Genomic DNA, 288,358 nt, shown 5'->3' with positions numbered 1-288,358 from the left:
CCAATATTGGTGATTTAAATGGACAAAGCTCAGTGTAAAACCAAAGGGGATGAGATCAAAACGCATCCAAAGATTATTCTAAAGCAGTCATGCTCAGACTGTTCTTCATTTCAAATGTCTGTTTGTCTTGAACCTGGATAATAAGCAATAATAATAACGCATGCCGGAAATATTCGCAGAAGGTTCCCGGAGAAGCGTATTGCTGTCTCCTGCAGACGTCAGGATCTCGCTTAATGCTTCAAATGAGGGCGTCGTTTTTTAAAGAGGGTCTCATCCGAAACATCTCAGATCTGCTGGGACACAAAGAACCTTGTCTCTCCTTCAGCGAGGCTCAGGAGATGCACTTCACTCACCGTTAAACCAAACACTCAGGTCGAGATCAAAGTGGGGAAGGAAGAAACATAGTTGCAGATTCTTAACAGTGGTCCCTGAGGAGCTGAAACTACAGCAAGGATGGCAACTCAGTCTGCATTTCAATCCCATTTACACACACTCAAACCACCATTTTGCCTTTCGTTGTAACATTTTCTTGCATTTTTTTGCAACATGCCTCAGTGAAAGTTAAGTGCAGCAGAAAGAAAGTCATGCATGCTCCTTTTCATGTAAGGACAGCGCCAGCCTCAGAGACTTTGTCCTCACAGCCTCTGCATTATTGCTGTTGTGATGAAGTGTTACGACTCTTCCTCACTTCACTTACTTTCTTCAAAGAATTTCACAGCCCATAGGAAAGTTATGAACTAGACGTTCAATCAAAGACCCATTTCCAAAAACATATTTTTCAGCAGCAGTGAATAATCACAGTTTTCAGAGAAACTGGAATCTCTTCTCCCTCCATGCTACCCTATTCCCTAAGAGTTATGTTCCTATGAACTATTTTGCAACAGCACAAACATTTTAGGGAAAATATGATGACTGCTTAACTGCATATTGTCTACTGTTTGTGTGCTTTCTGCACGCCAGCGTCTGTGCTCTGGGTTGGGTATTTCTGTAGTTCTGGAGAGATACATCTTCTTTCTAGCGTCATATTCTCCCTCTTAAACTTTCATTCATATCAATAATGTAATCTACAAAACTTAATATTTGTGAATCACGACCACTTGTGGTATTTATTAAGCGTGCGAAAAATAAGACGTCACTTGTCACTTCGGCGTGTCAGAGACATATTACATCTTCACTGCATGTCTTCTGCTGCTTTGTAAATAGGATCCAATCAGACTCTGCAATGGCAGAAACCCAATATTAAATGGATTCAGGGCAAAAAAAACAACCAACCTCCAATGCAGCTATATTAACCAGACGACTGCGGAGAGTTTCCGTCTCGTAGCTTGGCCAACTCACAGCATTAACGTTGATTAGCTGCAGCTGAGTACATTTGCCCGTGACAGTTATGGTTGACTAAATTCACTGCCGCTGACTTTCACCTCCTGCAGCTTGTTTTATGTTATGTAAGGTGTAATTAACGTCGCTAACTGACACCAGAACCTTAGTAACACATGAGCAGACAAAGCAATATGGAAGTGTTTCTCCCCTCGGATTTAATCACTTTGATGACAGTAAGTAGAGGAAAAAGGTGGCGGGGGGGGGGGGGGGGGGGGGGGGGGTATTTGCTTTCTCTACCGACATTTGTCCAGATTCCAGATTCTAATTGGCAACATTCTCACCAGTCCAACTCTCTAATCTGAAAGCCACCGGCAGACCAAATATAGTGCATTTAAACCGGGGTCTACCGGCATGATGAAGTGGCGGGCACAGTGCCAAAACGACTGCATCGGCAGTAATTGTAGACGGTACTTCACTAAGACAAATGAATACAGACACAGAGAGAATTTGGAATCCCCAAATGAAAGGCTAACCACAGCTAGGATTGACCTAGATAGATCCTTCCTAAGCATTAAGGCAGTACGTCTTCACTGAGCACGGGTTTCTTTTGGTTCATTTAGTCCCTTATCTAACCAGTACGGTCATCTGGAGGCCATGGAAGTTAGCGGTAGGTGCATGTTACAGGTTGATATTCACATAGACACTGTAATGTAGTAGGACAGCACACAGTATACTGTACATCAACTTGTCTGTACATGAAGCCTGTGCCGCTCAGTTGTGTTGTTTGGCATCCGAGACCATACTTTAAACATATAAATGTGACTTTTCATTTCACTTATTGTAAATGCGCAGACTTTGAAAAATGGACATTGATGCAAATTGAAAGGCAAGATTCTGATAAAGTATGCACACTTGCAGGAAATGCAATTTTACCAGAAGAGGGGGAAACGTGTCTCAGTCAGAAAATCAAATAATGCCGAACCCATTCCCGTTTCAATATCCTCCTCGATAAACATCAGTGGAAGACTCTTCGCTTTCCAGACGGCGTCTCATTCAATCAAGTCCTACTTCAGACCAGAAGCTGGCCAGTAATTTACTGGGTTTTTACTGTTTATTTTGTCTTAATGTGCATCAAGCAATATGCACACAGAAACATTGGCTCATTCATCATGACTCATCTCTGCATATTTTTAGAAACATGACTCCCTATCAGCTTATTGTCAACCCATGCAAACAGATCGATATAACAAACGCTACTAAATTCTATGAAGATAAGGCAAATAAATCTAATCCTCTCTATAAATAGGACCCTTTTTTTCACAATCCATCGTCTACATTGTAATAATCTCCACCGTACTTATTATCACGGTATTAATAATAATAGTAGAGATGCTTTTTACAGGAATCTGGGCACCTCCCATCCATCAACACAAAGCCCAGATGATACATGTGACGACTGGCCTGCCTTCATTAGCCATGCATGCCACATCCATGTCTTCTTTGATGGATGACTTCTTGGCACCTCAGTACATTTCAGTGAAGCACTTGACCTTTATAGATACGGCCCACTTCAATATACTGAGCGTTGAAGGGCTCCATCAATTTAATACACGATTGGCTTCGTCAAAAGCCTCAGCTGGGCATGAATGAAGATCTGTTTAGATTTATGTAGCCAGAATTAGCATCTTGCTAAATGAATGCAATTAGATGAACTCATAAAATGAAAAGAATGTTAATCAGGAGAAGATGAATAAAAGATTAGCGGCTACACCCACAATAAATGCGGGTCAATGGTTTTAACCCACGGTGTCGTTCAGACAAATGCTTATTTACATCAACACACAATGTGGCTGTTGGCAACTAAATGAGACTCCAAATGTCTTCATTTGCCAAGTAAATGTACAGATATCTGTAGCAATGGTAAACAATACCTGGGATCCACCAGCCAGTAGCGATGGTGGAGTTACAGGCATTCAGTCCAGAGCACGAACACAGAGAGGTGTAACTTTGAGCACGATTGGTTGGCTTTGATCTCTGAACTCTGAACTCTACGCTCAGGATCCATCCCCAGAGAAAGCTCCTCTGTGAAACCTCCGATAGATCCAAACCCTCCTGGTTCTCACCATGAACGTGGCTATTATTCTGTAGAAAGCATTGAGAGATGTATCCCTCATTCATTAGTAATAATACCATGTTTACATCTGACAATGTGTGATATTCAACTGACAAACCCTAATTACAGTGGACAACCCTCTACTTGTTGCTTTAAGCTAATGTAGAGGTTAGCTTTGCCGGCCGACAGGACAGACTGCTTCACAAATCTGACTTGTCCAGGTCAGTTAAATCATTGATAAGTGTTTAAAGGTTTCTGTCAGCTGTCTGTCATTTGGGCGTAACATGGTGAATGATCAATGGCGGTATACTCAAACTACGTGCTAGCTAGCTGTGTGAGAGCGGCTAGTTTATTCATCCGATCCACCACAACACCCAGCACTCTTTAGCTGTTTTCTTTAAACTGCAAAGCGATACAGCTCATTAGCGATTTTATCAAACATGAGAATTACAAAGTAGCCACAAACTGATGTTAATTAAATGAACTGCCACTGACTTTCACCTCCTACAGCTTGTTTGTTATTATGTAAGGTGTAATTAAAATCACGCCTCATACAGTTTGAAGCATTGGCTTAAACCTGCCCTTTTCTGTCTGAATCAGTAAGAGGTGAGAAAACCCCAAATGTATATTTAATATGAAAAAGAGAAAAACAAGTAAGCAAACGTTTCAAAGGCCTTGACAAGCAAATCGCTTCAGCACGAATCAATTCCTGCTTCACTCCTTTCCCAAAGTAAAGTATTAATTATACAGCAAATAAGGACCCAAACAAACCACATTACATCTTGGTATTGACGATGGAAGCCCCAGATTGGTCGATATCTTTTTTTTTCTCTGCAACAAGCCACTTGTTGATGTCACAAGTTCGTCTGCGCTGATTGCTTGTGCTTTGGCTTTATTCCTGCTGGGGTTGTTGTTGTTTTTTGTCACTCTCCATCCCTGAGAGAGAGTCTGTCATTCATTGCCGAACTGTTTATTTTCTGACCTTTGCTTTCGTTGAATCCATCTGTCCTTTGGTTAGCGTTGTGTCCTCGGAGGATGAGACGAAAGATTCATACGGGCGCACACGGCATGAGAGAGACAGAGGGAGATCTCCACCAGAGAGACTTAATTAGGATCTCCCACTCCCAGGCAATCACTCCGCTCTTGACATTTCATCTCACTTTTTCCTGAACAAATCTCCCTACGACTGGAGGAGACAGGCAGAGAGAGACGGAGAGAAAGTGCTTGACCTTGGATAGGTGTTGTGATGCATTGCTGAATTTAGCCCACATCGGTCTGCCCGCCCATGATAACGTTCAACATGAAACAGTGGAATAATCCCACAGCTCTCCGAGCAACCTGTCTCTAACCGCCCGGGCTCCTTTCACCTGAAAGAAGGAGCCCTGTGCAAATCCATTATTTTGCCTGAGAAGCACACCTATAAATGTTCTGTAGACCCATTTCAGAGGGCTCAAGGTTTTCCTGCTGAAAATTAAAATGGTGAAACATAAAAACACATTCATACGCAAATCAGTCCCGGTGGTGAGGTTAGAGAGAGTGCAGCGATGCAATAAAAGAACAAAAACAGGCCATCAACACTTAGGATTTTCTCTCTCTTCTCATGACAATAGAAATAGGAGACATAATCATAGCCCGGCTAAATTGAAAACCTTCCGTGTTCAACGTGAAAGAGATAGATGTGATGATTAAACCGTAACAAGAGAAAGCCTCCGTCTGAGAGAGAGGGAGTGTGAGTGAGGAGGTACAATGTGTTTATTGTCCCCATTTCCCTGTCTGTCGTTTGAAATTGGAGAAAGGCAGAGTGTATTATTGGACACCAGTGTCAGTACCAGCCAATGATCTGGCTCTGTGATAGATTTGTTTAATGCACACGTTATGGCTGGCAATCCACTGCCGAGGACTTTTCAGAAAGCTGACGGAGTGGTTATAGGTAACCCGCCCGCAGAGAAAGGGGAGAATTACCGCTCCGAAATGACTCCAACCCACAGCTCAAAGCGGCAGCATGTCTCTCAGTCCCCAGAACCTGTTTGGCTGGGCTGAAATAGTTGACCGGATGTCCCCACCTCGCAAAGAGTTCATCATGATTGGAATGAAACAAGAACAAAAGAGAGAGCCAAGCGGGGATATGTGTGACAAACACAAAACAAGGTAGGAATGTCATTCCCTGCTGCACCGGTGACATGGGGCCGCGCTGTAGTAGTCATTGATTCCTGCTTTTCTGTAGTCACACCAACTGTAAGAAAGTCTGTGCTGTAAAATGCTGTTTTGATAAGCAACACACGCGTACATGTGCTGCCCCAACTGAAACACTCAGATGTAATCACGAAGACAGCATCCTGCAGCCTATAGTGCGTCTGAGAGTGCAGACTTATGTGGCCACGGCCGCCACCTGATGATTACTGCTGCGAGTCGCAGGTCACATGACAAAAGATCTGAGGGGTCATCCAATCAGCGATGGGTGTTCAGCAGCCCTTGGCAAAGACTCGCCTTATTATGGATTCGTTCACTAAAAAGCTTTGTATGGGCGTAGGTCAGCAGGGTTCTGACAGGTGCCAGTGAGACGAATGACTCTGTTGCAAAACACACACACACACACACACACACACACACACACACACACACACTTCAAACCTCAGTACTCAGCGAGGGCAACCGCTGCCAGTAGAAACAGTAGTCATGAAAATGAGGGTGACTGACCCCGCCATGTTTCATTCATAAATCTGCAGCTGTGAACTCTGGTGAAGCCAGTGTTCAGCCGCAGAGTTTTACAAAGCATTTGTTGTTTTTTGAAATAAGCAATAATGATGATATCAGGAAAGTTTCATAATTTCAGTTCTCTGTAGACCTCATCTGTCAGCACCGACGTTAAGTGTAATGATTCGGGTAATATAATCATCCACTTTTCTGTTCTGGACGTGATGTTGTTTGAGAGACACAAGATTGATTTCATTTACATTTGAGATATAGAAACGTTCTCACCACCAAAAAGCAGAGACATGTTGCCATTTCTGTTTTCTACAGTACATGTCCAGGTTTGGACGACCTCTGTTCTCACTGCACATGTTGCACTGCAGGCAGTAATAATGCTCACCACTCACGGTGTGGAAGTCCAAGTCAAATGTCTTTGTTAGAGTTCGTATCAGGTCTGGTCTTCAGTTAGATTTTAACATGATGTGATGATTGAGTAATGAATGTGGGTCTGTGGATTTCATGATGAGCAACTTCACAATCAAAGGGCTAAACTATCCCACTGAATAAATTATCATCTGCAGATGTGGAATCTTGGTCAAAAGGATTGAGGCAGGGCAAACACTCCGGGTCGAGTGAAGGCAAGGATGGCTAAATGTCTGGTAACACTGCAACAAGCAGCAGTCTCCAATTACCAGAAATATCACAATATGCATATTGATAATTCCGTCTGGCTAACCGTTCACTCTTGTTTTCAATCTCTATGCTACGCTAAGCTAAGCTAAGCTAAGTAAACGGGTGTAATGTATTTTTCTCACCTAACTCTTTGCAAGAAAACAAATACATTTTCCACAAAGTCTGACTTCTCGGTCAAATAAGTGAATATTTTTTGTTAATACATTAACAGCAGAATAGGACTGACGGTGCGGTGTGACACTAAAGCAAAGACAACAGGGGCTATATAGTGTAGCTAGCAGCTGTTGCTGACAGGAGCTCCTCTTATCAATACTCTGGTCCTCTTCATGACCAAACAAGTCCATAGACAATTTTAAAAACAAATACTTTCAGAAAAGAATTAGAATGAATTGACTTTTCTGAATTTTGACGGGCAGCTTCTGTGTCATCCTTGGAGCAGAGAGCGTGGACGGAGCCGATGGAATGAGGCTTCACTCCTGCTCACATGTTTGTGCTTGTTGAACAGCTGTATTGATAAAGTATTGACTTTCTACTCATGTGTTTTATTGCACAACAGTAACAAGCGTAGCTGTCGTCAACTCGACTAATCTTCACTTCACCTGGGCCACTGAACCTGTGTGTGTGTGTGTGTGTGTGTGTGTGTGTGTGTGTGTGTGTAGTTGGAGGAGCTCAGCCCGACACTGAGAAGATGTGTCCTCTAATGATTTCCACATCCTGGGTACAATTAAGCTCTTCTCTTTATCTCAGCTCAAGGGCTTCAAATCCACTGAAACCAAGTGTGCCGGTACAGACCCTGAGGAGGCTCCTCTGAGAGCAGCTCAGCTTGTTGTATATGTTGACTCAGGGTCACACCCACCTGTCTGCAGCCGGACAGACTGCAATGAAGTGTTAAAGGACAGAGGAAGGTTTGTCAAAACCCAAATGCCTCACTGTACTACACCAATCCAAGGCTCCTTTAATAAGTCATTCTCTTTGAGTCCAAGTCTGAATCAATCGATTAAAACAAAACACGCAGTCTATTTCTGTACTGACTGATATGCTCATCTTTGGTTGACTTATATCTGACTCCCATCTAAAGTGCTTGAGTGGGAGAGTAAAGTGTGCTTCATTTCTACATGGAGAATATGACGGCAATAATCAGGGACTTCATGTCATAACGTATTCCATTATTGTAGGGCACGGAGGCCGCTGATCATGCGAGGGGGAAGTTCTAGGGGGGGGGGGGGGGTGAAATGAGTTATTCTACCCAGATAAAAGCATATTAGAGCGAGTACAAGAAGAAGATGAGGGGATATGATTCAGTGGGAAGAGGAGGGAAAAGGTTGAAGTGGATTTACACAATCGAGAGAGGATCTGATGTTTGCAACCAACAGTTAATAATATCCAGGTCGTTTTCAGGCAAGCAAAAACAGACATTTCAGGAATGTAAAAAGAAAGAAAATATTATGAGTATATTTAAGAAGTGCAAGGTAATTATTACGCCCCCAAAAACACAATTAAAATGATTTCAGTATAAAATCCCTCAATTAAAGATATCATTTTTTCTGATGCCACTTTCTCACCATTTATTTAGTCCCCAGATTCCGCCGCTCTTTCATCGCCACACAACGGATTATTTTCAGCCATAAAGCTCTGATCTTGATAAGACATCAAACGTTTGTCCAGAGACATTTCAAACAATCCAAATCTTGAAAGAGACAAATTATTATTATCAGCTCGCCTGCAATTAATTAGGATGTCATTTGTAGGGAAATTAACTCAAAGAGAAATAACTGACACACTATAAAGCTAACTAATTGTCTCAGATAATGCTCGTCTTGGTGCATGTACATTTTTTTCTCTGATCCCTTTTAAGTCTTTCCCCACGGCACGTAGTGTGTCCATCGCGTGTCCTCGAGCTAGTCTGCTCGCTGTTGTGCGTTGCCGCATTCGGCTTTACCGCTCCCTCTGTGGATATGAATCTCACTGAGTCTCAGTGAAGAGTGTGGTGCCTTGGCAGCTGTTTGTATAGCTAACAGTGTCCCTATTTTCCCTCATTACCTGGAAAATCATTATGATGTCCCACCCTCCTCCAAATTACATCTCCTTTCCTTTTTGTCCTCCTTGACTCTCTGGAATGTAATCATAACCCTGCCTTATAAAATATCCTTTCTCCTCTGTTCTCTGTGAATATTATGTTTGCTGGGACCTCGTATCCACGACCTCCATATAGTATTGGTTTCTCGTTATATTGGTAATCTAGCAATTTAAATATATCCTGCCAAGTGGACTTGAGCTGTTATTGGGATGCATATCCAGTCTGACCCCCCTGCGGGGGCCCTTCCAGGATTTTTGAAATGAGGTGACACAGGAGGGCACCAAGAACCAGTCAGAAGTGGTTGTGGGGAAATAAGAAATAAGTACTGCAATGGAAATTGGCTTAGATTGGGCCGAATTGCCTGCTCTGTGCCTCCCTGTGCGACCCCTTTAGGCCCAGCTGGACAGGAGCAAAACACTGTACTTGTAAAGACATTTTACCTAGCCTTCTGTTGGTCAATATGTCCACCACTTTGGTCCACACTGAAATATCTCAATTATTGGATGGATTGCATGGGAGATGTTCATGGTGCCCAGACGATGAATCTGACAAAAATGACTTTGGTGATCCCCTTACTTTTCACCTCCCGCTGTGATCAGGTCAAAATATTTATTTGTCAAATACTTTTGTTTCTGACAAAGTAGATGCAAATTTAATGACATTACCATCAGCCTCAGCTGTACTCTGCATCCAGCGCTAATTACCTAAAAAACATGCTAACACTAAAGTGAGATGGTGAACATGGTAACATTTTACATACAAAACATCAGCATGCAATGCCACTGCCAGCATGTTAGCATTTAGCTCAAAGCAGCTCTACAGTGTGCGTGAACACTGCCTCACAGAGCTGCTTGCATGGCTGCAGACTCTTGGTCTTGTTTTGGGTTCTCTTGGCGCCCACATTTGTGCGATTGTTGCCAAAAAAATCTGCCTAGACAAAAATCTTAATTAGAGTTGGGATGAACAAGCCATTGGTAAATTCATATAATCATTCATATAATAAGTATTTTTAATTTCTCATGAGACAGCATCTCCTGGCTCAGTTTGCCTCCTCAAGTTATATTTGTATATAGATAGTATATATATATAGTAATTGTGTAAGTTGGGATGCATGTTCGTGTATTTTATCATTCCCAGTTGAACTCTTGCAGCCAAATAACTGTCAAGATGGGTATACATATTTAGCGTTGTCCTTTACTTACATAAACTACAATATACTTGGTGATGTTGTTTGACTTACCTGTTTGTTGTTTAATTGTATATTTATTTCTTTATTTTCTTGACTTTCCGTTTGTCTGGTTTTACACGTTCTGGGTTGGTGTTATGGTGCTTCGGAAGTGGGTTCCCTCCTTTTGGGTTCTTTGTTTAACACGTCAAACATTTCCTGCCAAAGTGTCCTTGAAGCAAGGCATCATCAAATTGAGCGTACTCCCTTTACCTTTGACCTGATAGGTGTTTCAGGAAAAGGTATGTTTAACTACGCCTCAGGATACTCCTATTCACCCTCTCTCATAATAACCCTGCATGCCAAAAAGCTTCCTCCAATTTTGGATGATAATTTAGCACTATACCACGCCCTAATGATTATTGATGTGTATTATCATTAAATGAAATGTGCTTAGTGTGCTTGAAATTGAATAGGGAGGCGTGCATTTGCTTTGACGCCGCGGGGAAAATACCAAGAGTCATTAGACGCGCTTCTAAGATAAAAACATAAAATCTCTTCCGAGGCAGATTTAGCTCCCTCTGGCTGATAGAGAGCCTTATTAGGAAAATATTGTCTGACTTTGTTCCTTCGCTCTGCTGTACAATTATCTCCACAAATGCAGGAATACAGAACAGACAACAATGACGGCTAAGAATAGCTTCGATTCATGTCATTTGAAGAGGGTGTCTGAACTCTTCCGTCATTCACATGGAGTGCCAGGTGAATCACTGAAGCAGATGAACGTTACATCAATCACCTGTTTTGCCATGAATTTTAATACATTAAATGGATCTTTCAGAAATTTTGGAATGCATTGACAATGTGTGAATGTTGCAAATGAGCCTCAAGCCTTAACAACAAGCTTTCACAGAAAGCGTCCTTCTGTTTGTGTCTTACATGTTTAAAGTTTATAGCTGACATATTTATATCTATTTAAATCAAAGGTATTGTGGCTTTGTTCTCAACCCCTCTTGATATTGGTATGGTGTTGCATTGGTTATGTGTTAGTTTGCATTATACTTCAAAAGGGTTAAACTGAGAAAAATGTGATTAAACATATATATTTGCGTGTAACAGCTGTACACACAACATTGGCATAAAATTGCATAAAAAATTGCATAAAAATGTAATAAAGAAAGTGAATGCTTAGACAAAAGCATCACAACTTTAACATTTGTAACCATGCTTTAAACAAAGGGACCAAAACTCCTTTTTTTCTGCTCTGCACTTTGTTTGCAATTCTTCAACACACTTCTTGCAAAACACTACACACTTTTTCTTACATTAGATTTATATGTTCAAGAACTCTTCTATTCAAAATGCCCCCCTGCCCCCCACATAACACATATACACAAAAGAAATCAGTTAGCACTACAAATAGACCTCTTTTGTGAGAACTGTGAAAACATAGAGGCAGTGAGAGTGAGAGGTATGAGGTAGAAAGAGAAGATAAGATAAGATAGAGGAAGAGGTTGAGGAAAAGGTTGAGAAAGAGATAGAGGACCTGAAAGAGCAAAAGAATGAGAAAAAGGAAGAAAAAGAAAGAGGTAGAGGTACAGAAAGAGGTAGGGAAGAGTTGGAGGTAGAGGAAGAGGATGAAGCAGAGATAACAGAAGCGGTAGAGGAAGAAGAATAGGTCGAGGAAGAAGTAGAAGTAATGGAAGAAGTAGAGATGGAAATAAGAGGGTGAAGAAGAGGAAGATGCTGTGGTAGAGGAAAGAGTTGAGGTAGAGGAAGAAGTAGAGATAGAGGATGAGGTACAGGTAGGGGTTGAAGTAGAGCTAGAGGACGAGGTAGAGATAGAGGACGAGGTAGAGGTAGTGGATGAAGTAGAGATAGAGGATGAAGTAGAGGTAGGGGTTGAAGTAGAGCTAGAGAACGAGGTAGAGGTAGTGGTTGAAGTAGAGATAGAGGATGAGGTAGAGATAGAGGACGAGGTAGAGGTAGTGGATGAAGTAGAGATAGAGGACGAGGTAGAGGTAGTGGATGAAGTAGAGATAGAGGATGAAGTAGAGGTAGGGGTTGAAGTAGAGCTAGAGAACGAGGTAGAGGTAGTGGTTGAAGTAGAGATAGAGGATGAGGTAGAGATAGAGGACGAGGTAGAGGTAGTGGATGAAGTAGAGATAGAGGACGAGGTAGAGATAGAGGACGAGGTAGAGGTGGTGGATGAAGTAGAGATAGAGGACGAGGTAGAGGTAGTGGATGAAGTAGAGATAGAGGATAAAGTAGAGATAGAGGATGAAGTAGAGATAGAGGATGAAGTAGAGATAGAGGACGAGGTAGAGGTAGTGGATGAAGTAGAGATAGAGGACGAGGTAGAGGTAGTGGATGAAGTAGAGATAGAGGATGAAGTAGAGGTAGGGGTTGAAGTAGAGCTAGAGAACGAGGTAGAGGTAGTGGTTGAAGTAGAGATAGAGGATGAAGTAGAGGTAGGGGTTGAAGTAGAGATAGAGGACGAGGTAGAGGTAGTGGATGAAGTAGAGATAGAGGATGAAGTAGAGGTAGGGGTTGAAGTAGAGATAGAGGATGAAGTAGAGATAGAGGACGAGGTAGAGGTAGGGGTTGAAGTAGAGATAGAGGACGAGGTAGAGATAGAGGATGAAGTAGAGATAGAGGATGAAGTAGAGATAGAGGATGAAGTAGAGATAGAGGATGAAGTAGAGATAGAGGACGAGGTAGAGGTAGGGGTTGAAGTAGAGATAGAGGACGAGGTAGAGGTAGGGGTTGAAGTAGAGATAGAGGACGAGGTAGAGGTAGTGGATGAAGTAGAGATTTTACAGGAACATATTCTTCTGCAATTCTACTTTTCAGCAGTGTCAGTACATCAGTGTGGTGTTGCTGCTATGAAAGAGTTACTCAAATGGTGCATGTGTATATCATTTCATTGCAAAAATGACATGTCGTTAGGTCTCTAATATCTCTTAATATCTCACTCTTTAGCTGCAAAGTGCTCCACTATGTTCAACAGCGAATTGCTAATAGTGTCTGTTTGCTGTGGGCAGTAAACAGACAGTAAATGTATCAATGTTTTTTTATTTGGTTTTATTTTAAACAGCTGTGCCTGGAAATGCAGCTCCTGAGAGTTACAGGCCTTAAAAAAAAGCTCAAAAGATTTGAGGGACACTGTAGTCAGGTTGTGTGTTCGTCACTGCGACTGATCCCTTTCACATTACACATAGTAATGTCTTCCATTGTTGATCAAAAAAATGGATTAAAACAACTTTAAAGTCTGCATACAGTCATCCGAAAAGAAAAAAACGTAAACGTTTTTAGCTGAATATGAATTAGTGAGCATGCTGACGACATTAGCCAGCAGCAGGTGTGATAGCTGGCATCAGAAATGTGTGATAAATGACTTATGACTGACATATTGATCACACGAGATCCTTAAAAATCCCAAGGTAATGTTTCATCTAACCTTTTACCAAAAGTGAGGTACAGACCTGATGATGTAACATGTCTAGTGTATGAGACTCCTCCATTAGAGTCCTTTCCTGTCCTCCCACTGCACCCTACAGTAGGCAGTCTACACCAGCATGCTGCCGTGTCTGTTGTTGACCACAGACGACCTCATCATTTCTCCAATTCCAAGGTGAACTGGAGCAGCCGACTACCTCTGAAGGCTGTCGACCTAAAGATGTTGTTGCCCCTAATATGGAGGTTTTGCACGGTAGAAAAGCAACACAACACATGACCACAATAAAAGACAGGAACATTACATTTTTGTGAAAACGTCTGCCGTTAAAATATCTCTTCTTTTTTCCCTTTAGCAGATGGTACATTTACCTCACGAGGACAGCACAGTGTTCCACCACAACCTGGGCATCAGATGCAAGATTTATCTGCTCTGCAAGAGGACCCGCTGTCAGGTCGGAGGTCAGACGCACGGCCTCACCACAGGGGGGGCTCTTATTCCAGCCACAAAACCCTCGCCCAAGCCACCTTCACTCACAGTGAGGTGGACGCGTTCATCCTACAGTTTGATTGTACCTATTTATTTATTTATAGCCTTATTGTAGAGTGAGTGCCCTCCACAGCTATCCACAATATGTTCATGCAGAGCTTAAGAAAGGGGCCAAGAAATGGCTTCAAAACACACACACACACACACACACACACACACACACACACACAATGCAAACATTCATGTGTGCAAACACGTGAATACTGCATGAATACAAAATGACATACGTATATACATACATTCATATAGGTGGAGACATTTGTATGCATACTGCGTGCATATGCATTCACATAAAAATCCATATGATTCACCAGTAAATGTCGTTTTTCTTTTTTCATTATTATGTTTAAGACTTCATGGCTTTAACTAGTTGGTTTCTCTATTATTCAAATATTCAATCAATATACAGAGTTGACAGTGTTGCATTTATAAATGCCATGCACTTTTAGTACTACTTTCCAATCAGCCAGCATACATTTTTCATTTTCTTTGGCAGAGCTGATAAGGCCCTACACTTTGTGCGCCAACTGTTGATTTCATGCGTATAATGTAAAACCAGATATAACAGTAATTGATTTGAGATATATACACAATTCCAATTTTAGAGGATGACTAAAATATTTTCTACTTTTCCATAAGCAATGTTGAACATTATGCACAGAGCTTCAGGAAGTGAATGAAAATAAATCAGTGCGGTTACATTTGAGTGTGATCATGATGAACCTCTGAATAAATGCTTTTAAATGAATTACATTTAAACATTACATTTTGAATGTAAGGCGGATTTGGAAGATGGTTTTAAATACAATTATATTTCTTCAAATGGGTAATGAATTGCACATTTGCATGTCATGTCATTTTGAATCATTATCAAATGTTCTCGTGATGGAGGACGGGAAGATGTTTACCCTAAAAATGACAATCTTCTCTTGCTGCCTTCAGGTACAGTGAGCGTCTTTGTGTTGTAATAACGATTCACTTACTTTAACATTAATGTCACCATTTAGGACACGTGTTGTACAAACTGTGACAAAGTCAGGCATGCGTGTTACGTCAGTGTGTGTGGTGGTAAAAGAGAAATGTTTTCAATACTATATCTGTAATCCAAAACTACTGGCAGGGTATTTGTAGAAAGTAACAGGAAAAGTACAGTGCATTTTGTATTCTGTATGCAAGTGTGCACGTCTTCTTCAGTGTTTGCTTGTTTGTTTGGTTGTTTGGTACAGAAGGTCTCTCACACTGTGGACTTCCTACTCCTCCACTTTGAAGTATTTAAGCTCTGCAAAGCCTCAAACATCATGTCAATAAACCTCAACGTTGTCCTTCTGTAGAAACAGATGAGATTGATTTGGTCACGTCGACAAGCCAGGTTGTCTTGTCATATTATCAAATCCCCAAAAACGAAAGCAACAAAGGATTTTAACAATCAATAACGTCACAGTTTGAGAATAGTTAGTTGAAATCACTTGAATGATGTGCAATGGTTCCTGATGTGAAACAGTTGTCGGTTTCTGAAGTGACTGAATTATCGTGACAGTCTCACGTCTATAGGCCACGGTTAGAGATCGGGCTTATTTGCAGAGCAGCAGGATTTCAGACTACCAGATTATTATTGAACTTTCTGTATTTTATATACGAGAATTTGAGACATGTTTGTAGTATTTTCAGGTCACTTTCACTTGACATCCGAAGAGAGAGCAGGGAGCTATTCGGCCATTTTCATCAGTTGAGGACATTTGATTTAACATTGCTCACAATAAAATATTTGGAATCCCGACTGTGATTGGTTGAACTAATTCCATCTCTGCAGTTCACAAGCTGACATTATGAAGTGAAAATATTTTCAGCCTCAACATTGCAACAATAGAATGAATGTCCACTTTTCGTGGCATGCAGTGATCCACATTCTACATTGTGTAGTCATTAATTGACAATTGATCAATTACCTCAGATATCCTTACTATCTTATGTAGCACAAACGGTACTCTTTTTGAACTTTTGTTATTTGTTTGATGATGAATAAATGTTTCAAACCTTGCTTCTACGATCTTGTCTATGAATTCATATTACACTAGCTACACAATGCTGCTTTTGTATTTTCTAGATGTCCGCTATTCTTTTTTTTTCATGAGTTTATGGTCTCAATCTCTAGTTTCAAGTCTTCTTCAATACAGCATGATGTTCATTTAGTACATTATGCTCCATTTAGAGTCACATAGACCATAAAGCAGGGGACGATTTAGGGGCGGGGCTACCTTGTGATTGACAGGTCGCTACCACGGCGTTGTCCGGTCTGGTAGTTGTCTGTGTTTTTGTTTTACAACTTTAATCCTTGAATCCGAAGTTGAAATATTCGCATCACTCCAGTCTCATCGCATCTGTGCAAAGACTTTGTATGCGAATAATTGAACACGGCATTAGTTCCACCCTCTAATGTCACAACAAAAATGGCAACGGCCAAAATGCAGAAATTGAGGCATCAAAACCTTAATCCACAAACCAATGGGTGACATCGCGGCGACGACGCCCACTTCTTATATCCAGTCTATGGTTCAGCCTGGCCTTCAGTTCAGTCAGGATTCACCCACAGAACATGTTGAAAGGATTCAGCGGCTGAACAGCGACACAATAATTGCTCTGATTACTTTAGAGGAGCATATGACGCAACATACTGAAAATATGTATATAATGTACATTCATGAAATCAATGCAGACAGGAATGCTTAACAAAGAATGTGACAGTGCTGAGGTGGAAACCCAAGGCTACAGGAATGACTCAGATTGAATAGATGTCAGGAGACATTGAACACTGCTTCTGGTACAGTGAGGCCAGCTGTTATAAAGCTTTGGTTCTACGTTGTTTCAAGGGTTAGAAAACAGAGGCCTGTTGCAGGAAATTAAACTGCATCAGAACAGATGTGTGGAAGAAAAGAGAGAGCGTGTGTGTAGTGTTGTGTGTGTAGTGTTGTGTGTGTGTAGTGTTGTGTGTGTAGCGTTGTGTGTGTGTAGTGTTGTGTGTGTAGTGCTGCGTGTGTGATTTCCATTAGCTGCTCCGCTCTGACAGCCAACCGGGATCACAGTGGCCGTAAAAGCCCACAGGTGAAGCAGCCGACTTTATAGCTTAAAAAGGTTTTCAATAATTCATCAATGGCAATGCACACATTACCTGCAGACTCACCATTTTTATTTTGCATGCCCGTTTTAGGCAAGTATGTCTTTTTAAAGCAGGGGTTGTCATCTGTGAAATGCGTGAGGCAGAGTGCTCTCTGCAAATAGGAACAGTTACATGCTCCTGGTATACTCAGTTACCATGAGAAATTAATGAGGACACAAGAAATGTATTTTTTCCGTCAGAGTTGCAGCACAAATGCTGAAAAAATGAAAATGTATCCGGTTCAGGCGTGTCCTGTCACACCTGTCAGCCAGCCAGCTCTGGAAAATGATTCTGATTTTAATGCTCTATAGATGTGAGCCGGCCCCAAAACACGGCTCAAATTACTTTTCTATTTCCAAATGTGTAGCTACTTAAACGATGCTGTTCATTCATTTCAGGGAGGTCAACGAATATTCTAAATTTGAATATATATTTGAAAAAAAAACCCAGATACTGAAAAATGAAAATAAATATTTAATTGTGAAAGAGCAGCAGCCTTTCTCATTTTTTTTTTTGCGTCCTCGTCTCCTCGGTCCCCCGGCATGTAACCCAGACGCCAGGAGAGGAGGCAAGGAAAGGAATCAAGGCTGTACAAACTAAGAATGAGAAAATGAGGAAGCCTTGTGTCCGAACAGCAAGCCCCATGTGTCCTAATGCAAACAAACCACGCACCTCTCAGCTGTGTGCTCAAGATCAGACTGAAGACATAACCACCTCAAAGATGGGTGAGTGATACTTGCTATCTTGGGACGTTTATACTTTTTGAACAGAAAACACATAATTTATATAGTGATTTTTTTCTGGAAATGACATTACAATACAATACAATATAGCTAACAGCAAGGAGGGAACTTTCAGGCGATCTCCCTGCTGCTCCTCATTTCAACTTCATGAATCAGCCGCTCCTCGTCCATGGAGAAACTCTCCAAGAGAATAAAGAGACACATTGCGTCCGACGTCCGAAGTTCAGTTCACTTAGCTGGCAGCCAGGTAGGACACATGTCCTGCACAAAATGCCCCAAAATAAATAGCCGAAGGTTTGAACCTGTGACGACTTTTGACATGTTAATAAATATTCAAATTTTCAATTTTGACCCCATAATTTCTTTCTATATCGTCAATGGGGTCAGACTTGTATAAGGCCCCATAATTATTCACTGATATTGCAGAGTAACATCTATAAGTTTAGAATCTTCCACAACAATCATGTGCTGCTAACTTCTGGATAGCTCGGAGACTGACCGCACGTCCCAGCCCTCCTCACCTCCCGCAGTTATAACCCGGTGATTTGATGTGGAGAAAAGAGGCACAGACAGCTGAATGAGACACTAATTAAGAAATTCAGTCATGTGTGAACGAGGCCATGCTTGTAGCATTCAGATGAAGTCACCGCTACCTCTCCGCCCCCCCCCATTTATCAGATAAAGCTTCTGGATCGGAAAGGAAAGGACTGTCACAGTGAAGAGGGATGCTATACTGCTGACTATCACTACAACAACTAAGAAGAGGAAAAAGCCATACAGTATTTATTCTTTAGATAATACAGATGTAAATGGCTAATCTGTGCCAAAACAAGTCAAAAGTAGAATGAAAACAATGGAAGTGATATCAAAGCAGGACTAGAAATGAAAAAGGAAGCCAAGACCTGCCCTGGTGATTACAGCACAGAGGAATAATGCAGCTCATTTGTAAAGGCAGTGTGAAGGAAACAATGGGCCATTAGACCGGGAGATTAATAACACAACATGAAATGTTCAATGACAGATCTTAACTAAGAGTCTGCCACCGTGCTAGCGGCTCTCTGCTTTGAGTTGAATGCTAACGTCAGCATGCTAAAAGCTAACATGTACAAGTAGGTGTGATTTGTACCGCGTTAACGTCTCAGTTTAGCATGCTATTATGCTAACAAATAACTTTATGGTCACCAGACGTCCCGGTTTGTGTGGGATCGTCCCGGTTCCCGACTGTAAAACACTAAAATATCCTGGTTTTCAACAGTCACTGCCAAATTGTCCCAGTTTTCACCACAATTAAAATGATAATATTGCACTTGCAAGTGGTCACGGCACGTGGTCGTGCACCTCTGAGCTAACTTGTCACAAATAGTTAATCGATAAAAGGGCCATTTACATTACATGGGATTATATAAAGAAGGCTACTCGTCATTGTGGAGGTTAGTTATTGGCTTTTTATGATTCTATGGGCAGATCTATGAGTTGCACTCATTGTCTTTTTGATTCTTCACAGTATATTTTGTTTACCTATATCGCTCTTTTCAAAGTATTCAACCAGTTAGAAAAATCCAAACAAGCCCTCTCCGTTTCAGTAATCAGTTTCCAAACTTAGCACAGCTAGCCTTGACTCAGCTAGTGCTAGCGTTCACATTATTCAGAACCTAATTGATTAGCTTCCGGCAGAGTGGGCGTTTCCATTTGAAACACTCTGAAAAGTCAACCTTTATATTGTTACAATTCCTCCTTTGTCAAAAAAACTCCATGGCAAACCATCCAATAGTTGCTGAGATATTTCTGTTTTGACCAAAGTGGTGGACCGACCGACTTTGCTTCCTCCCCTTAAAAAATTCAAGTCAGTTTCTCATATTATGTAGTCAGCTTCAGTCTCTTGATCAACAACAGACAACAGTGAATAAAGGATGCGTGTTTAGTGAACACAACAGGACTGGATGCAAGAAGTAGATTAAAGGAAAACGATGTAATTAAAAAGGTTCATTCCGTATTCAGTAAAGACATGAATTTACCAGGTAGTGATTGAAGATAAGAGGCCTGCTGCCTGAGGGAGTACAAACAGAACAAACTTCTGCCAGACATCTAACTGTGACTGGATGATTTCATATTAATAGAGAGAAATAGTGGTGAATACTTATTTCTAAGCTTCATACAAATGAACAGCTTCGGTGCGTTGCTCAAGGACACTTAGACGCGCTGTTGTTGAAAGTCTACTGTGGGGATTGAACCTTTGACCTGCTATTTACAGCATTTTCTACAGCAGGTTGCAGTGTAGGACTGAAAGACACATTGACAGGTCTCCTTGTGCAGCGTTTGCTTCAAAACCTGTGACTTCATCTAATGTACAATGTTAAATGTTAAACATAACTCCCCATCTAATGTATTGTACCAGAGTTAACCTAAATAAATACATACGTCATATTCTTTATATGTAACACCTTTTAGGGTGTTCTACCTTTTTCTCAATAGGTTCTACTACATTCAAGATTTTTTTTATCATTTGTGTGCGTTTCTTATTGTTTCTTTCTCTTGTTGAGGTTGTGATGAGCATTGAGGTCGCCTGTTTCTGTCTGAAAATGTCTAATGTAACAAGCCGATTTCCTCACAGGGATTATTGTTTCATCTAATCATATGAGTAAGGGGCTCTGAGCTGATCCACTAAGCTTTTTTCCCCATTGTATTTTAAGCGTTTTAGTTGGTGTTTGATCCATTGGTCTCCTGGCGTTTAGCAGATCTTTACTGACCCAGTCAGCATTGAGGGCACCAGTGCTTTTTAAGCAACAGTGGAGCAAGGCTTCTCTCTTTTGGGCTTTTTTTTTTTTTTTTCACGAGGCAGAAAATGGCCCCACAATATAACTGTTTTATGATGCATTTCCAGCTTGGCAGCAATATGGGGGACATTGTATTAGGTACTTGTAAAATCGATGTGCCAGGCCAGACTGGAGCCAGAGCTGATGTCTGGCTGCTCTCCTTCGCCCTCTTGAGATCGATACAATAGGAGATCTTTCATTTAGCGAGGCTTTGGCTCATCTAATGTGCCTTAAGCAGTCACAGTTTCACTGCATGTGGCAATCAAAGCCCCGTCCTCTCAACACTGTCAATAGAAGCTGCTGTAGATGTATGTGACTAAAGAGGTTTGTCAACATACAAGCACCAAAGATGAACCAAAGCACGGAGCACGCAGTGTCTTGATGAACTCAGTGGTCAGGGATTGATTATTGTTTTTTCAAGCAGATCGATCGTTATTTTGCTCATCCATGCATTCAATGACAGACCGACATACAGAAAGATGTATGTAGATATAGATTTGCTGATGATGCATCGTCTTATTGACTGACTGACTGACTGACTGACTGAGATTTAAATGCAGATCTCTGTGCAACATATCCCTCTAAACCGTAATGAGTGTGCATTAGCGTAATCAAAGCGTCAGCAGTGTGTGTGTGTGTGTTTTGAGTTAAAAATGAATATGAACACACACTGCGAGCTTCCACTGGCCCCCTTTGCTGAACAGAGAGGTCTGATGTGGAGGGTGAGAGTCTGAGGCTAAGCTGTGATTGAATACCAACAGGACCTCAGAAGGAGGACCTAACCTTGAGACGCTACCGCTGATAGACAGGCAACACAAAGACCCGGCTGGCTAATTAGATTAAAAAACATGGATCCCAAGGGATGGAGATGTGACAAGCACATTGATTCACTGCATCGCCTCCATTTCCATCTCTCTCCTCTGATCTCTCCATCCTCTGCACTCCCCCCCCCCCCATGCCTCATTGTATTCACCTCACTGTATCTTAGCCTCGTCTGTCTTTCTTCCTCTCTCCTTCCTTCCTTTACTCAAGACTTGCAGTAAATCTTAACATCTTCAATACAATACTAAAACTGACAAGCATTTTTTAATAATAAATTCTTTTATAAATAGCAATAGAAACATATCATTTGTCTCAAGACATAATGCCATTGCACTATGTATGACGTATGATCGGTCTTGTTTTAATGTTTTACTGTCATTGCAAAATCCCATTGTCCACCTTGACCTCTGCAAATGTCATGTCTGAAGTCCTCTCTGCGTATAAGCTCAGGTTGTTGTTGACTGGTCACCCCCTGTTACATTACAATACTGCCGAGGATATTTCTTGATCTTGCCTCTTCACAGAATGAAGAAGCGTGTATAATGCGAACCGATTTATGAGATGTTTGTGTATCTCTCTATGTTTCGTTTTTTTTTCCTTTTTGAAGATTAACTTCACGCCTTCTTAAAATCTTGCTTTTCCTGACCTCTTATGGTTCAACGTCTCACATTGGGTAGTGATGGAGAAGGGAACTCCAGTTCACCGCGACATCACCGTTAGCTGTGGAAACAGGGGCAAGTGCATGCTCTTCTGATAACACCCAAACCACACCTAACAGTGAAGCTGGGGGGGGGGGGGGGGGGGGTTTCAATGAGAGGGCAGTGTGCCTATAGAGTAATCACTTGCTTCAACTAAACCAATGTGTTTTTGTATTTTATATATGCTTCTATATTTGTATAATTGTCTCATAAATGCCACAAATGGATCAAAACCAACAATTTGTTACTCATTCTTTGACCCTATGCCTTCCCTATCCTGTCAAGGGCCTTAAGCCCTAAGCCCATTGGTTCCTGCTGAAGAGGAACAGTACATCTTAGAAAAGCTGGTCACAAATATATATTTCATTTCCAAAGAAAAGGGTTAAGTAATTTCCCAAAACAGCTTGGCACTGTAGCTTTCAGCAAATGCTACACAAACAGAGGTAAAGAGTGAATTTGTTGGAAACTACTTTCAGTTGTGGTTTGACACACAGATGGCGCTGTATTTAGCAGCAGGATGCTGTATTTGGAACCACGTCAAAATAAACCCATGATAATGGCAGCAGCTAGTTAGATAATGCAGAATTGTCTCTGCAGCATGATTCTAAAGGTGCTCAGCAGAGGACGACACACAAGCCTGTGCGGAGCAAAAGGATACGCAGTCTTTCTCTGTAGCCAACAGGAGCTAGCTGACATTATTGACATGAGGAGAGAATTAATTAGCCAACGCTGCCTCCTCTCTTTGATGTGGAGCAATAATTAAATCTCACAACCCAGCCTAGCTAGCTAGCCGGCTACTGCAGCCAAACTGTCTGAAACGAGGAGCGTTTAGTGACTGTGTTGTTGCTGCTCTAGATAGCAGGAGCTAACTGGCTAAATGTGATTGCAGTTGTTGAGCTTGCTAAGACTACAAGTATTCTCTGGACAGTGAATGGTGACATCACTATCGTTAAAAATGACATCGTTAGATAAAACGTGGCATTATGTAATAAAAGGGTCATCGGGGCAAATGCCATTATCTGAGTTGAGTTGTTATGATGTATTAAATTATCTCACAATGAATTAGTTAATTTATGTATTCTACACAGTTGACTGATGTGTTAAGTTATTGCAGAAGATGTTTTAAAAAATGTAAAACTTAATATATTGGGCTTTGGCTTCTCAGGAAATTTGAAATTAGAAGGCCTCATTGTTGGATTTGGTCTTTTTATGGGATTTTATTGACACTAAGAAGAAATATAGAATGCCACCAGCATTATCATAAAAGCAGTTAGCATAAGACACCCAAATACCACATTTAGTTCCTACAAAGTTCAAACCAGCAGGGACAGTTGACTGGAACCTCTGTATATATGGAAGTAAAGTTTAGGCTCCAATGCAGCCATGCTGGCTCTGGAAAGGGCAGAAGCATCAATTATAGCTGGGGGGGGGGGGGCAGAGGTATCCCTCAGTGAAAACCGAGGTGGAAAGATGCATAATCATCACACTCCCTCCTTGGCCCCGCTCTCTAATTAAGCCATCTCCGTGTAACAAGGCTTCAGGCCCGGAGTGATCGACTGACAGGACAGCATTGAAATGGCTGACAGTTAATCACTGCGCTCTCATGCATCGATCACAGACCAAAGAAAAATGTCAAATGAGCAAGCATGCAGCATATGCTTGCTTTTCAGATAACATGGAGATGCCACGAGAGGATTCATTTCAAGATGCCACGACAACATTGATATATGAATATTTTGCTTCAGAAATGTTGACTGAAATTCTTTTTTTTTTTTTTTTTTATATATATATATATTTTTCAAAGACGAGTCTAATCGTGATAAAACATGCACGTTCTTTGATCCGATTTAATACAGTGAGAGGACTGTAATTCTCTCATCAGCTTAGTGCGTACAGCATTCCCATCCATACACAAAGGAAAGAGCGGGAGACTTTCATCTGCCTGGTTAACAACTTCAGTCATTGTCTTCTTTAATTACAACATAGTCAACAGCTCCATTACTTCCCCTACTTTCTATCTTTCATCCCTGTGCTCTCTGAGGACTGGGATCTTGGAACAAAACAGAGCAGGCCTAAGTCTCATCTGTAGGCTGGCGAGAGGGTCTGCTCCCACACTGGAATGTAATCAGCATTCAGAGGCAGACAAGGAATCGAGACGTCCAACCAAAACATGTATCCGTGGCTCCTGATGGTAATTAGTGTTCCTCTGCCAATTGGGCTCAGTTCTGTACCGGAGCAACTGCTGCTCTCCTTGAAATTGATTTGCTCTGCATCCAGCGTGCAAGTCAACCGGCAGCCAGTCGGTAAAACCAATCAGTCAGTCAGTCAGTTGCTCAACCATTCAGTAAGTCAGCTAGTAGAGCATCTGTCAGGCAGTGAATCGGCATCCGCTAAACAAATAGTTAAGAAAGTTAGTCCGCGGGTTATCCAGCAAATACACATGCCAGTCAGTCAGCTCGACAGCTTTACATTCATGATGTCCATCTACATGTCAGTCAGTCAGTCAGTCAGTCAGATGGTGATTTATCAAAGATGTATCAGTCAGTCGCCTCCTCGCCTTATGTTACAGTGGCTATTCTGAAGCTGTGGCAGCCCACACTAATGCTGTGTGGCTCTCAGAAGGGAGTGATTGATGATATGATGAGCATAACAAATGATCAGCGCTGCTCTGAAGCAGCACAATGAGAGTTACGGCTCGTCATTAATGCCTGTAACGTTTAACAACAGCTATAATATCGTTCAGTAGTGTGGATCAAATCACATTAAGACAAATAGAGATGATAGAGATCATAGTGGTAATTTACTTTAGATTACCTCCCAGCAGGGGACAATTTTGGACATTATGTTTTATCTAAATTGGGGCAGCTGTGCGGTAGATGTTAGAGGAGCGGGCTTATGATAGGAGGGTCCAAGGTTTGAATGGGGAATACCATATGGGGAAATATGGGTGAGGAAAGTCAACGAGGAGCCCTCTCACTTCATAGCATCAAAATGCCCTTGAGCAAGAGCCGTAAGCCAGACAGTTATCTCCAAGGTGCTCAAGTAGAAGACTGTTTAAACAAGATGTAGGTGCATGAATAACTACATCGTGTTTATTCAAGATAAACAAGATGTAGTTATGACAGGCAACACGACTGGTTTGCCTCCACTAAACCAGTCATGTTGCAGTTTACATCCACGCCTGTCCAAAACTCCCTCAAGGCTCTTCAGAAATATATCACGAGAACAGGAGGTCATAGTCCCCTTGACCTTTGACCTTGACCCTTGATGGATGTTTGTGCCAAATTTAAAGAAATTCCGGCCAGACGTTCCAGAGATATCCGTTAAAAACTACGGACCGGACAACCCGAAAACAAAGTGGGCCTCACTCACAAACAGTGCGTACGCACAAATCTGTGCTTAAACCGTGTGTGCAAATGTTTTACGCACAAATTATTACGGTTTTAAAAGCCATTATATTTGTTTTTATAAGTATGCAGAGGTAGAGTCCAAAAAACAGTTGCAGAATAAAGAACTAGAAAATCCATTTCCTGCAGAAAATGCCTGTGGAATGCTGAAAGCAGAATTAATTGCACTTGCCTGAAAAATGTTAAAGCCCAAAAACAATGATCTGCATTGCTAAAAAACTCCGGAGTTGAAATTGTATAACTTGCAGAGTTGGAAGCTGAACTACATTTTCAAAAGAAGCTAAGAGCTGAATTGCAATGCTGGAAAAGCTGGAAGGTAAAGAGTTTTATTGTCAAACGAACATCCTGGAAATGTTAAAACAAATTGCAATTCTGAAAATGACATTCCCTGTAAAATTACGGAATGAACATTCCCGAAACATTCCAAAAATGAAGTTCCCATAAAGGTAAAAAAATAACGTAAAATAATGTTCAGAGGACGTTATTTTCCTAATCTTCCACGTACGTTCCCAGGACATTATTTTATTAAACTTTCACGAATGTTTGCCCTGCGTTATTTTCAGAACCTTCTGCGGCTGTTCTCTGGGACGCTTGCTTCCTAACTTTCCACAAATGTTCGCAGGACGTTAGTTTCCTTTTTGGAATGCTCCTGGAACTTTCCCATTACGTTAAGAAAATAACGTTCCAGTAGAATTATGAAAATAACGTTGCCAGAACATGAGTAAGTTAATGTTACCGTAACATTAGGAAAATAATGTTCCAGTAAGGTTCTGAAAATAGTGTTACAAATACGAAGTTCAATGAACTCTAGGGATATAACATTCTGAGAACATTCTTAAAACAATACAAGAAGGTTACGAAAACAAACATTCCGCAGATGTTTTGACAGCAATGTTCCGAAAACGTTAAGAATACAAAGTTCGGAAACTATTCCAAAAACAAAGGAAAACAGTGTTTCAAGAACGTTGTGAGAATATAAGTACCAAGAACAACGTTACGAAAACTTGAGAAAAACAACATTCCAAGAACGTTAGAAAAATGTTCTAAAAATGTTAGGAATACAACATTCCGAAAAACAAAGTTCCAAGAATGTTCCGAGGATGTTAGAAGTACAACATTCCCAGAACGTTAGCAAAACGATGTTCTGAAAACATCACCAAAAAAGCACCCCGAGAACGTTAGGGACACAGTGTTCCCATAACAACAAAAAAACAACATTTTGAGGATGTTCCAAAAATGGTTCTGGATCGTTCGGACAATAAGGTGCTCGGAAGATTCTGAAAATATAGTCCTAGAATGTTAGAAATACAACATTCTAAGAAAGTTAGTGATACAATGTTTTGAGAATGTTAGGAATGCTAAGAATAACATTCTGTGAACTTTCTGAAAACATTACAAGAACATTATGAAAACATTATTCCAAACATTTAAAAAATAGTGTCCCGAAAACGAAAGGGATAGAGCATTTGAAGAATGTTTTGAGAATAAAAGTTTCAAGAACAATGTGACAAGAACTTGACAAATACAGTGTTGTTGAATGTGCCAGTTAAAGGATTTTGACTTGTCGTATGTGTAATTATTTATATGAATGAGTCATTTGTTACATTTGCTGCTTAACAATCTCTAGTTAGATTTGGAACACAATATGGGGAAGTGTGGCTAAATGCAGTGACAAAGGCTAAACCAAATTATACAATGACAACATAATTCAAAGGCCTCTGGTGTGGAACAATTAATGAACTGTGCAGACTCACTGTATTAAACCAGAGATCTAATGTTGTGCAGTGCTGCCAGAGTAAACAAACACTGTAACACTTTTGACTGCAAATCTTGGGTAAACATTGCAGTTTGAAAGTGCTCACAACACGCTTCACCCCCTTAGAAGTAAACAACTCCTCGATAAACATGCTTCTTAGAGACAGTAAAATATGAGCTTTTGGAATTAATGTAGGAAAAGAGTATAAGGTAGTTCTAACTATTCATCATCATAAACCTTTTCAAGGGTGACTAAACACTCAATTTCTGTCAGAACCCTTTCACCCAGCATATTTAAAAACTGAGGAGCGAGGGAGCAACGGCTGTAGGAAGTGCGGCCATGTGACTAGGATGCATGTGAGACGGAGGGTGAGGAGACACGGGGGAGACTGACCACAGCTCAGTGTAGCATAAGCAGTGATTTACAGCTGGTGGACAAAGCTAACCAGCCATGAGAAGCTACTGTCAGAGTCCCCATTTCCTTGCTGAAAGACTGGGTGTCTAGTAAAGCTTTGACTGTCACTAGAAGCCTATACCGTATATGGTGCTTTGGAAGGGTTACTGGTCGCCTGGTCACTGCTACAAGAGTCTCTCTGGTCTGTTTTAGTAGCTAGGGGTCAGTACATAGCACTAGCAATGCCGTTTACCGTTGCTGTTCGTAAGCCCTCAAATACTTCTTTAAATACTGCATAGTTATTGGTGTTGTGTTGAGCGGAATACATCTTGTTCATGTGTGCTCAACTTTAAACCCGAACAGACACATATTAGCTCATTTTGAGCAGATAAAGCCAATTTTTACCATAATGACACCAGGGGGCAGTCTCTTTAATATTGGGGTTGAAAGCCTCGTTCATCTCATGCATATGCTAAAGGTATGAAGATGCTGAGGGCCACTGTCTAAGAGTCGGTATTTGACGCCCTGGGAGTGAGACAGGCAGGTCTATCCTCCCAGTGGCGTAAGTGTCTGAATTCCCTCGCAGCAGTTTCACAAAATTTCTAAATGATAAAACCGCCAGTGTGATATGATTTTAAAATGAATCAATCCGTTGCCTCTTTGTTCCATTCTTTATTCTGCCTACTAAGTGTTGCACAATTGCGAACTATTGAATCAGCAACATCAGAATGCAACAAAAAAAAAGTAATGGGAAATTAAATGGGAACCAGAGAAACAGGAGTTCTCCCTATTCCAAATGCTGAGGTTCTGAATCCCTGTTAAGGATTGTGTGTCCTTTCACTACCTGAGGTTTTTGTGCGGCCCAGGCTCCTGAGTCAGCTCTCTGGTCGATTTCTGACATTCTTTAAGGCAGTGAAAGCAGATCATGTTTATCAATGAGCAGTGCTCTACATAGAGCAGGAAGCACATTAATTCAGCCACCCCTCTCTGGCCTGATCAAACCCAAAGACCTGAACCAACACCACACATCCTCTAGGCCCTATTTCCTATTGGCACTGATTCTATGTGCTGAATCAACCAAGCCTCAATAATACAAATTCCCTTGGGCGTGTGATGTTATTCTGAAGCAGGTGGTCATTCATCTGTTAATGTCTGCTTTTTTGGTGATTTGAATGGAGTATTTTTCTCTAACTGAAAACAAAGTTAAAGTATGCTGATAATAGCTGATGTAGAGACCAAAGGCAAAAGGCGTCTTAGGGCCCTATTTTAGATGAGCATCTGATTTTAAATATCTAAGCTTAAAGCAAACTGGTCCCCAGTAGCCCCAGCACTGGTGTGAGTGGTGTCCAAGTTTGGTCATCGGAGATATTCTGGACAACTTGGAGCAGGTTAATTAGGAGAAAACAGGTGAGTCTACAGCCATGCTAGCATCATCTGTTAGCTGCTAGTGTGGCTAAGAAACAACTCTGTCGCTGCTTCAGGGCTCTTTTGAAATAATGATGATGTGGCGCTGCCATGGTGATAAAATCACATTGATGATGAAGTAGTTACTGAATAGAGCGTCTATGTGTTATGTTACAGCTCATTAGTATTCATAGTCGTTGATGTGCTCTATGCTATGTCACGATACATTAGGTTATAATGTAGATCCACAAAACATGCTGATCTGTTTTAACCAGATCTGTGTGTGTGTGTGTGTGTGTGTGTGTGTGTGTGTGTGTGTGTGTGTGTGTGTGTGTGTGAAAATTACCATTTTCGCAATGTCTCACAATGGTAATATAGCTTGTGAAGAAAAGATGCAAGGATGCACAGTTGTTACTTAATTGTTTGTAACAATAACACTATAATACTAGACCTGCATTATTATCATCACAAACTACTGAACATTACATGTTCACATACATGTGCATTCATTCACACTAGACTATTTTGGCTATTATAATGCATGATTTTAAGTGTAGATTAATTCACCAAAGTAAGAAAATAATAAAGCAAAAATGTAAAAAAAAAAAAATGTATTTATTATTGGAGAATATTTTCCCAGGTACTGCAAGATTTATACATGAACAAGGTCATATTCATCATCTCACAAATACATGGAATCTTTAGCGTTGATTACAAAACATATATGAATACATTATTGCTTATGGTCTTTGGTTGCCATGGTGTAACACCTGAATAATACATGTGGTGTGGAGTTTGATGCAGATCCTCGCGTCCTCTTGCTGACGAGTTCCTTCAGTATGAAACCATGATTTACAACCATCAACAGTCTCCTTAAGAAACTAGGACCACCACTGACGTTTATTAGATGCTCTGTTCACTGTAACCCTGGAAGTCCAAACTTCATGTATTTCACATGTCTGAACCTTTAATGTCTTAAAGAAAGTATTGTTTATATAAATGCCATTTCAAACTTAGTATATCCTTTATAACATGGTTTATTTATTAGCGTCTGTTTATCCAAATTCACTGTTGCTTTTCTTTTTCTGTTTTATTAAATGCTTTACAAATGCAAATCAGGACTTATTCACCAGCTATTGATGTTAAGACTGCAGGTAAAAGACGGGCGAGGAAAAAAACAACATATTGGGCTGAAAGTTAATACCGACTTCCCTCTAAATATTCATTTAGTGCAGTCAAGTCATCACGATCTTAGGCTGAATCCACACAGTACATTTTCATTAAAACAAAAAAACCATCCCCGTCCACACCAGGGTTTCAGCATAGTTGTATGATTTCCGTCCACACTAGCAAGCTTGAAAGCGAATTTCACATGACTGTTCACGTACACTGGGAATGCGAAGCAGATTGGTTGCTTAGTTACAGAAAATACTACAGAGTATTATAGAAGTCTCTAAAAATGAAAGGTAATGCTTGATACTTCAGATCTTCCTCTAAAATCTTCCTCTATAAACTCAAGCGGACAAATTTCGTGGAATGTTTTAGAAGTTTTATTTTTCAGACTTAGTTACAAAGTTGCAGGTCTTGCTTTCTCTCTCTCACACACACATCAAGTTTACTTCAGAATGAACACTTACAAATCAAAGTTTACTAGATTATGGGTCAATATATTTGATCAACACACGTCTTTCACTCACTTCCTCTCGGTTCTATTGTTGTCTGTTTCCACTCTACGCTCTGCTGGAGGCTGAAGTTCCTGTCGCATTGGAGAGCAATTAATGCGTTTGTTCCTTTACAGTTTCTGTGTGGACTTCACAATCGTTGTACAGAACAAAATAAGCATCAATACGTAAAGGAAGGTCCTCCGTTTTGTGTCCATCGGCCTCCTTAAAGCCGCAATCCGTGACTTCAGACGTCCGCTCCTTAGGGCTGATAGCGCCGCTGGACAAGCCGCTCCAATATCAGCTGCTTCCTCCGCAGTAGTAGGACTATAAAATGTAGAATTTGACTTCACAACAGCTGCTGGTAAAGACAACAAGGTCAGCGACGCCTGTAATCAGTTGAATTAACCACTGGTGTTCAATAGATAATCAAGGCTGCTGTTGTTTGTGTTCTTCCGGGAAAGAGTCACGTGATAGTGGTGTGACGAATCGGGGAAGGACGCGGCGTGACCGCTGAAACCCAATAAAGTAGAGAACGCGGGTGTCTACGTCATCGTTTTCTTATGCGTTCACGTTTCTTTTTATTATTCAAAACAGTTCCAGAACTGAATCAAAGTTATATTTAACTCAACAAATGTTTTCCATCATCTATATTTAGTTTATATACATTGTTGTATTTTTCAAAGTTCAAGACCAAAATTTTAACTTTCAGTTTTCAAATGGTCAAAACTATTGGCTTGGATTTGGTTCCACATTCATGCCCATCCACACTGCGAGGGTAACCCTGGAGTTTTCAAACGTACCTGTCCTCTGGAGCGCTGTTAAACGTATCTGTTTATCGGTGCTCTAGAACTCGGGCCTAGTGTGGACGCTCAGTGTGAACGTAGTTTTAAAATGGAAGCGTAGTAGTGTGGACATGGCCTTAGACAACAAACCATTTATCTTTGATCTGTGGATCCTACTTAACAGATGCAAACTTGCTGACCTTAATGCCATGAAGCAAGTCATCTGTAAAGGCCATGATGGTGTTAATTCAGCCTGCAGCCAAGTGTCCGCATTCAATGTGAGTGGACACACTGCGGATCTATTTTCATTTGTCAGTAATGAGAGCTTTGATGAGCATCTATGTCAGCTGCAGACCCAATAAGCTGGAGGTTTGCACGCTCAGAGACATAAACATAGAAATGCCAAGTCCCATATATATACATATATATACATTTATTTTACATTTTTTTTAAATATCTCAGTTTTGGGTAAATGTCTCTGCACTTTCTGGTGATGTTTGAGCAGATGGCTCTCGACCATATGCTTTGGGAGGGAATAAGTTTGCCAACAACCTCGGGGATGTCAGTTTGTACAGGTCTAGTTTCATGTGGGGTTATTTTTACCGGGTATTTAAGCAAGGGTAAAAAAAAAAAAAGATTTTTACTGGTGTGACTGTATGAAATTACTGGCATGCTAGACAGGGATGGGACTACAAAAAAAGGTGTAGAAAATCCAGTTCCAAATACGGATTGAGAGTTTTTTTTACGCATTTGGCTGACGTTCTCGTCCAGAGGGTGTGCAGCAAAATAAGCCTCAATAATCTTATCGCCAAAGACGAGCCAATATGCAGGAGGCTCTCTTTAGAGCGGTACAAGTCAAAGGAAATGTTTCAGATCCATTGTCCGTGAAGGACAAACAGCACATTAGATACAGACGCATTTCCTGATTCGAGTCAAACTGGATTTCTCACTGTGTATATGTCTCACTTATATGGGAGTTCGTGTCAAGACCTTTGTATATTCAAACAATATAATATCATCGTCTGTGATTCTCCGACATCCCGCTGGTGAATCGGTCTTTGTTCATCCTCGTACGTTTGACATTCCCTATTTTAAGCCCTACATGTCATGTCTCTTTCATTTGAAATTAGGCTTTGATGAATATTGTATGAAAAAGAACCTGCTTGCAAAGAGACTGACCTTCACAGCTGCTTTGCTGCTGCGTTTGAAGTGTCGTCAAGTCCTGCGGGCTTACGAAGGTACTCAGCCTAATAGAAGTCGAAAGACAGGGGCTGCAAAAATATTTAACTAACATCACCTTAATTTGAAAAGGCTAGCCTCGAAGCTCAACAGCCAGGGGGCTTAATCACCGGGATGGTGGTATTTGAAGCGGCACTTTAAATGCCCTTTCCCCCGTGTTCTGTATTGGTGAGCTGTCCAAGTTTGCCCATTCAGCTGCATTGCTGCGATAAAGGTTAATCTGTCCATGTCAGATATCACAGTATAATGGCTGTTTTTGGATTAAAATAACAAACCGAGAGAAAAGCCAAGTAACACGCACACACACACACACACACACACACACACACACACACACACACACACACACACACAGTGAGGCTCTCTTTTTTGTGATTTTTATGTTTTATTTTTTTCGTAGCTCTTTTTCATGATAACTTCCTTTGAAAATAGTGATCACCTTGCTTGCTAAAAGCTCTCGATAGATAAATATGACTTCATTTTTTTCTCCCTTTTACAGCTTGATGGTCTACTGCACTGCCAGCCATCTGAAGAGTTTGGAGTAAATAACTACTGACTTTTTAATCAAAGACGCTGAGGCTTATGGCTCCACCTTAACACTCACGCCTCAAACATCTGGGTGACCAGCTGCTCTCCTCGCTAATCCTATCGGCTCCTTAATGTTCTCAGAGAACACCTGGCAGCGCCTCAGCTCTTTGATTCATCTCACCTGGCAGAACCTTGCTATTTGGCCTATACCTTGCTCCGTAAACATTTAAAAAAAAAAAACATACTTTGAAAAATGTCAACGCTCCTTGCTGGAATCCATCAACAAAAAAGTGTAAACACACACACACACACACACACACACAAAAAAGGGTCTCCAATTTTCAACTCTGTAAGGTGCTACAGTGTTCTCCTGCGGGGTGTTTGTGCTTAACACCGCAGCCTCGGGTGGCTCTGATCACCGGCTCATTTGCTCTTTTTAACGTGTCGCTGACAGTTCATACTCTGGGTTATTGGTACCGGCGGCTTGTTGATATCTGCAGCTCTAATGCAGCGGCAGCAAGGCTGGGGGCTCCGCCGGCTGCACAACGCTCACCCCCCTTCAAAGCAGAAAAATGACACAGTCGTGATTGCGAAGGTGACCAGGATGATTGCCCCTGTAGATCTAAATCAAACTTCTGCACACGATTACCTCTCAAAAAAGGATGTATGAGACATGTTGGGAATGTCTTGAGGAATAAATGATACTTCTTGGAAAATGCTGCGCCACCATTAGTGAGGATATTATAACCGAGGAGGTAGGGGGGGGTAACGTAATTACGGGCCCATGTCCTTCATCAATGTTGATTGCAATTTCAAGACTGATGGCGTTCGGAGTATCCAATAGTACTTTGCGAAATCCAATAAAGTATCCTATTTCGAGTGTAATTCAAAAACATTTCACAAGTTCAAGGGATACGGTCTGAGGCTCTGGAGCCACAAAGTAAACAATAAATATGCTAAATATCAGGACAGACGTCCATATGCGGAGAATTTTGTCCGACAGGCCTATGGGGAAGACTGCGCAGTGACTGGCCTGCTTCCTGTTCAAAACCTGGGCTGCGGAGCGTCTGTCGGGGCAGCCGTCCAAAACTACAGCCCAATCAGGCCCCGTGCCATCTCTCTGTAGATTCAGCCTCAAGCTGTCGAGCTCAAGAAAGCTCGTGGGCGGCGGAAGAGGCCGCCATTCAGCACGGAAACGCAATCTCCATAAATTCAGATGGAGTGACGGTGCGATCAGAGTAGCCTCTTACCTCGAGTCGCACCGCTTGGCCTGCACACATCAGCGGCGCTGCTCTCAACCTTCCTCATCTCAGCCACGCCATGCTGCTGGCCTAAATAAATGCTGCGGAGAATCTGTCACAAATTGCACGCCGTGCTCTCTAAAGATGTCTCTATTTTTGGATCCGCATTAGACGAGGTGCTGGTTTCACCCAGACCCCGCGTCTCAATCTCTGTACTCTTAAAACTGTCAGCTGCAATCATTTTACTCACTTGAATGCAGGTTCTTGTGAACTCAACCTTGGCTAATCCACACAGCCCGGCTCCGGATGGAGATAATATTATTGGATGCCATGTGATAAATCTTGATCGTTATCACCCTGCTCTGGAAAGATTTGGAGAGGAGGGGGAGGTGGGGAGCGTTAATCAATAATGCGAGTGGCCGGATCACCCCTAGGGGGCTGCGCGATGGCTGTAAACTGTCACTTTTCAATTCAATAAGCCCACACAGCCGTCGCTTCCCCCTCTAGAGCTCTTGTCTCTCTGTTTCTGTATCTATTATATAAGGCACAACTCCCAGCGTACACAAAGAGCTGGCTCCTCTACACAGTCAGAGACTACGACCACCGCCTCCGCCAACCGGTCACATCACGGTTTACATCCACGTCTGTCGTCACTTCAACATTTCATCCTATTAGACATGTATGTCAGATTGTCATAAAATGTATTTTGTGAAGTATCAACAATCTTTGACCACCAACTTCTAGTCCCAACAGCCCCAGCCAGCTTTACCCAAGACAGCGTTATGTTTGTGAAACAAAGTAGTTCTCATCCTATAGTCTTTTCCCTCTTTATGTCTTATCATACTTCTAATACGAGGATAAACTGGTTGTAATACAAGGACAATGCTGTCTTCTACATGGATCATCAAATGATGAGGATGCTGATTTTTTTTTGCAGAACAATATCATGAAAGTAGTGCATTTGTAAAATATTTGACCAAGTTATGCAGCTTAACAGGTCACTTATACACTAATAAAGACATAGTTATGAATGTCATATTCCATTTCAGGTAATATATTTCCCTAAAATCCTTCATACTGGACCTTTAAGGGGTAGAAACACTGATATGAGTGTATCAAAGAAAACACCAATACTTGGTTTAAGAATTCTGTTAATGGGTACAAATGTATAAGGGGGGGTGGATGGTTTCAAAGCAGAGGTGCCAATCTCTTTTTTCCCCACCACCTTTCTATTCATCCTAGATACCGTCAAAGAGCTATTTTGTGCCCCAGGTCACGCTCAATTGTTCATCTCATTGTAAAGAAAAAAGATAAATCTATCAGTGAAAGAGTCGGCCGAAGCCACCTCCTGTGACGTCTCAAACTGGGCCTGAACGGCTGCTGTATCTCTCGCAGATCACAGGTGATCTGTCATAGCGGGCAGGTATTTTGTATGCTGTTCAGGGTCCCTCCAGAACAGCATCTGCTCCCTCTGCGTCCTCCGCACACACACACACACACACACACACACACACACACACACACACTCTCTATTCTAGTCAGCCAGTGAATGTCTTTGTGCCCGATGCCCTCTCCAGTCCTGCTGTTTATCTACACTTTCCCTGACACCGTCCAACTCAACATGGAGGCGACAGAGTCCTACCTGGGTACGAGTGCGCTCCGAGTTTAGCCTCTCAGCTGACCAGCTTTGCTGTAAAGCTTCGTGAACGCGCGGGGAAACGCGTTTAGCGCCCGGATGAGCAAGGTAACAATTAGTTGCAGTGGAGGACAAGAGAGAGGCTGTGAATATGGATGATGTGGTTCCCAACTTCTTGTTATTGGGGGGAAAAAAAAATGCTCAACTCAACAAGGGTCACTGCAGAAAGTTTGAACCGGGCTAAGCCACCAAACTGCCTGGGTCTTTTGAATTTTTTACGTCTCACAGGCACAGTCTACCCCTCTGACACGCTCCGCTGGTCTTTCATCTGAATGCATGCGCCGCTGTGTCTGAAGTGATACAGGAAGGCCCGTCCAATCTCCTTCGCCGATGGACTGGATCAATGCCAGTGGAACTCACTGACACTGCATCTCTTCCCTGTATCTGGAACGGGCCTCAGATAAGGACCACAGCGGCCAAACGGATTCCTGACGTGTCAGCCTGGAGGCATTAGACCCACCAAGTCGACACAGATGGAGATACGGATGACTCAATCTGACTCACACAGCCACGCAGGTGGCAGCACTTGATAATAGTGCACACCGGCAGCAGCAGATACCATCAAAGACTTTGAACTTTGATTCAAATAGTAAGTAATAGGCAAGGTGATAGCAGTAAAATTCAGATAACTCAATCATGTCTGCCAAGGTGGAATATATTTCCAATTAAGGCGAGACACCTCAGGCAAAAACATCGTTTTTCATGCACTGATCAATTTTTAGATTTTAGGCTTTGGTCTTCTTTCAGACTAGTGGAAAGAAATCGCCTAAAATATGTATTTATGTGTTTATTTTACTACTTTGTCTATTTGCGTCTGTAGATTTCTAGTAAAATCACCAATAGTTAGCATTAGATAATGCCTCATTTGCATATTTAAACAATATATTTCCAGAAGACTAAAAATAACTTAATGCCTTAATGTTAGTTATCAGCTGGAGGGTCATGCTGATATATGTGTTTACATTGTTCCTCGTTCACATGTAGTGTCTTCAAAATCTATGGAATTTCACAAAACATATCTTTAAAGGGCGTTTCCTCAAATCAGTTTTTTCTCATAATCCATACGCCAGAAATCTCCACTTCAGTAGCTCTTACATAAACCAGACGTTCCAGTTTCACTTCTATCTATATGCTGAAGGTTTTTGCCGAGGGGTTTGTTTATATATTATTCATAGCTTGATTTGTATCACATTCTATTCCTGAAAATGTATTCTTTTATGGGTGCAGACAGAATTTTCGGATTTATTTTCTGCAAAGACTTCAATATGTAAGACTTTTGGACCTGGCTTCATCCAACGTTCAGATTTCTGTCCTGGAAATGTAATTAAATTAGCGCATATTTAGTAAGATACTGCCTCATTTGCAGATTTATTAAACAACATTTCAGAAAACTTATACAATAGCAATACAAAAGATGAGTCTCTTGATGTAAGTAATCAACTATGATGATGATATTTTTCCATGTTTTCCCCATTTGCCTGTAGTGTCTCCTCTTTGTGACATATTACTCAATAATATTTAGCTTGGAGCTGCAACGTAGGAAAAGATGGATATTAACTGGGCTGATGACAGAGGAAGAGAGACTTCTCCAGACCGGGTGCTCGCTAACTGATGCTCTATAAAATTCACGTTTTCATTGTGATTGGGGAAATCTATGGCCGGGGTGTTTATTAGTTATGGTGGGACGCTCCTCTGCTTCATGCGAATAGCAGGTGTATTTCTTTCACATAAAAGTCAAGTCACATGTTGAAAACTACTCATGTTCAATTGTTAAAAAGAAACATTATATATTTAGTTCAGCTCTTAAATTACATAAGGTAAGTTTTAATCTGGAAATCAACGTGTTTCAAGAAGTTCTTCTCTTTCTGATGTCTCTTTTTGATAATGGTGAAAGCAAATGCTTATCTCTGTCTTGTTACTAGAGGAAATGTGAGATGACATTTAAACATCTATTTGATTGCCATATTTTAGTTTTAACCATATAAAGAAATCTAATTAAAGAAGCTAAACACAGGATCAAATTGCTCTTTGAAATGCAAATATGCCCAATCACGGCTCACTCTAATGCTGTAATAACGCTTTGATTTCAAGGAAAGGATTTATTCAAGGCTGACAAAGCTGTCCACAGTATTTCTCTAACATTTGATAGTTATGACAAAATAAGCAGCAATCTTTAAATTAAAGTTATCGCTCCGTCATCATCGGCGAACGACCCCTACTGATGTCATCACATTTTGATTCCATGGCTGCTAAATCCTGATTTGCCCACGGATGTACACGACATCGTCTTTCTTCCTCGTGAACGCGGCCCACCCCCAACCGGTGAAAAGAGCGCAGACAAAAACAGGAATCTATCACCGTTCTGTTCATAAACAGAACGGTTCTAACTCAGGCAAATGTTCATGTAGGAAATCTTCACTCGTATTAAGAAGCCGACTGACAAAAGTTTTAAAGGGCCCGAAAACAAAGCTAGTTTTCTGGCCCTTTAAAACTTTTGTTAAACTACAACAATGTGAAAATGTGTAACAGTGAAAACGCTTTCACAAGGAATGATTTAGCTTATTGCGAATGCTGACGCATCCTTCTCTCACTCCATCACATGTAATAACAACAGTAGTGACTCGTCTGTGTGCCGGCTACCATCTGCTTCCCTTTCACATTCATTGGGCATCATCATCGCAGTCGTGAAGGAGGGGTGCATCACTTCTCCCCGGCCATATGTATTCAACAGAGGAAGAAAGCCTTCACTTGATATTCAAAAACCAGCCATGTTAGTCTGTCAGCGTACACCGTCTGATTCCCCAGCTCTTTGTAATACTCTGATTCTCTCCCGCTTTCTCCTCTGGTCCTCTCCCGACTCATTCCTTTTAACTTTGTCGGGGAGAAAGGATTCATTATTTGAATACATCCTCTCTGTCGCTAATTTGTAAGAGAGCGAAACGGAGACCGATGCCCTCTCCGACCCGAAGCTGCCGTGTCTAATTATGCCGTCTAACTTTTTTTTTTTTTTAGGTCACACCTGGTGTCACAGCGCCACACTCCAGCAATGTTAAGTGGTGCTTTTAATGGGTTTTCTGCCGCAGGTTCAAGTCAAAAAATGAGGACAGGCGTAGGCCGCTCAATATCAGGGATCAAAATTACCTGCAAGAAGGTGCAGAGCCATTTAATATCTGGAGGAGAGAGGTGAGATGAAAAGTGAAATTGGAATTATTCCTGCCTCGATGTTATATTAATAATTTCTATAATCACTTTTATGTAACTGCTAAGTAAACTGCTGTGAGTATTTCCTATTAATCCAAAAATGCCCGAGAAGGTCAGGGAATCACTGCTTTAGTGCTATGGACCACAACGAAAGTGAAATATTGAAATTGTGAAATATTCTCATACATAACAAAAAAAAAAGAACAGGTGTAGAGGTGTTTCTTTTCATCCACCCTATTTAAATACATGAGGGGGACAGAATATTAGCCATCAAAAAAACAACAAAATTGAGCGAAACTGACATTCCTAATGTGAACTGTTCAACGACACATCGCAGACACATTCCAGATATCTCGCAGAATAAATATCAAGATATGGCAGGGCTGATCTACACAAATAGTGAAAACGTGTGAAAACAGGCTATTATGTTATCACAAGTGCTCGTCTCACTTCTGGTTTTTGTGACGAAACGTGTTTGGACACTTGACTTACTCATTACTGATTCACCCTGGTGAAAGATCTTGTAGTGTGTGAGCCGGTCAGTGATGTAGTGTGGAATGATTGCAAGACTCCCGGTTGCAAAACAACAAGTTGTGTAGTGTGTGCACGATATAACAGCACAGCGATCTGATGACTTAGAAAGTGATGTAGTGTGAACTTGGCTTAACGCTAGCTAGACGGCCGCAACAGAGCTCCTGCTCAAGCTGCCGACAACTCAGTAGGTGTTGAAATTGACCGAAGAGTGAGTGCGACTCAGCGCTAATGTTAGCAAGCTATGCTAATTAACTTCCCCTTTTCAGCTGGCATACTTTGCAAGGCTTCAGCGAAACTCAAAAGCCCCAGTCTATTGAACTGATGAAATTTAAGCTAAACATCAAATAATTGTGAGCATGACATTTAAAATATCTATTATATATAATATAGTCTATTTTAGAATATTCTTTATAGCAGTTAATGCAGTACTTTTTACGATCTTCTACGCTAGCTAGCCTAACTCGCTAGCCATGTATTACGCCCGGAATAAAAAGCTCCCAAGTTGCCGACGACCGAGTAGGTGTTTGACCTAAAAACTGAGAAGGAACCAGTGCTAATGTTTGCAAGCTAGGCTAACTAAATTCCCCCTTTTCAGCTAGCATACACTAGCCTAACTCGCTAGCTGTGTATTGCGCCTGTTATAAACATCGAGCAAGCTGAGACTGACACTCTTCTTCAGCCTTTACTACTGAAGTGCTCTTGGTAAGGTATTTAACCTTCTTTTTGTCCAACAGTGGGAAGACTGGGTACGTACAGGCAAGCTGTCAGCGCTGTCATGTGGAGCTAAATTTCGACTTTCTCTGGATACGTTTCGGATTAAAATACTTTTATTTGTCTGATTCTTTGAATGTTTGATGTGAAGACTTGTGTCAGAATAAAAAGGTGGAAAGCCCCATCCTGCAAATCAAAAGGTGAGTAAACTGAGTTTAGATGGGTTTATCCGTTTCTATATCCCTATATAAAGTGAATTTCATTCCAACTCCCCTGACACTGAGGCTTTGCTTAGCAGGAGTTGTTGAGACAGAAAGCCCAAGGCGGTGAAAAATTAAATAATTCTTGTCAGAAGAAGTGTCAGACTAGGATTCAGGCAGACAAGGCTTCAGCTAAACACAATTGGATGGTGCTGTGGGGGAGAGTGTGTGTCATGCTCAACACCTTCACAACCCATTCTGATCAAGCTCTTTTACTGGATGGGCAGATTCTAAACAGGGCCAAAAACACATACACACACACACACACACACACACACACACACACACACACACACACTCACAGTATTTTAGTATACATTTTAACCCACTTGTCTGAAAGATTTCTGTAATTATGACTTACATACTTGACTTTAAATGAGGTCAGCACGATTCAGTTCCTGCTTCAAAACAAAATGAAGAGTGTCAAAAATTCCATCTAAACATCAGATGTCTTTGTGACCCTGGAGATCAAATATGACGGACACTAGGTATGTTCTTTTTTTCTGTTGATATGAGCACTTTGGCACAAATAATTGAGTCTCAAAACATCACACCCTACCTGTTTACTTCCCCCGACCTGCCTGCTGACATTCACTGTTGATCGAGCTTAATCAGGACCAGATGGAGATTCTGTTAGTTGGTCCTCCCCAAGACAAACTGCTACTCCAGGGTAGAGCTGCAGCTATCGACTGTTTAGTGATCCAGTATTCTATTGATTATTCCATTAAGTAATCAGGTAAAAAAATACATTTGCTTCATAAGGGAGCAATAGTAAATATACAAAAGAGAAAATAAAACTTAACAATTTATTGTAAAATATATTATGTGTCAAAACTAAACTCATTTTATGCATTTTACATTCTAGGTTTAAAGCTCCAGACTACATTTTTTTTGCCACAGTCCCATAAAACAGTCCCCAAGTCAATGTTAACATCCGCATTATTGAAATAATTGGATTATTTTAATACTAATAAAGAAATTCTTAGAATTAGTAATTATGTTTTATGAGCTGCTTAGAGCTAGTATTAGGAAGTTTAACATGTCATAATTCTCTCAGTAATATCTTTTTTGTATTGTTGTGAAAACACAGAATTTGCATTGATCATTTTCAGTAATCGAGTTACTCCAGGAATCGTTTCAGCCCTGCTCCAGGATGAACAGTGGCATTCATTATTGTCAACTGGTACAAACTGATGCATGGCTTTTATCCAGGAAGTATGGACTTCTATTTTACCTGCCCCATATTTGCCCCAGTTACTTTTAGAATTAATTTCCAAATGTTAACGTTAACTAATAAAGCCGCTCTTGATTGCTTGATTTACTTTGGTGTTGTTCTGTCATTGCTTATAAGAATAAAGGTTATTTTTGTTGTAGTAGTAGTAGTAGTAATAAATAGAGAAGACATTTTCCCATACTCCTCACTTGCAAATAAACTATATGACTAGAGAAGATTTTCTGGGTTCTTCATCTTGCAAAGCTATATTTTCCTCCTGGTATGGGCAGCTGATCACCAAGAGAGTCAGAGCGCTGCGATCACAATCTCATAAAATGACCATTAAATTGCTCTATATGTCATGGGACCAATGTGCCGTGGGACTGGAGCTTCTATGCTTCTATGGCCAAGCTTAAACAGAAGATATGAGAGAGGAATAATGTGATGTGAAGTGGAGAAAGACACACAGTGTTTTCAGTGCAATTCAAATTGTTTGGTTTCTGAAATTAGAATTTGACTACGGCAATACCACCAAAACACTGTATATACCCAGTGTTTTTGCAGGTCTCTATTATTGACATGGGCAAAATGTCTAGCACGAGAAGCTAACAGCTGCTTCTAGCAGACTGAGCCATGTTTTGTTGTTGGTTTTACTGACTGACATCCCTGGAGCTGTTTACTTAAATTCTCCCACACCACCCTGGAAAGATATTCCTGCTCTGGTTTGCTTTCTTTGTGAAATGAAGGAGGGAACTTTTATCATAACAGTAATGGGCGACGTGGAATGTCCAATATCCAGTTCAATTATAGTCCTGATAGGAATCTGTTTGCAGTCTGGTTTCTAAGTTAAGGTGGAAGGGGTGGCTGTGGAGGCTCAGATGAGATTCAAGGAGTCCACAGGGATGAGAAGGTCTGTCATACCTGCAGGGAATCTGGGGAGGAAGGGAGTCAAGGTCAGAATAATATTGGAGCCCTAATTTCTCCTGGATTCAGTTCTTTCTTGTGTGTGTAAAACACGCAAACAGCTCTAGTGAATGAGTGAAATGGGGAAAAAACATGGCACACAGACACATCACCAGAGACAGAAATCAGGTTAAAGTTGCCTCCACTCATTGAAGATATCATCTTTAACTCTTTGAGGACCAGCTGCAGTTGTCACAATTAGGCTTTGCCTCCTGTGTCTCTGTTTCTGTGTCTCTGTGTGTGTGTGTGTGTGTGTGTGTGTGTGTGTGTGTGTGTGTGTGTGTGTGTGCGTGCTGTGGGCGTGGCTCCGCCCTGGTCTCCTCCCGGCTTCCCTCCTGATTGCATTCATTCAGCTCACCTGCCCAGTCCACCCAGCTGCCTTCCATCTACTCATCACCCAACAGTATATCTACCCCGGTTCCACATCCACTCGCTGCCAGATCGTCGCTGTTTCATCCTCCTCTGTGTCCCGTTTGTTGTCGGCCGCTCAGCGTATCGTATTCTGAGTTCTGTTTTCCCTTTGCTCTCATCTCGTCTCCCTGCGTGTTCAGTTTGGATCACCCTCCCGGTTCCTCAGTCGGTCTGCCCTGCCTTGTGTTTCCCTGCTGTTCCCTGTCCAGTCTCCCTTTGTGTCCACCTCACATTATTAAACCCTTTTGTCTTCACTCTGCATTCCCTGGTCATGGCTGCGTTTGGGTCCACCACCACACCCCGAGGCAGCAGTCATCACTCATGGCTATCTGTACTATCAAGTAGTAAAACAATAAAGACTAAAATCTATACTCTATTTTACCCATGAAGCACGGACTAGAGGACATACCATCATTTCAGAATGTGTACTATGCTGTAATAGGATATCAGAAAATGAGCAAGGATATCGTTTGCGGAGTGTAAATGTGTGTGTATAATGCGTCTACATGGCCACGTGTGGGGAAAGTAAATGGATGTGTGCAAGTCTTGGCATTTTCTACACAAACTCGTTCTTCTGCTAATGGCCTTTTGCTCTTTGGCATCTGTATGCCAGTCACAACGCTGCCTTCTTGTCCAGGTCTCCCTGGAAAAACAGCTTTAATCTAAACAGGCTCAATTATTAAACAAGGTTAAATAAAGTCGATGCGAGTTAAATATGAGGTCAAGTAAAATGATAAGTACTGTGCCACATTATTTCTGTTGGGGGTTCGTCAAAGTCTCCTTCCAGTTCATATTTGGTGCGACCGAACGATCAACAAACACTGATTTAAAGGCAGTGCAATGCTTCCCTGCAGTCGCTGTTAATCTTTTCACGTTGGGCTAACATAGCGTGACAGACAACACAGATAACAGTGTGATTTTATTAAAGTTTTGAAATCAGAATTTGAATGCCACTAATGTTACTACTGCATCCAATACTACTGCAACTTCCACGAGCCTTTACCACTGAGACAACTACAACATGTCAGCTGTTGCAGTGCAATTACTGCACTACTGTCACAGTAAACATGTGGTTAATCTCTATCAACAGATTCTGCATTCAGGTCTAGAATCTGTAGGCATCGGGATAAGAGTTTGGAATCGGAAGTGTCCTGGTTTCCGTTTTCCGTCCGTGTATTCTTCAGTAGCAGCGCTGGAGCAGGCTTTGGTTGAATGCAGGTAAACGGTTGATGTGGAGAACAATAGAGGCAAAACGAATTGGCCGAAATGCAATCTTAGAACCCCGCCAGCCATTGTCTGACCATGATTTCAGTGCATTTGCACGTTGTCTCTCAACTCCAACTCTAGGCTTTGTATTGTATTCGTATTACTTATAGCACTAACTGTTTCTCTTGTTTCTGTACTTTGGCTCTGAGTTATGCTCAGCTTCATGCTCTTAGATGCTTGTTTGGAAAAGGAAATGTACTTATGACTTCTGGTGACTAGTAGATCTTTTGATTACCAATGTTGATGCACTTATTGTAAGTCGCTTTGGATAAAAGCGTCCGCTAAATGACTGTAATGTAATGTAATGTAATGTAATGTAGGCTTGCATCTCAACGATCAGAGCACGGAAAGGAAGCCTTGGTCCGGATAGCCGCTGGCTAAACTGGAACCCCAGACATGCAGCCCCTCGTAGGCTTATCCGTGGTCAGACAGATGGGCGATGGGTTCTGAGATTGACACTCGACAAACGTTGTAAATTCAAACAAAAAGGTTTGGTTTTTGGAGAACGTAGTGTTTTGGGTTAATATTACTACATCTGTGAAGTGAAAGGGAAAATAAACAGGACAGGAATCACGGTTTCCGTGGTGAAAGTCCTGTTTGTTTTTGTTTTTGGGTGTATATGCAAATGTGACATTAATGAGAAAAGATTATAGAAAGTGTTTTATGGCACCTCGTCCCTCTGTGATGGTCTGTCTGTATTCAGAGGACACTTTGTACAAACCAGGTCCTTAAAGCTTATTGAACCCTTTTCTTGTGCAAAATGGACACAAACACAAGCAGTCAAATGATTTAAGAAATGTCAGAAGAGTTAGAGGCATTGATTATTCATATGCAATTAGTGGCACCAAATACATGAGCTGCCTGTGCGATGTGGTGAGGTACAACCAGGTGATCAGATCAAGGGACCCTTATATTGAAGTCCTCTGTCCGCCTGTCTCCTTCTGCCAGTGTTCTGGGAGGAGAAAACCAATCACAGCTGTGCGTTAACAGACCAGAAGCTCACGTTTCAAAAAAGATTTAGCGTGAGCCTCCTGTCCGGCTTCATCACATGCAAAACATGAGACCAATGGGTCTCCGGTGCAGATGATGCTGAGTTTCTGCCTCACAGAGTTCATCTAACTAGTCGTGTCGTTACCACATCATTAACGAGTCAACGAGGCGAAACACTGCAGTAGTCTTGAACAGACTGAGGCATGCAGCCCGGCAGCCCGGCAGCCCGGCACGGAAGATGCATCTTTTTTTTCCTCCCCCGGCCTTTATTCCTCCTAGAACAAGGGTCTGACTTCCTCTTCTGATTCTATTTTCAAGGCACTGTGACTGCGACCGCTCTGACACCTGCGTGATGCTTTGAAAGCATCACGGAGGTCATGTTTGTTTTTGCTCCTCCAATTTTTTTCAATCACCTTCTGCCACCACCGCCATGATTCTCTGTATCGGAGACGGTTTCTTTCCACCGTCAGTATCTGACGCCTCAATTTCACTCGGGCAAATAGTAGAAAGCCACGAGGCTTCATTACGGGTAATGGGATACGTTTCTGTTTTAAATCGACTCTGTAATTTAGGCAAATAAAACGGCCGTGTTTTTATCTAAAAATTTACATTCCACATAATTTGAATGGATGTTTGGTATGTAGATTAATTCACATTCGTCTATTTACTTTAATTTCCAATGTAAATGCAGTAGTGTGTGTGTGTGTGTGTGTGTGTGTGTGTGTGTGTGTGTGTAATGGGAGTTTGTTTTAATCCAAGACTCTGCAGGACATTTAAAGCACATTCTGTGTCACAACATCTGTGAACTGCTGCGTGTATCTCAAGCAGCCCAGTGGATCCGACACATAGCAGCATCCCAATGACGCGGTCTAATTGCTCGTGTAAGATGTTCGACTTAAGTTTTGAAAAGTCCCTCATCGCGGAGACGCGGAACATGCTAACTATGGGCTATGACGCATGCTAAGTCAAAGTCTCACCTCTAACACAAGAAAAGATGATGGCTGTGCTTTGCTCAGCGTTCACTTCAGCGGCCCGAACGTGCCGGCGAGAGAAAGAAAATAACGTGGCATCACATCGGCAGATATGGTTGCAACAAATGGGAACACGTCTTTCCTACAACTTCAATTTGTCTCATGACGGGATATTAGGGGAGAGCGGGGCGGAGGAATGAAACGCAGCAAACGTCTTCGGACAAAGTCGAGCCCGGGACGTTGCCGTTCATGGTGGACGCCGTAACCCCTCAGCCGGCCCATTTCTGTTTTTATAAGGCAGCACAACATGTTTTTCATACAGCAGATGTCTTCTTCACAGTTCATAACCTGTAAGCCTTAAGGGACAGTTGTTTTTTTTCGGTTTCACCTTTTGAGGTGAATACTGTATGTTTAGAGTGTTACGGTACAAATCGCGTTGCTTTAAATAAGCTCTTCATGAGCAAGTTAAACTAGCAAGGGTACACGTCTCCCTGTGTGCATCACACACTGATTAATGGGAGCACCGTCCCCACACACTCCGAGGTCACGACAGAACCGGGTGCCTTTCAGTGATGGATACACTGACGACAGAGAAAGAGGAAGGATTCTCACAAATCTGTTTTGAGTGAAAGGCACCCTGTGTCAGTTAACCCTGCTGTCGTGTTCGGGTCAGATCTGACCGATTTACAACTTTAATCAATCATAGATATTGTGTTTTACATGCTCTGGTATTCATCCTCCCAGGACAGAGGAGGCAGAGCGAGAGTTGAAAACATAATAAGGATGACGCCAGGGCCAACATCAAGTCCAGCTTCTTCCTACCAGAGTCCATTGAGGGTGTTATACTGGACATGACCAACCTGGAGGGGGAGGCGTGACCGTGGCTAAGTGGAGAGCAGAGCCACCCTTCAATCAGAAGGTCGGCGGTTCAATCCCCAGCTCCTGCTCATGAGCAAGACCCAAAATTGCTCCCATACGTCTTCTGTAGATAGATTGTGAGTCGCTTTGGATAAAAGCGTCTGCTAAATGACCATAATGTTATGTGTGTGTCTGTTGATTCTAGCAGGAGTTTATGTATTTATGTATATGTAGTTACAACAGTTCCATGTGCTCTCAAGAATGATCCGATTTGATAGCAGAGATAGGACAAACTGGCTGCCATCAGGAACGTTTGGGACAGGTGGGTGGAGCGCTGATGTACAATCCTGGCCCTGAGGCGACAGTCGACGAGCGCCTGGCCCCCCCTTAGAGGTCGCTGTCCAGTCAAGCAGTACATGCCAAGCAAACCAGGCAAGTATGGAATCAAGATCTGGGCAGCATGTGATGCCAGGAGCAGCTCTGCCTGTAATATGCAGGTCTACCGGGCCGCACAGAAAGAAAAAATATTATATTATTTATTGATTATCAGAGTTTGAAAGAAGTTTTATTTTGAAAAATGACCGTATTCTCTCCCAATGTCATCCACCTGTGCCTCTTGACACACGTGAAGACGCTTGTCTCGGTCACGTGACACGTTACTTCAAAAAAATGAAGCCCGCCAGCTAGAGAAGATGAGTAAAACTCTTTTGGAGACACTGAGGAGACGGAAGAAGAGCCTACAACCTCCAAGAAAAAGAAATCTTCATTGAACAGACAATATCAGGAGTCTAATCAAATATCAGGAGTAATTCTGACGCGCCAAGCCCGCTCTGCATAATATGTGGCGACAGAGGAAGGTCAGCTGCTGGAGATTGTACATGACGGTGGCCTTAAAAGTATGTTTGAGACATCGACTCTGCTGGTGCTTTAAAATCAAGGCTGAACTCCCCCACAGGGAGAGAGGCACTCTGGTCAAAATTAGCTTCCACTGACACACACTGTCTTGTGTCGTATGTTCCTAAGAAGAAGAGAAATGATGAGCACGCTACACAGAGACTCCACCGTCAGCACCATAGGACAGGAAGCCCCATATCACCCAGGAACACAACAGCAGCACAGGAGGCGTTGTCTGCCTTGATAAGGTGATGCACATTTTCATATTTTATTTTACTTTTATTCAAGACCGTTTTGAAAATGCAACTTTGGACACATGACTTTTAGGAATACTTTCTTTTTACATAGTGACCGAAAAACTGACACAAATGATTAAAAAACGCCTCGAGTCTGGAAGCAGCTTGGAATAGATCGTCTTCTCTTGTTGAAGGAGCATAGACATAATATATATATATAGAGAGAGAGAGAGAGAGAGAGAGAGAGAGAGAGAGAGAGAGAGAGAGAGAGAGAGAGAAGAAGTGAACCTAGTCACCCTGACGTCACCCACTGGTTTGTGGACTGCCACTTTGACGCCTTAAGTTTGACATTTCGGCTGTCGCCATCTTGGTTTTTGGCCGTCACCATCACATTTTTTTTTACAACCAGAAGTGACACGAGAGGGTGGAGCTAAGTACAACCGAACACTGAATAAGACACTTTTACACGACCAAATGCCGGACCGGATAACACCTCGGTAGCGAACTGCTGATCAGCGTGTAGCCCCGCCCTAAAGCATCCCCTGCTTTATCATCTGTTTGACTCTAAATGTTCCATCATTTACTAAATGAACATCATGCTGTGTTGAAGAAGTATTGACGCTAGCAATGGAGATCATAAACTCATGTTTACAATGTTTAGTGAGGTAATAATATCAAGTGAGAAGGTCATTTTCTCATAGACTTCCACACACTTCTATTTGAAAGAGGAGTCGCCCCCTGTTGGCCATCAGAAAGAATACAAGTGTAAGTTGGAGACGGCCCTTGGGTAGACGCAGACCACGCTGAAAGAATTACATATCCTATCTAGCTTGAAAAGACCTCCTCATCCTCATCATCATCATCATCCTCATCATCATCATCATCATCATCAGAGAGAGCTGACAGACGTTTTGGCTCCTCTTGCCTATAGTGCCAATTCTGGTGAAAACACTGCGCATCGTACTGCAGTTCTGTTCAAATCGACGCAGAAGAGAGCCATACACTGTGCTTGAATGTAGTCTAACTCTACAAGTGCTTGGCTTAATCCTCGCTTCAAATCCTGCCCGGTTTCATTGATGACTTTGGAGCATTTCCTGAAGCCATCAATGGACTGTAAAGTCCAATAAGATGTGCATTTGCCCAGTCAATTGTGGCAAGGTTTTATGTTCAAAGTCCACGTTCTGAGAGGCCAGTTAAACGATGTCTTTCCTTTGCCAAACCATCACGAGGCAAAGTGAAAATTATGGGCTGGCTTTGCAAAGCTAGCTTAATGGTATAGAACCGTCATCATGGGGAACTATCCAACACTTGAATCTCGACCGGTCAAATAAGGTGAACCCTCCCCGATGGACAAGACGTTCTCTTTTACGCTCCCTTAATGCAGCTTCAAGCAGAACAGACATCACTTTTGGATGTTTTTCCTCTTCCTCTCTGGGAGCTACAAAGTCCCGCCGCTTACTTAGGCTCCTCAAAGACGGCAGCGTTGTGCTGTGTGTTTAACCTCTGCGGTGGAATATAATAAAGCATGCAGCAATGTGCGGTATTGTGCCTGTGAGAGTGTGATCCATGAAGGGGAGAGCATTATAAACCCATCGTAAATGAAAAGAGGCTGCAGATAACGGTCCCTAAACACGGCTGCTCCTCTCCTACTACCCGTAATCACTGAAAGAAGCGGTGCGTTACACAACGCACAAACACAATGCAGCGCAAACACCCGGCCATTTAACCTTGACTTAACATCTGATTCCACCCACAGAGGACCGACGTTAGCCGTGTCATCCTGCGGGCAGGAAAGCAGAATGTGGAAATGAGTCATTTTCTGAGGAGAAAACTCAACTTCAATCAAACCGCATGTTGGCGTTATTCCGTTTTTTATGTCATATGTACATATTTTTGCACTCATGTCTAATTTGTTTTACTGATTTCAAGTGCTAGACGTTTTTCTTCATCATATCGTTTTCAGACGATTTGCACGTTGATGATTTAGCATTGTCTCGTCCTCACTAAGTTGTACTGCCGGTGTGTTTTTCACGCCAACGTCACGGTGCAATCCTTCCTCATCCATTTGTATTCTGGGAGAAGCTGCGTTAGGCAGCTCATATGAGCACTTGAGTAATTAGGGCATCTCTGCAGGGTCTCAAAGGCCAGATGGAACGCTTTACTTTAGAATTCAGGCTGATGATTGTGATGTCAAATAAAAAACACATAAAGTACAGCTTTCCGTTTTATCACACCTTTAAGACTTATTGTTTGATCGTTTGATTGGGATTGTTTTCTGCTTCAACTACCCATATTTCCCCTCTGGAATTATCCGAGATAGGCTTCGTCACTGACTAAAGCACTCGCCCTCTCAGCTTCTTTATGTTACCAAACTAACTGCAAGCCATTCAAATGGAAGCATTAACCTTAATGGTGATACAAACATACTTGAGTAAAGTTGAGCTTGTTAAATTGCTTTGAGCAAAGCATCTACACTACAGTATGATGTAATACTACAAATCCGGAGTTCGTAGTGCTTGTTGGCCTAAAAGCCTATGGATTCTATTATTAGTGCTAATAACTTTTTTATTTTGATTTAGATACATTTGTCATCTGCAGGTCATTTCTTATTTCTGCTACTGTCACGATACAAGGAGCTGAGATGTGTTATGTGCCCGATTGACAGACTTACTGAAATTGGAAAATGTGGGCCTATTAAAAAAATAAATTTGGACAATGGGGCAAAACATTTGTTTTGATGGTATTCACATTATTATCATCTATTGTGGTTAAATTAAAAAACCTGAAATTCAAACGATCAAGAAACACATTTTTTATTTTTGTATTATTTTTGTTTATCTCTGACAATGTCAGTACAATATTATTGTGATGTTGCTGTTATTACATATTATAATTAAATCACTGTTTTTAGAATTACTGTTATTATTAAAAATACATGAATTCCTATCCCGCACTGACAACCTCTCAACCACTTTTTATTAGATTTTTTTATTTGTATTTACGGTGTAATTCACCTTTGTACAACACTAGATACTGTATATAATAATCATGTGACTCGTCTCTACCTCAGCAGCTGTTCCGTTATGAGCAGGACGGCCCTCAGAAGAGACTCCGTGCTGTCGGCAGAAGAGCTGATTAATCTGAGCAGCATGCATTACAGCTATTAAAATATGATAAGCCTACATGTCTGAATAAGTTCATTGTTTCTATCATCCTACTATCCTGATAGCTCTGTAACGTAGCCAAGCAGGACTGTGCTGCCGACCGGCTGCTAATAGCTAACGTTCACTAGCTCTCCTCTTGCCAAGTTCAACGGGTTTATTGTTCACAATGTGACGTTAGCATGTAACGTTAGCATGTAACGTTAGCATCATCAGGGATCATCGACAAGAAAGCATTAACGCCAAATTCACGATTGCATATTTTGATTGCATATTTTGATTGCATATCGGCCCCTGATACAGATTGTTTGTACTTGGCCCAGCCATGCATTGGTAGATTTTACTGTAATAAAATAATAATACACATGAAGCATCAACATGTTTATCACATTAAGTAACCTTCGGTAGTAGATTTATGTAACCAGCAGCTTAATATTTGAAGAGGATAATGAAGTAGATCGCTTTACCTCCACTCGATACCCGCATTTCATGTTGCCCTGTGCTCCTGTGGCTCTAATAGGTGTGCAACACCAAATACTGTAAATGCTGAATACATTTAAAAGTCTGGACCGGGTATACCGAGGCAGCATGCCACTCGTACTTACTGACACGATGCACTTGCTTTTCAGTCCAATGGCTTCAACTTAAACAACCAATGAGGAATAATTCTTTGAACACAGGTTGCAGCAGCGCAAACCCATTAGGCTCGGCTGTGATTGTGGTTGAAGGGGCTCAGATAACTGTGTTTGCTCGCTGATTGGCTGTAATGGTGTGACTCAGCTGTGGGAGGCTGGCTTTAAAGGCCAGCAGTCTGCGTGGTGCCGGCCTGGCAGCGCCAGTCCAGGCTTCAGATGAATAACAGATGTTGGCTGACAGGCAGGACCATTTGTCATTTAACTGTCTAAGCAAAACAGGCTGGGAGGTGTCACCATAAGTCAATGTCACAGGCGTGGACGACGAGGAAGGGATCCAAACATTTCAACACTAGTTAACCCTCTCTGCTTTGTCCCGTTGTGTCTCTGATGACCGACGCCGTGGCTCTGTGCGGCCTGCTGCGTGCTGGCTTTGCCATCTTGTTTTTTTTTTTTTTGCAATCAGTGAGCGGAAGTGATAACATTTAGACTGTGGACTAGTGATGTAGTGGTAGTGACCTGTCAATCAGCGTGTAGCCCCGCCCCTAAATCATCCCCTGCTTTATGGTCTTTATTCTCTAAATGGAGCATAATGTACTAAATGAACATCATGCTGTGTTGAAGAAGACTGTAAACTAGAGATTGAGACCATAAACTCATGTTTACAATGTTTACTGAGGGAATAAATCAAGAGAGAAGTAGAGTCATTTTAGACTAGACTTCTATACAACCAGAGGAGTCGCCCCCTGGTGGACACTAGAGAGAAGTAGAGTCATTTTAGACTAGCCTTCTATACAACCAGAGGAGTCGCCCCCTGGTGGACACTAGAGAGAAGTAGAGTCATTTTAGACTAGCCTTCTATACAACCAGAGGAGTTGCCCCCTGGTGGACACTAGAGAGAAGTAGAGTCATTTTAGACTAGCCTTCTATACAACCAGAGGAGTCGCCCCCTGCTGGACACTAGAGAGAAGTAGAGTCACTTTAGACTAGACTTCTATACAACCACACTTCTTCTATATAAAATACAACGGTCCAAGGACAGAGCATGTTGTATGTTGTACAGATTCTAAAGCCCTCTAATGTAAATGTGTCATGTTGGGCTATACAAGTAAAATAGAATTGCATTGAATTCAATTCATAATTTTTGGGGGAGTGGCTTTGGAAGGTGGTCAGTGATGACAACATGTTGGAGCTGCAGCTCAGTGCTCTCAGCTACTTTCATTGGAAAAGACTTCACAACCCTGGACTGGGTTCTTTAGTTGGATCATTTCTGGTACTCTCAAGATCACCAACCTTAACTTTAGTGGTTAAGATTCCCGGTTTCCGTAGTGAGAAAAAGATGATGCAAAGAAGTTTTGATTACTGAACTGGGATATTGAAATGGATGGGCTATTTCCTCTGCTACACCGTTCCCCTTTGTCGCCATCCCTGCAGTGAACTGTTCTGAATAATATCACTATCAGTCTGCTATTACTGTCTGTAATCATCAACTGCCTCAGTATGACACTGATTTTAACAGTGCACAGATTTTTTTGACCACGTTTTCAAGCAGTTGCTTTCACGACACAGATTTACCACGGCCGTTTGAGCAATTGAACTGTAAATTGTGATATTTTACTAGCGTAAAATGCATATGCACTTAAATTAAACGCCGTTATGTTCAGTCCTCACCCAGCCCCCACCTCTAATGAACAGCTGCGCTGCCTGGAGGTAGTTTAGAGCGACGGTAAATGACAAATTGACCATTAACAGCGAACTATAATAAAAAGCTTGGTTGTCTCCTGATGAACTGTGTTTTGGTCCTTTTGTTTTAAGAAAGGAGGAAAAAGAAGCTAAAGCCACTCCGGATGTGGACATCTTTGGGTGGTTCATTTCTCCGGGCTCGGTGTTTTTGATGCTCTCCGGAGAATGATAGCTTCTTTTATTACGAGACAACGGCACGACAACATTCCTCATGTTGACAGGACTCCACATTCACCTCGGCGCTCTGGGGGGCTCGGCTCGGCCATTTCTTCCAGAGCTCGGCTCAAGGTCACCGTCTCCACTCTCCACAAACGCTTCCTTCCAGTTGTTTGTGCGACCCGCAGCCAGATGCGCTTAAATACATCTGGGATGTTTCCCCTCCCTCCCTCCCTCCCTCCCTCCTCGCAGGGTGATTGCATGTTATTTCGTGTCGCTGTCATAAGAATAACTGTGACAAAATCCGCCCAGGGGGAAAAAAGAAAAGAAAGAAAAGTAACAAGACATCACGCCAGAGGAGCCGTGATGCAAACAGCCGGATCCCTGCGAGACGGTCGGTCCTGCAGCCACGCAAGCATCAGTGAAAAAGCCTCCCACGGCTGAATCTAAGCACAACTACCCCACGTCTCCATACCCATGGAGCCCCGCCCTCCCCACACACACAAACAAAAAGAACAATATTACAGCTCCTCACAAACAGTTGCCGAAAGGATATTAATAGAATTCGATTGCAGAAGAGATTGGACGCAGAGCCGCCGTTGTGTGCGGTGAATAAAAGGCCGGCTCTGACCAGAAGGCCGGCTCTAGTGCGGCGTTCTCAGGAGGAATGCAGGGAGAACGACATGCACTGTCAGGGCGTTGACGCGACACACAATTATCCAGGGTGACGTATGAATAAGGGATGGAAAGAATGAAAGTAAGAATGAGAGCTAGACGGAACGACAGAGCAAACGGAGGTTAAGAAGAACTTTAATGAGGGGGAGACGGACTGCAGCCGCTCATCACAGCTGGGGATCGGTCGCTTCCGGAGGCTTTGAGTCGGAGGAAAATGTTTGACGTCGCTTTTCAAAACATCCCAATTTACTTTATCAAATTAGTCAAATTTCTGCACAAAATAGGAATCCTGGACACTGATTAATAGCACAACCTCAATCGTTGCATCTGAGGGATTTGGCCTTTGGCGACACACAGCGCAATACATTATAGAAAGATTTATTTTGACATTTTGGGAAATACGCTGATTTGCTTTCTTGGCAAAGGTTGGATGAGGAGATTGATATCACTCTCATGTCTGCTTGGTAAATACGCTGCGATGCTCCTGTGGGTGGACAAAAGCAGGAACACCTAACATATCACATTGCAATACCTGCAACTATGGCACCAGCAATCACTATTCATTTGTTTCAAGAAAGTGAACACAGTCACAAAAACGGTGGATCGGACTGCATTGTGTCACAAAGGCGGTGTTATAAACTGTATATTCATGCACTCTAACTGTGGGTCGAATGCGCCCACACATTTGACCAGGGTACATCCACCTTACCTCTTTTCTTAGAGATAACAGATTACATATCATTCCAAGTGTCCACCATGTTTTTTTCTAATTGATGCTCTTGATTAAGCAGATGCGTATGAATCCTATGAGCCCAGTTTGGCATGCTGGATTGCTTTCACTCCTCGATTGGTGAATGTAATGTTTCTTTCCGGTAGAGCGCTCCATTTCATGACATCGGTGCTGGGCCTGCACGTTGGGTTCAGCATCATACGTTGTAGCATTGACTCGCTGACTTTTACTAAGTCGGTCCAGGTCGTGCGGTCTCCTCTAAAAAGTTGAACTTCGTCTCTCTGCGCTGCCTACAGAGAAGCCAGGCTCAGCTCAGCATCTTCTGCTGCAGCCCTCCGTTCACCTTGCTTTGCTCTCATCGACTTTGATGTCTGAGAGATGTGTGCGTGATGTGAACAGGTTCCCCAGCTGACCGGACTGTGAGGAGGAAGCGGCTACAAGGCAGAGGTCGGGATGTGAAACTGAAGCCGTCGTTATTTTGAACTTTTTTGGGGAAAAACTGACGTGTGAAGTTTGAAAGTGGCTTGCGCTTCTCCTTCAGCTATGTGTTTAACAGAGAACAGAGGAAGCTGGCTTGTTTCGTGGGATTATAGACCCAGTGGAGTGAAAAGGGCCTCTTCCCAGTTTTAATCCTGTGTCCGTGTGTGAATTGTTCATCACTCAACTTGTTGGATGCCAAATATGTAGCGCAAAATCAGCACCAGAGTACATCAAATCCCTGTCTTTTCACTTCTGCAAAAATGGTTTCAAATGTTCGAGGACTCCTCCGGCGCTCAAGGGTGTGATGAGAAAGTCTGAAATCAAATGAGACTTTTAGCAACTAGCTCCTGTTTTAAATCCCAGAACAATGTGGCTGAGCTCTAATTCATTCAAGGGAAACGTTGCAGAGTTTCAACCGGCTCTGTGTCACCGCAGCGCGGACAGTACAGTAGATATATACACATATATATATATATATATACATATGTGTGTATATACTGTATACATATATACAGTAGACACATATAGTTGTTGGTGAGACTCCTCTCTCTATGAGACACACAGGGCTGGGTGGAGTGCGCTGCAGCATCAATCACCATGTACATGAAACCAAGCACACACCTCCAGGTGAGTCCCTGTGGCCCGTCACAACCTGCACACACCCACCTGCCTGAGCAGGACAAGGGACTTCCAGCTTTGCATATAGATTAGATTGGGAGTTTGTATCGGTTTGTTCTCGATGTAAGCGCTTCCTCTCAGAATTCATGGCGTGATTGCATGTGGATGGCATGTCTTCACGGGATATGTCGGAGCGGGGCGGCGATGTGTGCGTGGGGAGCATGAAAATACACACCTGTGAAATTGCTTTCACTCATCATAATTACACAGACAATATCTGCATCAGGGCTATTTCACTTGTGGTTTTGTCACCATTAAATCTGCATCTGAGTAAATGATATCATTAGCATTTACTCATCTCTGGGCTTTTAAGAAATCATTTGTATGTCCACAGATAATCAAGTGGCGCATGTAAAAAAACAACAACAATTCAGGGCCAATGCTACCTCCAACTTCACACAGTGCCACTAACTAACTACTGCTACTTCTATAAAAACAAGAATAACATCAAGAAAGCGCTTTATAATGACAAATATTCAGTATGTATGAATATATTTATATATATATTTATTTTTTTCATTATCAACCGCTGTACCTCTAATATTTTGGAGACACATTTATCACATTGACCAAATAGTAAAGTATATACGTATTAATTTACATCAAGTTTATGATACGGAGATGCTCAAACGTCGTCTCATTACATTGCTTTTTAATATTTTAGCAACCAGTGGCTTTGTTTGGACATGTAATGGGAGCACCGTGGCCAAAGCATCCCTACGATCAGCTGCGTGGGTGTTCCTCCAAACAACACTCCATGTCCCCAAAGTTCCTCCCACTTCATTATGCGATATTAAACTCAGCTGTGAATTGTGCTGAAGCAGATTGCCGCCTTCGTTCTCTCTCTCCGCTCCGCCCCGACAGCTAGCAAGCTACGAGGCTAATTTAATGATGCAAACTTCCAAGACATAAACAAATCAGAGGCACCATTTCCAACATCGTGTGTGTGTGTGTGTGTGTGTGTGTGTGTGTGTGTGTGTGTGTGTGAATCCTATATCTACCTCAGTGTAATCTCATTACAGCATGTCACATGATGACAATCCCTCAACATGGCCATCCTGTGAGTGAGGGGGATCTGTATGGGGCTTACACACTGGCTCCCAGTTGTGTATATAATTTCAAACTTCACTCTGGAAGCGACGATAATAACGATTTAAAGAATTCACATCAAATCAACTCTCATCTGTACTGGCCTTGGGGCCTTTTTTTTTTTTTACCCCCTACTGGCAGGAAACTAATGAAATATGTGACGTCTTACAGATGCTTCCATTATGTGAGACGTCACCTTTTTTTCCCCCCTCCATTTCCCAGGTGTCAGTAAGTGTTTTTGTCGGGCCTATGGGGGCTATCCACAGCTCTCATTAGAAACCCTGCTGTGACCCTGCCTTCGACATGTCATCTGGAGCCAGACATTACTTAAAGGGCTCATTGATGGCCAGCAGAATCACCCGGGCTCTGACAGTCAGCCAGGTGAGTCCAGAGGGCCCTGGATCATCCGCAGACTCCACCTGCATTCAGCCGTTCAAGTCCCTCAGCATCAGCGCACCGGTCAATACGGCCCTCCATCGAGAGGACACTGAGGAGAGAGGGATCGGCTTTTCATCGCCTCGACTGCTGGTACCGACGGCGGTCAGCGTCTTCAAAGATACACACACAAAAAAAAAACAACAATAATAATAATAATATGCTACGACGAGAAATCAGCCCACGAATTAGCCGCAGGTGTAATTACTCGTAGGCGATTGCCCCGATGACGGCGATCAAATCTGCAATTGATCGTCATTGATCGCGAGCAGACCGACGGCGGAGGAGTGTCTCTCTTAACAAGATGAGCAACTGTTTACGTGCCTCGAACTGACTGAACCGATTAGGGCCGAGCCGTCTTCGCCTCCAGTCAACAATCCGCACACACCTCTTTCTGAAGAATTTAAGAAAACATCTTGTTTTGTGTTTCTTCTTCTTTTCTTTCCTCCTGTGCCACTTTGGTATGGAGGAGCAGTGCTGTGATTGCAGTGTTGTGCCTCACTTTAAATTCGTCTGGGTTGCGAGGTGCATCTATTAAAAAAAAAAACTGACATGCTATGAGCACTGTGTCTTGGTGTGTACACACACACACACACACACACACACACACACACACACACACTGATTGAAGGAGAATGCCACTGATGGAAAATGTGCCAACTGCTGAAGGAAGAAAGTAGATAAAATGGGAGAGATGAATATCCCATCAGCCCCAGGCATGGGATTTAATTTTCCTCTATGAGCATTTCTACTTCAGCTTGGGAAATTGTTCATTTATATTCCCACACCAGGTGGAAAAGTGAAAGGGCTTGTGTGCACACAAGTGTGTGTGTGTGTGTGTGTGTGTGTGTGTGTCTGAGAGAGAGAGAGAGAGAGAGAGAGAGAGAGAGAGAGAGAGAGAGAGAGAGAGAATGCGTGAGTGCATAACTAACCACACCGCGTCCGGAACAACGATTTGCGGGGGCGATACAGTTGTTACTCAGTTAAATGATACGGCAGTAACAGGATAAACAGAAAAACAAAACAAGTATCAAAGTGACAAGTCGGCACCGTAGCCGGTGGAAAACCGACGGAAAGTGACAGGTAGATTAACGCCATCCCACATGGCCGTTTAGCTCCACAGAATAGCGCGGCCATATTAATCACGGCTCTTGATTGATCGCCACTCTCTCGGTCGACATCTCCATCACGCGTCACCAAACTGCGCTCACGCACGTGCAACCACTCCAGCCGCAGCAGCTCTCGGTTCCATCACCGTGTGTCTCGCCTCGGCGTGTCCGTCACCTACTCTGTCTGTCTGCAACACAGAACGCAGCCTCTGTGCACAGTGCTGCAGACACACACACACACACACACACACACACACACACACACACACACACACACACACACACACACACATGCAGCGTGTTCAATCATGTCCTTGTCGGCGTGTTGCTCATAAATAGACATCAGGTCTTGGTGGGCTCTGTGTGCGGCGCACGGTGACATTAAGATCACTTGACAACAACACGCAAACACTCCCACGAGGTAGAGCACGAAAACATATTTGCATCGACTGCACTGCTCAGCTGTAATACCTTTGACAGCTTTAGGGCCCTGCTGGGAGGCAGAACTGCTCAGTGTAGGTTTGAGATAATGACTGTGTTTATACTACAGTTTAAAACGATTTTTTTCTGCACTGCTTGGAAAATAATTCCCACTTTGAACACCACGAACAAGGGGTTAATATATGTGTTACTGCTCAAGTACATTTGTGTAGGTGGTGAGAGTTTGCGGCACAGAAAATGTTAATAAATAATGAGAATTGAGCAATAGAAGACTGGAACCGGGATTCCAGAAATCCAGTAGTCGATACAAATACATAGGGCCTGGTAATGTATCACTAATATATCCATATCATAATGAGACTAGATATTCTCTCAGATTTGGTATATTGCAATATGCCGCCAGTGTTTAAATGCTGCATTACAGAGATGTGATTAAAGTGATGTTGTGACTCTTCTAGCTGTTCTTTTATTTGCATTTAACCACTTTGACACATCCACCTTACTGATGATTGTGCATCAACAAAAGTCATTGTATGTTATTTGGTAGAAGCACCAATGGTAAACCTTGCAACACTGTCCCAATGAGGTGTTTGGTAACATTTTTTTTATAATATTTGATTTTCCTCATATCGCCCAGTCCTACCTATACCAATGAAATTCCATGATACCTGATGCCCAATATAATACCACAGTAGAACAACAAAGTAGAAAGGTGAACTCAGTAGAGTGCAGATCTCCACCAGGTGTGTCTGCAACGACCCCTGCGTCATCGTGTGATTGAATGAACACAACCCACAATTTAATTTTCATATTTGATTCAATGTTACAAGCAGGCTGCAATTATCAATGGGGCTCAAAGGTGAACTGCAGATATTAATGTTAAATAAAAGACTATGGAAGAAGTTTGTGACCCTAATAAAATCCCCTGCTGCCCAGCTGTGGGTCCAGCCCAGTCTTTTGGAATGGCATAAAGATTAGAGCATTGAAAGAAGCCTTAATGACATGAAAACTTAAATGGAAAACATGTATGCTACTTGAACATGCTATTGGATATGATGTATGCTGTATGAAGAACAGAATATATAGTGTGTGATTTCACTATTTAGCATGCAAATGCAAAAACATGTTTGCTTGAACATTGGTGGGGCTGCACATTGTCATGTGTACAGAGCAGACGTGCATTACAAGAAATAATTAGTTTGAATAAATGATATACTATCAGGGCACAGCAGCAGAAAACAACATCACTGTTAAAGGCAGTAGAAATCGGACGTCTATAGTGTACGGACATTGTACTTATCACATATTAATGGGAGCGGGAAGAAAATGTTCAGATGAAATGTCTCCTCGAGCTGCAGTGGGTCAGAGTGGAAGATCACCGCTGATCTGGGTTTAGAAAGAAAAAAAAGATTAGAAAAACATCTTTTTTAATACGCATAATTGGTCTCTGCATCTTCCGATTCCGATTCAAGTGATGCCCTCGGCGGTGGCTCCCGAGAGAGAGAGAGAGAGAGAGACTCCCGGGGAGCTGGGCTAATCAGATCGCTCCGTTCTAAATTAGACCTCCAGGGAATAAAAATGCCCAAACAAACTGAAACATTAAGTGTGTTTCTTCCAACAAGGAGCGACGAGGAAGATTCCCCCTAAAGTGCTGCCGCGGTCGCACTGCCTCGTCTCCAGCTCGCCTCGCTCTTATCTTGTCGTGGAAATGTTTTTGGTACACTCGTGTCCTCCTGTAACCCCGCTTCTTCTTGCTTCCTCCTTTTTAAAATACGAGCCCCGTCTTGTCGGGCACAAACAGAGCAGCTGCAGGAGGTCCAGCAACAACAGAGCACGCTCCAATCAGCTGGCCGTCGTTCTGTGGCCGATAGGAACTTGAGAAGTGGGCTTTCCACAGCGCCGCTGAGCGCCGATATCCAGCCGTCCCCACTCAGGCATAAAAGGTGTAATTAACGGTTACAAATTGCAAGATCCTGTTTCTAATTATGTATGAATTTTTGCCCCCCAAAACAAGGGCTTACATATTAAAGAGGGAACTTGCCGTTGCAATGCATATATTAATGATGTCCAAAAGTTACTCGTTAGATTTTATGCAGAACTTTGCTAAGTATCTTAGCTTTGTTAATCACCAGGGAGCCTTGACAACATGCAATTTGAATGAGATGTACTAATGAGAGAGAGGTGGGCCTCTGCACCGCAAAGGACCTTCAAAGACGGAAGTAACAAGGCAAGCTCTGAGCTGCATTATCTAACGTGGATAAATTATACATGGCCTATGGAAACTTCATCTGTTGATCTTTGTGTTTGCCCAGAACTGCAGTCATTCCTTTCATGCATGTACAAAGTGCACCATTAACATTGTACTGAGATTCAACTTCAGTGCTCATCAGCGCTACAATTTGATATTATGGACAAAATTTCGGCGTAATCAGCAGTAATTTACAGTTCAAGCATGTCGTCGCCGCGGGGGACGGGGTGGTCACATGGACATTTGACCCCTCCAATATTTCCAATGACCAGTCACCAAATGCTTCCAAAAGCTAAATGAAGCTTTTTCTCCTCTCGATATTCAGCATTGATCCGAACACATTAGACGGTCACTGGACCCCTCCTGCATCAGGCTTGTGGGCCGATCACACGTAGACCTCCTCCACAAGTAGAACACAGCCGTGTTCACCAGTGTGTTACTGTGGTTGATGAACACATCTGGAAATAACCATAATTCAAGTATGAACCTTTTTAATGCACCGAAACAGGCAGCCATTTATGTCAGCATCATACCTTCTACTGAACATCCCGTATGTACCTGCTGGTGAAAGACTTCATACTGACTCATACAGACACATTCTACTTGTAACGCTAAAGTGTTCAATACTTTAACCTCAAAGGATGTAAATGACTAGAAAATCAACACAACGTTGCACACCTATCGATTTACTACGTACCGAGATGTGATCACCTAATTGTAGGTAAATAAGAGACATGAAATGGTCCAGAGCTGGTTTGGAATCAGCCTGATCATTCGTTGTACGTCAACTATGTCAAGATTGTATCGTAGAAAAACTAATGATCCAATTACATGTCTGCTGAAATCTCAGCAGACAGAGAGTGTCGCCGCTCTGAGCCTTTCATCGACTCCTTGTGACTGTATTTCACGACTCTCAGAAGAGTGTCAAAACTTTGGTATCATTATCCCCAAGTTCTGTTGGATCTATGTTATGTCCTGTTATGAAAGCACGGATAACAAACCCTGGTCTGTAGTGGGAGTTCTTTGAAATCACCTTGGTGAACCATTGTGAACCGTGGCACAGACACCCGGCGCAGACTTCAACGAGTTGAAGCGCTAGTCGCTCTGGATTTGAATGTAAGATACAGTAGTTGTCCCTAGAATATTATTATCATGGAGTTTTTGTACAATTATTTTGTTGTACTCATTTGGAAATGTTTTGCCAGAACAAGCTGTAACACGACTCTGAAATATCAGCACTTCATTACGTTTGTGTAATTTTCACCAACTCGTGAGCAAATATTTGGCTCTGCTAAATTCTACGTAGTTTTCCCAGCTATTCGCTAACTTTAGTGCACCGAACCCCAATCAAGAGGTTATACTTCTGCCTGACGAGCAAATATTAGATACTAAATACTGGAAACTGTCTTTAGAATTGTCAAATGGTTTGTTTGGGAACACACTAACGAGCAAACTAGAGCTGCTTTCTGAATTGCATAATTTACTCTTAGGGCATAAAGCTGCTTCCCTTACAAAGTACATACTGAGGCAGGCAGCGTGCCACGAGTATGAGGACCTGTGCAGATTCAAAAACTCTGCAAACCTTTGACAAGACAAGCTGCCACAAGGATACAAAGGGGGACCCCCCCCCCCCCCCCCCCCCCGCACCGTGTGTCTCTAACCGCGAGGCATCTGTGCCGCACAGCGCCGGCACACTTCCTACAAACCTCCCGGTCCTGCGGATCTACAGACACCGACCGCTGAGTTCTCCGTGTGTCGCGGAGGTCGGGACAATGCCTCGGAGGCTACAGGCTTAAATATTTGGGAAATTGGCCTTGCTGCTCCTTGCATAATTTACATCACGACAGAGGACAGATATAGGGAGGAAGATGAAAAGGTACGGCAGCGCTTCAAAAAAAAAAAAAGAAGAAAAAAAAGTCCATAATCTCAAAGCTAACAGTGGTGGTCAGAGGCTGCTTGAGCACCTTGATCTTCATAACGTTTCCCTTTTTTTTCCCTCCCAGAATCAGCGACTACGACGCTCGCTCCCCCGAGTGTTCGAGGGAAACCAGGTTTGATATGATAATTCTGCAGCTCAGCTCTCCACTCTGCCATATGCCTGACCTCTCTGTGGGGAGAGGAGTGCAGCTGGCTCTTCTCACTATTAATCAGCCTGATGGGGGAGGTGGAGGGTGGCGGTTGCGGCGGCGTTGGGATGGGGAGGCACTAGCTGGAACCGGATGCTGGCCAACATTGCATTACACACACACACACACACACACAACCGACGTCTACATGTGCGGAAAAAAAAAAAAAAAAACAGCTGGCTCAGCATCCTCCTGTTCTCCTTCCTCGCCCTCCTCCGTGCCTCCTTCGCTCCTCGCCTCCTGCTCTTCTCCCCCCTCGCTCGTCTGTCGCCGCCTCCTTCTTTCTTCCATTTAAAAGCCTCCAACATCCATCACCCCCTCAGCCCAAATACACTCAGCACGGAGAGCAGCGGTGAGGGCCCAGCAGGGCGAGTCCACAAAATGGACGAAATATGAGGATATCAGGAGCAGCTAGTGTCTCCATCAATCAGCCTGCTCAGGTGAATCCAGGTGAAAGCTCTGATCCCTGATTGATTTACCTGCTGGATCCACTTCAGTCATGGCGGAGGGATGGAGAGGAAGGAGAGTAGACGGTCCAGAGGGAGCGGCATGGACCTCGAGGATGATTTGAAAAGCAAAAACAAAATGTATCAAATAGCACGAAGTAACAAATCAATGAATAAAACAATGTCAGCGCCAGAAAAAGAAATTGTCAATAAGCTCATTTGAATATTTATTTATTCATACAGGGTCGGTGTCAAACAAGTGTGACCCGGTGATACTCGATGCACAAGAACCAGAATAAACCGAAAATATAGATTTTATTGAAAAAGCATGGAATAAAAAAAAAAAACTTGTCTCCACTCAACAGGTGCGTTTCAATAGAAGGCCTAAATGCAGATCATAATTGAGGCGGGAGGGAGTAAATTATACAATTAATGCATAAATCAACACAAATGAACAAGCAAAGAAAATAAATAATGTGGGGCTAAATGCACCACCAGGTCAGCGTAGAGTTAGGGCAACAAGAGGAAATTGTAGGCAAATTATGATTAAACCACCACCAACCAACTCAAATCAAATGTACCTGCTCACAGCAGGCTAAGGTGACTCAAGCCACACAATGAAATGCAGAGCAAAGCCCCACGAGAAAAAGAACTCAGGAAATGGACCATTCAGTTGATTAGTTAAAAGGCACACTGCAGTCCAATCAGTGTGGTTTGGCTCCTCTAGTGTCTTTGTTTAAAGCTAAAAAGAGACAAAGCATTATTACACAAAAAGCATGCAATGTAAAAGTAAATGATCTGCCTTGCTAGACTGGCACAGAAGACATGCAGGTGACTGGAGTCTATATATTCATAAAGAACCATGTTAATATTGCATTAAGGGGACTAAAACTTTAAAAACATCTGTTCTGCTCTAGCTCACCTCGTTTCCTGGCAGATGTGCCGAAGCACCAAACATGAGGAATCCAACGAAGAACACGTTTTCAACAACTATCGCACGAACCTTCAATTAATACTCTGAACTGAAAGGAAGACATCACGGTTCTACGCTTTCACTATCAGAACCGTGCTGTTCAACATATTTATAAAAAGAGCCTGCCGACCCGGTCACCGAACTAAAGCTGGCCTCAGCTGCTCTCTCTCAGGCCTCAGTTCAGCAGGAAAGGCCCAGGTGAGCTTCCCGCTATTGAATTATAGTTCATATTAAGATGTTTATGAATGTGTTTGTTTGATAAACATCTATTTATTTATGTATTTGTCATTAAATGTCTAGGGCCATGCGAGTGTTTCCACATGTGCAGTAGGCTGTGACGGTCGGTCTCTATGGTGTTTGTCCCGTCCTTCGCTCCTTCATGATTGGACGGCTGGGTAAAAAATAAAAATGGTGGACAGTGACAATTTTCGACCAATCTTGCAGCGCTCAGCGTAAAGCGGACCTTCAGCGCCCCGTCACGCTGGATAAAGAACATAACATCAACATCGTGCTGCTGTCGGCCACAGCCCAAATTTGTAACACGTTTGAAATATCTAATGACATTAGACTCGTTATTTTTCCCATATTTGAAATATTGACACTGTCAGTAATTACCAATATCTGCAACAACTAGGAGGCCAACCACAGTCTGAGTAGTATAGCTCATCTATGGAGCGATGCATGAGCCCTTCAGTTGCGTTCGTCCCTGTTCCATTGTGTCAACACGTTGTGAACGCTCCCGTCTTTTCTGCTGTGTCGCGTAACGTCTCTCTCCTCTCTGAACGTGGCACCGGGACCGTCTACGAGTACGCCGGTGGATTAGCGACCATCTGCCTCTCATTTTCTGATGCCGTTTCCAGTTCAGGTTGGTCCCAGTCAGCGCATAAAAGCCGGTTTAACATCTCACCCACACGGTGAAGCATTATGGGCACGCTTAAGCTCCTCCAGCATTATCGGTGTAGACATTGGTCGCGAGCTAGTCGTCTTGTTGCGTCTGAGAGTCTGTACGACACACCGGAGGACGGCCTTCAATAGCCCGGGTGGCTATAAAGCAGCTGCATGAAAGAGAAATGCAGAACAACAGGGATGTCGGAGCATGAGCAGTTTCAAAACGAGGAGAGAAATTTAACAGCGATTTACATTTAGAGTCCCTCGCTGTGTTTTGTTTAACAGAGCTTCCTCACAGCAACACCCAGACGGCGTCAAAGTGAGATTTGGCTAACTCTTCAGTTCATACCGCTCAAGACGGGACAGAGACACCGGGCAGAGACACAGGACAGAGACACAGGGAAGAGACACAGGACAGACACAGGGCAGAGACACAGGGCAGAGAGGCGGGGCTCTTAGAAGAGCTCCCCTGTGTTCTCGTCTTCGTCTCTTTGCTTCTCGTCTTTGTCTCTTTCCTTCTCGTCTTTGTCTCTTTGCTTCTCGTCTTCATCTCTTTCCTTCTCGTCTTCGTCTAATTGCTTCTCGTCTTCGTCTCTTTCCTTCTCGTCTTCGTCTCTTTGCTTCTCGTCTTCGTCTCTTTCCTTCTCGTCTTCGTCTCTTTGCTTCTCGTCTTCGTCTCTTTCCTTCTCGTCTTCGTCTCTTTGCTTCTCGTCTTCGTCTCTTTCCTTCTCGTCTTCGTCTCTTTGCTTCTCGTCTTCGTCTCTTTGCTTCTCGTCTTCGTCTCTTTGCTTCTCGTCTTCGTCTCTTTCCTTCTCGTCTTCGTCTCTTTGCTTCTCGTCTTCGTCTCTTTGCTTCTCGTCTTCGTCTCTTTCCTTCTCGTCTTCGTCTCTTTCCTTCTCGTCTTCGTCGTGTGCCGTTGAAGGTTTTACCGTTTCTTTCTTCCGTAGGTCGTCTCAGAGGTCAGTGAGCGTTTATTTTGTTTCAAAAGGTATGTGCTTTGGGAAGGTGTCTGTTGGGAAGGTGTCTGTTAACGGGGAGGACGCAGCATCAGCCTCGGGGCACAGCGTGACAAACACACGGTCTGCTGCGATTCGTGTGTCTCCGGTCGCTGTGGAGATACCACAGCTCGGTTCTAGAGAGCAGGTGATGTTGGTCTGTTGTGGGTTCGATGTCGTTACGCCTGACTTTTTAACATTCATTTTTACCAGGTTTGATTAAAGCACCGAAAACCCTTTTCACACTGGGATCCTACTTGAACACTATTTTCTGCCAACAGTTTTGGTTATTTCACATCTCATCTCGCACGTCTGAGCACCTTTGCGCTGTTTTCCGTGGCCACCAATGGCCTGTTATCTGTCTTAGATTCAAATCTGGTGTTACCATTTGCTCTTGCATCAGATCCTTTTTTTTTTTGAAGAAATCTCAACTCGCACGTAATCAAAGCCGAATCACCTCCAGGAATGTCCTCGTCTCTCTAGAGGCGGCCCGTGGCCGCGGAGGAATCGGAGGGATGGACACGTCGCACGAGTGTCTGGACACGGTTAGCATTCCTCTCAGGGAAACGGGATATGAAATATTAACCTTGTTTTCCGTCCTAATTGGCTGAAGCTTCTGAGGAGGTGAGAGGTGAGGTTGAGAAAGCACTTTGAACACGGCGAGGAGGAAAATAGCGGGCGACATTCCTCATTAGCTCGGAGGGCGCGCTTACGCCTGAGAATACGAGAGGTCACGTTTAATGACATTTTGTTTTCGGTTTTCTTCTCTAGCAGTTCCCACTCTTCATGCATTCGGCTGCTGCAGAGACGTCAGCGTCACTACCCGTACGTCTTGTGTAGGGTAGTGACGCTGCGCCGCTGCTGTGTTTCAAACTGAATTGATATTGATTACGTATCGGTGTTTCCAACCCTTTCTGAGCTTTCAGGGATGCATATTTATTCACAAGTGAAACGGTTAGAGAACACGTTAGTGACACCTGTACCGTCTCTCTGTGAACACAAACCCACACAAGGCCAAAGGTTGGCGGTAAACCCGACGCCCACCCGCGCTCGGTTCATTAATTGAATTCCTTGCTCCGGATCCACATTTAACTTTTTGTACTCGTCTCTTTTGATGCGTCATCTTCGTCTGGATTCTGCGGGGGTTTATCTGCCTCTCAGGGTTTTCTGTCTGACTGAGGAGTTTGATCGTCTTCACTTCAGGTTTCTTTGTCATTTTGGAAAAAGGAAAAAAAAATAGATGTCTTAAAGTTTCTCTTTAAATATTTAGGCGCCGCGTTTTTGTAACAGTATAGCAGGAAACTCTACTGCCTCACGGCGAACGCCATGACTTAAAGCCACAGTTTAATTGACATAGATGGAGGAACTTTAGGTAAATATAGGCTCAAAGCCTTACGTTTAATTGAATCCTTCCTTTTTCTCCAGACAAAAAACCCTCGGCAGCACCATTTATTTATTGTCCTTCACTCCTTCACTGTGAATTATTACGGGGGGGAAGAAGGGAGCCATTAATTAGACAGGGATGTAAGATGTCTCAATGCCAGCCATTTGTCTTGCGAGTGATTACTTAGTGGAAAGCTTTCTTTCCTTTGACGTGTGGCTGAAAGCCACCGTATTCTCAGGTAGATGTACGGGAACGAAGATAAAGGGAGCATCACTCAAAAACACACAGACCCAAGGCCGAGACTCCGCTCAGCCACAGTGGTCATGTACATTACAGTCTCATTACCATTAATAAAGTCTGTTACAGTGAGCACATCATTGTGCTTTGATTCAGGTGAAATGTGAACTCTTTTACCACTTGTCTCCCAGACCTTTAAAATAAAAAACACACACTACTCGACTGTATTTGAAGCCGTTACAATGTTGAAATGCAACATGTTATGATCAGAATTATGATGAATTAGTGGCTTCATGCGTTCACAGGAGACAAACAAGAATCTTAAATCTAGATAAGTAAAGATGTCTCCTGTTTTATATAATTCAACAGCAACAACTGGATTTTAAAATGGATCAAATAAAATGTTTACAAACTGACTTATTTGAGACAGTTTGGCCTCCTCTTCTCCTGGAAGACTGCCAGGGTGTGGAATGATTACAAAGAACAAAAAGAACAAAAAGAACAGAATGCAGTCATGACCTTGTTTTAAAAAAAAGTTGCTAGGGATGCATCAGCACCAGTACTGGATACTGGTGCTGATACCACCTCACATAGCTGTATGTGACTGACACTGGGGCCAATCTGCTGCAGATACTCTCATTAAATTATATGTTTATATACTTTTTGACATTATATACTGGAATTTCAATTCCTGTGTACGTTTTGACCAATTTTTGTTGCTGCATTAAAGAGATTCACTCTTGAACCAAGTAAGTGTATGATTTATTATTTTGATAATCCATAACACTTTAGGAAATTAAAATCTGTGTATTTGTTATTTTCATTTGGTTTTGTGCGATGTTAAAGTCAAGCCTGCTGGTTTTTCATTGGTCCTCTGTATCAGCTCACGCTCACAGCCCAGGCATCGGTAGTCGGATCTGTACGTCCCTAAAAGTTGCATCTTCTGCCACGGGGAACATAAAGTTGAAACCATCTGCAGACTTAGCACTACAGCGTCAGATCAGTGTGATCCCCTTCTCTCCGGGTCCTGAGCCTGATCACGGCTGTTGGTGACTTCAACAGTGCCGTCGCTCGCAGCTCATAGCCGACTAGTGAAAGAGACCCGAGTCCGACGAGAGCAAACACCAACAAACACTTCTGGGTGTAAAAACACACCCAACTCACGGGTGGAAGTCAGCACTTTCAGCTGGAAGTGATGGTTTCACGTCAAATGTTCCCGAGTCTGTGTCTCCGACTTTTGTGTGTTCGTGAATAAACCCCTCTGCTTGCCTGAAAATTGTCTTTTCAGCAATGATGAGAGCGCGGGGACAATCTAAACGCACTAGTCCATCGGTCTCCCTCACACAGGCGCCATGCGTAGAACACAACAAGGCTGCGTCGTGTGCTAGATACTCAGGATTCCAGCAGAGCTGAATGTGCTCGATTCTTCTGCAGTAAAATTCCTTTTTACTAATAAATCACAGATTCACTAATAGATGCCATTACTATCTCCCCTCATATGTCTCTGTCTGTCTCTCTCGTTCAGTCTCTGTCCCCTCTCTCACTCTGTCTGCATCTCTCTCTCCCTCTGCTTGCTGTATTGCTATCAGCACCGAGTCAGAAATGCTCCCGTTATTGATGCACACCAATGCACAGCCTCTGACAGGAGCAGACAGCATGAAAAGAGAAGCTGCTGAAATAAATACATATGTAATGAGGGGAAAAAGGGGGCCGCCAAATGGGTTGCCAATTTGTGTTTGTCAAAGGCTGAGCTGGGGTCGCATTGACTTACAGATCTATAATGGAGCCACTTCTTCTGTCATTTAGCGGGGTCCACGCAAGCCGCCACACGCTCCCCACCGCCGCGGTCTCTTTGGAGAGCTACTAGATTAGAGGGGCGCCCAGTTTTCTTCATTATAGAAAATTGTTTTGTCCAAAGGAGACTCGAAGTCACTCCGGCTGCCATCGTGGGGGGAAATTGCATGCCATCTCTGCCGACGGCTTTGCAAAAGGTAAAAGATACAAGCAGGAGCTGCCGAGTCGAGCGGCTCGACAGCAATTTCTGCTCCGCGCAAAAGTAGAGTAACCGCACTCGCACTAAGCTATTACACTCTCCTGCCATTTTCGGGTGGATTGCAGTGCAGCGCGGCCACAAACGTCCAGAAGTACGATTCTGTCTTTATCTCCTCAGGACTTGGTCACAGTGCTGTTGCACCCAAGAGTGTGGGGAGAAAAAAAAAAGCACGATGGAATGTGTGCTAGGTTATTTAATTCATCTTTCACACCCTCACGTTAGCTAAAATACAGTCTTGCATCTCCACAGCGCGGTGTCAGCTCTAAAGAAAGGTCAGGCTCCACACGTCATCATCCTGCTGTAGGATTCAAACACTGGGGCTTGTTTCTCTCAGCTCAGGATGCAGCGATGGCTGAACAGACAGCGGAAGGGGAGGAGAATGTTAGCTTGTTAGCTAATATAGCTACATCATGACAGCATTTAAATCTACCTATGTCCCATTTCCACTGAGCAGAGCTTGAACACCTCCGTTTCCGTTAGCCGCTGAGCTTCGCGTGTCACGCTATTTTCTGGCAGTTTTTGGACATGCATACGAGTAAAAAAAAAAAAATACTCCCGACTCATCGACGCCAAGCACAGAGTCGCACCAGTCGTCACGCTGGTCACATGGTACGGCTGGCAAGCTAGGTAGCGCATTTATTTTGTAAATCAAATTTTGATCACCCGCTTGCACACACAGCTCAGCTTGCACGTCTCATTGTGAGCAACTCATTTCAGTTGTGACAAATAGTGAGCTTTATGTCTTCTTCACTCACCGACACGTGTGTGTGTGTGTGTGTGTGTGTCAACGTAAAACTATGGGGCCGGCAGATGTTTTTGCCACACTTTAGCGTGTCGCCATTTGTAATCTTACATCCATTTTTGCCTTTAGACACAGGTCAGATGACACACGTTACAACCCAGTTCAATGCTAGCACCGTTTGAGACCCGCCATAAAGCATGAATCTCACCTTTGCGTCACTTGTCGAAGCTTGTGTTTGAGCGTAGAATGGGCTCATTGTTGCCCCCTGTGGGTGTTTTCTGCCCTCCAGGCCATTTGTTCGGTGTTTCCTCGTTGAGGATGTCGTAACGCCCCAGCACTGACATATAGTGTATATTCAAGAACCGTCGCTCTCTTCTCTGTCCAGACTTATTGAACATTACTTTCTCTTTGTAGAAAAGTCAGTTATGTGACGCTTTTTTAGAATTGTAAAAACCTTGCAGCAGAGCTCCTCCTGCTTGAGCTACAGTGACAATGAATACGTAAATGAGCGCCGTTTAAACAGGGTCAACACGTTGACACAAGTGATGAGCGCAAACGAGAGCGAAGCATTGTTTTTCACACATTTATTCCAGGAGTACGTTAGAGATCTCGCAGGAAACCTCCCACATCCACATGGACAGAACCACGAAGTCTCTCTGTGATAGTAAGAGACAAAAGCAAGACACTTTACCAAACAATGCTTGTGTTACCACGGCGACATGAATGGATCTGTCAGCTCAGACATCATACCTAAACAGACCTATTATTCTGTATGCCTCATCTAAGCCAGCATGCCATGCTATAGAGGATATTGTGTTGTAACCTTGTTAGTACATTAGCTACAGTAGATTTATATGAAACAATATCACAGTAGTGGTGTTGTTTCACAATACTTTTCATTAGCTAATCCACAGAACTAGACCACTGCACATTTATCTTGTGTACTATGCTTTGGGACGTAGAGGTCAGAGCGGGTCATCCCTCAATCCGACGATCAGCGGTTCGATCCCCGGCTCTTCTAGTCCATGTGTCCTTCGGGACACTTAACCCACAAATTGTCTGTGCCATTGGTGTGTGAATGCTTAGATAGATCCTGATGGGCAGGTAGGCCGCTACCATCAGTGTATTGTTGCGTTTCGATGAAGAACTCCCGGAGGAACAAAGGTCGTTTTGGATCAAAAGTTATAATAAAGCGTATTTAATAAAGTAAACAAAAAGCGTTGTGAATAGAGAGTAGAAAAATCTCAGCTGAGGATTCGCCGGCTTCCGCAATCCACAGCCTGCTGAGCAGCTTCCTGTCTCTCGCTCCACCCACGAATCCCGAACCGAGTACAAACACAGGTACATACACACGAACAGAAAGGGTGTGGTTTCATCCCATTGGAGCTCTTCTTGATGATCCCCCCCCCCCCGGGCACATGACGTCTTCGGTGCGTTCAATGTAACTGGATATTTCGAATGTCTCTCCGCCAGTGAGCGTGGCGGTACCATCAAGTATTACACTGCATGCATTTCTTTATTAATTACATAGTTTCAAAACCATAGCGGTACACTGGTTTACACTGAATGCATTTTATTAATAGTAAGATTATTGAGCCGGGTTATAAGTGTGTTTATAATATGCTTCAGTGTACTGGGTGTAGGTGAATGAAATGTAGTGTGAAAGCGCTTTGAGTGACTACAAAAGCGCTAAACAAGTACAGGTCCATGTTCCGTTCAGACGCTTTTTACTACGTCCCACAGACTCACATCTGAGGGAAAAGACATAAAGAAGAGAGGGAGAGCTGCTGCGATCGTGTTTACCACTGAGCTGCATTCAGCTGTGTAAATTGTCGCATGACTGTTTCCTTCACACTGATTCCATTCGTTCAGCGTTATCACGGAGAGGTCGCCGTCCCCCTGTTGAGCCTTTATATTCCCGACACGTCTTACAATTACTTCTTGAATTTTTTTTCCACACAGCTCGGTCGGATTATTCATAAGCAACTAGAACTTTGAGCTGAGAAAACAGAGCTACATTTTGTAAACTTTATTTATTTTTTTAAACCATTTCTCTTGAGAATTAAGCCACGGTGCAGCCTTTGCAAAAAAAGACTGCACCGTGATCAAATACTTATGTCGATGCATGAATTTATTAGAGTGGACAGCGATACACACATCGAGCCTTTTGAGATTTCCCATTAGCTTCCTCTACCGCAATAATCACCAGCATATTTCACAGTTGTTTCTTTTTCCATAAATTCATTCAGCAGCGGTGAGCCAAGACGAGTAAGCAAATTACCAACACTGCCAGAGGAAATGAACATAAAACTGTAAGTCGGCCTAATTTCCCTCTAAAACTAAAATAACAGTAACTGAAAAGCAAAAATGTATCGCTTTTATTATGATAAATTACCCAAAGAAAAGTGGTTTTCGGATTTGTGTTACTGTTGTAGTCAGATCACAACTGAGACAGATGTGGAGCGAGAGCTTCGATTACCTGAAAGACAAAGTGGATCAAACTGTGTCGGTCTGCTTGTAATACAGCTTAGCTTAGCTTAGCTTAACTAGCTTACAGTAAGTAAGTAAGTGTTGAAAGTATTTCTTACTTTGTTACATCACAGGTCACAACAAGCACATCTGTTGTGTAGTATTACCCCACTGTGTGGAAGATCACAATTTAAACCAGGTGGTTCCCAAGCCGGGGGGCAGTGGAACTACGGGGGGGGGGGGGGGGGGGGGGGGGGGCACGGCTTCATCACCAACCCACCCACACACACACACACACACACGCACACACACACACACACACACACACACACACACACACACACACACACACACACGCACAGGTAAAACAATATAAAATAAAATAACAAATTTTAACAAAACAAAGTTGTAAAGACAGGGTGAGAAAGACACAGAGCGACACAGAAAGAGAAAGAGAGAAAGATAAGAGATAGGAAGGAAGTGATGTACCGAGATGGACAGATGTGTGACTGCTATAAAACGCAAATCAGATGGCGAGTCTGTTACAGCTGTAACAGGCGACGCGACCGCCAAGAAGCAAGAAACTATAAGGAGGCGTATCTGTCCCTGGGCTTTACAAGCACTCTGGTCGGCCAACAAGAGAGACCCCGGTGTGTCGCGTGTCTTAACATACTGGCAGACAGGATGAAGCCCACTAAATTGAAAAGACACTTGGGAACCCCCCCCCCCCCGATCACGTGAACAAGCACCTTGAGTTTTTCCAAAAGAAATTGGAAAACTGTCACGCCCAGCAGAGTCACTTTGTGAAAGCTGCGTCTGAACGTCACAAACAGCTTCTATTGAGAGCAGAGAGTCACTGCTGCATGTGTTATTGTGTTGTTTGAGAGGACCTGCTGTTAAATGTGGGGACATATATATACGTTATTTGCACTTAAAATAAATTAAGTTCATTTAATTTACAAATGAATATGTCAGAAAGCAATTTACACGTATGAATATGAATCTATGCAGAGAAAGCACGGAGTAACGTCTTGTCTTTGATCATTATTCTGGATGTAGGATGTTTTATTTTCTTGTTCAATGGGGACATGTAAGTTGTTACACTGCTCCTAACTTCAATTTTAACATTTGAAGTTAATTTTACTTGAAAATATATTCAATAATGTATTAATTAATATGTCTGAAAGCAATCTAAAGTCCAATCTTTGTGGAAATTGATTTTATTATTGCTATTTTTTTTTCTTAAGTAAAACAAACTGAACAATAAACTGTGAAGTGGAAAAGTGAAGTGATATGTACTTATTTTAGAAAGAAAGACTAATATTTTATAGAGTTTATATATTACAATGCAATTAATGAAAAACAAATAAGGTACGACCCATTTGGGGTGGGTGGGGTCGGGTGCGGTGGGGGGGGGCTTGACAGAAAAAGTTGGGGAACCACTGGTTTAAGCTAACGTTAGCAACTGTGCTCTGCTTTTTATTCGATTAGGAGAAAGTTGCAATTCAGACAATGAACAATAAACCATTTGAACAATAAAGCATGAATCTAACCCGTCTTGCTAGTCTGTCAAAAATAACAGTTGAGTGTTTTACTATAGGTGTTGACAACGCAGGCTTTCGGGACGTGCAGCTAGCCTCATATCGGGTCGATACCGACTCAGACAGCTGTGACAATGGGACTGATCTATTCAATTCACCTCTATGTTTAAGTCTTCCAGCGTCATTTGTCAGCAGCATGCCGGTAGGCTGCATAGCTGAGGAAGCTAACAAAAAAAACACGTCATCTGTTTGGAACTATTTCACTCTTGCTACACCGACACGTTCTGCATGTTTGGAGGGGTGGCAGTAGCACTGGGAAATATGATGCAACCAACTTAATCAAGCAGCTCCAGAGGCCTCTTGCCGAAGATTTTCAACAAATTCTGAAAATGTTTTTGCAATTCTGTCTAACAAAGTTGGGAAGGCAGTGTTTAACTAAGTCAAGCTAATATGTCCCCCTTATACATGGAAGAATGATCCCAGTCTCCTCCACACAGTGAGGCAAACAGCTTAGTGATTTAACGCTGGTATCGGATACTTGGTACTTGGTTTCTGTCGACACCCAAAGCCCCAGGTCACGTGACTGGAAAAATCAAAACGGAGCATCCTCTTATGTAGCCACCAAGTGCATATTCTCGTTTAAAAGCAAGTCAACTTCAATCATTAAAGCGTCAGATGGCTTATTCCACCATCTCATCGCGCTAACATTAGCCTAATTAGCTAGCTAGCTAGCGTTAAATCTGTTAAAAACTGCCGGGTAACCCGATGGCTGTCAGCTACAAACGAGAAGCTGCTTTTATTCTCCTCCGTCGGACATCACAGAGCGACAGCTTCAAAAGTTGCTAATATAAAGTGGTAAATCTGCCACTTTTATCATTGTAACCTGTTGCGCAAAAGGGCAAATCTTGACAGGTGTAGACGACGGTAGCTTAGCGACGGGTCGACCGCCGTCACTCCGGGTTTGGGTGGCCTTCCTGTGTTGTCAGCCTGGCGTTTTCTGACAAGAAGGTATTCGTCTGTTCATTTTGCAACAGTGACCTACACATTCCCACTCAAAGCCTATTTTGGTTCAAGCTGTCAATATCCACAGCTGATGGAAAGTGCCTCTCAGAAACGCCTCTCACAGACTCGGCACGAATGAGCCGACGGTGGAGTTGCCAGGGCAACAACCGCCGTGATTCCTGATTGACGAACCACAGATCGCAACCCAAACATCAGGAAGTAGCTGGTGCTGCATGGACCTGCCAAAGAACCCACGCTCCCCCAACGTATCTGCCCACGGCTGCCGCGCATCCTGAGCATCCAAATTGCGTGTTGTTTTTGGAGCAAATGGTAATTTCTCAGAGTAAATACAGAGAGCGACGGTGGGTATTTTTAGCTCGTAGATAATCACTCAGTCAGAGATACATTATACAGTTTTATACTGCAGCACAGTCCGTCTGGAGATTTGACTGGGTCTGGTTTACAAACAGCCTGCACTTTGCTTCAGTGGAGAACGAATCAGATCCCTGTGGACAGAGCCAAAGAAAAATCACACACACACACCCAAGTTCATATTTTAGGCTGTGCAACAGTACCTTACATGATGCCCCCCCCCCCCCCCTTCCACTAGCTGTTAGGCAAGAAAAATAGAAAACCCCCAGCAACATTTCCTGCTGACAGTATTACTACTCCCCCTTATTCTCTCTCTCTCTCTGGCTGTCTGTGTATCTCTCACTCTTCCTCCCTTTTCTGCCTCCCCCGTTCTCTGTCTCCTCTGACATCAGAGAAACGTTGCAGCTTCACCAGAAAGCAATGCGATAATGTACGCTGACTGGATCTCACGCCCGTGCCCCCACCACTCGAGGAGACCTTGTCGACACACACACACACACACACACACACACACACACACACACACACACACACACACACACACACCCTGAGACGTGTACACCTGCTTCATACCGCCTCCCTTTTACCCCAGCGTTGTCATGCTATTCATCTTGTACAGGAGCACACGGAGTGCTAGAAGGGGGGGGGGGGCATTACAGGAGATCTGAGACCAAACTGTCTTCATTCAGCCTGGATGTAAAGCCCCGGACGCTGGTTAGAGTCCCTGCCTTCCTCTTTGCATGTCTTCCTCCTCGTCTATCTTTGTCTTCCACATCTATCTCTCCCTTCCTGGCAAGCCGGTGCATTGCGTGAGCGACCTCGTAACTCGGCCGCAAAACTAATGGCAGCAGAGGCCTTTATCTGGCAGGGGAACAGGATCTCATCTACAGAGCTGCCCCGGGCTACAGGAGCCTACAAACACACACACACACACACACACACACACACACACACACACACACACACACACACACACACACACACATCAAGCCTCACCAATACACTCAAAGAGGAAAGGAAATAGGAATTCAATTCCAAAGCAGCTTCGCAGAGAGACAACAGGGGGAGGGTTTGTTTGTGCAGCACCTTGGATATCAAAATTAATAAGGAAACATGATTTGCATTACGGTGGTCAGTCAGTGCAAAACAACAAAATAAGTTTGTTGATGATGAGCAGAGACACAGCCTAGCGTCAGCATGTACAACTCGCAGCAATGTGTCACAAGTTCCATTCAAATTTAGACATGCCGGGGCTAAAATGATTGGCTCTTTAATTAATTGCATTATCATCAGCAAACACAGTGATTTTCTCCCAGCCGTGAAAGCTCCTGAGAGAAGGCAGATATAATGCAGCCGAGGCCACTCCACTCAGCCACTGCAGGAGGAAATCAACAGGCGCGGGGCTGCCACATAGTCACAGTGCCCCCTACTGGTCGACACAGCGACGACACCCTGAAAGAGCATTACCCTTGGCACCGCATCCAGCAGCAAGAAGCCAAGGGCTGGGCATTTGTGCACACAGCCATGGGACACTCACAGCATCCCTTCAGAGAAGGGTTTTCTGCCAAGTGTTTGGCAGTCCGTGCAATGCTCATGCATACTCAATTTCAGGGTTGCATTTCATGTAAAACAGCTTTGCATGACAGTGGGATGCGAATGTGTACCATTGAGATGGAAAATATTCAGGCTGCCATGTAAGGCATTAGTGGGCTGTCAGGGGGGGGGGGGGGGGGGGGGGGGGGGGGGGCTGAGCCGCGGAGGTCCAGAGGTTTAGAGAACACGGGCTGATATGGGTTCTGTAGAAATGTGTTGTCCAAGACAGAATCTACAGATTTAGGTTTTTCCTCGATGACTCAATTAGAACAAAATGCTCTTATAACACGACAAGAGATACAGTATTGCAGCTTTAGAGACCAGATTCACAACTTAGCATCAGGACCTGCATGTTGTTCTCAGACAGACTCTGCTGGCAGGTTTTCTGGAGACAAATGGTGAAGCTGATCCACAGACGCTGAATAATGGAACAACCGCAAGAACACTGTGTGTTAGCAGCTGCTGGATTTCACTGGGACATCGGCACATTTTGAGACTCGCAGCTGGAAGCTATACCGCCATATGAAACCTAGTTGGACTGGATGTCTCACACTAAAAATCAACTACAGAATATGAGTTCACCAGCGTTATGCTATGATACAATGTCTACGCCTGTGGGTCATGACTGAACTGTTTGTAATCATTAGAATGAAGGAACAATATGAATTCAGATTTAAAGAGAATTTCCGATTAACCTCTGCCTCACAGGCTCCGTTTCAAATATAGCGACTGTCCACATTAATACTTCTCGAAACAGGCATGCCAGACAGACTTGTTCTGCTAAAACGAAGCAGTTTGTTGGGGAACAGCCGTGGCGGAATGGGCATATGGTGGAACTGAGCAGAGCATATGTCCGTAGCATTCATGCTGGAGTCTATGTCCACAAACATGGCAGACCCAGGCCAACATCCCCGGGCGAAGAGTCTGCTCCTCGCTTCCTTCAAATAACTCCCAAGTGTTAAGAGCGTGCATTGCAATAACAGCCTTTGGAGTGAGAGTACTGTGTATTAGAAACGCTAGAAACACAAAAGCTACAGTGCAACGTTAGCAATCATGACCGCGTTGTGCATAATCTCCATGCAACATTACTCACTGGAATCGCTGCAGGGCTGTTTTACTCACAACATCCTCCTAAGATCTAAATACAAACTCGGCCGGTACGGAATATATTTAGTGTTGCCTGTAGAGGATACGTCAATCTCTACAGACAACTAGAAGCATATGGAACCCTGTCAAGATAACTATGAAGATGTAGCTGCACTATGTTTGCTGTAGTGTACATTAGTGATATTCAAAAAGTTGTCCTGTGTTTGTTAACGTCCTCACTACTGAGGCTGAAGGAAAGACAAGACCCATGGTGGACACTTTGTCTTTCTGCGCCGGCAACTTCTGTTCACATGCGAGGTGTCTTTGATCGATTACAAGAAACCAAAAGAAGGAACGTTTAAACAGCTCGGCCATTTTGAATCAGAGAACATGAAAGAGAGAGAGAGAGAGAGATGATGAAAGTTGATTTAATGAGCCACCAGAGGTCATTACGACGTTGTAGAATATAGAACAAGCCAAGTTATGATGTAAAAGTATTACATCCAGACGTTTGACTAGCAGCCCAGCATGCAATGTGAGCAAAAATCCATTCTAGAACTCATCAGTGGCCAGTTTGAGAATAGCAAAAGTGGTGTGACATCATTTAATGTGGCTCCACCGCGCTGTTCTAAATGAAATACATGCTACTCTTTTTATTGTTTGTCCGTTTTTGAGAACACCTGGGTCCATGCAGTAATCTGAGGCGGTTAACTCTCTACTGACTCTTACTACACTAATGATGATCTATAGATTCATCAGGGTTCAGTAAACATTACGTGACATTCAATGTTCATCAATTCGCCTTATTTTGAGAGGACCATTTCAAATACGACTGATCGTATTCCGGGTCACAATAAAGATCTGTGTGCCTGGAATGTGGCGGGTATTTCAAAAGCATAATGGCTCCAGTGGTGAACCCTGGGGAACTCCAGGAGTCAAAGAAGTCTTTGCCGAACTAGAACAACGAAGATCACCAATTAAAATAGCACAAAATAATATCCTCATTTAAAATGGAGAGTCTGGCATTCTCTTTCCCATTTGGTTGCATTACTTAATCAGGTCGAGTACAATGAATATTATTTTTATATATATATATATATATATATATATATATATATGTATATATATATATATATATATATATATATATATATGTATATATATATATATATATATATATATGTTAAGGATGCCTCAAACCACTAGTACTGTAAGATGCTGTAAACACAGATGTCCTTGTAAATCAAAGGAAATGTACTATATACTTCATAAAAGTATTTTTGTCTCTATTGTAGTGAATTTGGAGTATCTTTCTGCCAAGCAAACATCCTAAACATTCCTTAAAGAAGCATTCCAATTTCTAATTCTTTTACTTTATGAAGGGAATAATGTGGTACCACCACCGGGCCCATGCTGGCTCAAGTAGCTGGATCGGATGTCGGTGACGATGGGACCGGCCTATCTGCGTTTTGACCAATTTGTTGCTGCATTTAAAAGATTTAATTGCAATTCCTGTTAATTGTGGAGATTATTTAACAAGTTGCTGTACAATTTATTATTTAAATAATGACAATTCAGTGATGTATTTATTTGTAGCATTTTGTTTAATACTGCTGTGAAACCAAACCCAGCGTCAAGACCTAAGTCCTCGTTCCTCGTCGTCTATTCATCACTATCGTCTCACATTCAGTACGTGAGGTTTAGGGTCTCTGTGTCCTTTCAGTAACCCGGTAACAATGAGCAAAACCAAAATCAAAAGTGAAAAAGACAGGGGAGGCTTTGCCACGTTGTACGGCACAATGGCTCTTTAGACTAGAGTTGTGTCCTGGCAACAGTACAAAGCTACCGGGATCCAACACCTCCTCCTCCTCCCCGCCTGAAAGAGGAGCACCGCCTCTCCTCTGTAGGTTCGTTCCAGTCAGCAGGTTCACATGGACGCCATCCAACTCCTCTGCAGTCTGCGGGGTGGGTGGGTGGTGGTGGTGGTGGTGGGGGGGGGGGGGACCAGAAGGTCTCTGCAGTAATCTGATACCATTTCCTTTACAATCCAGCAATTAACTTCACCCGGTGACAAAACAAAGATTTTTCTCAATGTAATCTAATTAGGAAGTGATTTTCATTTTGTTAAAAAAAAAAAAACACCCACAAAGGTCCCCATGGGTTTTCAAATGACATGTAATTGAAGTTTAATGGGTCTCGGGGACAATAACAAGCAGCAATGAATATTAATATTTTAATAAGACAATAGCGCCCTGTATGGGTGTAAAATCCTAAGTGTTGCTACAGTTGAACATACAAAAGGCTGAAAAAAAAATAGGCATCTGCTCAGCAGCAGTGTGAGCTGAGCAGAAGCACACCAGCGTATTCAGGCTCCGTGTCACAGTTCAGCCTAACTCAATGCAGAAACAGATGGTGCACTTAGGAGTCGAGGCGACACGGGGAGACACAGATAAGCCACTGCGGCAGCCTTGCACTCCCATTCTTTTTGAGAGCGGACTGTAATTATACAGGGAGAGTCGGCTGAGCTCCATGCTGTTTGTCAGCGCCGCCTTGCTTCACGCTCGTACACATCCACACATCTACGCTGGTAGATGCCCAAGAACAACCCTGGGCTGCTACTGTCAACCAGAGAACAGCTGGAGTGTTTACTTCTCAAGATTAAAGTTCTCCAAACGTGTGGGATTCACACCAGCGAGGCACAAAAGTTACTTCTCCAATCTCGTGATTAGTGATTCCAAAATCAGGGGCACTTGTTCTCCAGGGGACACTTCTGGAGCTGCATGGAGTATTTAATAATGTGTAGCTAAATTAAATTGACAAAATAGAAATAAGTGTTTGATTAAAAAAGAAAAAAAAAAATCTCATTATGAGTCAGCTGTTACACCCAAACACCCGAAGTTGCCATTGAAACTGCGTGTTGTGATTGAGAATGCTGTTTGCTGGCTGTTTAGAATACTAACAGGAGTTGTATCTGATGGTTGAACTATAGAACTAAAAGTAATGTATAAATGGTTGAACTATAGAACTAAAAGTAATGTATAAATGGTTGAACTATAGAACTAAAAGTAATGTATAAATGGTGGAAATATAGAACTAAAAGTAATGTATAAATGGTGGAAATATATAAATAAAACATTGACAAACAGCCTTCATGTGGATGAAATAAATCAAAGAATCTATTTAAATGAGTACATTCTGACCATAGCAGGTGGTGTTGATGGAGTGGAGCTTTAGCTTACTGTATCTGACCGGGCTGCATCTGACGAAAAGGTTGGGACCCGCTGCTCTAGACTGCTTTATTCTGCCCAGAATGTATGTTAACTCAAGACCAGGCTCACTTGAACACTTAACTAAGTTTGAAAAGAGCCTTTTTGAATCTCATTCTATATCCACCACCACCTCCTGCCAGCCAGCAGCAGCCTCACATGCACTGAACTCAATTAACATGCCGCTGACCCATTTCCCTAGCAATGAGATCGGAGAAGTCTCTGACAAACGCGTGTCTGGATGTGCCGGGAGGATCGTGGCTTCAAGGAACACGCCGAGATCACAGCTCTGAAGGAAGCCTAGTCACATGCAAATGTCTTACTACCGTCTGCGACGCGCTCAAAGAGACGACGAGAAGAGAAAAAAGGTCTTTGACCCTTTGTTTTTCTAGAATATACTAAAGTCAAAACTACAGGCTAATCGCTACTTAAATCAATTGGTTAAATCAAACGCTCAGCATGCATACTGATTACCAAGATAATAACTTGCACCGACAGAACCTCTTCTTGCAGAGAAAGAAGCAGGCTTCAAAGAGAATATTTTAGCGGATGAAGCGTTAACGACTTTAGGACGCAAGTCCATTAAAAGCCATTTTCTTTAAAGAGACGAAGAGAAAGCTCATGGGTCCAAGGAGTCCAGTTCGGCTCCTATCAGCGCCAGTGTGGAGAAAACAAGAGCACTGGGCCACTGGGACATTCCTGCGAGCATTATCAACCCTCCTTAACTATTCTAAACCAACATCAATTGCCGTGCCGGCTTGATCCCAGCGGGCCTTGTTAGCGCTATTTAATGGCAAAATGAGCCAACTTCTAAGTCCTGCTCTGGCACCGGGAGCTGGGAGAGCTGGCTGCACTGTTTTGTTAGGTAGTGAATGTAAAAAGATATCACACTAATTACTGAAGGGACACCGGTTTGGGAAGGCTAACCATTTGTACATTTGTTAACGCATGGTGCCAGTTTGTCTTGGCAGTCACAGAAAGACATTTCCATGAAGATGCTATAGCTATTGCATTAAAACATGAGCGGCAGCTGATGTCATTTGAGCATGCATCACATGCATCACCCGTGGTTATTTCTATGGTGTGTGTCAAAAAATCAGGAGGCTATAAAAGTATTCTCGCAGCTGGTAAAAATACATTTCCCTAGATTCTCTTGAGTGTTTGTCATCGTTGTGACAGCAGCTCAAGCAGAGCAGAGTCACAAAGTCAGCAAACTGCCTCAGTGATATCAGGAACACAGCAACATGCATCCACCTAAGGCTCGCTAACATTAGCCACCGTAAGCTAACGGTCATACCAGACCAAGTGGGAAGCCCTGACTGATTGTGTTGTATTACTCAGACACACTGAGTCATTAGCTCTTTCTAAAGTTAAACAGTCTTGCTTTCAACACATCTATAAATACGTGACGCGGTAATGCAGAACACTCGGCTGTGAATATTTCTCACACCGGCAGCAACGGGAGTTTGCAACGGTTGCAAACCGGTTGGAGTCGATTTGTGAAGGCAGAGGACCGACTGCCAGGATCAACTACCCAGAGCAGCGTCTGGCTAAAACTGTTGTATAGCCTAAGTTACTATAGGCTCTCTTATTATCCACGTAATATTGGTGTTCTGCGTGAAAGAAAATACATTGTCTTACTAATGAATGGCACGAGGAAAGAGAAAGGCCGCCGGTGTGTAAAGGCCTTTAGGTTGCCCTCAAACTCACTCGAGTCGACAACCGCGCTCGTTACTGTAAGGAAGGGCAACAAAACCCTCACAAGTATGAAGACAATGACTTAGCAATACGCCTGTTCAACAAGCACAAACATTAAGTAAAGCGACATTTTAATCCGCTCTGTCAGCAGTCTCTCCACAGAGCGCTAGCTCGGCTAACAGTGACCCGTTACAAAAGAGAAGCTCTGTCGTCGAGTTGCCTCTTAGCGAAGGCTCCGAATGACTTTAAGTTCCCTCTAGCAAACAGAGTAACAGCGTTTGTGTCCGGGGATTTCATTGTGACGGGTGGAGCGGGTGGAGCGAAGCGGTGATGCGCTGTCGTTGACAAGGTTGGAGTAATGGTTGGAGTAATAGTCGTCGCCGTTTCTTTTTGTATTACCTTCATGGAGTGCAGACGCACCCTCAACCCTCGGCTGCCGACCAACGCTGTCGCTCATCACAGGTTCTCCTCATGTATCGTGCAGCGTGAGCCATGGGGGAAAAACAATGACTTGTGTTAGTGTATACTGTTGTTCCTAAGAATGCAGAACCGTGATGAGTGACAAGGCAATATACAATAGTTCACAAACGTTTTCCAGACACTGAGTTCTATAGAGCTGTTACCATCCACCTCTGCTATTACGAGGGAGACAGAGGCGGAGATGGTTGAGAATATAATGAAGATTTAAGGAAGTGAACTCGCTGCTGCCCTTTCCTTTGAGAGGCTGGCTGACATTTCCTCCATTTTGCCAATCGGATCAGCACAAATGTCCTGAGGGTGGAGGCTTCTGCACTTTAGTCAGCTTTAGTTTGAAGGATGCAGCCTCCAAACAGATGCTTTTTTTCTTAAATCAGGCAGTTTGTCTTCACAAAGTATGGGTGTGAACTAGGGGGCGAGGGCTGTTTATCCTAAAACTCTTATAGACTTGAGCTCAAATCACCGTTAACTTTCTGCTCCCTTTGCATCTGCTGATGACGTCTTTGAGCAAGGCACCTAACGATGTCATGTGCTCCTGTGAAAGCCCCCAAATATGTATATCATCAACCTTGCTTGATGTAAAACATGTTTTATTTTGCAGTGTAATGAAGAAATACTACATTACCCACAATCCTAAAGTTTAACAGCGGCATTTTTGACTGGTTGAGCTCGGTTTTACCTTGGACATTTTTTACAGCCGACGCCTAATGAAGGTCTGCTGCCGCATATAAAAAACGGATTCACAAGGCGGCTAGTTTGGCAAATTTCTCTAATACTGCGAAAAAAATTTGCTAAAATTAGTTTCTGAAAACATCTGAGGCAGCAAATAAGTCATGGATTTGCTAAATCTGTCTTCATATTAGATCTACAATTGACATTCTCAGCAGCTCTTCACTCTGAAAACACTTACAATCTTGTTCCGTTGAATTTTCTTCGATTTTCCAATTGCATTTTTGCTCCAAATCAAATGTTTGACGCTAACAATTCATTGGCTTGGTTCCATGTTTAAAAGTGAATGAATGGGGGAAAAAAGCAGCACTTTTGAGTTAAATGAGACTCGGCACCAGACAACACCGACGAGCGACCAGCAGAACCCCTAACGGGTCTGTGAGACTTTGGGTTTCTATTGTAGGCTAGCCTGCTTAATGCGAGTGTCTTCTGAATGTGTGGGGCTCGAGCTGCTCCTCATGAGTCTGTGACAACCATTTCACAACTTACAACTGCTGGATCATGGGTAGAGTTTTGTAAAACTTGACAGCAGATATGGTCACAGAAAGATTCTCCTATGAAAAGTAATCAATTCAAAGTCTTTCCATAGCTGTGACTCGCTGAGGCCCGACGCCATGACGTAATGTGCATTTACAGGAGCAGGTGAGGAGCGACTGAAGTCCTATTTGCACAAGACTAGTTCTACTTGGACACATAAAAGGGATTTGTAATAATTGCGGAGATTACTTTTCAGTCGTTTCTGCCGTGTCTGTAAAGAAACCAACAGCACACAGACCTCCGTGCTTTGCAGACCAGCCTTGATGACACCATTTCCATGTAAATTGAACTCTTACAATTTCCGTTCTCTTCTCTCTCCACTCGGCGTCTTCTTCAAGTGGCGTTCAAGTCTCCTGCCGTGTTAGGAGGAATTAGGCGGAGGAATCTGGAAAAGGCACGTTTACACGTCTTTGACAGGATTACCAAAAAAAAAACAAGTTGAGTTTTATTGTATCAGAGAGCAACATGTTTAAACCAAACTTTAGTTTGATTATTATTCACTTGATTATTCACGCAACACTTCCTGTCTCCCTGGACCTTCCAGAGTAGAAGAGACACTTTACATTAGTGTTTTGTGTTGGAGTTTCCTTTTACGAAGTTTCATCAGTGCAGAGTGTGACGACTGAAGAACATCAGCCGAGTCGACTGGAGAGCTTTTCAAATGGGAAGTAGTGATGTCACATTGCTGGTGAATCGAGAAGTATGAAACTGTTTGCGTTGATAATTCAATTACTGCACTGTTATTATGACTAATATTACAAATAAATAGCCCGCTGATGAGGGTCACATGGTTTGTCCACTGCATATCAATGGCTGTTACAGAACATCCACAGGCCGACGTCGGGGAGGGAAAGGACTTCATGACCCACCTCCCCTCATTAGTGTCTTGATGTTTCTGTCTGAATGAGGACTACGAATCTACCGCCATGCTAACAGCTAATGCTCAGCATGCTAACATGCTCACAACATGCTGATATTTAGCTGGCATAACGTTCACCATGTTAACCATCTTAGTTGAGTAGCATGCTAACATTTGCTAATTAGCACAAAACACAAAGTGGGCTACAACGGAGGTTGACGGCACAATGACATTACTTTTGCAGGTGTTTATTTGGTCATAAACCAACGCATTGGACAAACTGACATGATGATGGCGCTAGAGATCACCAGTTCATCCTGTGGGGAACCAGATCCAGATTTAATGGCAACCCTTCCAATAGATGTTATTTAGATAATTGCAGTCCGGTGTGAAGAGTATTTAAGTCTACATCCTTGTACTCTGGTTTGAGCGGGTAATTTGCCAGATGGGCTTCGACTACAGTGTGGTCTTTAAGTGTGGTGATGGCTTCCTGAACACCGCGTGAGCCTTCTAGGCACTGAGAAGTGTGTGTGTGTGTGTGTGTGTGTGTGTGTGCGCATCAAGGCAGGGTCATCGAGGAGTAATAGGATTGCTCAGCCCTGCTCCCTCTCTCGACACCCCGGCAAAGACAGGCCTCCTAAATCATCCTCACATCTCTGAGCAAGATGGAGGACCTGGCATCGCCTCTCCCCGACGCCCTCCAACCCGCGCCGCAGCCACGACCGCCTCCCCCCACCGCGGTACAGATAGCGCTCACAGCCGCGATTTCCCTCAGACCTCCAGGAGGAGCGGAATAATATCTACTCAGCATTCTGTAAATCTCCACTGGGAGAACGTACTCGAGATCATCGCGGCTGTGCCACACTTACTTTACCCGGGCCCGGTGCCGATCCTCAACTTCTGCTCTCTGTTCTTGAACTTTTCATCTCATGACTCCTAAAAAGGGGAAGCAGCGTGTGAGGCGAGGGAGAATACTCAGCTGACGTTACACATGATTCATGAGCCGTACTCTCCTGTTCCTCTTCAGGGTCACGAAGAGGCTGAAGCCACTTACACCCGTCTAGACACGACACCCTTCTGCAGGTAAACTTTGAGAATATTGTATCGTAACAAGTTACTTTTTTATTCAGCGTATTAAGCTCGTCCAGTAGAATACTTCAGAGAGTTTAATACAGGAGAAATCCCTGACCTAAACCTCTAATAGTAAAATATACTCGCTGCTGCTACCAATAATAACTGAATTCCCTTTTCTGTTCTATTTCTTTCTTTTTACGACACCTATACAGCGTGCTCAAGTTTTTATATCCGTGTGTCTGCCGTCCCAAACCGGAGCTTGGGATACAGCGGTGTGGTCACAGCCCAGAGCACCTATCCCAGGGCATAAAAATAATGGTCAACGTTTTTATTTGTTCTTTTTATCGCAGATGAAAGAGAAAGGTCCCTGAACACCAAAGTTCACCAAGAGCAAGATTACCATAACTTGATGATAGCAGATAAAAGTGAATATGGGGTCAGATCAGTCTCATATTAACGAATGCACACAGAAGGACTCACATGTATTTTGTGTTCTATCTAGAAATGACTCGTCACAAAAGATATGTTTCAATGCACACAAAAACAGTTACCATATGAATGTAAGCTTAAGCCACATATACAAAACAATGAGATTCACAAATATATTTCTGATGCACAAACAAATAGTTATTGTTTCAAATAAATGTAATAGAAATCCAGAAATATATGTATTTAAAAGGATTTGACATTTTTATCAAAAGACTAGTTTCGATGTTGTTACATTAATATACAAACTGTTTAACCTGCATTTACAAACTACTTGTGAAATTGTGTTGGCATTAAAAGGAACCGCACTAAGCTGGTTTAAATCCTATTCATCAGATCGATCACAGTTTGTGTGTAAACGATGAAACCTCGATGAAGACCGACGTTAGTCATGGAGTTCCACAAGGTTCTGTCCTTGGACCGGTTTTATTCACCTCATACATGCTTCTTTTATGCCGTGTTCACACCAAATGCGGCGCGAATTAATCGCGTCATTCGTGCCGCGTTCACTCGCCAGGGACCGCTCGTGTTCGTTCGCGTTAACCGGAGAGGGGGCGTGGCTTATCGCCCTGGAAGCCGTTCAACTGTCCGCCATTTAATTCCGCCATCAACCATGGAAAAAATAACCTCTATTTCTGCTCAGTACTTGTTGTGGAAGTCCCAGATACCCCAGGAAACTAAACGGCGACATCTCTGGTTCATAACATAGTCCGCTGGTTTACTACAGCTGTATGAACAGAAAATAAACTGATTTTGCTGTGATTTAACTGCAATAAACGGACAAAAAGGATACCGAAAAATAACTACGTTATGACGGCGATTTGTAAAAAGTCTGAATTCATGTTTTGTTAGTTCTCTCCACAAGGAGACAAGCACATAACTTTTAAAATGCTCGTTTTCTCAATGGAGCTCGGATCGATCGGTGCTAGGCTAAGCTAACATTGTAGCAGCTCCATCAACACTCAACATAACGTCATCTCGGCGTAAATACGGCAGCGTCTTTTTCATTGTTTGTACCACATGGTTTACACACATTTATACACATAGTTGGTCCGGTCTCTCCTGATATGAGGTATCGTAGAGCTCCGGGTGAACACAGACGGCTACAGTATTTATTTCCTGATCCAACAACGGCATGACGTCACCGATGACAGGGGGAGCGTCTCAACGCTGATAGGCTATCGCGCCGCAGCGTCACGCCATTTTTCCGCCGAAGTTCAAATATTTCAACTCTCACGAAATGCGTGATTGACGCATGCATCACTGACTCTGTTTGTTCCCCGGAGTCTTTAGAGGTTTTAATGGATGGTGGTTATATCTGGACCCTGGTCTTGCCTCCTGCCGTGGCCCTGCTGACACCTACTGCTAATATCATTTTTATTGGTTACATTACCCTTTCATCAACATCAGACGTTGCACATTTTGTTGCTTTTAAGTTGTGTTGTCAAGTAACCAAAATGTAACGTCTTCAAAGCGTCAATGTAAACGTCCAGACAGCATGAAATCCTAACACCGTTAGACGTTGATGTTTTCGGGGGTTTAAATCGTGGCGTTGAGCAACCAAAATGCAACATCTTCCAAACGTGTCATGCCAAACGCCATATTGACGTAGAATACCAACATTTAGTCGTGAGGTTGTGACCGCTAAACTAATAATGTTAACATCCACACAAAAGTTCTAACAACCTTAGACATTGCTTTTCTAAAATGGTCATCATGGTCATATGGCAACAATGAAAGTTACAGATTCAAAATAATAAATAATAATGTTCACAATAAAATGCCTGTACACACTTAGGCGGTTGCTGTGGAACGTACACCAGCAGTCTGTCTGACGTTTCTCTAAGTGGAAACAACAACGATCAAAGAAGTGTCATTCAAACGTGCAACTAATCCATACGAACCAAACTGCAACATCTTTCTTTAGAGTTAGATTTTTGACAGCTAACGTTGGGTTTTGACATCAACTTCATTTTCATTTCCAACAACAATGTCCGTACTCTATTACAGGCCGTATGAACTGGACAACTGTTGAACTGAACATTTAGTCAAAGTAATAATCCCTGAATAAATAAACCTGGATCACTGAACATCAAACTTAAAGTCATAAATGAGCCTGTAGCCTATATAAATCTGATTAATCTCAAATTTAAACAAACTAGTGTGTGAGATTTAGTGGCATCTAGTGGTGAGGTTGCAGATAGCAAGCATGTCGTCATGCCCATGAACAGGCTACCACCATGACGACTGCAGTGGTTGGACAGGGAATTGAGCCCTGAAACCTGACTGGTTGTACGTTAGCGTGTGGTGTGAGTCGGCCACATTTGAGATGACCGTTCAGTAACAGCTGGGTTGGTTTTATACTGGAGAGGCTGCATCTTTTGATGGAATGTTTGCTGTGCCCAGTTCGAGTATCAAGCAGCTTCATATCGCTGAGGCCGGCTGTCATCGGAGCACAAATCATTGTGTCGTTAAGTCAGAAAATTCCCACCTGTGAATTACCCTTATATTCAAAAACATTTTGACAATCAATTATTTATTGTATAAAGGCATATAATGATTTAATTGTGGCACATTTCCTAAATATTGAAACATTTTTCTTTTTCAACTCTGAGTAAAAAAGAAAGAAAATAATTATAAATATAATCGTCACATAATCCTCGACTCCATGCGTGACTCTTTTAAAAACAACCTGTTCCCACCCTGAGAACCGTTACCGTGCCAACGCATTCCGTTCGAAGGCAGCAGAGTTCACAATCAGCATCGGGTGACGTGTGTTACACTTAATGATTGAAATTGCCCGATTTAGAAGAGAATTTAGGACAACGGTCTAGAAAGAACAAAACCACACAAAGACCCTTAAAGACATGATCGGCTAAGGAAGCAAGGAGACCTGCTGTCAATGGATGCAAGGACACTCCTTGCTACACCACGAGCTGTAGGACCTGAGCTGAAACGCAGAGGGCAATACATTTATTATGGATTAGCAAAGTGGATTTCCCTTTAACTGTCAGAAGACGACTTTCAGACGTAATGATGATACACACACCTCAGGATCAATGCTGACCGTATCCCACTCTTCAAACGCAGCAACGTCCAGTTCTGGAACAACACTCCTTTTTGTGGGGACAACAAAACATGTCCTCTTGTGGCAGAGCTTGATGATTTTTGACGGATGTAATAAAAATGATGGACTGTGAACTTCTGGGCCGGTACCATTACCGATTGTTTGAAATATCCATTTGGCCGATAGCCGATTCTGATGTTGTTGTAAGAAATGTTTTTAAAATGAGTGTTCATTCAGTAACATTCACAGGTGGTAATTTTCTGAATTAACAGGAAAAATGGAAATGTAGGGGTGATTATTACAGGACAGAAAGAATACTGCTTCACTAACAGGACTTAATGAGTTTGAACATGTCTCTGAGTCCTTATCATTATTGTAATGACTGATGCTTTCATTTATGCCGAGGTGCCCTCCTTTCCTTCTCTGCCAACAAAAGGTTCACAGGTAGTAGCATCCATCAAATTAAACTATTCATCCGATACATAACTTGTGCATAATCACAACATGGAGATGGTTACAGAGCATCAGTGTCAACGGACGCTCATTTTCAGACTCTGGACAGTCGACGTCTGGACAACGGATCTCAGAACATGTTTCTTCTGTTTTTCCGTTAACCTGCATTTAAGCTAGACTTTTTCCAGCCTCTGGACAGTCAGATCCAGCTCGGTCCAGACGTTTAGAGGGTGCCGAGACTGGTCATCAGTCAGGCCACAGCAACCGGTCCAGGGACAGTCGGCATTCATCGGATGCAATAGAAGGCCCATGTTGGAGAGGCCGTGTTAAGAGGGAGTGTGTATTTTGAACCCCTGGTTCCGGACAGCCCCGTGGTTAACCGCTCAAATGTGTTGTCCGTCAACCGGCACCACGACCAAAACAGATCTCTCTCCACTGATTGAGCTCCACTGACTGCTGAGCACAGCAGAACTGCACAAGTTCATCAGCACTGATTACATCACACTGGGAACAAAACTTCATCCGCCATTACCAATTAAAGGATGTCTGTCATTTTATCAACAATGACGTTCTAACCGCCAGAAGTGAGTGAGTTCCACCGACTACAAAATCGTTGTTAAGAAGCTCTCTCTCTTTCACCAACTCAGTCTGGTGAGCAATGTCCGGAGGCAATGAGCAACTGTTAGCTACCGAGGGATTTGCTTGCTTCTGAAGTTGATTTTCCATTCGCTCATCACCCACCACTGTGGTTCTTTACAGTAACGGACTGTAAAATGACTGTTCTATTTAAAATCTTCTTTCTCCACATTGATCAGCATTCAACAAAGTCACATTTAACAAACGTTGGTCTTGTTACCGGTAGGTGTCGCCATGCGCCATTCCGTCACGTAAGACGATCATTCTTTTTTACCGACGTCGTCGGTTGTCGTTTTTGACTTTTTGTTTTCAATTTCAGTTTAGTTTGAATTAGTTTTTAAAGCCGGTTTGCTAGTTTAGTTTAGTTTTTATTTTCTGAAAATGCTTAGTTTGAGTTTAGTTTTTATTAGTTTCAGTATTAGTTTTAGTCTTTACTATGCAACAGACCAAGTAAATCTGATTTACATGACTTTTACACTCTGCGGTTTGCACTTGATACAGAGCAACATAACGCATGTTTGGGCGTGTTCTATAGCGCCACACAGCGGATACAGAGAGCGGTGCAGTACAGTGACGTGCGGTGAGGTTCCTGTCTGGTGAGGCTCTGACTCTACATGAGTCAGATTTACAAATACATGAACCCAATAGAGAATCTTCAATCACCATTCAACTGGCAGCTTGTACATTGACTACTGGTTGTTTTTCATATTTCATATCAGCATTCTTTACACACACATAGGTATGGTACATATTTGATTCCACGGGCGCCACCCGCGAAAATCGTGAGATTCCTCGATAATCTGTGTAACAACCCCGGATGTATGACGAGAACAACGAACACATAAAAGGTTACTTTACCTGTCCGACGATGAACTGCTGTTGATTTGGTCACATTTCACTGTTTTGAGACATTTTTAAGCTTGGACATATAATCTTACATTCTTGTGGTCAAAGCAAAATATAAGAAGAAGAAGAGAAGTGTAGAAGAAGAGCAACGACAGAACAAGCATGAACCCGACCCGTGGGCTCTCTCTCGCCCCCTTCAGTGAGGCAGAGGTACTGTTTGCCTCTCTGTGCTTTTTCACTGCGGTTTAATGTCAGATCAGAACACTAAATATGTTCTACACAGACGTGAAATACATTATTCTATGTAAAGAAAGGTACCGAGTCCCGCCGGCTCCCCAGACGTGTACTAACAGTGGTACAGCGGAAGACAGACTTAGGCTATGTATGAAATAAATTGACAAAGACGAAAAGTAAAGACATTTTCTCTATAATTCTATTTTATTAGTTTTGTAAAGACACAATACAGTTTCAGTTAGTTATCGTTTTTTTTATAAAGCCTCGTTTTTGTTTTTATTTCAGTCAACGGAAAAAAAATTCACACCTAGTTTTTCCGTTAGTTTTCGTTAACGATAATAACCTTGATTGTGTCACAGTCAACCAACATGGCCGGCATGTGAATAAAGCAAACCTAAGGTGTGCTGACTGCTAGAAGCTCGACTCACAGGTGAAGAGGAGGTGGTCGACATGTGCAGGTTGTCATTGGAGCTATCAAATGGTCACCTCAGAGGTTTGCTTTGAATCGGTTCCAGAACACACGGTGACCCAGAACCACAACCCTTTAGTCCACCCATGCTACAGATGCTGTAGGTTACCACATACACACATGGTGTCGGGAGGCTCTTCACCAACCAGCTGATGGGAACGAAGGGGGAATCTACTATGACGGGGAAGAAGCAGAATCCACCTCTGAGCCTAACCTATGAAGCAGTAAAATGTCTCAGCATTTTCCTTCATTAAAGTCCGACACCAACTCTCACTCATATTCACTACTTCAACAATGTCTGAGTTATACAGTACATTCTCTACATCCAAAGGTCAGTGTGAGCAAAACAACTCGCTGCAGAAGGGAAATGGTTTGTGTTTTATTTGATGAAAGTTTATTACGTTGGCCTGCATGTTGAATGAGAATATTTGAATCAGCGGGTTATGCAGCAAACGGTATGACGCATTATCATGTTAATCAACCTTGGCCACTTGATATTAGAATGTTCTAAAAGAGTCTGAGCGTCATGGACACTCATTCAAATCCATGAGATTATTAATACTGATTAAATGTTTCGGGAAAAAAGAAATATTCAAGCATCTTAAAAAGGGGACATTCCACTGCAGTAGAACTTTAGAACTGAAGAAATCAGCAGATTCTATATAAAGTTACTGAAATGAGTAATTAGATACAGTTACTTCTCTCAAAAGTAATTCAATTACCTTACCAATTGCTGCATATAAAAGTAACTAGTTACAAGGCAAAGTAACTTTTGCGTTACTTTTAAATATCTGCTTTAATTGCGTTATTTCTGACTCTACAGTTTCCGATCGTATAAGTCTTCTTCTGTAACCAAAACTAACTGAACCAGCAGCCGAGTATGAGAACAAATAAACTGAACTTTATCCAGCCAGAACCAACAATCGGGTCTCAACTTTGTCGTTTTGTGACCAAAAGTTGTGTTTGAGGGCAGGTCAACACTTCTAATGTCTAATCCAATGTCACCAGATCACACCTGAGTCATCAGCATGGGATGAAGCATTCGCCGTCTGGCCTCCTCTTGCATAAAACAGTTTATCATCAGCCTTCCATTTGAAAACACGTGTATGTCTCCCTCTAGTGTATCAGTCGTGGCACTGCACTCATCCGTAAGGCATTAGACGTCACTATAGAACGAGCTGGTAATAGACCAATGGGTTATGGTTTTCTTTGATTGGGAACAAGTATAGAGGTCTGATTGGTTGATTCTTCAAAATAAAGACAAAAACATATATATTTAGATGGAATCAATACCCTAAGTGATATATAAATGAAAAACAGTTACCTCAGAACATCATCGATGGTGATAGAACGTTACCTCTGAAGATTCTTATCATGCCTCTACTAACATCTCTCCACCTTTGCTCTGCTTCACTTTATTAGCATCAGTCTGTGCAGTCGTGATGCTGAGGTGTTGCGATAAAGTTTGCTAGAAGCTCTGGGCCGCAACTGCATCCTTCCATATTTACTCTGTAAAGTGTGCAATTTTGTTAGGAGGAAAGGAAATATTTCATGTGTGCATGTGTTTCATATTCATTTACCCTGACCCAGTAACATATGGTAATGCTTACACCTCTGCAAAAATCTTAAAAAGGGTATAATTATTATAATATCAAAATTATTCAAATAGACCTTGTAGTTGCAGAGTTACACTATTCATTTTGGGCATGTCATTTGAGCATTCATTATTATCATATTCATCATCTTAGAAACTCCCTCTCTCTGTATGTGAGGTTGCTGTCTTTAAATGTTGTTTTTGTCTGCTATGATCAAGACAAAAGTAACGAGTCATGAGCCCAGATACATTTCTGTAATGGTGATAGAAAATTAGAATTAGTCACGCGACACACCAGCCATGCAGGCTCACGACTGCTATCCATTCACCCAAGGACACACCGTCTCTCCGTCTTACTCCTCCTGACTTACAGCGATGCCAGAGAAGTGAAGAGACCATCCTCACACCACCCTGAGGTCACGTGTCAGTGCCGGTGTTACGGTTTAACTAGGGACCCTGTTAACTGGCGACCTTCAGCCGAAAGCGTCTGTTGTTGTCGTAGTTACGGCAGCTGTTGTAAAGAGGCAGAGAACACGTCGCTGTCCTCGTGAATGCCGCATTGATTAGTTTTGCATTACATTGTCAAACCTTCTCATTTACAGTCTTTGGTCAAAACAGACCGGATTCCACGTTGGAGAGTCTTTTGAGAAAACGAGTCCACTCGAGTTTGAAACGTCGCGTGTTGTTTGTGTTGAAACAGGAAGAGAGCGCGTTGCTCTTCCTTTGAAATAATAAAGTTGGTAAAAAAAAAACACATAAACGTCTTTGGAGCCTGTTTTGTTCAAACATGTGTCACGTAGAAGAACTATGTAGCACAGTTAAAATAAGACTATATATATATATATATATATATATATATATATATATAAATCATATTTACGGGATTCGAACTCATATTGTGTGAGGGGAAAAAAGTCGGTAGTCAGATGCACTTCCACTAGACCACCACCAACGTATTGAACCGTCTTGGAGACTAAACTTAAACAACGTACAACACAGTCAGCGGTCGCTCTTCAGACCAGAGGACACCAGATCAACTTGTGACCACACTGCGTGTTTACCATGGAGCACTCTGTCGTGTACTTCAGAGGCATGTTAAGAATATAGCTGGTTTCCGAAACAAATGGGCGCCTTTTTAAAATCGGACAATTCAAAACGTCTTTGTGTCGCTGCAAATTAATGAGACCAATGTTTGTGATGTTGTCATGAGGTGAAACTACACAATGTGGACATAACGCATCAAACAGTTGAGTTAATTTTAATTTAATAAGTAAAATACATATTCACATTTAATTTCACTCACATAGCATCACACTATGTAATACATGATGGGACTATTTGTGTCCAACTTATTGACCAGGTTGAATGGTTGTCCTTAAAACTGTATATTGTGTGGAAAGCCGATGGCCTCTCTCTAAACCTTGGCTCGGTTTCTTCTTCTGTGCCCACCATATTACACAGTGTGATGCTATGTGGCTCTGCTCTGAAGTACACGACAGAGTGCTCCATGGTAAACACGCAGTGTGGTCACAAGTTGATCTGGTGTCCTCTGGTCTGAAGAGCGACCGCTGACTGTGTTGTACGTTGTTTAAGTTTAGTCTCCAAGACGGTTCAATACGTTGGTGGTGGTCTAGTGGTAGTGCCACTGACTACCGACTTTTTTCCCCTCACACAATATGAGTTCGAATCCCGGAAATATGATTTATTTATATATAACTGTGCTACATAGTTCTTCTACGTGACACATGTTTGAACAAAACAGGCTCCAAAGACGTTTATGTGTTTTTTTTTTACCAACTTTATTATTTCAAAGGAAGAGCAACGCGCTCTCTTTCTGTTTCAACACAAACAACACGCGACGTTTCAAACTCGAGTGGACTCGTTTTCTCAAAAGACTCTCCAACGTGGAATCCGGTCTGTTTTGACCAAAGACTGTAAATGAGAAGGTTTGACAATGTAATGCAAAACTAATCAATGCGGCATTCACGAGGACAGCGACGTGTTCTCTGCCTCTTTACAACAGCTGCCGTAACTACGACAACAACAGACGCTTTCGGCTGAAGGTCGCCAGTTAACAGGGTCCCTAGTTAAACCGTAACACCGGCCTTGCATTTTATGCCTGGGCCTTCAGTGCTGTCCTACCACAGTTGAATAACCTCATTATGATGCCACAGCAATACAATACATGTATTCGTATTAAACTGTTCGGTACGAGGCTTACGAACCGAACAATACGTTTGAATAATACTAGTGCATTTGGAAAATGTAGAAGCTTAAATTGTGGGAAATATAATGTTTTCGGTGAACTTCGCTCAAACTGGCAACATGCTCTCTGACACGCCCTCCCCGGAACCACAACATACAGCGCGCGAGTTCCGAGAGGCTACGCTAAACTAGCTTAGCAGGTAACCAACAGCAGCAAACACGCTACGAACTCTCCCCGCAGCGTTCAGCTGTTCTACTGATTCAAACAGGGCTACAGCAATCGCCACACAATCCCCATCTCTCCAGACCATAATTCCTGCTTTGTTAAAGAAAACAAAACCCCAAACAGAGAATCAAATGTCCGACCCTAACCGCGCGATGACGGGATGCATATAGTCAAAGTCAACGTAATTAACACAAAGACAACAACAAACTCACAAGAAGCAGTCACATACATTTATATGACAAGTCCATCCTCCTTTCTCTGTGAACAAAGAGATTAATGACGCGGTTCTACAGAACATCGGTGCGGTTCAGTTCCAGCCAGAGGTCCTCCTGTGAACGTGTTCGTTGAGTTGTAGATCCACTCGGGTCTCAGCAAACGTTTTAAAAGCACCGTAGCTTTAAGTGTCCTGTCTGCTATGGTGTCTGTTGCTGCCTTGGTTAGCCACCTCAGGTTAGCGTAGCTTAGCTCCAAACACCAAGACGCTCAGTTGCAAATGAAACGCATTCTTAGCCATGAAATGTGCAACGCTTCTCCGACGCTGTCAGCCAGGAACACCGTTCGTACAAATCCTTTTCCTGGCTGGGTCAGGGCAGCTAGCTGTGGGGTTCACCGACCCTTTTTACGATGTCCAGCTTTTCCTGAAATGTCCTTCTTGAGAAATCCGTTTGTCCTCCTTCAGCCATTGAGTGTTGAAAAAACAAAGCTAGGTTTAAAAAAAAAAAAACCTACACCAAGCAAAACGCTAAAACTGTCATGTCAATGTCATAACCTCTTACATATCTTTCAACTTGAACTGTTGCTACTAATACTAACTCCTGATAGCTTCAGCGTCACAACAGTCACTGTAGCCCACTGACCAATCACGGCGCACGTTAATGCTGACGTACTCGTAGACCAGCTAGAAGGCTCTGACACGTCAAAGAACACGCCCAACATCTCAAACTAAAGATCTGATTGGTTGAAGACGATGACAATCAACAATATTGTCCCCATTCACTTAAACTGCAGAGGCCTCTCTTCTTACCTAGAGACATAGAGGTGAACTCTGATTGGATAAGAGCTCTACTTAAAACAAGCTGCGCTGGAAGCAGAGCAACTGAGGAAGACAGCAGCTGTGCAATGAGATAATAAGATAATGGGAAAAATAATTAGAATACATGTAGTGTATTTATTATGAAATAGCTATAACTTAGTGATTCTGTCTAGGCCAGCAGAGAAGGCTTTGCTGGCCCAGACGGCCCACCACTGTCACACGTCTGCTGCTGTGTAACCCACCAGTTGTCACGGGTCTGTGTAGTATTTGATATTAGGAGGAATAATAATTATGATGCGTATTGAACTTCAAACCTGGATGTTTCCACGTGGAAATATGTGAGCGCGTATATTTATGCCATGTAACTGCACTGGTTGTCTTTGCATATTTAATTAAACACATTTTTCTTGCAGCAGCAGTCATGAGAACTACAGAGGCTGCAGTCAAGAATCATGCAGCGGACCATCTGAAACATGCAGCAGGGAGAATAGGAGGTAGGAGGTAGGAGGTAGGAGGCCAGTCAGAGCTGGAAGCACTTTGTACTGATTGTACTTCAGCTTAATGGATTTTTGTTATATTTCAAAACTGTATGTACTTAAAAAAAAAACTTGGCAGTTTTATTGTGTTTTATTTTTTTGATTGTCAATTTTTTTGCTGAAAAACAAATTATATATATATTCTCTTCAAACAAAGTGTCATTTTTAAAAGATCAGATGTCAAGAATCCCCAGTCTTGGGTGCACCTGTATGACATCCTAGATAACAGACAACAGCATCGACATCCAGTTTACAATCTTCAGTCGTGTTCATTCACACTGCAGAGAATCACTTATACTGACCACCTAACTACAACTAAAGAATAAAGTTAATTTATATTGAGTGCAATGGAGACTTAATGAATCTGTCCTTGGACCGGATGTAATGGACGTTGAAATGACGGTGTGAAAACGTTCTCTTTGAACCTTGAGAGCACGTCACATTAAAAAGACCTTCATTCTGGCTCCACAGTGGACGTCGATAAAGACGTTAAATTGATGTCTCTCTGAAGGAACACGTTGCAGAATTGATAATCACAAACTCCAACCTCAACAGAAAAACTTCACTCACTTCATGTCCGCTTCAGAGCGCAGCACAAACATTTCCCAAGGCTAACTCAATGAATACAAGTAAAAGTGTTGCTGATTAAGCACACAAACATAACTCAGAAGTCCTGAGTTTAACCACCACAGCCAACGCTTTCATCCAGCCACAACAACAACAAAAGAAGCGACTATCCGTCAGTAGAGTCACCTCCAGAGGAGCTGCAGGCCACGAGCCTCGGCACGGAGTCTTTCCTGAGGAGGTCCAGCTGCTCTTCACGTGCCGACGGTGGTCAGAGAAGCTCCTTAGTGCTCAGGGGAGTGTCCTCTGGAGGCTGAGGTCGTGGTCCCCCGGGAGACCGGATGTTAGCCGTCCCCTCCCAAAACTTTCTTCCAAATCCAAGATGGACGAGTCATTTGTTGCTGATATTTACCTCTTTATTCTGACACAGACCTCTAGATAATTCATGTTTGACAAATCCTTTCAGTATAAAGACAAACAGATATGCAGAGATGCATTCAAACACATTTTAATATGAATAGATCACAGTTAGGGTGGGAATTAGAGGGTCCTCTGTTTAAAGCTGCTGTAATCAATATGTTCATATTAACAATGGATCAAATGATTAATGTGAAAGGGAGCATTTAGCGGCTACAGAGACGTAAATGTCTCTCGGGGGTTGGTGGAGACCAAAAGCGGAGCTGAAAGGAGAGTTTGCACTGACACCAACCAGAGAGACGACTCAATAGATGATTGTGTTGCTTCTCGTCTGCTCGATGTCAACGCGGCCACCACATCGATGGTGATAATATGTCAGCGTTGTGTCCGCAGCTTGTTTCTGCTGCCCTCAAGTCGCCCAAATCACTGAATGCAGCTGTAAGAAAACTTCAAATGCAGGACTTCTGGTGATAATTGGGTATTTCTACATCGTGGTATTTCATCCACCACTGACTTTATGTCAACAGATTTTCGTTACGATAAATCAGTGTTATGGAAATTGCTTGAGGATTGTGTCAGTGTTCCCGTCCCGGCTCAATTTAAAGTTGCTTTAAAGCTATCAATTAGATGTCAGTTATGATTTGAGAATAATTAGTTCGACAATGTGAAATGTTTCTTATCTATACCAGAGAGTGAGTCAGTGTCAGAGTGTGTGATCATCTTTACTCATTCAAGCTGCACAGACGTATTTGCAAGTCTTTTATTCTTCTCGGGGTTTTTTTTAATTTGGAATAATTGTGTAGTCGTGATTTTATTTGACCCTCTCCGTCTCGTAGACTTCTCTTCTCCTTTTTCGACAGCAAATCCTCTCCATCCCCATCACCATGACAACCAGAAGCCGATGAGACCGTCTGTCTGTCTGCCATCGTAGCTCAATGCTCAGAAGAGACGGGACAACTTTTAGAGTTCAACAGAGTTCAACACAGCAAGCTATGCTGACTTTCTGTTTGTCTCATCAGCTGATGGTGTGTCTCTGGGGTGACATGTTGAATGTGGAGATATGTAGAGAGTGGCTGATAAAGATCACGTGAATCGATCAATAATTTGTAGAAGTGTGGGGGGGGGGGGGCTGGCGTAGGTTTAAGAAAAGTAGAGAACTCTTCACAGTCCAGGTTTCCAGAGGCTGTCTGCAGCACGGAGAGATGGAAGCAGCTGGTGCTCTATCTATCTAACGGGAGGGAGGGAGGGAGGGAGGGACGCCGCTGCACTGCTGTCAATCCATCAAGATGGCTGTCAGCTCCTCCCCCCCCCTCCCCTCCGGCACTGGTGCTCAAACAGCAGTGCCACGACTAATGGAAACAGGAAATCAAACCGTTAACAGGATTTACTGACGGCCATTTTAATTGCTTCTGAAACTAAAAAAGTGGATTAATGAGCAGAGTTCTTATTAAAGTGTCCAAAACAAAACAGACACACAGAAAAAAAGATCGGTGATCACAGAACAGAGGGAAGAGGAACACAACGTTGCACCGATCCTGGACCCTTAAGGGGCCAACGTGAACCTCACCTTGTGGCAGTGGGTCTGGGGTAGTGGTCATGTTGAAGGTCCTGCTTTGATACCTGATCTTGAACGGGGACTAGCGTTTCCGACTCTAGTTTGAAGACCTTCTTCATGTCAGTTGGTTTTGTGCTTGTGTGGTAAAAATGTTCCTTAAAAAACCCTGTGAATAGTGAATAGAGTCCAGATCTCAGTCCGGCAGAGAATTTGTGGCAGCACTCGACTCCCTGGCAGAGCTGGAGTGGTTTTATACAGAAGACTGGCACATCCAGATGTGCAAAGCTTCCAGAAAACCATTACTGATTAGTCTGCTGATCCTTTTCTGAGTCAGCCATCTGGTCTCTAAGATGTGAGGAACAAACAAGTATCCATAAGAAGAGGGTGAGTAGAAAGCCTGTTGCTCTTCAGTGTTCCGTTTCTTTTTTGGCAATTTGTTCGAGACAAATGAAAAAAGCAATTGACAGACGACCAACACTCAAAATTGTCCATTGTGATTTTTTTTCTTTATTATGAGAGAAATGTGACTTTGCATCACCCCATGGGTGACAATAAAACATAAATAAAACATTCTTACAAAATGTTGCAATAGATCACAAATGAAACTTCTTTTTTTTTTTATACATTTGATTTGTTTTATACATAAATCATATTTACATATTTGTCTTTGCCCTTTTTTACATTGTTGGGAACGAAACAGATCTGCACCATGTTTACGGTGCAGAACTCTTCCTTCGTTTCAAAGCGGAGGTATAAGTGAGCAGAGGCTCGGCTCTACTCTAGTGCATTTGATCGATTAAGATTTAAGGCTACGCAGGGTTCACCTGATGGACACACTCGTCTCATGGACAGCCCTATCATCATCATCATCATCATCGTCATCATCATCGTCGTCGCCGGGGAGGGAGCTTCCTCACTCTGCTGATTGTCCTTCACAGAGAGAGGTTTGTGGTTCTGCCCGGTCGCTCCCTCCGACCGCCACGTCTCCGTTTCTTTCCCACATTAAAGCTGCCGCTGACTGGTTCCACCGAAAATAACCAATTACAATCTCTGACAACTTATTTGTTTCGGCAGTCAATTACAAACGCAGTGGGGAGAACGTCACCGAGCGTGAGAGCCCACTCTCATCACATTATCTCTGTATGCCGATGACCTGCTGAGAAAAACAGGTCAATTTCTCACAGCAGGAGGAATATGAAGAAAAGAAAAAGCTTGTGTTGTTGTTGTGTGAGGGAGGGGACTAATTCAGCCACAGGTGCCCCCTAGTGGTCAAAACACACCTGACGCAACCGAGAAACGAGAAGCCCATTCCTCTGTTTCTTTGACAGGATTACTCCAAAAAGCCATAAACAAAAGACATGAAGCAACTAATTGGCTGGTCCCATAAGCCTCTTAGAAGACACACTATGACAAAACCAGACCCGGACACAAAGTCAAATCCTCAACACAGTGAACAGACAAGCACTTAAACACGAGACAAAAGAGGCAGTTCAGTGGCGCTGCTCTGTGATTCGCCGGAAAACGGTCCTTTTCTGTTTTTAAAACTTCTTCTGTTTTTACTTCCTACCTGTCCAGCAGGTAATGTGTGTGTGTGTGTGTGTGTGTGTGTGTGTGTGTGTGTGTGTGTGGCCCACAATATGGGCTCAGTGGGGATAAAGCTTAAAATAAGACGGGTCAGACAGTCACCGTGGGAACGTTACAGAACTACAGCGTTTCAACCAAACGCTGCGTCTTTTATCTACTGCAACTCTTTCACTTTCATCTCGCTTCGGATCATCGTCGCTTTTCGTGAGCATCAAATCCCAAAAAATTTAAATTCCACAGAATACAAAGATCTCCTTGATTGATATCTCACACTGATAACAAAGAAATTGCATGAACATATTTGGACCAAAGTGCTTCACAACACCAATGAGTGTGGGTTCAATTGAAATGATCAGACACTGATTAGGCGTCCAAACGGAGCGTCACTTTCTGTGTTTATTTCCTCTAACCAGCTGCTTTGTCCCTCGATTAACCGCCTCCTTTATTCTGGAAGCATCCAGAATAAATTCACAGAGTCTATTATCAGAACCGCTGCACTCTCTAACACACAGGAGCCATTAGTATGCTACCTGCAGAGTTACACACAATTAAAACAAAGAAAAGGAAGGAAAGCTGCGTCGGCTCTGGGATGAGAGATGAGGGCTGCGTAAAAGCCCATTGACAGGGAGATAAAGCAGGGATCGGGCTAATATCCATCCACGGCTCTAAAGCACACTAAAGGATATGAATTGATCCATTAGACGCCGGAAGATGCGTCTCTGTCCTTTCATCGCTGTTGAGTCTGGAAAAGGAGACGCATCTGAAGAGTTTCACTCCAAAATGGAGATATCCATTATTCAAATAAATTAACACGGAGCCAGGGAACGCGATTGATGGCATGAAGTCTTTATAGAAGATTACCGAAGCTATTTGAATTCCACTTTAAGTACTAACAGGAGGCACAATGAGTGGACCCAACCTGCCTTTCAAGCAGTGAGTAAAGGAATGTTTTCCTTCAGTTTGGATCCAAACGGCAGCATTTCTGACTTTTCTTTTCGATTGAGACATGTTGCCAGGACACCTGGTTTCGGCCGATTTTCCTCCGCGGCTTCAGTCTTCTGATTAATTGTCAAGAATAGCCAATCAGGAGTGATGAGTTTCCAGTGCCACCTGGAGCTGGTTGGCATTCATTTCTATTTCCAATTGGCCTTTTGGGTATTGGCCGTGTGTGTCGGTGTGAAACTTTACACCAGGACGGAGCGTAGAAAGGCCGGGGGCCGCTACAAACACCGGAGAAACTGGAAAAGGCAGCGGAGCCTGAGACGCAGTCGGCAGAGCTTGTGAGGGCGACCTGCTGTGAAACGCTCTCCATTTGATGCTCACAAATTCATAATTCCTCCAAATGAAGAAATGAATCACGTAACCGTGGTGTCTTTGGAAAAGGAAATGTGCCGTTATTCCACGCTGCCCATTTTTCATGTACTGCAAGTACTCACGCACAGAATCCCTAAAACATGTCCAGAGACTAAAAACAGTGGATTTTATGATACAAAAAAAATAATCTATTTTTCTGTCTTTTTTTTGCATGTAATGATAAATTGCTCTACCTCATAAATCTGAGAATAAAAGTCTTTTCAAGGTGATGTTAAAGGGGCCAAAAAGCCTGGTAGTACACTGCAGTATTACATATGGAGATGAATGTATTACTACTTGGCAGTAACAGGAGGAGGAGGAGGAGGAGAGCCACGTCTCTCAGCAGAAGAAGATCTCTCCATCCAGAGGAGGCTCCGGGAGGTGCGAGGGGTCTGAAAGGGAGGAGAAGAGAGGAGTCAGTGTCACCAGAGAGGGTTCTGACGGCCCAGCTGTGGTTCTCCAGGGAGAGCTCGTGAGTGAGATGCATTCAAGAACCGAACGAAAAAGCAGCCTCAGCGAGCAGCCGAATGCTCTGGACGTTAGCCCGCTACTCATTTCACCGTGGAACGTGTCAATGTGTTTCATTTTTCAATGCTTCATCATACACTTTTCTAATTCAATAACGCAAAGACAAAATATGAACTGCATCTCAAAGTCTATACTATACAGGTTTTGATTATATAATGACAAAAAAGTATCTCGAAAATGATTACTAAAAAAAACACACTGACGATATTGATGACATTTCATATATTGCAGTTTGACTGACGCCTGCCTGCTCTCGTTTTGTGTAATTCCAAGTACATTGTCCTTGAAGTACTTTGATTGAACAGCACACAACAGAGTACAGAGATCAGTACGTACCGCGTATTGTTAGTTTGCAGCATGTACTACGTATTCGAGACGACGCAATAAACTCTAGCGTCACAGGACGTAAACGGGGCTGGTGCTAGGACCCAGCAGAGACTGCACCACGGTGACCTGGGGGACGCTGAGAGCGCAGCGGTGGACTGAGTCTGCTGCACTCGCTGCAAGATAACGAGCAGCAGAAGATAAAGAGGAAGCCTGATGCAAGCTGACACTTAGAAGCTACATTTTTAAAAGGCATCACCAGACTGGACGGCCGTGACAGGCTGAGCCGGCACCGCTGAGTACGTTTTATGGAATTGTTAAAGATGAGGGTCAGTTTTATTGGGTAGCAAATGTCTATATATATATTTCATACATTACCACTGTGTCTCGTGGGAATTTAATACAGACGGTTTATTGATGTTATACTTATTTTATAGGTTTTGTCATTCAGAAATATAATATCGGGAAATGTATTATTCAGTGTGTGTGTGTGTGTGTGTGTGTGTGTGTGTTGGTCTTTACATTTCTACAAGTAGAATTATTGAACATATACAGTATGAGCTACTGCTCTCTAAAAGAACACGGGATACACAGACCGCTTTCTGACTCACAGGCAATATCTTCCCAACAATAAGTCAAATGTGACAGCAAACATCCTGGCTTGTTTTTTTTTTTGGGGGGGGGGGGGGGGCTGGTAATCTGAAATATTTTCACTGGGAAAGATGTTTCTCTGTACACGTCCCTGGTCACACCTGATCCTCTATCTACGGTGGAGTAATCTTCCCAGCATGCACTGCAACATTAAGCACAAAGAGAAACCTGGAAATGTTGCGCTCAAACACGAGTTCTGGTTCTCGTACTTAAAAAAACAGAAGCCTTGACGCAGCCATTCCTGTCAACAGTAACAGCCACTGTGAGACGCTAACAATTAAACTAAATGTAAATCCATCCACTTCCTCATATTCACCATTCTCTACCTGCTTCCGGCGTGCTCCCCCCTTTGCCCTTCTTCTTCTTCTTCTCCTTCTCCTTCTCCTTCTCCTTCCCCTCTTTGCTCTTGTTCTTGGCCAGCTGCAGCAGGCTCTTTGACATCTGGTTGTTGGCTTCGCCGCCTTTGAGGTTGGTGGAGGATGAGGTGAAGGGATTGAGGCCTTTCCCTTTGGGCTTAGACCGCTGGGGCTGCAGCCTCAGCAGGGAGGAGGACGGGGAGGAGGAGGACGGGGAGGAGAGCTCCGGCGGGTCCAGCTCCAGAGACTGGGAGCCGCTGGGGAACTGGGATTCATCCGACGTCGTAGAGGAAGTCCTCTGGAGGCAAAGGGAGGAAAGATGCTCAGCTGTTACCGCTGTCATCTGTGAGCGCATGTGCATGAAAGGTGCACGTTTCAATGTGTTTCACAGCTTATTGTGAATGAAAGAGGAGCATGAATGTTTCCAGGAAAGTCTTTGACGCCCACGTCTATAATACATTAACATACTGTTAATGCACTGTAATTAGTTATAAGCACTCATACATATTCATAATGCTTAAGAACCATAATGAGAACACATTATAAAGCATTTTATAACAACTTATACGATACAATGCCCATAGTTATGATCCCTTTAAACCTACATAATGCCTTATAGTCACTGTTATAATGTGATAATAAGTCAATGTTCATAATATTAGTGTTCACTTAAAGCAAACAATGGTCACTTAAAGTAACTTATAACCATGCATTGCTTATCATTTCACATGGCTGTAAGCAGATTTGTAGGCATTATGAGTATGTTTATAATGAATTATAGACATGGGCTTCATAGAAAATGTTACCAAAAAAATGTTTTTGCATAAAGCCTGGGAACGCAAACAGCCGTCATCACCAGCCCCGCTGAAGCCAGCCAGAGGCGCGTCCCGTTAGCGTCCCGTTAGCGTCCCGTTAGCGTCTTTTAATAGCGTCGGCGCTCACCTCAGACACGCGCAGCTCCTCCATGTTGTCGAGCTGCCGCTGCACGGCCTCTCTGTCCCTCTCCAGCTTCCTCTGGGCGTCCCTCAGCCGCTCCAGGTCTTTCTGGTACTCCTCCTTCCTACCCTGCAGGCCCTGCTTCTCCTCCTCCAGCTCCTTTTGCCGCTTCAGGACCTCCTCCTCCTGCAGTGGTTGGAAAAGTGCGTTGACGGATTTATTGAAATGGTACGGAGCAACTTAAACGGTGGAGCACACCGACGTCACGAGTCTTCAGACTAGTGCTGAGCTCGACTATATGAGATCTAAAAACCCTTCATTTTAAAGTAATACGTTCATTTTCTACCTGGAATGTCTGTTTCATGTTAAATAAACTAAATAAGCAAAATTAACTGTCAGCTGATTCATTACTGATGCCCATTCAAGCTCACGTTCTCCACCCGTCACCAAGAAATGCATTCTTTTGCATCTGCTTTGCCTCAATTTCTCTTTCAATATGCTAAACTTACAACATCGTGTCTAATGAGTCAATCTGAATCACTGTTGCATTTCTCAATTAATGCTGTCAACCGGTAACCAACCCGCTTTAAAACAGTGTCCTCCAGAGGACACAAACAGCCATGAGTCAGTGACTGTTCACTGAATCATCTGTGTTATCGTTCTATAGCAATCAAATGTAAAACGTCTCAAATCTGGCTTTACACAAACTCATACAAAGCAAAACATGATTGTGATTGTATTCCCTGCGTTTTCTGTCCTGTAGAAACCACAAAGTGAGTTCATATTCAAGGTGTCAAACCTCGTTGTAGGTTGAATCATCTAAAACACAGAAAGCTCCACTGAACCACAATTCACACTACTGCAAATGTTTGATTACTGTCAACGTTATAAAAGTAATCAAAAGGAAAGAAAGTGCTTTTGTAGCGTAGCGAGTCAGTTCCGCTCTAAGCTTTAAAACTGAGCCAAGGCAATTACAAAATGCTGCTGGAGGCTCGAGAGAGCGGCAAACACAGTTTGCAGTTATTTATCTGAAAACGGTTAAGAAACAAAACTGAAATGATGACATTTTGAAGCCTCTACCTGTTGTTGTTTAGTCATTGACAAGTCATCAGCAAAATCCTAAGACTGAGTTTGTGAGTAATCTGTCGTAGCATGCTAGCTTTAAGCTCATCTCAAGCCATTAGGATGAACCTTTCTACCGCTGCTGCAATGTTCTGTCATCTGCCTCAGGATGCATTTGAAAGAGACAGTTGAGGGATCGTCTCGTGGCTTAAAGGTGTGTCTGAAGGCAGCCTGCCATCACTGCAGGAAACCCTCTGCATGTCTTGCACAGTGGCACATTGTAATTCATCAGGTAAAGTACAGTACAAAGTGAAACACGACAGTATGAAGCCATGCCACTGTTACGAACACGGCAACCCAGAAACCCCATTAATGAGACACAGAAGCCACAGTCACCTGGACGTGCACCTGCCCCTCCCTCTCCGTCAGCTGCTGCTCCCTCGTCTGCCACTCCTTCTCCCGCTTCCTCTTCTCCTCGGCGTGAGCCGCCTGCTGCCTCTGCAGCGACGCCAGCTCCTGCCGCTGCTTCTCCAGGCTGCGCTGCTTCTCCTGCTCGATCAGCGAGCTGGGCCGCGAGGACGGCCGCGACAGCGACGCGCAGGAGGACGAGGAGGAGGAGCGCTCGCTCAGGGCCTGCCGCTGGTCCTCGATGAAGCTGTCCTGCTGGACCACCACCGCCTGGGACAGCCACAAGATCAGGTCACACACACACACACACACATCACTGCTGTTTTATTGCCTTAAATATACTTTTGTATGTCTCTATGTTCACATTGCACCAGATATATGTTTGAATCATTTTTGGTGGAGGCCTTACCTGCAGGGTGCTGAGCAGGAGATGCAGATTGGAGACACGGTGGAGGACCTGCTGTTGGAGAAGAGAAATCACTGAGCATACTCACTTCAAAACATCGATTTGATGTGGTTGTGCTTATCAGTGCACTTGACTTTGCTTGTGAAAGTGCACGGCACCAGAGCTTCATTCAGAAACATCCAAAAAGCTCCGGCGGAGGATTTCATGCAATGCGAATTCACCCGGTTGGCCTCTGAGACAAAGCCAGCATGAAACCCGACTTGATGTGCTGAAGTGACGTGACCTTTTCTCCATTCAAACGCGCGACAAAGAGACAAGGCCGCCGAGCATTCGGCTGCCACCCATGTTTACTCGGACACAAAGCTCTCCAATTAGCGTTCCCTGGGAACTGCAGAGAGCAGCGTTCGAAACGAGGAACATCTGCAGAAAGTGTTGTTGCATGAAATATAAATGCAGTATGCCTCCAATGCTGTCTGTGTAACAAGTCCAGTGATCAGAATGTACAGGAGCAGCATCCTTTGAAGGCTGAAAGAAAATGCACTTTGTATTTTCTGTTGGAATAGTTCACTGGAACTGTCTTTGGCCTGATTAGTATCTCAATCATTGCTGCAGCTTTTCAGAACGTCTACATTGTTCATTGAGAGAAATAGTGTTTGTGTTAAATGTTGAGAACATGGAGACTTTTTTCACATTATCGTCAACAGCATGGAAAACAATCACTCATAAATGCGGACCTTAAGAGAAATATCGTAACACCGGATGAACCTTCATGACCTCCTGGTTGCCTCCAGCACACCAGGAGGTCAACGTTGTTTCTCTTAATTATTGAAATATCGTTACATCTACTGGATGGATTGGCATCAAGTTGTGTACATTATACACTTTTGTATAATAATAATAATAATTGTGGGCATGTTAGCATGCTAAAGTTAGCGTTCAGCTCAAACCACGGCTGTGCATAAGTACAGCTTTCACAGACCTGCTAGCATGGCTCGTGAATAATTCATTTTAATCATATTTTTCATTTGAAAATTCTTCTTAAAGCCTGCTCTTAAAGACCGCCGTTATTAAATAACGTCTTCCTTGTACAGTTTACTTGGCCAAGCCACATGTTTTTGTTTTCCTTATTATGTATCTATTTTTCAAATGACGCTACCAACTAATACCACTAAAAATACAATCATCAACAGTGCAACAAGTACTGCCGTCTCAGGTGATCCATTCATTATGACAGAAACAGAGAGTTTTAAGCAGCAGCAGTAATTCAGTTAGAGACAGGAAGTCGGTGTTACCTCACTGTTCCTCTTCAGCAGCAGCAGCAGGTTGGCGTTTCCTCCCTGCACACGAGCACAAACACACACTTAAGTACTGCACTGCCAGAAGACAGCGATGCACTCCCACACACACACACACACACACACACACACACACACACACACACACACACACACACACACACACACACACACACACACACACACACACACCATCTAGTGCATCTCACAGTGTGTGTACATTACATGTACGGTGCATACTGTACAGTGTATAGGACCGAATGTCATTACAGCTGCACATGTGGGTGTGCTGTAAAAATCTAATTGTGTCTGGGTATAACAACGCACGACTGATACAGGAACACGGCAGTCTTACACTTACTGTGTTTTCAATAGGAAGGGCTTAAACAGCTCGGAGAATTCATTTGTCCTTTTACAAAGAAAACCAGGAACTAATGTGAATATAATGGAAAGCGGAATGCTTAGATGAACTGTGCATTGTGTCTTTATTGACCATTGAGACTCCTGCTGCTGCTGAGCCCCCTCTGAACTTTGGCTCTGTGCCCAGGACGAAGTGTAACTAAGAATCAAGCGCTGAGACAGCAGAATGAACAGGGAACGGCCGTACAGTAGCCTGGCGGCACTGAAACATTAAAGACACAATCAGGTGCAGTCCAGCTGCCGGATATCTGCAGGATAATCGACTACAGTGAAGAACAGCAGCAGCAGCACCCAAAGGCCGCCCATTCGTTTTCATCCGCTATTGAATTCTCATGCAACTGATGGTCGCCATTAGCAACGGGCCCTTTGCGGGAAGAGTCGAGAGGCTAATTCACTGGAGGGAGAGAACTGGCTACATTCATCTTAATGGCGTTGTTAATGTTGGAGGACAAACGCTCCCCCACACACGGCCTGCGGGGGTTCTCGTTGCGGCGCGGGGGCGTAGCGGCTTTCGGAGTCGAGAGTAACTGGCGGCTGAGATGCCGACCTTCTTTAAAACGCTGTCGGACTCCGTCCTGCGCAGATCTCCCGCCGTATCCTCGCTCTCGTCGACGTCTCCGCCTGGCAGAAAAGGAAACCACAGGAGAGAAGATGTCTACTGAAGCACAACAATATATCACACAACAAAATGTATCATCTTTTAGTTAAAAATAGAATCATTTTGTGCTGATTTTGTTGATAAAAAAACGTAAAAAATCTCATGTTTTTGTATTAATTTATGAATCACTTTTCTAATACTCCTCTGCTCGAACAAATCCCTTCATCACTCCTGAGCCCATCTTTAACTTTGTAACCAAATCTAAACTAGCTTGTGGTTCAGCTGACGCCACACATCTCTAGCATTAGTTTATATAACGTATCGAGTGTTCGACATAATGTTAATATTTTAGTTTAGGTCTGTTTTCTAACTAAAGGGTGAAGTATGTTTTAAAAGCATCGCACTGATGAAAACGTTGTGTAGTTCTGCAGGTGCTGCTACTGCTGTAAAAGTCTGGACCTCTTGTGGCTCGATATCTGCCACAGTGTCCCACCGGTTCAGGGGGATCGCCCCAGGCAGCGGCACTGCTGCCCAAGGCCCCCGTCTAAAACTGCACTGAACAGGGGCATTGTGGGAAAAGTGCTGGGTGTGGTGCCCTGCTGCGATAAAACTCAGCGGCGCACTCGTCTGCAGAATCTCAACCAAACAAAGCGAGCACACAGCGGCGGACTCACTCTTGCTGCTGTGCATCTGGTGGCTGTCGAAGCCTCCGAAGGTCTCGGCCCGACGGGGCAAACACACCGGCCCCGCTACCCCTCCCTCCTGGACGCTGGCCATCGCCCCGCCCAGGCTGCCGTTCACCAGCCCCTGCAGCGTCTCCACTGTCACACACACACACACACACACACACACACACACACACACACACACACACACAGAGAGAGAGAGAGAGAGAGAGAGAGGGGGGGAGTCAAACATCAATGTCAGTAAGTGAATTATCCCGGCTAACTGTGTTACAGTTCAGCTCTGCACTGATGAATCCTTCGAGGCACTTCTGCTTTCAACCTGCTACTGGCTCCTGTTGCTTAGCAACTATTGACAACCTGTTTGAACCACAGAGCTCTTTTGCTGAAAGTTGAAACATCTTAACCATCTGAAATTACACTATCTCTGGCAAAGACGGCGTATAAGTACGAAGACCAGGCCGCTCTGTGACCTCGTTGCTGGTGGATGTGAACGTGCAGTAAAACACGATAACCTCGGAGGAAATGACATCACTGCTGCCAATTCACATACCAAACAATACCAAACAACTCCTGCCCCAGGGTTAGAGGGAGCTGTAGCTAAACCTTCACTGCTACTTTCAGAAGTGGAGACCATTATAGAAGTTCTCCTACATACATCTTCTGTGCATTAGAGCTGCAAACAACCCTCAGTTGAATGTCCACTTGATCAGCTACTTACATCTTTTACGTGGAACACTCTTTGCCTGCAGCAGTATTTGGAAACCATAAAGGGCTCTCTGCATCTGTGCGTTTCTCAGTTCTCAGAGCACCACTAAGCACCGGGAGCAGTGTGCTCTTATTCAGTGAGTGCGTCGTATTTAGATTAGATTTAGTTAATACGGTACATCCAATATACCAAGAAATAGTGCTTTATTATTGCACAATGAATTGCAACGCTTCTCTTCTTCTTTTTCAGTGAGTAATATGTGTTCCTACATTTCTTTAAAGAGACCAGGAAAAAACATATTTTTGTCTTCTACAAAGTTGAGTGTCTAGTGAATCTTTCATGATCTGAAAGTTTTTGCAGCAGCTTCATTTTTCAGTCAGCCAAACATTTCCCGACCCGATAGTTTAAATTTAACGTCAACTTTTCTCCACATTTCATTCTCTCTTTGTCAAAATACACTCCGTTCACTTCTGGGCTCCTGCTGCTTCCCTCTCATGCACATTTGATGAACAAGGAGCAGGAATAAAATCCTAAAACACACTCTGACTCCTTTAGTGTCTCCCTCACACGGGAGTGAGTCTAAAAGGTTTTGGCAAATATGATTGGACATTTGTCGTAGTCGACAGAAATGACATTGTGTGCTTGTGAAGTGATGAGAGCCTCACGCGCTCATGCAACTTATGTCTATTCAGTATAATCATTCTGCGTTATTGTTCAGAACACAGATCAGCGCATTCATTATACACACGGTCTTACCTTCCTGCAGGGCGTCCGACATGATGGACGCCCCTCTGGGTGGCTCCAGGCTGCAGGCCGACCTAAAGAAAGGCTGGACCTGCTGGTAGACCTCCTCGCCTGGGTTCAGAGGCTCCCACATCCCCCTGAAGAGCTGCACCTTCTCCTCCAGCAGAGACATGATCTCTGTGTCCTTCTGCCTCAACAGATCTGACGGGCAGAGACAGACGGGAAGGAAAGACAAACAGAATGATGGTGAGGAGAACATTTTTGTGACAAAAGTTTCCCCTTCTTCTTACCCACGGACGCTGTGAACGTGTTTCCCTCACCTCGCATCTCCTTGGCCTTCGTCTCTAGTTGTCTCTTGTCATCTTCCGTCTCACTGGGAATCCCTTCGTCTTCATCCTTCTCCCTGTGCAACCAGGGAAGAGGAAAATTAGAAATCATCTGCATCTTTCTAAATCTACATCAGATACAATAACTATGTATGAATCTACAAGCAGGGATGAAAAGCATTTCATTCAGAAATTAATGGACAAAGATTTTTAAAACTGAAAAATGAAATTCTGCTATTTCTTTATTTTCAGACGATTTATAGACTAACCAGTTCTTTTAGAAAGGACTACTGGTATAGTCATTCTCTTCAGCACTTCAGTGTGTATAACGCCGACAAGACAACATTGAGAGAGTCAAACATTTGATGTATATCATGTTGTTTGGTTGTTTTCATCTCCTCCACTCCTGCCAGTAGCCTGATCTCGATTTTGTATTTTGACAGAAGTCAGACTGGGAGAGGAAAATAGAAGGAGAGAGACGGAGAGGTAAATCTCTCTCTCCTTCCCGCTGGCTGCAGTGGAATAATCCTCTGCTTAGAGTGAGCTGCCCTTGAAGCCAATCCAGCATTAGACTGTCCCTGAGTACATCCCATCCCCAGGTAGAGTGGCGCTAATCCTCCTGACAGCAAAGTGCTCTGTCGCAGCTTACCGTTTATTACTATCTGGAGAACTGGGCTCGGTCTAACTCCTGGGTTACAACACAGATATGCCGTGGATGAACCCTAAGAGGCCAACAGTGAGTGTGAAGCACGATTTGTGCTGCTGAGGTAATGGGTTGAAGTATATGGGGCCAGTGTATTCTGAGGTAAAACTCGGAGTACAAAAAGCATTCGTTGAAGTATTAGCGAAATGCCCTGAATGTTCTTGTAAGTAAAAACACCTCAGCACATAAATAAATCCCACTTACATGGACTGCATGGCCTCCTGGATGAGCTGCATCCAGGTGTTGCGTTCGTCCTTGGAGCTGGCCAGGACCTCCATCATCTCCGGCTTCTCGATGCCCGCCGTGATGAGGAAGAGGCCGCGCTCTTCGTTGGCCACCTCCCTCACGATCAGCTTCTGGAGGGAGATGACCGTGGAGCGCTGGTCCTACGGGGAGGGAAGGGTCAGAAAAGAAGGGGAGGGGATTGGTGGAGGCAACGAGGGAGGAGGAGAATGAAAAAAAAAAAAAAAGAGAGAAGATGACAGTGGGAGGGTCAGCGAGGAGGGAAGACAAATGTTGAGGGTGGGGAAGGCAGGAAGAAGAGTGGGTTGAAGCAGGAGGGAGTGAAAAGGAGGGGGAGAGGGGTAATTATAGGAGGAGGAGGAGGATGGGAAAAGGAAATCAGGGGAATAAATGCATGCCAAAAACAAGTGCAGTGTAGACGGAGGGATAGATAGATTTAAAATGAAAAGTAGGATTGCAGGGGGAAAGGGGAGGGAAGAAGAGAAAATGAGATTCTGGTTAATGTTATCATCCACATGGGAGTCAGCTGATCAGAGATCTTTGCATCCTTAAGGCTGCAAAACAGAGAAAGCACAGTTAAATAAGCGGTTTCATTTCTGCTCTATCCAGTAAATCCAAAGTTCTACCAGGATGGGTTCTGTCTACTGTAACTGTGCTGTGAACAAAATCCACAGCTCTCGCTCTGTGCAGAGATGAATTTAAAGTTTGGATCAAGTGAAATCGAGTGTGTGTCTTTAGTCAGGAGTCTTACTTTTGTACAAACTCCCATCTTTGTTTTACTACCCTTCAACTGCACCTCAACAAAGGAAAGAATTCATACTAAAAAGACCGTCTCTGGATGAAACCCACTTGATTCGTCTAACTCCGACTCCCGGAGTCTCACATCAGCTTCACACAAATACGTTCTATCGTCTGTCCAGGTGACCTTTGACCCGGCTGTTACTGGTTGGTGATCCTCAGAACTGAAGCTTGTGAACCTGGTTCACATGGCCGCCGTCCATTCAAAACCACAACTCAAACATTCCAAGCTTTTTTATAATGATGGATGTGATTATTATGCCAAAGGCCCACCTCTGTTTTCACTACCCCTACTTTGTGTGTGTGTGTGTGTGTGTGTGTGTGTGTGTGTGTGTTTGTGTGTGTGTGTGTGCCATTAAGCTGCGAGTCCTGCAAACATGGAAAAAAACGACTCCAACCTATATGATTCATCACAGTTGGGTTAGATGCCGAGAGCCAGAGCAGCTTTATTAGGTGCGGCTAGCTCGCTAGCCAGAGGCAAGCAATATTACACAACGGGTACGCTAAGCGGGCCAGCTAATGCTAACAGCAACAACAGTGGGATAGGAAAATATGAAACCAACATCTTTGGCGGTGATCTTTATTACCGGAGAGATGGAGGGAAAAAGGAGGGAACAGCGGAAGGAAGGAGAGAAAGAAGAGGAAGGCATAAAGAGAGATATGACAGCGGGAATCCTACCAGCATGGCGAAGACATATTTCTGGTCTTTCTCTTGGAGGAAGACGAAGACGTCCGACAGCAGCAGAGCATGGACATCTGGAGAACAGCCAGGAGAACAGTGGTTGCATAAGTGAAAAGTTAGAGAACATCTTTACAGAGAGAATTTGCGGTCCCCTCACCCTTCAGTCTCCCCTGGGAGTTCTTCAGCTGCAGCACTCCATCGTGGATCAGCCTCCTCCTCAGCAGATCCTCCCTGGCAAAGATCTGGCCACTCTTCGTCATCATGATGGACTTGCTGTCCATGCGGCCGTGGAAGTCCTTCAGGCGGCGTCTCTTCTCGTGCTCGTTCACCTTGCTGTCGACCGCGGCGATCACCTCCTTCACCAGCCGGACAGCATCCGTCAGGTCCTCGTGGTCTTTATCGCCTTCTGCGTTCGACATGTGACGAGAGAGAGGTCAGACCGGCGACAACACCTGATAACCAGTGGGGCAGTAACCAAAGCCCACTCTTGATGTCTCATTGTTTTAATGCGAGGAGTTACCGTTTTAAAAAGATTGTATTCTCATGGTGGTGCAAAACCAGCAGAAGCACAAGATGCAGACAAAAGCCATTACTGTTTGGCAAGTCCATTTGGTAATTTCATGGCTCCAAACTAACACACTTGAACCAGATGTGTAGAGTGGCTAAGCTGAGGAGGTGTTTGTGCACAGCAGACGGTGCAATGAAATAAGTGCCTGCATTTCTACTTTCTGAGAAACCTCTTATTGCAAATGCCACTGCAGAGAAAAATGAAAACCTTTTTATTGTTCTAGATGAGTTGACGCATAAACCTCTAAGTCCCCATAACTTATGTGGGTGTGTGTTGATCTTTGCCTCTTTCATTTTGACACAACCTGTTCTCCCTCCTGCATGATTTGAAATGCACACCATATTGAGCTATTCAGAATAAGCTGTTCCAAGATTTTTTTTATTGCCACATCCTCATCCGACAACACTTCCTCGCATGCTTGTTGCCTCTAGCACGATACCTGTATCTCAAATTAAGGCTACACACTGTTCTGCACATTTTTCTGCCGCGTCTGTTCAAGTCATTTGTGCGCAACATTGGCCACACATTCTCTCCGGACAGTTTAGTTTAATTACAGCAGCTATTTGGTCAAACCGAGCTCCGTCTACTTCCAATAAGCGGGAAAACTGCACAGACGGCAACTCTCTCATGTAAAATAATCAAAACTGTTCAAACTGCATGCTTAATTGATGTAGGACCCCATTGTTAAGCGTAAGGAGCTGATTGAGAAAGTACATTTTCAGAGTCTTTAGAGAAATTGACCAACATTTAGGGAGATGTGTTTTTCTGTCTCTTGTAGCCGGTACACCTAAGCTAACACTAGCAGGCAGCTAGCTTAGCTTAGCTCAAAGACTGGAAATGGGGGAAACAGCTATATAGTTATATCTTGTTTGTTTAATGCATACAAAAAAACAAAGTATAAAAACGACAGAGTAGCTGTTTCCCCCGTTTCCAGTCTTTGTGCTAAGCTAAGCTAAGCTAAGCTAACCAACTGCTGACTGTAACTTTGAATTTAGATGAGAAGCTCAATGCCGGCCTCATGTCTAACTCTCAGCAAGAAAGCAAATAAGTGTATTTTCCAAAATGTGGAGCTCCTCCTTTTAACTTTAGTCGGTGTGGTTTAGATTTGTGGAGGTGTTGGTGAGCCACACCGCTGCTCGCTCCAACTACGAAGCTCACCTGGTTATCCCAAATAAACTGTAGCTTTTATTAACTGGATAGAGGTTGACTCGTGTTTTAGGGTAACTTCGGCATTATTAATACTAGTATAATACTGCTGTGGACAGCAGCCACTCATGAGCTGCAATGTAATCGTATCGGAGAAATTTGGCATCGTCAACTAAAGTCCACTAATAGTGGTTGTATTTGCCACCAACAGGATCAGGTTGTTACTAAAAGTGTCTGACAACATTATGGAACAAGCTTTGCTCAAGGAGAGGAGTCATTACAAAATCTCGCAAGGTCACGTTGTTGTTGTGTCGGAGTACAGAAAGCAAATCTGTTATCTGAAAGATCTTCAATGTTGTGGCTGAATAGTTCGATGATTTGGACAACGTTGACAAGGTCTTTGAATTCGATGGCCGCCCATATTTAATTTGAGGCAGAGTATACGGATGAAGAGCACCTACAAATTGAGAAGGAGAAGGAGAGAGAGGGAGAGACAGAGAGAGGGAGGGAGAGACATAGAGAGAGACGGAGTGAGACAGAGAGAGAGAGAGAGAGAGAGAGAGAGAGAGAGAGAGAGAGAGAGAGAGTGAGAGAGAGAGACATAGAGAGAGAGGGAGAGAGACAGAGAGAGAGAGGGAGAGAGACAGAGAGAGAGAGGGAGAGAGACAGAGAGAGCGAGAGAGAGGGAGAGAGAGAGAGAGAGAGAGAAAGAGGGAGAGGGAGAGAGAGAGTGAGAGAGAGAGACATAGAGAGAGAGGGAGAGAGACAGAGAGAGCGAGAGAGAGAGAGAGAGTGAGAGGGAGAGGGAGAGAGAGGGAGAGGGAGAGAGAGTGAGTGAGAGGGAGGGAGAGGGAGAGAGAGTGAGTGAGAGTGAGAGGGAGAGAGAGCAACTGGCATAGAAGGGTGAACCAGCATCTGCAAGGCCGTGGAGTTCGGCAGCCTGGTGGTGTTCTTGTGGGTACTGCGATATTCAGATTTGGACACTATAACAAACAGACCGTATCGAGCGAAAGGCTAAGAAAAGCATTTCTTATTTCTCCCGAGGTGTTCCCATAATGTCATCAGGCACTTAAATAACAAACTGAATCGGTCAGTGGCAAAAACAAGCTCTTTACATCGACGCTGCCCAATCGCCCTCACAGCTAGGCTTATCTTTCCCTTTACTCAAAATAAACATACCGGGAATTTTTTCCCACAATTAAGTGAGAGGAATAAAAAGGAGGTCAGAGGTCAGAGTCAGGTACACATCAGTAACCGTGGAGTCTCCACAGAGGAACTACTTTCTACATGAATTCATTTAGCATTAATATCACCAGTGGTGTCTGACGTCTCTGATACACACGTCTTGTTTATGGGACACTTGGGTTTCGGACATTACTATTTAACATTTTTTTCCCCAAAGTGGAATATCTCCCTCCTGAGCACCAAAATACGCTCCGTAAATGTGAGCGTGGCGTGTTATTTCCACTCAGCATATATCGCGTCCTCTTAAAGCACCTTGGGGATTAAGGCAGAGCTCCCCGTCCCACATAGAACTATAAACAGGCTTCTGGGAGGGATTAGAGTGAAAGTACACAGTGGGAGGCCAGCCGGCAAGAGACGCTTTAAATCAGATATAAATAGCGTGCAAAATATTTCAGCTCCTCAAAGTATATGTTTGATCTATTATCCTAAAAAACACCCATCCAACACAGGTCTCATTTTTCTCAAAAATATACGTGTGAGAAATTCAGATTTTCAGGAGCTTTCCTGGAACAAGTGACACTTTGCCGTGGGTCGTTTCCCAGTACTACGACTGAAGTACGCTGAACTGTGTCGGAAGAAGTGAAATTTAATCGTACTGAAAAAAAAAAAGAGCTAAATTTGTCTGTTCTCAAGATCAACATAGTGTGACAAATATGAAATACCTTCTTCAGAATCGTGTGAATGTGGAAACTGTATTTGATTTTGCTTTTGTATTTCTTCATGCAACGTATTTTTATATATATTACATAAATCATTAACACAATTAACCCCACGTGATTGAAGTGTAGACAATGCCTCCCATTGGCTTGGCCTTTACACTTGTTTTGGATTCCACAGACACAGTCTCAACAGGTCTTGAGACTCCACTTCCTTTAAAGAGAACCAACCTGCCAAAATGTTTACATGTGGTTTGATTTGTTCCCTAATGATCTCTGAGCCAGCAACAGTTGTTTGGTACTCATGCTGTGGTTGGCCTTATTCTGTCTTGCTTTCTGCCACTTGTTTGTGGGGAAATCCTTCAGATCCAAGTTTAATTAAGGCAGCCCATTAGCGCAGAGTTTCAACTCGGAGAAAAACTCCTTTACCGCTTTCAAATCTAAGATTTTCAAATCCCTCTTTTTGCTTTAGATGGAGCGTTAGAGATGACGTGTTCTGAATAGTAAATGAATGTTTTGTGTTGTGTATTTTATGCAGAGTGATCCCAGGACAGATGAGGATCGATTAAAGGACTTGAATGTCTCCAGGAGAGACTACGAAATAGAACTGTTTACACAATCAAAGAAACAATCGGGAACAACTACAACAAGTGATCTCCCTATTTATGCCATCTAATATATTATGAATCCTGATGTAGTATTACACTACATTTTACCCATCTACTAACCTAACTGCTTTGTTAGCCAGGTATTATAGTCTGTAGTCGCCAGCGTCGTCCCAATTAACACCCACTTCCTCCTTCCACTTTCCCCAATCCGTATTGTCATGTAAACAGTAAAGGCCGGCAGGAAGCTAACCTTTAGTGTGCTGCAGCATTCTCTGAATCAGCACCGGGTACTTGGTTATCCTCTGGGTCACCAGCAAGATGCATTCTGGGATGCCAAGCCTCCGCACAATGCTGCTACTCATCTTTTTCTGGAAATACAAACAAGAAGTGCTTTAGTGAAACAAGCCCACGCAACAGGTGGCTCTAAACAATCAACAGAAACTTAGGACTCATTTGCTGTAGAACAATATAGTAACATTACTGAAGACGGTGTTTGCTGTGATTATGGATATGACAGTTACACAACCAGAGAAGACAACTAACGCCTCTGAAAAACACAAAACACTCAAGGGTTTCGTGGCTTTTATACTAATGCATACGCTCACGGCACTGATTGAAATGCAAAAGACTAAAAAACTAAAGAAAAGTGAGACAGAACAAGAGCAAGCTTTACAGGTTAACACAATAACTGGCACTCTGTAGAACAGAACTGAGTGTTTCTGAGACATCTATTCAGCAAAAAAACAATTATGTCTGGAAAACCAGACATGTACTCCAAAAAATAAAAGCAACTTCTCCGATAAGCAACACAACTGTAGGATATATCTGCGATAAACATATGTCTGGCTGAAAGAGTCTTACTTTGATAAAGGCCTTGAAGCGTTTGTCTTTGGTCAGGAGGTCCTTGTAGAAGCTCACGGCTTCGTTGTGGCGGCTGCAGAATCTTCCATAAACCCTCTTCATGCTTTCGCCGTTGCACCCTGAGAACTGGAGCAGAATTTCACAGGCATGAATACACGAAACGGGTATTGGTACAGCAGAGCAAAAAAAAAAAAAGAAAAAAGGCTGAGCCAGAAAGCTAACACTGTAAGTCGTAGGGCTCCAACTTCTATTCCAAGTTCAAACTCAGTTGTTTAGTTTCAAAACTTTAAAGATAAGCTGGGAGAACAATATTTAAAGGTGTAACTTTACATTAGAGGTGTATGTATGCATGCCGCATAGTAAAACATGGGCATTAGCTAAGGATTCAACCCATTGATATTATTTTTCCCAGAGCTAAGGACTTCTACAGCTTTCAACGGTGCTGAAACCTGGAAGCAGGAGTGTACAGCCCAGCTGTGTGAGGCTGGATGTAGGAACAGAGGTGCTTTGAGCTGAATGCCCAAAATGATCACGCACAGCTGAGGCTGATGGGAATGTTGAATTGCAGGTATTTGGTCATAAACCAAAATATTGGAAACACTGAAATGTCGACCGGAAGGAAAAGTGACGCGATCACCAAAGTCCAGTGGATTCATCCTCAGGGGACCATGATTGTCTGTACAAAATGTCACGGAAATCCATCCAATAGTAGTTGAGATGTTTCAGTCAGGACCAAAGTAGTGAACCAACCTACCAACACACTGACATGGAACGGTTTACGGGTTTTTAATTCTCTCTTCATATAGAATAATGAATATTTGCAGCCCCAATGCTTCCAGCACAAATACCTCTAAAGAGAAAATAAGTAAATTCATGATGAAGAATTACAATTTGGGGACCCGAACCCTCGTCACACCAGCCCCTCCCTCCTCTAACCTGGCTGACCAGGATGTCCCCTATCCTGTCGATGATGAAGCTTCCCTCCGAGCTCCCCTCTTCCGGCTGGCTCTCCCTCTTCCTCTCCAGGAGGCGGAGGAGGTGCTGCGTGTGGAGCTCCAGGAGCTCGTCCAGAGCGGGGAACAGCTTCTCCACCGTCTGCAGCTCCAGCTGCACCTCCTTCTGCAGGCCTTTGCTGTAGACCTCGGACATGATGCGCAACGTCCGGATGTGGTGCATCTCCGTCTGCATCAGCTCTGAAGGACACACAGGGAAAGAATTACGTAAGCAGCTCTGTATTACCCTTCCACACATCTGTGCCTCTGCATGATTGTACCTCGGAGGTTGTCAGGCGGTTTCGTCCCTGAATACCTTGTGTACATATAGAAATATGCTTTTCAGAATCCTCAAAGAGATTCTAATCAATAGCTTGAGACATCTCAAACAGTAAGTAAATCAATGAATAGTTTAAACCCTGTAGTCTCAATAGACCACTGAGACTTGTAGATGCAACTAAAACAAGGCTAACTACAACTAAAGCCTTTCCTTTATTTGCCATGAATTTCTTAAGATCCTATTTCAAAGTGTATTCTGGTAAATCAAACGTACCATAGATGATGTCCTGCCTCTTCACCAGATCTTTGTCCAGCTGCTGCCGGTACTGCTGCTCCGCACATAAACTCCACGAGTCAGCTTCCAGCTCCTTGGCCTCTGCCTCAAACTCCCCCATCAGCTGGCCGTCCATCATCTCCGTCCCTGCGCCAGCAACACAACTTAGCTTACAGCTCAAGTCATATTTTCTATAACATTTGATGGATTTTTTTTAATTATTTCTTGAAAATTATAACTATGTTCTTTTTTAGTTCCCGTTTAAATTATTTCCTGACAGAATCTGTTTTTCTTTGACAGTTATTCACTCAGTTTAAGATCCTTTGATCCCAGCTGACTGGCAGCTGTGTTGGGTAGTCAGATCAATGGTGTGTGTGTGTGTGCGTGCGCGTGTGTGTGTGTGTGTGTGTGTGTGTGTGTGTGTGTGTGTGTGTGTGTGTGTGTGTGTGTGTGTGTGTGTGTGTTAACCTTCATCAGTGAGCGATTCCATGGACTCTGTGACCTGGTTGGTTCTGTTGAGGGAGTCAGTAGACTGGGAGAGATACCGCAGGCCTTTAATGGGCATGTCGTCGAACACCGGACTGAATATAGAGATGATAATAAGGAAAAAACAAACAAAATGACAACCACAAACACCCGACGAGCTGATTGAACACATGTGGTGCACAGATGCAGTGGTCGGATAAAATGTCAACAAATCCAAAAAGGCCTACCACACAATGACTTCAAAGCAAAAGCAACTGAAACGTTTCGTTTCATTTAAACAGAAATGTGATTATCCGAGAGCCCTCGTATCGTTGCATACACACCGACCAACACACACACAGCAGCTCACCCAGCGATGTTGCTTATGGAGAGACTCTTGGAGAGGTTGTTGCCATGGAAAGTCATGATGCTGGTGTGTCTCCGTGATGGGATCATCAGGGAGGAATGGTCTTCGGGGGACAAGATGGCGGACCAGGGGCGCTCCCTTGTCCCACCAGCTGGCCCAGAGACAGATACATTACAGGAGATTACTATTGTACTCATCACTGTGCACTAAACTGGCAACAATGACAGTTAAGTCTATGCACAAGTGCCTTCAACCTACATTCTCTCTAATGGCCAGCAGGGGGCGACTCCTCTGGTTGCAAAAAGAACTGGGATTGTTTAGAAGTCTATGAGTCTATGAGGAAATGAGCTCTAGTTGGCCTTCAGAGAAATGGTTTGGGCCTTGGAGGATCTAGTAATCATTTAACTGATCTAAAACATAAAGACATATACTAAATCTGGAGATACTGGTGGTGTTGCATGATAGTGGCAATGTTTCTCTGGGAATTGTGCACAGATATATTTCCTGTACTTTTGACTGATTCCCTTGAAGTTACAACAGCCCTTAAACTTGTTGTGAGTGCAGAACCTTGGTTTAGCTAAGCTATCTCCAAATGATCGCTAAAACAACACGTAATGTTAAAACGTCTTTCATGAATTGTGGGATCAAATCTGCAGATGAGAACTGGAAATGAAGATATGAAAGAGTTTGGTTTCTCACATTTGTTCCTCATCGTGACTGTAGGAAAAGTGCTTGAATCTGGTACTGCAAACTGCTGTTTGGGCAACTGGTTAGAAACAAAAACAGAGAACAGGAGTATAAGCGAGGAGTTCAAATCAATATTGGCTGCAGGACAGCAGAATACTACGGAATCTGTGGTGGAGTTGCTCTCGGGGAACTTTTACCTTCATCTTCACCTTGGCACAAACAGGCAGGCTGTCCCTGCAGCTCTTGTGGACGGAGGCATTACAGTCTGGAAAGAAAAAGCATCAGAAGGCTCAGTGAGTGCTGTGAGGACGGTGGTGGGGGTGTCGAGGGTGAGTGGAAAAGGTGGAGGCTAGAAATCCTGACTGGTTTTTCATAGCCGGCCAGGAAACTCCACCAGCCCACTAATGAAAGGCAGACTGGAGCAGAGCATGTGATGCAATCGAGGGGTAATACTGCTCGTGGCCGAAGGAGAGAAAAAACAGAAAAGAAGAAGGAGGGAGGGATCGTCTGAGGAATGACACACACACACACACACACACACACACACACACACACACACACATATTAACATTGCATGGGAACATTTCAATTATATAAACATTCCCAAATCACCATTTAGAAACAAAGGTCATCATTTCAGATGGCTAAAATAAGAACTCTGTTGAGCCAATGAAAGACTTTGATTCCCCAGTACCAGACTTTTTTTAAATTCCATACTTTGAAACCATATCTTACGAGCTCATTTCGAAACAGAGATCGATCGAGAACAGAGGGAGGAACTACCACCTCTGGTTGTGTCAAAATCTAGCTTCACATCAAGTTTCCACTGACTTTCACAGAGGCGTGTTTCCAACAGATCACAGAGGTTTAAGCTGCCAACGTGTTGAACACCAGAGGACAACGACTGAACGAACCACTGTCAGAAACAACCATCCCTGGTTTCTTCTTCAACATTATTAGTTATGTAGCTAATGTCATCTGAAGAAAAAAAAATAAAACAGATGATTGTTAATTCAGCAAAGTAAGAGTTGATTTACATGTTGTAGAAAACGAAGACAGACTGAACACTTGAGGAAATGTGTCAGTCTCCATCAAAATGGCCGACAGCGTGCTCCCACCCCCCCTTTGATCCTGTGTGTTATTGTATCTATTAAAACAGCATAGGCTGCAATGTAGCTGCTTTGACTGGGGTCCCAAAATGTGGTATGTCAAATTACTATTTAAAAAGCACTGATAAAATTGACCCAAAACCCAATGATATGAAATCAAAAGAATCAAAGTGATTGACACTGAAGTCGGGACATGACTGTGAGACGCGACAGAAAGTATTCATCTGGGGCCTCCGCTGGTAGGATGAGGGTCAAACCGACAAACCCGCTGACAGACCTCGACATGCTAACTCGCCAACAACAGTTCCGCTCCGAGGATTACATCAACGTCACTTACGCACTTACACTCGGAGTCAGGGGGAGAAAATAATCCTGTGTGAGCAGTGGCAGACTCGGGCAGTCTGAAGGGCGGGGCAAAGCATGTAGGGGCAGCCAATAGAATAGAATAGAATAGAATAGAATATAGGGACATCGTGTCTTCTAAATTTGAACAAGAAAAGAAAGTAAGCAACACTTTCAGGTTTACTTCCGCCTATCACCTTAGAAGTGTAGTACACGTACAAGTACACTTGTGTTCCTGCAAAAGACATTTGTCTAAAAGTATCCGCATAGATTATCACATAGATAATGAGGTAAATATCTAATTATGACCCGCACAGTAAAACCAGCTTAAATCCCCGCTGTGTGTTTCTCCTCTTAAATGCTTTTATTGGGTATTTTACTGCTTTTTGTGGACGTCTTAACCACTTCCAGCTAATCTCAGACAAAGGATAACTGTCTGTTGAATGGACACCAGCCAGACATCTGCGAATACAAAACCTCCCGAAAACACCCTCAGAACCGTCTGTGGCTGCAACAATCCAGACCAGACCGACTGAATACAACAAGAGCTGTTTTTGCCAGTCTGAAGTATCTGAGGCAGATTGTGACCATTGAGGGGATCGCTGTGATCCAGCCAGAGCGGGTTTCTCCTTTTTTAGGCTTTTTTCTGGTTCTTAAGGGTTGCGCCAAAAGGCTTGTGCAATAAACTACATCCTCTTTAGGGCTGCTGCTGCTGCTGCTGCTGCTTCAGTGGAAAACAACGCAAGAAAAGAAGGTTTTGTTGTCTGTAGTGAAGGCCAGACTGGGGGACATTAGAATAGAAGTAGCCCTTTAGAGAGGTTCACTTCTTCAAACAAATCCTGAAGCTGGCTCAGCCGGGTTAGACTTTCACTTTTGTTGTGTTTTCAGATGCAGCAGCTTTTTAATCGACGATATTGATACACTGTCCTTTACACTTCATTCGTTGTATGCGGCCGTTACTTATGCTGTTATCATCTGCATACAGTTTACATTGACACATACATTTTGTTTTTGGTCTAACTTAGTGACTAAACATGGCTTTTACTGACCCTCCTATTGTGGCAATGACACTATGTAACGACCGCTGCCTGGTGTTAACTCTGGTGTAGGTGACTTATTGTGTATATTGTGTCTTTGATAATGTATTGTGTATGTCTCGGTTTATGTTGGCTAACCTGTTTCTCTTTTGGGGAGCGATAAAGTTCATCCTAAAAGTGTTTTTGCCCATTTAAACTCTTCAATGACACACGTGGATGTATCTCTGAATGCTGTGATCCACGAGTGCTGACTAAGCTCTTACAGTAGGTTGGAGTGACCCGACACTTGGCGTGATTCAGGCCCGATGATGTATGTGCAGGGTGCGCTGCACAAGGAGCTCTTCTTTCCTCCTTACAGTATATTCAGATCATTGTGTGTTCTCAGCAGTGCAGAGAGCTTAGTTCCCATGTTTCAAAATTCAAAAATGAATCTACAACCAGATAAATCCTTCTAATTAAGGATCATAAGGCTTTAATTAGACTTAAAGCAGCAGGAGTCCTGATCCGTCGCAGACGATGAAAGAACACAAACTGGGACGAGAGAAAACTTGAAATAAAGAATCACAGACAAAGGGACTCACGCGTGCACTGGAACGCCTCCTTGCCGTTGAAGGCCTTATTGCACTGGAAGCACTGGGAGCACTGGGCTGCCTGACCCGGGCTGACCGCTGTGAACAGATGACCGTTGATCGCCTTCTTGTCCTTCTCCTTGGCCTCCTTGTCCTTCTCCTTTTTATCGCGGTCTTTTTCCTGCACAGATGGAAGCATCACGGTTTAGAAGACAAGCGCACCAGGAGAGGACGCTAATCGCTTTACCTTTCATTGCAGCCCATTAGATGTTTAGAACAACGGAGACTGTGCCGAGTTACCTGTAGAGTGACAAACGACGCCGACACAACGTCTCACGTTTGGACAGTTGCTCGTGTTTAATTCCAATCTGAATCCAGCAGAGCAACATTATTACCCTGATGTACTACACAGCAGGGGGGCGTTGCATATTAAGTGAGGCATTATTTATGCTGACGACAAATTGTCTCATTAGGAGACTATTTTAAACGCAGTGAGTCTTTGTTTCAGGGAGTCTTATGTTAAAACCCATAATTTGATGTATTTTTCAGAAGGATTACTGGGAGGGGTTTATAATACGGGAGATGATGCTAGGCAGAACACAGCGACTGTGATAAACAGTTACCAACTACAGATGTGTTTAATATAATAACATTCCATATTGTGTTGTTTACTCAGCTACTGTGAAGCTCTTATTCAAACCAGCAGGGAGGACTTTAGTGTGCTGAAGTTCTGCGAGATGCGTGACTGCTGACGGAGACACGCTGTCTGGGAATCAAACCTTTGACCTTTCCAGAACAGGGCGGTCTCTCTGCTGCCTTTCGCGCTAATGGACCAGGTCATCCTCAGCTTTTGGTCATCTCCGTAGCCTGAGCTGAATCACAATCCCCACAAAGCGACGGCGAGAAGAACAGAGCTCTTATTCTCTTGGACTTGCATCACAGAGCCTCCACCCAAACCCAGAGGAAATGGGGGGGAAAAAAAGTGGAGTTTCCAGCTCGTTTTAATGGCCGGGCCCTGGGCCTCTCGGTTCGACGGGACCACAAAGCTCCGACACACTGGAGCTCGAGGGGGGGGGGGGGGGTTTCAGCCGCTTCAAGACGGAGTACGGCTGACTGGAACACACACGCCTGCATGTTTTATTACAACACTGCGTCCATTGTCACTTCCTGCAACAGCTGTCTAACCGCAGTGAAACACATCGACAGACTTCTGAAGAACATTACGCACCACAGTGACTTTTCTAAGAATCTCTTTTTTTTTTTTTTTTTTTAAAGGTATGACACCTGATGATATCTTTAAAAAAACAAAAAACTAAGCAAAGACAGTTCAACTTATTGGAAAGACACAGCTGAGAAGGGATCACTTCTAAACCACAGATTCAAACAAAAAGACGTGCGAGTGAAGGCAATGACTTCACTGGAAAAAGACATCAGCCCCAGAAGGGAGCACCGGGCACTTCTCTTCACATGATACTGTGACAGCCTCTTCCACTACAGTTTTGACTGGGAGGGAAAATAAAGAGCAGAACAGAGCTCTCTTAGCCTACCTCCAGCCAACCTTTCCATCTCCTTGAGAAGCCATGGCTCCCCGTGAATCTCCTGCATAACATCACTGTCTGCGGCTGAAGCTACTGGCAGCACTGAGGCTTCATCGGGGAAAGCTGCGATGAGGAAGTGACCGGCTCGCTACAGGAGGTGCTATTTCTGCAACGAACCTTACAGCTGGTACAGACGCTGTGTCATAACACTGACTACATCCCCCTTGCAGAACATTTAGACTTTGGTTGTTGTACAGGAACTGATTGTAACCCTAGCCTAAATAATTTGGACATTCAGATATTTTTAGAATGGTAATTTATTTCATTTTGAATCTCTAACTTAAAAAGCCTCATCCAGTAGAAATAAATGACGACATTTGAAGTTTTAATGTGGTGCTGAGGTTGCAGTTTTTCGGTTGTCACAGACATTAACCATACAGCATTTCACGAACGCAATCCAATGGCCGGGTGCCAATTTGAGCATCGAAGCTTCGCTAATAGTCTTGGAGTCTCCAAAAACCACGGCCAATGATTTGGACCTTTGACAGGCTCTGGTGATGATCTCCTTCAGAGTCCTGTCCCTTTAAAAGCAAAGCGGTGACTGAGGTTAGAGATGAAATTATACAACCGCAGCCAACCCCGTCTTCCTGTTTTACTTCCTGTTCACCCCTCTGTGTCTCTCTGCAAGGCCTGCACAATGACAGACTGCAAACAAAAGCTGAAGTTACTTTAAATAGTTGTTTTTTTCCCCAAATAGTACTATTCATCACGGTAATTTTAAATATTGACTATTCTATTTGCTAACTGGATTAGTGGATGTCAAAATACAGTATGTCACAGTATGTCACTATGCTTTGATTTTGAGTTTCATGATCTCTAAGTTGCGGGACTATGACTTCCAAGTCATGTACAGAGGAGGAGGTGTTCTGTCTATTTATATCAGGATATTCATTGCTCAAAATTAAATAAGAAATGTTGTCACTGGAAAAAGATCTTTGGCCGTTAAATAACTTGCCCAGTGCAGGAAAAAAAGAGACGACTTTGACCACATCTTTTACACCAGAGATTCACTTCTGGGACAAAGGAAATGTTGAGGGCTAAAATACAAAATGTTCTGGGGGACATCTGAAAAGAGACACCGACTTGCCCTGAAGCAAGACACAGACACAAACTGTTGGACTGGAGCTGTTCACAGGGCAGCAGAAGGAGATGCACAGCTCCCACTGTGAGCGTGTGCAAACGTATAAACGGTGAGCGGTGTGAGGCTGATAAGCAGCGTGCTGCTCAGTCATCCTCGCTTGAAGGAATGCACGTTTAAAGAAGGAGGAGAAGCCTGTGAAGGGAGGCTGAATGAGGAAACGAAGGCGAAACAGTGGAGTTAAATACCCATGTTCCCTCACCCTGGTCTTTTTGTACATCTTGTTCTTGAGGTAGCTGAAAGTCCGGCTGACTTTCGTCACGCTCTTTCCATCGGTGTCGCTCCGCAGAGGGCCCGGCTCCTCCTCTGATATACTGTCTCACACACACACACACACACACACACACACACACACACACACACACACACACACACACACACACACACACACACACACACACACACACACACACACACACACACACACACACACATTTTATCCTCAAAGAGCTGCATTCACAAGGCTTACCTGTTAACACATTCCAAACATGGTTCTTCAAAGCACTGCAAAGCTGTAAAAGCCTTAGGAACTATTTTCTGGTAATGTGTATGTGCAGAGTTGGACTGACCTGTACGCCAGTGACCCAGAGGCGCTGGAAAACGACCTCATACCTAGAAGAAAAAACAGAGAGGAAGTCAGTGGCAGGACGAAGAATCGGGAGGTTTTTTTATTTTAATTTGCTGGATTCGTCTCAGGTGGAAATTCTCTTTCCTCGCTCTATTTCAGACGGTGTAAATCTCTGTTGAGGGGTTGACCGCGCTAACCACCGGTGAATAAACTATAAACTCTCTGACCTCACGGTATGGCTCCCAAACCAATATGTCTACCGATATGTTGTTATTCTCTCAGCCTGGCTCGACCAGAGACAAGCCGGAGCGTCTATTATCTTCTTCTGTTCTGTTTGAAACACGCGACTACAGTGATTGTGTATTGGGCTCTAAGTGTTGACAAAACGCGGGTGACCCACAACTCATTACTGTTCCTGAAAGCATCCTGTGCACACCCACACACGCGCACACACACACACACACACACCCACACACACACACACACAGAGCACTGAGGCTGCCCTGTTAACCCGCTGCTCACACCACGCCAAAGGGTTGTTAGTTCCAGTCCTGGATGCAAGGATTGAGCAGAGATTTATGGAATAATCCACGCCTCCCCTGTCCTTCAGCAGCTACCTTTGAGCAAGGTATTTAAAATGTAAGCTACTCCGTTGGAAGCTGTGGAGAAAGCCAGAAAACAAATGAACTCGGATGAAGGGAGCCAGCGCTGAGGCCAGGAGCTAAAGCTGAAGTGCTGCTGTTTGATCCAGGGCCATTAAACCTGAACTCTCAAAACACAAAGTCTTTTTTCTTTTCCTGCAAGAAATGATGTCCCCAATATCTGACCAAATTGAGTTTTGTCTGTGTCTTATGACGCTGCAGCTAGCTCCTCTATCTGTCAAACTTGGATTTCCGGAGTGATTTCTCACCTGATAGCACATATAATTACTGACACATCATCACAGAAATCAACTGAACCACAGCTATCATTGGCCCGGACGCACAAAAAAAATCTTTTTTTTTTTTTAAATGCAATTACAGCATATTCCGCACACACAGTCTTTGCTAAATAATCACCACAGAGTCTCTACTTATCTGCTACGAGTTAAACGTAGGCGTGCGTCTCTTCTAGGGGACCAACTCTGCTTCCTTCCTGACAATCATTTCTCCCACAATATTCTGAAGAGCATGCAAGTATGCAAAGCACTGTTTGCTCACTCTGCATCAGAAAAGTCAAACCTAAAGCAGGATAATGAGGGCAAAGTTGTGTCCTGAAGGAGACAGAGAACACTAATGGAAAAAGCTCACAGATAAGAAAAAGGGAAGGCTCGGTGTCTTTTAACTAAAGTTGACAGGCACACATTTATCCGGAGGGCACTTCACCTGCAGTGTTTGTGATTACCACTTGTCCTCTTTCTCTGGTGATTGCGTTTCGTTCTTTGCAAAGAGACAAAACGAGGACTAATCTCAGTAAAGGTCAGCTAAATCCTGGGCCGAGGAGGAGACAGGAGCAGCCCAGGTGTTATTCAATGTCGTCAACTGGTATTATTATTTTTATTCTAATTGCATATTCACACTGCAAACGGTCGAATGTCAACAGGAAGTAGTAGGTTCCTCCAATAAAGTTTGTTGCAGATGAACTTTGGGGCCCTTTGGGGCTGAGGGTTAAGTGCATTTTGTAACTAAATATTATAAATTATTTTTTTAGTGTGACCTTGTTGAATGCTTTCAGAAGGCGAGAGGGGACAAAGAGGTCTCAGCGTACTTCGGGTCAAAGATTGTTGATCAAAACACTCTTGACTCTGGGTTAGAGTCCTTTGAGGGAGATCCAGGGCTCTGACAGCAACTACTACTGTTTCTGACATCACAGCTACTTTCTACTGCAGTTCACAGCGCATTACTTACTCAAGTTATCCTCATCATCGCTAGATGAGGAGTCCGCATAAAGATACTGAGACTTAGATTTGGTGAGGATGGGGGAAAGGCTGAAAGAGAAGGAGATTCGCCTCTTACGTCTCAGGTGTCCCACTGCTGGGGGGGAGGGCAGGAAGGAAAGAACCATAGCAGCAACTTATTAAAGTGTTATGAATTAAAACTCCATAATAACAGAGAGGAGGTAGTAATGTCAAGATAATGAGTCAGCATCTTTGCACGTCATGTTCCCTCGTCTTTAAGTCAGAGGGTTTTTTTGGTTAGCTGCCAGAAATAAGGTCTGTGTTAACACAGAAAAACAGAATTGAACGTTGTATTCTATGACATAAAATACGCTTTTAGAACTTTGAAGCTCTTGCGTGTCTTAAAAAGGACGATTGCTAACAAGTGGCGGAATGAGACTACAAAACGTCAACAGCTAGCTCAGCGGTGGTGACGAGACGTTACGCGACAGTGGTGTGGTTTGTATATAGCGTAACGTTTCTACTGCTGGAGACTGCATTTGCGTTTCAAAAATCATAAAGGTGGTGTTCATTTGTGGAGATTATCTTGCTGAACAAAATATTGTTAGTGTCATAAACTCTACAACAGAGATTATCTTCTGCAATAATCCAAAATCCAATGCAAAAATCCCTTCTTTTTTTTGTCGAGGGAACCAGTGCGGTGCCAGCTTTTGAGTTGACCAACAAAAATACGTCATCCTGCAGCGCTCACAGGGTACATCCCAAGTCTCTTAATTGCATCCCCGTTTTCCTCACTTGGCTCCTTTCCTTGCGTCTTAGTCCCTCCCACCAGGGATGCATGGAGGAAACCATGCGAGGAGAGAGGAAACGAGGAAATATGTTTTAAGAGACATGAGACGTCCTTTCATCTGAAGCGTCACATGAAGCGACGTCTGTTTCTGATGACGGCGACTGAATGAAATGATGATAAATGATGTAAAAAGTGTTTTGTCTCTCCAGCTCTATATATATATATATATATATATATAATATTATATATATATATATATATATATATATATATATATATATATATATATATAATATTATATTATTATTAATATATATATTAATATTATTATTATTATTATTATTATATATATATATATATATATATATATATATATATATATTATATATATATATATATATAATATTATATATATATATATATATATATATATATATATATATATATATATATATATATATATATATATATATATTACTATAAAGTGTTTTGTCTCTCCAGCTCTCTCTGACTTTAATTGTTTCCATAATAAAAGTTATTGAGGGAAATATCAGATCATGAAAAGACAAATCTTTCTAACAAATGAACAAAGTTGTTTGTGGTCCTTTTGTTGTTCAGTCCACAATGAACATCTATTTAAACCAGACAATGAATCAGAAAACATATCAAAGATAAAGCTTGAGTTTAATCTGATCCGTCTTCACTGTTTACATGTTGAAGAAAATCTGATCAGTCCGATCGGCTACAGCGTCCAATCACATCACAGATGAACAAAGAGGGGGCGTGTCAGCCGTTAAAACACTTCCTGGAAGCCTGTTCTCGTGGGTCCTCGCTCATGGCTCCTCAGAGATCCCTCCTCTCTCCTCACTCCTCGCTCCTCAGAGCTAAATAAGAGCTTTGGGACGGCCGTCAATATGGCGGAGCAGAACAACTTCCGGTTCAAGCGAGGATCGAGGAAATGACAAATAAGAGACTTGTGGGATGTACCCAGAGAGGTGCTTCCACTTAGTCTGAGTAATTAGACCTCGGCTCCGTTTGAAGGTGGGAGAAGCTGTGCTACAGCTGCATCACCAACCTTGCTGAACCAATAAGAATGATGAAGGTGTAACCTCTCCCACCCTAACAGGTGCAACAAAGGCTGCGTAGGCGGGACCATGGGTGTGTCGGGCGTTTAAATAAGTGAGACAATGGCTCTGTGTTTAGCTACCTTTTAATTGTGTTTATCCAGCAAACTCTTAAACTTCCTCTCCTCGCCTACCTTGATAATTTCCATCTACACATTGAGCTTTTTCTCCGTCATCGATTCAAGAATGAAAACATGATGAAATCTACATTTTGTGTTATTTTTTCATTACATTTCACCATAAAAAAAGCTGTGCTCCTTCTGCACTTAGAAATACAAGCATATGAGGTTCACTCTGAAATCCAGACTCTTAGATATTCACCACTATATTGACTCATTTGTGGGTGTTAATGCAGTATAATGGCAAGAGGATTTCCCGACGAAGAGGTCGGAGATGTCCAATGGAACAAGTACTGGCCGTAATCTGGATGTGTAATCGTGATGTGATCGCTGAGGGTAAGAAACAGAGAAGCAGCCTCACGACTTGTCACTCACCATCAATGTCTCTCTGGCTGATGGCGAGCATGGATACAGACTTGGTGAGGGGCAGGGTCATGGGAGGACAGCTGTTTCGCAGAGGCCGATACCGCCTCGATTTCTGGGGCGAGAGACACAAGCTTGAGTGAAACACAGTGCATCTAAAAAATGAAATAATAATAAAGGACACTAAACCAGGCAGGGATAACGTGGAACAAAACATTACCAGTCACTGAACTGGAAACAGGAACGATAAGCTAAAAGGGGGAACTACACAAATGGTTTGCGAAGTTGTGTTCACAATTTGTTTTAAATTCAGCAATGAGAGCGAGGAGACGGCCCCTGAGGAAAGCAATGTTCATTAATTATTGCTAATCCCCAAACTGACAAAGTTTCCTAGACTGTTTATGTGCAAGCTTTCTGCAAATCCATTTTCCTCTCATGTGTAGTAGGCTGAGGATGTTTTTGAGGATCCCTTTGGGGCCGACTGCGTGACAGTATGAAGATATGACATCTAAAGGACAACTGTGATGAAGTGTGTGTGTGTGTGTGTGTGTGTGTGTGTGTGTGTGTGTGTGTGTGTGTGTGTGTTAGCTGACCAGGTCATGCAGTCTCCCATGCTGCCCCAGCTCCTCCCGCTCCTCTGTCAGAGACACCAGGGAGCCCCTGTCGTCTCTGTCATGCCGGGGCATCCTTGAAGGCTCCAGGATTCGGGGCCCCTGAGCGGCGGGGCTCCTCGGCTCTTCCTGGGCCCCGCTGAGCCCCTCCAGGCTGTAGCTGTATGGACAAAAGAGAAAGCAGAGGTGAGGTGTACCGTACACGCGCACATCTCGCTAGTCTCGCTTTTCTGGTTACACTCAGCTACTGCCGCAACAAACACACACGGACGTGCACACATGCACCTGTTGACAGACACACGCAGAGCCGGTCCTGCACAGTGTTTAGCCCGCTGAGTTATCACCGGGCTCCGGAGCAGAGTTACAGCCGGAGCGGCGGGAAAATGTCTCCCGACATCGGTGTCGGCATAGAGAGCTCTGCAGCTGGGATTTACAAACCCAATTACATCGATCCACGACTGGAAATAAGAGGCCTTGAAAAAAAATCCAATCCAATGATTATGGAGAGGAAAACTACAGCTACATTTCAGGTTGAGCTATATGTGACTGTACGCGGCTCTATCCGCTTCAGGACCGACTCTGTGATGGTTAAGGCTCCAGCGGTAAATCTCTCTTATCTCCGGCTCTTGGGTCTGTGAGGCACTCCATTATCCAGCAAATCATCAGTCCAACACATTCAGACATCTCTAACCTAAACTGGACCAAAAGAATCACGACTCGGTGATTATCCGTGATCAGCGTAGAGCGGCACTCACCTAATCTTCAGGGCTGTGAATGTAAATGACTACATTATACTGCATATTAAGGCCCGCATCCCGCCAGTATCATCACACACTAACCTAAGGAGCCGCAAGGTCCTCGGTACTGGAACATGAAGAACAGCAGCAGCTGTTGCGGCTCTCCGCTGTAGGAAGGTACTGACTGGGCGGGGCGTTCAAACACCCACAGAACCACATGCACGCAGGCGCACACGCCCACAAACATGGCAAATGCAAATAGAGCAGCAAGTAAATACAGCCTATTCAAAGAAGGCACACCAACACACTGTACCTGAGGGAACTAACTACGTCCACGCCGTGGCTGTGGGGGGCATCAGGAGGGCAGCGGCTGAGGTGTGAGAGTGAGGTGTGAGGTGTGAGGTGTGAGGGGTTAGTTAGGATGATTAAGAGGAGGGATGGGAAGCAAGTATGGCAGATAATGTTCTGGGACCGAAGTGATCTACTGACTTCACATTGGCAAGCATAAACATTGTTAAAGGAATCAAGTTAATTTCCTGCAGCAGTGTTATGGTAACATCTTTAGCAGACAGGAAATAAACTTGAACCTAAGCCGTTTCCCAGAACTGCAACAGCAGTTACTATTAACGCTACTGAAGCACTGCAGTGGCAGCCACCGCTTCCTCCCATGAGGAAGATGTGGACCGACGGCTAAAGCAGTGGTCTCTGACCACAGGAGCCATGTCTAAAGTACAGCCTTACAGATACAGAGGAGACGGGCTGACATTATTGGCTATCATCGACTAATCAAAGATATAGCTGTATCTGCATATATACAAGACTTTGCAACAAATAAATGCAGCGATTAGAGAATGTTTTAGGCCATTTAGAAACTGTCTCTCCACCACAGAGCACTGACAATAATATTACAGGAATTACTTAGTGGCCTTAATGTCCATCTACTGCTCTACTCCCTCCCATTGGCTCATTATAGAACCACTGGTATAGATTACAGTGAAAAGATCAATGCCGTTTATACAATAATAGTCATACTGGTCTCGAACTTCTCCAGGACTTTACTCAAGTCATGCCAGAAACTCCTGAAACCCATCGAGCTTTTTCTCCCATCATTATTCAAGAGCGATGTCTTTCAATTTGAGAGCATTTACATTTTTCATAATTTCATTGGTCGAAACTTCCCCCGGCATTCTATTGGTTGTGGAATTGTGTCGGGGTTATAGCACGAAAAATCCACGAGCAGAGGAGGAATCTAAGTGCAGACGTTTCAGGGGTTTTTAAGGGGAAGCGTTACATAATCTGAACGTGAAATCAATGAGTCATGCTCTCAAATTGAGAGACCACCCTCCTGAATATAGACAGGAAGGGGGAAAAAAGCTCCACAGAAACCTGAAGGTCACATGTAGTTTAGGCCCCAACGGCCTGCATTACACTTGTGGCCGCTATCGTCAAACCCGAACTGAACTGAAGACGGCTCTACAGCCTTCATGGTAAGTCCAGGATGAGGCTTTGTCTACACTCAGGATCACAAAAGATCACTTGATGGTGAACGACGTGCGACTCTTCACATCTGACTCCCGCTGCCTGAAAGGCAACAAAGCCATTCTTCCAGCTTCTAGATCACTTCTGCAAGTACAGCTCTTTTTTAACTGCTGTGGCACACTTACACTTTAAAAGAATGCCCTACAGGAACTTCTCCATCCCTCCCCAGTAGAGTCCTCTGAGCCTCCAGACCTAAACCCCCCCCCCCCCCTCTGTCTGTGTAGCTGCTTGTTACTACCGCTGCAAAACAAAACAGCAGTCTGTCTCAGCCTCCTATTCGCTACAGCATTTCTTGCACATTCCGACGGGTGAAAAGAAAGCAACATTTTTCAGCTCGGTTGCCTGCGGCGATGGAGCACAATGCAGCAGTGGTTCAGCATGCACACATTAAAACAAAAAGTGGGGGGGCGATCCTACATGAATTTGTCACAATGCATGTCACCAAGCAACAAGTCAATCTTAACATCACATGAGCTGATGAATGGGATGTATTAGTACCTCCTCCTGTGAAAGGTCGGCTTCCTCTCACCAGGGCTACGGACGGAGCTGGAGGTGATGGATGAGAAAGAGAGACGGGGGAGTGGTGCATGATGGGTGAGATGGCGGGATGGCAGGTCACATAGAACATAATGAATGGATGAATGAACTACTTGCTGACGGAACCGTCATCTTTTTAGCAGGTTGGATATCTACGGGTGCTATTGTGTGTGTATGAAGGTCTGAGGCACAGGCCACCGTGTTGGAGGAGTGATAGCATTTCTTCAGAATGAATGACCTTAAAGGAATACTAATAACATCTGTCCATGAAATATGACCAGGAGAGGGTTAGCTTAACTTAGCACAAAAACTGGAAACACAAAGGGGAAACAGCGAGCCCGGCTCTGTCCTTAAGCTAAGAAATCTACCCACCAGCACATCTAAAGGTCGCTCATAAAAAGAAATAAAGTTTAGAACTGACACATAGCTGTTTTACGGGGGGGGGGGGGGGGGGGGGGGGGGGGGTTATGTGCCAAACTAGTCCTTGGCCGGGAGCAAGTGGCCAAGATCCCTATAAAAGACCTCAGTAAAAAAAATTGAAATAAAAAATTGTCATTTTTACACGTTTTGTACAACTTCACGAGAAACAAGGTATAACACATTGTCTTGTGATCTTCTGAGGTGCTGGTGGGTAGCTTTTCTTATCTTTACACACCCCAGATAGCTGTTTCCCTGTGCTTTCACTCGTGCCGCTTAATATTTATCATACAGACGCCATCAGCAAGTATTTCTAAAATGTCAAGCTACTCCTTTAAAATGTGACTAAAACAGTAGACGTGGGGAAATCAAGCAGGAAGCGGTTCTAACATGTGTTACTTTAACCAAAGGTACTGCAGTATTTTTTCTCTCACTTAGACAAGATATCTTTAGAGTCACAGAAATGAATGCAGCATGCACGTTGAGCAGCAGTAAGAGCCTTTCTCTAACACTTAACATGCGTCTCATGGGCTCCAGGTAGCCCGTGGTTATCTATGAAGGGCACCTGCGGTCCAAAAAATATCATTCTTTCCGTCATTAGTTACACTGTAAAGACAGAAGACAGAACGCTTGTGCCCAGCCTGGGTATTGTAAAAATAGCAACTGATGAAATTCTAAAGCAGTTGTTCTTGCTGTTTTCACTCCAACATTGCGACACAGGCCTTTTATAGCATGGGACTACTCTGCCTGTAGACAGCCCACGACAGGCTGCCGCTCTAGCACCGAAGACAGAAAGGTCCCGATGTTAATGAGTTCTCCATAAGTGTTCTTCCAGTGTGAAGTCGTACGTGTCAACGGTTTACGTCTGCACGTGTTGCTGCGAGTGTGTGTGCGTCTCTGAGTCTTGGTGTGTATGCATCTTGCGTGCGTACAACGCCAGACGACTGGCAACACAGCTGCTTGCAGCAGGAGGAGGAAACACTCAACATGGCACAGAGGGAGTGACACACCGACCAGCTCTAATGACACTGACATGAGCACACATCAGGTCTACTGACATCTACTGGTGAACAGCAGGCTAACACCGGCAGACACGTGTTCGATGACAAGGGAGTAACATTCCTGTCCCGCCATCAGTTCAACTCCTGTTGAAGAATCAAATAGAATCGGGCCCCCTTTCCCCCGTCTCACCTCCTCTGGTTCATGTCTGCGTCTCCTCCGTTGTTCTTTCCGGGACCCCAGCTGTGGCGGCGAAGGGGCGATAGGGAGCGGATGCTGTTCCGGAGGATACTGGAGCGCCGCGGCACCTCCGTCACTCTGTCTTTGGCTTCTTCTTCAGCTTCCCCAGCTCCTCCAACACCACCACCACCACCACTGTCCGGTCCTGCAGCGATCGGAGCCCCAGCCTCCTCTGGGCTCCAGCTGCATTCCAGGCCCTGGCTGCCCTCGGGACTGGAGCTGGACGGGCCGACGCTGGCGGCGTCGTCTGTGGAGGAACAGGAGACGGAGACCTCGCTGGCGCTGTCTCCTCCGGTCACTGGTTCATCGTTCTGCAGGCGGTCAACAAATATCAATATACATATCATTATCATTGAAACGCTTATTTGCCCGGCAACATGTGCTCATGTGGAACCGCCAAAGTAAAAGAAGCACCACCTGAGCCACAACAATGAATTCATCAAAGTAAAAAATTAGCGAACTAAATGAAATGTTGATTTATCATTTCAGGAACCGGACGTGTATAAAAGTAGCTGCTTTCACTTCACTTCCACATTTAAGAGCACTACAGCGCTCAGAGCCACACAGGAAGTGGAACCCTCAACCCTTCTTTGTCATCTAGCTACAGTAACTAGGGAACAAAATGAAATACATGAGCTGATTTCACTATGATACCAGCCGCATAGATGAAGAACATAATGTGGACAGAACCGAGCAGAATAGAATGCTTTATAATGGAATTCATAGAATAGAACAGAACAGAAAATAGTAGAGCAGAACCGAGCAAATAAGACAGAATTAAATGGGATGGAATGCACAGAACTGACGAGAATAGAACACAATAGAAGTGAAAAGAATAGAATAGAAATTAAATTAAAAGAAATAGGACAGGATGAAACAGAACAGAAAGGGATGAAATGTAACAAAATAGAATACAGTTCAACAGAACAGAATAGAACAGATCTGAACAGAATGGAATAGAGTAGAATAGAAGAGAATACAATAGAACAGAACAGAATTGAATTGAATTGAATTGAATACAGCAGATTGTGGAACAGAATAGAGCAGCATAAAACACAGCAGGATAGAACAGAAGTCCTACAAATTATTGAAATTAGCAGATCACTTTGTATATCTATCAGCATTTCTTCACTGAAGCATGTGATACACTGAGAACATGCTGGAGAGCTAGTTACTCCACAGGAATGGAGTATAATGAGGCCCAAATGGCAAAGCTTAGGGATAATGAGCCAGAGCCACTTTACAGCAACACTGACATTAAAACAAACGCCAATAAATGACGGCAACCGTGTGAAAACATACCTTCCACAGGGAGAATATGTATATAGATATATATACATTTATTTCATTATTTTTCTTCTTAATTAAGACAATTAACTATGTGACTGTAATATAAGCCATAAAAAATGGCGTGAAAACAGATGGTAAATACTCTTCGCCCTGGGTCTGATGGGAAAGAGCTCCTGCGTGAAAGCACACACACATGCACACACACGCGCACGCGCACACGCACACACACACACACACACACACACACACACACACACACACACAGGTATGGGGTGGTCTGTTTAAGAGCTAATTTGTAGGTGTGAGCTTTAACTGGGCCTATTGTGCTGCCAGCTGCAGCGGGCGAGTCGAGCATAGAGCCGCTTCTGTTGGAGAGCTGGGAATGAAAGATCCGCTTCATGCTGGGGACACGACTTCCTGTGGGAGCGAGAGGACGTGTGTGTGTGTGTGTGTGTGTGTGTGTGTGTGAGACTGTGTGTACATTCAGGGGCATGTGACTGCAGCGTATATTTGTGAGTCACGTGACTCACAGCTCTAGAGTTTAAAAAAAGATTCAGCTGGGTTTTAAACTTTATTTCGTGCTTTAGGCTGGTAGATGAAGCTCCTATCCTTACGATTAGTGAGCACATGGAAAAGATATACGCTGTGTTGCTGAAGGGCACGTGGACGCGGCGGATGCTCAGCTGACGTGTTACCGGGATCGATAGAGTTCATTGGGGTTGTGAAACAGGCATTGTGTCTCGCAAAAGAAAGAGAATTTCCCTTCAGAGTGCAGTGAGAACATTAATCCTCTCTTACTGAAGCTAGATTAAGCTGCTGAGGTCCTAACCCTCAGCATCATATTACCAGGCAGCCGATGTTCTCTGCGCTGATCCCCCCCCCCCCATTGTTGTCTACAACAAAAGGGACATTTCGGTTCACATTACCATCAGCATGTTTCAGAAAAACGGAGAGACACAAGTGCAGTATTTCAACGTGAACCAAAAGGCCGCCCGGCTTCAAACAGACTTTCAACGGCAGCCGAGTGACAGCAGGGACCACGGCCTGCACTTCCCCAGCAGCGGGGTAGAGCTGGCGGCTTGTAAAAAAAAAAAGATGCGTAGTAGATGTTTGGCATCTCAGCCTCGGGGCGCTGATGGATGAAAAGCCGAGCGCAGACTGACAAAATAGCTACATATAATCCCCAGAGGGCTAGTAGCGGGGGCTGATCAGTGTGGGCGAACTCCATGTTGGGATCGCAGGCAGCGCAGGATTTAATAAAAGCTGTTGAACCCTGTATTCACGGGCCGGCTAGATCAAAGTTCATCGCCTTTTAACATTTATTTATGATTGTTTTGCGGGGTTGGTTTTGTGACTCACACAGAAACACAAATAAGAGCGGTGTTTTTTTTGTTTTTTTATATATATATATTTGATGTTTTTGTCGATTTCTTTTGTTCTAGCCGATTACTGCACCCCAAGAATTCCCACCTGAAACGGGGAGTTGACCAACCACTCAACGAACATTGTTATAATTTCATTGCATTGGTCACAACAAACAACGTTGATTTTCAATAAGTGGATAAACCTCCCGTCGTGGGTCCAGTTTGTCCGTCCTGGAGGTGAAGCTTTCCTACAGAACCCCCCAGATACAAACAGAAAAACGGCGAGTCTGACCTTTGTGAAGACGCTGTCATACCCTGGCTCTGCGTTCAGGAGGCTGTCTATGTCGCTGCCAGAGTCTCTGTTAGCTGTGGAGGGACAGCTGGTGGCACTTCTGGTTCTGCTGGGCAAACTGGGGAACGCTGGAGGCCTTGAGGATCCTGGAAGACACAACAACAGCACGTTACCACTGAAATACAGCAATCTTAAATCTTCAAACGGTTTAACTAATGGAAACTTGAGGGTACCGGCAGAAATCTTGACATTTTAAAATCTGGAAAACGTTCTGCTGCGGTGCGATTGAAGTGAGATTCCATTCAACTTGATATTCTCTCAACGAGAGCGTTTCAGCTGTGAAATAATGTGTTTTCATTCCCTCCTCTGAGACATAAGCAGGTCTGTTAGACATCAGTGAAAAGGCTTCTGGGAATCTGAGAAGGTGTGAAAAGGCCTGGCGGATCAATGGCCGACTGTCCCGACTACAGCCGCTGTTTGTGCGTTTAAAAAGGTCTGGGAGCAGAGCTGAAGTTAAAGTCTCATTCAAGAGAAAATGACAAGTGGAAAATGCTATTGATGCACCGCAACAAAAACAGCTTTCATGGCAGAGCATTAGTCCGCCGGGGCCCGACTGGACACTGATGTTTACTAAGACCTTCTGCAGCACAAGCCTTAAAGTTAGAAGTCCTTTTTTCACTTCGGTCACCAGGTGTTTGATCAGAGGTCAGCGCGCAGACAGATTCAAGCCCAGACTGATGTGTGTGCTGGAGTGAGTCCCCACTCCCCCACCGGAATCAAACACATTCAATATCCTCCACAAAAAAAACAACCACTGTACTCACTGTAAACCCATGGCCTAAGATCCCAGCACTTCTCTTAAAATCCCAGTGCTCCTTAACCATAAATGTATTCAATTGCAACCCACCACGAGCCATTCTGGGGTTTGAACGCACTATTAAAACACACAGATGGCTTCTTTTTCTCCAAGCCCCCTCTTTAAATAACAAGCAATCCACCCCGAAGTCTGCACACCGCACCACGTTCATACGCAGCGCCACTGCTTTTCTGTGCATGTAAGGACATGTACGGACAATGTCCCAGGCCAAGCTAAAAGAGGAAGATCGCACACAGCTACAGATGTAGCTTACTTGAGCCAGATGCCAAAAACAACTGGATGAAATCATTCGCAGAGTTTGTTGTTTTGGCGTCACTCCCGATGTCTATTTTCTGCAAGAGAGAAGCGGAAGTTATTCTTTTTTGCTCATATGAGAGCAAATGAGCCTATGAGAAAGAGGAAGTTCCCAGTGTGAGTTGCAGAATAAAGGTTTGCACCGACGGCTGCAGCGGGCACTATAGGAAAACCGGGGCTGAGCACTCGGCTGGGGGGGGGGGTCAGGAGATGGGACAAAGGGTCGCGCTGGGAGGGCCCTTTCATTTTAGCGAGAATCTGTTACACTGCAATGACAAACAAGCAACTGGGGGCACAGCCACAGACCTCCCTGCTGACCACCACAGACATACACGCAACTGCATGCAAACGTAGGCGGACTGAAAGGGGTGGCGCCCCCGATCCAGCCGGGTCCCCCTAATATGAGGCCTACTCACTGACTCAAGGAACGCTGAGCCCAAAGAGTCAGGAAGGATCGAGGTAATCAGGATCTCAGTATCGGCACTCACACTAATGTTACGCAAAAACACATGATAACATTATTTCAATCAGCAGCTCTCAAGTGTCTGTGAGTTCTGCACATTTCCACACATTTGCTCAGATGTTGAGCGTTTGATTTCACTCATTAGCACACTCGTAACCTGGGAGGATGAACTAATCAGCAATCATTTGATTAAAAATGGAAACGCGTTTCACAGATCCGAGAACTGGTGCTATAAAATATCAATCGTTTATAATTACGGGGCTTGAAAGATATTATTCACGTCTGAATCTGAATGTATGAATCAGAGGCGTCAGCGGTTTAGAGCTTATTCCGGGAATTAATGTCTGTTAATGTTTGCATCAGACGCTGTCGGGCTGTTGGAGTTCAGCGGCAGAGGGAGCTGGCCGGGGTTACACCTGCTTTCCTCTCTATCTCTGTGGAATAACGACAGTTGTACCTGTCAAAAATCCCAGAGCCAATCCCTGAACAGCAGCTGTGCACAGGGCCTGGTACGGACGGCCGCTTCATGACCTCATCAAAAGCACGAGTCCGCTAGAACAAAGTGGACATGACAACGATCCAAACCTAGAAACTACACTGACCTTTGACCCTGTGCTGCGGCAGAGCTCAGCCTCGACAAGAGGCGGTTTCGGGAGTTGATGCAAATCATTTTACCCTTTGTTCTTCATATTTTCTAACGCCGCCATGGACCGGAGAATCCCAAGATGTAAATGTGAAATGGTAAGTGGCTGATGGGAGTCTTTTCTCAGACTCCACCCCCTCACACCTGTCCACAAGAACTAGCAGAGGACTGTGAGCTGTGACAGCTGTCTTCCTCCCTCTGTTTCGAACAGACACGCACACACACACACGCACGCACACGCGCACACACACACACGCACACACACACACGCGCACACACACACACACACACACACACACACACAGAGAGAACAGAAGCCCAGAGAACAGGTGTAAGGCCCTCTGATTAGTCAGTGGGTGGTTGAGGTAGTTGGTTGGATCTGAAGCAGGTCACGCACCTGTGGATTAATCTGACTAATATGCAACATATTTATTTTTCCATCATTCGTTTGACTTCAAATCAAGAAATCAAATATTGCTCGCAATCCAAACAGCTGTTGTTTTTCAATGCAGTAAAAAAAAAAAAACGACAAGAAAAAGAAAAAAAAGCCAGGCAGAAAAATGTGTGTTGTTAGATGAATGCGGTAGAAGAAGAAAAAAGCTCAGAGGGAGATATGATCCAAACAAATCATCCAGTCTGAAAGTAATGAACGCGGTAAGAAAAAAACGACAAGATAAAGTATCCATCGGGCCTCCCTGCCTCAGAAACACTCTTCTCTGCACATTTCTGTACTATTAGTGGAGATAAGTCGCCACTGAGGCTACCTTAAGTGTTTCCCAAAGTGCAAAAGATTTTATCAGCACTTACAGATAAAACCTTATTTATTTTTTCCTTATCCCCTTATACTTCCTAGTTCTGTATTTTCTAAGAACATGACTTGTTTAATGTGAGCAACTTTGCACATAGAGGGTGTTTTTCTTTGACGGGGGGGTGGGGGGGGTGGGCGACCACACTGGATGCACGTTGACGTGTGAGCAGTGTTGAAGCCAGAAGTAGAAGTAGAGCAACCGAAATCTTTTTTCTGTTGCAATTAAGTAAAATGAATCCGCTCATAATCGGCTATCAAACGTCTGCTGTTCACTGTGCTGGTTTGAGCAACACACACTCACAGAATTAAACTATTCTATTACAACCAACAATACATATTATTCTGTACTTCTCTTAAAAAGGAACCCGTCCTCTGCTGCCTTCCTTGCACACGTTTTACTGAGAACACTACTCAACCAAGCTGTAATTAAAGCCTTCACTGTGATTCACTCCAGCCCACCATTTACTCCATACCTTTGTTGTCTCTTTTCAATGTATTATTTTTGCCTTGAATCAAAAAGGCACACCCAGCACGTCTCCTCCTATATAAATGAGGGTTAGCGAGTGGAGCTGAACAGGACGCGGCTTCGCCCATGATAAGTGTAATATCACGCAGCATTACAAACAACACTTTAAAACAGCAGCAACAGAGGCCAGCGAACCACAGGCGGCCGGGCGCACCACCAAACCGTGGCCTTCCAAAAACACATTAACCAGCTATATTATGGGATGCAGCTCGCGCTCCATCACGCACCACAGACAGTACCCAGCATGCTCTGAGGCCGAGGCTTTGCATAGGCTTGTAAATCAAGTGCTCCTTGGTCCCCTCTATGTTGCCTCTGCTGCTGTGTCAAAGTGTTGTACAATATGTCACGTAATATTCTATGCAGACGATTACACATTTTATATTAACATCAAGAGAAAAGATGCAAGAAGGAATTGACCACAAGATATGGTTAAACACTCAGCAGAATGTCACCGAGGTCTCAACCCTCAACCCGCTGATTAGACATTTAGCAGCCAGTCAATCAGTTGCTTACCTGACTAAATATAGCAAAGAGAGACACAGAGGCTGGAGGAGCTGGATCACTTTAGTGAAGGAGAAAGAGAGATATTTCCACCAAAAGGGAAGTGATGTCAACTTCTCCCAGCTGCTGCAGAGGAAATCCCACCCTCACCCACCCTTCTATTTTATTTCCGTTTGACACTCCTGTTTTCATTTTATTCTTTCTCTTTCCATCTTTGTGTTTCCTCTGGATTTCTTCACCTCTACCATTAAACATGTCTTTCTCTCTTGCTCTATCTGACAGAATGATGTTTCATCCACAGATAAAAGGCAGTTTGTTGCCATCGATCTGCTGCTCCTGTTTTATTGAGACTGGTCTCACCGCAGACGGACTCATTTAGCAGAGTTCATAGGATCCTGTTTTCCTATCTTTCTGTGGCTGTTCCCCATACATACATACATACATACGTATATATGTCAACCTCTTATGTATTCACATTTATTGTGGTCATTCCCCATGTACTGACTGAAAAATATCCACAGCTGCAACAATCATCCATTTGCTGCAGTGACAAGCGAGCTAATGCTGTTTTTAGCCACACTAGCAGCGTGGCTCTAGGGATGGCACAGAGGGTTGATGTGATTGATTCATATTTGGGGATTTAAAAAAGGACAGCAGATGTATTTAAAAAAATAAACATCTGTGCAGGAGGTTAGCACGTAAAGGCGTGTACTATTTTAAATATATAGAAATATAACCTGCATGTTAATATTTTCATTGTAATCATGCTAATAAATGCTAATGTTAGCATGTTAACATTAGCATTTAGTACCACTTTACTTTTTTAACACGCCGGGGGGCGTGACAAATAATAAACAAGAAAATGCAAAAAATACTCACCTACAAATATTTTGCATCAAAACTATTTATACCGGCAGAAATGCAAATTTGCGACAGTTGCAGCACTTTTCCAATAAAAGGTGGGAACAGATTTGCGCAGACAGAGGACCAACTACCGGTAGTCAGTCTGAGGCACACTGTTTTAAAGCCCAAACTACGGAAAGCTGTTTTACTGACTTCGGAGTGGAATTGTAGTTCCCTCTGGTAAACGGTTAAGCAGTGTATATGTCTAGGGCTTTTATTGTGAAAGGAAAGTAAGGAAGGAGCGGATCTGGCAGGGTTGAAAGGAGTAATCGATAAGTTTGCGTCTTGGATCAGACCACTGAGTCCCCGTGTTGTTCTACACTATAGTGTACGTTTTGATATGAGCCTCATGCACAACATGAAGGTCGATGCCTCTGCAAATCTAGCGTGTTTCGTTCGCCCCGCAAGATTAGCATTCATGACAAAAACAACAGTTACAAAAAAATGCTATGGTGTGTCAAGGCCTTTAAAGAGCTGCGAGCGTGATCGTAGAGTCTCAGCCTTGTCAAATACAAAAAGACATTTCTAAAAACAAATCATAAAGGAACTGAAAGTTAAATTAAACTGGGGTGAAGACCGAATGCTTGTAAGGCCTACATAAAAAGCCAAGATCATGTCTAGACAGGAGTAACTAGGAGTAACCTCCTGTTACTAACATCACATCTCTGACCACCAGCTTCCTGCAGTCCATCCTGCTGTTTCTCTGACACACCGCTGGCACTCACATTAATTAGCTCCGTCACGAGCGCTGGGTCACTTCCAAAGACGCTACGAGGTCAACTGGAATACAATAAGGGTCAACAGGAGTAACTGTTACCACCCTGCGGAGTTGGCAGAGACACGTAACACATCATCTTGTGGCGTGCGACCACATCCTTGTGTACATGCTGTTTGAGCATGAGATACAAAACTGTGTCCCGCTCATCAGAACGCTGCTCTACGGGTCCAGTAAAGGCCCAAAACCCCACACAGAACCTTTTAGTCATTTACTCGTACTATTTCCTTGTCCTGTGGACATTCTTTTTAAAGAGGAAGCACCTTCTTTTGTTTTTTTCAAAGAGCCTCTCCAAGGTTTTGATCACAACACTCGGGCTGTCCAGTCACAGGTGACGAATGTATATGTATTTAAAATGCTATCAGAGACTGTGAGGCTTCACAAAAATACCAGTATGTGGCTGCAAAGTCTTGGCTTGGCCTTTCATACCAACTAAAAGATTTCTCACGGCCTCAATTTCCTCTTCTGAGTAGAAAAAAAAAAATGGCAGACAGCTGTTTTTATTAAGCCGAGGCTCAAACGAAGCAAGTGTCTTTGCAATCACTTCAAAGAAACTGGCTTCACAGGAGAGCAAAGGACACAGCATCTTCCAGCTTAAACATGAAGACACAAATGACCCACTTCAACACATTTGTCACTGGTAGGAAAGCCAACCTTTCACTGTGACTTACAGCAATAATACAAAACAAAACAAAGCACAGAAATATGCACAAAATGCGATCAGAGTAACTCTTACCTGAGTGCTGGGTGTTGCAGGGCTGATGGAACGACGCCTCTCTGTCTCGGTGGATCTACAGAGAAACAGGAAGACACTGAATCAGCCTCAGCAACATGTGACCGTCACCCTCGCAAAGAAATAATGATGCAGACCAGCGTGGCGGTTAGGAAGTGTTGGTCGGCGCGCACAGGATGGGAGGAAACGATAAGACGCTCTTTAGAACGGCGGACTTCAGAGTATTCATCGGATTCTAGGAGCTGCGCCTGGAGGAACCCTTTTGGGGAAGATCTGAATCCGGTCTGTTTTCATGCCTACGGAGCTCACAGTTACACTGGCAGAAACTTAAAACACACGCACACACGCACACGCACACACACACACACACACACACACACACACACACACACACACACCGCCTGTTAGAGATGTGCGGTTGGCTGTAAACACCCAACGCTGGGGATCTGCTTCCTCTGTGGTCTGAGTGTCTATACAACAGCTGTGTGTGTGTGTGTGTGTGTGTGTGTGTGTGTGTGTGTGTGTGTGTGTGTGTGTGTGTGTGAGAAAGAACTGGTTTTAGCTGCGAAAAGAAAGCCACAGGCAACCCCCCCTCCTCGCAGGCAACACAAAAGCTTCGACAGTTTGGACGGAGCTGTGCAGATCTGACTGGCAGCTCTGGACGTGAAGCTAGCGGAGGCTCTCAGAGAAAGCTCGCTGTGTTTTAACGAACTCCGTCAACGACGCGTAGATTAAGTTGACGAGCTTTGATTTTGAATGTGAGCGATAAGAGAGACATCCGCGGTCCGAGACAAGCTGCACAAGCAGAGAAGTCAAAGCAGATGCATGATCCGTTAACAAGACGGATTGCCAAGACCTAAGCTCTTCAGCAGAGATGCTGAAAACTTGTCGCTTTATGGGGGGGGGGGGGGGCGGTCAAGTGATTTCTGAACTGAGCTGTGGCTACTGCAATGGAGCAGAGATGGTGCCTCATTAAAGATGTTTATGGCCTGTCCTCCTTCAATGGTTTGTTCCTTCTTTTCCTCCTACTGGAGCTCGTTTCCTCCCCTCCTTAATTCTTCCCATTTAACTCCCAACCCCAGTTAACCCAGGTTAAGCCTGGCTCAGATCAACAGGCTTTAACGCGGCCCTTTAAACTTGGACGTGTACAAAGGAACCCCCAGACGCAGTGTAAACAGGTTCCTGATCTAAAGGCCACAATCTGAAAGAGGAGCAAAACAAAGCCGCTCCAACGGGACCCACCAAGTCACCTCTGGGGTTTCAGTTACACCACCAGGCTGATGCTGGATGTTCTCCTTGCGGTCCCTGAAGGATCTTTTAGGTTCTACTGGATTGGTTAGAATGAAAAGTCCTTTGGGTCAACAACATAGTTGACCTTGTTTCTGTGATGCTGAGACACAAATGAATGCATGTTTAGTGTTTAGCTAAGTGTATACTTATGAGCACCTCTAAAGCTCACTAGTCCGTACTAGTCGATTCATTGTTTTAAAAGGAGGACACGCAGCGGTGTCCTGGGTACTTGTCGTCACCGTGAAGTCGCCGGGCAACCAGCGGAGACTCCAACAATAATTTTGTCAATTAGCCAATTAACTGCAAAGTCTATTCAAAACAAAATGTGAAAAACATCTATCACACTTTCCTCTGAGCTCATGCGCATTCTTTTAGTAACAGCCTCTCAATGCATTTGCGCTCCGTGATTACTCTCTGTATAGTTTTCACTGTAGGTGACGGAGTCCGCCATTCCTATGCGGGACTCAAAGTTGCCGAACCTACGCGCTGTAAGACAGTGTCACAACAACACAGACTGCTACAAATAGACAAAAAACTGGAGCACATGCTCTGCAGTCATGGAGTGAAATGGGGAAGAGAGAAAGAAACAAAACAGGGAGAGTTCAAAACAAATCAAGAATCTTGACAGAGGAGGATGAGTGAGAGCAGAGCACACTATTGAGAAGCCTGCTGGGACCAACACAAACACTGAGCTCTGTTCTCCAGGCCTGGGAGTGGCAAGTGTGACTGTGTGTCTGTGTGTGTGTCTGTGTGTGTGTGTGTGTGTGTGTGTGTGTGTGTGTGTGTGTGTGTGTGTGTGTGTGTGTGTGTGTGTGTCTCAAAGTACCCACTGCGACCACTACGCTTTTGCATTCCTACAAACACAGTGACAGGCACTTGCATACCAACTGGCATCGTCTACATGCACCTCCATCAGCCAATAGTGGTGCATGCATGGACACTTATTACAAACACTCAGGCTACTTTTGTTGCACTCGTCAAGTCTCACACATCCACGGTGAAATCACACACACACACACACACACACACACACACACACACACACACACACACACACACACACACACACACACACACACACACACACACACACACACACACACACACACACACACACACACAGCACACTCGGGCTGTTTCTTTTCTCACAGCTGTGTTCAAATATCAAACAGAGCCCGCTGAGAGAGAACAAACACGCTGACGAGGAAAGATTAGCTGGTCACAGAGGGCGCCAGCACACACACAGACACACAGACACACACACACAGACACACACACACACACACACACACACACACACACACACAGACAGACAGAAACGTACACACAGGTTCTGCTCAGATGTGAAATGATTGCCAGTGATTGCAACAAATTAGAAAAGGCTACATGGCTTGACCTCACAGCAGAGCAGTGGCAGCAGAACTTCAAATCGAAACAAAGGGTCCTGAATAAAAACAGAGATTAAAGCCAAAGTAAAGGAAACAGCAGCTTTAAGTGTTTTAATAGACTGTTTACGCACAGTGAGCCAGCAGAACTGCTTCAGTGTGCTTTGGCACTGATTATAGAAAGAACTGAACTCTGAGGCAACGATGGGATATGAGGTGGATGCTTCTTTAATCGACGTGCGTTTCCTTTATTTTGGAAGGGTGCTGCAGCTCATATTGGTTGGTAAAAAGGTGAGAATCTACTCCTGCGTTCCTGAAGGCAGCACTATGGATGAGGACCTGGGGTTGGACGTCAGTAGAGGTGAGGACGAAAGCGCGATTTTTGTCCAGTGCGAACCAAGAGGCCCAAGGTGACGGCGAGTCGGGCAGCCCGCCATGTAACTAGTCAGCCGACCGCACATTCACCAAACAAGTGTTCCAGCCGGCCAGCAGGCCTGCAAACCAGGCAGGGTGAAGAACCGACCCGGTCGGTCCGGAGTCTGGCATATTTGTAGCGTCGGGGGAATCGAAACTGTACCCAGTGAAAACAAATCTGGTTTAAAAATATGAAGAAAAAAAAAAGGCGGACTGGTCTATGTATGCCGGGGCGGGCAGGACTTGGACCGCTGCCTTGTTTCTAAACAGGCAGGCGGCCAGAGAGGTTCCGCAGCACTGAAGGATGCCTCGGCTGACTGACTGACTGTTTCCAGCCCGCTTGTGTACGCACAGTTTGATCCCCGGGGACGACCCGGCACGGCAAGGTTCTTCTCTGTTGCACCTTGGGACCGCGCGGAATTCAACTCGCCAAACACTTCAAAGAGGAGAAAAGCAAACCCACCACCCGTCAGATAATGAACCCATCTGCTACACAGGATTAGCTTCGGGGGTTTTAAATGAATATTCTAAGACCAAATGAAATCCTATTGTCTAAACTCCCTTCACAGAGAGGTCAGAGGTCAGGGTCGGCTACAGGATAGCGCACAAGTGGAGCTGACGGGGACGGACTTTTCAACAACTAGAACACTCGATGATCAACAGGACAATAATCTTTACATAGTGGCTCACCAATAATACAAGCTAACGGGTAAGGAACAACTATCCCCGCTCTCATAACGTCATCTAGAACGCTAGAAACGTTGTATATGCCGCGTTATAAAGGCCTATTCACAGTCACTGTACCGATGATGTGTTCTGTGACTCCGGGCCAGCAGAGATGCTGCGATGTGAAACGCTGGTTGGAATGAAGTCATTTGGCCAGATGCCTGTTTCCATCTGAGGCCAGAGGAAACCGTTAGCCCGCCGCTGCCTTCTTTCCCACCATCATATCGCTCACACACACACACACACACACACACACACACACACACACACACACACACACACACACACACACACACACACACACACACACACACACACACACACACACACACACACACACACACGTCCTTGCCGCTTCGCCCCTCTCCGGTGAAAAGAAGAGCTGACATCAGGTACAAGTTTAGAACGTGACAATGGACTAAAGAGGGGTGTTACACACACCAGAGCAATCCACTTCAGAGATATTTTCCTCTCAGTGCTTCCGGCTCTGCTCTGCTTCTGGAGGTCGTAACCTAGCATGGCGGTCCGTGTGACGTACTGCAGTACATGTCCGGTGGTTATTAGTTTAATACTCATCAAGCAATAGGAAATAGCTCCCCTTTGAATCTGACTAAAAGGGAAGGAGTCTCTGCTCTTTTGATTTTCTCAACCGCCGTTCATCAGATCTACATCACACTTAGTGGGTGTGATGCTGAGGAGCCAAGGAAGTGCAGTGTCGAGTGCGAGCTCTTGAGATCTACGGGAAATATCTTTCAGTAGTGTGTTATGTACACACACACACCCCTACTGACTGCTGGGTACACATCACTGCCCGTCGATGTTTGTCTGAGCTTCTGCAGCCAGATGACTCTCACGTCCTCTAGCACTGCTAGAGGACGCAGCTATGTCACGTATGACATAGTATGTCATGTATTGCTGTGTGTATCGTTGGGCCCAAGGAAGCGCAGTGTGGAGCGTGAAGTTATTTGGACGAGCGGTTTCCCCCGAGAAAGCGGCAAGCAGCAAACACCGGAGGCCGAGCAGTCGGCGGGCCGTTCAGAACAAACACTTTTTGGATCGAATGTGGACCCGGGAGGAAGTCAAGCAGCTTCAGAGTGCCGCCAAGAGGATAGTTCATAGTGTTAAAATCCACTTCCCTCCTTAAAGTCACACCGCTAGAGTGGCTGAAAACGAAGAGGATGGTAATTTGATATCAACAGACAAAAACAATATCAGAACAAAAGGATGAAATCAGAGATGTAACCTCGGCCCGTTGAAAACATGCCCGTTCAGAACTGAGTCGAGTGCTCGAGCTGTGGTTCTCAAGAACCGCTCACTCAAACAACTTCACACTGCGCTTGCTCGGGTCCTGAGCGGTTCATTGTTCATTAAACTCTCCAGCATCATAGAAGTGAAAGCCTCACCGGACGTTAACTCAACCCTTCAGGCAACGTTAGCGGAACGTTCCCAGAACCGAAAACTGTTCCAATACAACGGTTTGCAGAGCGTTAGAAAAACAACAGTAATGCCAATACGCAGTCTAGTTCTACCACTAACAGTTAACAGTTTTATGATAGAAACATTTTTCAGCACTTCCTCTACCACTGCCAACACCAACAGGCTCAATTAAAGAAAGGGTGTAACGCAATGCAAGACGGCGTTTTCCTACACCCCCAAATCACAGAATCCGGCCCTGAAAACAGATACCCAGGCCGGGGTTACTACTGAACGATACGTATGTGTGATTCAAACACGATCAGAAACGGATTTGTCTCTCGTCGTTGACTACCGTACAGACCGATAGGTGCCCTGAAGATCTCATTTACAAAGACTCCAAAGAACATCCAGTTCAACTGGTTTGACACATAACCTTTGTGGGACAGTAACAGGACCTGAGAGAGAGAGAGAGAGAGAGAGAGAGACATGTCCCAACTCTGCAGTGTGACAGGACATCAGTGGGCTTTCTGTTCTGCATTAGCTTCATAGCTTTTCAGCACTAGTCCATCAAGCACCCGCCATCCTGACCAAGTACTCTGCGGAAAGAGACCTTAAAGTGTCCGAGCCTCATTGACTTTCATGCAGTGATTCCACAGAGACGGACAGGCGTCTTGGTTCTTCCAGCATATACCCACGCGCCGCACATTCAGAGAGCCGCGCTCCACCCCGAAATAATCAGCACTCTGTGTCTGGAGGGCCGCTATCAACAACCATGTAATCATCTCCCAGGGTGCATCACAGCCGAACGCCGTCACAACATCTCTGGCAGACGAGTACAGGTTCGCAAAAGAAACCCAAAACATGTCGGGGCACTTTGTGGCAGATGTGATCGCCTTTTATTTCAGAGATAACTTTTTTTTTTTTTCCTCTCTGCTTTTAAGAATAATTGAGATCAGGAGTTTAAACACAGTCTCAAAAACAGTCTTGAGGAGCTTGAGCTGCTGAACCGTTTCATGGATCTCTCTTTAACGGACTTAATTTCATGCAACAGTGTCGTTAATTACCGCTGACCTCTCTTTTTATGAGTTGCTTTTACGGTTTCAGTCCTGCTTTTATTGGTTCCCCATCAGCTTTTTTTTTTTTTTTGTTTCAAGCACTTAACAACTGTGTTTTTCAAAGTCTCCGCTCAAGTGGCTGTTATTACTGTAGCAGTTAGCGGCGTTATCGTACCGAGCAACTTTTTGGAAGTGCGGATAGGTGGCCTACCTTTATCAGAACCACGTCTACGGCTCTCTCCCCTTTGGCACGGAGGCTGTACCTCCGCTTGTGTCGCTCGTACATTTTATCCCTTAAATATCCAGAGCAGACCGAACCGAATAGCAGGAGAAAAAAAAATATCCAGCAGGAGCCCTGTGTCGAGGAGAGCCGAAGCCGTCTGCTGTGAAGCTTCACATCTGGCCACAGTAGCAGCCCTCCACCAGACTCCAGCTCTACTCAACTCCCTCCTTCTCCTCCTCCCTCCCTCCCTTTTCATTCCCTCTGTCGCCTCTCAACTTCTCTCCTGACTCATGCCTCTCTCTCTCTCTCTCTCTCTCTCTCTCTCTCTCTCTCTCTCTCTCTCTCTCTCGCTCATCCTGTAAACCAGCCATCCACAGCAGTAAGAGTGTGACAGATGACAATGGGGCAGTATTACTTATCACTTAATGCGATCAGATTTCACGCTGTTGAGATTCCGCCCCCCCCCCCGCTGGAGGTGGACGTGCACGCCCCTCTGGGTGTGATTTGCACCTCTCTCAGATGATAGATATGGCAGTGCTTGCATATTCCTACACAAGGGGGCAGAGCCAGAGCGGGTCAGTTACTCTCCAGCTCAGATTGCACTTCAGTTTTAGTTTGTTTTTCTCACCACCACATGTTGTTCGGCAACCATCCGTACAGGTGGGTAGGCGGTGGGCTGATGTATTCAAATACGGACACATCTAAAAACTTTTCTTCCATTGTCATATCACATATAGGATTTAGGATATATGTGATCCAAAAAGAAGAACAGATGTGCGTCTCCACCACCTCCAAAATCACACTGGGGATTAAGAGACTGTGCTTGAACACCTGCTGGGTGATATTACGACCCGGGTGAACGGCGCACAGAAGGCGTGAATCCCGGCAGCCGCAAGCAAATCAAACTGGACCCCTGAAGCAAACTCTGGACCTCCACGGGGCACCAGGTGTCTGGGAGTTCAGGGAGACCCGCTGGACCAAAGGAAGCACCGCGTTTGCACAGAAAATACCAACTTTGAAGATAACCCGACGCTAGGTTGATCTGAAAACTCTTCCCAACATTATGAAGAGGAGAACCAGCATAGAAGAATACGTTCATGCTAAAGCTATGGAGCTATATCTATAAAGCTATTATAACACTACTAGAAGAAAACTGTGGTCAACCGCAGTAATCAATAAGACAGGCGGGGTTTTTTCACATCTGCAACTGGTGCTGCTTTGAAACGACTCCTGACCAGGACTATTCACAAAATGTTTCGCCATCAATTCTCCACGTTTGCATCCCATCTATCTTCACTGGGAGGAGCAACGGAGCTGAGGGGAGCGAGTGAGGAAAGCAAGCACACGCATCATCTTATTGAGGTCAGGGCTGTTTTGGTTTTTAAAATTGAGCAAATCTGTCTTTCCGACAGATTCGGCCTTCATGGCGAGTAATACGGAGGAAATACGGAGGCGCTCCATGTGGTTCATCTGTTGCTTTGGTCTCCTACAGCAGGCGTTGCTATGGCTTCCCTGGGTGCATACACTTATATCAACCACTCTAGCAGTCAAATCTCACGCTTTTTGTCTTGAAGGCAGGACTCTCAGCTGCTGACGGAGGCCGGTGCTGTGAGAGCACCGTGATCGTTGAGCGGTGCTATGCAGGCTCGCTAACTACAGGTACCTGTGGTTCTAAAATATGAAATGCAGAACATTAACCAGCGCTGAATTATCCGCCGTCTACACAGCTTACTTCTTGTCAAAACGCTTGACACACTCTTTGCGATTTGAATCACTTCATTACCCTTACATCTCCTTTTGTGCTGCAAGTTGTTGTCGCTGTCATTTTAGATTCTGCAGTTGGTTCAACACCAGCCAGACTCCGAACCGCCTGCTCATCATAGAAACGACAGAGCGATTTCAACAGGAATCAAATGGCAGGTCGTTAAACTGTCTCCCCGGTCAAGAGGGGGGGGGGGAGGGGAAACTCCCAACGACGCCATTGAGGCTACATCGCCCTCTGCTGGCGACCCCCCCGTCCTGCAGACTGGGTGTCTCTTATCCTCCTGCAGTCAAACATCTGGCATTCAGAACAAGCCGCTGACCCAGACCGCAGCCCAGGAATAAGCAGAGCCACTCCAGTCTATGGCTGCTGAGGAATCCGTCAGTCAGCAACATTTCGGAGTAAAGCCTCGAGTACTGAACATCGCATCCGTGTGCTCAGTGGCTGGGCAGAGACGCTAAGAGAGCTGCACAACATGGCTCCCGCAGAATGAGGTAGGGAGGTCCTGTTGGACTCGCGGTGAAGGAAATGCAGAGGCGGAGCTTAAGGACACTCCAACAGGTGATATATTTCTGGTTGAATGACGGCACGAACCAAAAAAACAGGCTGTACGTCTCAAGTTTCAGACAGCTTCATGACTGAACCCTCTGCTGATCTCTTGCTGGCACATCGAGCGGCTCGTAGGCCTTTCAGTCTCCCCCCAAATTGTTCGCGTGCTTTTGGAGATATGACACAGTTCCTGGCTATTCCTGCCAAATATTCATGAAAAGAGTTCATTCTTTAACGTAATGCTTAATGTCACTGTTTGAGCAAACAGAAACACGTTGTTCTGCAACAATGACCTGAGCACACTGTAGAGAAGAGTGGATGGATGCTCATTTTCGTGCATATTTGTCATTCGATTCTGCAGACTTTGCCTTAAATCTACAGAGTTATCAATGAGTCGTGTTCAGACTCTTACTATGAACTTACTATGTAACAAGCTCAACATGTAGACTCACTGTACCCGTCTGATGAAACCCACTGCATACGCGTTAATATCAAGTCTACAATAGAATTTAACTAGACACCATTTTCAATGGATCTAAGGATCGTTTACTATCACTGTATCATCTTATTTGTATTATTTCTTTAAAATATGGACATATAGAGAAAAAAGATGGTATATATATATACACAGTATATACACACACACACACACACACACACACACACACACACACACACACACACACACACATTTTACCCCTGGTCACGTATTAACTCTGGCACCAAGATGTTGTGAACAAACAAGCTCAGTTCCAAAGGTTACTTAGGGTGTTTCAAAAAGTTCGGCAAACAATGACTCATCTTAATCAAAGCCACGTCCAAGCAGAAGTGGCAAAGCAAAGATATCAGACAACCACAGTAGAGACTTACCATGGAGACGTCGGTTTCCTCTGGGGGGCCATTTTCTTCCTCCACTGCACCAATTACTGTTTCTGCAGACATGATGACTTCCACCTCTGGAGAAATGCACACGACACAATGCAATCAGTCCAACGGCAAATCCTCCAAATACACAAATCAATGGCAAGTGACAGGAAGTGAGACCTCCTCACTGCAGATACACTGAGGAGTTGTCTATAGGTGTTATGCACTATTCAAACCGTTATTATTATTTATTTATCTATTTGAGGTATTTTATCTAGGTGTGTGGAAGGGAATATGTGTTTGTAAAAGGAAAAACTATAAATAAAGTTGTTGTTTTTGTTATTTCCAGAGAGTAACTTTTGCCAAAGGGACGATAACCATTCCCATGTAAATGAATTCATCATTCTTTGATTATAAAAACAGAAACCAAATTGATGGTTCTGTATAAAACCTGTGACGGATTAAAGGAATCGATCTTGGAAGGCTTGAGTAAGCCAACATGACTTGGTGAATGCGAGAGGAAGCGGAAAAGCCTCAGCAACTCCTTTCTTGTGTTTCTAAGCATCCACAGGAATCCGGACTGAACATTCACGTCTCGATTCCCAAACAATGACACAGCAGAAAGCTCGCCTCTAGAGGCCTGTGCTGTGACCTGATGCTAGGCCGCTGTCGGGCCGTCAACACATCCCCTCGTTCATAACGACACCCCCGGTCTCTGCGTGACGCACGGCAAAACCTTGCCCTTGACCTCTCTTTATCGGACTTTGTTGGACTCCGGCACAATTATCCCTGATGAGGGAACATTTGCAGGCAGAGGAGTGCTGGAAGTTCACTTAGAGAAGAGAGAGAAACTCTCTCCGGCCTCACTTGCTGCTCCACACGCTCACATCAGCCGGCTCCTGTGTGTTTGTTTTAAAGAGCCTGCTGGCTGTGCGTCCGAGACTCGGTCACATGCCTCGGTAATGTGACCGTGTTTACTGACATGCAGGGTGTGCAACAGGGAACATATGAACACAAAGGGAAATGTCGAGGCATGAGCTATCAAAGGTATAAACCGGCTTCCTGTCACGTAACAGGTCATAATTCATCCCAACATTATTGTGCTGAAGTCGCATTTTTAGGGAAAGTGTTTTTTAAAATAACCTCTTTTCTTTCATTTTAAAATCCTAAAGTGTTACTCAGCTAAATCCTCATTAGAAAGACAACTAGAGGCAAAACTGGAGAAAGCCTCAGCAAAGCATGCGTTCACAACAGCAATATATCACAACAGGATGTCAAACAAAAAGCTCTATTATGGTGAGCTACATTGCATTTAGCTTCGCAGAGCAATCGCCATTAATCACCAGAGGAGGACTGCATTTGATTTAGCGTATTTGGGATTTAGGAATAGGACTTTGACAAACATATTGGCCGCGTGATGAATGCGAGCGGGTGCAACTCGAATAAACCTGAAGTGCGACTGAAATAAATCAGTGGTTGCTCACCTTGAACTGCACCGTTGCGGCTTCGCGATGCTCCGTCCACAGCGTCGGGCGTCTTTGTGTTTTCAGTCATCTCGTTCTCAGGGCGAGGAGAACCTGGCTCTCCTTCCAAGGCGTTGGCACCTTGCGACGATGACGCAATGATCCGATCCTCATCCGGTGACCTCTCACCCGCTGCCATCTCGGAATTATCCTGCTCGGATAGCGCAGCCCCACTCTTGGCCACTGCAGATTCGTCACAGGTCTCTGTTGACTGATGGCCTCCTGCGACAGACCGACCGGGTTCATATAAATCCCTACTGGTGACCTCTGACGCCGAACGCTCAGTCCCTGTGTTCGGCTTAGAGTCGCCGGCGTCCCCGCTCTCTGACAACGCCGGACCTAGCGACAGATCCCCTTTGGGAAGTTCTGGGTAGAGTTTCTCTCCCGTCCCCTCAAGATTCAAAGCCTCCATTGTGTTGAGGCCCGGAGACGGTTGTGACTCTGCCTGGCCGCGGTCTGTCACTGTCGGTGCGCTGGCAGTGGGGAGCCCTGCCTCCACGCTCATTTCTGCGCATTCGTCGCTTTCCCTCTGGTTTGAATCGTTTGGTTCCTCCATGGTGAATCCTGTCGACGACAGATCTGCTGTCGTGGTTTGAAGCGCGTCCTGATCCTCCATACTAGCGTTGTCCAGAGTGGGGTGGAATATATCTGTCGTGGAGCTTCCGACTGACCGGAAACTGCCATCGTCGTCGCTGGAGAGGCCGCGGGTCATCCCTGAATCGTGATCGCCGGAGCCGGGCGTCATTCCGAGTGACGGCTCCTCCGTGGAGTTACCAGCAGACCGGCTATCAGCTGTAGTGTCAGGTTCCTCCATGGGCAAACAGGTGCTTTCCATACTGTATATGGGTCCAGGTTCGACTGCGCCTTCACCATCTAGCTCGTCAACGCTCGCTGCTCCAGTGCAGTTCCCAGTTTCTGCAGCCGAGCCCCCCGGCTGCTCTGTGTCGTAATCCCTGCCAGCTGTTTCCTGGTTTTGTTCCAGGCTGTTTATGTCTGGCGGAGGTTCCCCCTCGTGGAGGCCTTCTATCAGGGGACGTGGAACAGCGGATTCAGGCTCCCTAATTACATCACCGCAGTCTATTGGAGGAGGGTTGAGGAGGCCCTCTGGGTTTGACACAGGGTCTGTTAACCCCTCACGCTCTGCCTCCTCCTGGAAAGAGAGTCCGACAAAGGGATCCTGGCTAAGTCTCCCACTAGTCCTGCCTTCCTGAGAGCACTCCTTCATTTCAGAATCGGAGGTGTCGGACACCCCGGAGCCCTCTGATGACAGCGACTGGCCCATGACCGACGCCTTTGTGTCTCCGCAGTGCTTTATTAGATCTGTTGACTCCGAGTTGGTCGCCTCCTCCCTCCTTGTAGCTGCGCTGTCCTCTGCTTCCTGCTCTGATCTGTCCTCTCCCTTCGTGGCCTCCTGTCCTTCCCAGATCACAGCCTCTCCTCTATCAGTTTCCTCTGCCCGCTTATCGCCGCTTGCCGGCGGTGGGATTCCCACAGTGAGGATCGCCCCTTCTTCCCCGCTCTGCGCTCCTTCACTCCTGTCACACAAACTCAAACTCTGTGTGGAAACCACGGGCTGCTCCCTTCCCTCCTGCTCCGTCAGGCAGCAATCTCTCCCAGTGTTTGAGCCGAGACACACCCAGTCCGCTGGGGGGCCGAGGCCATGCTCCCGGGGCCGCACTTCTGACGCTGGAGCGCTCACAGACAAACTCCAGTCCCTCTCTGCCTTGCCAGTCCCACCATGTCCACAATCTACACCGCTGCGGCTTTCCACGGAGCAGTTCTCCACCCAGCTCCCTCCTCTTGTTGTGTCCAGGCACTCTGACGCCGCGGCGGGCAGCTGTAGTCGCTCCAGACAGGTTATCTCTGTTTCTGCCCCATCACAACATTCGGCAGCTGTGTGCAGAGACTCAAACTTCAGCTCCAGTTCAGAAACTCCCTGCGGAATACAGAAAAAGGAAGAGGAGGCTAAACGTTAGCTTCTCCCCTCAGAGAAACCAACAGAGCTGCTCTCTAGCTTCTTATCAATCGCCAACTCTGTGATTGCACAAGGTGTTCCACTGGTTATACAAACCAAGCTTGAAGGTTAGAAAAAAATTAGGGCAGTGAAAAGACAAACAATCCGACAGTGTTCAGCAGCTCAGCAGAGCTCCTGGATGAAGCCGACGCCAGTAGAGATAACGCGCTAAGAAGCGCAGCGCGGCGTGACTCACCTTGGCATGGAGACGGCGTATCAAGTGCAGCAGCTGCTCCACGCTCCTCCGGAGGGTCGGGGGGTCGCGGCCGGGGCGGTTGCTCAGCGTCAGAGTGTGTGTGTTCAGCCCGGGGAGGTGGCAGACGACCCGGGCGTCCGCGGACACCAGCTGGACAGTCTCAGTCCCTTTCTCCGTCTCGGCCCTGCCGCGAAATAAACACTTAGATCATCCCGAGTGATGTCAACCCCCCCCCCCCCGCTCTCTCTGGATGATCCACGAGCTCCAAACGCCGTGGTTGTTGTGTTAGTCGACTCTAGCAGGTGATCAATCAAACTATAGAAACTGGTACGAGTTAAAAGGTTCCAGACTCTGAGGCCAGTCAACCAAAACTGTTACTTTCCTTCCCTGCAGTAAAATACGCCCTGCAATACCCGACGTGAAGACCACTCCTACTCCATAAGCTTTTCAGAGAAGACCCCACTCCCCCTGCTGCCTTTGCTCCGACGGTTTGAAGGTGAAAGTATCAGCTGTGTTTTATTTTTTTGTTCATAAAGACCGTGTTGTAAATGGGAGACACCTCCCAGTCAGGCAGATCCGTTTGCGTAATCCTGGGTGGATTGCTTTAGCTGCGAGGCCCCGGCGGCTGAGGTCACCAGCCGGGCTGCCGGTGACTTCACTTCTCATGAGGGGAAATGTAATTACCGACGCATAAAGAGGGAACTGCGCGCTGTAAAGCAACTCCACCGCACGCCCGGGCACAATGAGCGGAGCTCGCTAAGTGGTAGACGTCTTTCAGCTTGTGGCGTCTTCATTTTGAGTTAAGTGAAAACTATTTTGCAGCAGATAAGTAGAGTGCTTTAAAGACTTTCTTTAAAAAAAGGGATCCATTTCCACTTTAAGCCATGTCTCAGTCCATTTACCAAGAAGCTGTTGTTTTTTCCCCCCAGCAGTTTAATGTTTCACTAGAAAGGGATGAGAGGAATCTGACCTCACAAGTCACTCAGAAAAAAAAGGCTTGATTAGGTATAACACCTGGCAACTGCAAACAAAACACATCCTCTCACACGGTGTGTGTGTGTGTGTGTGTGTGTGTGTGTGTGTGTGTGTGTGTGTGTGTGTGTGTGTGTGTGGATTAAAGAGTGTGACGCCGTGGAGAGGTGCTACCATCAATGCTTTTGCGTTGCAGAATATTTTCTAGGGCTGCCGCCTCGTTTTGCTCTTAGTCGAGTAAGATTTCTTTTGTGTGATTCTTTGTGGAGGCTTTACAGGTCTGTTGATTAATAAACAACTAATCGATTAGTCGATAGAATTTCGAGCCAAATACTTTCCGATCCCTCTCTATTCTCCTGGAACAATACTGGCAGCCCACAACGTTTCAGTTTTGCCCTCAACTATGTGTGTCTGCAGCTGAGAGTGCTGAGCTGGGCTGCAGTGGTGATTTTCTCTGTGATGCAACAGACAAACATGGTTCCTCTAAAGGGCTTGGAGGAACATCGCCATCTGCGCTGTGATATATTAACATGAGACAGTTTGTACAGGGAGACTAAGATCTAGTATCACAGTGTTGTCTTTCATAGACTTTTCTCCTCCACCTTTAATGTTTCTGGACTGGACAGCACTATTTACCTTTCGCCTTCGACTGCCATGAAACAAAGAGTGCTTACTGCGCGAGGAGCTCTTTCAGGTGTTCGTGTCCTCGCAGGGCTGCGACGGCGGAAGGGGTGTGGCCTTGTCTGTTGGCCAATCGCAGCGCTTCCCCTGCTCCGGCCTGCTGCAGCAAGAAGCGCGTCACCCGAAGGAGACCTCGACGCGCCGAGAAGTGCAGCAGAGTCTCCTGAGGATTCAGGTCTGAGGGAAGAGACGGAGGACGAGAAATGAAGAAACAGAAAAGTTCTGATCAAAACAAGCAAACAAAAGAGAAGGAAACAGAAGAGGGCGGCAGTCCAGGCAGCAAATGAGTGGCTCCGTCGCTGACATACCAGCACTCGCTGCAGCTTGGCAACACCTCGTGGTCGTCTAATTAAACCAGTGCAGGGTCCACGGCGACTCAGCAAACAACGGACTTTTACACATTGACAGACTGATAAAAGCAGAGCCCGTCCCTTTCCGTCTCAAACAGTACATCAACGCGCATATTTGGAAGCAGACACTGCAATTCCTGGATTATAGCCACCGGGCCAATTGACCTTTGATCTTTTGTGCTTCCGTAATAAGGCACTTGCACTGCAGTCCGTGTGGGAAAAGCCTCCGAAGCGGCATCTAATATGCGATAATAAAATGATCACAGCGGCCAAAACAATAATTATGCATGTGACTAAATCACAGCAGGTCATGCCGGCAGAGGTGAGCCACAGTAAGTGCATCACGCTCCCATTTTTAATCCAAGTCCATTATTGGGCCCATGTATCAATTTAACTCTTATTAACGCCATCAAACACTGAGGCCCTTTCCCTTTACATCACATCCACAAATAATGGATATTCATGGACGCACACACGCACACACACACACACACACACACACACACACACACACACACACACACACACACACACACACACACACACACACAGACCTCCATCTTTCTGCCAAAGCAACAGGAACTCAGACAGGCTCCCTTTAGCGGTACAGCCGGGATGAGTGGCTGTTGGTTATACCAGAGAACCATCTCAAATTGAATCTGTGTAATTAAATCTCTCCCTGCGTTTACTGGGAGAGATTATTAAAACGTTTCTTGGTCTACTGGAGTTTCCCAATCTTTTACTGCCCGGCCCACTCGCAAATTTACTGTCAATTTAAAAAGGCATCCTGAGATAAGGGGGTAAGCTTGTCTGAAAGAGTGGGGAAAGTGAGTCCTGGAGTTCAATAAACGGGGACTTCACAATGTGGAACACGCTGATCATTGGCGAGAAACAAAAAAACCTTCACACGTTAAGCCTGGTAAGAGGAGACTGGAAGCCTCCACCTCAGTGGCCAGATGTCTTGTATTGCAGAGTCAGTACACTGCAAACAGAACGCAGCTGGTCTGTGCTTATTTATAACAGCAGAAAGAGCAGGAATGAGAAAGATAAAACATCCACAGCACCGTTGCCGGGTCCAGATTTCTTCTCTGTTATGAGAAAGACTGCGCTCTACTCTTTATCTCTCATTTGTCACTGCACTGCACCGAGGCTTTTCTTCCTCCAGAGTCTACACACAAAACAACAGATATTTATTCCAGCCAACGGGGACGATTTGTGTTGTTTTTCAGTTGGACACAGACAAGCAGTTCTATATTTCAAGTCCTACTGTGATTTCTGCTAGGGCTTGTTTAAACTGTGCTTTGTGCAGATTTTAACAGTATGATAAAATAAGTTGGAACAAAGTGAAATACTAGTAAATAGTAAAGTAATAGTGCTGTCATCAGCACCATTGGGTAACATTTACAATGCTGGTTGTGTCTACTGATGAGAGGTTTCACTCCTTTCCCTGATGAATCTCAAGCTAGCGGGTCAAATGTTACGCTCCGCGTGGCCGAGCTGGGCCGGACCGGAATGTGAGGTGGCGAACGGCAGCGGGAAACGCTTCACTGCCGTCCTTCAAAACTACCGGCTGTCATAACATTGCCATAACAATTCAGTTACAGCCGTTTGCTGCAGTACGGCAATCCCCAACATGCCAATATGCTGGATCACCACGAGCCACCAAGACGGCTTCACTGCTCCTGAGAGACGCTAACTGGCTACTGCTACGGTCAAATGTTTGTCTCACAGTCAAATCACTCAACCAAAACTAACTGTTGATCAACACAATTTGGTCCGCAAATCAATTATTTTAGAAAATCAAATCTAAAATTCCCTGAACATAGCTAACCTAAAGACATAAAGTATAAAATAAGTTATAAAACATGGGAAAGCAGCACTTCCTGGAGTGTGACGTGGCTCTGGGGACGTCAGTGGGTGCAGACGTTGGAAGGATCGACGTGTAATCATTCTGGGGGATGACCTCATTCATCATCTAGCGCCAACATCAGGTCAAAGTTTGAATTTGTCCAATACTTTGGTTTATAACAAAAACACCTGCAAATACAAATGACATGTCCATCAGCCTCAACTCAACTGTGTGTTCAGTGATAATCAGCCGACGTTAGCATGCTAAGATGGTGAACATGCTATATATTATACCTGCTAAATATCAGTATGCATTGTCATTGGTAGCACCATGATATTAACATTCAGCACAAAGCACTGAATGGCTGTAAACAATGAATTATCCATAACAAGCCACCAAACCACCAATCAAATGTAAAGGGACAGTTCACGACCCTGTTAGGAACTATGGTACAAAGGAAATAGTTCCTACATGGAACTGCTCACAAAAAGGTCTGTTGGTCATCTTGATTAACCGAGTCATGACTTCTGGAAAGAGATGTTGCTGTTGAGTTTTTCAAATGTATCGTTTTGGTGATTTCAGCACCACAAGCAGAGTACCAAATAGTCTCATTAGATGGGCGGGAAGGCAGGAAAAATCTATTATTTTTGAACTGCCCCTTTAAAAGCTGAGTCCACTTGAAATTGCAAAGAATTAAGACAAAGAAGTTGAAGGGGTTCTACTATTTGTATTTGTTGAGACTGCAGATCACTAAGTCGTTCACTGGAATGGTAATGATTGACAGACCACAGGCTGCAGATGACTCGACACTGACTGATGTCAGTAAAATTAGCTGGGCGTTATCCACCGTTTTCATGGAACAGCACGGTTCTTTCCTGGTAAAGTGATTCCCCCCCCCCTCCCAAGAGGACAATAAACGGCTGGCTGCGGAGAGATCAGTGACTGCCCCGTGTCCACGGCGTGAAGCACGACGGAGATAAACCACCGTCGCCTCCACCTGTAGTCTGCTATCCATCACCTGACAGGTCGGATGAATGCGGAGCTACACTCCTCTCACCACTACCCCGCAGCTCGCCGCGGCCGAGCGTCTCGCGTTGAAGCGGTGACACATTGCGAAGCGGTGCCCATTAGAAAGCACATCACTCACCGCAGCAGGCAGCCGCCTTCCACATCAACAGCATGACAACTGACTTCAATGCAAAGGAGCACCAGTGTGTGTGTGTGTGTGTGTGTGTGTGTGTGAGTGTGTGTCCATCTCTCACAACAGTAACAAGCAGATCTTACTGAATCAACGGGGAGGTTATTACTGAAGATTCGATTTGATGACTTTTCTTTTTCAGGCCCCAGACAAACAATAAATCAATATTTTTTTTTTTGTTAGGAGTGTGCAGGCTTTTAATCTCCACTACACACTTACTGAGTCGGCATCTTTTTTTGTCGGAAATCCTGCTGGTTCTGCTGGTTTCGATCCAACAGCCAAGTCCAAGTTAAAAACCGCGAGCTATTATCTTGACAAAAGTCTTGTTGACGTTGCTGCACAGAGAGCCGTTACCTCGCAGACTTTATCATCCGCAGCGGCTTGTCTGGCTTCCTCTAACTGACTGAAGTCGTCAGAGTCAATGGCTGGAGAAAATTGCCACTTTAATTTGAATAAAAATGCACGTTTGTTTGCACCGGCATAGCCGTTTCACAGAGACGCCCGGCTCCGTTTGATCACACTGATACCGGCGTGAGATGAGAGTCCATGAAAAGACGTGCTTTCATGTTTATGTCTGTCCGTTAATATAAGCTGCCAGCTAACACCACATCGACACAGCAGCCGCCTACTTGGGGTGGAAGAGAGATGTGCGTTTGCCCTCCGTTTGAGTGTCAAGCAGCGCTTCATAAAAGATTACAAGAGACTCTTTATCACTCATTTATCAGGCAAAAGAAGACCAAGATATGCTGCTCGCAGCTTCACAGGCGCTACGTCAGAGCTTTGCTTTCTGGGTTTTGATTCGTAAATCTGCCACGGACATCAAGACCACAATTATTATAATTGTACTTTTACATCCAGGTAACTTCTATTTCACAGTACTGACAAGGTGACTACTGCAGCTCAATCGCCTCAATCAGTTAATGACTGGTGGTTAAAATACCGTGGAGACAAAAAGAAAACATAGCTGAACACTGCAGACTAACTGTCGGTGTGTTGACACACATTACACATGAGTCTAGCTTCATTTTGGATGATTCTGCTTTTTTGAATAAGAAACAACCAGGAATGGAAGAAGTCTGCTACGAGTCTATAGAGTACCAAAGCCGTCTTTACTCTCGGGGGGCACCTCACGTAAACCGGCTTCTAAAATTATAATGTGTGTAAAACGTTGAATTTTAAAATCGCCTTTGCCAAGACATTTGTCCTGGACATCTTATAGGATACATGTTGAACATATAGTCATCAAATGTCATTTCAATAAAAAGGTGAAAATCAAGAAAATGTAAAAGATTTCGTAGAATTATAGTCCAGTCTAAGCAGACGGCTAGACGTCTTTTTCTGGGCTGTTATCAGCTGCTCCAACAACAAACTGAGACTTTAAGGACATCAAGCTCCCAAAATCAATATATCGTTCATAAATCTTTCAATCCATTGCATTTTAAGTAGTTTGCGAACAGAGCACCGACCAGGAACCGGCAAAAAAAAAAGACGAGCTCTCTGTGTGCACGGGCCCAACGGTGAGCCCCTCCCACCGCATCTCTCGCTAACTTGGTACCACGTTAGCTAACGTCAGCTATCGAATGATGCATTTCTGCAGATGAGATTGCAGGAAATCGTGGAGTTTAAGGATTTAAATCATAAACCAGCAGGTAATTCCTGCTGGGTTTCTGTTGGCCAGCCTTCTCCACACAACACTTCTACTTCCAGCACTGTGGAGGTCAGACAGAAGCGTAGAATGTGTTCACCTGCTTGAGAGCACGTCACATAAATCAGCTGCCAGATTAGTCTATAAAAAGGTAGAAGCTCAACAGGAGGCACGTCTGATAATTAGCAGCGACACACACACACACACACACACACACACACACACACACACACACAAGAACAGCAAACTGTATGTTGCCAAGTAGCACTGATTTGAAAAATGCAGCAACATAATGCAGAGTGATCAACCTGCCTTGTTTCATTGGTACCTGGTCAGCATTGTGAAATACATTGCATGTGACACACACACACACACACACAAAGAGAGGCGCTATGTGTGTCATTACGTGCTGTACGGCTATAATTTGCCAGCATGTTTGTGCATCCGTGCAGAGACACGCTGTCCGACACGTTCCACACCCCTTGGGCCTCACCAGTGCTGTTGGTTTGCTTGTTCCCCAGTAAGCTCCATCCGGGAGGCAGCGCGAGGTGGTGGAGGGCCAGCGCCAGGCTGTCGTCCAGACGCTCGCACTCCTGCAGGGGAATCTGACACTCGTCCAGCAGCAGCGCCCCGTCCAGGCCGTCGGCCCGGCCCGCCGTGCTCACCTGCGATTGGAGGGCGATTACGGAGATGAGTCAAGATTTTTTACAGAGGAGGAGGCTTAGTCCACTGGAAGCACCTCGCTTTAAGACGCTCAGCCTAAGAGCATTAATCCACATGCCCAAAATGTGGGATGTAGATGCAGGGAGACACGCACACGTGCATTTATCAGTGCTGAGCTGTGCAGACAAAAACAAACCAGATTCAGATTCAACAAAAAAGGACATTTTGAGTGAGGCAGTTACATTATCTCGTCCTCCTCCTTGGCAAAGCAAATTCTGTATTATTCTTCTATGGGATGATAAATTGCGCTGAAAAGAATGAATTAATTGAATGGCGAGGACTGTGGGACATCAAGCACCGTCGTGGAAGAAACAATAACGTGGGAGTCTTTTGTCTTACTGTCACTTTGCCCACATTGCTGTATCACTCTTCGCCAACGGAGACTACTTTCCTCTCGCTCCGTGACAAGCCTCGGCCTGTGTGGTTATGTTACTGCTCATTTGGAAATGCTCACCAGGAACTGGGCCATGTCAAAAGCCAAATCCTGGACAAAGCTGAATCGATGCTCGGCCAATGGAGCCACGCGACCCAGACGGGGCTTTAGGTCCTCGGGGGACTCGGGGACGCCTCGGCTGGCTGAACACAAGGTGACCGACACCACCTCGCAGCAGTCATGAGCTACAAGACAACACAAGGAGGGAAGCAGGAGGGCAGGATGAGAAGACAGGAGACAGAGGAGGAGGAGGTGACAGAGGACAGAGGAGGAGTGTAATAATCTCTAGCTTTTAAAACATTCTTTAAAATACAGAAATAAATTGATTATCAGTCTCATGTGCGTGTGGCTAAATCCCCCGTGTGTTCATCATTCACGTTATTAGTAACGATGATCGTCTGCTGACATCATCATTTGGTTGATTCATTAAATTCAGTGTAATTGTACCGTTCAGTAGCTATATGTTGTCAATGCTACATGTAGCAAACAGTGGCGACTCATGTCATGTTAATGTCTTCGCCGAGAGGAAAACGTTCCCACTCTGCATGAACCACCTCCCCAATGAAACTAGATTGTCTGTAGAAATTGATATGCAAGTGATTTGCTGCTAACTGTGGTGAATGAAGAGTGAGTCGAAGACGTTCCGCTCGGTTCAAAGACCACACATGTTTGCATGAATCTATTTCAGCCAGGTTTATCAGGCAGAGGCAGAACTAAAGACAAGCAACTATGTTTTAGTCATTTGACATCGCAAAATTGTATTATAAGAATCGCTCATTAGCAACAATCAGCTACAGTACAGTGCACCGCTGGCTTCAATCATATATTCATACCCTAATTAATACCAATAAATCTGAATATTATTTACCTAATGAAATGTGCTTCAATTTACCACACTAATACCTATTCAGCAGTCACAAATCAAACTCCAACGACCAACAAATGAGCAACACAACATGTTATCAGTTAAATGAAAATGAATGCTAATGAGTTTTCAGCTGCCATCACAAACAGAATGAACAAAGAGGAGTGTAGTCCACACACGGTGTCAAAACACAACTAACGGGGAATAAAGGCTCTGATTGATGCCTTACATGCTGACATCCCTGCCTCTAATTTATGCGGAGCGCGGCCTTCTGCATCAATTTACGTCCTCCACAAATGCCAAATCATATGCGGTGGATGCGGGACTCCTCGTCATTCTTCTCTCTAAAGATGAATCAACATGAGCTAACCTCTTGATCCATACTCAGTATCTAGAACTACCATTTAAGACCCATATACCCAACACAGCACCGTCTTTTGTTATCTCCACCAGGAGATCATGTGCTCGCTGTGTGTGTGTGTGTGTGTGTGTGTGTGTGTGTGTGTGTGTGTGTGTGTGTGTGTGTGTGTGTGTGTGCTGGACCAATCAGCTTATTATTTTTTGTGCTCATGTATTACTGTATGCTCAATGATCTCTCGAGGTTGCGGTGATTCGCAATTTCGAACCTGTGCTTAGCCCCGCCTCCCGCTGCCGCTCCGTCAACTCCTTCACTTTTCTAAACTCAAAAAGCTACCATGGAGCCCAGACTGTCACTAACTGCACCCTCTGGATAAATATTATCACATTTTTGGAAAAACAAAAAAGCATCAGTGGCTAGCGTAGCATAGAAGAGCTTACGCTAGTTAATAATGTGCCAGCATACTTGAACACTTGAATATTAAGGTTCAAATGCCTTGCTCAGGGACACCTCGATCCGAGCCAAAGCAGCGATTCAGTGCATCTGCAGCTACTTTCCCAGGCCACTTGGGAATTCGATCCCACGACCTAATGCTCGGTCACAGGACGGGTCCTTCGGAGCTTTGTGTGCACTGATGGAGGAAGCAGTGAAGCAGCGCTAATCTCTCAGTAGAGAGTAACACCTCCTCCTGCCCCCTTCAGATGGCTCCAATACAGCCGAGCTCTTAACAAGATAATGCAGTTTAACGTGTTCCGCCTTCTTTTTTTTTCCCCCTGTCTGGAACGCAGACACTTGAGGAAAACAACAAGTTCCACCATATCTTTCATATTTGTCCCTCGGGCTCATATTTGAGGTCTTTCCCAACATTCACGTCCATTACCCATTTTCTGTGTGTGGTGACCTTTGATTTACCTGTCGTTGCTCATCCGCCTCACAGTAAGTTATCCCTGACTTCAGCTTTGCTAAATATGTTCACTTCTGCAAGAGGAGTAAATGGAATGAGCTCCAAGAGGAGTGATGAATGAGCCAGGCTCTAGAAAAAGTCAAATGAGGTGATTTCTCCCTCTCCAACACGCAGCATTAGTTTAAAAACGAGGACAGCTGGGGTGGATGATTAATCATGTATTACTTCGACTGTCTTCCACAGCTATAATAACTCCTGACTGCCCGATGCTTTCTGTGTGTGATGTGAGAATAATACCATCCCCTTCTTAAATATAGATTTGTTCTCAAACATTTTGGCATGCTTTAGCCCCCCTTTATGTTCTTTTGGGCACATGATGGCTGCAGAGACAGAGATCTGACTGTTTTCACCAATGGAGATTATGACAATATTTTTTACTTTATTTCAATTCTTTTTGAGGACTTTGACTGTATGTTAGTGGCCTGAAACAAATAGGTCGGCCATGACGCAACTTTCACAGAACCTTCCCTTCCGTTTGTTGTTATTTACCAACATAATCTAAAGGGTCCTATGCTATCAGTTTACTCAGACAATAGATCTAACGTATCAAATACTGCAGGTGGAGCTGCCTCCCCGCACGGGTCCATTAGAGGGAATGGGGGGGGGGGCTTACCGGGACACAGCGCCTGCAAGGTGTCATGGCTGCTCCTTAGGGTGCTGGTCAGGTGCCTCTGTGTGCTGCCAGCAAACAGCAGGAAGTAGTCGACTCCCTCCTTCTCCTCCTCCTCCGCAGCCAGCTCTTCATCGGCGAGCTGCACCGTGAGTACACACCGGCCCTGCAGAGAGGGAGAGGGAGGGAGAGGGAGGGAGAGACGGGAGGAACAGGGAACAACAGATATTTAGAGAGAAGTCTAAGTAAGTCTGCAGGAATTTCATCATCAAAAATGGAGGAAAATAGAGATTTTAATTCCTATCTTTTCATCAATTGATTTGCCATTATGCAGTACTTTCTGACTACAAGTTGAACCTCTATGTAAAGGAAGCTAATGATCCCATCGATAAAAAAGCAAAAGTGATTTAGATGCATGGGAGACAAATGCCGATGGCGGATGTGAACCGCTCTCCTTCACCACACGGTTACCGGTCGGATGTCTGGATGCCAGATCCTCACAGGGCGGCGGCGTAAAGACTCCGCGTGGAAGCTGCCAGTTTTCTCAGCAGCACACTTGTTTACAACAATTACACAAATGCCTCAAAAGCTAATATGGTAATGATTTATTGATTTAAAGCACTACTAATCACATCATTAACAAAACGAGGAGGCAGCAGACGGCGCTGGAACAAGGAGGAGCAGCTTGACTTTCTGCCGACGAGGTGAGCGAGCACTGTCGGCATCATACTACGGAGGAGGAGGAGGAGGAGGAGGATGGAACTGTTTTACAAATGGAGGAGGCGACATGATTTACGGCTTCTGTATTAGCGCTGTTCATCAACTCATCCAGCTTTTTCACCCTTGTGCATCCTTGGCACATAAATCAAGGTCAGCGCTCTTTTCCAGAGCCCTACTTCTCACTCGTTCACTGGAAACTCGACAGCTGTTATTGAGTCTAGCAGTTGACTTTCCACAGCCGTATGGTCCGGGTTCGGAGAGAAGGCCCAAACCAGAGACCGGCTCGAGAAGGAGCCACATGTATAGATTGGAAGACTGGTTTGTTTTTATTTTGGCAACACGAAAAACACTGAAAAAAGTGCAAGAACTGGATTTGAACACTGTGTTTGACAGATTAGGTGAGTTGTATTCATATGATGTTAAAAATTTGAATGAAGCTGTTGAAATGCCTGCAGTTATATTTAAAAAGAACGATTAGGAGGCCATTTATTAGAGCAGACATATTCAAATGTGGATCAAAGACGATCCAGTGGAGATGAGCGGCTTAGTTTTTTTTTGTAATACCCGGACAACCTGCAAAAATATGAGATTATCAACCGATCCCGACCCTCAAACCGCCAACTTTAGGCATCACAGTAGCACAACTGTCAGGACTGAGACAAGAGACAGACACTGAGGGCTGCAGTGTGTGTGTGTGTGTGTGTGTGTGTGTGTGTGTGTGTGTGTGTGTGTGTGTGTGTGTGTGTGTGTGTGTGTGTCTCTCTCTCTCTCTCTCTCGCTTTGTCTCTCAGACACACACGTGCTTCCCGCCTCCGAAAAATAATGGATTAAGAAGTGATTTTTTTTCTTATTTAAGTAACACCAGCGCTTGTTCAACAGATGACAGCATGTCGACCGATCGACCAGAAGGTGTCGGCCCTACAAAAAAAAATGACTTTGCATTTCATCAAATTGCATATTTAGGATCCCTGTGAAAAACAACGCTGATAACATGAAAAAGTCTGCCACCGTTTTCATGTCAGCCAGTAAAAATCAATGGTCGCCTGCAAGAATATAGAGTGGTCAATTTGTCACCTTAATCTTTGTAAACAAGGAACCTGTCAGGTATAGCAAGTAAGGGGGCGGGGCTTTGCAAACAAGTCCAGAAATACGACTTAAAATCAACACCTTATCGCAGCGGTATTGTGTCTGCTAGATGTTGTGTCGACTAGATAATATTATGTGTCTAAAGTGCAGTCTGCCACAACAAGCCAACTGTCCACAGTGACAGCTGGCTTGTTGTGGCTGGATCGTTGTGGGCCGATGTCATCTGAGGACTGACCGAGGAGGAGGAGGACGAGAAGAAGCAACAATAAAAGTAGGCATATTGTTCAGAATGAGCTGTTTTTCCACTGGGGGACTGCAGCTTGTTGACACAGAGGAGAGACAATGGGACAGTTCTTCCCACGTAATCCGACCAGTGTTGCAATCTTTGTCTTTTCACCAGCCCGGTCCAACGGCAGCAGAACGGTGTCAACGAGAGTTAAACATGCTTCCTCCTTCTCTTGTGAAGAGGTGGCCTTGTTCCATACGGGGGGGGGGGTAACCAGCAGCCTTGGGTTTGGCAAGTCTCTGTTTGGCAAGCCGCCGCCGCCGCTGCTGTTGAGCAATGTGAGGGGGGGTAGAAATGTGTTCAATAGGCAGAGACACAGGAAGAGAAACCGCCTGCAGTGACCTTTGGAGAGCTGGGACTAAATACATTGACTTGCAGCAGTAGGGATGCAGAGAGCCTCGGCTTTAACAAGCAGAGCGGGGGGGCGATGGCATAAGAGAGTTGTAGATGGGCGGGAAGCCAGCGGGCGAGAGACACTCTCTCCATTAAAACCTCATCCGTTATCCCCGGCCCAGATCGGGAAAATAGGGAGCGGAGCGGCACCTCGGTGGATTTGTGAGTTTGCGCACCGCGTGTCAATGAAAACCTTTTCGATGCGAAAGGAAGTCCAGCGTTCTCGCCATACGGACAAAAGAAAAGCAAAAGGAGAATTAGTTTTTTCCTCAGCGCTTGAAGCTGGTGGAGAATCCCTTTAATCAACCTGCTGCATTTGGCGCATTAGCAGGTAAATAGATTTTTGATGGCGCCGCCACAGCATCTCATTTCGTCAAAATTAGTGTCCTTTCGTAAATAACGGCGTGAGCTGCTGATTGTTTTGAACCAAAGTCGTGTGATCCATCTACATAATACGCGTTCGCTCTCTCGCGCTCTTACTTTCTGCCTCCTCAGCTACGACTGCTTGTAATCAATCTGCCGAATTCAACCTTATTTGAATGAAAAAGCACAAGAGTCATGAGTCGGAATGGAGCGTCAGCTGAATAAGATCACTGTCAGTCCTTTTGGAGGAAAACGTGTCGGGCGGGGGTCGGAGGTGGAGCAACAGAGATGTGGAACATCTGCCTGTGTCTGCAGGAAGCACAGCTGCACACGGAGAAACCAAAAACACACACAAACGAAAAGTAAAGCTACTGACAATTAGTCTCACAATAACAATCATTAAAATGCTAAACAATTCTCTCGCGTGTCCGGCTTTAAAATCAGAAAAAAGCAAACCGGCAACTTTAAAGCCGGGTGGCGTGCACCAATGGATGCCTCTCAGCCGCACCGTGTGACTGTGCTCTCTGCTGGCAACAGGTACTTAGCAAAGTGACCTGCTGGGGTATTGACCTGCTAATCACGGCGCTTCAGCTGGGGAACAGGCCACTATTAAGCAACATCAAAAGAACAGCTGGAGCCCCCCCCCCCCACACACACACACACACACACACACACACACACACACACACACACACACACACACACACACTTCTTAATTAAAGATGCACGTGTGAGTCCTGCAACTGTATGCTGGCATCAACTCTCCAGGTAAAAGCAGCTTTGGATATTTAAGGCCTCCGCGTGTGAATTCTCACCGAAGATGCTTTTAATGATTCATTTTTAAGAGAACTCATTATGCAGTCTGAATTCATGTTCATCCCCCTGGCTGGATCTCTGACTATGAGCAGCACAATTTGGAAGTTTTGCTCCACTTCAGCACTCAAACTAATTGTGAAGACATCCCATGGCACCGCTAAGGTTTTCTCTCATCATGAATTACTGTACATGCAACAGACCTGCCGTTCTAGCTTTCAGTCAGTCCTGATGCATAACAAATATTTATAAATATATATATAAATAAATGGACAAAACTACACATTTGATGTTCCGTAAAGAGCTGCCATGATTTAAAACAACCTGTTAACCCATCAAAAATTGGCTGCTGCTGCTGCTGCTGCTGCTGATGGACAATTTAGTTAGTTTATTTGGTCGGCAAGTTTCATGAGACGGACGCGCATTAAATCAGGTCCTGTTCACGCATGTACAAAATGCCAGAGCATTTACTAATCAAGCTACACACATCCTCTGATTTCCAAGAGCATCCTTCCACTGCAGCTACAGACCGTCAGGTAGCAGAGAGGACCTGTGCTTAGAGACCCGACCCGCTCCTCGAATTGTAAAAGACACTCTGGAAGACACACTGTCCAAACGGCAAGAATGTAAATGACGTGTTTGTTCGCAGCAAGGAGTCGTCCTCAGCCTGACCAACACATCATATAACCCTCTCTACTTCCTCACGTTGGGCTCGAAAACAAACTCATTTCTTTTCCGGACACTTCCTCGTTGGTCAAAGTAGTGTCGCAAGAGCGCCTCTTGGCCTCTTTACTAGCGGTGGTTTCTATCTCCAAAGTGGGGCTGTCGTTTCCAGTCGCTCTGGATGGTGTTTCTTAAGAGCTACAATTACAGAGCCACTACTTAACCCCTATGAGCCATCTTACTGTGAACGGCGGTGATAAGTGTCTAAGACCTGATGTCTAATGAGGCCCGGTTCCACCGAGCGGTCTGGGTGTAAATCACAGATAAGGTTGTCTGGGTGGTTAATGTGTGTGAGCCACTCTTGCCTGTAGAGACGCAAACACACACACACACACACACACACACACACACACACACACACACACACACACACACACACACACACACACACACACACATCTCTGGCTTATCTCATTTCCTGTGAGCCTTCCTCACCTGTTAGTGGTAGCGAAATGTCTCCCACTCTCACTCTCACTCTCACTCTCACTCACACACACACACACACACACACACACACAAACGCTGATTTTTACTGTGGGACCACTAACTGTAGTTATAAACTTGATGGAGGAAAATGAACTTTGCGCCGCTGTTGCTCGGCTCTGCTCTCTGCTGTGTTTACATTGTAGAGACTGTAATTATTATTTTCACTCATGAATGATGCATTATTTCACCCACCGGCAACCCATTAGCTATTAATCAGGGTGTTCAATTTTTATGACCCCGACCCGCCCGACCCGTGGATTAACCGCAGCGCTCCGAGGACGCAACTGCAATCAGTGCATGTCCGATACGCACAAAGTACTTTTAAACAGTCATCATAAGGAAAAGGACTGTTCCACCCTATCATGGTATACTTTCCTGCAAATGTAATGAAATTTGCACCAACCTGATCCCAACCCAACCTATAATAATGTAAATGTTCTTTTCCATCCGGTGATTCCTATTAGATGAAGTGTCTCTTTTGCCTCGTCTGATCTGAAGGAATTTCTGGAATTACAAAGGACTTGAAATCTAAATTAAAAGGAAGAAAAAAGTGCTTTAGTAAGCATTAAACATTTGCATTACGTTTGTGATTATGATTAAATAAATGACGCGACTGAACAAGGACATTTTATGACATTATTGGTCGAGTCATTACATTATTGGGTTACATTTTGGATCAGGTTAGGAGCAAATTTGATTTTAAAAAAAAGCATTCAGGGCATTATTACATTATTGGGTGCTACACGGAAAACATAAATTGCCTGAGGCCTTGGTTTATTACTGGAAATAAAACAAGTAGCTTGTTCTGTCCAACTGAACAGGAACTCAGGCATCCTGGGGCTTTATTCACACTTTAGGGTAAGAGGGATCATGAGATTGACCGCTTGTTGGGGGCAGCAGGTATTCATATTTCAGTTCATAAGTTGACCCTCACCTACAGTAACAAGACGGGGAAAGTCAATCTGCTGAGACATGCTTGCATCACAGAATCAGGAGAGTGCGGACAAACCATAGGTGGTGAATCAAAAATGTTTAGAAACAAAACAAAAAGAACTTTTGCATGACTTTTCACTTCCTTGTCAGACATGCCAAAGAGCCGGGTTCCTGGACAAAAGAAACTTCAGAGTACAGCATGTTCTTTTACACTCACAGGTCTGCATAATCAGAACATTTAAATTCTCAATTAACAAGAACATCCAGCAATCAGGAGGTCACGCGTCGCCTTTGGCGCCGAGCTCTTTGCTGTAATTACCTGCTCACCTATTGATTTGGACAAAAGGCACATGTCCAGGTAAAGTAGGCCTCAATTTGTCCTTTTCAGAGTAAAGTATTCAAGAGGACAAGTACCTATTCTTAGATCCAAAGCGTGACGATTTCTATTTAATCTGAAAATCTGAGCCGCCAGCTGGCGTAGCTTTGACAATTTAGTTGTAGTTGTTCCTTTCAGTTTGGTGGGTATGAAAATCACATGAATGCGTGGTGCAACACAGACACTTTGAGAGTTGGACAAATAGAGAACTGGAACCACCAAAAAGAAAAAAGTGCTTTGGATAAAAAGATCAGCAGTCTAGTTTTCAGTCCCTTCCTAATACATTATCTTCTTCTATTTTTGTAATGTCAACAGTCCACCAACTGGTTCCCACTTCATTCAACTGATACCATGTCAAAGATGATGACACATCCCACTACAGAGGACAACAGGCCGAGCGCAAACTGTTAGAAACGTTTGCCGGTCGGCAAACGTTAAATAGTTGATTCTGATGCCGTGTTCTCCGTTATCTGGCCCTTGTTTTCAGTTATTCCCGTTAATTAGACCTGTTCTCGGGTTGGCGGAGCTAATCCTGAAATTACACGAGGTCATCTGCCTCCATAATAAAGCACTAATAAGATAAAGGCGTAACTCGCCCCAACAGGTGCAATAAAGGAACCTTGAGGAGCTACACCTACAGCACACGGTCCTGAGAAGAGGTCTGGTGGAGCTGTGTGGAAACAGCTGTGTGAGCGGACTGAAGTCAGTTCTAGTGGGAACGGTAGAGATGAACCGATCTATCGGCTGTCAATGGAAACCAGGTCAGTCTCATGTTCATTTTATCGTCGTCATATACATATATACAAAATGTAACTTCTGCATTTAACCCATCCCTAGCTGACTGGGAGCAGTGGGCTGCTGAGAAGCGCCCGGGGAGCAGTTGTTTAGGGGCTCGGTGTCTTGCTCAGGGACACTCTGGGATAGGACATGTAGCAGCCAAGGATCGAACCGCCGGACGACCCTCTCTACCCGTTGAGCCACGGCCGCCCGTCTTCGGTGCGGAAGTTCTTCAGCGTGAGTGAAGAGGACATAAACCTCGCAAAGTTCAAAATAAACATGGAGGAAAAGCCTTAAAACATTTAGAACAACTAACTTATTCCCTTTTCCTATTAAGATTCATTCCCATGCATGCTGCTCAGAGTAATCGCAGGGATCTACTCGTCTGCACGGAGCTAAACAGCTAACGTTAACGGAGGCTGCACCGACCTGATCACGATGCGTTCAAGCTCCACTCAGTAAAACGTCCTAACACTAGCTAGTAGCAGCTCATGAAATAGAATTAAAACTATTAATCACGAGAATTTTTTGCTTTTATATCAAAGCAAATATTTAAAAACAAAATATGTATTTATTTCCTTAACATTTGAATTGTGTGTTTTTATGCGAACAACCACTTTAGATGACAATAACAGAGTAAAAGGATAACATTTGGAATTTCAGAATTTTCTCGACACTGACTTCAGGACGGTTGAAATTAATGAAAAGTGAATCTGGAGCCTTGATGTCAATTCTAGCAGTTGAAATGGGTGCATCCCTAATGAACAGAGATACTTACATAGAGTGGAGCTTGCTGTGGATTGAGTTTCATGTCCCTGGACACTGTGAAGACAAGAACAAATCACAGGTTACAGTTTATACTGTACACACAAACAAGGCGACGTGTTGGGGAATTGCAACAAGCTGTCGTCAACGTCAACATATAAAAAGTTAATAAAGCCGAAGAGTGTAGCAGCAGACATGGAGCGACATTCATTTGGTTTCTGGCTTCCTAACAAGCGTTAGGTCCAATGCTCTCTCTCCTTCTAGCTCCGCCAAATGTGAAATATGTGAGCCAGTATTGTGCTTAGCTGGAATAAAAACCCTGCAAACAAATTGCCTTTGATAACACACAACACTTGACCTCAGCGGTCTTTTTTTTTAAGGGGGGGGGGGTTCATGTATATCAGCTTTAGCGGCGTCAGAACTTTGTTGCCGACAAGGTGGCGGTTAAGCTCGACCCTGGCAGTCCTCCCAACACTCAGTGGGAAGTTAATAGTGCATGAGTACTGAAAGGACACACACTGAATCACACGTGGGAACAAACACACACACACACACACACACACACACACACACACATCATCCAACCAAAACTGCCAGGTCTCTATTTGTGCTTGTTTATTCAAAGACTGCGACATTGGTGACAAACTGTTTGTGCGCTCCTGCCTCCTCCCATCACCCTTAAGTTCTTCCGCAAGCACACACCATTTTAATTTAAAAGGAGGTTTCGGGGACAAAAACACACGACTTTGCCTCCTCTACATGGGTTCATGCCGGGGAAGATCAGTGAGCAGGATTTACCAGCTCACGTTCACGTTTGATTCCCTACTTCCAGTCTGGGATGCAGGCCTCAAAGCCGTTTTCTGGGCACAAGGTCAGAAGCAGTGGGTGTGTAATTACACCCCAAAAAAACAACATATTACAGCTATTGACTTGAGAACAAATGGTTTGGAAACCTCTCTTGAAGAGACATCGGCCTGCTTGCATTCATCAGCGGGTCGAGGGACCGGTTCGGCTTTTCGAGAGAACCGCGCTCTCCTCAGTTATTCGGAGAGACAATTCTCTTTTGTCCGCCGTTTCTTGGCAGTAAATCGAGTCCTTGCTGCCGGCCTCAGTGGTCAGCGGCAGTGCATTAATCACATGAACCCCGCGGCGGGGGGGGGCGCTGACAAAAGGCCAGGACCTAATGAGTTCAGCAGGAGAAAAATAAAAACCCCAGAAAGAGTCAGATTCGACCAAGCGCTGAGGAGCGGCGAGGCCAAATCACTTTTCCCCGTCACCCAATCCAAAAGGTTTTTACTTCCTTTCTGCTAAATAAACAAGCTCACGCTGGAATTAGGCGCATCAGGTAAGGGGATAATCAGCGGCTCTAATAATACTCTGGAGTCTAATCCTCTTGCCTTAAGTGCAGTGGGCCAGGGAATAGCTTATTCACCACATGCATGACTTCGACTGATAAGACGCTCGCATTATGTCCCCAACCGGCTCTTTTATATTTGCATATTTTTGGACTTCTGTCGGCGCTCTCTTTTTTTGAACCACTCCACAGATCTTACACGAGGGTGCTTCCACGGTTGGCAGACATTTTCATTTTACGTGACATCTTGTTGACCGTCGGGTGGCCAAACCTCTTATTGCACAGTAAGGAACATACTCGCGAGGAAGTAGGTGTGTTGCGTCACACGGCTGAGGACAGAGTCGATCACTTCTATTGATCCGGGGGAAGGTTTTCCCCCGTGACCTCGTTCAGCTCCGTCTGCCACCGCAACGTTGTCGTTTTGTTTACCTATCTATTAGAAATGATTGCATTTACAGTTTCAGCTTCATCTATCACACAATAAAAAAAAGATCCACACGAAGGAAGCTGACTCGCTGAGCTGCGTCATCACAGGGTGTACATTACCGCATACATCCGAAACTTCCCCTTTGGTGTAGCTGTCAAGCTACGCTAGTTAGCCGGCTGCAGTGGCTGTGGCTCTGTGTAAACAAGCTAACGTATGGTTGGAAGGGTCCCGTTGTGTTTTTAGAGGTGTCTCTGTTAAGAGTTAAGTTCTGGGGGGAATTAGTGGACAATTCACTACATACTTTATCTAAACACAAAACTATTTGTGAATACATTACATTTTCTCACCACAAGGAGGCAGAGAGACTCACAGAAACGCAGCCCGTACCAAGCTAATGTGGCTAATAAGCTAGTTAAGGCTAATGTGTTAGCAGTTGTGAGGAGTTTCTGGCCAACCTGACAAACGTTTTTCCAATATTTAGTTAACTTTAAGTATTTATTATTTGTATCTCTACAAGTTTTTTTAAGTTATATGTTTTTGACTCGTTTCCCTGTTTTGTGCTACACAGCTAGCGTGCTTTTGGCTCTTCTGACCCAACTTTCAAACAATGAATCAAAGAAAGGCTACAAGCTGCATATAGGGTCATTCTTGAGACTCCTTCACAAGATGAGGAGTCACTTGATACAATGATAACATCAAAAATATGATATCCGTTCACCAGGCTGCCTTGAATCACTTGTCTATGGTTGACCCCACCGTGGTACAGTTTGGTTGGTGTAATCTGGTTAAACGGTTCCTCTTTGGGCAGCAGCAGTCATTCAGAAAGGACACGGCGGGGGGTTTCTAAAATAGAAGTCATTTCTGAATGCAACTCCTGGAAAGTACAGAAATGACTTGATTTCTGTGTCACAAAAAACGCTGCAGTATCTTCTGAGAGGGACACACGTTCCAGGCAATTTACTACAACAAGGTATTTTGGTGCTGCATGTGGATGATACCTGGACTTACAGGTGAAGTTACAGTAAACACGTCAGGTAATGCACGGTGCAATGGTAAACTTAGAGAAGACATTGGAAACCAACCTTTCTACCCGTTTTTAAAACCACAAATTCCTACAAATACAGTCTATCACAAACCAGTTTAATTAAACTAAACAGGCATTTTTATTATCCTCGGACAATAATTGACTCAAAGTCTTATCTGCAATCTGTTTTATTCAAACGAGATGGGTAAGTAAAAACCTGCGCGTCGGCCATGTAATACAGCAAAAAGAACACGCATCTGAACCAAACCTCTGTTTTTCCTTCTCTGGTAACAGAAGAACCTTGAGAAATGACATCCCTCTAAGCTCACCCTACGGCCACCCGACACCTGCTTATAGAGATTACACAACCCATTAACTCCACCTAAAACACTGGGGGCCGCCAGCCTTCGGCTCAGCTCCTTAACAGTCTCCATTATGGCCCAAACTGCTTTTGAGCCGCCGTTAAAACCGAATCCTCTTCTTTTACGGCAGGAAGGCCACGAGAGAGGCAGCCGCGTTCAAGTGCGCGGCCGTCACAAATGAACCAATAAATCAAGAGACAAAAAGCCCCTCGGTGCCGGGGTAGGAGCGCCGACGCTCCGAGGCAGGCTCGTGAATGGGCCTCGTTACGGCTTCCACGGGTGCCCCGGCTATCGAAATAAGCTGTAATGGCCATGTGACTGGAGCGTGAACGAGGGGGGATGAACAGGATTAGCTTCACAACTCATTAATCTGGACTACGCCCCTCCCCAATCGACAGCTGACGATTCCCCCGACACAATGCACATGCACGCTGGGGCAGACCATCGCCGCGGCGTATGAGCGCTCTTCATCAGGGACAAGGGGGTCTCTCTCCTCGTTCTCTGTGGGACGACACCGGCTTTCCATCGTGCACGATTCAATAACCCTCCCCGGATGGAAGGTGCATCCGATGTTAATGTCACAGTCAAGTAAACGCCGCTTTGGGTCCAATATAAAAAGGAAACCAGTCATTGGGATGAGGTGCCTTTTTATGACGGGCCTGATTGTATTCTGGCAAAACTTAAAAGGCGCCCTGTGGAGTTTTCTTGTACACAACCTAAAGTTTTGTTTCCATTCAGCGAAGCTCACCAAAATCCTTGGAGGTCTAAAAATGAATTGCCTTCTTTTATAAAACATTTGTATTTTAAATACAGCATTGTTTTCATTCATAACTAGCTTGCAGTCCTCTTCTTTCCTGTCTTTGCTGGCACATTGCTGCATATCCTTGCGTGTTACCGCCAAATGTATTTCGGTGGTAAAATGTCAAACCATTGGTGGACATGTGTATTGCATCGCACACAAAACAAACTACGGTGGGTCAAAACGTCCCCGGGGAACCTTTAGGATGGTGATTTTCAGCTTTAAAAATTGTAACTACATCAAAGTTTCCATTGTTCGAGTGAACTAAAGCTTTATAAAAAACACAAACACACATTGATACACTCATGCAAAAGAAATCCAAATTCATGGCAATAATCAGGTGTTTTTTTGCTGCCCTTCTCTCTGGCGTCATGCTGTAAAGGCATGTCATCTTCTTGAACTTTTTCTAAATCCTCCAGATCAAAGAGAATCTCCTGGAGACGACATTAGAACAAGCGAGCGGTGCATTGAGGGGAAGAAGGGTAAACAGTGGGTGGGTCAGAGGTGGCTGGAGGCCCGTGACGCCGTCAACATAATCTTTTCCTCGTCAGCGCCGCTCCCTCAGAGGCGTCCTCTGTGAACCCCCCCCGGTCCCCTCGTCCAAAGGCCACATCTCTTTGATCCGCTAAAACAAACGCACGTGCTAAGGTGCGGGTCGGGCTTCTTCCGTTGCCATGGAGACCATTGGGTGTTTTCAAAACCAAAACACTTCAGGAAATAAAAGCCACGTGGTTCCATGCGTGATTTAAAAAGGTGCTAACCTAACTCCACCCTGCAGCCACGTCTACGTGCCGACTGGCAGCATAGCGTCGCCCTTTAAGTCATTATAGGGTCATCAGCGCACCTGTGGCGGACTAATCTAATCAACAAAATGCAATCAACATTGGGAAATATAGTTCGTAAAGGCTACGTCCAACAATGCGTCTCATTGCACTTGTTGCACTTGCCTTTAAAATGAAATCAATAATAATGCTTTTCCTCAACAACTGGACTGGTATTGAGCCATGCATATGATGGGAATTTACAAAAACGGGTTGAATCCATTATGTATGGATAGCTGTAGGGTATGCATATATATATATATATATATATATTTAAAATCAGTGAATAAATGCCAAAACTCCTCAAGACCCGAGCCAGGTTCTTATGCCTGGCTTGTCAGCTGATTAAATGGAAGAGGGTTAGCCCCGAAGTTACCTTTTGTGACATTTAAGGTGGACCGGCTTTTTAACTGATAGCATTAATCTGGCAAAGTTCTTTTTGTTGATTAACGGTTCAACATTAATATCCCTAATTGCCGCCTCTATTCTCAAGCAAACAAAGACAACCTGGCCTGGATACCGTCTCCTTTCTGCCTGTTTTGGTCTATTTTTCCACAGATACACGCATAAGACAAACATCCCCTACAAGGCATCTTTGTCTTGACATAAAATCCACATGGAATTGTTTTTCCAATTGTGAGCAACAACACTGGGCGGGTTGGACAAGCGCTGCCAGGTTTAGGGGTAGGGTTAGATGTAAGGTACAGTAAGGAGCTTTGGCTATAAAAGCCTCCACCAAATGGCAGATGAAGAGTGCCAGGGAGAGCTTCCGCGCTGATTTAAGCCCGGGGAGAGTTCATTCCTAACGCCTCTTAACTTCCCTTTATTCTCGTATTATCCATGTTGAACACTTTGTATTCGATCTAGAAGTGCTGGAGCAAATCCTATTTAAAAACGTGTTTTGCTGAAAGACTGACTCAAACTAGACTGGCCTGTTTTCCTTCCTGTCCGAATAAAAGTCCAATCGTAAACATGAGCCACGTCTGACTCGCGACACCAAGACTTCTCTTGACGACCATGTCACTCAAATTAATGAGGAATTACCTGGTACATTTTTTAGTAAAAGTAAATAGTTTGGAATCGAAGCCTTTCAAACGTGGCACACTGAGGGGGGGGGGGGGGGGGTTACGGCTCTGCGTGGCTCAGTTGGGTTTGATGTTTAACTCGGACGTTTGTTTAACCTCTCATGCCTTCTCCCGGGGTTAACCACTAGGTACTGGCCTACCACTGCGACCAAAGTGCGTCCGCCTCCGTGTTGAACCCCCTGTGCGTGTTTCTTTCTTTCTTTTCTTTTTGCAGTTCACCATCAGCCCCTGCTCTTCTGGGGGCACGGCCTACGTCACCTCCTCAACAAGCACGCCGCGGTAACTGGGACGCACGATGTTGACTGCCATTTAGATAGTCACGGCTGTTTGATTTTAATCAAACCTCGCCATTGTCCCCGCGGACAGATATGAGGCCGTCGTGGTGACGTGACCTCGCCCCGCCGCACAAAAGCTGCCTCTGTGCGCCGGACTGCACACAAGCGCTGGACGACAACACGAGGCCGGGGGATGAAAGGTCTCCTCAGTGTTTGGTGACAGTTATTACCCTCTCCACTGAAACCAAATACCTGTGGGCCCAGATAGCATTATCTTATTGTGAGGCGCACCAGGGGCCGGCCTGTAATCACGGCCCGGGCCTTGATGGGCCCTCCTCCCCAGGTTGGATGCCCCCCCTCGGTTTCCACAGTCCTCAGGCGCACTGTAGACATCTTTTAAACGGTATAGTTGGACATTTTGGGAAATTTGCCTGTTCACTTTTTTTTGGATACCTTTGTCACATCTGAACGGTATGTTTGAAGCTACCAGCCGGCTAGCTTAGCTTAGCATAAAGACTGGAAATAGATAGCCTGGCTCTGTCCAGAGCACCTCTGAAGCTCACTTAAATGTTGAAAGTGTAAAAATGACAATTTGTAGTTTTATGGAGGATTATATGCCAAACTATTTCCTGGCCAGGACCAGTTGCCAAGCAACCTGAGAGTCCAGGAAGTTAGTTGTCCCAGCCAAGACCAACTGTTACATTACCAACCACACAACAGGGAAATGTTGTTTATACACTTTAGGGTTTTGCAAAGACGTAAGCAAACGAGATATAAAGCGTTAGGAAGGCTAGCTGTTTCCCTTATCTTTCAGTCTTTACGCTAAGCTAGCTAGCTGGCTGTTGGCGGTGGCTTCATACTTAGCGTACAAACACGCGAGTAATATCAATCTTCTTGTCAAACTCCTGGCAAGAAAGCAAATAAACCAATTGTCCAAAATGTCCAACTTTTTTTTCTTTAAGCAAATAACAGTTGCTGCTATATTTTCGGCGAGGTGACGCATTTGGAAGGAACAGGCTCGGGCTAACGTTTAGAGGGACGTCTGAAGGGTGTTGTGGCTTTCTGATGAAATGTTTACGCTGGTAAATTAGAAAGGACCTGAAACCTGCAGAAGGACAAAAATGCTGTTCACCTTTGCACGTTCGGTAAATGTTCAACACATTACGCAATCAACAGGGCAATTTCTGTCACTTGAATTCAGCTGCACTTGGCAATCCCAATTTCTCACAGGATCCTGACGGCCGACAGCTGGGTGAGCGATGTGGATTTCAACGTATTTACAGGAGCAGACACTGGCGCAAAAATCAAAATGATCAATATGACATTTCACCGGCAACCTACTGAGCTTACTCATTTCAACCGCGGCGCGTGGACAGACCAACTGATGTTGAAAAGACGACAAAATGGGGGCAAAGAAAACACACGGAAAGAGAAAGTGGGTGTTAGTCTCGTTGGAGAGGTAAGAGGTTTAGTCTGGAGAATCCCGAGCAAAGCAAACCTCAGTCTCACAGCAGGCCCGATCAGATTAACATCACCCCCACTGCAGTAATGGCTGCTCCATCATTTCAATCAACAAACCAGCCGACAAAGTATGTACGACCCCTGAGCTTTGCCTCATAATGGCCTTTCGGTCAGTGCCGTTTTCTCACTGAAAGAAGGTCCTGGGCTTGATTCTCAGCTCCAAGTTTGGTCAATCACAAACTCTAAATTGCACACAAATATGTGTGCGAGTGTGTGTGTTTACCCCTGGAATACACTGGTGACCTTTCCGGGGGCTTTCCGACATGCTACACTCCAACCAGATGATACAATTCAACCCACTCTCCGGTTCTTTAGAAAACAGCCAGAGACGTGTGAAACTGAAACCGCCGCAGTGGTTTTGGGAACTGGATTGTGCAGCGAGTCGCTCACTTCCCCCCCGCTGGTTCCCTGTCGACGTAACAGGCGGCATCTCAGCCCACAGGAACGCTTTCTCAAACAGGAGACTAATAAAAAGGATGGACTTCTAACTTCTTACCAATTGTTCTAGAACATCAACTTAAGTATTGTATTAAACCGCAAAAACGTTGAATTGAAGATCCTGTCTTATGACTTAAGCCCTACTGACACGTGCTTCATGTATTCTTTTAAAGGGGCACTCCACTGATTCTACACGTGGGGATTGGTTTACTCCTCATTTTACATTTTTGACAAAATTTGACAATATTTAAATGGCCAACATTCAGTTTCTAAATTCAGGTCCATTTATTTTACACAAAGCAAATCTTTTATATGCGACCAATCACAGCCTTTGAATGCACCATGTGACCAGAAATTAAGTTACGGTGGAGAAGCAAACAAAGCAAAAAAAACACAGGCTCTCATTTGATCATCAGAACGAGGCTCACATCTTTTGTGTTAAACTGAACGAAAACACAACATTTTTGATATTGAAAGTATTTCAACTTTATATGAGTGAAGCCTCCATATTCCATCCTTACATAAATAGATCAGGTATTTTATAATAACATTATAACGTTTTATATTATAAAGTAGTGCTGAATTCATAGTTTTAGCAAATGAGAAAATGTGTGCGCAGAAATAAAACATGTAGTTTCCCATGAGCCCAATCACAACTGAATGTGACGGCGGTGTCGTTATCAAAACCATGAAGCGTCATCACAAGGCAGACGGTTCTAGGCCCTGTGGGTGAATCACAGTCAAACTTTGCCCTGAGGAATATATCTATCTATCGCTGTGTCACTTCCTCTATTCTAATGCTTTTGTTTAAATGACCACATACAGACTACAACACTCCGCCTGCTGAACTGTTCTTCAAACTCTCACCTCCGACTACAGAGTGACCTTTTCTTTTCTTTTCTTTGAGTGTCACACGAAGGCGTCAACGTGATCCTTACCCTCGGCCCGTGTGATGATGACGACGGCTGCGAGCTGACCTCTTCAGGTGCACATTAAAGTCATTGGAAGTCCACTGAGGAGAGCAGGTGTGTTTATACTAGGCAGGCATCCCTGAGTAGCGAACATGCGAGCTCTCGCCGGACTGATTACACTGAGCTAAATATGGCTTTGTGCTAACACAGACAGTAGGCAGATCAAAGCGCTGATGTCAGACGGGAGAGGCGGAGCCTGCGGGCCACAGGTCAGGTGCAACCTGGCACTGGTGGGACTACAGCTATCCCGCCTCTGCTTTCTGCACAGTCAAGTGTTGCGGTTCTCTCCCCTCTCTTTATCAATCAATGAGACCAAATGATCAGCTGTGATGAGAGCCAGGAGAACACAGAGAGGAGCTCTCATTTATTAACCATTTATTTATAGGAAACTCTGAGATATGTTGAACATTGTTGTTTTCTGAAATGGCGCCAGAGCACCGTTTACTGTTTTCTGATGTTTTACAGACTATTAATCCATGAATTAATGGAGAAAATGATATTCAGATTCATTGATTTCCATAAATAATCATTAGTTGCATAGTTTCATGTTGCAACTGGTCGAGCTAATTTTAACAGCTTTTTTTCACATCGGATCACATCGGATCATATTCTATAAAATGATTATACGTGTCGCAAGTACGATCTCAATCTGCAACGTAACTAATAACGATAGCTGCTGCGTGAATCTGGCAGAGTGGAAACATATCTCAGAAATCTAGCGTAGTAGTAGTAGTAGTAGTAGTAGTAAAGTATATAGAAGTATAAAGTAGTATGAAATGAAAACACTCAAGTTAAGTACAAGTGCCTCACAAGAGTACCTGTTAATGTACCTGAATACTTTCACACCACTACAGCTGACTCCTTTTCTATCGGGTTGTCTTCCTGTCATCTCTTCACTCATCCATGAGTTAAAGGCATTAAATGCTCTTAAAAAGAATGATTTTAAAGATGTGCTTTAACCCGGGCAGAACGTCTCTCAGCAGCAGAGACTCTCTGTGATTGTCGTAAGTCTTCCAACAAGGATCGAGCTTCAGCCCACAACAGATTCCATTCACAGGTAGGAATCATCTCCACGCTTAATCTGACTGCAGTGTGTACACAGAAGACGTTCTTCCGGATAGCTTTGAACCAAACAGTGAATACACCAGCTGGTTTAGACTCCATCCATCCTGACGATCTGGGTTTCTTTCTATTTGCATCAGTGCATGTCCAAGTCTTCCTTTTGTGTTTGCTTCCTGGTGGATCGGCACTTCTAGCGTCCACACACTGTCATTAATGCAAGTCTGACCACTTCTTATCAGACCTAAGTGAGATGACACTTTAAGCATCTATGCAAGACTCAATCTGATCAACCGGAATGCAGATGTAAACAATAATGTGTAATGGTGACTGTACAGCACAGTGGCGCCATGATGCACTGCCGTACGATGGGTAACAGGACAGTCTCTCACACCTGCTGCACATTTTCATACGAGAGACACGCTTTATTTTAAGACAAACTTCTGGCCGGCAAAGATGACAAATGCTTCTTGTTCTTAGAAAGATGCGGAACCACCACAGGCACAGTAACAATTGACAAAAAAGTCTGCCTGATAAGTCCACCCCGGGGGCACAAACTGTGGTCTTGCTGCAGAGGTGGCTGCCGTTCGGCGTGCTGAGAGGATTCCAGCGATCCCGGTCTTAACACACACACACACACACAAAAAAGGCGAGTCAAGACCTCATTGTGGATCTCAGCGGGCGCTCTCCCAGGCATACAAACACCCATCCCACGTCGCCAACTCGTACCTGTAAGACTTCCTCTAATGCTTCCATGCTATAGTAAATACGGTGTAATTACAAGGCTGACACCGTGCATATCCTCCATCATCATTAAATTAGGGGGTTTGTGAGGATGAGAAATTGGCTGGGTTCAGCTTGGAGCCGGCAGAATCCTCCTGGTAATTTACGGCGCTCTCAATGGGAAGGCCAACTCCTCTTCCATGCGTCTGTTGTGCCGGAGCTGAATAGAGCCTAAACGCTCGCTGTAAGCGACACGTCAGAGGCTAAACTCATACGTTTCCCTGTCTTCCGCTGACGGCCTTGTGAGGAAAAGTGCAAACTGTAGCCTCGTCTGCTGCTTCCTGATGCTTGCGATCACTAGAACGTGTCGGTATCTCACTATGGAGTTTACATTCTTCCTTTTGTATTTCTTTGCTTATCAAGGTCGTCATTGCTGTCTCACATTTCCACTGATTAAAATCAACACGGCGGTCCTGATATTCAAGACTATATGGATTGCTTTAACAAGACAGCAGCATTTGCTATAACTTCATATTCGGCATCTCAAAATGAAAACACGTCCCTTCAAATCATTGTACTGTAAAAACCCACATGAGATCAAAATGTTGAGTCTTTTGCTGTCATTTGAACAGCTGAGAAACCTACATGCACTTGATAAATGCCGTAACACACGCCCAGATTATGCAAACGCACATCTTAGAATGGTTGTGAAAGAGCTGAGTGCAATGTGGTAAAAGGAAGGTTCATGAACCAAGGACTCACTGGACACTCCTCCCTCTACAACGCGCTAATGAGCAAGGCACAAAAAAAAGGCCGACAATCTCTCAGTGGAGCCACAAGTACAACACTGCACTGGTAATGCCCAATCAATTCCCAGTGTGTTACTGTAGCGCTGGAGCAAATTCCCTTTAATGCATAAAAGTTACAGAATGAGCAAAGTACTTGAAGTGATGCCGTAAATCGGACACACCTTCTGGGAAGAGCGTTTCCTCGTCTACGAGGACAGAGACCACTTGGCCGACATTCAAAGGGCAGACGCTCCCATTTACAGGCCGGTCTCACCGTGGAAAGCCTTGACTACAGAGGGAGAGATAAAATACGTCAACACTGACTGTAAAGAGCCTCCGCAGTGGCAGCAAGAGGAACAGATGCTCAAAATATCAGAGGGGTCAAAACCGGTGAGGACGAGGGACAACGCCGGAGGAGGGACCGGCAACTGTAATTCATGCTCTCGGGCAGAAAGTTAAGGCACATTCTAGTGAGGTGGGAGGAAATAAAACAGGTTTGATATCCTCACATCCTTCCAGCTGCTCCTCCCCATTTGTTTACAAAACTGAGGATAAGTTAAGACAAAACATAATATCATTATTACAGAATATTAAGACAGCGTAATAGTGAGGAATCACTTGTCAATTTTGAACTATTTTTTAGCAATTTTTGCTGTTTAGGCCTTTTACAGTAAGAACTTGTGTTTCCAACTTGCGCGTCGGTTTTCCACCGGTTATCTTCGCTGGAGCTGGACTGGGATAACACGGTGCAGGTGCATCCAGGAAGTGAAGATGTGCTACAACATGGGGAGACCAGAGAGGCGGCCATGTTTGCTCGCCCGGTCCTTTTGAACGCCTTTAAGTGGGTGAGGTCCAGCGAGTGTAAATGAATCAGTGGGCCACTGGGTTTTCTCTTCTTTGCAGACTCTCCCACTAGCATGAAACATGCAACTGAACTACCTCGAGGAGTAAAATAGTCCCAGATGAGGCGCGTCTGTTTCTGTCGCACTGTCACTTTATGATGAGCTTGTTGTGCGTGATGTAATGTTTATTGCAGATGTGATCATTACAGTGTGGACCGTTAAAGCTGGGCATTTTAATCAGTATCATTTGTCCAGTTATATAAAAAGGGCTTTTATGTCATTCTGGAGCTGCGTCATTTGTTACTGATTAATCAAGTCAAATGTCTCCCGGTTACTTTCCAGTTTGACTTCATCACCACACACGGTGACTCAACGTCACGTGTGACTTTTACAAACATGCACTGTAGAGACATATCAATATTTGGTCTTTAATTCGTTTGCCATGCATTCACACTATTTATTTTCCTTTGGTATTTCATCATGCCAAGTGTTTTTTGTATATACATCTTAAATATCCCTTAAACGTCGTTGGTGCTAACGAGGTTGTAGAAACGTTAACCGACTTCACTTCTAACTGCTGTACTTTAAATATGTCCTACATTGTACTTTCGCCGCGTTTGTGTAACGTTAGTATCATTTCACGTTTCCGTGGGACAGCCCGGGTTCGTCCTCGGTTGCCGCCGAGTTCACAGAAACGTAAGAAGGTCCCCCATTGAACCCCTCCGGGGCTCTGAACGACGATGCCATGGCTACCAAGCAACAAGTTAAAAAAAAAACCAACACACACACACACACACACACACACACACACACACACACACACACACACACAGCAGCCATTAAACCACTTCACCGAAGAAAGATACAAAGTAACGCCGGAGCCACATTCACACCAGTCACACAGTCTGTAAATGTGTCCTCTTACCTCGAGCAGATGAGGCTCAGTGTGAAGAAGAAGAAGAAGAAGAAGAAGAAGAAGAAGAAGAAGAAGAAGAAGAAGAAGAAGAAGAAGAAGAAGAAGAAGCGGCTTTCGGACGCATAATATTCCTCCTGATGGACGGACTCGCAGTGCTTGGAGCTGGGCCCGACTTGTCCCTTTAAACGTGTTGGACACTGGGTTTAGATGGATGAGCGGTGTCCCCGTCCAGAAGCAGGAGGCTCGAGTGCACTTTATTACAGTTGTTAGCGTTTCCCAGGACAACTCGGTGGGAGGAGTCTGCACGAGGGGCCGTTATAAGCCCTATTAGTTTTGGGTTTCTTCGAGGAGTTCAGTTTCAGACTACAGGAAGTACATGTTCAGTCGCGAGGGAGCCCAAACGAGCTGAAGTGATTAAAAAAGAAAGAAATGTACAGACAACGTGAGCTGTGGTGTCATTAGCGTGACTGTTCTTGATTAGTCTCGTGGTCGCCCTTCTGTGGCGTGGGTGAAGCTAGCAAAGTTATGTTACCATCCCGTGTGTGTTTTTCACAATAAAATAAATAACTTCAGAGAAGTTTACATTGGGATGTTTTCACCGTCTTTGTTCTGACTTACTTGTGGACTTTTGACTCATTGTTGTTTTGTTTTTTAGAACTTAAAGGTAGTTTTGGAGCATATCGTATAGTTAGTATGTTTGTTTGCGTGTGTGTGTGTGTGTGTGTGTGTGTGTGTGTGTGTGTGTACGTTGAAAACTGTAAACTCCATATTACACAGGCAGGTCCAGAAAAGCCTAGCTAGCGAACTAGCACTCCGACCACTTGTAGCTAACGGTTGTCATTAAAACTTTGCTTTTATTTTGAAGGCAAGGCTAAAAGCCGCAAAAGAGCTAGCCACCAACTGCTGCAGAGGGGACCGAGTCCTTGCCATGTTTCCAGTAATAAATAAATAAGGAGGACAGCAGCATGACTAAAGTGTTTTTGCTCAATGTATTCACTTTTAGTTGTCGTTTTATTGAATTATGATCACCTTGAAGTGCCTTTTCACACCTTCTCTGGCATCACGTTGATGAAGCTATATTAGCTCTGTACTTTCTCCACCACTGTAACCATTTACTACTCTGAAAGAGCAACTATACATCATGTTCAGTAGATGCTACGGCAATACTATGTAAAGATTAAAATCCATGCCATACAGTATGATACGGTCACTGATAAGGTTTCCTTCTTCCTTCCTTCCTTCCTTCCTTTCTTGGAAGTGGTCAAACTGTAACCAACTGTCATTAAAGTGTGAATCACACATACTTGGTTTGTCCTCTGGTGCAAACATTAGGTGTTTACATGGAGGTTTCTTTGCTGTCTCATGGTGACCCCATACAGTACATCATCTTTTAGGTGGAGGAGAAAGAAAACCCTCTTGTGGTTTGAACATGCCCTCTGCTGGTTCAGAAGGCCTTCTGCAAAGATCTCTGTAAGCAGGGACTCATAGCGTGCAGATCCGGGGATGTGGTTTGCAGTAAAAAAAAAAATTAAAAAGCATTCAACTCCTTTAAGGTGTTTGTGGCAGTTTTAATTGGTGGTGCAAATAATTTTTGTTAAAACAACAAAAACGTGCAGCGTGTGCACTTGACTTTAATGGTTGCCTTACATTCAGAAGTGATTTCCCGCCTCAGATGTGCACAGCTTGTTATTTAAATTCATCACAGGACCTTGTGTGCTTGTTGTACACACACCTCTTTAGAATAATCTTTACTTTTCATCAGGATTCTGATCATAATTGTATACATACAACTTCAGAAATCAATAAAAAGCTCTGTTATTTAGAGCTTGTAAATAACATTGCACATTGAAAGTGAATAACTCGTAAGATGTGATTAAAAATCCTTCCTTTCCAAAGCACAGACTCATCTTTTTTGAGCGAAACAGAAATTGCATTATGTGGCTATGAAATATTTTTTAAAAAGCATTCAGTGGTTTTCTGCTGAGCCTGTATCTAGCATGTGAGCCCACACTTCTGGATGAACTCTCTGCTTGTGATGTCAGAATGACATTAATGTATGCACATATGAGGTTCTTCATGCCGATCATTTTGAAAGAATACAATCTGTTAGGCTTAATTATTGGAACCTAGAGATTGTACAAATATGTAATGTATATTTGTAATACTGATACTTGCCTTCACATCCTGTGGCAGCTCGAGCTACAAAGACGTGCTGTGCAGCGAAACTGCATCTCTTTCTAAAGCTCAACTTTTCTCACCTTCATCAAACACGTGCACGCGGTCAGAAACACAGCACGGCCCGCGCTTTCCACCGCTCCATGTGAAATTGAACAGCAGATAGGTTGTCTCGGAGGCCCAGCAGGCGGCCGGGGGCCTTCCGCCCGTCACAAGCGTATCTGAGCTCTGCGCCCTTTCTCCTCTACCTGCAACCAGCCGAGGGTCAGATAAATGGCAGGTGGTATTGAAAAGAGTCCCCATTCAGCTGCACTTAGACACATTATTGCAGTCTGAGAGGAGGAGGAGGAGGAGGGGAGGGACGTGGGGGGAATGTCGAAGAGAGCACGAGCGAGACGGGGGAAAACAAGCGTGACACAAAGAAGTACATAGCTTCCTTTGTGCGGTGGTGAAAGGGACGTTTTTGTAAGTTGGAGCACTTGGATGGAAGGAATAGTGCTGAAAAAAGAAAAAAAATACCCCAGCCAGAGTAAACACTGAGCTGGAGAGACAAAAAGACACACTAGTTGCAAGAGGAGGGAGAAGGAGCGAGAGGCATATCATTTGGCTGAAGGGCCTTCAGAGCCCTGCCCACACTGTCACAGTGGGAAGCTTCTGACACTCGGCAGCGCTGTCCACATGTCCTATCGGGGGCCTTGAGGATTTCGTTGTTGTTTGTTCTCCAGCTAAAGCAAAATTGCAGCGAGAAAGACTCGGAACCGCTCGAACTTTAGTAATATGTAACGTGTGTCAGCAAACTGCGAGCTGCAGTGTGCAACGTTTCACACCTTAATCTTTGAATTCAAACCAATGCTCACACCAAACGCGTGGACAATAGGGTCCAAAACAAGGTCCATTTAGCGGCTGCACTGAAGCTTTCAAGCTAACCACGCGATCTTCACCAGCAGACGGGGTTTATTTTGTCTTCTCAACCGTGTTGGCTATAAAGTCGAGGTTCAACGTTTGTTTTTTTTGACCTTGGTTGACAAAAATAATAAAGAAAACGAAGAAAAAAAAAAATCTCTCCTCAAGGTCCGTCTAGCAGCTGTTCTGGTGCTTTTGATCAAGTGGCATGATCTTCATCAAATCTCCTGAGGTGAGATTGTTCTGTCAGCAGCTGTTTACGAGAATTCACTCCGAGTCTCACCGGAGTGATAAACTGAGAAACAAGCGCAATTAGCAATCAGCGATGATGAGACGCTCTCGTCTGCATGTTGGATGCCACTGAGCGTTCACTTTGCACGAGGATCAAATCATCCATGAACAGCAGCAGGTGTCCTTTTTTTGAGGCGAGCCAGAAAATATACAACTCATTTCTGCTGCTGCCTCTACCCTGTACTGTTTATAGAGGCAAAACAGAGAGGGTGTTTTGTTTCATTTCATCCATAGCAGCTTGATTTAAAGCCGCAGTAGTTGACTTTTTTTTTTGGGGGGGGGGGGGGGCTCTATTGAGCTAAAGGGAAATTGAAAAGTCGCGTGATAATTCTCTGGGAACGCTATGACTCATTTGATCCATTGCATGTATACAAATAGTGATTAGCTTTAAGTTAACTGAAACCATCTATTTGAGAAATGTATGAAGCTTAAAATCTGTAAATATGTGATTTGTATCAGATAAAAACTCAACACAAGACGCCCTTTTGCTTTTAAAGTGTCTCATCATTGTTATTTTGGCAAAGTGGACACAATATGAAAAGTTCTGACAGCACAAAGACCGAGCAGATGTCTAAAAGGCTTCCTCTGGGTTGAAGCTGTCTGTTTTCTTGGCAACACAGTTCACTCATCTGACACCTACCGTTTGTTTGCGCGGGCCTCTTTCCACACGCTAACCCGAGAGCTTAAACAATTCTCAGGGAATCTCACCGAAACTCTCTCTAACTGTCAGATTCAAATTGACCAGATGTGAGATTTTCCGGCAGCTCCTCACTTTTTTTTTTGTCTCTCCCTCTCAGCTTGTGAGAATGTGTAAGAGCATCAGAACACAGCTCACAATGATCTGGGTGCGGTGCGGTGCGGTGTAATTGCACAGATAGCAGTGTACCGGTCACGCTGCTGTCGTTCAGCTGGTTGGGTCGGGTAATAGGCAACATCGTACAGCCGACGTGTGTGTGCTCCTGTAGCAGGATAACGCTGAGCGCTAAAGTCAAGTGTGATCCTGCTAACAAGCGTTCTTCGATATGGTCTATTCCTCTCTGCCATTGACTTAGATTGAAACAACGTTAAATACATATGAAATGTAATCGTGAACTTGATTGTGTTTGTTGGAGCCGTTGCCAGTTTGCGGCAGTTAACAATGGCATTGAAATAGTAATATTGAATATAAAATGTGCTTTATTGAACTTACGTTTAGATTTTTTCATTGAACTTATTATAGTATAATTATTTTAGGAATAATGCATGACTGCTAATTTTTTAAATGAAGTAGTAGAGCTGGGCGATATAACCAAAATCTTCTCTCCCAACGTCGGTCATTCCATATCTCGATAATGATACGTATCATGAAATAGCATGTTTTCAGGTATATGAATAAATCTATACGATCACACCTAATGGTTCCGTAAACTCTTGTGTGAATTAAATAGTTGGCGAATGAAAAGTACTGAGTATTTAATCAACTTCAAAACTTAAACTTTAGTACAGAATAATCACATTTTCTGAGAAATTTGAGTAAGTCAAGATGATGTAATTGTGTATCCTGATATCTCCATATATGCATTCATCACGCTATAATTCCACTGAAAAACGATACATTATCATATTAAATTATCTCCCAGGCCTACTCCAAAGTATCCCTGTGTTCTAGTACACCCATATGAGAAACACAAAAGGGTATTAATCCGCTGCTAAAAATAGTCCTCAGCAAATTTACAATTTACTCCTGTTTGAGAAACATTTGTTAAAAACAACAGAGAGAAGCTGTTTTAAAAAAAAGAAAGGTCTTCAGTATGGACCAACGAGCTCGTGTGAGTCACAGACAGGTCAGGAAGTTGTAAAGTATGAGGGACGTTTTTCATTTGGGGTTTAATTTACAGGATGTATTGAAAGAAATGCAGGTAGTCATGATTATATAACTGGCTGGAGTGTTGGAATAACGCTGTGAGCGATGATGTGTGCATCAAGGTGAGGTGCAGCTTTAAGCTTTTATCATCTTGTCCACAAGATGTCAGTGTCCGTGGTGCTGTGGGTCAGTAAGTCCAGCTCATCCCATCAGCTGGGATTTAGTGTCTTTGTGGAGTCTTCACACACCACAATACAAATCACTGTCACACAAACTCTCTCTCTCTCTGTGTGTGTGTGTGTGTGTGTGTGTGTGTGTGTGTGTGTGTGCATGGGCGAGTGTGTATTCCACCAGTCATCCTGGATGAAAATGTTCTTCAGACTTAAGAATGGAGTGTTTGATTGATTTTCAATATAGTAAAACTATGATTGAATATTGTTTGTACGTTTTTCTTCATAAGGCCTGTGTTTAGGTCAAAGTGTAGGTGTGTGTGTGTGTGTGTGTGTGTAATGCAGTCCTGGATGCACGCCAGAGACCAGGTTAGGTGGCTTAATTCGAGTCTGGCGCGTCCAACCGAGTGGGACCAGCGCTGCCCTCCCACCCGCCTCCACATCCCGCCTCCATTCACTGAAGCCCAACAGATTAACTCCCTCTTTAATTAGGAGCAAACAGGAGGAGGGAAGGCACAGCCGCTCCACAGAGAAAATGCCAAAAGAAGCACAGTTGGGGAAACTAAACAGAGAGGGGCCTTGCTGTTGCTGACACAATATCTCTATGTAAATACATTACATAGACAATAGTCTAGTGGTATTAAACAGGCTGTATAACCTCATATTTACTCTGCGTGGGAGAAGAGAGGACACAGTCATGAAGTGAACCTTATCCGGATTGTTTTTGACATTATCATTCACATTGGAGAATTTTTATTGTATTTTTTTTCACGATGCATATCAAGCACATCGACGGGGAGGGAAAATGAGCCACATGAAAGCCCCCAGTATGGTTCCAGGACTTGCCCCAGACCTTTTTTTTTTTTTTTTTTTAAACACCCACCATCCACTGCCTTAATTAAGGCCCAGTCAGCGGAGGAAAAATAGCACAAAACTTTGTCGCAGTAATTGCACCAGCAGGGTTTTGTTTTCTGCGTCTCTCCTCTGCCTTGTTATCTCAAAGTGATTGGGCGCCCACGTACAGAGGAAGAGGCACTTAAAAACAGAGCTGAAGCATGAGTAGGTGACACAGAAACCCTGAGGGGCTTCAAAACAACATATCTCAGGGACATGTGACAGAAAAGAACCAGCATTTATCAAGTGCTCATGTAAAACGAGGAGAGAGTAAATCATTTCCCAAATCGGCACAAGCCCTCTCTGTATTCTAACTATAGCTGTGTAGAATAAACTTTGAATGCCTGCTCGTCAACAAGCAGCTAATTGCAAGGAGAGAGGAAACAAGCATCTATATGATCTTGGACTCATCATGGAGTTCACTAGAGGAACATAATAAAGTAGCAGTGGGTTTAAAGTTAGGCCAGTAATAAAAGTGACACAGGGATTGGGTTTTATCACTTCTCCCCAGAATCCTCCCCCGCGGAAGCTATTCATTTCCCGGATGTTCGCATGAGACGCCTCTGCAATCCAGTTTGCTCGCCATCGCAGGGATTGTGTGGGCTAGGCCCCTCCTCTCAAAGCCACCATCAGCCGTAATCCCGACGCGTCCCCCAGAGGACAAAGCTCTGCAGGCGAAATGGCGTGAGGCGTCATGGGGGGAGATTGGCGTGCTGGTAGAACCTTCTCCTCTCAGGCTAACGCTACGTGGGTTTTCACACTTTATCATGAACACCAACAGGATTCAGGGCCTGGGTGTTGGGCCTGTAGATGCTGGATTATTCAGTTGGAGAGATGGCGTTATGGCGAAGCGCGGAGTGTGATTGGTGGACAGTGCATCTGGGTGGATGGGTGGAGAGGAGTAGAGGGCGGGGCTTGGAGGAGGGGTTAAATGGAGACTGAGAGTATGGGGGCTAAATTTAGCCAATGGCTCTGCTGGGGTGGAGCTAATCCTCTTTGCACTCGAATTATCTGGCCTTCGGATTAGAGGGCTTTGCCTCTATGCAAGACATCTACTCTGTATAATGATGTCCCATAGCAGGCCGTACCATTTCCACTGGTGGTGGCGGTGGGGGGGGGGGGGGGGGGGCTGCTGTAATACTGTAATAAATAAAGAACTTGTTTAATGGGGCAAAATAATTCACTATTTGCTATACAGTGTGCTGGTGTGATCACCAGTGGCAATTATGCAATGGAGGAAAAACTGTAATAGAGCCTCTTTTTTTTTTTGTGATACTGCAAATATACAAATATTGCCATACTTTTGTTGTGTTGTGTTACCCCATTCGGCCATAGATAGTGACTTAACAGACATTTATGAGAATGAAAATCTTCAAGATTGCCACTTTAAGACAAAGTAGAAACCCCAATAAGTACAAAAGAATAAGCAACAAACTGTAATTTCAGTATCCAAAGTAAAAGTATGCATCAGCAGAATGGCCCTCGTCAGAGTAACATTGTGCAATGCGTGCAATGCTTAATATGTACTGAATATCTGAGGGGGTTTTTGAGTGTTGAGTGTTCACGACAAAACATTCAATTAGAGGATGGCAGACTGGGCTGAAGGAAACTGAGAAAAGCCGTTTTTCGGTTTAAACTACATTAAGATGTTTTGGCCGAGCGAGACCGCAGACGGTGCAGGTGACGGCCTCCTGAGGCCCGAAGTAACCCATCCTCATATTAAAAAGCTTTTGATATCATATAATATAGAATATGAGACGAGCGTGGCACCGATCCACCGGATCATCCAACGTGTTTAAATGCTGCCGCTACTCCCCACTCCGTATGTGTTCTGTATGTAAAGCACAGAGATGATGTGTGGAGAGCTATGCTCATCCATCCCCTGGCAGTATAGGTGCCACTCAGACACATTCATTATCACATCTGCTCTCATCCACGCCCGATGAAACGAACCGTCCTTCCTGCTTCAAGGGAAGACGGATATTTCAGTGCTTATCCGGAGCTACTTCGGGATGGATGAGCAGCTGCGGAGAGGCGATGTCTCACTCAAGGACACTTTGACGGGACACGCAGCTATTGCAGGGCCGTGCCCTTATGGGAACAGGAGGGCTCATCTCGGCTGGTGTAACTACAGGCCGGGCAGGCCATCCTCCAAATATAAAACCAGTCCACCACTGGGACGACACTACGCCCGGTGTGGCGTTTGAATGGTATCTGAAATGAGCACGCTCTTGGAGATCACTACACAGTGATTGCAGACCGCTGAAGGTCTCCAGGGCTGCTTGTTCTGCCAGACGACGGGGACCCCTGACCCCTCCGAGGAGCGTCTGCAGGGATCAAGAGTATCGCTAAAAACCCTGTGGAGAGTCTATCTGTAGAGCCTGTTGCTCTTTACACTTGCCGGACTGTACCACTGGGTCCTAGAGGTGGGGGTTGGGGGGGGGGGGGTTAGTTCCTGTAGGGATGAGCCCTGGTGAGGGAGGGGTTGGTGGTGGCGGGGGATCGTGAGGCTGGATCCTAATCCCTCAGCCTTGGCTGCAGCTCGGCCTTAGGATAAACCGACATGTAGGCTTTGGACATTTGGAATATGCTACTTGGACGTTTGCACATTTTTATTTATGTTTGTTTTGGTCAGAAGTCATTTTGACATTAAAGGAAATACCCAACTCTGGTAAGACAACAACTTTGTTTTTCTCCCATGCTGCTGTTCAGATGCATTGTGCCATTTAGTTTGACAGTTTAGTGAGGGAGCGAGGAATCCTTTAGGCTGAAACGATACCTGCTGTGCCATCACTTCTTTTTCTAGTCAAAAACATCAAAATGTAGCAGTTATAGTTCAGCCATCAACATGCGTGAAACCGAATCCTTTCATCTAAATAGAAATGTTCCAGGCTCCATGAATAAATTGTTATTTTGCCAATCTCAAGTCACCCTGCTCCTCTTAAAACAAGATGTTTTTGCTGCACATGGTCTCATTGGTCACATTCGTTTGGAGCTGAAGTGTAGAGATGTGTAGGAACCGTCTCTGTCATCAGGGTCTATTCAGCGTAGCATTTACCGGTAGCAAAGGTATTGCCATGCAAATATCAAGTGACATATTTAATAAGGCCCAAAATGGCAACTCCTGCTCCTCAATTGACCTAGTGACATTACGGGACTCAGAGACATGTTGCTAATAAACATAACCTGACAGGTTAGCTTTGACCTCTCGAGGTCACACGGGAGCTGAGATTGAAATAAACTCACCGCTGTGACAGTTGAGTTTTACCAGCGACATACGCAAAGCATGCAGTAGATAGGTAGATCGTAGATGTCTTCTTCTGTTGTTTTTAAAGAAACAGTACGTGTGTGTGTGTGTGTGTGTGTAATATCTCTTAGCCTCAGTGGCATTCAAACCCCTTCACCTCGTTGTTTAGTGGAACCCTGCTGGTGCAAACTGGAAGAAAGGTGTCAGCCATTTTTTTTGTGCCAGGACAAATGGAAATCATGTTATGCATGTTGTTGTTTTTTTATCCTTTCAATAACATAAAAAAATATAGAAAAATGTCCCCTTACGGGATTAATAAAGTAAATATCTATCTATCTATCGATCTATCGATCTATTGAGTTCCGAGTTTCATAACGAAGAAAAGAATGCGATGAAAGCAGATTGAGGGGAAACAACTAACACAAACTGTGCTCGTGTGATTAAAACATCTTGAGCAAAAAAAAAATAAAAATAAAAGATAGATAGAAAAAGGGATGAAGGTGACAAAATGCAAAGTGCATACATAACAACCGATGCATCTGAGGTTAAAATGACTTAATGATAACCGTGACAGACAAACAAACAAGTCAAGATTTTAATTATATTATCCTTTTTATTTATAACAGCTTACATCCAAGTCCCTGGATGTGCAAATATCGGTGAAGAAAGTGAGTAGATAAACTGTCTGTAACCACATATGGGAACGTAGAGCGAGACACTTGGAGCTGCTCTTGGCCAGCAGAGGAAGACCGTGGCTGAGTGAACTCCAGGTGACAGGGCGGCGTAAATGAGGCTAAAACGGCTTTATCTACATACAGCGATCCTTCCAAAGTCTGTTACCGCAGCATCAATACTTCACTCGTGGGTCTACGGCTAAGTTACACTCCGGAGAACAAGCAACAGAAACTGACGAAGCAAAGTCGACAGAGTTTGGCTCAGGCAAAGTAATGCGTGACCTCAACGGTAGAAGGTCACTTGTGAAATTGAGATAGCTTGTGGTAAATTACACAGTGACCTATCTGCTTCCTGTTAAAACTCAGACTCACATTGATTTTCATGATTCAAAGGAGCTCTTTGACTTTTCAACCCTGGCGGACGCTCCCGGAGGAAGGCAGATCACGACTTATTCAAACTCCGCACAGGCGAGAGAAAGATGCTGATTTGACATCTGAATTAATGTGCATGAGAGTCGAGGGTAAGGGCGGTCGACTTGATACATTCATAGACTCAAACACAGATCGATGGGATAAAAGAGAAGGGTGAGGGAGGGAGACAGACGGGGGGGGGGGGGGGAGGAGTACGGGCAGCTGTACTCTGTTATGTAAACGCCAGCTGTGTGAGTAAAGGCGCTGCAGCAGCAGGATGATGAAAGCAACACCACTTCCCTCGACCAGAGTGAGCATCCTCTCACTTTCTCCCCTGAACTGTTCATGTATTATTCAGGTTACTGAAGGAAACAACAAATGAAAACAACAACAACAACAACAACAACAACAACAGCGGCAGGATGCGCTAAGATTCCGCTCATCACTCCTGTCAACAACAACACAAATGATCATCGCATCAAACGCCGACTTTGAGATTTTAAAAAAACTACACATCCAAGAGCAGCAGATAGGTTTCAGTGCGTCAATCCAGACTCCATAATCCACTGCCAGCCACCTCTGTGACTGTCGTGATGAAACAATGATGTGAGGCAACGAGGGCAAAATGAAAAAAAAAAAAAAAATCTCCAGTCTTAATCTGGATTAAATTACAGTGTTCGTCATGCTGGCTCCAAACCAGGACAGACCAACCCAAACCGGCCGTGCACTTGTCACACGATAAGACTACAATAGTTTCTGAAGTATTTCATATATCAAGTGATGCAATGTTACAAGTATTACCCATACACCAAGTAACACCCAACAAGTAATACACATCTAACATGTTATACATTTGAATGTCACGAAACACTTTTTATTGTAAACATATATGTACTATAACAATTCCCCCTGACAGATCATCACAGTGCATGTGGGGGTGGTGCTACACCCACAGCTGCTCGCTTGCTACTTTCTTCTGGTATGACCGTTAGCTTTTGGAGGCTAAAGTTAGCTTCTATCAACCTTTTTTCTATCAAGCATGGAGGTTAAATGAAGGTTTGTGTTACTTTATAGTTTAACAAAGTGACTCATTTCTCATTAATTGTGTGCTCTACTTTTTGCTATGCTGCTTGGTTGTCTGTCACACAACGTTATGTCATCTTTCTTTATCTGTGATATACAGAGGAGCCAGCCTCAGGCTGACAGATGCTTGATTTGTACGAATATGTGTCTCAGCTCACTGTGCAAGTTACTTAATCATGACAACAAAGCATGTGACAGCCAACTTTCCTAAAACGATAAATAATTTGTGTTGCTGTCATCCTGTTGGTGCCCCTGGCCTCTGGTCACTACGAAAATCAAGACAGATCTGAATGTGTCATCGCTGCAGCAGCGCTGTGTGATGGATCAAAATGGCGTCACAGCATCTGAGGGTAGAGGGACAATGAGATTATCTGGTTGTGTGGAAGGACACGCAGCCTGCAAGGGAGACTGGAAGTCCTGAACTGCTCCGTCCTGCCAAATTACACTTTTAATTTCTGTCTCGAATAATAGCCTGTATTTATGTTTGACTTTAAGTCCTTTACGAGAAGTAATCAATAACGTAACATGGATTGGATTGACAGGACAGATAACTAAAGCAAAGTAACAAAAAGCTAGACAAAACCGTTAACGTAAGGAGCGAAATGAAATACAAAGAAATGTCTTGCCCTTCAACGATTACCTGACATATAGTCGGCAAATCACACAGCTACTTCTGTATTTTCCAGGACTGTGTCAAAGAGAGTCAAAGGTCACGATGTCCTCCCTTAATGTTTCCACAATATGAATGTTCTTCAGCCCTTTGAGACAGTAATTGTGACTTGACTCGGCAGGTCACAAGCCGTCCCAAAGGGGTCTGTTGCATGGCAATGTCTCCTTTCTGCTGACAGATAATTTGCGATGTGTGGTGTGCATTGTGTTTTAGGTTCAGCATGCAGCACTGTGCACGTCAAGGAAGGTAAAAGTCTTTCAAGGCAGCCATTGAGGCCTTACGTTTGAGGCCGAGACTTCCCAGAAGATCGCACAGAGTTCCTGCACTAACACCGAGAGCAACTCACAGCTCCTCAGGAGGATTATGCCATTATAGCTGACAACTTGAGCTTCCTCACAGTACGACGGCGACAAGGCAAAGTCAGTTTGCACCCAGCAGGAACCATGGATGACCCTTATCACAACAACGTGAGCCAGCAGGTGACAGAAGGTGGGGAATACACCTACACCCAGGATGGGGGAGGTCAAGATGGCTACCCCTACCAGGCCGACTACCCTCCGCAGGACGAGGACGCTCGTAGCGACGCCACGGAGGGCGCCGACGACGACGAGCAGATGTACGAGGGGGAGTACCAAGGCGTCCCCCACCCCGACGAGATCAAAGAGGCGCGGCGGGCGGCTCGGACGGAGGCCAGGAGGAAAGCCCGTCAGGCTGTCCAGCAGGAAGAGGAGGAGGACAACCTGCCAGAGCAGTACGAGACCATCATGGAGGACTGCGGCCACGGGCGCTTCCAGTGGATGCTGTTCTTCGTGCTGGGCCTGGCGCTGATGGCCGACGGAGTGGACGGCTTCGTGGTGGGCTTCGTCCTGCCCAGCGCCGAGAAGGACATGTGCATATCCAACTCCGACAAAGGATTGCTGGGTGAGTGACAGCAGAGGGAGGGGAGGTGTGTCCATGAACCTGGCTTCAGTTCTTCATTCCAAATTTAAACAACCACCTTTTGAAAAAAAAAAACCATACTTATACATTTGGTTTCAATTTGGTTTCTTTGGATAGAATAAGTAAAAAAAAAATGGAAGCAAGAAAGCTTTGAGATAAGTGCTAACATAAGCATACTAACATGTTCACAGTGACTGATTACAGGAATGTGTGTATCAAAGTGCATAGTGAGATATGAAATTGTTGTAGAGACACTTCACGTAAAGCCACACATTTCAACTCTCTGATGGCGTAACAGGGAATGCCAGAGGACCACCTGAGTTGATAGAATTCACCCTCTTTGTGAGATAAATGTCTGTACACAGTTTCACAGCAATCGATTGAAACGTTGCTGACATAATTCAGTCTGGACCAAAGTGATGAACTGACCTGTTTTTAGACATGCGGCTAGCTAGCATGGCTAAAAAAAATGGTTTAGCAAACACATTTCTCCAAACCAGCTAATTACAAGTCTAGCTAATTATAATGATCTGTTGAAGGGTTCCAAATGTTACCCAGAGACGAGGAACCCCATTAGTGAAATGATCTGCTGTTGTGCTTGGCTGAGACAAAACCCTGCATATGTTTGGCTCTTGACGGCACATGGTCGCAGACCACAAACAGAACTATCCCCCAGGCGCTGGGACTAATTATGGGGAAGAAAAAGAAGAAGCTTGGCACTTTTTAAACAAATGCAAAAATTAAGAAAATAAGGCAACATTGTGTGTCCACATAAGAGTTTAGGTCCACCGGATGAGCCTTGGCATTGGTCCCACGCCACATATTAATTGTTTAAATATGTCAGATACCAGCGCTTGCTTTCAATATGCTTTGAAAGTTGAATATACTGTGGACAGAGTTTTCCTTTATTTCTGTTGCCTGTCATCTTCATTCCTTCCCAAATATTGCACTACAACAGTAAACACAGCAAACAAATTAATACTAAAATTTGTATGCAGCATAGACCCAACTTACTAGGAAATGTACCCTGAAAGTGTCTGTTCCTCACTTTCTGTGCAGACAACCAAACTGCAAATTACAGCCCCTCACCTTATTTCCCAGGCCTCGCATGCAGCCAGGCGCTGTGGCAGATTGCGCATAGCTCATTTCGTCTTAACATAAGGCTCCTGGGATGAGGCATTGCGAGAGATTGATGAGGAACCCGGAGGTGATTGTATTCAGTGTGTGTTCCCAGGCTAATATGGAGCATGTTGCAGCAGTCAGAGAGCCTGGCGGCCTGCAGCGCCCGGTGCAGAGCTGTCAGATACGCTTCAGGCCTCTGACAGGCTGCGGTAGCAGGAGGAGGGCCCCGGCGAAAATGAAATCACAGCGTCTGTTTGGGCAGAGCGGGAGGGGAGCGCCGATCATCGGCTGAGAATATGAAGTAGATCTGCAGGACGATCCTCTCTTTGATTCTCCCTCATGCTCTGTTCACCAGACTCACCAGAGCAGACATGTGCTTCATCTTAACCTTAGACTTGGATAGCCGATAAGACTCAACCTTTTGTTGACAAGAGGAGGATAGCCGGTGCACTCGCCCTGCATGGTGGTTTTATTGTTTGATCCATAGAGTGTAAACACAAGAGGCTAATAGTGGGAGACACAATGCTGGACACAAAGAAGGGAAAGTTCTGGCAGGTTTTTAATGTCAGATTTCATGTGGTTGCAGATATTTAACCGGTTATCTCAAGCAATTTGTTAAACTTGCAATGCAGCTGATGCGTATCTGGAATAGAACTGGAGCCGCAATAATCATCTTTTATGATGCTTCCCTGCTGCTATTCAAGGGATAATGTAGAATACATTTGGTAATTTGCATTTATTGATTTATTCACCAAACAAGATGTCAAGTTCCGTCTTTTTCCTTTTGATCAACTTTGATTTATTTACTGGTTTGTAGAGATTTTCTTTGTCCAGTGACAGCTTCACTTCACTCATGGTAAATGATCTCTTAAGCTGCACCAATTCATCATTAGTCATTGCGTGTCAACGTCTTCCTTACAACCAACTAGTTTAAAAGGGATTATTTACTAAATTGGGTTATATGATTCAAATTTAAGGAACGTGTAAATCAGTTGCTGTGACATCTTTAGCGCTGTCTAATGAAAAGCAATCAGATCAAACAGGAAGCACTTCATCATCCTGGGCTGTCATTTAGAAAAACAACAGTTTTAGAGAACCTGATGATATATTGAATTTAGCTGACGATGCTTCATGAATGTAGGAATTACTCTGTTTCATTTTTATGAACGCATACTTTTAGAGTGACTGGGTAATATCAGAATATGCTAACGTAACCAACGTCATTGGAGAGGTTAGTCTAATGTTAGTGGCATAACCTTTTATATATATATATATATATATATATATATATATATATATATATATATATATATATATATTGCATTGAAATCTTTCAAAAACAGACTTTTGATTAAGTGTCATATTAAATATATTTCCCATTAGGTTCCCTCCTTAACTCAACAAGTCAGATATTAGCAAGCTAACGTTGCGTAGCACAAACGCTACACCTGGCTAGTAGCCCCGCCCCTAAATCATCCCTGCTTTATGGTCTGTGTGACTCTAAATGGACCATAATGTACTAAATGAACATCATGCTGTATTGAAGAAGACTGTAAACTAGAGATTGAGACCATAAACTCATGTTTACAATGTTTACTGAGGGAATAAATCAAGAGAGAAGTAGAGTCATTTTAGACTAGACTTCTATACAACCAGAGGAGTCGCCCCCTGGTGGACACTAGAGAGAAGTAGAGTCATTTTAGACTAGACTTCTATACAACCAGAGGAGTCGCCCCCTGGTGGACACTAGAGAGAAGTTTAAGACTCTTCCGCATCGGCTTCACTTTTCAGACCTTTAGAAAATGCAGAGTAGATGAAGCAGTCGGATGACTTATGTGATTTATTAACAGTAAATGCCTACAGTCCAAAACATGCAGCTGGTCCAGCAGGCAGATCACGGCAAAGCAAATCCACAAAGGTCATAACTAGAAATAAACTAGAAGCTCACAAAGAGGGGGGGGGGGGGGGGCGAGTGAAGCACTACCCAAAAGGAGCAACGACGTACTGACAATGAAACAGACTGAATACACACGCAGAATCGCAAAGGCGGTAAAAACACACAAAGGCAGGAAGTAAAACCAAACATGACACAAAAGGTGAATATATAAAAATAAAACAGGAAACAGCCACAGGACCATGACAGGCTGTGAATATTACCAGCTATAGCAGCTCTCTATAGATAAGAAGTAGTTTGTGCAGCGCATCCCGGTGTGTTATATAGGCTAAGTCTGAATTTGCGAACAGCTGCTTCCAACAATTGTAATTTTTATTCACTGGATACAAATTCAATCAATCCTGTTTGAAGTCATTCTGAGAAAAGCAGAGCTGACATCAAGGGGAAATGTAGCAGAGTATTCCTTAAAGGCATTTCACTGGTATCAAGCCATTTTGGGAAAAAACGCTGCCGGGTTTCCATCATTCAGGATTCATAAAACTCATGCTTAATGTCCACAACATACTGAGGGTCAGAGGGTGGAGCTGGCTGTCCTTTAATCACAAGGTAAGAGGTTCATTCCCTGGTTCTGCATGTCAAAGTGTCCTTGAGCAAGACATTGTTGTGTGTGATGAATGAAATAAAGTTTGCAATGCTGCAACATCAGTAATGAGTTTCATTTCTCATCACAAAGTCATTTGCACACTGATAATCGTCATCTGTTGAATTATGACTACAGGGTTCGCATTTCTTTTGTCTGAACATATTGTATTCTTGGGAAATGCATGCTGTGCAGGTGTCTGCAGTGTCTGCAGGATAATTGTCTCTTCATCGAGACGTGTGAAGTGCAAGTTTCACTTTTTATATATATATATACAGTAAGAGAAAAGGGAGAATTGGTCTTTGCCCTCCAGGGATTCAGTGTCTCCGCTGTGCTCAAGGACACTTCAACAGACAGATAGGAGCTTGTTGCTGCGGGGGCTGATCCTGGGCCTCCACCTGAAGGACGGACCGTCTAATCACGAGGCCATTCCTGTCACCCGGTCCATGTGCATGCGTAAGGCGTACATATTGCTTTCAGCAACAACTCGGCCAAGATATTAGGTGACATGTTAGCCCTGACTCTTCGTCTCCCGGTGCCCTCAGCAAAGTCTCATGTTGAATGATTTAGGGGATGTGCAGCGCGGCGTGTGGAAGCGCCGGAGCGTTCGGAGGGCCTCGTAATCCACAGGGGAAGGTGCACACTACGGCTCCACGTGCCGTTAAGCTGCTTACTCCCACTGTAATTAGGGCTGTGCGTAGTAAAAACACAGAGCAGGCAGGAGGTATGGGTCTGGAGGGTTAAACAACACGGCGAGGTGGACAGCTCAGGTTGTAGGTTAGAGCATAATACTCTCCCTAGAGACATAAATAAACAGGAAGCAATCATTGTTATCTCTAATGTTCGGTACAGTCGGTAACCATTGCAACAAAAAAAGACAATGGCAGAGTAGACCTGCTGGGATGTGCTCCAGGTCGCTGTGACTAAGAAATAACATAAAATAAAATGCGACAGAATGAATTTTGCCTCGTTACAGGGTGTAATCAAAGGAACAATAAAATGTCAGACTTTAAAAGGAAAAAAAATATATATATATATGGGCGGTGAATATTGTGGAAGTGATGCACTCAAAAATCATGATGACCTTTATTGTTCAGTCAACATCTTAGAGCATCATTATCAGTCTGTGAGGATGATTCACACTGAATCACGATGTAGAGCGACGGCTTCCTCCGCTGCTCTGTGTTCATACGAGGGTGAAGGGAGCCCCCTTGTGGAGATCATGGCTCTTTGTATTTGTATTTCACAGATCTAGCACACTTCTTCCTCCTAGTGATGTTTGTGCGTTTGCATGTATTAATGCAGAGCCTGTGTGTTTCAATGACATCCACTGTGCATTCAGGGAGTAAAACATGCACATTAAGCGCAAAGGTGAAATGGGCTTTTGTGTTTTTGTGTGTTCGCAGGTCTGCTGGTGTACGTGGCCATGATGGTGGGGGCGCTGGTGTGGGGGGGTCTGTCTGACAAGATGGGGAGGAGGAAGTGTCTGATCTACGTCCTGACCATCGACCTGGTCTTCTCCTTCCTGTCCTGCTTCGCTCAGAGCTACGGCTTCTTCCTCTTCTTCCGGTTCTGCTCCGGCTTTGGGTGAGACACGTTCACGCTCAGACGCCTCGACTGGCTTTCAATAATCACTGACCTTTACCATCATCAATCTTTTTTAGTGGAAAAGTCTGTAACATTCAATTTTTTTTGGGGGGCGGGAAAAAAGGAATCCCCTGCGTTTGTATTTGACAGCGTCTGTTCTGAAATAAGACACCTGACATTTAAGGGGGGATGAGTGATGGGAAGCACTTCCATTAAACCAAACCAGGGCCCTTTGAGAACAGCCAGAGGTAGAGAGAGGACGTAAATCAGGAACACCAGTCGATAAAATTGTCAGTTTACTTTCCTCGTTAATAAAGCACATTTACATTGTACGCCGCGCACGAGGAGCTGCCTGTTTGTTTACTCCATTAGAGCATTTCCTTCTTACACCAATTACAACGAGTGAACAATGCTCTTTGCTTGTTTTTCATTTGCGTTTTATCGCTGACTTTCTGCTGTCGCCAGCACCTTGGGGTGAAGCTTCTTTTTGTTTTCCTTACACATTTCTATCGATAATGAGTTAGTGATGCCTGAGTGGACCCGGACCTGCAATATTGATGTTTGAGCTTTCTGCAGAGCTGACGTAACCAGAATAAAACGGTCCTCTGTTGCTGATGATAATGAGCCCCGTGTTAGTCAAGACACAAAGAGCGGGCAGACTCAAGAGAAAGTCAATGGCTATCTTGATGTTGAACGTACTCTATCAATATTGCTAAGAGTGTGTTGCACATTGCTGTTGAGTCTTTTAAATGTTAAAAATGTAATTCCATGCACCTCCAATGTGTGGGGTTGGAGTCAGAGACAGATGTCTCAAAGTCTGGACAAATAAAACCCAAAGTGTCTGTGTAGCTAGACATCTGTAGCAAGTGTGTTTTGTGTAATTTAGGAGAACCAACCTTTTTAAAAAAAAAGATACTTGCAGTAAAGTCATCAGAACAAATGAGCTCACAATCACTAACAGAAATGCCAGCAAATCATTCTCCGGTTCCTCAGAGAATGATGGAGAAACATTAAGGTGTTTAATGAGGGAGATCATTTTCTCAGACGTCTTGCGATTCCTCCCCCAGAATCGGCGGCTCCATCCCGATAGTGTACACCTACTACACCGAGTTCCTGCAGATGGATAAACGCGGGGAGCACCTGAGCTGGCTCTGCATGTTCTGGATGCTGGGAGGCCTGTACGCCTCCTTCACCGCCTGGGGAATCATCCCTCACTATGGTAACGAACGCACGCGCTGACTCAAACATAACCAGACACACACACACACACACACACACACACACACACACACGGATGAGACGTTTGAATTTGAATTCACTGGAGGTGCATTTAGTTGCTTGACACTTTTTTTCTTCTCAGTCTCCACGAATGACAGGATGGGGCTAAATTGATTGTTGTGCTTGAGCCTCATCTAGAGAATTTCCCCCAGGAAAATAAATATGAATAACTCACGTTAAAATAAGTCAAAATGCTGCCAGCATTGAAAAATGAAAAATATTCTATGGGAGTCCAACTGGTTGTCACAGTTTTTAAATCCATCCAATGTTTCCAATGCAAACAACTCATTCCAAAATGGATTCATCGGAGTGTAAAGATATATTTTTTTGTATAAACAAAAGGTGTGTTAAACACAACATGCTCTTTGCTGGATGGTTTTCCAGGCTGGGGCTTCGCCATCGGCTCAGAGTTCCAGATCCACAGCTGGAGGTTATTCATCCTGGTGTGCCTCTTCCCTGCGCTGGCTGCACTCGTCGGAGTCGTCTTCATGCCGGAGAGCCCCCGTTTCCTCCTGGAGGTCAGGTCCAATGTTGACGGATGAAAAACCAGATTCAAATATGTAGTTTTATTGTCTGCAAAATGTTTATTTTTTCTAATACGGGATGGATTAAGAATCTTAAGATTGATAATATTCATTAGTCAGTGTCCAGTATTAAACGTCAAGCTGTGATTGGCTAAGAATGTTGAGTCATCATCAGCCACCACTGCAACATCCCACTGCTGTGCAAAGGTAGCGAAAGGCTGCTAAGGCGCCACCAGAACACCACCCACCCCTGCTTTCTCACCCACGTTCATTGTCAGCCCTTTAACCACATGTGGTATTGTGTTTGCATGTTACAGCAGGGCCGCTCCAACATATCACACACCCGCCAAATTATCACACACGCCCCCCCCCCCCCCCCTTGCTGATAAGAGGCAGACATCATGGGAACATTGTTGCTCAGCTGCATCTGGGAAATAAACATGTCGGAAACCCTGAGAGGTTTCACAGAACGCTCTCGAGCTGTGGACATTAATTGATGCGTTTGTATGTCTGTGTGTGTGTGTGTGTGTGTGTGTGTGTGTGTGTGTGTGTGTGTGTGTGTGTGTGTGTTGTGTGTGTGTTTTTTCACCAGAGTGCCCGACATGATGAGGCGTGGATGATCCTGAGACAAGTTCACGACACCAACTGGAAGGCCAAGGGGGAGCCAGAGAGAGTGTTCACTGTGAGCGCCAGTTTTTGCCCAATCGCTCAGCAATCAGTTATCGAATTTAGCAGTTCGTTAACGACATAAATGCACATGTGATCAGTTGTCAATAATGACATAAATGATGGCATTTAACTGTAAGCCACGACATGGAGCAGGACCGATAGTGGATTATTAAAGGCCGATATGAGAATAATAGTTTCTTTAGAGCAAGGAAATGCCGGTCTGTGCTGTCAGAGGAAAACAGTTCCTTACATGAATGTCTTATTATAAATAGCACATTTTACATGCTTTGCAACCTGTGTCTATAAGTAGTTAACCCATGAAAGCTATTTCATCAGACTACACAGGTGGAGCTCTTCAGACCAGGTGAGCACAGGTGTAAAAATAGAAATGAAGAGTGCTGATTTCTACTTAGCTGCTTTGGTTTCAGGGTCTTGTTATTTTGCATTGTGTCACATACTGTGTGAATTGTATACACACAAAAAAAGACTAAAGAGCAAAATGCTAACACAGATGTCCTGATAAAGACAGATGACATTTTCAATGATTAAAGAAAAGTTAATGTGTCCTTTTTTCTTTCCTAAATATCATTTTTCAGTTTTTTGTTTAATCCTTGTTTAAAAATCTTTAAATTAAATGATGACGCAATCTGAATTTCCATTGAGACACAATCAGGAAATGAATTTGACGTTCCTGTCTTTAATATGTCCAAACTCCTCTCTCTTTGTGAAGGCGACCAACATTAAGACACCCCAGACCGAGGAGGACGAGTTCATAGAGATCCAGAGTGACACCGGGACGGCCTTCCAGCGCTGGACTGTCAGACACATGACCATGCTGCAACAGGTCTGCGGATCACTGCTACGCTAAAATGCTAAGATAGGAAAGAATATGAAGAATTGAACAAACACACGTTGCATTTGTTTTCCAGCAGACCTCACCATGTGTTTTTTTATTATCTGTTCCTCTTTCAGGTGATGGCTAACATCATGTCTCTATCAGCCCCAGAGCTCAGACTGCAAGGCCTCTTCCTGGTTATTGTCTGGTTCTGCTTGGCTTTCAGGTAGAAACAATTCTATTTAGCCTGTATGCAGAGCTATCTTAAGAGAGAAGACCCCCCTGTGATAATATGTAGCGATGCAGATTATTGAGTTTTCATGCGCTCGGGTTTGTATGTTTCTGTGTACCAGCTACCACGGGCTGGGAGTGTGGTTTCCGGACATGATCAAATACATGCAGTACGAGGAGTACGAGTCCAAAGTCAAAGTGTTCCACCGAGAACGGGTCGAACGCTTCCACTTCAACTTCTCCCTGGTCAACCAGATCCACCGCGAGGGAGAGTACATCCATGACAAGTAGGTTTCCTTGACACTGCCCCTCACATATACTGTATCCATATGTATTCACATTATTGTTTATACTGCTGCTTAATGAGTTTCATCTCCTTTTGATTTAGGTTTGCAAACATTGAGATAAAGTCTGTCAAATTTGAGGATTCTCTGTTTGAAAACTGCTACTTTGAGGATGTCAAGTCAACCAACACCTTCTTTGAGAATTGCACCATCAAAAACACTGTCTTCTATAACACAGGTATCCTACAAAAATGACTAGGCTAATGAATGATTGTAATACAAAATGCAAAGAACTTTTACACTGCTGGCTCCATAAAGTCTCAAAAAAAGGGCTCAATAAACTCAACTAGTTAGTGGTGTAAAATATTAAAACATTAATGCTGCCCTAAAACGTCTCATCTCATCTCAATCAAAGCATTAACACTTTGCAATATGGTCATCCTCCAGCATCAAGAGGAGACGACCCTAACCCTCTACAGCCTAATGTAATCCCTCTGTTCTCTCCAGACCTCTGGCAGGAGAAGTTCAAAGACTGTCGAATGGAGAACACCACCTTCCTCCACCCGAAAAAGGGCTGCCACCTGAACTTCCAAGAGGAGAACGACATCGTCATCTACATGGTCAGCTTCCTGGGCAGTTTGGCTGTGTTGCCTGGCAACATCATCTCAGCACTGTTCATGGACAAGATAGGAAGAATCAGAATAATAGGTGAGATCAGCAGAAAGTGTCACAGTATTGGTACAGTAAGGTGGGACTTCATTATGGTTTTGACCAGACCTGTTTTGTCACCATCCATCTGTCTTTCCAGGTGGTTCTATGTTGGCGTCATCTGCCTGCACTTTCCTGTTGCTGCTAAGTTTCAGTCAAGGAGCTGTAATATGTTGGCAGTGTCTCTTCTATGGCACCAGTGTGGCGGCCTGGAACGGATTAGAGGTCATTTCTGTGGAACTCTACCCCTCCTCTAAAAGGTACAGTCCAACTATCCCTCTCTACCACCCCTCTGTTCATCTCTACCCCTCCTCTAAAAGGTACAGTCCAACTATCCCTCTCTACCACCCCACTGTTCATCTCTACCCATCCTCTAAAAGGTACAGTCCAACTATCCCTCTGCCACCCCACTGTTCATCTCTATCCCTCCTCTAAAAGGTACAGTCCAACTATCCCTCTCTACCACTCCTCTGTTCATCTCTACCCCTCCTCTAAAAGGTACAGTCCAACTATCCCTCTCTGCCACCCCTCTGTTCATCTCTACCCCTCCTCTAAAAGGTATAGTCCAACTATCCCTCTCTACCACCCCACTGTTCATCTCTACCCATCCTCTAAAAGGTACAGTCCAACTATCCCTCTTTACCACCCCACTGTTCATCTCTACCCCTCCTCTAAAAGGTACAGTCCAACTATCCCTCTACCACCCCACTGTTCATCTCCATCCCTCCTCTAAAAGGTACAGTCCAACTATCCCTCTCTACCACTCCTCTGTTCATCCCTACCCCTCCTCTAAAAGGTACAGTCCAACTACCCCTCTTTACCACCCCACTGTTCATCTCTACCCCTCCTCTAAAAGGTACAGTCCAACTATCCCTCTCTACCACCCCACTGTTCATCTCTACCCATTCTCTAAAAGGTACAGTCCAACTATCCCTCTACCACCCCTCTGTTCATCTCTCCACCTACTCTAAAAGGTACAGTTCAACTATCCCTCTCTACCACCCGTCTGTTCATCTCTACCCCTCCTCTAAAAGGTACAGTCCAACTATCCCTCTCTACCACCCCACTGTTCATCTCTACCCATCCTCTAAAAGGTACAGTCCAACTATCCCTCTCTACCACCCCACTGTTCATCTCTACCCCAACTCTAAAAGGTACAGTCCAACTATCCCTCTCTACCACCCCATTGTTCATCTCTACCCCTCCTCTAAAAGGTACAGTCCAACTATCCCTCTCTACCACCCCTCTGTTCATCTCTACCCCTCCTCTAAAAGGTACAGTCCAACTATCCCTCTACCACCCCACTGTTCATCTCTACCCCTCCTTTAAAGGTACAGTCCAACTATCCCTCTACCACCCCACTGTTCATCTCTACCCCTCCTTTAAAGGTACAGTCCAACTATCCCTCTACCACCCCACTGTTCATCTCTACCCCTCCTTTAAAGGTACAGTTCAACTATCTCTCTACCATCCCTCTGTAAAGTGTGTTCCGATAGCTGTTCACGAAATGCCTCACCCATAGAAAAAGAATAGGAGTAGAATGGGCATTGAATTGTTTTCCATGGTCATTTGACTAATTTAAAAGACCATGGCAATTGGGGGACAACACACATCAGTGGAACCGTTAAGTGTTGTCGCATGCTCGCCAGGGAAGAGATCGGACGCAGCTCCAGAGCAATGGCTGTCTTGTTTGCTAGGTAGCTTGTCCATCTTGGGAAGGACCGTTAAACCAGCCCGCTTCTTTCGCTCATTTTCTGTAGCCAATGAAGCACTAAAGCGTGGCGTAATTAGCTAGCTGTCCGCTAGCTTGCGAATTCCATCATGCTTTAATGCTACACTGGTTAGAGAAAATCTGTTGAATAAAGATGTTACTCATCTGGTGGTAGCAATGGGCTTTTCTGTGCTGTGTCAAGAGCGTGTGGATGACACATTAAGTTATTGAATTTTACTGATTCACTCTCTACACTTCACTGCAACACCTCACCTCAGAGAGTTTGCCACTTGCCGCAGGTAGGTTATAGTTTATAGTACGGATGTCCGGCAACGGTACAAATAAAAATGGCCACCGCTAGTGTAGTAAGAAATATAATTGGAATCTAAAGCTTGGCAGGTGTCTTTTTTACCCTTTCAAACTAAAAACACAAGAAAAATTGTATTCATCAGTGGGTTTATCTGTTCTAATGTAAGCTGCCAACGTTAGCATGCCCAGTTAGCTTACTGCTTACAGTGGTGACTTTGAAACCCTTGCAGCTTGTCATTTGCAAACCACGTTGTTCTATGGGGTTGCGTCAGGGCTGAAACATCCGTGAGGGAGCAAAGATGCTACTATATTACAGTTCAAGCTAATTTTAGGAGCTCTGTCCTCCGGCAACACAAGCCCAAAAACCGACAGTGAGGTAGCGTTTGTCAAACTCATGAGTTAGTCCTCATCCTCAAAACCCTTTCTCAAATTGAAACATACTGTTTTAATAAATGAACAATTATGAATCTAACCTGTGTGTTGTTGTATGTTAAAAGATATCAAAACAAAAAAAGTTAGGTGGAGGGGAGTTTCATCCAACACAAAGAGTTAGTATCAACTAATAAGCTAACGCTAGTTTGCTAATTTAACCTGATCTGCAAGGGACAGAATGTTTTTCATCTAAATCGTCTGTTGACTTTTGTATTAGAAGCTACATGCCAATTTAACCTCTGCCCTAAAAAGTATTGTCCAACAAAGCACCCAAAGGTTCAGGACAATCCGGCCTCCCAGCTTAGAATTTAAACTGTGGACCAACAAGGGAGCCGGACCAAACCCATTTACACCCCTGGCCAGATTTGCGGCTGATCGAATCCAATCTGATTCCAGGATGATCTCTAGCCCTATATAACTTTTATTCAGATAATTTACTCACCAAGAAAAAAAGTACTTGCACTGTCATAATAACACAATTCAATTCATTGCCGGTCTCGTAATCTTCATCTGTCTTTGTGACTCTGCAGAGGGACAGCGTTCGGTATTCTGAATGGAATCTGTAAGTTCGCTGCCATCCTTGCCAGCTTCATCTTTGCAGCCTTCATCGGCATCACAAAGATCATCCCCATCTTCCTGGCCTTCATCGCCCTCGTCTGCGGAGGTCTGGTAGCTCTCAAGCTGCCCGAAACCCGGGAGAAAATCCTCTCCTGAACAGCCAAACTCCTGCAGACCTCCGGACCTCCACCACTGTGTAGCTGCGGGGAAAGCTGAGTACCAGCTTAAACTTAAATGGAAAGACAGGGAAGAACGTCCACGCTGCGCTAACTGTGTTTCTAAGTTATGATTTAAAATGTTTTTAAAAACGGTCTGGTTGCCTACGTGAACCTGTGGTTGCTTTCTATTCCCTCTGTGAGCTCCTCAGGCTGCCCAGCATTTCTGTCACGTCATATAAAACTAGTGTTTATCATTTCCTTTTAATCATTTACTGAACCATCCTCTACACTCACACACACACACACACACACACACACACACACACACACACACACACACACACACACACACTGTGTAGCAACATTTGTTTTCTTTGAGGTTTGTGTAAAAGAAAAATTAATATGAGATGAAAATATGTCTGTACTGTAGTTCATGTGACCATGTTGTGCTTTGATTTCATTCCCCGCTGGAGAAGAAACAACAGGAAAGAGAGAGGACTTATAATCATAATTTGAATTAGATTTGAATCCCGGTGTATTGATGCCGAGGCGCAGCAGTAATATTACTGCTGGCGTTGTTATTCAGAGAAAACACCTCTTTCGTTCACCCATTCTTTATTTATTCTGCACTGTCCTGTGGTGTCGTCTTCTCTAGTGCACATGTAGTTGCTTGGTCTGATCTCTCTAGACATAAACCTGGATTGACCATTTTATTAAATGTAGGAGTTTTCTTTTCATTTTTTATTGAATCCACTCCTGTTCATTTCTCCCAGCTGATCCAAATCCAACCCCAAAGGCCGACCGGATTCTCCTCCTGTTTGGCGTCCGGTCCCCAACTGAGACGTCGTGTCTGTTCTTAACTGTAGCGCTGTGTTCTGTAGGTGGTGATAATAACGTAGAATCAGAGTCTTATCTGTCACAACTTGCCATGACAACGTGTACGGAATTGTTTGTTTATTGATTTCTTTTTTCGTCTTTTTTTTTTTTTTAAACCTGAGAATGATACAAAACTGTGAGATAACATGTTTTGTTATGATGCTCTCATTTTCATGTTCTGATGAAGAACAGTTTTGCTGCATTTCTGACAACATGTGTCAAGATTTCTAAGGAGCATGTTACTTTTTTTTTGATGGCATGGCTGAGCTATGTGTGTGTCTGTGTGTGTGTGTGTGTGTGTGTGTGTGTGTGTGTGTGTGTGTGGTTGTTATCCACATGTCTGTGAATTTACACAATAGTCTGACTATAAAACTATGTTTGTTGTTGTACATACTGTAGACCTGTGTATATTTGTTGTAAATTAGTAGCTCCATCATGACTTGAATAAAGCTGAGGGCTTATGTTCCGGTTGTTTGGTTAATAATTGAGTTGCACACTTTTATGAATATGAGAGGGTTTCAGACAAGACTTAAAGAAATAGGTTACTTAAGAGATGAGAAGATTGATTCCCAATTCACAATATATGTGTTAAGAATATAGCTATTACGAGCACCACGTTAGCTTAGCTTAGCTTAGCTTAGCCGTAAGACTGTTAAAAAAGGTAAACGGCTATATGTTGAAAATGTCTCAACTTGACACATATAACAGAAAGGAGCTGTTGAGTTTTGAGTTCAAAAATACAAAGGGCACACTCCCACATACACGGTCTGTGGGTCTGTTGCTAGCTAGCTCACAGCTAACTCTGTACAGGTGGTACATCACTGGGACTAATAATCACCAGCGGTCAAGAGACGTTTCATTTTCTGTCTGAACACGCAACACATTTCCGCTCCCATCTCGTCAAATACTGACGCTTGGTCAGTGCTTCAGTTTTGTGTTTCTGAGTTATGATTTTAAATGCTTTTAAAAAGCCCGGTGCGTTGCTTACAGACGCTAAAGGGTGCCTCCATGGTCGGTGTCAGAGGGGGAGTGAGATTTGAGGGTTGGAACACACCTCAAAGCTCATTAATTAACACATTATGAAGTCATTTGATTAATCTGTATGGGAGGTTATGTGTCGGACTGTTTGCTGGCAGGGGCACGCAACTTTATTTGTCTTTTTTCTCCTTTACTTTTGAACGGAGAAGGCTGGTACTCGTTTTTGTGGTGAGCTAAACGGCAGCTGGCTGTGGCTTTATGCACCGCACAGTCGGCGTTAGAAGTGGTATCGATCTCCTCATTTTATTTTTGGGAATAAAGAGAAGAAATGTGTTGAACTATTCCTTTTAATGTGACTGACAACTTTAAATATGTAGGCTATGAAATAAAATTACAGGGGACATCATTACTTCACTGTGGTCATCATGAGATCCAAAGATGTCAGATTAAGCAGAAAACATTCAAAATATCTTTCCAAAGAAAGATTAATGTGCTCTCAAAGTGAACGACACTGACAATATTTACAATAAAAAAATCACAAATTAGTGGACAGAGCAGATTAGCGTTACACCGTCTGTCTTTTCTAACGCAGGCAGAGGAACACTGAGATTTTAGTTTTGTTCTGTGATGTAAAAAATATTTATCTTAAATTGAATTGTATTTAATAATTTTAGTTTTGCTCAATCTAGCGCTGACACAAGCTGAATATAACTGTTCCCATGTCAGTGGCAGCTGTGTGTTGGGGGGGGGGGGGGGCTTGTAAAAACATGGCAGCACAGAAGTGTGAGCAAGTGCCGGTAGTCGGAGGATGTGTTTACTCTGGCTGAGGTGTGAAGGACACTCTGCTGATCTGTCCACCAGGTCTACCTGGATGTCAAACTAGAAGACGCAGTGGAACTAATGATTGAATATGATCTAGTAATAAAATCGCTTCTAGTAACTAATATGACTCGGGTGAGACTCGGCTGATAACATGTCTTAAATTTTTTTTTTTTTAGCATTAGCTGGTCCGGCATAATATTGTATTATCAACATTTACACAAAGTAAACCCTCAGCTCCTGCTCCCTTAACTTTTTTATTTCAATTAATTCTTTTAAGTTGTTCTTTTGAATCTTGTTATTATGTTCTGCTGATGTCACTCTCTTACAATTAGAGGAAATTTACTGTCCACCTCTGGCTGACCCCTCCAGCTCCAGCTATGTTTCACACCTAGGGTGCAAAATGTAACCCCCTCACCTGCCACCTCACTCACTGACCAACACACACACACACACACACACACACACACACACACACACACACACAAAATGAAGCTTTCAACAGACCTAATATGACCACACAAGTTTAAGAAAAAACTCATTACAATTGACTTTAATTTGACAGTGTCAAACGTGACGCAGTTTTTATCTTTCTAGTAATGCTCTTCATCAAGAGTAAACTGTGGAGTTGGAAACGGATCAACTCTTGTGATTGTTTTGGATCTTCATGTCCGTAATGCCCCGTCTGTCCATATGCAACAATATATTGATGAAGATGATGTGCGGGCTCCCACAGCCTCACCTTGGTCGGGGGGGGGGTTGGGAGGGTAGCAGTGTGGGTTCAACCCCGGTTCACGCCGCCCTCAGCTCATTTGGGTCGAGATGAAGGCCAAAGCATTTGATTCTGAACACTTTCATATCAACTCCAGCAGCATTTGCATTTATTTATCTTAACTTCAAATAGCGCTATTAACAAATCTGGACCCATCTTTTGCGGTCTTGGCGTCTGACCGCAGCATTAACAGCCTGTTCCAACAGATTATTCCTCTGTGCTGCGGTTGTGCTCTCGTTGTCTCTGCTGTACCACTGTTTGCCGTGGCGCCGACCCAATGTCCCCGCAGGAATCATCGAAATGAGGTGCAATTTGATTTTATTCCAAGCCGAGGAGGGAGCGCACTGGAGGGAGCGCACTGGAGGTCGCGGTGGGGTTGATGGACTCAGGAGGCCCAGACAGGTGGCAGCTAGCCCAGCCTTAGCCTGCTGTGGGTGTGCGTCCACCCAGAGGTGCCAAACTCCCAGGAAGGCTCCCACAGCCTCACCTTGGGAGGGAGGGAGGGAGGGGGTGCGGGGGTTGGCAGGGTAGCTGTGCGGGTTCAACCCCGGTTCACGCCGCCCTCAGCCCGACACAGCTCAAATATTACCATTCGTTTTTTTCTCGGGGTGCCATATATTTCCTCTTGGGTTGATTCACTTGTATTATACACCTCACCTTGCACTGGTGCAACCTAATTGTTCTATCTCATTTTTATCATTTTTTCAGGGCTTCAGTGTTCTGGAAGAAGGAACTCGAAGGGGCTCCAAGCTGCAGGACACCGTCTATAAAAACCAGACAAATACGCATTTTTGCACAGTTTTGTGTTTCATCTTTTTCTATCACAGATATATTTTTTTTGTCATCTGCACTGCTGGTGACCAGACAATGACACCTTTATACCGAGCCAATCACAGAAGAGCTGGTGTTTTATGAAAGCTGAAGCCAGAAAAATCATGATTCTGATGATGATATTGACGGTGTTATGATGATGATGATGACGCTACAATGATTTAATAAGCAACATAGATTGAACACTTCCACCCTAATCTAACCAACCAAACCAAGAAGTCCAACACTGTCGGCGTGTCGCAAAGTATCGCGATGTGCTTTGGGACTGTGCCCTTAAAGTGCACTATTCACTATTTCTGAATTAAAAATGCATCACTCTCCCCAAACCTACACCAAAAGCGATGCTGGGAAACAGGGAAGAGAGGAGACAGAGAGAGGTTAGGAGTATTTCCCAGCATTCCCGGTTCTCACAGCTGAGGTGTGAAGCGACGCCTCCAGACTCATCAGTTCTCAACGGTGTGAATCCATCACACCTCGGCTTTAACTGCATGATACAGGTCATTATGCTTCATTAGATGTATTTACATTTCACATTATTGGGAAACACACACACACACACACACACACACACACACACAACCGGAGCAACAGAGGAAAGCTCCACCTAACAAATCGAGATAAAGAGAAGGATCAGAGATCACAGCTGGACTCGCTGTGACTATAAAACAATCTTGTTGGTGAGAAGTGGTGGAATATAAAGCGGAGGACAGAACACACACGTCAGGTTCAAGTTCGGGGTGAGGTGTGAAGTACGAACCTCCACGGAGGACCAGGTCTCTGCTCTCTTAATAATATATATATATATATATATTAATAACAACTCCCCTGACTTCTGACACATCTGACATGATGATACACTTCAACCCCAGCACCACTCATGTACTTCCATAATGATATATTATATAGTCATTTAAAACTCACTCAGGAAGATACCTGTAGTCTGCAGCACAGATGGTTAACCTCAGGTCACCCACATATTTACTCTCTGTCTTTCACGCTGCATTGCAGATTATCGCTGAAGGAAAACATACCTACACTTTATTAAGTAAAAGTAGCAGTACCACACTGTTAAAGTGCACAAGTAAACGTACTCATCATGCAAAATGATCCCTTTTCAGAGTGCTATAATATTATGTGTATCACATTATCGTTATTATTGATACATTAATATGTAAGCATAAGAATTCCAATGTTTTCGTCGGTCGATTTGGAGCTGAACTTCTTTATGTATTGTTCATCAAATCTTAAAAAACAATACTTCATATTGTAATATCATTTAATAAACGTTTTATATGTTTGTAAATGTCAATTTTAAATCTAGACATCAGAAACATGTATAAATGCCTTTTATTGTAAAGGTTCGTTCACCATTATGTGCTTGATCTGTGGATTTGTATTCATTGCTTCTGTTCACTGATGTGTATTTGGTGGTAATCACTCTTAAATCCTTCTTGAGTTTTTATCACAGGATTTTATTGGAGACGTGTGCAGAACCGAGTGATTTGGTTTTTATTTGGTTGGAAACAATAGTGAAACATCATCATGTGCTAAATAAGATAAGACAATGTGACTACTGACTCAGTGTGATGGCAGGTATAATTCAACACTAAGGCTTCTTCACACTATCATATACTGTCCAGATCGCTGACAAGTGTCTTTGGCTTCACTGTTGAAAAGTGAATGCGGGAAAAATGCGATCATTCAAAACAAACCCCGTCCCTTAAACATGTGCAAAATGCATCTGGGTTTTTCCTCAGGGACAAAAAAAGCCCAAAAAGCAAAAACTGTTTATTGTTTTGAGCAGGAGTCAAAAGTCACACTTCTACTCCTGTAGCTGGATTTTCCCAGACATGGAGGAGAGGGAGAGGTACTGAGACAAGGTCCCAGAGAGGGAGTGTGTGTGTGTGTGTGTGTGTGTGTGTGTGTGTGTGTGTGTGTGTGTGTGTGTGTGTGTGTGTGTGTTCATGGGCAGCGGCCTCCGCTGTAGAGACAGTGATGGTTTGTGAGAATCTGCAGAGGTGTCACTTCACACCTCTGTGGCCTGGCCTGGACTTATAAACCAGTGCAACACAGCTGAGCGGCACTCACAGCCTCCCAGTCCCTCCAGTCAGACCAGAGTCCCACTCCACACAACATGGATACCTCTTCGGTCCCTCTGCTCAACTACGGCCTGCAGTACCAGTGGTGCTCCGACTCGGACCTGTCTAGCATCTCCTCCCTGGAGACCCTCTCCCCAGTCCCCTCCATGGACTCCAGCCTCTCTCCGTCCTGCTACCAGCAGCTGCCACAGTCCACTCCCAAAGTAGCCAAAACCGGATACCCCCAGACCCTCAAGTCCTCGCCCTGCTCCCTGTCCGGACGCGGCAGGAAGTCGGGCCGAGCCAGCCGGATGCGCAGCAAGCAGAGGGAGAGCGCCAGCGAGAAGGAGAAGCTGAGGATGCGGGATCTGACCAAGGCTCTGCATCACCTCCGGTCCTACCTCCCGCCCTCGGTGGCTCCCGCAGGACAGACCCTGACCAAGATCGAGACCCTCCGGCTCACCATAAGCTACATCTCGTACCTGTCGGCCCAGCTGGGCCTCAGCGAGGAGGCGCTCTTCCAGAGGAGGGAACAAGGAGACACCTCGGCCAGCGACGCCTCCTCGCCTGACATCCTCAGCTACTTCCAGCACGGCCCCGTGGGAGGACAGGAGGTCCCGCTGCAGGACCAGAGCCTGTACCAGGCCCAGTGCCACAGCCAGGGCACCGTGCTGCATTCTGGGAGCTGTGGATTTGGAGCGGATCAGTACAGCATGCAGTACATCGAAGCTCCAATGGGAGACACGAGCATGGACGGCATCCTGCAGTCCCCTCCGGCAACACAGCCCTGCTATCAGGTATGTGAACGTTTCACATTAATTATGAATCTCTATTTGTGCAAATCACACATCTTGCATTTTTTTTGAATGAAAGTACACAATGCTAATCAAACTTCCTTTTGACATTTTTTTCAGATGTGTGGCAAAGACTTCTGCATGCCGTTGGTTCCCAGAGAGTATTGGGGTTAAACACTCGTCGTCGTCGTCATCATCCAACAACAGACAAAACTACTTCTCTGTCTTTACTGCCTCACTGTGAAACACGTAATTTATTTGAAATATATATATGCTATTCTACAACTTTATTTATTTTGTCCTGTGAAATGCTGCATGTAAATACTGATATGTCTAACAACTATTTTTATATTTCCTTATGCCACTATTTATAATAAATATAATATTAAAATGCCACGAGTGTCATTGTCGTCATTGCCGAGCCTGGTCCCCATGATGCAGAGTGTATGGACCGATCCCGATCTCCAAAACTCTGAGGCGCTCGTGAGGGTTTAGTTCTGTCCCACTGTCGAATCCTCGAGTCTTTGAGTCTCTGGCAGACATGTTGAGCCCTTCATGAACCCTTTCCGTAAATCTAATGCTAGATGCAGACATAGCCTAAGGGAATTACCCACAAATCATTGCAATGTAACGTTAAACACGGGGTTACCAGTGGACAGACGGAGACGTGAAAAAGGTCAACAAAGAGGACGGCTCACGCGTGTTCAGCCTGTCTAATTAAATGTGCACAGAAACATTAAAGATTAAAGATGGAACAAACAAAAAAACGTATTATTATTATTTATTCATCAAATATTTCATTTTGTCATTGAAGCTGTTTTGACAATAGATGATATGAAGTTACCTCTCATCTTGTGAGGAAAGAGCCTGGAAGGCGTTCAAATCAAGGAGTACAAAGTATAAATATAAATACACACAATTGTACATAACACATGTTGTTGTCATGGCAACGTGATATGTTGCAGAAAATTGCTGTCCCATTCATATTTACACCATTTCAAGCCCTCACAGTGTCTCACACTCAACCACTCACCAGGTGACGTCAGTGAGTCCCTGAGGGTTCAGGCTTTAAGGCCTTAGAGGGGACACTGGGACTGGGCCTGCATGTCAGGACCGAGGGGAGAGTGCTGCAGAGCGCCCTCTGCTGCTCATGAAGGCACACTGGCACCCCAGTGATGAAAATACACAAATATCATAAAATGGCCAGCCTCACTATAATTCATTATCTATTTATTCATTTAGATTATGTTGTAGTCGCCACTGCACAGTTTAAATACATGTTTTTGATTAGGTTTTTAAAAAAGAAAGCGGCTATGATTTATATCTTTATACATGTTTCAATTAAAAACGTGACAATGTGAAAGGAGCCTACAGAGAATTATCATCTGAATCTGCAGCTAAAAGAGAGAATATTGGACATTTATCAGGTGACATGACACTAAAGAGAGTTACTCTAACAGCACAAAAATAAATAAAAACCAAGGTTGAAAGATTCGTCAAGTCTTTTGCACTTTCAGATAATCAGAGATGGTTAACATATTTGAGCTCATAGCTCTCATTGAACAACAAAGACAACACAGCTCACACACAAACAGTGAAGCAGTGTTTGCCTGTAATCCGTTCTCCTGTTCATACTGGTTACTGAGTGATTCCAATGTTGGTGACATTTCCGCAAAAATCCACAGTCCTCCCTCCAAACATCTGTATTTGTTTGTACACTTCAACTGCAGCTCAACAAGGAAACACAGCGAGGGGATTTCACACCAAAGAGGTTGTAACTCTGCTCTATTTGATTAACTGATAAAGCCTCATGTTATCTATTCGCACAAAATAAAGATCGCGGATTCCATCACTGATATTGAAAGCAATGTTGGAAGGGATTTGTTATTAACCAGTACAGACAGGAGGAATGATTATGTTCAGCCAAGCCTGTTTTTAAAAAACTGTCCTTCCATTTATCACTTTGTCTAAATGTAACGTAGATATTCTGTGTCAGCGTGTTGCAGTGCAACTCTTCATTGAAGCTACAGCTAAAGAAATGAGTGACATACAAACCCCAAATAATGTCAAAATGTCAAACACTGGAGGGGCGTCCTGCTGGCCTGACAGTGGGGGCACATTGCCACGAAGCTCAGTTTGATTCCATCCAGCAACCATCAAGATGAGACAATAAAGTGGATATTTCCTCAGCTGTCTCCCTCCCCCCCTATGCTCCCTGTCAGCATCGCCACTGTGAACAACCTAATAAATAAAAAATGTTTAAATAAAAAAAAAGGCCCTGTGCATCGTTTTATTAACTTTTCCCTTCAAACTCAGCAGACGTTTGAACTTGTCTCGCTGTGGCAGGAAAGCGCACAGGTGTCGTTAATGACGGTAACGATGGCTCCCTGAAACTGAGGCGGCTGAATTAAAATCAGACCTCATTGACTCTGTCATTCTGTCATTCTGTCATTCTGTCATTCTGTCATTCTGTCATTCTGTCATTTGCACTGTGATTCTTCCTACCGAGACACGACGCGTCTTCTGCGGGAGGAAAACAAGCGTGAGACGACTTTAGAAGAAGTATAACTTGAAATGGAATAACATTTCCAAACACATAAAGACAACAAAGATTTTGCATTTTTAGAAAAAATAAATTGTGAAAGACCCCATGATGCAACTGAATGAAAATATATTGTATTATTCAACCACATTCATGTTCTTGTTCAGATTGTCTGTGAAACACCTGAAAAAAAACAATAATTCTACAGCAGATGCAACTGTGACAGGCAAAAGTAAAATGCCACAGAGATGCAATACGTATGTGAATATTACTGGAACGCCACAATATGTAACATAAATACCCTAAACATGGGATCATGGGGCATTACCAGAGACACCAGCCCCTCCAGAAACACCACAGTAAGTCCCTCTCATGGCGTAATGCATCTAAGCAGACCAGAGCTATCTAGTTTATTTAGTGTGTCTTTGTTAATGTGGCTGAGCAAACACAGAGAGGTCCTTGGCACCGCTAAGTCTAGACTAAAGATATAAGATCTCCCCTGCTCTGTTCCCCCCTTCACTCTCTCTCACCTACAGCCCTAATTACCTGCCAGAGCCAACAGAGAGGGCTTTAATATTCATAGAGAGGCTTCACGGCAGGCAGGAGAATTAGGCCCGAGTGTTTGGTTTGCCACATACGTGCAGCTCATCTGATATGCGGCCGGCAAAGCCCAACACAAAGCCTAATGTGCCCACTCGGGCCTTTCATCACAGAAGAGCTAATAAAGGCTCCGGCCCTGAAAGGGTCGGGGATGAAAGAGTTAGCGCCGCAGTGCTGATTATTCGCTCATTACATGGGAGTAAACACTGTCAGAGCTTAATGTGGATTAAGGGAAGGCCGATCCTCTCCGTCATCAGCCGAGGAGGGAAAGAGGAAAGCTGACAGCTGGGGGAAGCTCTGACGAAGGTTTAGAGCAGGAAAAAATATTCAGTAAATAGTTTATCATTTGAAACAAACAGAGTGAAAGATGTTCGTCGAATAAAATAAACTTTTAAAAAGAATGCAGAAAATGAAGTAAAACTGACAGGACCTCATTTGTGAAAGGATTCAAACTTCAATCAACCAAAAATAAAGTGCTAGAATTACTTGTAATGTTATCTAGAAGTAAGTGTGACCTAACACACCCTCCAACTCAAGACCAAAAAACTAAACCGGCTTCAGCTAAATGAGTTGTGAAATGTTGATTTCATCCCATCTCTCTGCTTTGGATGTTTCTCTTAACATCAGATGTCTGGTCTTCTTGCATACCCGAGGTGGCCGGAGAGCTGCGCGAGACCGGTTCACACGTCTCCGCTCATGGGTTTCACCTCTGCTGCAGAGCAGGAGGCAAATGTGACGCGGAGGTTTGTGGGAACGCTGCTCGGGATTCGGATCCACAGTCGACACCTGAGGACCAGATTCACAGGAACACCAGAGAGAGTCCTCACAAATATATGACTAGTGAATTAGAATTAGTGATGGAGGCATTCAAAAACAGAATAAGAAAATCATTCTTTCTAACATCCCGTACCAACAAAGAGGTTGAAACAATCTGAAATGAAAATCCACACGCAAAAAACTCTGCCAATATTCACCCTGTAACTCCAGATGATATACATAAAGCATATTTGTATGCAGCAGTTTGTGAACCAGAAACTCATTTTAGGGGATCAAGGGAGAAGAGATGCATGCGTGGTAACAATATTTTTAATAATAACCCAAAAAAAAGGTATAAAAAGAAGAAAAGAAACGGTGCTGAGGAAGGAATTAAAATATTTCTTAGAGCAAAGGCGTCTGATAAATATAAAGTGACATAACTATAAAGTTGCAAACTAAATAAACAATAGAAGACTGACAATGTGATGTATTGTGTCTTCCCCTTTGCCACAGACCTTATCTATTATTCACAGTTATGTCTCTCAACATCACTTTAATCACGGTGGACATTAACTGGGTTGTTATTTAATAATAACAACCTGGAAATTCAATCCCACTGGTACCAATCTAGATCCCAACCAGGTCCCACTGAGGCCCGAAAAATCTCTTCTACAAGGAAGAGGTGGCCGGGACAGCCGGCGTGGACCTGAACTTAATAAAAGACAGCGTGTCTGTTGGTTCTGTACGTTCTTCCTGTGCGGATCTGAGTTCCCAGGCCAGTGAGGCGCACTGCTGTCCAAACAGGACGAGGTGTAAACTCCTCACACTTCACAGCTGCCCACCGGCACACTTCTGCAGCCTGACCTTGTTGTTGTGGGGGGGGGGGGGGGGGGTGCTTCTCTGAACCTGAGGCCTTGCAGCTCCATGGCTCATTCACTCATCCAGCCGTGTATTATTGAGGTTTTTGGGAACAGATCATTCAGTCTCGGCTCATGGCGCTATAGTTAGTTTCCTAATAAAAAGAAGTCCTCGGGGTTCAGGGACAGACAAACCCTTTGTCGTGTTCCCGGGCTGCAGGAGCGTGTCGTGTGAACTTGTCTACTTCCGGTCGCACCTTGTCCCGGAGCTGCCATGTTTCCCATGGGAACCCCCCCCCGGCAGAGGTGTCGCCCCTGCTCCCCAGAGCTTCTCAGAGACCGGAGGTGGCTGCCGGAGGTGCAAACTCGCACCTCCCACCACATATATGGAGAGGCCTCCCTGGTCCTCCTCACTGTCCTCTCTGCCTGCCTCACCGGCAACACACTGACTGCTCGGACCAAGACCAAGACTACGACCACGACAGCAGCGATGGAGGTTTCCTACTGCTCTCCTCTCCAGCTCCAGGACAACTCTTTCCTATTTGAGTACCTGCTGGACAAGCCCTACGATCCCCTGGCCTACGATCCGGCCTCGGACCCTGGCTACTTTAGCGCAGGCAGCAGCAGCCTGTCTCCCACCTCCTCTGTGGACTCTTTCTGCTTCTCCCCCGCCTCTCTCCGGGCAGCCGGAAGCGAACCGAACCCCATGGACTGTTTCGTCTTCAAAAGCCCGGCAGCGCCTCGCCTCACCCAGGGGACGCAGCCTCCGCCTTGCCCCGGATCCTCCACGGCCACGTCCTCCACCGCGAAGAAACCCAGATCCAGGTATCCGGGGAAGAAGCGGCAGACAGCCAGCGAGAGAGAGAAGCTGAGGATGAGGGATCTGACCAAGGCCCTGCAGCACCTCAGGAAATACCTGCCTCCCTCGGTGGCACCCGCCGGGCAGATCCTGACCAAGATCGAGACGCTGCGCCTCACCACCCGCTACATCTCCTACCTGTCGGCTCAGCTGGGCCTCAGCGAGGAGGAGCCGGAGCAGAACGCCTCAGGGTTTTCGGAGCAGCCCCAAAACCTCAGCCAGTTCCTGGGTCAGCCAGCAGCCAGCTACGGCCATCAAGAACCAGACTGTAACACCATGAGCTCAGCACATCTGTCCTCTCTGCAGCCCTCATATCAGGTATGTCTCATATCATGGTCTTGTACAGCTCCACGGATTTAAAAGCATTTGAGCTTCAGAGAATTTGCTTTGCGGTGAACTTGTGTTAAATGGGTTCGTAACCAAAAATCTGACTTCTCTTTTCAGGTTTCAAACGAAGTTCGCTTCACCAGCGAGCAGTTCTGGATGCCACAGCAGCAACTTCAAAACGCCGCCTTCTCTGGACAGTGCTGAGAGACACGGCCATCGAGCCGCTATTTTCATTGCAGCAATGACCTCTAACAAAATCTATGGACAAACCTCTCAATTTTGTTATTTTGAACAAAATATATTTCTGTCTTTTTTGTGCATTTTATTTAATACATAGAACTGTATATTTATTGAGCTTTCACAACGTGAACGAAATAAACGTAATTTATCAAAATAACCCTCGAGTTTGTCGCATTCATCCAAATGATTTTATATACGAAACAAATGAAATCATGCAGACTTGGCCTGCTTGGCCTCGGCTTCCCTACACAAACACTGCAGCTGTCAGCCTGACAATGAGGTGCTAAACAGGGAGCACATCCCCGCTAAAGTCCTTAAGGAAAGACCCCCACTGAGTGAGGTGGCAGCTGAGCTGGGACCAGTTGATTGGCGCCTTTTCTGATCTTGTGTAAACAGTGGTTAAGACCATAAAACATGATAAATAAACGGCTCTGGATTCAGCTCAGAAACTCAGAAGCCAATACTTTATTTCACCCCAACTCTTGATTGTCACTTCCTGTTCGAAAGTGTTCCTCTGCAGTGTCCATGTGTGACCCAGAAGTTAATAATATGGGCACATAATGAGTTTTAGTCACTGAAGTTGGATGGCCCATTTTGTGAATTGATGTTTTACGGCTGTTGCTATGTCCACTCTGTGATCTGTGATGTTCCCGAGATGCCCGGAGAGGCCCGCACTCAGCAAATGAAAGTTTGTTGCCATTTATTTTCAGATATTTTACATTGAAATGGGCTGCGCTCACAGTTTGGAGGTACAAAATGTCACAATCTGATATGGCTTGTATTCAAAACACTGGCATCAACAACAGATGCAAAAAACCTCTTTGAATAGTTTACAGTATGTACAGTATTAAAACATATTTTTTATTTTGTATCAAATATCCATACAAATTTATAATCAAACCTTTACATTTAAGAAAAAAAACATTACATTCAGGATATCTATAATACCACAGTTGGTTCGGTCAGTAAGACCATCTGCACTTGTGTTAAACCGGTGAAGAGGTCTCGCTGGTGAACCAATCGAGCACCTGCTCTTTGTTCATCGCCACCCAGTTCATGTTGGCCTTGGTACTCTCCAGCACCTGCTCCAGAGATGTGGTGGCCGAGCCAAGCTGCCCGGCGTTGTCTTCTTTGAACTGCAGCAACTGAGAGGAACGGGGAGGGGGGGGGGGGGGGGGTTACTGGTATTCAATTCTGAATGTCGGCATAAACGGGAATAATCTATAGGATTAAGGTATAAGAACGTTTTCTTCACCACCGTACTTGTGTAACGACACGTTCGTGCGTCCTTGCAAACAGTAGTCTCGTTATGAATATTAACTCACTCACAAGTTGCCCTGGTGGAATGAAATATTGGCTCGTTGGTTCTTACAGAGAACAACAATGAACAGAGAAACTGTACCTGCTTGTACTCAAACTCAGAGGAGAATCGTCTGGTCAGTCCGTTAACAAGTCCTCCGAAGGAAAACGATCCGACACCATAACTGGAGAAAAAGGCCAGAACAAACACGGGCTGTGATCATTTCGCAAACAACTAAAGCTGTTGGTTGGACATTTTGAAGACAAGACTAAAAAGTCCGCGGACATGCTAGACTTAGCCAAATGCTAAATGTCAGCATTCCAACATGCTAACAATGACAATGCTAACATGTTGATGTTAAGCCGGTATAATTATGTTCGCCATCGTAGTTGAGCATGTTAGCATGTTAGCTAATTAGGACTGGAGGTTGAAGGGAATAGCAGCAAAATGTCACGGCAATCCCTCCAATAATAGTTATAGATAATCAACACCGCAATTATCAAATCCTCCTTCTGCCGAATACGTTTAACCGTGACCTCAGCTTTAACCGTCACATTCTATACATGTGTGCAGGAGGGAAGACTCACTCGTTGAATATATAGTCCCATTTGGCTCTGACAAAGTCCCATGCCAGAGGTTGACCGATGGGGTTGCTAGCAATGGAAATGATGGTGGAGCTGGCGTCCTGCTTACGGATCTTCTCTGGGTCCAGACAATACTCCAGATACCTGAAACACAACTCACGGTGAGGACAAAACGTTCTACTCGCTGCTGCAACGGTGTTTGACGTAGGACCAGTCGCCTGCAGCGAGACTAAAAATGACCAGAGGAAGAGAACGACGTCAGTAACGGCTGACCTGTTCAGCAGCCAGGGCTGTCTGGTGCAGGACAGAGCGGACATGAGTTTGTCAGCCTCCGTAGCGATGGTGGTGTTCTTGAACATGGACCAAGCAAAGTCCCACTCCTCCACCCCTCCCGCTGCGATCGCACTGCAGTACACCGTGTACTTCAGGTTGGGACTAATCCTGCAACCATTGAAGAAGGTGACAGAGAGTTAAAGGCAATGACGGCGGTGGTGCTGCATTTAACAGGTTTAGGAGAGTCCCACATATTAATCCCGAGAGGAAGACAGGATGGAAAAGAAAGATCGAACGGAGAGCGTGAGGGTGTGAACATACGTGTTGTTCGTGGGGTTGTTCCTCCACTCTCTGAACCAGCCGGTGGTCAGCTCCTTACAGCCTTCCACTCCGGTGCTGCAGGCCATGGAGATTGCATTCACCTGGTTGTACCTAGATAGGGACATGAGAAGATTCACGGGGTCAGGAGAATGTCAGGAGGGGTCCAACTGCAGACCTTGAATCCCCCCCCCCCCCCCCAGGTCTGGGAAGTGAGATGGGGCACCTTTACTTTTAGTTCTTTATTTTACCAAATTTGAAAACGGTCACATTTCACTGCTGTTGTAGTGTTAACATCCGCTTTTAAGAAACTACTAAAGATAATGTTATATATATGCCCCATCATACCTGAACGTTTAATTGTGTGCGGCTCTCTTGGGTTTTTAACATCGACGGTACTGTTACTTTCTCATTCTGAAAATTAAATAAATTAACCATCAAAGTTTTCGAGGTGCAAAAGGAAGTGGAGCATCTCACATGCGGAGAACTCTTCCCATTGGCTCTCCAACGTGGGGTCCCCCACTTGGACCATCTTTGAATGTTCTCACTAATGAAGGAGTTCATCTAAACTCTAAAGTAATGACATCGAGTAAATCCCACCACGCCTGGTAAAAGCATCTTTTCAGTAGAAGTGCAGGAAAGTTTTCCAACATAAACTTATTCCTCTCAAGATAAGAGTACATTGGAGTGAACACATTAAAGAGATACAGAGTAGAGTGGAGGTGCAGCTGATGGGTAAGATGGGTAGATTATTTTGGCATTATCTAGTTTTTCCTGTGGTGATAATTAAAGTGTCATCTAATCTACGTTACACGAGAGCCACAGGGACACGGTTTACTGCGGCTTAGCGGAACCTAAATTGTCAATCAAATAAAGTGAATCTTGTGCTCGTCAGAGTTCCCCTTTGGGAAACCCCAGGCGATGGTATCATCCTGTAAATACTGCGGTTTCCAGGAAAACACATCAGTCTAGTCACCATGGTTCATCATAAAAAGAAATACTACAGTATATTTCAAAAGGGTGAAACAGACATGGTTTAGAACACAGGCGACATGCTAACATCCTTACTGGTCGGTGTGATTTTCTGGGATCTTTGTCCAGTCGACAGTGATCTCTTTGAAGTGGTTAAACAGAGGGGTGACCTGATTCTTCAGGTAAGCCTGAGGAGTGAAGGAAAGGAGCATTTGAAAAATGATGAAGTAAAGACTTGTGATTAATCTGCTGATTTCCAGGCATATTTTCCCTCCATTAACCAATCTGCAGTCCTTCATAAACACCTTCACCGTGCTGTTCTTTGGGGATCAGCATTGGAATGAATTCAGTGCGGATGCACGGCAAAGGTTGACCGTTCATCACAAACCTGCATGGGCCCGTAGACTTCGCTGCGGTCGAACATCAGGAAGTAGTAGTTCAAGCTGCGCCTGGCTGTCTCCCAGGGCATGTATTCAACCTCTTTGTTGAGGAACTTGGTCATCCTCAGAGCCAGAGTTGTGTTCACCATCTTGGCCCTGAAACAGGAACGCATACGTACGATTGCTCAGCCCTCTCTCTCTTTCAACATTTGACGGCAGACGCTTTGCAAAAAAAAAAAAACCTGGCCTCACCTGGCGAGGTTGAAAGCGTCGTCGATGAGTTGAGCTCGGTTGATCACTGGGATGTCCTGGAAAGCGAACGAAGGAATTGAGGGTTTTTTTTGGGGGGGGGGTTTGGGTAGTCATCATTTAGAAACACTGCGGCGTCACACACCTGATGTCGGGAGCTCAGCTTGGCGAGGAGACGCTCCCAGTTGTCGGAGTCGTAGTTGACTCGGTAGAAGCCTTTCATGTTTATGTTGGCCACCAGCCAATCGTCAGCACTAAGAGTCATGTCTGTGTTTGTAGCTGTTTGGATGGAGATGAAAAGCAAAAATAATGCACCTCTTTCTATCGCGTTCATCATCTCTGCAATGCTCTGTAGGAACACCTGAAGTAAACCTTACCCTCTTTGTTAAGAAGCCAGTACTGCTGCTCGGCTCCTCCAGTCTTAATCCACGTGACGGGGACAAACCACTCGTATCTACGGCCGCATTCATCCCGCCACACACACGGAAACACGGAGTACACAGAGAGAGCGGGTGAGTTTCTTATGCCAGGACCCGATATGACCACACTCGGTATATTCAGCATATTCACAAGAAACGTTAAGAGTGTTTCCTACTTGAACTCTGAGGGTCTGTCCACCACAGAGTTTGGGTCCAACAAGAAGTGTTTCTGGGTAATTTGTCCAGTCTGGGTGTTGATGGTGACCACCGGGAACCCCATCTGTAGGATCCACCGGTTCATGATAACCTCGATGGAGTGTGGCAGCTCTATGTTGGCGTTATCCACTGCCTTAAAAGAGGAATATTCATATATTAGTAATATTGTGACCATTTGTTGCTCCCTGCAGAGGAATTCTTTTACTTTTTATTTATTTTAGGGCTGGGTAAGTTAACGCAAGTTATTATCACGTTAACGCATTCATTAATTAACGCCGACAATTATTTTAACGCAGTTTTTATTTTATTTTTAAGCGGACATTTTTAAAGAGCCGGATATTTTGCTCACGAGTTGGTGGAGACCAAAACCGGAGCTAATAGGAGAGTGAATACTGGACTTGTACTGGACCCGTGTCCAAAAACACAACTTCAAATGAACACTAATGTTTCTCTGCTGCTGGATGTATTCTGTATTCTGACATGTTAGCGTGATCAACTTCATGAGGTTATCAGCTTTGTGTCTTCTGCTTTAATATAAATTGAAAGACACATTTTCTTCATCAGTGTGTGTTTTGTGGATCGTACCATTTGCAGGTGCTTCCAGAGGTCTGTGTAGACGGTGTTGTTATACTTGAACGCCTCCAAGTACGTCTGCAGACAAATCATCAAAGTATTTGTTACGCTTGAGTTGCGCTTTTGTTGTGAACAAAGTTAGATGAACCGCAATAAAATGGTGATATTACAAACAACATTAACAAAATACTGTACTCACATGAAGTCCTTTGGAAAAGACGGTTTCAGTGATAAACTCTGAGAGCATCCTGAGGACCGCAGCTCCCTGTGATGAAACACAGGAGGATAATAGCAATGTTATGTCAGACACAATTACAGTTTTCGGTTAACGAGGATCAGCGATTCATTAGTACTTTCATTCTGTAGTTCCCAAAGAGTCCTTGATTAGGGTCACCCGGGGAAACAACAGTTTGATTCAGTTTTAGTTTAGCGGAGGTCGACATCTTGTCTCTCGGGTGTGAAGAGAACGATACATTAGGGTAAGGAAGTTAAGACGTGTTAATATCAACTATGCCGCACCTTGCTGTATGTGATGGAGTCAAACAGCTGGCTGATGTGCTCTGGCCTCAGGATGTCCTCCTCTTTGGATGAGAGCGGGTGGGAAGAGGCCAAGGCATCCACAGACATCACACCGACGATCTGATTCAGGACTATTAAATCTTTCTGGAAAATGCCCAAAGGAAATATTTTGAATTGTGCATTGTGGCATGACCGGACACTTCTTACACATATTTTAAACACGTTAAATGGATTAAATGGATCCACCTCGTCAGGACTGGGCTCACACAGGAGCAATTTAAAAAGAGGTCCGTTCAGTATATTCAGCGCGGAATATTCAAAACTCACCATGTTCCACGTTGGCTCAGCATAGTCGGCTCCAAGATAAGAGACGTAGGTGGCAAACCCCTCGTTGAGCCACAGGTCATTCCACCACCGCGTGGTCACCAAGTTCCCAAACCACTGAGAGGACAGAGCTTCATTTTATCGGCAGGTTTTGAAACACATTTCAGAGCTAAACACGATGACCATCAAAGATGTGATTTGGTTTCTGGAGGGCAGAACACCACAGAGTGTCCTTTAGTTGTGTACCATATGAGCGAGCTCGTGGGAGATGACCGTCGCCACCCACTCCTTGTCTCCATTGGATGACACGCCGGGGTTATATAAGAGGGCGGTTTCTCTGTAGGTGATCAGGCCCCAGTTCTCCATGGCTCCAGCGCTGAAGTCAGGAAGTGCGATCTGGTCTAAAAGACAATCATGAAGTAATATCGTTTATCATTTACTGTCCTCGCGTTGGTCTGTGCGTGTGGTTCCTACCTGACTTTTTCAGGGGGTAAGAAGAGTTGTAGTAGTTCGCAAAGAATGCCAATATGGGCCCAGTCTTCTCCAGGGCATAGGCCCCCTGGCCCTCGTCTATAGCCCTCCTGCGAGCCCAGATCCTGATCTGTACACAAACAGTGCTTTATTAAATAGACAGAAGGGGAAAAAAATAGTAGACCAGAGGCCTGAGCTAAGCCTGGAGTCCAGCAGAGGGCAGCAGAGTAACACTGCGTCCACCAGAGCAGAGCAGCCGCAGAGAGCCAGCGTCTGCTGTTTGTGATGGTACTTGTAGTCCTAGTAGTACGAGCAGTGGTTTGTAACGCTGCATCTGCTGTATAATAACTGAAAACAGAGTCAGAGTCAGATCAGCTTAAATTATTGAGCCTAATTCAAGCTGCAGCAGCAACAATGGTAGTTCATTGTAGCAATAGATAGTAGCAGTAGTAGCAGTGGAAGCGGTACTGAGGGGGAGTGTGGTTCTCATAGCCGATTATCAATATCACACTTTATTGCTCATCCTAACAACATCCTTGTTCCACTCTCCAGGAAGGTCAAGGGTCAGAGTCGACCCATTTCCATTTGTATGGTGAGATGTAATAAATAATTACCAAAACATCTGCATCCGGTTGATTGGAAATGAATGTGAACTCAGACACAACGAAAGCCAGCAAGTAGGTTGACATGATCTCCGTGGGCTCGAAGCTCGTCTGGATTAAATTGTGTCCTTCCATAGTGACGTTTAAAGGTTCTGTGTGTGTGTGTGTGTGGGGAGGGGGGGGGGGGGGGGAGACAGCAGCACATTCATTACCAGTGAGGAATAATAAGCACATTGTATCAACATACAGTACAAGACAGCCGAACATTTGATGTGTGCTGTTGTTGTGAATGGAATGCGTATGTATCGGTACGTCACGCTTGAGGCTTCGGGTTACTTTAGGAAACATCACAGGCGGACAGGTGGCGTGTGAAACGTAGCGCCGGACGCTGAGAGAAGAACTTGCCGTAGTTCATGGAGTTGGACAGAGCCGTGGTCTCGTGGGGGTGGATGAGGGTCATGTGGAAGACTGCTTTCATAGCAGGCTCATCGAAGCAGGGGAAGGCTTTCCTGGCATCCGTCGGCTGCATTTGAGTTGTGGCCACAACTCTGACAACAACAGATAGGAAAACGGAATAATTAACACCCACATGAAATGCTGAAGGAACTCTCCCCTTTAGATACTCTCACACTTAGATATAATCCCTGTTCAATGTTATTCTAGTTTGTGTTGGAACTAGGTGGTTGTTACTTCCTTGGTGTACTCACTTTCACCAAACCAAAAGTCTTTTTCACTTTCCCACGGGTTACATTTCAGCAACCCGTGGGAAAGGGTTGGTTCTGTGCATCAGTAGAGACTATAATTATGTGACAAGATATGACACGCAGGGGTGACATCTGTATACCTCACTGAATGCAAGTCACTGGCGTTTCCTTTTTTTATAAGGTAATGTGAGACAGGGACTTTGGTGTGTAATGTGATGTTTGAACTAAATATAGATAAGAAACTAAAGGCTTGAGAAATATCACCAGCAGCCGTAGCTGTGTCTTTTTTTATTAAACCACTAGGAGTAACCAAAGTGACAATATTTCTAATCTTACACATAGTGGCTGTAAACACAACACTACAAAATATTTTGTTTTTGTTCAAGAAAGTTTAAATATATATATATATATATATATATATATATATATATATATATATATTATATATATATATATATATATATACATTGTTTTATTTAATTTTTTTACATTCTGTACTGGAGTTAATCTAAAATCAACAAACTGACATTGCAACCAATATGTTATCCATTGAACTGATCAAGACATAGAGCTAAAGGTTCCTTGTTATTAATAGCCCACCATATACATTTTTAATAAAACGTAATATGACCAGATAATCTAAACACTGCTTTTCTAATCTAATCTAATTAAAGGAATATGTGACATTTTGGGAAATACAAACATTTGCCTTCTTACCGAAAGTTAAATGAGTAGATGGATACCACTCTCATTAAATGACATTACGACATATTAAGATTTACACATTGTTTAAAATCGCGCTAATTCTCAGAACTAAACCAATTAAATAATCAGATTAAGATTAAAAAGAACTTCCTACTTTTTCACCCCATCCTCCATGTATTCACTCCTGTAGAATCCTCCCAGGTCGTCGGCCAGCTCTCCAAGGAAGTCGGTGAAGAGCTCGTACGTGCTGCCGGCCTGCAGCGGACTGCTGAGCTGGACCACCAGGTACTGGGTGGGGATCTCCAGCCAGGTGTCTTTCAGGCCGGGCGCAGTCGCTCCGTTGAGGCCGGTCAGCTTGGCATGGAAGCCCTCGAAGGAGGTGAGGTTCAGCTTGTTGGAGTGGATGATGATGAGGTCGGTCTCCTTCACACATCTGAACACCACCGCAGAGTGTCCGGTGAAGATGTACAGGCCGCCTTCGTTGGGCTCCAGCCGGGGCCACAGGGTGACATTGTAGGAGACGGGAGCGAGGGAGTCTGGGAGTCTGTACTGCTGCCAGGGCTCCTTCGGGGTGGAGGGCGTGGTGGGGCTGGTGTTGGGGCTGGTGGTGGGGCTGGTGGTGGATGAAGCCGTCACGTCATTCTTTGACTTCTCCTGAGCATAAACCACCGACAGGGCTATGATGGTGGCCGCAGCACCGATGGCTACGACCACACAGGTCACTGCCACTGCTTTGCTGACGAAGAGGCCTTTCCCCATGTCTTCACCAGAGAAAATGAAGACAGATGGAGGAACGGGATTGCTATTTATGCCCTCCCTTGTCAGATTCAGCCCAGAGTTAATGGTTGATTTCCTGGGTGGGGAGCTGAATGTCCAAAACATTGAGTTGTAAAAAGTCCTTGAGATAAGATAGAGCCCTGTCTATTCTGTGAACTTTACACCAGCATAGTGGCTCTGAATAAAGGCCCTCTTTAGAAGATGATCTCTGTTTATACACTACTGTAAACAGTGTGAAATACAGTAGAACTGTGTGTGTATGTGTGTGTGTGTGTGTGTGTGTGTGTGTGTGTGTGTGTGTACAATTTGCAAATGCCAACTGTATACAGATCTGCCGATGTTGAGGAAGCCAGAGTTGCATAATGAAATGGGATAAAGAAGGGTTTAAAAAAATGCATAAACTTTTCTTTAGCCTTAAACAGTTTGCTTTTGTTGACCCAAACAGTTGTGGCTTAAAGGAATGGAGGCATTCCAACGGTTAAATTGAAAGAACATGTTTTGTGCAAGAACCGCTATGTCAACACAGCGGCCGTCAGAAGTTGTAAAATCTGTCTCATAGTATTAGAAAACACGGTATTCACATTTCTAATAAGCTTTCAAATCCTCCAAAAATTGTCCGTTCTGGATCATATTTACCGGCCCCTTACAGGGTTCTTTTCTTAACACAGGTGTGGTACACACACCATTAAAAAACTATTTACAGTCAAATACAATGACATGAAACATTTCCTTGGTAATTGGACTTACCTCGCATTTAGGTAGTTCAGACTAAAGCCACATTTTCACCTGTTGATTGTGGAGTCCAGTTTTAAAGCAGCAATGTCTGCAGCACTGCGCTCCCTTTTAACACATCAGCTGCTTGTCCACTTGCTCCAAGAAACGCCCCAGATTCCTCATTTGATAACTTGTGCTGATGGAAACACTGTTTATACCACGTCAAGTAAAATCGCAAAAGTCCCAAGTAGAGCCACATATGTCTTTCCCAATCATGCGGTAGGCTATTGCACAATTCTCCCAAAAAATAAATACAGTCATATCCTCCTGTGTCTGCTCTTGAACTTGTTGAGCCTTGTTTTGAAGATAAGTACAGTACAGTATTTCTTGAATACAATTGTGTCCAATAATATTGCACAATGTACAATAGACTATTGGGGTAAAGGTCCAATACCATCATTTCTCAGTCACTTTGTTAAAAAGTCCAGCCTTGTTCTCATTTGACACGCCCCGCGGCTAGTGATACGACACACAAGGCACCCTTTAGCAAGCTTTCACCTATCTACAATGTAAACCTGTCTGCGCTATTATTACACGCTCAGGGAAAATGCTCAGCGAGTGTGACGACGTAGTACAAAGACGAACACAGGACTTTCAACCAGAAGACAAGCATTTGTGTCCCAAAGGTGTTTTCTATTACTACTTAGTTTATACACTTATTTTAGCTGAACCACGATGATGTTCTGAAACATAACCGAGAGGTTTTGTTGAAATATATCAAACGTCTTTGTTTGAATTCACAACAATCTACCACGTGCGTCACAGCATTGCAGAGGCGCTTTTGTTTTTTTACAAATTCATCTTTGTTGCACTGATTTTAGCATGCACCGAGTTCCAAGCTACCTAACATGGTGCAGGGACAAGAATTCTTGATACATTTTTGGAACAATTGGATCTGCTTTTTCTGACCGACAATTTAAAGTGATTAGCGTCTGCCTGTAAAGCAAGTAGCTTTGGGGACCTCCTGTTCCACATTAGCATGAAATGAAGTGAGAGGGCGCTGGGCACACACATTTCATACTCAATAACGGTCTAAAATGTGTATATCTCAAGCTTGAGCATGATGCAACCTTCTCCAAAGCCAAAGAAGGCATTACACAACTGTTTTCTCAGGCTATATAGAGGCCATGAAGAGTCTGTAAAAGCGCTTATCAGCTCATGTTGTCACCCTGAACTGTCACAACATGTTTAAATGAGAATTTTCTGTAAGATTCCATTTCCAGTATTTGATACTGGCAGAGCTGATTCCAAAGGAGAGGAGTCATACACACATAATTATAGGACAGGGAAAACTGGTTTAAATGGATCCTTTGTTTTTTTTTATTATCTCTCATTTGACTCTTTGCATGAACTTGGCCGACAACTAGTACATCATGTGGTGCAATGATTTATGATTTAATCATCAAGTTAAAAAAAGAAAGAAGATAAGAACAGGAAGCCTAATAAAAATCAAAACAGGCTCTTTCTCTGCTACCACTGAACAGCAAATGGATTTAATGAACATCCAGTGTTGAGGATGACTTAACATGAGAGGGACTTTTTGTGAATGACTTTACAAGACGCTGCAGGAAAGGTTAATTTACAAGTTAACATCCCATCATTAATATGGTCCATTGGGTGCATTGCATATATCTGAGAATAAAAATAAATGTATTGTAAGTAAAACAATCATTTGTTAAATGGTTTTCTCTCTGACAATCACAGACCACAGGTAACAGCTGCATTACTGAGATCTATTGACACACGTGGCCCACTGCTCACCATATGTCTAACCCTTTGCACGTAAGTGGATCACCAGTGAGTGTCTAAGAAGAAGATGATCGTAGTGAATGTACGTTTTTTTGTATGTAATTACGTATCCCTGACGGTACAAACAAAAAAGAGTGTGTAACTTTAAGTGGCCCAGTGTTCTCATGTGGACTCGTCATTAAACCACTTCAGCACATGGGCTTTGTTCTCTGCCACCCATTTGATGTTGGCTGTGGTCTTCTCTATAGCCTGCTCCAGGGCCAAGGTGGCTGAGCCAAAACCAACATGCAGGTTGTCTTCTTTGAATTTCTTCAGCTGGAGAGAGAGACAAAAACAAAAAAAAAGTGAAGAAAGACAAACTGGATTTCTGCATTTGTTGCCTTTCTTTTGCTCAAAATATGGAAATACCATGTTTACTTCAGTGTGGCTGTGACTGCGTGGGCAGGCGTACCTCCTGTAACTCAAACTCTGTGGAAAATCTCTTTGTGATTCCATTGATGAGATTAGAGAAGGAAAATGATCCTTGTCCATACCTGAAAGAGAAAAGAAAGATGCTATTCACTTGAAAGGTAAAGTGATATCATGATGGAGATCAGCGGAGGGAAATTGGGTTATATCCTGTTGTTGACCTCATTGAACGTCTGTCTGACGCCAGATAAATGTCCCTGTAAAAAGGAAAGACTGCAAATTAAGTCTGATGGTGTGGACATTCGTGAAGCCTCTAAACCTGTTCAAAACATCAGAAGCACTTAAAATATGGTTATTATTGCTTGAGTATGCTCTTACTGCTGGAAAATGTAGCTCCATCTTGCTCTGATAAAGTTCCAGGCCAGCGGCATCCCCACAATGTTTCGGGCGATGTACTGGATGGTAGATGTGGCGTCTTGCTTGCGGATCTTAGTTGGGTCTAGGGTGTACTCCAGATACCTGGCACAGTCAAAACAGGTTCTAACAAAGCAAGCTTTGCAAAAAAACACTATTCTAATACATTTAGCTGAAGATCATTTGTTACACTTGCCGTGTTAAGTGCATAAATGCATTCACACCGACAAGTATGGCAAAATGCAGCCCACTGAGAGTACCCGGATGGGACACTCATAACGGTGAAAAAGTTGAGTGTGGAACCCTGGATGAGTTTGGTTACCAACGGTCACCATCTTTGCTATGTAGCAGAAGAGGAGGGACCACCAACCACCATCTATTCAACAATTTCTACCTTACGAAGGAACTAAGGAAACTGCAGCGGTTGTTAATGAAACAGTGAACACCACTCTCTGTGTAGTACATGGAGGTGTGCTAACGGAATTATCCAAATTAAGACACGGCCGTTGAATAAATCTGGGAGCATAGAAAATGGGTGGTACGGTTGTTACCATAGTGTTAGAGTTACCTACTTAAAAGAGTCAATTGTGCTTTAAAGGTGTTTTCAGACAGAATGCAAAGCGAATTTTCGCTCTCTGTGGCACGAACTAAGGTGGGTGGAGGTGGACTTTCCCAGTAAAAATAATTTTGACTGGTGAGTTCTGTGATTAGCTCAAGTTTCAGCTATGACACAAACACACACGGTGTGTATATTGCTAGCGATTGCTACGTAAATTCACAGCGAATTAGCACAGGGCAAAAACCAGTGGTCGACTTAGATTAAATAGACAAAAAATATGCTAAAAGAGAGACTACTGTTACTCTTGAATAACCTAATGGCACAGTCCCTCTTACAAATGAAGAAAGGAGCAACAAAACACCACTGCTTTCATTAATAAATTTAGGTGTTTTGCTGTGACAGTCTTTCTTGGTCTTATATGACGTTAGCTTATGGTGGCTAACGATAGCCGACGCTAAGAAAAAAATAGGTAAATATTGCTGTTAAACCGACATTACTGAGTCAGTTTGCTGACTGTGACTCTTTTTTTCCTATGCCATTGAAGGATGTTATTAAAAAAAACAATCCAGTGTTTTTTATCTGTCCTTGTTATTTACTACTTGTGGTCACAGTGGATGCTGTTCAGCAAAGGTTACATCCTCACATCCTACAATCTCACATGCTGCAGGAAATCTCAGGTTAAACTTTTGTCAAATGGTGGAACAAAATTTCAGATCAATGTGCAACAATCCAACGTATGAATTTGATTCTTATTAATTACCCAAGTTTGTGTCTTTGAGAGTACAGAAAACATGTGAAAATGTAACTTTTATAGCATTGTAAATGGTAAATGGACTGTACTTGTATAGCGCTTTTCTAGTCTTTCCGACCACTCAAAGCGCTTTCACACTACTAGTCATTCACACACTGATGACAGGGGCTAAGTGACACCTGCCTATCAGATTCTATCACATTCATACACCGTAGGCACAGCTACGGGAGACATTTTGACTTATGTGTCTTGCTCAAGGACACATCGACATGCAACTAGCGGAGCCGGGGATCGAATCGCGGTCCTCTGATTGAAGGATGACCCTGCTCTCCACTTAACCACAGTCGCCCGTGCATTGGATAGACGATTGTCTCATTCGCAAACTCCTTAAAGGTGAATACTCCCACAAATTTGGATGTTGCACATACCTGTTCAACAGCCAAGGGGCTTTGGTGCAGGCCATGGCCGACCTGAGCCTGGAAGCTTCGGATGCAAGAGTGGCGTTCTTGAACATTCTCCAGGCAAAGTCCCACTCCTCCACACCGCCGAAGGCTATGGCACTGCAGTAAACCGTGCCTTTCAAGTTGGGATGGATCCTGGTCAACATCAAGGTAAACATACAGTAGAGTAGAAAATGAATACCAAACACATAGACTCTCTGCCCACACATGCAGCCGGTGTGTAACGGAACACTGCTAGCTAGCTAGCTACAGTTGACGTTTGTACAGTCGTTTCACGGGCTGTCTTTTGGCTTTCTGGCGAATTAACACGGCCTGCACAACCAGTCAAGTTGTGGGAAAAGGAAATCTTGAAACACAAAACCACAGCCTTCAACTGCTCTGTACTCACGGGTTGTGATGTGGATTTTCCATCCACTGTCTGTACCAGCTTTTGATCAGCTCGCTGCAACCCTGCACACCCATACTGCAAGCTATTCCAATAGCATTGATCTGATTATACCTGAGAAGGGGGATGTTTGAGAAAATGCGGGAAACTGCAATATAGCATGACAATACCCAATAAGTGTGAGAGTTGTAGAAAAGATAACAATCTCAATGAAATGTTGAATTGAATTGAATCACGTCACCAAATTGTAAGTCACCTGCTTTTTGCTATAAAGAATACATCCTCTGGTATACAAATGCTTACTGGTCAGTGTGTCCTGTAGGTACTTTGGTCCAGTTAGCTGTAATCGTCTTGAAGTGCTCAAAAAGTGGTTGGATTTGTTTCTTGAGGTATGGCTAAAATAAAAATATACATATCAGCAGTAGTTTTTATGTGCAATTGTTTTACACTTTCTCATTATCCATTCATCCTGTTACACTATGTTCATACGAGGAGTGACACAGCAGCAGGCAACAACGCCATTTCAATGGAAGCCAGTGACATGAAGCTACAAACTGCCTCCTAACACTTGTTGCTGTATGACGAGCATGGCATGCTACAAATCAAAGTTACAGTTTACTTCCATGTCTGTCCAAAATGTCATCAATTCATCATTTTTAGTCAATCACATTTGTGTGAAATTCTCATAATTAGTAGATACATTCTAGAGTTATGGCTAAAAATAGGTTTTATGAGGTCACAGTGACCGTTGACCACCAAATTCGAATCAGTTCATCCTTGAGTCCAGTTGAATGGTTATGCCAAATTTGAAGAAATTAATTTGAAGTATTCCAGAGATATTGCGTTTACGAGAATGCACCAGATGTATGGATGGACGGACAAACGGAAGACGTAAAAGTTCCAGCCACGGCTTATCGCCAGTGTTGAGACATAAAAATGACTTTGGCCGGGTGCTATTTAACGACACAACTACGGCAACTCTTCACACCATCTTGGCGTATTGGCCACGCTTGGCCGTTCTGTTGCTTTTGTTGCTCCGAGTGTGAACATAGCGTTAGTATTCATGGTAAAGCGGTATCAACCTGTAAAGCTCCGTAGACCTCAGTGCGGTCGAACATGAGGATGTAGTAGTTGAGGTTTCTCAGAGCTGACTCCCAGGGGATGTAGTCTCTTTCCTTGGACAGGTATTTGGTCGTTGTCAGGGCCAATGTGGTGTTGATTACTTTGGCTCTACACAAAGGAAACACATTCTTTGCAGACATCCAATGTGTAAAGGATTTAATACTTAAGATAGTTATTTTTCTTTACCTTGCTAGGTTGAACGCATCATCTATGATCTGTGCTCTGTTGATGATTGATAAGGCCTGAAAGAAAGTAGATAGAAAAACAAGTACATGTTCAAATTCACATATACAGACAACCAAGCCTGAATCAAACAGAACGGCCGCTACCTCTGCAACAAGCCACGCCCTCTCTTTATGTATTCATCCAAAAGTGGACATACAGCGCAAACAAAAACTTGTCACTGCATAGGATGAAAACCTTCTGTGAACGGGCATGTGACTCACCTGATGGTTGGTGTTGAGTAGGGAGAGGAGACGATCCCAGTTGTCAAGATCATAGTTCACCCTAAAGTACCCAACTACATTGGTGTTGGCCAGCACCCAGTCCTCTCCTGAAACTCTCATCATAGAGTGGGCGTCTGATGGGAAATATTAAGAAAGATGTGCAAAATATTCAGTTAACGCCATGACCAGAGATTGGTCGAGTCCACTTTTCTGGTGGGAAGCCTTTTCTTCAGTAGTATTCAGATCTAATATAGAAAAGCAATGGGTGTTACTATGAGAGTACCTGTCTCTTGAAGAAGCCAGTACTGTTGCTGCTCCACACCTGTCTTCATCCATTTGATCGGGACAAACCACGTGTAACTAAAGACGATGAGTAACAAAGTGGAACAATGATGGTTCCAAGCCATGCTAGCGGCATTGGGCTAGGGATGACAATGTCCTGGTCCTGGGACAGAGGATGTTGTATGTGTACAATTGTAAAGCCCTCTGAGGCAAATTTGTGATTTGTGAGGCTATACAAAATACATTGAATTGAATGTCAGGCTATTGTTCGGTCTTTCTGTTACACTATTGGATGGATTGCTTTGAAATATGGCACAGATATTCATGGTCCCCAGAGAATTAATCCTGTTGACTTTGGTAATGCCTGAACTTTTTTCATCCAGCACCACCACATGGTTCACGTTTGTGTATTTGGGTGGAATGTTTCAACAACCATTTGATAGATTGCCATAACATTAGGAGCATACATTTATGTCACCCTCATGATGTATTGTGATAACTTTGGTGTTCCTTGTACATTTTGTCTTCTTTTCATCAGAATTCAACATTTCCAATACTTCAGTTTATGACCAAATACTTGCAAAGCTAATAACATTCCCCATGAGCCTCCGCTGTACCTTTTGTTAGTTACATGGAACTTGCAGGATAAGGTCAAACTGATTCCTACTTGAACTGAGAGGGCCTGTCCACGACAGAGTCTGGATCCAACAGGAAGTGTTTCTGGGTGATACTTCCTGTCCGGGTGTCAATAGTGACCACTGGGAAGCCCATCTGAAGAGTCCAGCGGTTCATGATCTCGTGGACGGTGTGAGGAATGTGCATACCTGGTGTGTTTTCAACTGCCTGACAACAAACAAAGAGTCGCAAGAATTTGAGCAGGGACTCATTGTCAGGTGACAATTGCAGCTTTTAACTGTACCGACCTGCTGGAGATGGTCCCACAAGTCTGTGTACACTGTGTTGCCGAAGGCGAATTTGTTCAGGTAAGACTGAGAAGAGACAGCGACTAAAATTTAAATTGAAGTCACACACACCAGAATGAATGAACATCAATGTGGTTTGGTTCTGTTTCTAGTGTGCGCACACAGACACAGACACACACACACACACACACGATCACAGTGGCAGTAGTCATTAAGTGATGACGTCCTAGAGTTAATACTCACACTGAGTCCTTTGGCAAACACGGGCTCAGTGAGAAACTCCGACAGCATCCTGAGCACCGCCGCTCCCTGACAACACCAAACACAGAAACCACCAGAAATTTTGCATCAAATACAATATATTAATAGAAGATGTTTTCACGATGAGGCAACGGGGCTCCTGATTCAGGAAAGTATAAGATTCAGGGGGAAAAAACCCTCATCATTCTGAATATTTTTTTATTCAAATTGGGTGTTTGTGCTAAATGCCTTTAAGAAAAGAGAGAGAATAGATTAGGTAAAACTGCAGAGAAAGGGGACAGTCTAAATGTTTTTGCTTTATACCAATGTCACAAGGTATTGCCTCATTTTTGGGTAATTTCAATCCTCTGTGCTCCTTCCTCAATACGAATAAATGACCATTTTGAGAAATGTGCGAAAGGGTAACAGTATAAGATCCTACATCAGATAAGGTATGGCATATTGCCAGAGGAGCAAACCTTGCTGTAGGAGATGGTGTTGAACATCTCGCTGATCTGAGCAGGGGTGTTGACCTCCTCTTCTCGTCGGGACAGCGGGTGGGAGGAGGCCAGGGCGTCCACAGCAAACACTTTGTGCACGTCGGACATTATGATCTCGTCTTTCTGCAGCCAAGCAGAGGGATGAGTGAGGAAAGGCTTTCTGACCCAACCATGCCTGTGGGGACCTCATAGATCCGCGAATTACAATTGACAAGGCGCGCTGTCTTTTGATGGTACAAGCCTGGCTCTTACAATGCTCCAGGTGGGCTCAGCGTAGTCGGCTCCGAGGTACTCCACGTATGACGCGAAGCCCTCGTTCAACCACAGGTCATTCCACCACTGCAGGGTCACCAGGTTGCCAAACCACTAAAAAATGATGAGTAACGATGAGTAAAGCGATAAAGAGTTCGACCAAAGTAACCAGTCAGGCCTCAGTTTAGCTTCAGGGAACCATGAAAACTGTTGTTGTTTGACCGTGACTTAAGATTTTGGCCAAGATTACCACTGAAGTTCAACTCCAAGAAATATAACAAGCTTAAGAAAATACCTAACCACAGGTGGTGTCATTATGATGTCAGGCGTCATTGAGATTGCACCAAACGAGTGTCCCGATCATAAACTCCTATTTCAACTTACTATAAAATATTTCTTTCTCTCCGGATTAATTGAACTGGATCAGATGCAATGGTTTGTCAGGAATATGACGGCCTACCATGTGTGCGAGTTCATGGGCGATGACAGTTGTAATTCTCTCTTTGTTTCCAGTTGAAGACATAATGGGGTCAAAGAGCAGGGCCGTCTCCCTGTATGTGACCAGACCCCAGTTCTCCATTGCCCCAGCATTGAAGTCAGGCAGAGCGATCTGATCTGGGGATGATAAGAAATGCATCAAAAATCTGAAAATTCTTCAGCATTTTAATGTTATCTTGCAATTCAGACACCTTCAGGAGATTTTCAAAGAAGAGAACGGCGGCTAAATTTGGCATTTATCTGATCCCCCGATCAGTGCTCCAACCAATAGAATATCAGTTGTCTGGTTGTTTACCATCCACATGGTGTTAGAAGAAGTAATTAATTCACCCCTGAGGGACCTATTTACCCCGAGTCATCCTCTGTCGTCTAAGTATATGTCTGCTGACAACCAAGGTTTTTAAATGAGCTTGAAAAGACACAATAGAGCATATTCAGAAAAACATTTTGTGAAGACATTCGTGGCCCACAGAGGATGAATCCTAATGACTTTGGTGATCCTCTGAGTTTCCCTCTACTTGCCACCATGAGGTTGACATTTGTGGTTGTGAGTGAAAACTGTTGGATGGATTGTCATGAAACTTGTCATGATCTTTATGTTCCCCTCAGGATCAATCGTGATGACTTTTGTAGTTCTTTAATTTTCTATATGGTGCCATCATTAGGTCCACTTTGGTTAACGACCAAATACCTGCAGATGGTGAACATGAAACACACCTGCTCAACATTAGCATGTTAGCATTGCCATTTAGAACATGTTGGCATGCTTTACTTCAAAGCACTGCTGTGGCTTCAAGTTAAAGCAGGATAATATTTGTTCCGTCTGGGGCTAAGTGGGATGAAGGAAATGAGACTCGTGTTTCTATCTTCAAAGGAAAATGTCAATGCATAGTTGACCTACCTGACTTGGAGAGCGGATATGTTGCGTTGTAGTAGTGCTCATAGAACTGAAGGATCGCCCCCGTGATGTTGAGAGCATAGTCACCCTGTCTGCATTCTATGGCTTTTCTTCGAGCCCAGATTCGGATCTGCAAAGAATGAGGCAGCTTTGAGTCCGTAAAAACGAATAAAAGAGGAATCCTTTCTCTTTTCTAACATTTTTTATATTCTGAGGAATCCAGATGGTGTGACCTCTGGCACTCATTAACTCTGGTTGTTTGTACTGCGTTTGGTCGATGATCCAAATGAATTGGTTCGCTGACCACACCGGTAATGTAAAAAAAAGAAAGGGAACAAAAATGCCTTACCAACAAATCGTTGTTCTGGGTTGATGTAATGTTAACAAAATCACTGACAATAAACGCCAGCAGATATGTGGACATTCTCTCTGTGGGCTCAAATGTAGTCACTCTGACAGGCACGCCGTCAATGACAGAGTCTTTAGTGCCTGTCAGGGGAAGGGAAGAGTTAGACTCTGACACTCTGTAAGCATTAACAGCATCTAGTTGCTGATTTTCTCATAACATGTCCAAGTTCTCACACAAAACACACTCTGCTCTGAAAGTAACTTTTATCACAAACATGTCATATATATTCCACCAAGCACCATTTGTGTTGTACTGCAATTGTTTTTTAATTTTTATGTGACTTTCATACAATTTAGCTTTTGCACTGACCCAGATTCTATGGAGAATTGTGACAAAAATGAGAAAGGACTGAGTTTCTGAAACCAACCAGTTTCCATGCCGTTAGACAGAGCCACGGTGTCCTGGTCGTGGATGATGGTAACGTTGAAGACGGCTTTCATTGCAGGCTCGTCGAAGCAGGGGAAGGCTTTCCTGGCATACGTGGCTTGCATCTGCGAGGTAGCGACAACTCTGCAAAATGTTCCAGCATTAACACAAAATAAACAGCAACGAGTCCCACCAAGAGCTGCATTGGAGCCATGGCAATTGGGTGCTACTGTTAAAGGGACCCCAAAATCAAATATACACATTTTCCCACATACCTGTAGTGGTATTTATCAATCCGGATTGTTTTAGTGTGAGTTGCTTAGTTTTGGAGAAATCGGCCGTAGATATGTCCGCCTCGCCTCAAAATATAATGGGACTATTTGGCACTCAGCTTGTGGTGCTTAAAGTGCCAAAAACATAGATGTGAAGAACTCAACAGCAATGTCTCTTTTCAGAAGTCATGACCCGGTTACTCAAGATAATCCACATGATTCTTGTTGCACTTTCACGCGGGAACTTTTTTCTCTTTACCAAACTGGATACCATTAATCTTTACATCTCGCGCTGTCACGATCCACTGGACCATGAGTAGATGCACGCTTCCTCCTGCGTCGTGATATGGCTGCACAAGAAGATAGGTCTTTGGAGCTTTGGTCACCGCAAGCCGACTGCCGTATAGTCCCATTATAGTCGAGAGAAGGCAGACATCTCCACGGCGGATACCTCCAACACTAGGCAACTCCATCCAAAACAACCTAGATTGATGAATAGCACTACAGGTAAATGGAAAAATACCTGGGGTGAACCATCCCTTTGAGAGAACATTGATGGTGCACCACTATGCTATGCCATTGCTTACCTCCTCACACCGTCCTCGGTGTATTCACTCCTGTAGAAGCCTTGCAGGTCATCCGCCAGCTCCCCCTGAAATTCAGTGTAAAGCACATATGACGCTCCGACAGCTAGTCTGCTCTGTAGCTGAAGCACCAGATACTCCGTCTTCACGACAAGCCAAGACATCCGTATAGCGGGCGCGGTGGCCTCACCCAGGCCAGTCAGCACAGCATGGTGCCCATTGAAGCTGGTGAGGTTCAGCTTGTCGGAGTGGATGATGATGAGGTCCGTTTCCTTCACACATCTAACGACCACCGCTGACTGTCCGGTGAAGACGTACATGCCGTCCGCTTCGGGCTTCAGTCGAGGCCACAGGGTCACATTGTAGGAGACAGGAACAAGGGAGTCTGGCAGTCTGTAGTGGTCCCAGGGCTCCTTTGGGCTGAAGGGGGTGGTGAAGGGCGTGGGCACGCTGGTGCTGTCTGAGTCTCCGTCTCCAGGCTTGCCTCGATTCTTGGCCCGTTCCTTGTCGTAGGCGATGGACAGAGCTATAATCGTAGCCAGAGCAATGGCCGCCAGCGCGAGCATCCCGAGGCCCACATTTTTACTGACATAGTAGACTTTCCCCATGTCCGACTCAGGAGGGCGGAGACGAACTCTGAGGGCTCTCAGTCTGTGTTTGTGCAGCACAGCAGGTCTCTTCCCTCCTCCGTTAATGGCTGAGCTATTAACATGGCAAAAAAGGCAATTTCATAAGACCTGATGAGAAATGGAAAGATCGGAAGACCTCGGTCATTCGGTCTGCTACTCAGCAGCTTTTAGAAATGGTGCACGATCAGTGTTGGCGTTGTAGTTTCATTGTTATGCTACAAGTACAGTGTCATAATCTTATTTTAGACATTCAATTTCAGTAATTATAATAAACACACATTACCATTATCCTCAACTATAGTCCGAAAACAGGGTTTTACAATGTCTGCCACCAGAAAATCTACAAAATGTATTCACAACTGTTTCTCGTTACTTTTGAACACTCAGAACTCATAAAATGACGTGCAATGCAAAGTCAATCCGTGCCGCACAGCTTATGGAAAAGTGGTCAGGTGGGGAAGCGGAGGAGTGGACGGATGGCGTTGGATACAAAAAAAAGCGTCACATTGTTCAATAACTGTGAATAAACCCTGTTTACACTGCAGTCATCTCTTTTATGAGTTCTTGCATTAATGTAATCTGGCTTGTAGATATTTTGTGGAAACAGGCCTGTGCTTTTAACCTGTGCTGAGAGGATAAGTGTTACATACAAATTTACCTCTAAACTGTAATTATACTGGTTTCCAGCAGGCAGCCTTTTTTGTAAATATTAATAAAGATATTATGACATAATGGCCACGTGTTTCTACCCCCATGCTGCGTACATCCTTGATTGCCGTCTGTGATGAATGTGTATATTGTAACATATTTCCACTCATTGTATTTTCCATTCGACTTTGTCATCAACTTTTCCATGTGTGTGTCATTTATTTTGGTTAAAACAACAACCAGCTGGGCGGAAATTAGTCATGGGTCATTTTACAACTAAGAATGACGAGGAGAGAAACCGGCAGTATCACTTCTCTACAGCCAAGAACAATTTCATGAGAACAAAGATCAAAGCATGACATTATAAAACAGACGGTTGTCTTGACGATAAGCAACATTTACAGCTGATATCTATCCTTGACATTCTTTGACGTTAGCAGCAGCCTGGCCTTTTATATGTAGACCCGACTCATAAACTGCAGACCATAAAAGCTCAACACGGTCTCACAATCGATAAGTGGTCAAAATCCCTTTAAATGATCAGTCGCTGCACTGGGATCAGCTGTGGGAATATCTGCTGGTACGGAGCGTACTGGCATGGGAAAACTCAAACCACAATTTGTCCCTTTTATCATTTGAAAAGAAAAAAAATCCTGACAATGCATCTTCCCCTAGAATAACATCTCCCCTTTCCTTCCTATCTGATTGCATGTGCACACAGGTGTTTCCTCTAGAACATCTTCACGTTATCACTGAACATGTGGGAGAACACGAGAAACACCCAGAGGTAACTGGGTGTTTCTCCAACCACAGCGATGCCAGCACATGACAGCTTGGACAATAAAATACATTTTCTCCTCACTAGTATTTCATCCGTCATAACCGTCATTTTACTTTACGATATTCCTTAAACAGAAGGTTTGATAAAAACATGCTATTATTGTACAGAAATATCTATTCAATCTTTAATCCGTGTTCATTCTTGACTGTGGACTTTGACTCACACTTCACGTGACGACAACTGAGCCACTTTCATAACAAATGGATTAAGATTGCCTACTTGAGATAAAGAATATTTAAATAGATGGTGAATCTACAACCCATTGTGTGTAATAGAAATATATAAGATATGTATGATAGAGAGAGGCTACAGCTGAAGATAAGATTTATTTTGTTACATGAATCCATATTTGGAAACAAGTTTACCTCGGCTGACTGAAAACTCAGTCCACAACAACCTTGAATCTGTTTTAGGCTTTATTCACAGACCGATAGTTCTCCATTGGATTATTATGATGGTAACAGATATTTCTTGAGGAAAAAGGTACAAAACTTAAAATGAATTCCTATAAATTCTAACCTGTCTTGGTATTTCAGCCTATTACTATCGGGCAGCAATAATTGAGTAAATACCAAAATCTGGATACACTTTATCAGGGCTATCTAAAGATCAATGAATCCTTCAGGCACCAAAGGAAGAAAAAAAACAAAAGTTCTTCCACAGCCACGCATCACCCAACATGTAACCTACAGAGCATCTGGAAATGATGGATCTGAATCTGACTAAACTCTGCAGACCAAGACACCACAAACAGAGACATTCTAGGACCTCTCTATAACACGAAACAAGCCCTCAGCCATTCGGCTTCCACCGTGCAGCGTCTGAAAGATGAAAGCGTCTCCGGTACGAAGGCACAGTGCTGTAGCTACAGAAGCGGTGAAGTTGAGAAAAAGGGGGTTTGAAGTTTTCAGGCTACACAGCAAATTGTGAAACCAATAGAAAACTTGTAGTGCCATTCATTTATGCCTTTAAAAAAAACAAAAAAAACAACAAATCAATTTAGTACGTAAGTGCTTTACCACACCATGTGAACTGAAAGCCGAGATAGTAGTTAGCCTAGCCTACAGAGACCTGCTAGTTAGCTTTAGCATGAGTTTAGCTGCTGCTTTTCTCCACCAGGATTGGATTTATTTGCTGCCTCCTTTTGTTATGGGGACTAACAAACTGAATGTCTGTCTCACTATGACACTATGTCTGTCTCTTGAAAAGCTATATTAGTCATTCACACAAACCAGGTGGACAAATCTAGCTTTAGTTTTAGCTAATGCTAATCTATCGCACAAGCTAGCGTGTGCTTAGGCTAGGCTATGTAGTTGTTGTGTTTTGGCTTAGTTTTCAGCGCTTTTTGGAGGTTACTGCATATTTATATGTTGTTTGGACTACAGACAGCAAACAAATTAAGGTCTTCTTAACTTTTTACCAGATGTGTAGTTAATGCTATTAACCTTAAATCAGTCATTGTCTGTTTGAAAATGTGTGAGAAATAACAAAATGTGTCACATTTTTATAAACAGTTCCTAATAGCGGGTAAGGTTGGGCTTGTCATGACATCTATGTAGTCCTATAGGCTACATTGCAGATATACACTATTAAATCTTAACAGATCACAACTATTCTCTTCCAGGTGGTGTCTGTGCTAAAAGTCCAAAATGATGTCATTGGTTTTCAAGGTGAAGCACAATCAGTCCATATCTGGGTGGTTAACAAGCTGATAGAGATCTAATCTTGTGAGCGGAAAATGTGGATCTTGGGCGCACAAAATCACATAATGGAGTAAAACATGACAACAAAAGAGCCATGTGATTTTAACAGACTCTCCTCTCTCCTCTCCTAAAGTGCTGCGTATTCTTGTTGGTCAAAACCTGCACAATGGCTCCTTTGTTAGCAATGGCAGACATATTCTGCTTTTGGCACGTGGACTGTGAATTCATTAAGACATCTGGGAAGGACTTAAACTGGACACCTGCCTTCCACTGTAAAACTCAATCTGGTTCATATGGAGAAATAACTCACCAGCATGACTTGCACTTATTGTGTTTGCACGGTTTTCTGCCTTCACTCACACTTATTCGTCTTATCTCAAGAACGTGACAGTAAAACACCTTTTAGTGGCCATGCACGCTTCCACATTATTGCTCTACCTGCACATGAACCTGTGACCCACACTATCAGCTCTGTGCGGTCTCTGCTCCACTGATAAGCTTCAGCCAGCTGCGAGAGTTGCAGACTTTACTTCCAGTACAGCCCACGCTGGATGTTGGCAACCAATTAATCCACAGCAGAGCCAATAAGTCAAACTGGGACTTCAAATATACAATCATTTCTCTATTTACTGTTTGCATACTACTGAAAAAGTGGTCACCAGCCTTGGTATATGTTGCATTTGAACTGAAACTGAAGGTCAGAGATCGTCTTTGTTTTCATAAACAGCATTTCCCAGTGGATGTATTCTGCCTACATTGCATTCAAGCACCATTTGTGAACAGTCATGAATCCTTTTGTTGCAGACCAATTCTGAGAAACTATCTTCTGCACAACAATGCACCAGACGCCAAAGGCTGGAAGGCTAAGCTGGTAGAATCAGACACAACTTGCAACTAAAGGAGTAAACTCAGCATGCAGCACGTTTGAAATGTTAACATGTGGGAGAACAGTACATACCAAACCTTGTGCTGCTGGACGTCCACCGTGAGCTCTGGTTTAAGTCTGCATGAGACGCAGAAGTTGAGCTGGAATGATTCCGGGGCTGATGTGAAACACTCGCAGCCTGCATCTGTGAGGGTGGATGTGGGAGGTGGTGAGAGCTGACCACAGGTTTTTCCTGGGGATGTAGGGAGGGAACAGCTCCCTCAATTCAAAGCCCCCCCCCCCCGCCCCAAAATCCCTAAATTAGTGAGAGGGTTGGGGGGCTGAAAGAATGTGGCTGTATCAACAAGACATTGTGGTTGAGCAGAAAGAAATCAGATCCTCAGAGGCACAGAGTGTTCTGACCAGTGATGCTGGTCGACCACAGCCTGGTGACTCAGCATACCTGCTGACGAGGATAAAAGAACTCCATGTTGAATGAGCACAGCACAGCCATGGGGAATGCATTTACATTTATTTAATTTACAACAGCGAGAAATGTCTTTGACAGGCGGTAACAGTGAAACTCTACCGGAGGCGTGGCTTGAAGGAACTTGATCACAAGATTACCAGCCAACAAAGACACAAACACACGTCACACAAACACTTAACGATCCACAACGCGGAAAAGTTAGCCTGTTGCCTCTCTGAACAGATGCTGGCAAGATCCTATCGCAGCACATTGGAACTTCGCTAGAACTAGACAGCATTTACGTTTGCCGCAGTGAGCAGAATCTGCACCCTGGAGAGCCATAATGTCATTCGCAAATTACGAGGACGTCAGGAACACACTATATTACAGAGGAAGGAAAACAAGTTGTGACAAGAGCCTAGCTGAGGAGTCTGATCCCACACACACACACACACACACACACACACACACACACACACACACACACACACACACACACACACACACACACACACACACACACACACACACACACACACACACAGGAGATAAAGATGTGTTTGAGTAATTATAACCCACATGAGCCAAAAAGTATCTTATTATGGTGAATTGGCCGAGTCCAACAAAGCTCGATCCAGACAGAGGGGAACGTTTTCAATCAGGCGCTACAACTGCTGATGAATGTTAGACATTTGGACGAGTTGTGCAAGAAAAGAGGCACCGGGCCAACGCAGTCTTTCTTTTGGCGGGAGTCGGAAATCAACTGGAGAAATAAAAAAAACACCACAGAGACGGAGAGAATAGCAGGAAATGCGTACATATTAAAATTCCTCTTGATGCTTTATAGAATCAAACTTTACATTATTGTGCAAATACTTCAACGGGCGATAATCTGTAACTTGTGTAGAGCAGAACTCGACAAGAATCCACCGCTCGTCGCCAGTTCATGAGAGAAGATAGGAATGAAGGGAGAGGATGAGCTGCTGTGGTCCCATGATAAACATGTAAAACGCTTTTCTCTCTAGTAACATCAGAACTGGGTGGAGAGGAGCTGCATCAGTGGTACATCAGCCCTGCGGAGCTCAGCGGGGACGACCGCTCAGAACGGGGAGAGGCTCGGCACTTTGATATTGATGTCTCCGATGTTGATGTTGCGGGGAATCTCGGGCAGGTTCATGTTCTTCACGGCAGAGACGGCGCGAGCGGGGGCCGCCGACAGACCTCCCTGCCGAAACAAGACATGGGAAAGCGAAACGGAATGTGGGTGTGATTACAGCATCTCTACAATTGTTGGCATACGTTTGTTTTTTCTATGGGAAAAAAACTCCTGTATGACCACTGAAAGTAGGAAATAACAACCATACTGAACTAATATCTTTTTGCATCTTTTAGTCTACTTACAACATATTGAACATAACTTCACTGACAAACATTTTTAAAGTATGCCTGAGAGATCACTGTTCATGATGTGGTTGACGAACCGTTATGGAAATGTCTCCTTGTCGGTCCTTACAAGCAAATTCACAGATGTGAGACTTCAGGGCTGGCTGCTGAACTGACCTTAAAGGAACAGTTCTACATTCCGGAAATCTCATTCGCTTTCTTGCCAAGAATTACGGTAGTCCAGACCCACTTCAGTTTTTGTACAGATTTAACTATTGTGATACGTGTAAATTAGTGAGCTGTAGGAGTGCTGGTGGGCGGAGTCTGTTACCTTTGGACGGAGTCCCGCAGGGTGTTAAGCCCGGTCTTCATGCTAAGCTAAGCTAACCCTCTCCTGGTTGTAGCGGTCGATAAAAGGAAAGTTAGCTTAACCGTTTTCCCAACGATCAAAGAAGTGTGTTGATTTTACACACCAAAGTCCGTCTCCAGGTCTTGGGGAATACTGCTGCATATCTGTCTTAAGCTACACAGTCTGATAAATAGCCTCAAGTGATGTCACTTGAGTCCGCTTTGGTCGGGGCTGAAGACTACAATTGAAAAGGTGGAGTACTCCTTTAAACATGTGTTATTTCTGGTCTCATTAATGCTAGTCTGTATTTTTCATGAATGTAGCTCGCTAGCTAGCTGTGGGAAGCTGACGTCCACATTGCTAGCTACTAGGCCTGCTAAGCTCTGATTGGTCAGTTGTTTCAACAACATCAACATCAGACCTGTTTGGATCTGTAACTGAATCTCAGATCCAAACAGTCTGGCGATTCGGAGGTCTGCTGCCAGGCTAATAATGACGGCGGTGTTTAATGTCACGACACTGGCGCGGCTGACGGACTGACCTCGGACTTCTCCATGCGGTTCTGCAGTTCCACCTGGGCTACGATCTCATTCATGTTGGTCTCCAGCACCATGCCTCCCATCACCACCTCCTGCAAGATGTAATGGACCTGCGGACGGTTAGCACACGTCGTTGGAACAGGTCTCTTTGCGTGCCGGCTGGGACTCAACATCCAGAGCACATTGTTAAATGCAGCAGAACACTTTGAATGACGTCAGATAGAAAATTCAACAATAAAAACCTACAGCCAGAGTACGGGTTTAATGGGGCTGCACCCTGTTTCTTTAAACCAAATGATCCAAAGGGGGACGAGAGAGGCACACAAACTAAGAGTCCAGTCCTCTCTAAAACGTGGCTCACAAGCAGTTTCAATTTTCACTCCGGAGTCGTGAATTCTTTGTTCCCCCAAAAGTATTTTGGGGGAACATGAGACAGTCTTCTGATGCACAACTATTACTATTACACACAATTTAAGGATGATAAACTAGAGCAATCATGCCTTTGTAATCAGCAAGGTATAGTATTCCATATAGCTATATTCCTATTTCTCTCCTTCTCTTCACAACAAGCAGTTACAGCTGCATGAAATGACACGAGGAAAAGAAATTAAAAACAGCCTCGATCTGTAATTTGTCAATCCAAAATCAGAGTTTTACGAATCAAAGCGGGGCGATGTTGTCCAGGCAGGAAAGCCTTCTGAAAGCAAAAGACGTTAGTCTCTAGTAGAAGTATTTCCCAATTCTATCTTGGGAACATTCCTCCAGCCAAACCCCACAGCACCACATGACTTCAATTTCCTGCTGGGCAAATTCAATCAAGATGGCCGTATAGATGTGCTCTATTAGTCTCCAACACTCGTTGTGGTCTGAACACAACGCGGGGCGATCCTTCTAAAGGGAGCCTGCGCACTGTTCAGATGCGATTCTTTAAAATCCATATTGTTTACAAGGAGAAACTTTGAACACCGACGGTTTTGACTATTTCTAAACAAAGAAAGTCGGCTCTGGGGACGGGGGAACCCGCCCAGCAAAGCAGGCATTTCAGATCTCAACAAGCCCAATTTGATTTACTGTATTAACACAAAAACACGTCTCCCCTCACAGCTCACACTCAAACACAAAGCTCCCCTCATCTGAACCGTTTACTGAATATGAAAAAGAAAACCATTTATAACAAACCGCCGCTGCAGACTTGGCACACATAGAGTAAACCTAATGGAGTAAACATGAACAAAGACATTCCCATGGTCTTACAGATACATAAGCTACATGTTTCAAGGCAGTTCATTTTTTGATTGCCTCACCAATTTACTTTAATAAACCATAAAAACGCATCCAAAATCAGTGGCAAAGAAGATGTTTCCCATGTAGAAGTTGACCCTCCGGCCTCGACTGACCCTGTAGTGACTGAAGCACCGCCCTCCTGCGGCTGACACTCAGCAAAAGAATTTTCTTGTAATACTTTTTTGTTTTTTTTAAATTGCAGAGTCTGCGCTGCTTCTGACCCCCCCCCCCCCCCCCCCTCACCTTGTCCATGTGGAAGATGAGGTCCAGCTCGCAGACGTTTTCAAAGCATTTATCCAGCGTCTCCACAAACACCTACGAATGAGGAAGAAGAAGAAGAAGAAGATCTGGACGGTCAAACGTCTCACTTCTCAAATTAACTTTAAACGTTGTTGTTGTTGTACAGAGAAATGTTTTGAAGGTTGTTACTGGAGATTTTGATTATATTCCAGGGCGTAAAAAATCATTAATTAGCATAGTCAGTCGATGAGGTTCAGACAGACTCTCTGTGTAACTGTGACTTGTTTAGTATGTCTTTTATTCCCCTTTATTGAAGATGACGCTGATAGATATCTGATGGGACTGAGCAGTTCGGTGGCATTAATTAACTTTTAGGGCACTAATTGTTGTGGGTGTGGATGACTTACGTCTCTTATGAGCTATCCCACGTGCAATAAAGACATCTTTATTATTCTTCATTCTTTACCATGTCATCCAGAAATTTTCCATCGAGATCAGCAACAGAGTTAAGTTTCATTTCTCAGATCCACTAGCATTAAAAACAACCAGTGAGGAACAACGTGTTCAGTCCCAAAATGAATCAGATGCAGCGTAATGTAATGGAAAGGAGCTTGTTAAGCAGCTCAGGGGAGCGAGGCAGAAGACTCTTCTTTCCACCTTCGGAAACCACACATTGTAACAAATATGTCTGGAAGCAGAGTAGAAGCTGACCTGGATCAGGTCCAGGATGCCGAGCTCACTCTCAGACGAGTCCACGCAGAAGACAAAGTAGAGGGTCGCGTAGTGCCGGTAGATGAGCTTGTAGTCGGAGCCACCGATGAGACTGCAAGAAGATTACAAAAGAAACAGGTAACCTGACAAGACAATTCTAGCTTTGTACTGTGAGTAATGGTGACAGCAGGGAATGAAACAAATACGTGTTTGTTATAAAACTCACATCCAGGGTTCGGTGTGTAAATGAGTTGATGAGAGAAATGAAAAGAAGAGTCCACTTTTGTGAGTTTTGCCTCCATCTATTGGATAAAGCATGCTACTGCAGCCAGCTGCTGATCAGCTGCTCGTCTTTGCTGCCAAGTGACACAGGTGGACCAGGGTTTACCGTCATGAGTGTAAAGTGAGTCATGAAGCCACTTTATGAGTCATGAAGTTTTGTCAACATGTCATGTGTTTCGGTCTCAAAATCACAACATGAAAACAAAAAAAACGAGTTCAGTCGCAGCAGCTTGTCTGTGATTCGTGCCTCCATCACCACGAACAAACACACAGCGACGGTCTTTTTAGATGCACACGTGGTAGACACACGAGCTCGGTTGTTCCCTTGTCAAAGCGCGATTTTTCGTACGGAACGGTAGCCAAAAAGTCAGCAATACTCGCCTTCCACCCTCCAAGAAGTTGCAGACGTTGTCGTCTCTTTTGGATACCAGATGGAAAGTCTCCCGAATGATCTGCTGCTGCATCTCCTCCGCCTGCAGGGAAACACGTTGCACTGTCTGTCAAGTGCCGACCATTCTGGGAAATGTAGTCTGTGTTTGGGTAATAAATTCACTCTACAGGCATCCGCCATTGTTTGGAGTGATATTTCATTTTTTAAACTTTTACTTGGCTGATATAGTACTATCTTGTCGTACTAAACGAAAGTATTTTACACAAAACTCTCCACATTTGATCAAACTGATAAGACTTTGGTGCATTCGTAAAATAACAGGCACAAGTATAGTCTCACATCATTGCAAAGGTTGATGTTCTATCTGACAGTGGTGGAGGAAGTATTCAGATCCTTTACTTTAAAGTACTAAGACCACACTGATACAAACTAAAGTACATGTCCGGCATCGAAAAATGTTATTCATGTAAAAGAATGTAAGTCTAATTAGGAAAATGTATTATAGTATTAAAAGTAAAAGTACTCAATGCAGACAAATGGCCTCTGTGACTGTTTTATATATATATATATATATATATATATATATATATATTATCATGCGATCATTATTACACATGCATTCATATAAAGTCGGATTTTACTAGTTGAAGTGGAGCTGCTTTTGAACTATTTTGTAAAAAGGACTTCAACTAACGAGTGTTTCCATTACGGATTCATCTTCTGATCATTTTCCCCGTTAATTGATTGATCAATTAGCATGGGAATTTGGAAATAATGCAATTTAATCTTTAATCTTTCTAAACCACCCACAATTATCTGAGTGTAATGTAACAGTATCTACCGAAGCAACAGTTACTGGAGAGGAGTTATTATTATTATTATTATTATTATTATTATTATTAATAAGTGTTGATCGTAACATTTGATTCACTGTTCTCTGTGACAGACGTAGGCCACCTTTTACCTGCAGTTGGAAGCTAAAAGCGTAAAAAGACAGGTCGTGTCTGTGATCACTAGCTAACTAAGCCAGTAAGTAAGTAGTTATAATGCAGTTACCTGTGTTTTATCTTAATACGGCTAAATGCCAACCGTTTAAAGCTGCTTAGGAAGTATACGTAGTTAAATATGTTACAAAGGGAGAATAAGAGGAACTGACGCTCAAAAGTGGCTACATTAGCTATGCGGGTTGCTCCCCTACACCATTGCAAGCTAGCATCAGCTACCGTTATTTATAAGTTGTGAATTGGTTAATGACAAACAATTTGAACGCGCACATTTATATATGCATACGTATATACATATAACGACATCTTGAACATGTGTGATGGGGATTGTGCACTAGCTGACAGAAGGTCACACAACGCTCACTGAGTAAACACAGCAACAGAACGATGCTAATGTTTTGAACCCCACAAATACTTACAAAATACTGATAGAATCTGATCAGCCGCGGCTTTCCGTGGTTGTTAAATATCAGGATGGCTTTAATCATGTCTGTTCTGTTGTGTTGTCCAATGACAATATGGAGTTATTATTAAAATGTGAAGGTCTTGGCTGTTTAGATTACGTTAGCTAGGATGCTAAAAGCTCTCTCAGCTGCCGGATGAGCTGGTTGGCTACATCCGGTTGCGTCTCCACATTCAGCAGCCGACCTCTGACGAACACCTCCAACTCTTTGTTCCGGGCAGCAAGAGCGCTGAGAGCGAGAAGTGAAGACACGACAGCACCCAGATGATCACACAGCTGGGTCGTGTCAGAACCGTGTAAACAGGGACGTGAAGAGCCAAGTTTGTATTTTTCCATGTTAATAAGATATCCCAGGATCAGGCTAAAACTTGGACAGTGGACACAACCTACGGTGATCGATCAGTCAGACATAATCATAGTTCAGACACTGTTGGATAAATGTGCTGGGTAAATGTGAAGATGACTGGATTTACAGAATACTTTGTGGCTATAATTCACTGGAAATATCAGCACGGAACATATGAAATGTTCTGTGTCCCTGCTTCTTATAAACATTAGTAGAATTGTTCCTTGTGTGTCAACTACTTCTCAAAATACATTTGTAGGACACATCTTTAGACTTAAATCTAATACAGGAGCGCTGTGGTATAGCAGTTTATTGATGCTCATTTTATTTTATCATTTTGTTTCCCCATTATGTGTCTACACTGTTGAGGGTCCTCTTCCTCTGTGTTTTCCCATGTGTCATCAGGAGTTCTGAGACTTCCTACCGCCACATTACATAATTTCGCACTCTTTGTGACTAATGCACCAGCAACTGAGGCACCACGCTAATTACTGGACCCTTTGTACCTTTGTCTCCACGCTGCCTTGAAATCTCAAAGCCGTGATGTCACACTAGCCGTACCTTTCTGTGTCGTGACCAACAGCAGTCGGCAGAATCTGATCGAAAGCAACAGTGTGCATTGTAACAAGCAAAATATTCCAAAATCAATACAGGAACAATGCCGCCAACACTCTTGAGCAAATGTTTCCTTAACTGCCTTACAAACTACAGCCTCCCAAATGGTTGAATTCATTTTAAATCGATGGTGACCACCCTGTGCAGCAACGCGTCATTTAAAAGGTCGTCGTGCATCAAAAGGCAAGGGGCCTTTTTCAATGAAGGCACTTTGACGCGTAGGAGAGGACATGTGAAAACAGCAGGAAAAGCACGGGTGTAAAAGATACAATGAACAATGGCTGAGTGCAATGTATCTGCTTCATTTTGACAGTGTGTATGCAGCATGCTGGGTCATTGCCCGCTGGGCCACTTGAATGGAAGAGAACCATCGTTAATGGAATCGGTGACGCCTGAGCTCGTCCTATCACAAGTTAAATGTCTCATTTTCATCTTAGCAGGAGGTAATAGGCCTTAAGTTGAATGTCCTGGGACCTTAACTTCTGCCGTGTTTAAAACGGACACCGTTGTGTTCACGTGCATTCATGTGTGTGCTGCACATTGGTAAACTATTTGCAGATTATTTTTTATTTCTTGACACAAAGGGGATTTTGCGTCTTTGTGATTTATTTTGTTATCTAATTATAAAGCAAGGTGTCTGTCTGTCTCTCTCTCTGTCTCTCTGCCTGTCTGTCTCTCTCTCTCTCTGTCTCTCTCTCTCTGTCTCTCTGCCTGTCAGTCTCTTTCTCTCTCTGTCTCTCTGCCTGTCAGTCTCTTTCTCTCTCTGTCTCTCTGTCTGTCTGTCTCTCTCTCTGTCTCTCTGTCTGTCTGTCTCTCTGTCTCTCTCTCTCTGTCTTTTTGTCTGTCTGTCTGTCTCTCTGTCTCTGTCTCTCATTTCGCTACACAACAAAACAACAACAACTATATCATATTTGGAGGGTGGAGGATGAATTAAGGCGTCTCACAGCCAGAGGAAAGAAGCTTCTCTGAAGTCTAGTAGTTCGGCAGCTGATGTGTCTCTTTCCAGGCGGAAGCAGGGTGAATGTCAGGTTGTTTGTGATGCTGATTCCCAAGAACTTGAAGCTGCTGACTTGCTCCACCTCGGCTCCATTGATATAGACCGGGGAGTGTGTCTTCCAGTTCCTTGGCTTTACTGTTGTTGAGCAGTAGGTGGTTCTCTGAGCACCGCTCTGTAAGATTGTCGATTTCTGAACTCTAATTGTTGTTCGTAATCCGGCCGATGGCGGTAGTGTCATCTCCGAGGTGTACTGCTCAGTGGTGAGGAAGCACAGTGTTGAGTGTGACACACACTGTTTGGATGAGCGGTTCTCAAGAAAGCGTCAACACAGGCCAAGCATTTGTTCTGAACAGACGTGTTTTCAACAGACACTGCACTAGTAAAAGATGAGAAGAAACAAACGGACTTCTGATGATTGCTGTGTCATCAGTACAGGATCTACAGTTTATGGTCTAGACAAGAATCTGATTCTACATGATAACATACCTTACCTATCAGATGGGGGTTCCTGAGGCAAAGCTCATTGGGTCTTTGGGTCTATTGTCAGTCCACTTGAGGGATTCTTGAACCACAACTACCCCACTGCTTCCACACCAGGCCAGCTGACACTCAGCATTTCTGCGTGATCAGAACCCAGCGACATCAAACCGTCAGACCGCATTTCCTGTTCTGATTTCATATCCATTAATTCTCTATTGTACGTTTTTCATCATTAGTGCAGCGAAGCCACCCGGGCTGTTGTCTGCATATCATCTATTATTTCCCCTCTAAATTCCCTTCCTCCTGCATGAGCACAGTGGAAAACAAACAGACGCTCATTAGCATGTGTGACCCGTTGGTGGTAAACAGGCTTATTTCCACATGAGTGCAGTGCGAGAATGGACTCCACCGGGACAGTCGAGGTAGGTGGGCCCGCCGGCTGCCTTCATGGGGACTTTAATGGGGACTTAACAAATGCAAGTGGACAGGCACAACATTCTCTGGCACAGGGAGGTCATGTTGGTACAGTGAGCACTTGTTAGAGGGTGACTCACTGTATGCTGGACTCTTGGGTGGCCACCGATATTCACTTCAGTTTTAATGTGCATTTCTTTTTGTCTCCCTCCATCCAGCGCTAATTGTTGGATTGTGACGGATGCTGAGTGCTGTCTGCCAGAGCTGAGGTAATGCGCGGCGTTCGAATAGTGCCTCTGTGCTCCTGCTCTGTGAAGTGATGAAGGCGGCCTGTATTTACGGGGATAATCAAAACTGTAAGGGGCTCTTCTGCGGGCGGTTTTTGTTTACCGTCTGCTTCTCTCACAGCACCGTACGCTGCTGGCCCGTGGCCCCGGACCTCAGAAGAGCCTTGCAACCGTACCTGTCTGCGTCTCAAACCCAGTGCGATGAGGTGAGTTCATTTAAATTCCTGACAAACGACAGAGGCAACTGTCTCCCTTGATATTTAGCTTGCAAGGCTACAGTGTGACAATATTTTGCCTCTCAGTTTTGTTGATGTTTTCGGCGCTCAATAGGCCGTGGTTAACAGTTGAAATCCCTGTTTGGCTCTTTGGCTCAGCACTGTCAGGGTTGTTGGATCTATCGCCACTGTGACCTCCCATGATAACAACATATGCAAAGAAACAGATAATTCATAGTTCAAACCATGCCTTCAAGAAGGAATGCATTCATATGTTCATAGTTTGCCCTCTTATTTGACTGCAGATTTGAAGCTTGCAGTTGTGTCCACTTCCCTCAAGATGGCAGCATTTTGGTGTCTTTTCAGGGGAAACCCAGAGCCGAATGTTTTTGCATGAGCTGCAAACAAGCAAGCTCCAAAAGACATGACTACGTGATGAATTTTGTGATATAATACTACAAGGCATGGGGCTTAAGATCAACGCGATGTTGTGATAGTAAATTAGAATATAATATGATTTATATTCCAGTCCATTAAAAAAAGTTAAATAGCCCAATGTAATATCATAATGTAAAAACAACCATGCCCACATATTATTGTATCGTCTGTGTGACAATAAGACAGACATAACACAGGCACTCAAAAGCAATATGTGAATATGAAGACGCGAGTGATATTTGCACGTGTAGGCGATGAATGGCGGTCTTATAACGCCACAGATATAAGGACACAGCTGTGACTGCGTGGAATTAAGAGTGTAATTACAGGTGGCGCAGACAGACACGATCTTTGTATAGGCTGCCCTGAGCTGCTGCGTGTTCGTGAGCAGCAAAACAACCCCGATCCTGGATCAGCATCCCGGATTTCCTTCGCCCCGCGTCGTAAACGGAGTCGCTCCGGCGGCGACCAGAGAGGAGAAGGAAGAGTCTGAGGTCTCACTCTGTCCACTTTTTTCGTATCTGTTACGGCGAGGTGGACTTTTAAGAAGCAGCGCGAAAATGAACGCATTCGGCATATTGTAAAATGTTTGTTAATGGGCTACTCGTAGATTAATAACGGTCTACGTTATGACAACCGCCTCGTTGTCTGGTGTGAATGTACAAAGGAAGTTGGTGTAGTGAAGTGGTCCTTGTGGAAATGTGCAAATGATAGAGCAGTGACAGCCCTCTCGTTAATATCGATATTAATATCGTTGAAGGACGCGAAGACAAAACTGACTTATTGTGAGTACCAGACCAGTCACTATGGTAACTGCGCTCCAATAGTCGCCAAACTGCAGTGAGAGCGACGCCCACCTCCGCAGACTGAAGGAGTGGTTCATCTGTAGACACAGAGACGATCTCTGCGCAGGGCGCCGTGTTTACAGCGAACACGACAGACTGCAGACTGGCGGAAGGAGACTGAGTGTGTACCTGTACCTTCATCTGTCTCAGGACGCTACCCACGCAGCTACCTATCGACGGAGGGCATTATATAACCACAGTACCTGACCCGAGCCGGAGTAGTACAGTCAAATAACCCCGTTCCCGCTGATATGAAGGTGAATCACTCCGACCACAACAACGCGGTGCGTGTGTGCATGATGAGCGGCTGAGGAGGAGGAGGAGGAGGAGGAGGAGAAGGAGGCTGCGGTCTGAAACTACATTTTATCCTGGATATTTCGAAAGAAACGTCGTGTCGTTCACACCAGGAGGCTGGCGCATCAATGTAACATGTCACTGTACGCCATAGACGGCCTCTTTCCATCCCGATTTTAGGGGAGGCGGCTTTGACTCGTTTTCTGCCTCCCGAGGAATCCTCCAGCAGCGGGACGTTGAACGTCGTTTCTCCAGATATGGAGCGTGGAGATGCGGATTACAGAGGAATCCCCGCCGCCAGTTTAACTGCATTGGTTTCGCTGTACACACATGTGTAACTATGAACACGTATTTTGTAGTCAGAGGAATACATCTGTGATTTTGGACTCCCCGTTAGGAGACGTGAGCAGGCTACACCGCTAGCCTGCTCGTAGTAGCTATTAGCGCCATTAGCCGGCTAACTGCTACAAAGGTACTGGCTGGAGAATTTTTTTTTAAATAAGAAGCTGTTTAATAATTCTGAGCAGCTTTTGCCCACGTTTCCTCCTCCTCCTCAACACATTTCTTTGCAGGATTTGGGAGGATCTACTCATCCAGGAATGAGGTCTCGAACGGAAAGGAGCCGCGTGACCTTGTTTTGGGGTCTGATGCTGGGTCTGTCGTCCTGCCTCCGGCCCGCCACCGCAGAGAGTAAGAAATGCTACTCACACACACACACACACACACACACACACACACACACACACACACACACACACACACACACACACACACACACACACACACACGGGGAAACGTTGCTCTTTCCATGCCCCGTTGCTGCTCAAATATGGGGAAGTAAGGTTCGTAAAGATGAGTACAGTAAATAGAGCAGAAATAATGCTTTACATCACAATGTTGTGACGCGTCTATGGGTTAATAAGAGATTTTAATTAGCATTAAGTCTACTGCAGGGACATTTTGTGTTTACATAGTATAATACTACATGTATCTATAGTTTGATTCTAGTGGGGGGGGGGAAACATTTTAATATATGTGCAAAGTAGTTATTCTGTGATACAGACTGCAGTCTGTGTGATATTGTAACTTGGTTTTTGGAACTCACCACAGAAAAGGAGTCAGTGAGTTGTTAAATACATTACCATGACTCAGCCGACGGAGATAGTTAGTCTAGTTTAATTTATATATGTGTGTGTGTGTGTGTGTGTGTGTGTGTGTGTGTGTGTGTGTGTGTGTACTGTCCGTTTTTGGCATTATTTTGTGCGCAGGTGTTCTTTCCAAAAGGGGTTTTAATTTAATACTAATAACTTAATACTCCCAGTCTTTTGCTCTACTTGACTAAAGCAACTCGGGACACCTTGACCGTGGAAATATTCTCCTGAATACCATGCTGCTGCTGCAACATCCTCCCATCAGCCGAATGATATTAACCACAAGGCTGAGGTCAGAGATTTGAGTTACGCAATAATCCGTTGAAGTAGACCTTCAGTGCTTCTTTGACTGAAACTTTGAGGTGGACTTTTATTGCAGCTCACAACTTCTTCTCAGCATGTCAAATCCAACACATTTAAAGCTTCTATATGTATTCAAAGTGTCTTTTTGTTTTGCCATCAGAATTTTTTTCCTCCCATGCTTCCAGTTAAACCATAAACTGGGCTTCCCTGATTCATCCCATTCATTGTGACATGTCGGGGAGGGGGGAATGTTAAGGGGGGGGGGTACGACCAGCTCTGGGTTTTAAAATAGGACAAGCCGAGGCACACTCGCACGCAAAACAGACTAAGTTCTGTTGATTGGAAAGAGTGAGGAGCTTGTGAACTGTGTGTCATGGGGTTTACTGTCCCCCCCCAGTGGTTACAGGACAAACCTGGGAGAAGCAGATAGGTTCTCCCATCGAAACTCTACTTTACTGGTGTGTGTGTGTGTGTGTGTGTGTGTGTGTGTGTGTGTGTGTGTGTGTGTGTGTGTGTGTGTGTGTGTGTGTGTGTGTGTGTGTGTCTAAAGGTTCCTTGTGTGGCCAAACTCTCAAGCATTCCCGCTGGTCTGCTGTATCAGCTGGGACTAAAGGCTCCGGGTAAACCGGGGTCAGCTCTGTTGCTGCAGACGAGGCCTTTTTCAGAGGAACCGAGCGAGTTTTATCCATCAAGAGGGATTTTTTTTTTTCTTCTCACCTTGCCTCTCATGTGGAAATGTATTTCTGTATTTGCGCCCCCCCCCTCTCTCAATGCTAATGGCAGTGTATGAAGCGCCAGCTCCAAAAAGCGAATTGCTTCCTATTTTCTCTGCCTTATTGGACTTCTCGTGGATTTCCTCTGATTGTCTCGGTGCTGCAGCCAGTTGGGGGAGAAAAAAAAAAAAAAAAAGGTTATCAAAAGCAAATATGTGATCTGGAGGCTCATCAAAAGCTGCAGAGATAGGCCTGTGTACTCAGCTGTTTAGAAAAGAGAGGCAGTTATTGAGCCGCTACACCTGCCAGCGGCATTCTCACTGAGCGCAAGGTGTAAACTTCTGATCGGACGCTTTGTTTGGTGTTGTCACGAGTGTGGTGTAGGAGCAGTGTCTCATGAAAGAGGGGGGGGTGGGCGAGGGTGAAAGCGTCCCACAGGCCCGGGTGTTTGGGATTGTGTTAGCAGGTATGCAGCCTGCTGAAGGCTGCTGACAGTGTGCACTGACAAGTAGATTATAGAGAAAGACATGAAGGGCATACCAGCGCTCTGCCTTAAATCACACCAGAGGCATTTCATAACGGCTCACCAGAGGCTGAAGAAGACTCGACGCTCTCAGCAGTTTTGGTCGAAAATGCCGACGGCTCTCTGTTTTTTATGCGAGAACCGAATTATCCCCGATTTTTTTTAAAATGCCGAAAGCAAAGAAAGGCGATACGGCTTTATCACATTTGAGCCGGGCTCTGGCACAAGCCCTCAGCTCTGAAACTCATGTCACAAGCGGGGTTTGAAAGAGGTCGACCGCAGGAAAGTTTGAACACTGGGTATAGTTGTTGACTGTGGTACAATCTGCTTTTTTCTTATGGGAGAAAGAATTCTAGGACAATCTTTGTGTTTTTTCAGTGAAGACATCTGCGTCTTTTTGCCCTTTTTTTGTCCCCGCTGTAGGCGTTATCATATACGTTGTTGAAAGCGTACCGGTTGGAGCAAAAGCGGCAGATGTTTGAGGTGTCACTGAACCGGATGATACTGTATGTGTAATCTAATGTACGGATGACACTTTGTCTTTGCCCCCTGGGTTCTCAGATCTCTAAGCAAACCAGGTGTAAAATGTAGCGCCGACTGTAAGCAGTTTTTAATTTGAAAGTGTACTGACTCTATATCTCTGAATACACAGTCCCCCACATCGAGTTAACCTAACTTTAAATGGAACCTGCATGTTAGAAATGTTGGTTGTCGTTTGCGGTCACAGCCTACGATCGGTGTCTCCCCTCAGAATACACATTTTTTTAAAGCACAATATATTTCTGAGCATTTCCTTTAGTTCCCCAAATGGAAAAGTACAAAGTTGTTTGGAATTTCACCTCCCTCATCAACAAGGTGACTGATTTCTATTGGACAGGTGTTCCTTGCACACACACTGGTGAGTTTTATTTGTCTTATTACAGACCTGCAGCTTGCATCAGGGTAATGTCAGACGGTCGTAGTTGCCTCTCTTTTCTTCAGGGTAACTGACTCCAGAGCTTTTGAGCTGCACGACTCAAAGATCTTGAATAGTGAGATGATTAGTTATATTTATATCTATCTATCTTGTGTTCTGATCCAGTATTAAATTATTACTGATTGTTAAAGCTAATATTGAATATAAAAAGGAGATAGGTGTGTGTAGATCTGTTTTCAATACCTTGACATGTCATGTTGTGCTTCGCTGTCAAACCGCGTTAAGAGGTTTGGGAAAACCTGTTCACTGCCAGCAGAAAGGTTCTTTTGGAATTTCAACATTATTCCACTTCAGTAACAGTGGGGCTTCTGAAGAAACCGCACATATGCTTTGGGGAACTACAGGTTCTGGTATCAGCAATACTGTTTTATAGTATTCTATAGTATCCTTTCCTGGCCTTCATATCGGTTTGAACGGTTTAACTCATCTTTCTGCTCTTTGAAAGGTTCAGTGTGTCGCATTTAGGGGGATCTGTCGGCAGAAAAGAGTAGATTATCGCCTAAAAATAAGAGTAGTTGCTTAGAATGAGCCCTTGTTATTTCTACAGTAGCCCAGAATGGACAAACCAAACGTTGGTTGTAGATGGGAGCATCCACCGTAGTTCTACCCGCTTGGCACTCGGGAGAAGGTTCAGTTGGTCGCACCCTGCAGCTTTGCTTGAATAAGAATGCATGAAGCAAACTCGATCGTCTACTTTTGAGAAAAAAGAATGTTGCAGGATTGAGTTCTAAAACCCGGAAATGAGTTCCGTTGTCTCAAAGTCGATGGGTTTTCTGAATGGGTTTTTGGCTTGAAGTGAAGTCTGTCGATAACACAAGCGTAAGAGATTTCAAGGTTTTGTTCTATGATATAAAGTACGTCAGTAAATTCCTCTCTCGTGATTTTCTGTGTATCTTGAAAGGGGCATTTGCTAACAAGTGGCTGAATAAGACTACAGAGATGACTACAGAACGTCATCCTTCACAACCTAGTTCTGTGAAGTCGCGCTCATGTGACCGTGATGGAGCTCGTTTATGGGCTAACCGTAGCTTTTTACTTCTGCCGAATACGATCACGCTTCAAAAATCATGAAAGTGGTGCGGAGATTATCTTGTGTAAGTGTAAGCGTCATAAACTTGTGTTTCTCACAGACCCAAAAATAACCAATAACCCAAAAGCCAATGGGGGGAAGAAACCCATTGGCTTTTTGATGCTAACTTTCGGGGTTGGCCTGAAGAACAGCTCTTCCTTGCAGTGGTGCGACAGCCCTGCTGTGTGACATCTATTGTGGGAATTTGTATAGCCGCTGGCTCATTGCTCTAGCTCCTGGTTTTGCCTTAAGGAAAACCCCTTGATTAAAATAAAATAATTTATTTACACTAATTAAACCTGCAACACGAACCCTAATGTTTAATTATACAAATGTAGTAATTCAGAAAGCAATGGCTTGTTTTCTTGTCATGCGTTGTCTCTCCCAAACCTCTCAGCGTCGCCTTCAGACAGTAAAACTTTATTGAGCAGCATTAACGTGGCGGTGCGACTACCTGTGAGCCGCTCGGCGTGACTTTTCCATGACTCACTTCCCACCAGCTTTTGAAGTCTGAATCCTCACAGTGATGTGCGATAATGGCCTCCATGTTTCTGTGGGTGCTGCTGGAGCTTCAGGCCAAGCATTGTGTGGAGCACAGCACACAGGTGGCAGTACGAGTGGGAAAGGCAAACACTCTCACACCTATCGTCACCGACGTGCCATACCGAGCTTGTCCTGATGCGGGTTGGGATTCAGAGCGGTACCGTCTCTTCTTTTCTTCTGCTTTGTTAGTTTCAGAGCATTTCTTCGTCTAAACAGAATCAGAGTCTCCTGGCCGTCTCACTAAAAAACAAAGTACCGCTCATGTGGCTGAAAACAAATGTAAACAAATCTGCTTTACCCTGAACATGAAATTGCATAAATACATGCTTTTACAATTTGTTCACATCAAAGAGCAGACAACTGTCCTTTGTGTTCTGTCCTTTGATCAAAAGCCCAGACATATTTACTTCTGCAGTAAATGAATGGCTTCACTAGATCACAGTGTGTGCGTAGACTGCTACAGGTGGATACATGTCAGGAGGGGGCTCTACAATGCACCATGTTAGCACCGCGGTTCTAGGGATGGGAACGCCGGTCTGTTGGTTGGTCCACAGCTTTAGTCCAGACTGAGATATCAAAACAACTATCGGGTGGATTTCCATCTTACGCGGACATTCATGGCCCCCAGAGGATAAATCCGACTGACTTTGGTGATCCCCTGACTTTTCCTTAAGAGCAAACATCAGCTTGACATCCGAGTGAAAAGGCTTTCTGACTACTGGATAGGTCGTCGTGAATTTTAAGGTTAGTTTATGTTCTCAATAACTAGTTTCAAGTCTTCTTCACTGCAGCATGATGTCCAGTGAGTGAATTACGGTCCATTTAGAGTGAAACGGACCATAAAGCCGGGGGTGCTTCGGCCTGGGAGACGTCCGTGCTTTGTCTCGCGACTTTAACCCTTTCACGTCGTGTTTTCGGTTCATCAAAGTTAATTCTCACTTTTTGGCCGCCTAAAAAGGTCTTATTCAGCGTTCGGGTGTAAAAAATGAAAATACCTAAAAAAATAAACTGCAAAACTAATGACATTCCCCTCTGCTGTACTTCGGCTGGTTTAGTGCTAATAAGCGAATGTTAGCATGCTAACAAGCTAAAAAGACGGTGAATGTGGTACACATGATATCCATTTTAGCGCGGTGACTTGTAGAACAAAGCACCACTGAGTCGTTTCCTTGAGTGTGGACTCTTGTTTCATGATTTCCTTGTGAAACGCCGCCAGGATTTATTTTTATCCTTTGTTCAACAAGTTGTTTTGTCACCTATACTGTATTAGAACAAACTAGAGTACATTTCTCTCAGTGGAGGATGTCTTTGATAGTGGAGTAGTTTGTATGCCTTTTCATGTCATTGTGCTATAAAAGCTCGACAAAAGAGCGGAGCGGCGTGAAGCCAAAAACCGGGGTCGTGCAAAGTGAACACAAAGAGCAACAACAATGTGAACTTGACTGTGTCGTTTACCTGAGCTTGAATAGAACCCGACTCGCGTGTTTACTCTGTCACGCCATGTTAAGATGGCATTGAGAATGAGAACCGCCAGGCAAACATGTTGTGTCAACAACCGCGCAGCTCAAGTGTACCGTCAATATTTAGAAAATGCACAAACAAGCGTCTCTTCATAAATATCACCAGTTGAGAAATTTGAGAACATTGTTTTGTTAATTGTTTCGTTTAACGGCCTTTTATTGCCTTGTGTGTAAATAAGTGATGACATATCCAGATCATTTGAAAGAATATGTTCTTGTGTAATTGTTGATGGAGCCAAGACTTTATATTGAGATGATGAATGTTTTGATCCCTGTGGAGAGCCTCAAATGAAAGCAAAGAAATGAATAATAATAGAGCAAATGAGGTTTACGTTACAGTTGAGTTTGATGGATTGCGGCTCCCTTCACCCTCTGCCCTTTGTCTCCCTGCAGTCTGCGGTCCCAGCATCGACATCGGGAATGACATCAGCGAATTCCGGCGCCTGGAGAACTGCACGGTGGTGGAGGGCTACCTGCAGATCCTCCTCATCGGCGACAAGAACAACAACAACGTCCACCAGGACGTCTTCCGCTCGCTCAGCTTCCCCAAGCTGACCATGATCACCGACTACCTGCTGCTGTTCCGCGTGTCCGGCCTGGACAGCCTGAGCACGCTCTTCCCCAACCTCGCCGTCATACGCGGGCGGAACCTCTTCTACAACTACGCGCTGGTCATCTTCGAGATGACCAGCCTGAAGGACATCGGCCTGTACAACCTGAGGAACATCACCCGCGGCGCCATCCGCATCGAGAAGAACCCCGAGCTCTGCTACCTGGACTCCATCGACTGGTCGCTCATCCTGGACGCCGAGTTCAACAATTACATCGCCGGGAACAAGCAGTCCAAGGAGTGCAGCGACGTCTGCCCGGGCATCATGGAGAACAGCCCCCAGTGCAGGAAGACCATGTTCAACAACAACTACAACTACCGCTGCTGGAATTCCAATTACTGCCAGAAAGGTAACGCCGGCTGCCCCACACACACACACACACACACACACACACACACACACACACACACACACACACACATGCGTGATTGCTCGCTGGGGATTTGATTGCAGATTGATTGTGCAGACAGTCGAGCCTTTGGCCCGATTTGCATGGTTGTGATTTTTAGAGTGTAATGAACAGCTCCGTAGCTACAGCTGTAGCCTGCTACCTGTCGCTTTAACTACTGTGTGTGTGTGTGTGTGTGTGTGTGTGTGTGTGTGTGTGTGTGTGTGTGTGTGTGTGTGTGTTGCTATGCATGATCGCCTTGTCTTGCAGATCTTTGCTGTAATGTATCTCGGCTGTTTATTCAGGTTGAAGACAGAGCTGAGCGGAGGTATCAGTGGAGTCTCCGGTTTTCTGAACTACTTGCTGTACATTTACTCACATACTCAAAAGAGGCAGTGGCTCTCATATTCAGGAGTCTTGTGTCGGTTCCATGCAAGTTCAATCCAGATCTGCTCACGAAAACCGAATCAAAGCGTCTAGAGTTTAATCAAACCACTCCAGGGCGCGTTGGGTGTGAACCCGACCTTTTTAATTTTGTGTTTACGACTGCAGTGTTTCAGATGACTCGTTTTAGACAACGTGTTTTGGCTGACTGTGTGTGTGTGTGTGTGTGTGTGTGTGTGTGTGTGTGTGTGTGTGTGTGTGTGTGTGTGTGTGTGTGTGTGTGTGTGTCTGGCCGAGTTGTTTCCCTGGTGACTGGCGCCCTGCTGCAGACTCAGCATGTTGATGTTTTCGGTCTTGTGACACAGACTGGTCCTGGATGGCGTGCGTGCACACGTATAGACGCACGCTGTCACCATCGTCCAGCACAAATCACTGGGTTGCCGGGAGAGTGGCAGAGTGTGGGCATTGCACTGGGGGAGAAACCGAGGGGGGGGGGGGTGGTATGTTGGAGCAAGACGTGTTGGGTGGATGGTCGGGGTGGAGGAGCAGAGCTCTGTGCAGTTAATCATCTATCACGTCAGCAAGAAAACGAGAGAGAGAGAGAGAGAGAGAGAGAGAGATCAAACTAGTCCACATTAAACTAGACCTCTCCTCTTCTATTTGTAAAAGCAGCAAAAACCACAGTGTAGAAATACTCTGTTACAAGTACATGTCACAAACATACTTAGGTAAAAGTACAAAGTATTAGCATCAACATATACTCATTATGCAGGATGGCCCACTAGTAACTACAGCTGGTACACACATGTAAGGTACAATAATTGTCTTTAGAACCGTTGTAATAGAAGTATAAAGTTGCATGACATTGAAAGTAGCAGCACTCGAGTAAACGTACCTGGTAGCATTCCACGGCTGGCCGTCGGCCCTATCTGAGGTTGTGTCTTCACATGCGAGAAGGCCAACCGTCCTTCCTCTTTGCCGCCGCCACCGCGGCAACAACTCAACAACATCCAGACAGCTGCGTCGCTGCGACAACGCCATCTAAACTGCTCACTCGTGGGACCATGTGTGTCCTCCTCAAAATATGCTGCAGATCCTACACCGTCAACGTAACACGCGACCAGAACATGGAGGTAACAGTTCACCGGTGTATTGATATTGTGCGCGGTTTAATCGCACTGTTCTGGTGATAGAATGACATATTGACAGGAAGGCCTTTTGTCTGCATAAACAAGTGTGTGGTAAGGAGGTGAAGTGTAACAGAGAGTACAGGGCCATCTTCCTGTCTCCACTCGAGACTACAAAACATGTTTTTGAGTAGTCTGGGGCTGTGAGGGACAGGAAATAGATCTGGATATTGTTTTTTAAATAGCCAACAACTAAATGCCTTGGCTAGTAGTAATACTTCTATTACCAGTGCTAGTGCGACAGCTGCTGCTGCTTCTTCTTCTACTGTTTCTCCTACTACGGCCTCAACTGCTACGCCACCTGCTGCTGCTAGCTAGCTACTATTATCACTACTCCTACTTCCAGGGAGATTACCACGGTTACTAGTGATACTGCTTGGTCTTCCACTGCAGCTACTAAACCCACTCTCTACACTACTGCAAGCAGCAGTGCTGGGGTCCTAGTACCCGCCAATGAGTTAAGTTTAGTGAACACTCGCGTGGCACCGCGGTGCAAGCCTCCGCAGATGGCGCTTGAGCCCGCGAACCGTGAACTCGTATCCCAAATTCATGGACTACTTTACTGCCTTTATACAAGCCCTGTACAAACAAAGAAGAAGTCTTTAATGCAGTATAAAGAACCAAAGGTTGCACATCCTGTTAAAAATTCAGCTGCAAAATGCATCTTCAAATGTAGCTTTTCAGTCCTCCAGTGTCTAAAGTATTTAAAATACGAATTGGCCGTCTTTGTAAAATCCTAAAAAGTTTGAAGCGTTTACGTGTCTTTTAAAAAAAGGCGGTCGCTAACAAGTGGCTAAATGAGACTACGAAACGCCATCGCGGCCGACTAGCCCGCCTTTACACATAACCCGGAACATGAATACTGATTTCACCACGCTTGGCCCCAAGGCCTCATGGTTGCAGCTCGTCCCCAGACTCACTGGACAGATGAGACATTTTTGGGCCCGGCTGGTGTGTATTGTGCTCAGTTGGCATCGTCCTATCCCAACGGGTCGACGTGTTTTGTTCAGTCGGTTTGAGCGGACTAAAAATAGGAGAAGCGGAGATCGACCCCGCGAAGATGCATAAGCAGCCGACCGAGGGGGGGGGGGGGTGTTCCTGAGGGAGAGCGTCGGCCGGGGCAAACGGGCAAATCATTTGCTGCCGCCGCTGCCTTGTAAACAGCATTGATCTGAAGTAACACGAGCACCACTGCTCCCGCTGCAGAGGCCGACATCGCTGTGCTATTTATTGGGCATTTTATTGGAGGTGTCTGGTGTTGCTAAAACCAGGCTTCATCAAGAAGAGGCATGCCGATGGCTCGCTCCTCTCAGCCGTGCACTTCACGATCCGGTGTGTTTAAGCCCGACGCTGCTAGAATCGTGTCCGTTTGTATCGGCAAACACAACAGAAGACAGAGCTCTGATGTCGCCGCTGATAACGCCCCCTATCAAGCTTCAGTAATCTTATCTGGGATCTGTTGTTCGAGTGTGTGCCTGGCTCACAGGCCTTCTGCTGTGCTGGCATGAAGAGTCATCGTTGTATCCGGAGGCATTTTATTTCCAGACCCCGGTCATTCACCGGATCAATAAGTGACGGAAGGGGAAAGTGTTTTCATTGACTTACTATAAAGGGCCTTCTTTCAGCCGGAACTCATTCATAAAACTGTTACAAGGAAAAGAGGGTTCAGATTCAAAGCCCGATTTCCTTCCCTGGGAAAGTGGAGTGCTTTTTTTTTTTTTTTTTTCTTCGTACTGGCGGTGGTGGGGGCTACATTTTCCCATGTTTACTTCCCTCATTTGTTTTTTTGGGAATCTGGTTTGGGTGTTTTGTCTCGTTCATAACTCATGGGCTTCTTCTAAAGAAGAGCCATGTCCGTGCATGCTGGGAAACAAGCACACACACGCACACACACACACACACACACACACACACACACACACACACACACACACTCTCTTTCTCAAACTCACACAACCCGCACACACGCTCTCTCATTGAACAGCATGGGGGATGTTTTTCCGGTGCTTTGTTTGGTCTGAGGAGATGAAAGCACATCATTAAAGTACAAAGTAGGTCTTCAGGGATTTACTGGAAGGATTTTTTTATTTTTTTTTGTCTTTTGTTAACCCCTGGCCGAAGGGATTACACATTAAACCAGAGGGATCGTCCACGGGGTTGTTGCAACATCAATTTACTGTACATGTGGGTGTTCAGTCAGTTTATGGCAGTTCATGCCTCTCTGTGTAGGGTCTGAACGTTTTGGACTCGTGCAACTTCTAGTTCCACAGGGCAACCTGCTTACCTCCACCACCATAACAACTATTGCTATGACTAAAATGTAATTTTAAAAAAAAGGGAAAAAAAAAAAAAAAAAAAAAGAGCAAGTTGGGGCTGGTTCTGCCACATGATTTTGTTTTGAAAAAATGCTAAACTTTTGTCTGGAGTCGGTAGAGAAACAAAGCGGTCGTTTAAGTGACTGTAGAAACGGTGATCTGTGCAAACTCAACGATCAAACGCTCACAATGAACGCTGCAGCAGATTCACAGTGTTGACATGAAGCCTTCTCAGGTACTCCGAATTCAACAGTTTAATCCCTCCTGTTATTGTTTCTTTAAGAAATGTATAGAACAGCTGCGTCAATATATTAGCTCACAACATGTATTCATCTCTACGTTGGCTGATAAGACAGTTTAGAAGCATTTACAAATGTAATTTTTTTTTTTTTTAGGTAACTAAATATAAGGTATCATTGTCAAAAGATGTATTTAAAGGGACGTATTGTTTTGTATTTTGTGTTTCCACTACAACATGTTTACATGCTTTAACGTTGAAAAAACTCTTCATCGTCCTCATGCTGTCTGTCTGAATATGCATTCACCCCTCTGTGTATCAACAGAATTGCGTTGCCAGGCAACAGCATGGGTCCATGTTTTACTTCTTGTGAGCTGACGTCACACTGAAATCCAGCGGGACACATTTAGGACGTCTGAAACTGTGAAACGGTCTTCATGACGTGAAGTCGTGATGCTGACGGCTCGTGTTAAAGGCTGTGTGGGTTCCTCTACGGGCCGAGCGCTAAAGATCTAACGGGCTAAATATTGCTGCTGATAACATGCCTATGTTTACTCATATTTAAATTTGACACATACTTGCCCGCATTGCTGCATCAAATGGAATCCATCGCTGTTCTCCAGTGTTCTGCCTCGTCCCGCCCCGCTGTGCTTCCAGCTACTGTAGTATGTAGAACACAATAGTCACAATATGTATTAAACTGAATTACAGACTGTTAGAAGGTCCTTTTTACTACCCAAACAACAAAACTGGCTGCACGTCTATTTGCAGAATGATTGGATGTTACCAAAATAGGAATGAAAGGATGGATTAGGTAATATCTTAAAAGGGCTGAGAAAGGTATTGAAAGCGTGACGGAGGTCCCGTAACATAGAATAAGTGGCACGGCACGGACCGATACACATGCAGAACAACCACATGAAGGAACAGCAGGGTCAGGGTTTGAGTGTGTGTGTGTGTGTGTGTGTGTGTGTGTGTGTGTGTGTGTGTGTGTGTGTGTGTGTGTGTGTGTGTGTGTGTGTGTGTGTGTGTGTGTGTGTGTGTGTGTGTAAGGAAGCAGGGGAGAGGGTGGAGGCGCTCTTGGTCGGAGTAAATCGCAGCGAGGGAAGCCCAGCTCCAGCAGCGCCGTCTCGTCATCCAGACAATCGGACTTGAGTGACCGAGCGCTTAGGGCTTAAGGAAGCCCAGTGACAACTAGTTTGGGCTTATGTCTGTCTAATCTCTGCTATGATTAGCTTCATACCATCACGAGCTGAGGACAGACGCCCACTCGCTCAGTCGATCTGCACACGCTAGTCCTTTCAGGGATTGGTGCGGCTGGCGTGGACCACGTGGCGGCCCTGGTGAAAGGGATTGAGGAATGCTCTTGCGTCCCTTAACGACTACTGCAGAGATGTCGCTAAGGACCAACGCAGGCAACGCATTTACTCATCGCACACCTGCCTTCATTTTGACCAAAACGTCTACGTCACCTGCCGTCAGGTTACCGTCTTACGCCTGTGGGTGTGTCCTTTCCATTCACAACAAAGTGCATGTATTTAACAGAAAATAGCATATGAAATGCTAGCATGTTGACGTATCTTTTGGCTGTTCTCTGTGATAGCATGCTAAACAGCTGAAGGAGCTAACAGATTCAGTTTACAGTGATATGAATCCTCACATTTCAGCCAGATAATGATTTTCAAGTTTTGCTTAAAAAAAAAAAACACGGGCTTTTAATTGAACGATTAATCGATTATGAAAATATTTGCCAATCGATTAATGGACTA

General features: G+C 44.2%; 8 protein-coding genes across 10 annotated transcripts in view; 4 read left to right on the top strand and 4 right to left on the bottom strand.

The window, feature by feature from the left end:
* Positions 1 to 103,842: 103,842 nt before the first annotated feature.
* Positions 103,843 to 192,296, bottom strand: LOC137887704 (A-kinase anchor protein 13-like). 2 transcript variants are annotated; one of them, XM_068730880.1, is made up of 38 exons: positions 192,257 to 192,296; positions 183,297 to 183,340; positions 175,566 to 175,728; positions 172,787 to 172,950; positions 172,103 to 172,274; positions 166,561 to 166,744; positions 164,915 to 165,098; positions 162,666 to 164,640; positions 161,188 to 161,273; positions 151,501 to 151,555; positions 144,975 to 145,120; positions 141,981 to 142,339; positions 137,542 to 137,719; positions 136,961 to 137,063; positions 132,678 to 132,720; positions 132,311 to 132,422; positions 129,385 to 129,553; positions 126,513 to 126,580; positions 126,328 to 126,394; positions 125,632 to 125,779; positions 125,265 to 125,377; positions 124,797 to 124,943; positions 124,188 to 124,444; positions 123,252 to 123,377; positions 122,641 to 122,758; positions 118,325 to 118,573; positions 118,165 to 118,241; positions 116,649 to 116,830; positions 115,736 to 115,818; positions 115,428 to 115,616; positions 113,954 to 114,100; positions 113,229 to 113,302; positions 112,259 to 112,303; positions 110,970 to 111,020; positions 110,549 to 110,830; positions 109,097 to 109,276; positions 108,125 to 108,452; positions 103,843 to 106,687 (listed from the first exon to the last, which is right to left on the bottom strand). In XM_068730880.1, the coding sequence occupies exons 2-38, from the start codon at positions 183,327 to 183,329 to the stop codon at positions 106,635 to 106,637; spliced, it is 7,110 nt and encodes a 2,369-aa protein (XP_068586981.1). In that variant the 5' UTR covers positions 183,330 to 183,340; positions 192,257 to 192,296; the 3' UTR covers positions 103,843 to 106,634. The 2 variants fall into 2 exon arrangements, with proteins under 2 accessions (XP_068586981.1, XP_068586980.1); XM_068730879.1 differs by lacking the exons at positions 166,561 to 166,744; positions 172,103 to 172,274; positions 172,787 to 172,950; ... (1 more) ...; positions 183,297 to 183,340; positions 192,257 to 192,296 and having other exon boundaries at positions 162,666 to 164,597; positions 164,915 to 164,938.
* Positions 192,297 to 209,492: 17,196 nt separating this feature from the next.
* On the top strand, positions 209,493 to 222,955 carry sv2ba (synaptic vesicle glycoprotein 2Ba). Its single transcript, XM_068730646.1, has 12 exons — positions 209,493 to 209,970; positions 215,051 to 215,231; positions 216,299 to 216,450; positions 216,894 to 217,027; positions 217,626 to 217,715; positions 218,433 to 218,546; positions 218,675 to 218,763; positions 218,891 to 219,055; positions 219,157 to 219,290; positions 219,560 to 219,760; positions 219,861 to 220,020; positions 222,743 to 222,955. The coding sequence occupies exons 1-12, from the start codon at positions 209,493 to 209,495 to the stop codon at positions 222,924 to 222,926; spliced, it is 2,082 nt and encodes a 693-aa protein (XP_068586747.1). The 3' UTR covers positions 222,927 to 222,955.
* Positions 222,956 to 229,338: 6,383 nt separating this feature from the next.
* LOC137887736 (mesoderm posterior protein 1-like) lies at positions 229,339 to 230,250 on the top strand. Its single transcript, XM_068730921.1, has 2 exons — positions 229,339 to 230,079; positions 230,197 to 230,250. Exons 1-2 carry the CDS (start codon positions 229,339 to 229,341, stop codon positions 230,248 to 230,250), a joined length of 795 nt encoding a protein of 264 aa, XP_068587022.1.
* Positions 230,251 to 235,321: 5,071 nt separating this feature from the next.
* mespaa (mesoderm posterior aa) lies at positions 235,322 to 236,221 on the top strand. Its single transcript, XM_068730919.1, has 2 exons — positions 235,322 to 236,008; positions 236,135 to 236,221. Exons 1-2 carry the CDS (start codon positions 235,322 to 235,324, stop codon positions 236,219 to 236,221), a joined length of 774 nt encoding a protein of 257 aa, XP_068587020.1.
* Positions 236,222 to 236,940: 719 nt separating this feature from the next.
* LOC137887375 (aminopeptidase Ey-like) lies at positions 236,941 to 246,651 on the bottom strand. The gene is made up of 21 exons (XM_068730316.1): positions 246,391 to 246,651; positions 245,021 to 245,731; positions 243,863 to 244,005; positions 243,470 to 243,609; positions 242,859 to 242,985; positions 242,631 to 242,785; positions 242,388 to 242,501; positions 242,061 to 242,204; positions 241,741 to 241,806; positions 241,554 to 241,619; positions 240,929 to 241,101; positions 240,711 to 240,787; positions 240,479 to 240,612; positions 240,337 to 240,392; positions 240,093 to 240,240; positions 239,801 to 239,892; positions 238,736 to 238,846; positions 238,415 to 238,582; positions 238,145 to 238,285; positions 237,660 to 237,741; positions 236,941 to 237,402 (listed from the first exon to the last, which is right to left on the bottom strand). Exons 2-21 carry the CDS (start codon positions 245,623 to 245,625, stop codon positions 237,244 to 237,246), a joined length of 2,901 nt encoding a protein of 966 aa, XP_068586417.1. The 5' UTR covers positions 245,626 to 245,731; positions 246,391 to 246,651; the 3' UTR covers positions 236,941 to 237,243.
* Positions 246,652 to 247,894: 1,243 nt separating this feature from the next.
* On the bottom strand, positions 247,895 to 262,826 carry LOC137887567 (aminopeptidase N-like). 2 transcript variants are annotated; one of them, XM_068730655.1, is made up of 21 exons: positions 262,716 to 262,826; positions 257,940 to 258,673; positions 257,082 to 257,224; positions 256,655 to 256,794; positions 256,309 to 256,435; positions 255,370 to 255,524; positions 254,910 to 255,023; positions 254,637 to 254,780; positions 254,161 to 254,226; positions 253,918 to 253,983; positions 253,662 to 253,837; positions 252,996 to 253,072; positions 252,713 to 252,846; positions 252,453 to 252,508; positions 252,227 to 252,374; positions 251,448 to 251,539; positions 251,148 to 251,258; positions 250,727 to 250,894; positions 248,953 to 249,093; positions 248,618 to 248,699; positions 247,895 to 248,481 (listed from the first exon to the last, which is right to left on the bottom strand). In XM_068730655.1, exons 2-21 carry the CDS (start codon positions 258,542 to 258,544, stop codon positions 248,329 to 248,331), a joined length of 2,898 nt encoding a protein of 965 aa, XP_068586756.1. In that variant the 5' UTR covers positions 258,545 to 258,673; positions 262,716 to 262,826; the 3' UTR covers positions 247,895 to 248,328. The 2 variants fall into 2 exon arrangements, with proteins under 2 accessions (XP_068586756.1, XP_068586757.1); XM_068730656.1 differs by having other exon boundaries at positions 257,940 to 258,638.
* A 311-nt stretch (positions 262,827 to 263,137) lies between these two features.
* On the bottom strand, positions 263,138 to 269,903 carry ap3s2 (adaptor related protein complex 3 subunit sigma 2). Its single transcript, XM_068730826.1, has 6 exons — positions 269,694 to 269,903; positions 268,261 to 268,352; positions 267,598 to 267,709; positions 266,890 to 266,961; positions 265,365 to 265,472; positions 263,138 to 264,316 (listed from the first exon to the last, which is right to left on the bottom strand). The coding sequence occupies exons 1-6, from the start codon at positions 269,760 to 269,762 to the stop codon at positions 264,191 to 264,193; spliced, it is 579 nt and encodes a 192-aa protein (XP_068586927.1). The 5' UTR covers positions 269,763 to 269,903; the 3' UTR covers positions 263,138 to 264,190.
* A 4,556-nt stretch (positions 269,904 to 274,459) lies between these two features.
* LOC137887826 (insulin-like growth factor 1 receptor) overlaps positions 274,460 to 288,358 on the top strand; it is a 39,240-nt gene continuing 25,341 nt past the window's right edge. The window contains 3 exon segments of the mRNA XM_068731053.1: positions 274,460 to 274,631; positions 275,241 to 275,358; positions 281,860 to 282,426. Coding sequence (XP_068587154.1) covers positions 274,626 to 274,631; positions 275,241 to 275,358; positions 281,860 to 282,426 — 691 coding nt within the window. The 5' untranslated portion in view covers positions 274,460 to 274,625.

The sequence above is a fragment of the Cebidichthys violaceus genome, unplaced genomic scaffold (genome assembly GCF_023349555.1).
Source record: "Cebidichthys violaceus isolate CVI_PGR_0920_01 unplaced genomic scaffold, fCebVio1.0.p SCAF_5, whole genome shotgun sequence".
Classification (NCBI taxonomy): domain Eukaryota; kingdom Metazoa; phylum Chordata; class Actinopteri; order Perciformes; family Stichaeidae; genus Cebidichthys; species Cebidichthys violaceus.
The sequence above is the reverse complement of the archived record's forward strand: the minus strand, read 5'-3'. Positions and strand labels throughout refer to the sequence as shown.

Bases quoted from the DNA above. Each gene is read 5' to 3' on its own strand.
- LOC137887704 (XM_068730880.1), bottom strand. From the start codon at position 183,329: ATGAAACTCAATCCACAGCAAGCTCCACTCTAT. The intron at 142,340-144,974 runs GTCAGACTCGCC...GACCGCCTGCAG, and splicing joins ATGACAGCGTCTTCACAAAG to AACGATGAACCAGTGACCGG. The intron at 122,759-123,251 runs GTAAGACTCTTT...TTGTATTTCCAG, and splicing joins GCTTCAAGGCCTTTATCAAA to AAAAAGATGAGTAGCAGCAT.
- sv2ba (XM_068730646.1), top strand. From the start codon at position 209,493: ATGGATGACCCTTATCACAACAACGTGAGCCAGCAGGTGACAGAAGGT. The intron at 217,716-218,432 runs GTGAGCGCCAGT...CTCTTTGTGAAG, and splicing joins AGCCAGAGAGAGTGTTCACT to GCGACCAACATTAAGACACC. The intron at 220,021-222,742 runs GTACAGTCCAAC...GTGACTCTGCAG, and splicing joins CTCTACCCCTCCTCTAAAAG to AGGGACAGCGTTCGGTATTC.
- LOC137887736 (XM_068730921.1), top strand. From the start codon at position 229,339: ATGGATACCTCTTCGGTCCCTCTGCTCAACTACGGCCTGCAGTACCAG. The intron at 230,080-230,196 runs GTATGTGAACGT...CATTTTTTTCAG, and splicing joins CAACACAGCCCTGCTATCAG to ATGTGTGGCAAAGACTTCTG.
- mespaa (XM_068730919.1), top strand. From the start codon at position 235,322: ATGGAGGTTTCCTACTGCTCTCCTCTCCAGCTCCAGGACAACTCTTTC. The intron at 236,009-236,134 runs GTATGTCTCATA...TTCTCTTTTCAG, and splicing joins CTCTGCAGCCCTCATATCAG to GTTTCAAACGAAGTTCGCTT.
- LOC137887375 (XM_068730316.1), bottom strand. From the start codon at position 245,625: ATGGGGAAAGGCCTCTTCGTCAGCAAAGCAGTGGCAGTGACCTGTGTG. The intron at 240,393-240,478 runs GTGTGTGACGCC...TTCGCTTTCCAG, and splicing joins AGCTGAGCTCCCGACATCAG to GACATCCCAGTGATCAACCG. The intron at 237,742-238,144 runs GTGAGTCTTCCC...CTTTTTCTCCAG, and splicing joins TGGGACTATATATTCAACGA to TTATGGTGTCGGATCGTTTT.
- LOC137887567 (XM_068730655.1), bottom strand. From the start codon at position 258,544: ATGGGGAAAGTCTACTATGTCAGTAAAAATGTGGGCCTCGGGATGCTC. The intron at 253,838-253,917 runs GTCGGTACAGTT...GTTTGTTGTCAG, and splicing joins TGTGGGACCATCTCCAGCAG to GCAGTTGAAAACACACCAGG. The intron at 248,700-248,952 runs GTAAGAGCATAC...TTTCTCTTTCAG, and splicing joins TGGAGCTACATTTTCCAGCA to GTATGGACAAGGATCATTTT.
- ap3s2 (XM_068730826.1), bottom strand. From the start codon at position 269,762: ATGATTAAAGCCATCCTGATATTTAACAACCACGGAAAGCCGCGGCTG. The intron at 268,353-269,693 runs GTAAGTATTTGT...GTTTCCCTGCAG, and splicing joins TCAGATTCTATCAGTATTTT to GCGGAGGAGATGCAGCAGCA. The intron at 264,317-265,364 runs GTCAGTCCGTCA...TTGTTTCGGCAG, and splicing joins ACCGCATGGAGAAGTCCGAG to GGAGGTCTGTCGGCGGCCCC.